We start from the raw sequence: 281,504 nt of genomic DNA, 5'->3' as shown, positions 1-281,504 counted from the left end.
TGATAATTTACTCAAAAACTTTCCCATATGTAACATAGTATTCTGTTTATTCACTGGACATGGATAAACACCTGGGGTTCTGTTCTCTGGGAGCACTGGACATGAATGAACACCTGGGGTTCTGTTCTCTGGGAGCTCTGGACGTGAATGAACAGCTAGCAATCTGTACTCTGGGAGCTCTGGACATGAATGAACACCTGGCATTCTGTTCCCTGGGAGCACTGGATATGAATGAACAGCTACATTCTGTTCTCTGGGAACACTGGACATGAATGAACAGCTACATTCTGTTCCTCTGGGAGCTCTGGACATGAATGAACAGCTAGCATTCTGTTCTCTAGGAGCACTGGATATGAATGAACAGCTACATTCTGTTCTCTGGGAACACTGGACATGAATGAACAGCTGGCAATCTGTTCTCTGGGAACACTGGACATGAATGAACAGCTGGCATTCTGTTCTCTGGGAGCACTGGACATGAATGAACAGCTAGCATTTTGTTGTCTGGGAGCACTGGACATGAATAAACAGCCAACATTCTGTTCTCTGGGAGCACTGGACATGAATGAACAGCTGGCATTCTGTTCTCTGGGAGCTCTGGACATGAATGAACAGCTAGCATTCTGTACTCTAGGAACTCTGGACATGAATGAACAGCTAGCATTCTGTTCTCTGGGAGCTCTGGACATGAATGAACAGCTAGCATTCTGTACTCTAGGAGCTCTGGACATGAATGAACAGCTAGCATTCTGTACTCTAGGAGCTCTGGACATGAATGAACAGCTACATTCTGTTTCTCTCCAGCTAACCAGATGTATGCTGTTCTAGTAAATCAGAGTATTTATTTCAGAGACAAATACCCTATTATACTTTTGCTTTAGGTACCGTGCCAATAATCTCTGTTGACCAATTTCAAGCAGATATTCCTCACTCAAATGACATCCATGTGCTACACCGTGTGGGTCTGTTCATTGAACTTCATGAGGCGACGCCAACAGCTGGAGGAAACCAATGCTCTGTGACAAGCAGCTGTCAACGTGCCAAAGATGATTCCTCAGCGTTGTATTACTAAAGCCCAACTGAATGGACTCGGATTTCCATGGCTGAGTTCTGAGAGCCTCAAATAATAAATTTGGGACAATCTGCCAATTCAGATAAAACTGACAAATGAAATGTTTATTAAATTCTTTCAAAACTGATGTACATTGCAATATATATTGTCCATACATACTGTACTTTTTTTTTTTCTTTCACGTTCATACATAAATGAGAATTGATTAAAATTATAAAAACCAGAGATGTGGCGATGAAGAATTCCATTTACTGTACATCGTTTTAACTGTTCCAATGTAATAGCAATATTTTAGTACTGGTACTTAGCACCTACAACTCCTTTACATGTACCATCCCATCACCGCCGTGTCATAACCCCTCACCCTCCTTCAATCAAATAAATAAATCAATAAATTAAGCCTAGTTTTCTTGACTTTGTCAAACATCGGACAAATTTTTCTTTGTAGGTGTAGGTTTGTATGTGTACATCCTTCGGCAGGAAGAACTGAAGATGTGTGCCAGTTCTGACCCTACATCCTCAACAATTCTGATCATAGACTAAGTGCAGGTTTTTGCATATTAGGGGAATTTCAACTGCTCAGGACTGGGTTTTCTTTTTTTATTTGTTTGAAATCTAATTTCTGTTAAGTTTAGATGTGCCCTTTCACTGAGCAACACATTATTGTCTTCAAAATCCTATAAATTACATTTTCAAATAGCATCACATCTTATACTTTACGGGGCAAATTCGTTGAGGACAGGGTATATGCAAATGTTCTGCTTAGCATAAAATTATCAGCAGTTAATTGTCTTGCTGCAAATATTATAAGTGACTTGTTGATTGGTGTTTAATGCCGTCCTCAAGAATTATTCCCCTATATGATATCAGTCCGGTTTAAGCATGGAGTCAGAATAATGGTTTAAGTGTTTAGTTGTTGTGATTGCTGTTTTTATGTCCCTCTGATAACAAATCAATTACCAGATATCAAACAAATTTGTTTTCATGAACTTATCTATGTTAAGGGCATGTCAGTGAAGCAAGACTATAATGATAGAATGATTTCATCTTTCTTCAGGCACTGAGATCCCAAAGCCATCTTAGACCAACGTCAACATTTCAATCGTCAATTTCAAACAGTACGGTATGTACCTTTTTCCATTATTTTAGCTGAAATTTGTTTTACAAGAATCTACCCAGTATTTACGCTGTCATGCAATATTTTGACAAAACAACAATTTCAAAGTGATTTCAAATTTTGACACAAGTCTAAAATCATTTGTTGATCCCAGAGGCTGAAACTCTCTAAGTTCTGCACAGCAGCATTTATCTTATAAACAATTAATGATTGACTGATAGTATTAATGAATTGTTATGTGCTGAGGACTTACCCATGTACAATACGTACACTGTTAGACATCACTAAACATCTACAATTCTATATGAAATGATGGCAAAAATTGATGATGATGAATAGTAAGTTGATCTCTACAACAATTTAATTAATTTGCTTCCTCTCTGGTCGCAAGTGGGAAGGTCTGGCAGAAACCTGCGGATGGTCATGGGTTTTCTCCCACAATAATGCTGGCCGCCTTTGTATAAGTGAAATATTCTTGACTGCGGCGTAAGACACCCATCAAATAAAATAAATAATTTTACTGGCTCTAAGTTGGCAAAGGGTCGACAAAAAAAAAAAAAAAAAAAAAATACACCATAGGTGTAACTAATACTTCACCCCTGACATTGATAAGTCAACTACCAAACCCAACATAATCTCTGTTTGTCTGCACAATGCAATGAACCAATTCACTGTTCCCAGTAATGTGACTCTTTTTATGCTCATGCAATGGCATTATCCATGTATAATTATAAAACTTATAAAGTTTATTCACACATATAAATCAATACTCTGTTGAATATCTGTACATAAATAATTATTAAGTGAATAATGAATAAGGTAACCCTGTCATTTTAACAATGCACGGCCCTAACCATTCTTTATTAGGCGTCTCAGGAGTAGGCTTATCCAAGTCATGCTGAGACAACAAGCACTTATCAGCATTGGATGATGATTGATCATTTTTTCCTTATATGTATATATTTTTTCTCATTTCTTTGCAAAATCAAAGTGCATTTATTACCCTCCACTTCCTGCGAAGAGAACATACATATATGGTCCAAAATATGGCTCTGTCAATTTACCTAGCAAGTTCCATGGTTAGACAATGATGTGGGTTTTGAAGGCAGGTAAATGACAGCTTACATATGGTCTACTCTGCTTATAGACAATCACTACCTGTAGCCCAGGTAACACTAAATTTAACAATTAACACAATGAATGTTCCAATACATTTTTGCTGGATTCAAGTAGACGATGGGGGTCTTCATGTAAACAATGAGCATTCTTAGGCCAGTTATTCGATAAACAAACTAGCTGAATGTTAGTAATGTTAGCAATCCAAAAACATGAGTGAAAGTTTTTGTACATGCAATTCAGCTACCATCTTTACAGGGTTTACATGTGAAATCTCTCTAGCAGGACCATCCATAATGACTGGAGGAATATCACTGGCCGGGAAACTGGTATAACAGCAGTGCCTCTATATGATTACAGACATCAGGTCATTTAAACTTCAAAATACATGTGGCATGATCCCAACAGATTAACTATAAACTTATCAATTACTGTTACATTTCCATTGTTTTTACAGTTAAAATACAAGACATTGTTTGACAATTAAACTCACATAAGCATTCATGGATATGCTCACACACAAGAAACAGAAGTATTTTAATAATTGGTCCAACAAGAGTTCTCCAGGTAAAAATGTTCCCACAGATCCAAAATGTACAGCATTGACATGTGCTAAGGCTTTCTCAAGACATACATATACAATTAACCAGTGGAAAAAATTGCTAACCATAATACACATGAGGATGTAAGGTGAAATGTTGATTTTACAGTGTGCAAAGAACTTGCCAAATAGCTAACCCAGAATACCATGTTAACATCGCATCATGAGATATATGCACGTAACATGGCATTCCAGGCTAGCTACAAGCATGAGACAAAAACTGTAGCCCATCAAGAAAAACGGACAGTCCTATATTAAAGCAACAAACGTAGTTCCATACATGTATGTTACATTTGTATCCTGAAATCAAATTCTTTAAGAGACAGGTAATAATGATTAAACTAATTACCCCCCAGACCTTTCCTGAATCTTGAACAATATCTTAAAATTTACAGAACACCACCAACAAATCCAGTTCTGAAAGAGATTTCTTATTCAAGCTCAATGTGGCTTCCCATGTAAACTAAAAACAAAAATATACCTTTATTCAGTTTGTTTCCACCAAGAAAAACAGTGTTCCCTTTTTTTCATTTGCGTGCGTGTGAATATGTGGTAAGGTGATTCGACAACATTTACCACTCTATATTAATGTTCCCCATTTGTGCACTGAAGTGTAGCAAATCACACAGATTATTAAATCACACACACACACATTTCTAGTGAAAATAAAACTACAAGTATAACATTAAAAAAAGACTGAGAATTCCAAAGTAAGATGTTTTACATGGCAGGCATATATCGTTTTCTCTATGAAGATTTTGGACCAGAAAAGTTCTTTCCAAAGCAACTACCATAGACTAGAATGACGAGACACATAGCGGATGGTTACTATGGTAATGCTGCTCTGGTTTAACTGCAGACATGGATGGAGACAATCTCTCGAGCTGGTGTTGAATGGCCAATGGAGTCAAAGCATGGAATGACTTAACCAGCCCAGCATGACCACCCATCCACTGACATGGCTGATCCGTCTCCGCAGGATGATGTTATCCTCAGCATCATTATCGCAATTAATTTAACGGATTACTTACATTAACAGGAAAGTATCGCACTTCTTGTAACGAGTTATACAGAGAACAAGATCCACATACATTGCAATACACAAGTTTTTCACTGCATAAACTGGTTATAAAGTTGCCTTAAAAGAAAAAAAAAAACAAAAGCTAAAGGGTTTATGGTACATGTACTTGAAAATCAAGACATACATCTATTAGCCTAATCAAAGATGGAGCTATCAAAATTGTCAGCCATAGCATAGCCCTGTGATACAGGAAATCACCCACCACATCTGCCAGATTTTAAAATACTGTACAGTCTGAAACAATCTGAATGTATTGATAATACTTCTGAATATTTGTCTTGTTTCTGCAACCGACGCGTCAATGTTTATCTAATTTTTTTTTCCCCCCGGCAGAACCACAAAGTCTTGGTTGATTAGGGGTTTTTGAAGGTGTTGTGTTTGCTTACACGTTTAGATGGTCACTTTACAACACAACATAACCCAATGCCCTTTGCAATTTGGCCGACAGACCCCCTGATCTCACAGCTCAACTAGCTGAACCTGAATGAGACAGCTTCGTTTGAAAAAGACTGCTGATACTGGACATCTGTACAGTGAAAGATAAGCCAATATGATAGTCAGAGCATGTGTGTGGTCATCATCAACATCATCTGATGACATTCAAAAGTAACACAACATCAACTACAATACACTTCTGTCAATTCCAGGTCACTTATACTAGCCACTGACAGCTTCACTTGAACATGCACAGTTGTACACCAATCAAGCCATTCACTCACTCACTCACAAACATGCCCCATGTAATACACGTACCTATTTGAAAATCTAAAGTATTGACGGAATCATTTTTACATTACAATCAACATTTAAACTATGTATGTATATATATATACTAATGTACAGTAATGTCATCTTTAAAAACATCTCCATGAGCCACTTTAAAGGAGGAGAAAACATGGAAATGATGGAAAATTAAGGTGAAAGTGTGTAAAAAGTTATTGGTAGCTACAGTCTTCAATCTTTCAATTTTTCTTTAAGGAGAACGGGACATTTGAAAATACTTATCGTATGGTGGGTATTCAGCATTTAGCATTTAGCGTTCAGCATTTAGCATCTTTGTATAACCATGTTCAAAATGTGAAAGTGATAAGTGTGATAGTAAATTCGATGTTTATATCCAACCTAATGCACTGAACATGAATTATAACAATATTTAGGAATATACCAAAAAAATGTTAATATTATTAAAATTCTGGTTTAAAATATTTGTTAGGAGAAATGACCAAATTAAAGTAAAAATAACTTATTACACATGTATCACATCCTCATTTAGAGCAATATTATGCACAGTCAATATAAATGAAGGGGTATTCCTGACTACCCACCATACAAAAATTATTTTCAAACATCCTTTTCTCCTCTAATAAAAACTGACAAGAACATATTGAAAACCTTATTTACAATTAACTTTTCACAAACTTTTATCTTTAATTAAGCGTTTGCATCATTTCTTTGTTTCTTCCACCTTTAATAATACGAAATTATACAAGAGCTTAAATGTACAATAATTTACAAAGCAGATATTTCTTATCTTGCTTTCTTTTAAAACATTGCTGTTATTATATAACTCACACTTTTGCATCAACACAACTGACTGGTACATGTTCACTTGTTTTTGCTTTGGTGCTTGCCCACCCCTGAGCCCTTAATGGGGAATGGGTGGGCCTCTGTATTCAGAACCCACTCGTCAAGTGATATCACATCATCATCAGAGAACAGCAAATACAGGTACTTCAGCGTCTCTGCCAGGAAAAACGTCTGCTGAACATCATCCTGAGGGGGGTGCTCCTGATAGACGTCCCGCAATCCCGTGTACCCACCATCAACGCGACAGTGCTTCTCCAGGGCCTAGAACAATCACACAAAAGACAACAAAGCCGGTGAAAAATCAGGCGTCTTTATGAACTAGGTCTTTTGATAAAAAAGAGTTGTATTTCATAGCATATGCATGTAGTTTTTTGACTTCAAACAAAAACCAAACAGCTTTTCAACTTACATTTGCATATTATGGCAAAAAAAAAATACCAGAAAATGGCAACCAAGGATATGGAATGTATAATTCAAGAAAAATTATAAATAACACAGTGTAGTCACAGCCACATGCGCCGTAAGGCATGGTTTCGGACAGTACACAGGAACAGCACCAAACACTGGATGTTTGCTCCAGCGATTTAGTTACAGTATCCTCTTGTAGGCAAGCATCGTACCAAGAGAACAGTGCTAGAGAAAACATGGGTGCTTTTCTCGTTATGGTAGGTGGATTAAGCTCTCAAGGTCGTTACAGTGCCTCCACCTTGTAGCTAAGCTTCTATCAGGATTAAGAATGAAGAAATGGGCTACTAGCTATGATAGCTGGTTATTACGCACACATGTGTTCCCAATTCAAGTATAAAACTTCACAACCGCAGTGACATATTTCATACATTCTTCTACTCACGCACATGTAAGGTGCTGAATTCGCACTAAAAGCGAATGCATAAGAAGGCAAATAAAAAGCAATCCTCAAAATATTTTTGTAAAGTGAGCAGAACTCTCAGAATCGGGCAAAATGAGTAATTTAAGGCAAAATTTAAGATCAAAAAGAGTAAACAGTCAGTGTTTGACCTGTCATTTAGTAATGAGAAAGATAGACATACTATGGACAAAAACCTGACAAAATTGTATAAAATACCTCAACAGCCTCCCATCCCCAGTCTCTGTACTTCTGCTCCTTTGTCACACGCCATAAATAGAAATAAGTCTCTATCACTTCTGGTCTCAGAATGTAATATTTCTCGTTTTGATTTACAGCTTTAGCGTCTGTGGTGCTGTCAAAACGAAAAGCCTCCGGGCCTAGCTTGGCAGCTGCAACAAAACAAAGCACTTCACTGAAGAGACCACATGGATCTATGCAATGGTGGCAGCAGTACTTACATTTAACCAGTAAAGACGTCTACATGTTAGCAGACACACAAGAGTAATGCATGACTGACCGTGTATAGACACCCGTCATGAGCAAACAGTCTGAAACATCCAGTAGTATTATACCTCATTGTGATTCTTGTAAAAGTATTAGTGTACACAATAAAACAGATTTCTGGCTGTTTTGACATGGCCCAGTAGAGAATGTACTCATGTCCCGCACATGTCCATTTCAGTACATGTAGTTTAGCAGTATACACATGCTGATAGTTTCTAAAGTTTACCAATACATGCAATTACACCAGCAAAACTGTGGAAGTTACTTCCCAGTCTCAGGTATTTCTCCTTATTGACAAAAACAATTATACAATACACTCACCCCTGCCCTATCATAGATTTAATGATGGGTTGAAGTCATATCACCTCCCAGTCTCAGGTATTTCTCCTCGTTTACACGTCAGTATGGACAATTACAATAATACACTCACCTGCCCTATAACGACAAGTTGCAGTGATATCACCTCCCAGTCTCAGGTATTTTTCCTCGTTTACAAGTCAGTATGGACAATTACAATAATACACTCACCTGCCCTATAACGACAAGCTGCAGTGATATCACCTCCCAGTCTCAGGTATTTTTCCTCGTTTACAAGTCAGTATGGACAATTACAATAATACACTCACCTGCCCTATAACGACAAGTTGCAGTGATATCACCTCCCAGTCTCAGGTATTTTTCCTCGTTTACAAGTCAGTATGGACAATTACAATAATACACTCACCTGCCCAATAACGACAAGCTGCAGTGATATCACCTCCCAGTCTTAGGTATTTCTCCTCGTTTACAAGTCAGTATGGACAATTATAACAACACACTCACCTGGTCTATAACGACAAGTTGTAGTGATATGACCTCCCAGTCTCAGGTATTTCTCCTTCACAAGTCAACATGGACAATTACGACAATACACTCACCTGCTCTATCGTAAGACTCATGACAGGTGGTAGCAATATCACCTCCCAGTCTCAGGTATTTCTCCTTCACAAGTCAACATGGACAATTACGACAATACACTCACCTGCTCTATCGTAAGACTCGTGACAGGTGGTAGCAATATCACCTCCCAGCTTCAGGTATTTCTCTTTGTCGTCCGAGCCTGCGGCACCAAAGGCAAACATGCCTCCTGAAGAAACCAAAACACAACCAGATTATAGTGGGATCCTAACGTAATAACACAGAAATGGCATCCAATCGCCAATAATTTCTGCCCTAACATATACCCCCTTCCAAACCAACACAGGCAAATCTAATCTGTCACATAATTTTATAGTACTGGGCCTGCTTGCAAAAAGAGATTGTAGCTACAATTGATTGTAGAACCCACAAATGAATTTACAATTGACTATAGACCCCACAATTGAATTTACAATTGATTGCAGACCCCACAATTGAATTTATAATGGATTGTAAACATAAGCTGTACCACTTTCACATAGGAATTGTAAGGCAATTGTAAATTGTTGAAGATGCAATAGACCAAATTCGACTTATACGTGTACATAATTTATTTTTGGGGCGATGGTAAACATTGACAACGAGGTCGATCCAACTGTTATGTCTGACTGTAAGTTAAAACTGTCGTAGTTTATAGTCCTTCAAGCAAGAGGGTGTTGATTGTAAGCTAAGGCTATAATCATTATCTTAGTGATTTACAATCAAGGCTTACAATCCCATTGGGCAAGCGACCCTAGTACATAAATAAATAATTATGGTCTAACTGCACATAATTGTATTTCAGTAATATGGTGGTGGTCACAAGAACACGTTAGAGCCATGAGCCAGCCATGAGAATAATCAATCACATTAGCCATACATAGGTTGTATACAGTGTCCTTTTATGTTTAAAAGTATCTTTAAATATTTAACTAAGGCACTGTCAGGAATGCTTTATATTGATCAAATTATTGATGACAAAAACAAAACCACTGCCTACACATCAACGACTATACAGCAGGTGGGATTGATATTTGAAGGCTGGAGTATACATGCAGTGTCAACTGCTCCTATATGTTATCTTATTATAATACCAGTAAATATTTAGCTACAGCATGGTCTACAACACAGTTAGGCCCCTATCATGTTCAATATTCGAGTACACTATAAATGAGTAGGATGTATTCCATTCACTGGGTCCACATGGGAGAGCTGTGCGTTAGTTGCCTTTTATGTCGAGTTTTTTTTTTTTCACCCCAGAGACGCGAAAAAAAACCAAAACAAGGGATACATGAAAGAAATAATGGAACGGTTAGCTCTTTCACCTTTCTGCAGCATCCCTGCAAAAACGGAAGCACTGCCAACACAAAAACAACAGCACAGAAAGTAAGACTAATATCTGGAGGCTGGACTGGCGTGCGGTGCTCCTGTGTGATATGTTATTATGATGGCAGTGTTTTGTTTTTTTTTACGGGTTTTTTTTGTGCATCATTCACTATTTCCCATCAACAGTTCGAGGTATTACTCGTTTTAGCACATGTGTCAACATTCAAGTTATGCTTCTTAGCAAAAAACAAGACTTACAATGACAATAATCTGTTTAAAGGGTATAGAATTATACAGGCAAAATTAATGAGGAATTGTCAATTAATAACAGAAGAAAAAAGCAAAATTACTAGTCACTAAGATTCAGTGTGAAAATATGAAAGTGTTACTTCTTTATGAACTGATACCAGCAGCATTTCAGCCATGCTCATGTTATATTACCACATTCTGTTATGACTTTTGTTCCATAACATATGACGCAGGCCCACACCTGCCAGTAGGAGTGAGCCAATAATCAGTTACAAGATAAAAGTAAACGGGAAGAAATAATTACCCAATAATCATGAATCTAGAATTTACCCCTTTTATCATTGTTAACTGTTATATAAACAAAAATACCTGTACTAGCATCATGATGAGTGAGCATATAACTTACAGGTAGAACCATACATTTTTTTTTGATTGGTGTTTTACAGCATACTCAAGAATGTTTCACTTATACGACGGCGGCCAGCATTATGGTGGGTGGTAACCGGGCAGAGCCCGGGGGAAACCCACGACCATCCGCAGGTTGCTGGCAGACCTTCCCACGTACGGCCGGAGAGGAAGCCAGCATGAGCTGGGTAGAGCCATACATACCTGAGAAACAAGCCAGGTGATCCATTTTGTGTTGTAATCTCCCAGATTTATATTCAGCGATGTACCGTAAACCAGATCTTGAGGTCGTTAACATTTTGTTTTCTATTCCCTGAAAACAGTAGCAGTTAACGGTGAGGGCACATATCTACAGGCACTTTATTATTGAGATGCTGTGTAGCATAAGTACATGTACATGCAATTCAGATCCCCATATTACCCGTTTTTACTCTAAAAGATTACCCCCTCCCTACATAAACAAAAATTCTCACTTCAGCATTTTGTTCTGAAACATACATCTTTATCATCAGTAAGTTACCATTATAGTTTCTAAATAAACCTCAGAAAACCTTAATGAAACCAACACAACTCTCAGAATCAGGCAAAATGAGTAACATGGATGAAATTTAGTGCCCAATACTGTAATTCTTCAATCTTTTCGCATGTTTGCAAGGTGTTTATTCAAGCATACTCTCAAGGCATAATGATGTGTAGCCTGATCAAATTATAGGGCACTTTTTGTAAAGCCCTGAGATTGGCCAATTCAACCACTGTAGTTTTGTCTCTGAGATCAAACTATAAATGTGTACAAATTGCACTGATTGTCCTCTTTCATAGGGCAAGGTTGAGGAATTAGCTTACAGTCCTTTTAACTCTGACTTCAAAGCTGTGTACGAGAAATACTTGAGAAAAGAAACTCACAGCAACACGCTGCTAGTAAATGAGTTTTATTTGTTTTCAAAGTGGTTATTTTTGTGACTTTGAGAGTGTTTGGTGTACTTCATCTTTCGAGTGTAAAATTCACATGCACACACTTCATTTATTATTTATTTATTTGATTGGTGTTTTACGCCTTACTCAAGAATATTTCACTTATATGACGGCAGCCAGCATTATAGTGGGTGAAAACCGGGCAGAGCCCAGGGGAAACCCACGACCATCCGCAGGTTGCTGACAGACCTTCCCACGTACGGCCGGAGAGGAAGCCAACATAAGCTGGACTTGAACCCACACACTTCAAGTGCTATTACCTTAACAGCTGCATCATACATGGTTCTGGCTTCATAGTCCTTCTTTCCTGAGTATATCCAAGCTTTCAATAAATACTCATAAAAACTGTCAGCTAGCGCTCCAATGGATGTATGATCTAAAACATCATTTAGATACACAACAAGCTGAGATATAATTAAAGACTGTGAGCATCAACGCATCCCCAACCTTGGCTTTTGATAATCATACAGCACATCATTCACGTATAATCAACTACATTCAGAGGGTAATATACAGGGCTGAGTTGTTCAAAATTGTAGTCATCCCAGTATTAACATTAGTCCAGACTAACCTGCCATTAACTTTGTGTTGGTATTAAGTTTTAAGTCTGGATGAAATTTAATACACTTCTGAACAACTGGCCCCTGAATTATAAATGCTCATTAGACCAAAATACATGCACCAACTACAAGTGGCAATGAACACATAAGTTGTCAATTTCGTGATTCTTCTCAAATTAATTGTCAAGATATGAGCAAATTACCCAAAAACAAACACATCTGGAACAGCTATAAATTCGACCTCACCATGAAGGAGGCATAATAAGATAATTTCGGGGATTTTATATTCCATGCTGAATATACAACACTTATGTACGGATTAAGCTGGCGTTTGATCTTGACCTACAGCTAAGGAGCTGTAAATAGTAACACTGGAACAAACTTACACGATCACATTCATGTATTTGAATGGTTGCTATTAAATTTGGGAAATGATGAACAGCAAACAATGTGCTCTTTGACAGACTTACGCTGGCCCCAGCGCCCTGTTTGTTGAGATAGTTTGGATAAAGGCCTTCTGGTTTGTCTATGCTCTGCAGCACTTCTCGCACCTTCATCACCTACAACATTACACAAAAGACATATAACAGCACAGTTTTTTTGACAGAACAAAATTAATGACTCAACACTCACGGTTATATGTATCAACCAAATCAAAAAGCCTGAACTATATTTTTTACAGGGTTGTGATCAATAAATTGAAAATAATATGATTAAAATCTTGTCTTGTTTTCATCTAGTCATTTCCAGGAAGCGCATGCAGTGCTAGCATGGAATTGTTTTGTCATAATTTAATTGGGTCCTCTAACATTAAATATGCATGTTTGGGCGAAACTTTGGTAAACACTGTTTAAAAGTCAATGAAATAAAATATTAACAGAGAAAAGGAACCACTGATCAGAATGGTTTGGGTTGAGACAATTCTGGTAGAGTTCAATGATTTACCAGAGACAATGAACAATGCTGAATTTTTTATGGGCTGGAAGTGAAAATGTATCAAATTTCACCAGCCAATCCTAAAACAGAGTGACTGTAAAGAAAAAACTTCTTTGTGTATACATGTGTGTAAGAAAAGGCAAGCACTTACCTTTTCTAAGTAAACGTTATTGCCAGTAACCTCAGTGAGAAAAGCAAACTCAAGGTACATGGTGCCGAATTCAGCCAGAATAGAGCAGCCACCAGATGCCCAGCCCCAGTTCCGACTGTTCCCACTGTTAACAGCATTAGCCACAAGCATTATGGTAGATGAATTAGACAAAAAACAGACCCATACATAAGTACACATGTTAAAGCCATCTTTCTCAAGACATCCTAATACTTAGGCTTTATTACAAACATGTCCTGAAGGCAAGAACAGAGAAAGGTGTTTAACCTCTTCTCTTTCATAACGTGCAAAGCGTTCCATGAAATAATGTAAAAAGGTATTCAGAGAATCCCATCTGCTCACCGGCTATACGCTATAGCAGTCAACTAGACTATGTAATCAGAATAAAGAATAAAGATGTAAAGTGTTGTGGAGGTAAAGATGTCGTTGAGGGGAGGTTCATACACAAAACTGAGGCAGTGGTGTTTGATAGGCAAACTGCGAACTGCATGCGGTAATCTGTGAACAATTCCAATGCTGAATGCTGTGAATGTCTCAGCAAATGTTGACCTATGGTTGAAAAAAAAAAAACTTAATTGTGAGGTGTTCAAGTAACAACTCGCTGGAGTGGTCTTTGATATGCAAATCACTTCCCATGATTGCTATCCGTGTATTATGGGTGGCCACTGCAGCACTCTGAATGGCTGAGCAAATACTCAGCTCACAACAGCCAGTGTCTGCGTGGATGGTTTAAACATTCCATCACAATATATGAAGGCACATGCGCTGGCCAGTGTCAATAGCTCATAGTTCCTATACAGATGTGGAAATCTTTCTACAGATACTGTGTATTTCAGATAAACTAGTATACACCAAGGTAAATTCTTACACTCTACACATATGGTAAAGCAGTTGGAGACACAAAAAGCTTATCTAGTCAACTGAGCGCATAAGAAACTCTAGCCCTACAAAAAAGGCTTGTAGAAATCCATGTTTACAGGAGAACAGAATCAAGCCAATCTGAATACGTGTTCACAAAACAGGAAAATGGTGACAAATCTAGTAAAATTGCCAGAGAAACCGTTCTGCCCTTCTTGTTCTCCTTCATGTACATATAGGTTGGTATGTCCATAAATCTCATAAGCAATAAAGTCACAGAAACCCTGTATACAAGAAATTGTTGCCCTGCATGGAGGCTTAATTTCTAGACGTGTTTACTACAGAAAACAAATTGAAGTTTATATAACTGGTATATTTTTGAACTGAAAGTCTATCAATTAAACTCATTAAAAACATTCACAAAGCCTATAAAACTAAAACCAATAAAACAGTTCAACCTTTGTAGATGTACACAGATGACAAGAAATACACAAAAACACAAACAAGACGTAACTTTCTATCACTGTATGTTGGACATCCATGTATGCTAGCATTATACAAGGGCTTAAAAAAAAACTTAACCTGCCGTTTAACCATGTGCATTTACACACAATACCTTAAACTAGGGAGCAAAGAAAAAGCTCAACCTTCAATCCATGTGTGATAGTCCAAAATACAAGAGCTAAAAAAAAGAGCTTAACCTGCCATCTGAGAGTGGGGATTTACACACTATACCTTAAACTACGAAGCAAAGAAAAAGCTTAACCTTCAATCCATGTATGACAGCCCAATATACAAGAGCTGACAAAAAAAGTTTAACCTTCCATCCATGTATGAGAGCCCATTATACAGTAGCTAAAAAAAAAAAAAAAAAAGCTTAACCAGACCCCAACACTGAAAGCTAAAAAGAGAACATCTTCAGTTTCATATGCAAAAAACAGGAGTTAGGCAACAATGATACATTAAAATAAAAAACGTCACACTACACTGATAAAATCAGCCAACTTGATATTAACACGATGAAGAGACATACATATGAACTTATATACATATAAACTTGTACAAAGAGCGTGTAGTTCACAATGCTCACAATGTGCAGGTTGCAATATGATGAAGTCTGTGCTTTTCAGTCAATCTAATTACAGGTAGGCCTACAAATTTTGTTTCTTGAAATAACGACTTAAAAATCACATTTTTTTTAATTCATTTACAACGTTAAACGTCTATGTTACAGAAACCTCCAGATATAAAGCTACACAAGCTAAACTAGCCAGAGCTGGATATTAACACTTCTTACTTAAGGCTAGGGTCTTTTTGTCACAAGCTATGATGATGCTCCTTTACCACTAAGGTAAACTTTTAAATTACCAAAAAAACGCTCTTTTCCATCATTATAATACAATACCTGCAAATACATGTTTCAAAAAGTTGAAGGTGTCTTGCACTTGGTACTCTTGTTAAGTGAACGGCCATTGTAATACATGGATGGTCAATCATGTGAACATCGTACTGACCAACCAATCAAGAGACAGACAGGCTTCAAGAGCTGCTTGACAAAATTAAAAACTGCGTTCATTTTAAATTCCTTCTATGAGCACCATAGTACTTACTTCCTCATGTTGATCATGGAGTTAGGGATGCCAGTAGGAGTGTTAAAGGCAGGCAATAGCTTATCTGCGATGAATATTGCCTTTTTCTTAAACATCTAAAAATGAAGAGAAATGGTACAGACTTAATACCTGTGGTCTTAAAGTATTTAAGTATTTTGTCTCCTATAAAATCAATGACTTGGCACTATTGCTTCAGATGCATGTACGAATGCTCTATGTAAGAGTCAAAATTACACAAACATAAAATGTTTAATCTATTTCAAAAACTCCACTCCCAGACAATTATATGATTATAAACAAATGCAGTGATTAAAATAAAGAGTGGGAATCCTTCTGATACTTTTCCCAAAATACCATGACCACTTATAGAGATGAGAATAGCAACCGTATCAAACCACTCTGGGTGTGATTCGTGCAGAATCCACTTCATGAACAAGGCAGTGCAAGTAACTAATTGCATACTATATCAGGATTTCTAGATTTTAACCACAAGCATATACATGTGCACTAAAAAATTTATTTATTTATTTATTTCTTTAATTTGATTTGTGCTTTACGCTGTACTCAAGAATATTTCACTTATACGACAGCGGCCAGCATTGTGGTGGGTGGAAACCGGGCAGAGCCCGGGGGAAACCCACAACCATCCGCAGGTTGCTGACAGACCTTCCCACGTACGACAGGAGAGGACTAAAAATTTAAATACAAAATAAGGTAAACCCATCATGTAAACGTGAAATCTGAGCAGTGCCAGTAAATACCCTCATTTCACAAACACTGTGTACTAAAATACACACCTCATCTCCTGTCAGAGCATATGCCGCCAGAAACCCACCAACAAAGCGAATGTTGGTTTCAAATACTGATAGCTCTCCTGCCTGAAAACAAGATTATCACACCATAGTTTTCTGGTAAAACTTGAGAACAAGGACAATACTATCGAACAGAGAATGAAAAAGACAATTATTTCTTTACTGTAGTTGGAATCTTGTTTGTGTGTTCGTATCTTACATGTTCTATTGTACCCGAAAGAATCATGCAAAGGTAAACACTAACCTAGACACTCTGATTTTCCAAATACACAGGACTGTTTCAGCATCATTGAAATCTTCGCATAAATGTGCATGTAGATCCATGGGATGGACATTATTTATAACAAGAGATTCAACAGAAAGAAAGACAATGGAATAAATATGATGAAAACTATTAAATGAATATACATGTACAGTAAGATATGACAGAAAGTTGGTGCTACAAGTAACACCCTGAGGAAACAGCTTTACCCGTTCAATATGCAGATTTTCCTCCACCCAGTCTCGTCCTCTCTTGAACTCCTGTTCCAGCCCCATGATGTAGAGAGTGTCCAGGGCGTCCACAATGGAGGCACCCAGACTCAGGCTGCCAAATATACTGCCTGTGTGACCCCGCTTGGAGATTGGTCGCAGTTCATTGGCTCCCCAGGCATACTTCTCGTAGCCATACCAGGCATGCTTCATCATCTGACAGAGAGAAGAAAGATGAACAAAACTAACACACAAGAGTTCAGGTGAACACAACATATGCCTCCAAAAATGCATTTGTTTGAAATGTATAAAAGAATACCAGCAGCGTTGTGTTGAGGATAACCCCTGAGAGCAATTTTCATCACAAGTGGATAAAGGTGTCCACCACAAATCCAAACTTTATGCAGAAAATCAAATCTATTTATATACTATATACAAGGAAAATGGCTATCTGGTAACCAAGACAACTGTGGAAATGGACAAATGTAAGTTGCGACACATTGCCATCTGTGTAAGTATGTATCCACCAAAACATAAAACTCTATGCAGAAAACTGTTGGAGTCATAGTACGGGCACGAATATGGACGGACGGACAGACTGGCAAAATCGCTATACCATAATATGCTATGCCTAATGGCGACGTGTAATAAAAGACTAAATGTACATGAAACTGATGAATATACTGAAAACTTAAATGTATATAGAATGTACAAAGTTTTTGTTTATACCAGTGCTTACAATCAAGGTTTATGAATTAAAACCTTCACCTCAGAATGCTTAATCGTCACCCACGGATACACAAGACAGCCACAAAAAAAAAATGACCTTGGACACTGAATGAACAATTATTTACCTGCTTCACAATATAAACCATCATACCAAATACATATATTTTATCTTTCATAGGTTTTCTGAATTTAATTCTCTTCTCTATTTTCCATACATGTATGTACAATGTAGTATGACATACAATCCTTTGGCATGTCTTTAAAGGGTTAATTCCACATGACGGGTGCTACATTCAGACTGTTTTTTTTATTCATTCAGTTATCAAATAAATTATGAGTTACAAACATTATCAGCAATGCCATTCTTAACACAGCAAGAAACTGCGATCCTCAGAACGTATCAAGAGATATTATTACGAGACATCAACAAATCATAATAGAGGCTAATTTGCATAGTGTGACTGGTGCTAAAGACAAATATCACCGATGACCCTCACTTTGACGTCTTTACTGATCTCTGTGATTTGTTATAAGACAAAGACCCTTAATGTTAGCCTTGAAGATTAGTTGAGCGAATACTGTTTTTTTTTTATACTGGCTATGAAACACAGGGATTTCAAAGAAATTAACAATTAAAGAAAATTCATCAGAAGGCGAATAAAAACTTCAAAATATGGCCTATTTTTGGCGGATTGGTTGGGTTGTCCTCAACAAAAATTTTTTTTCATAATGACCTAGCTGTCTCTATAACTAATGGATTGTTTGGGTGTTTACATCTAAGTTGGTGTGAAGTTTTCATTCACAAGCTCTAAACAAACGGAGTTTGACTTGCTGTAATCTTGCGAAATTCAAGAGTTTAGGGAGTAAGGGCCATGCATTAGGAATGCCAGTCACTTTACACTATATCAGAATGGATCTACTGATTATTGTTTATATTCATGCTTTAACAAGGCATTTCTGCTTTAACTTTCACTAAGACCGACATGCCTTAAGGCACTTTAAAGATACATAAGAGGAAGGCAGATGTTTAATATCCTTTCATAGCTATTTAGTACACTTAAATTGAGTCAAGCCAACAAAAAATTCAGCGTGCATGTAAAGCAACATCTGCTACCCCTGCTTCCAAAAACCCTGCGGCTCTCGACAGATTTCCTAGAAAACAGAATACTGGTTATTACATTCTTCTATGTATGTGTCGCAGTCAGATTTGCTTATATAGAGTACTGATAGTGAATGCTGGGATCTCTAAACGAACACACATTACAGCATGTTTTCTTACCAGAAAATTGTTTTAAAACTGTCTTTACACTCTTGTTTGCATTTAAATTTCAAACTACTGAGTGACAGTTTCCTTTAATGACTCCATTATGGCCTTAATCAGTTAATACAGTCTTTGCACTTAATTGTACTGATTGTGAGGGGTGGAATGTATGTGATGTAGCACCCATGAAATGAATTTTGAAACACCTGTCATGCCAATTAGCCATTTTAATTCACAAAAATGAGGAAAATAGCTCCATAGCATATATATACTTTTTGATAGTTGATATGAGAAAACAAAGAGAGATATTTATGCATATGTTTATTTTATAGGAAATTGAAAACTTCATCCAAATTGTGATGAGTGCTACATTATATTTGCGAAATTTTAATCACAAAATTATAAAACTAATTCATTCAAGTTTTTCATGTTTTTTTTCAGAACACATGACCACTGAGTCTAAAAACAAATAGAAAAATGTTTGAAAAAATATGCACAAATGTCTAATATTTTGGTGTTTGATTTTCAATGAATTTCTTGAATTCAGCACTCACGATGTCAGTCCTCACAAATGGCGCCACTGTGTCTTCAAAATTATTTTTTCAAACATTCCTGGATCAGTGAACTTTAAACATTTATCTTTAAGTATGTAATTTATATGGCAGGATACCAGTTTAAAAATTAGCATAAGTGAACAAGTCACATGGAATTGACCAAACACTTGATAAAAGGGTTTTAACATGGGCATTTTCACATCATACCCCATATCAGCCATATCAGCTGAAATTTGCTTATCAAATGATTTAGAATGCTCCTGTCTGGGTCCCTCAGTCCCAATGAGCAGTGTTATAATAAAGGCAAAAGTTACAACAAGTTATCACAGAACCTACAAAAGCAACACTGTTTGATCATAAAGCCAATGGATTTGCACATCAACTCAATGTTAGAAAACTGGAAAACATACTCTTCTATATTAATTAGGCCAAATTTGGGTTCCATTAAAAAAGACTGAACATTTTCATCAGTGATCTAAGTCAAGTTTTCTTCAGCATTATCAGCAAATTACACCTATAAACCACGTTAGCATTAAGCGCAGACCTTTGTGGGCAATATTTTCTCTTATTATATACACCTTTGATGTTTGCCTGTCTTTTATTGTTGTGATAATCGTGATTCTATTTTTGCCTATAGCAATGTCAATCAATTACCAGGAGTTTGTGACAAATTTTCATTTTTGGTGACTAAATTTTGCTCCTTGGTTGACCTGATTTATGTTTGGTGTACCATAAATAGAGTATTGAATTCATACAGGCTGGAGTATTCATTCAACAACCTGTACAGATTTCACTATATTGGTCATTTCTGCCACCCAAACAAACAACTTCAACCACATTTCTGTGACAGTTTGTCTTAGTATCTCCTGCCTTATAAAAACATTTGCAATATTTTCTGACATTAAATAAATTCAGGCTAATTTAACAGACAGACATAACTAATTACTATTCATGTGTGGTTTAATATTCATGAATAAAGAAAGACGTAACATGTATTGTATCTCATTTACCATAGGCTTGGGAATACTAATCAGACTTAATAATATTATGCATTCACTAGGATGTACAAGCTCATTTTTACCGAGCCAACATTCCAATTTATACAGTCAGTTGGGAAGTGAGAGGAAATTTCATTATTATATGATACGATCGTCAAAAGAATAACCAAATAAAATAAATTTTTGGCCTTTAATTTTGCTATATTTGAATACTGGGTTCACACAGTACACAGTTGACTACATCATGTTGCTTCGCCCTGGGGGCTTTATTACACATGTTATGTGGTACATTAGGCAAAGGCTGTCTCCCTAAACTCCACATGTTGAACTGTGTAGTATAAACTTGGATGAACACTGTACTGGTTTTCTGCTATTTACTCATACGGCATATTATTCCTTATTTACTCAGTTACCAGGGCTATTCACAGGAAAAAGCAATTGTAGGTTCAGATCCAAATCTTTGCACGTGGCACAGCAAGCATGCATAACGATTTTTTTGTAAAAAGTGTATCAAAAATAAAAATGAGAGCCTGCGAATAAAAATATTTCATAATATTAAATCCAAACTTTTTATTGGTAAACTGTCATATTTTCTTTTACATCATTACTTATCCCTTGTGACGTCAAAAGTGGGAGCACAGTAGTGGTGCGTATTTATCAAAGAATATTAAGTTATGAAAACATTGTTGACCAGATGTAGATTGTCACTTTGGACCTCACTGGTCAAACGTTGGTCTTCCTGGCATACAGGAACATGTAGCAGACTTTCCCGTACATTGGTTCAAATAATCGTACATACATGTATGCTCTAGGTAGGTCTTAGCTCTGTTGGGCTGTAATTATGTATACTATCACAGCCCTGTCTTGATCCATAAGCTTACCTTGAACACCTCTTCCACAGCTGGCTTCAATATGCTACTGTTGGCCTCCAAATAATGGGTCCGTCTGTACTCAGAGTAGTCTCAGCTATCGATTCCTGCTTGGTGTCCCCGTGTATCCCCTAGTAAATCCTCACAAGCATGAGACTGGTGGAAGCTGGATAGATTCAAACTCCAACTGCCATGTTTGAATGCATACTCCTCACAGCTCATACAAGGGAGATAACTACTAGCAACGAGCATATTTTGTACATCCTGTTTATTCTTTGATTTAATTCTTTGAGAGATTTTTTAGTGATCAATGTTGATTATGGGTTCCCTCTAGGTCATTACTAGTGCAACTGATCCTGAACAATTAGCCCAAGTGTGTCAAAAGGTCAAACTAGTCTAGTAGTAGTGGTGGTGGCAGTGATTTCCCTCACTGTGAGGAGTATGCATTCAAAGATGGCAGTTGGAGTTAAAATTTAATTAGTTTCCACCAGCTTCATGCTTGTCAGGATTCAGTAGGGATGACACACTGGGACACCTATCTGGAATCGTTAGCTAAGACTATGTGTATGGAGAGACACATTACTTGGTGGCCAAAAGTTAGTGAGTGAATGAGTGAGTGAGTGAGTGAGTGTTTGGGGCTTAATGTCCTACTTAACAATTTTTCAGTCATATGACGACGAAGGAATCCTTAGAGTGCATGTAATGTGCCTCCTTGTTACAGGACGGATTTCCACCACTTTTTTTTCTAGTGCTGCTTCACTGAGACGACTTACTGAAGGCAAGTAAAACTTGCCCCACCCGAGCCATTATACTGATACGGGTCAACCAGTCGTTGCACTCTCCCCTTCATGCTGAACGCCAAGCGAGGAAGTTACAACTTCCTCTTTTAAGGTCTTACGTGTGACTCGACTCAGGATTGACCCTGGACATACCGCTCCCTAAGCAAATGCTCTACCAACTATGCTATCGGGTCCGGTGTAGTGTATTGACGCCAGCACAGGAAGTACAGAGGTGTTCAAGGTAAGCTTATGGATCAAGACAGGGCTGTGATAGTATACGTAATCACAGCCCTACAGAGCTGGGTAGGTCTAGGACTTTATATCTTATTGAGCTTCAGTGGCGGGAGTGTATATGTATTAAAATCCTATATTACTACTCTAAGGAAAAAAACATACTCAAATGTAAGAAGAGTGCAGTAACATTTGGGATTCAATGGTTCCAATGTTTCATAGGTATGAATTTGCTTTCATCAAAAATTGTTCTCTTTCTTTAACAGTAATCAAGTTTATGAATAGAGAAAACCAGAGCGCTTAAAGTAATCTGCAAGAACTGCCTTCAAATATGTGACCTCGAAAGTTGACTGTCTCACAGTATCTTTGGCAATAAGGGCCCAACAAATCAACTTTGCTTGCAGTGCCATGTACCATCTGTAAAAGGGTCAATGTATGCATCCACAATCACAAAGAATTTAAACTCTAACAGTGACAAAATGGTGGCAAGAGAGTCGCTGCAAGAGAATTTATAACTATTGCCAGTCGTGTGACGGCAACGTAAGAAAAATATTTTCAGTGTTTCCTGTCTGATGTTGAGCCCAGCTGTATTGACACCCTCACTAAATTTAACAGTGTGAATGTCATATTCCAGATCTGAAAAAGGTGACATTTGTGGCGACGGTATATTGCATTAGGAGCAGTTGCTACTATCAAAGTTGAATGCATTGAACGCATACAGATAGAGCTACATGTACAATGTACGTAGCGACTCGTGATCACTGAATTCATATCTCACCTCTTTGACTTTTTCTCTTCTGTACCTTGCCTGTGAATCAGACAGTCCTGCTTCTTTTGGTTTACTTTGCTCCTCCTGAATTCTATGCTGGTCTCTCCTTTGAAACCTTAAAGTGTCATCTTTCTTTTCAGCTGAAACGTCTGCCTGCAAGTCTCCCTTCTTATCTCCCTTTGATCCTGACGGCGGCGGCTGTAATACATGTTTCTGATTCCACTCTGCTTCTATTTTATCTTTTAATCTCATTTTATCTATTAGTCTATGAGTATCAACTACTTCATCGGGGTTATGTCTAAACACATTTCCACCCGCGATCGGTACCCCATCGGGCCCTATCCTCGCTTGTGGTATAAAAATCTCCCCTCCCGCTTGCTGAAGATGTCGCCTCACTTCTTCCACACTAACCCGATCTCTCAAGTCCGGTAAGAAGAAGAAAGCCCCAAAACAAACCGTACTAAAAGTCACAAATACAAGTATGATCACATACTTTTCTCTTAGTCTAAGAGTCTTTCGTCCCTGTGGAACAGGAACTCCGTTGATATACCTCTGAACGGTTGGCAACACACTGGAGGAGGCTGCCATGTTGTCTGTCATCCAACAGTCAACGTGGGGCTCTTACTAAAATAGGATCGCTTAGCGCCGAATAGAGTTGGACAACTCCCCTCCACATGGAAGACGGATATCATTGAGCAGCAGCCAGATCTACACTCGTACATTTACGAGGATTTGCCTGTTGTAAGTCAGTTGGTACAAATGGCATATACCGATTTGACTGTACCGTGATTTATTTGCTTTCAAGGTGAATTCTTTCATATCACGACGGTGTCTTAGTAGTTAGATTTATACACAGTCCAAAATCTGGTTGGAATTTAATACAGCTGTGGCCTTTCAAATAGTCACAGATGTGCTTTACGTGATTTCTGGTGACTAATGTTATGAAACACAGGATAAACTGCGTGTTGCCCCCCTCCCCCCACCAACATAACTAATTATAATTAAACTAATTTGTTTTTAAAGTTTTACATGATTCCTGACTTCTCAACAGCTTCCTTTAAATCTTTTTCCTGTTCGATTTGTAAGTTTCACAAAGTAGAGTACCGGGTAGGTCTACTCAGCTGTGGCAACTCCAACACGACTCATTCAAAGTATCGATACTTGGTTCAGTATTATAATTTTCTTTGAACCTTCCAGGCCTTACATCAGGAGATAACCCTCTGGATGCAAGATGATTTTGCCCATAAAACCAACTCTCTGACATACATCCAGGACTTTGTATCCCAGGCTAATAGCAGGCAAACCTAAATCCTCTAACAAGTATAAAATGTGAAGAGTATACCTGTGGTATGTTGAAACACTATTATTTTCTTTTAATTGGAATGGTGCATGACGTGGTGCTCTGTCATTTTTCACTGATATGATAGCAAGTTAATGGCTGGAAAACAGAGTAAACCGTTGACCTTTGTCACGTACCAGACAAACCTCTTGGCATAAACCGAACCAAAATAGCAAGAGTTGGATTTGAACACTAGACCACACTGCTGAAAGGCCTGATAGTTGTAGCAAGCCAGTGTTTCAGCCATTTGAGCCATCTATTGTGTTAAACCACCACTGCTGCCTTGGGAGCCGCAAAGCCTAACATGTCTAGTTGTTGTTATCATGTTCAGCAAGTATTGGTTGAGCAGACTTGTAGGTGCCACAAGCAGACTAGGCTATCCATGCTCTCAAACCGTGCAGGGTCTATAATCTGTGAGCAGAGATACCAAGATGCTGCTTATACCAGCAGAAATGAAAGTCTTTCTCTGCTTCTTTGAAGCCTGAGGTCACCAAGGCATTTCCCAAAGTACAGAAAATCAAACTCACAACACATTTCATGGTATCAACAAAATATATTTTTCACAAGTATCGCTGGATGTTTCTTGCAGAAATTTCTTGAGCAGACTTTGTACACTATACTTAGTGGGAATTCCACACAATTTAAACTGATAGATAAATCTGTATTTAATCTTGGCTACATTAGGAACCACAATCCTCATGTATAATACATTCTTTATCTCTCTCTATGAGCAATGTTTAGCAGAATTCAAGTCAGTTCTACCTCTAGCTTTCATTAACCATAAAGCTTGTTTAAGAGCACAAAACTCCCTGCATTAAATATCACAATCAAAACAATTTGATAAACCACGACAGATTGCGTATTAAAATCACATTCATGAAATATACGGTTACATACTGACAACTTGATGGCTGCAAACACACACAGTTCCTATTAAAGACTTAGGAGTCTACATTTAGATCACAATTTATTGACTGTTGCTCCCTTGTACATTAAAGTTCAGTCAGCAATCAGTATATTCAGGGCCACGTTAGAACATGTACATGTTGACTCTTTCATCATGGACCAGTGAACCACAAGTCCGCACATTTGGGCGTTCACCACTCCACAACACTGAGCACCAGTGGGCAGCTTGTCCTAACACATATGCGTACTACATGCCTGGATATTATTTGATCAGATTTTTACATTAAAGGACACAGATTAGCAAATAAACTAAGTGCTATCACATGTAATGTACTCAGTCTATAATCTATGTATTTATAGGTTTTACAAATGTTTTTTTATGATGTCCATGATTCTCCTAAACAGTTATTGGACAATTACTCATGACCTCTCAAAAGACCTTCAGTGGAGTAGAGTACATGATTCTCTCCGTTTCTTGTTCAAGCTGAACAAAAATGGCTTAGTATCCAATGGTATCAATCTTCAATACGTTCTCATTGCTGTTCAGACAGACGGATCCAAAATGACTGATTAAGCTATGTCTAATGTTAAATATACACCAAGAACTGTGTACATGTACTCAAAAGATTGATTAGAATCTAACTGTACATGTCTCGGTCAATAAAAGTGAAGTTCTTGGTACAGCCAATCAGGCCTTGACAAATGAGGTCTGTTCTTGGTACAGCCAATCATTCAGGCCTTGACAATGAGGTCTGTTCTTGGTAAAGCCAATCAGGCCTTGACAATGAGTCGTGTACTCTAATCCAGTCCACGCCGGTTTGGCTGAGGATTTATATGTGGAGGTTCCTTCGCTCATTACGTAACCTGACCAACATGTCATACATGTGCAACAGACTTGCGTACTGATACGGTTTCGAATTTGAATCATAAATATATAAATGGTATGTGTAACCTTCCTGTTTTCTCAGCGGGACTGTTTTCTAGCATTATCACAGCCCTTTGTGGAAAATTTACTACAATTAACTGTAGTACTGTACATTATAGAATAAAGCCAATTTTTCGCATCACAAATTCGTGACGATGGCATTTAAAAATGGTTCCCACAGAATTTATTAAAATCAGGTGTAATGAACATGTCAACAAAACTTGTTTAATACACAGGCATAGTATAAAATAGAAGATTTCATATGAATGTATGCTTGGAGTTTTATATCCTACTTAACCATTTTCCTGTCATATAGTGACTAGAGAAGATTTTGCCAACACATGATCATGACTTGTTATAAATTTCTTATATAAAGGAACATATACATAGATTACTTCCTGTTTAAAAGTGTCTTTAGGGTACATATCAAATAAAATATTTTACTAAACTTATTAAAAGCTGTTTAATATTTTTAATTTTTTTCTTACCTATAAGAAAAATGCAAACATTCATTTTGTAAAGTGTCTTTCACATCAGTCAGCATTCACAGATAAACTTTCTATGACAATAATCATATTTACATTAATGAATACCTACAACTGCATTTCATGAAGTTTTCAGTGCTGAGAAAGATAAAGAAACAATTATAAATCATGGTTTACTACATAAAAAATTATTTTTTTTTTTACCTTTGTATGCATTTTCCTACTGTAAACCTGTAATACTTTACTGCAATCAATATCAAAGTAACCCTTTTTTAATCTCTGAACACAGCAGAGTGAAAAATACAAAAATAGTGCCTTTCTCTCAACAGGTTTAGGCTCCTAACAGCGCATGCGTCACTCTCTACCTTTCGCTTTACATCACTGCCACCAATAGACAAGTTTGACCTTTGGAGCCTGTAAGACGCATGTAGACTTGTTTAGGCTTAGCCTCGTCATGTGTGTCCTCCGGCGGAACTATTTAATCAGCATTCATCAATAAAATTGTTTTAGGTTTTGTAAGAATCATGTTGTACATACTCCAGATGAGGAGAGTGCATGTGTATAAAGTACTATTAGAGACAAAGGTTGAGATGGATTGGTATCTGATATCACCTCCTGCCTCATCACCATGACCCCAATGACCTCTGCATTGTTCAAGATTTTTATACAAAATTTAATAGTGGTGATGTAAAGTAATGTAAAGCGAAAGGAAGAGAGTGATGCATGTACTATAAGGAATATGGGATTAGACTTAGTAGTCTAAGGAACATCCTGAGAAAATATGTTTAACTTGGTACCTAGTGGACATCTACTATCACATGACTGGCCATTTTAATAATGGCTGTTCAACCTAATCCTTGATGAGCATAACAGTAAATAATGTTTGACAAAAATTTAAATGTGAACAAACTATTTGGCCATATGCAAAAACCAACCAATATTAAAAGCGAAGGCATTTACATACAAAGCAAAAATGACTTTCCCAAGTTAAATGAATATCTTTATGCACATATCTGTTCTCTACTTGAAGGTCAGGAACACTTGATATTTACCAGATTCTTGATAGAGCTACCCTATTCAAATTCACATAGATCATGAATACTTGATAACATCCTTAGAGATTACAGTAAAGCTCTCCATTTCAAATTCACGTACATCATAAATATTTGATAACATTTTAACAGATTTAAGTAAAGCTCTCCAATTCAAATTAATGTAGATCATGAATACTCATTAACAGATTCTTAGACATTACAGTAAAGCTCTCCTACAGACATGTTGATCATGAATACTTGATAATAGGTTCTAACAAATAATTATAAAAAAAAAAAACGTATTCAGTTTCACACTGATCATAAATAAGGGTAATAAAGATTAATTTGATTGTAACTACCATGGCGACACATGTTAAAACATTTGTTGCCATGGGAGTAAGCGTCGACTTAGGCTACGATCGCTGTGCAAGAGGTCTCGAGGGCCCTTTGCACAAAGTGACCGTAGGCTAAGTTGATAGTAACTACTATACCGTCTGCTATATACTATATGTTGTCATGGTAGTTACAATCAACCTATGATTGTAGGATCGCTTTGTGCCAGAGCCCCCAGTATACCATGGGCACTGGATAACAGCTTCTTACCTGTACAACACCAAGGATTATAGCACAGGTCCTTTATTCAATTCAAACTGATCAAATACTTGATTACATATTTTTATATGCAATCATAAAGCAGCAAACAGATTTGTAACAGATTACAGTCAAGTATCTCCTACCATTTTGTGTCTCAGGCGCACTTTTTTCCAACATATACATTTAATACACAGATTCTCCATCAATGCGTTTAACCGTTACCAGCATTAAGGTTAGCCTTTATATCATCTATGTTCAGTCAATCATGTACGTCATGACAAAATCTATAAGTCACGGAAGACACACAGTGAGACTTTCAGGAATAAAACATTTAGTTCATGACAAATATATTGCAAGTTCAGTTTTAGTGCGACTTTGAAAGGGCACAAGCTCCCGACAGGCCACCTTACAGCAAAGCTGACTGTGATAATGACCAACACTAATAATTATTTATGAAGATAAAACACTGGATTTATGGAGCCCCAGGAGGTTTGCTTCGTGTTGCTTCTGCAAACTTTCCAAATCGCTTCATGGGGAATAACATGCTGGGTAGAGTGAGGCATAATTACCCTAAATTACCCTAGACATCACACATATGTACGTTGTCTTATATTCATTAATTCAACATAGCTGTGGGTGTACCACTTCTATGGCTGTAAGTTCCATGTGCGAAGTGAAATGTGCGGAATTCATCACTGAAATGTCCCTACGCTTCTCGCTTCTCTTTTCCACAAAGTTGACAACTGTCCTACGATTTCTCTTCGTTAAGAATCACCTGATGACGGATCAGTTTTCATCCTCTGCAGGAAGGACACTAACATCATTTATTACAAGAGCTCATATTACATGTACATACGTATCAGCAAAATGTCCAGCAAAATCCTCTTCAGCACTTTATTTTCAAAAGATAAGAATTTTCTGATCATTTAATCGTAAAATATTTATAGACAAATTAACATTCAGATTCAGAACTTTCACTGGCCAATTTATAATTACACATCCAGAGGTAAGGTCTGACTCTCACCTCTACGTACACACGCATTAAGCTTTCAGTCAAATAACCAGCCCGTACTCAGGTAAATCTCTATACAAATAAAACTATGTACAAATTGTCTAACAAACAGATTATCCAAATATAGCACAAATATTCACATTTACATCCTGCATGCACATAAAATAAGCTGAAAATACTACTTCTCTTTTTCTGCACAAATTAACTCATAAGGCCAATCCACACAGTAAATTTTGTGTGCAAATAAATTACACGAAGAAATACAAAAACAACTCTTTCAAGTATAATAACATGCTATATCTTTGCCAACATCATACCGCATCCTCCACTTCTTCATAGACCTACAAAAACAGAAATCAGAGATTTAGCTCACTGAATATGTATCATTGTTCATTGATCACAGGTCATCACGATCGCTAAAATACTGACAAATGGGGTGCTAAACCCCATGAATCATTCATTCATTGATTAGGTCTATACACTGCCAATACATCACAAGGTCACTTCTACTGGCAGAGTCAATGCTGACACTTAGTTTACAGCATTGCACCTGTCTAATGCTACATGGAAACATAAGGCTGCATGAAGCAGAATCCCTCAGCACTGCAGCTGATCAGAATACACAAGCTTACAGTGTCCCCTTATACAGTCAAGTAAGCATGCCAAGTGTCCCTTTATAATGTAAAGTAGGTACACAAACTCACAGCATGCCAAAAAAAAAAAGCTAGAACTGGCTACGCTAATGCGCATGCAAAAAAAGCATGCTTTTTGTAATGTCGAACAGCACCATGTGGCTTTATTTATGTTTCAAATGCGAAACTGTGAACTGGTGTATAGGATCATCACTGGGTAAGTTACTCATTTTCCATTTCTGAGAGTTCCATTGGCCTTTTTCAGAATTGTTTGAGGGGTACAGTGTAGGTACGTTTGTACAGTAGCAAATGTAACACTTCATAACCTTTCCTTACTTCTAAAAATGCACCCTTTCTGGTAGAATCTTACCATGGTGAAGAGAAGTGTCTGTAGGTCACTGGCCGTAGCTCTTTCTGTGGGGTCTGTTCTAAAACAATGCTCCAGGAATTCCTTACCCTCGGCACTCAGGCTTTCAGGAATGACAGGTGTACAGCCCATTCCCACCTTAAACATGATCTGGTAGTTGTTCTCAAACTCATGCCATGGTCGCTGTAAGGGAAAAGAAATTAAAATTTCAGTCTCGCCACTTCAGTCTCACATGGGCCACCACTTCAGTCTCACAGGGGCTATCACTTCAGTCTCACAGGGGCCACCACTACAGTCTCACATGGGCCACCACTACAGTCTCACATGGGCCACCATTTCAGTCTCACAGGGGCTATCTCTTCAGTCTCACAAGGGCCACCACTACAGTCTCACATGCGCCACCACTTCAGTCTCACAGGGGCTACTACTTCAGTCTCACAGGGGTTACCACTACAGTCTTACAGGGGTCACCACTACAGTCTCACATGGGCCACCACTTCAGTCTCACAGGGGCTATCTCTTCAGTCTCATAGGGGCCGCCCATACAGTCTCACATGGGCCACCACTTCAGTCTCACAGGGGCTACCACTTCAGTCTCATAGGGGCCGCCCATACAGTCTCACATGGGCCACCACTTCAGTCTCACAGGGGCTACCACTTCAGTCTCATAGGGGCCACCCATACAGTCTCACATGGGCCACCACTTCAGTCTCACAGGGGTTACCACTTCAGTCTCACAGGGGCTATCTCTTCAGTATCACAGGGGCTACCACTTCAGTCTCACAGGGGCCACCGCTACGGTCTCACATGGGCCACCACTTCAGACTCACAGGGGCTATCTTTTCAGTATCACAGGGGCTATCTCTTCAGTATCACAGGGGCCACCACTACAGTCTCACGTGGGCCACCACTTCAGTCTCACAGGGGCTACCACTTCAGTATCACAGGGGCTATCACTTCAGTCTCACAGGGGCTATCTCTTCAGTCTCACAGGGGCTACCACTTCAGTGCACTAGATCAAAAATTTATATATTTGTGTATATTAACACTGAGGCCATCTACACTTAACAAAAAAGTCTTTCTGTAATATATATCTGATAACACCTGTCAACATTTGCTATTGAAGTTTTCTGCCTTACCTTTCCAGTGACCATCTCCAAGACAACACAGCCTAAGCTCCAGATGTCCGCTGCCCTCCCGTGACCTTCCTGACCACTACGAGCTATCACCTCAGGTGCCATGTAGGCTGAAGGCAAAACAAAATTATGTCACAGACTTAACAGGGAGATTTCACTATTTGTATTTATTTACTTATCAGTGTTCAGTGATTGGTGTTTAGTGTCATAACCAAGAATATTCTCACTTTGTTTTTGTTTTAATCATTTGATTGATATTTCACACCGTGAATATTTCACCACATGACAACGGCCAGCATTATGGTGGGAAGAAAACGGGCAGAGTCCAGAGGAAACCCACAACCTTCCACAGGTTGCTGGAAGACCTTCCCATGTATGGCTGGAGAGGAAGCCAGCACGAGCTGGACTTGAACTCACAGTGACAGTCTCCTTCGTTATTGTGCCGCTCTGGCATGCTAACCACCTCTGCCCCCAATTTTCTCACTATTTGTATATATACATACATTATTCATATGTACATGCAGCTCTATTCATGTCATAAGGGAACTATTTATTTATCTATCGTACGATTTTTGTTTTATGCCATATTCCATATTTAACTTATACAACTGCAGCCAGTATTATTATGAGAGGAAACCAGGCAGAATCTGCAGGAAACCCACGACCATCCACAGGTTGCTGGCGAACTGAATGTAGGTCTAACTCTTCAGTTCATGTCACTGAAAATACATCTTGTGTAAAGCTTTGACATTCACCATTGAAAATAAACTGATTAGTGGGTACAAGTTACTTTTAGTTCTGTTTACAAGAGAAAAACTTTACGCAAAGTCACTGTTGAGTGCATGGTCATTGCATATTTTCCATATATGTGGTAAAATGTAAATGTTTGTTAACCAGCAACAGCGACTGGTTAATTAGGTTGGAATGTTTGGTTTGGTTTACACAAACTTGAGGTCAGACCCATTACCTGTAGTTCCCACAAGTGCGTTTACTTCCCCAGGCATCGTTGTGTGGCTCTTTAATCGAACAGAACACCCAAAGTCACCCAGTTTCAAGCACCCATCCGATGTCAGAAATATATTTGCTCCTGAAACACAGAACAAAGCAACTGGAATACCATAGACCTGCATGTACTATACTGTAGTTCAGAATGATGACAGTGCAATTACTGCTTTCAGATCTGTACACTAAGCCGTGTTGGTTTATTTATTTATTTGATTGGTGTTTTACGCCGTACTCAAGAATATTTCACTTATACGACGGTGGCCGGCATTATGGTGGGTGGAAACCGGGCACAGCCCGGGGGAAACCCACGACCATCCGCAGGTTGCTGACAGACCTTCCCACATACGGCCGGAGAGGAGCCAGCATGGGCTGGACTTGAACTCACAGTGACCAAGCTGTGTTGGTGTTAAAATAATTATTCAACAGCAATGTTTTCAAGATATTAAATTTCACCAGGAGTTTATTTTTTTTCAACTGACACATTATGCTTAAACCTTAGCGATTCATCCACTTTTGGAGGCCACTTTTAAGAGTTTTTCCTGAAGTCTGATTCATTGTCGTTGGCATCAAAAGTATCATTTTTAAGGCCTTTCTGTGCTCTGAAAGTGTATTCTTGCAGGCAAAACTTTAAGATAAATACAGTGATTAGCCTAACTTTGTTACCTCATACATCCGAAATGTTAAATGATAATCAGCTTAGCTTTGTTACCTTCGTCAACACAACGGAGCTGAAGATTAATAACTTACGTGTACCCTTGTTATCTCAATCAACAACACTTGAATCACATCAAATTAGCTACCCTTTGACATCTCAGTGAACAATGTTTGGTTTACTTCTGATACTTCCATAAGCAATGATCAACTTATGTTTTTTTTTTTATCTCAGTGAACTATATTTGCACTACCTTTGATATCTCAGTGAACAATTTTTAACTTACATCTGATATCTCTTGTGAACAATGTTTTGGCCAACCCTTGATATCTAAGTGAACAAACTTTAGCTTACCTTTCATATATCAGTGAACAAGTTTTAGTGTGCCTCTGATATCACTGTGAACACTGTTTAGCTTACCTTTAATATCTCTATGAACAATACCATGTTCATGTAAAGTGTGTATGGCCACAAGAATGTCCCGCGTGTACTTCCTGATCATGTGCTCTGGTAACCCCAACTTTGCAGCATCCTCAATGGTTCCTCTGTCACAGTACTCCATGAATATCAACAACTCATCCTTTCAACACACACAAAAAAAACAACAAATACTTATATACAGTATGTGCATATACAATGTAGTCCTGATTATTTCAATTCAAAAATAGAAGGACCACTAACTCGCATGTATATCGGCTATGAGTTTCGAGGGTGGAGAAAATTGAAATGCCCAGAGTAAACCCATCCGGCTTTAACTTTAAATTCATTGGAAATTGCATTGGAAAAGTAACCTGAATAAAGAAACATGATTTATGTTGATTTACGGCGAAGCGGACAACAAAGGATATCTTTCTCCGATTACTACGCTTTTGGCACTTCGCACATATATAAACATACAAAATATATAAAATTTATTTTATTATTTTTTGCAATGGACAAAATATACTACATGTAGAAATTCAATTCTACCAATCATTCGAAAGTTCAATACCTATTCTTTAAACTGATGCCTACATTTTTTTCTACACAGCCAATAATTTGAAAGCTTTCAAGATGACCAGTCCTAATCCTGGAAATCAAGGCATGTTTTTCACAATTTTTGTTTGTTTGTTTGTGAAGTAAAGACTCCAAACCAGAAAAATACACTGCAATTAATGTACAAGTAAAGATGTTATAAGTGGGTGTGCACTTAATCAAGTTGTTCCTACTTTCCTAGCTGTGAATCAAGTAAATCTCAACTTTTCTCATTTCTCATGACTGATTTTTTTAACACACTGTCATTCAGTGATTTCATTCCAGATTTGCCAGACTCAGGTGAAGGAGACATTTAAATCTCATGTCTGCTGAAAGTAACAGAGTATCAAACCCTTCCATGGTATATTCCAGACCCAAATTATTATTACCTGTTAACATTTGCATCCCGTAACATTTCTCACAACTATGTATAATATTACCTTATGTACTTCTACGCCATAATAGCGGACCAAATTTTTATGTTCGATTCCTTCAAAGTTCTTTATTTCATCAGCAATTCCCTTGAATGCCTGATGGTCATTTGGCTGGAATTTCATCTGAAATTTAACCATGGTTCATTAATTACACAAACATTAATTGCATCAAAATACAGTTTTGAAAAATGCAAGTCTACATATCTGGTAGTACCTTTTCCTGGGACATACTATTTTGTCATAGAGTTAAGGCCCAATTCAGAGAACTTGAGAATATTGATGCAAAATTGTGACGTTTCATCAACCAAGATGAACATTTCACGTAAATAATCTCAAGGCTAATTCCCAAAATGTCTAATGTTTAACACAACCACCAAAGTAATGTGGAAGTATGTAAGTACGAAAATAGCATGGAAAGATGCCAAGAGAAGCATTCAATAGTTTTCATTGGATCATTCTTGTCACCCAGGCCACAATGAAAGTGAGAGTGAGACAATCTACAAATTGCCTGTGAAAATACACATATATCAATATTCCTCTTTGAGTACATGTAACTCACCTCCTTCATGGCCATCAGTTCGCCGGTGTCCATGTTGACAGCTGTGTAGACCTTCCCAAACTGACCCTCACCTGCAAGAGAAGATTTATTTCTTTACTGATTTATTCATTTGGTTGGTGTTTTACGCCATACTCAAGAATATTTCACTTATATGACAATGGCCAGCATTATGGTGGGAGGAAACCAGGCAGAGCCCCGAAGAAATCCACAACCATCCGCAGGTTGCTGCCAGACCATCCCAATTATGGCTGGAGAGGAAGCCAGGAAGAGCTGGACTTGAACTCACAGCAACCGCATTGGTGAGAAGCTCCTAAGTCACTGCTTCGAGCTGGCTGTGAAAAAAGAGATCGGTGAGGCATTAACATGCAGATTGCATTTCTGATAGTGATATCCTGTACAGGAGTCCCATAAAATCATATAGTTCGGCAGTTTTACTGAATTTCTTCAGGTACAGCCTTCCCCATATACTTGTAGGATTTCTGTTATCCTGGATGCAACCAGGTACAGGCATCTCCTCCAAATGTCAATGAGCATATACCATCATGTAAACTCACCATGACCTAGTGTCAAGCTTTCCATGAGCCACACAAAACCAAATACTAGTGTTGCTTCTTACATAATCTGTCAAAGACAGACCTCTAAATGTCTAAGTATCCTCACAAATTATATAAATAAATCATAGTTTTCATTGGTCTCCAAAAGTTTCAATGATCAGCTCATCCAATTAAACATTACAATTGCAAGATGGATAACATAACCATGATTTCATTCAAAAAATGGATTCATGGAGCTACTGCAATCCCTAGACTGGTTTCATGTGACATCAATAAGCTCAGGCCCTTAAGGTTGTCATTTCCTACTCGCCTATCTTGATGCCTCTCTGCCACCTGAAGTTGACCCTCCTAACGCTGATGTGATAATCTGTCTCATACATCCTGGTCGTCACCCGCCCAATCACACGTTTCTCCTGTAGCTTCCTGTTGCGTTCCTGCTCCAGTCTTTCCACAGCCCTCATGCATTTGGAGTACGGGAAGCTGGGGAGCACAGGATCTGCAGAGTGGGCTGTAGAAGACAATAACCTGTTCACAAACTCTTACCACACACTATAAACAATATCCCTGGGGCAAATTTTACAAAGCTATCATGATGCATCACACAGAGTTACCATGGCAATGTCTGTCTTCAAGCTGGACTGAGATATCTGTATCTGACATGGAAAGTATTCAAGGACCCTGAGTTTTGAATTTTGTCCTCATGTTTTCAGTCTTCCCTGTTTCACTGGAAATGATGACTGCTATCTTAAATGTTACCAGCTTTATTTACTGTTGATATGTTACTCCATATTGGGAACTGGTGTTTTAGGTTCTTTTCTCAATGGGTTTTGTGACTATTCAAGGTATATGAATATCTGACTTGACACTTGTTACCATGGAGATTAAGCCAGGCGTTTGTTGTGAAATCATTGTAAAATTTGCCCCTGGACAGTGGCTGACAAAATGTTCATGAGACATCAAGAGAAGAGTGCATGTATTTACTGACAAAACTGAAAAATAATCTATCTACATGCATACAGGCGAGAACCACATGCATTTTAAGTCAACCCAAGTACCAGTAGTTTGATAAAAGAACAGGCCGTCTCTTGCACGTCTGCGGTCAGGTGACTCGCCCTGGATAAGAATGCTGCCACCTCCTCTACCATTAGACTGGAACCCTCTTCACTCCCAGATTTACAAACTCCAATTCATTCCACCATTTTACAGTCCTGAACACTGACCATGTCTTTTATTGAATGAATCAGAGATCAGATCTAGAGTTCATGACACTGTGCTGTCCTAGAACATATGCAAAATAGATGATTGTTTTGGCCGTCTGACAATAAACAGACAAAACTAAAATCATCAATGACATGAACTTCTTGATCTTTACATGCATGTAATTGTAAGAAAAAAAAAGAAATTAATATTATTTCTATGAATTAAAACAAAAACCAAATCCAGCCACCACGAGAAAGGTATCTGTCAAACCAAAGTTTGCGTGCAAAACAATGATTTTGATCTCAGCATCTTATAATTTCAGAGAGCATACATGTAGATAGCGATTCGACTCCAGCTGAAATGATTTTCAACTCGAGAGAAAATAAATGTTGTACAGTAATGATATGACCTAAAATCTATGTAGTAAGAGTTGTTTTCTAGACTATGCAACTGGTACAATATGTGACTGAAACAAGTCTTCATATTGGTGCAAATCTTCTGAATACTATCAGAAGAGCGTGCCTGAAGACAGCACACATCAACAACTTATACAATTTTTCTCCTATCACTCTAGCAATAATTTCAAAAGGAAATTTGATGGTTTCCATGGCAAAACCAGCTGTTCAACTACATGAGATGAACAGCTTAGTGTGGGCAAAATCATTGGATGGCCTCAGTATTATTTCCATGTGCCCTATTTAAGGGAGACAATAGTCTACAGTACAACTAACATCTTGAAACAAATGACATGAATGAAAACAAAAAGAAAAAAAGAAATAAATCATCTAAAAATGAAACCTTAGCAACATCACTAAACGGAATTTTTCTTATAAATATTAAGTCTTCCACCGAATAAAAATCAAATGTTGTTATTTACCAGTTAATATGAGCAAATAAGTTCACAAATGAAAGAATACAAGATTGAATTTGGCATAATGCCAGTGTGGAAACCTTCCTCAACATCTATTCAGGAGTTCATTTTCTTGCTAGGCCTTTCAGTGTCAGACACACAGTCTGAGTGCTCCATGCTTCTTTTCTGTGCAAACAGAGTAACAACTGTATTTCTTTCTCTGAAATCTTGCATCCATGAGGTGGATAGATTTTACTTTTGGCGCTAACACTGAGCTTGACCACTAAAACAGTGAAGCAACTTTCAGTGTTTTATCTCTGAAACCAAATTCAAGCTGAGGCAAAAAAAAAGTTCACCATGAGCAATCATCAAGAAGATCAGCCGCTAGGTCAGCCCACCTCAAAGTTGAAATCATCTACTCTGGCCCATGCAGAATGATTGATAGACTGACTAATTGTTGTTTATCATTGTTATTGTGTCTTTCAGGGCGTCATTTATTTACATAAAGATCAACTAACTAGACGTGTATTCAGCCTGAGGCTGATCACAAAATAAGAACACAATATGACCTCAGAAAATAAGTCAAAGGTCAACAATGTGACTAAATCTGATCCAATGTGTTGAAGCCAGCCGTGAATCCACAAGGGAAATTTCAGTGAATTCAGCCCAGTAGTCTGGGTGATACTGTGTTGAAATTAACACGAGAAAATACCTGAAGTGGAAAATTTCATCCAAGGTGTGTAACAGATTAAAAGCCATAACATATCACTCAAGGCCAGCCGACAGGATTCCTGCATTATTAGCACGCGCACCTGGACATCATTTCACAAACGTGTTAAGTACATGTTGTGCTTGACAGACCCCTTCACAAAATTACAGCAATAACAACAACTGTTAATTGCTCATCTTTTAAACATGTAATCTAGTTCTATGGTCAAGATGTATGGTCAAGATGTACTACAGACCTACACAAATGGTCGATTTACCGGTATGTCCTGTTTAATCTTTTCATTACATGTATAAATTCATGACAGCTGTAACATTCTCCTCGCAGAGGATTTAGTGTGGTCTATCACCCAGAGCCCATGTTAGGTGAATGGCCCAAGTTCAGAGATAGGAGGTGCAGGTTAAATGATAGGATGTTGACAATTCTGACAGATCAACAGACTGACAGACAGAATCACCCTTTTACAGAGCCACCTAGTCCCAGGTCAAAAATGATAGGTGAGAAAATCGACAGCCATGCAAGAGGATAGAAACCAGATGAAACATGCAGACAAGACAAAAACTAATTCATCTACACTACTAAAAAAAAAAGACAAGTAATTCACTCACTGAAAAATTATTTTAAGAAATACTTGATCTCCAACTCAGATAAACATGAAACTGCATTAACTGTTGATCATGACAATGTAAACTTACCAAATTTTATAAACGAGCATAAATTATTTCTCAAGGTTACCAGATGGTCATGGGGGGAAAAACTTTTCACTTTTCCTTAAAACTGTAAAGTCTACACCATATTCCAACATAATGTCTCCACGCTGAGTGTAAAATCCCCAAGTAGATTTATACTGACAACGAATGGCTTCATTATGACTTCTGATTTCTGATCAGAGGAAGAAGAGGTTGTTCAGCATAAAATGTACAAATATTAGTAATCCATGGGCCAAGGCCCAAAATTTCACATACTGGTACCTCAAAGGGTGGCCAAACCTCCATGCTAATTTTCCAGCTGATTTACATGTCTTTTGTTCAGGTTTTAATACGATAGCTCTAGCAGATGGGTAGCTTTATGGTTTATGCCCCTTTTCATATAATGCCAACAGTCATACAACAACAGCTCTATTTGAACCCCTAATCAACTAAGGAAGAGAGTGTTTACCTTTAGGAATACTTCCTTAACTAATTTAAGCTTCTCAAACATAGAGGCAGATTGTTGACGAAAGACATTTGCTGACATTTTAGCCCTCTCTGGGTTGGGAGAGGGGTGAGCTACAGCAGTTAGAAGGACTGCATCAGCAGTTTTCTTTGCAGCCAGAAAACGACAGAAGACTATGTTTTCTTACATTTTAGGGCATTCTATTATGCTTGTATTAACAATTAACTATTGACTTCAGGTCTAAATATCCAAATGGTAAATTCCAAATGGCACACAGTAAAGTTTTTCCATGTCCCCAAACACTAAAGGACACTGCAAGACTTTTCATTCTTTCAGAGAGATATTCATACTCTCAATTATCTGTCAGCGGGTGCCATGGATGTTTAACTAAAATCTTGTCCCTTAATTTGGTGTCTTAATTGCATACTGATTTTAATTACGGAAACCTGGGTGTTGGCAGTCATTGGTACGTTGTATGGTCAAGCTGTCTGGATAAAGGAGAAGATTTGTCTTCTCATCCAAAAATCATCCAACTCTTCTGAAACAAGATTGTTTGTAGATGTTTTGACCTTGATGTTAAATCTGTCAAGCGTAGCACTTTTTGATTTAGAAAGAGATCATCCCTTATAAGAAATTAAGAGTTTTTCATTGTTTTCATTAACTCCTACCATCAGTTTCTATTCCTCCCCTGCACCACTTCTTGAGGAATTTATAACTGAATGATTATAGGTTAATACTGCTATTTCTGGAAGAAAATTCCTGTTTGTGTATAATCTAGAGCTTCTAATGTACGAGAGTGTCGGCACAATTTCATCATATAAACAGCGAAAATCTTCGGATTATCAAACAATGTTTTGGGTTGATCTCTCTGGAAGTAGTTGATGTATCCCTAGAAAATCTACAAGTGATAGCTGCAGGTTAATGACAAGCACCTTTGGATAGTACAACCAAGTCTTTGTCATGGGGGAATTACTACTGAATGTTACATTTTTGAAATTTGTCTACTGACCCTATAAACATGTTAGTACCAATAAGGTTTGGCCACCTCAGGTGGTACCAATATCATGTCCGGCCCATGGAATAAAGACAGAAAACTGATTTCATTAAGACTAAGTACTTCCAAAGAGTGGCAGTACAGGTGGTAGAGTGTTAAGTTTCCAATCATTCTGCTCAAACTGGAGTTGATTTTGAAACGCAGAAAACTGACCTCTGGGTTTGTGGTAGCGAAATGGAGAATGACTGATATCCATTACAAGCCCTCCTTCTTCGCTGTCGTGAATGCTGACCGCCTCCTGCAAACTCTCAGACATGTTGGCTCGCTTAACACCTGTTACACCGTCAGGAGACGAACACTGATCAGACATTTGAAATAAAGGAGCTATGTGGATGGGAATGAGGAGATGGAACAGTGATCAGACATTTTAAATGAAGAAGCTACATGTGTGTGTGGTTTGGAATGCGGAGATGGAACAGTGATAGGTCAATTTAAATGAAGACGCTATGTGGTTTGGAATGAGGAGATGAACACTGATCAGACATTTGAAATAATGGAGCTATGTGGATAGGAATGAGGACACGAACAGTGATCAGGCATTTTAAAGGTGCAGAAAACATAAAAATGACAAAGTTCAGATGAAAGAGTGCAAAAAGTTATTCCTAATTGTGGTCTTCAATATTTTTTCCGACTTTTCCTCAAGGAGAAAAAGACACTTGAAAATAATTTTTGTATGGTGGGTATTTGGGACCACCTTTCAGTATTTATAGTCTTTGTTTAATAACGTCATAAATGAGGATGTAACACAGATTCAATAAATATTTTTGCACTAGAATTTGTTCTTTTCAGCTAACAAATGTATTAAACCTCAATTTGGATCACATTTATATTTGTAATATGTTCATAAATATTATCGTAATTTAGGTTAAATACATATGTTTCGACATAAACAACAAATTGACATTCAAATAAATTTAGTAGATAAGCATCACGTCCTTATGTAGGATATTATTATGCAACAACGATAAATACCAAAAGTTAGTCCCAAATACCCACCATTCTCTTGAAAAAAAAAAATCCAAAAAGATATTAAAGGTCATATTTGCAAATAAGTTTTGACACTGTTTCATCTGATTTTGGCATCATTTTTATGTTTTCTTCTCCTTTAAAAGAAGGAACTTTGTGGTACAGAATGAGAGGAAGAGTGATAAGACATTTATATGCAAATGAGCAATGCAAACTTCTCAATTTATTCTCCATGACATTTCAGTGTACTTACTTAACACCTTCTTCAAGTTAATGACTTGTTATGTTAGTAATGGCACGGGAATGTCGTCCAGAATAAATTCGAAGGTTTTTAATCCACGATTCATGTTATTATGATCAACAATCTACCAAAATGAAAAAAAAGATAAAGTTGGAATTCAGTTGATTTGATGTCATCTTATATACAAAACTAGATGAAGCAACCACCAATTGTGAAGTACACATGTACAAAACTGAAACATGGCCATCTACATGGAGCTATTATATAAAGAGAGAACTGTTATTTTAAGAAATCAGCCCTTGGTGAAGAATATGGAATAGCTTGGTCCAAAACCCACATCATAACCAGAGAGTTCAAGAGACGTTCAAAAATCGGCATGACATTATTTCTTAGCTGGCTGTTAAGTTTTCTCATGTGCGTATACACAGCTTTCAGGTGAGATCATTAACCAAATCACAACACAGTTCTCATAATGCACTGCAAAATATTTGTAAGCCTACCCAATCAAAAGTAGTACTATCACTGCAATCTATCATTTAGAAAATTAAATAGCAAGTTTAAATCTGTTCATTGTAAGACAAACAGATTTCGCTGCCTAATATGCGGTCTGTGATGAAAGATGTACAATCCGCTATTTACAGTAGATTCACAAAATCCACAAAGGCTGAGGATTCACATACAATCAACAGGATATATACAACTGCAGGGTCAAAACCCATTTTCTGATATTCTTCTTACTGCTTCAGCTCCTGTTTACCAACAGATGGGAATAAATCAAACAAAATCAATTCGCAGGGCTGCAACATGCACTGACCCATTCTTCCAAGACGTCTCTACCCAGTTTTTGCATGCTTGGCATCAGGAGAACTGGCAGGTTTCTCCTCTGCCCATAAATGCAAGCAAATAATACAAGTGAAATATTCTCTGTTATTATGTAAATTTTTTGGTGCGGTATAAATCATAAATCAAATTTATCAATAAATAAAAAAAAATATCTTATCAACAACAGACTTCAATCCATAGTGTCTGATACGAGCTGAATGATTGATTGATTGACTGATAAAACAACTGTTTAACATCTGGTCAAAAAGCTTCAATATGATGCATTCAGGTGGAGGAAACCAGAGTGTCTGAGTAAACCAGCGCCCTTAGCCGGGTACCTGACAAACTTCATGACCAAAAGCCGCAGCCCAAACACCATCAGCTGAATTCAAATGTGCCCTCATTGGTCAAGGGAGTGGCCTCCATGGCTCAGTTGGTTAGCCCCCTAGTGCAGCATAATGGCCCTGGAGCCTCTCACCAATGCGGTCGCCTCATACTGGCCTCCTCTAAGGCTGCATGTGTGAAGGTCATTCAGCAACCTGTGGATGGTTGTGGGTTACCTCCTACTATAATGCTGGCTGTCTCATATAAGCGAAATATTCTTGAGTACGGTGTAATACACCAATAAAATAAATAAATAAATAAATAGATCATTGGTCAAGGGCCTGGTAATCGGAGCAAACCAACGTTTTAACCATGTAACCCAGAGAGGTCCCGAGGAGATAAAACTGTTCAAAACTGCCTGATCACAATCAGATATGACAGAAATGGCAACACTTTAGCAGCCTGTTTTGCCGATCTTCACATCAACCTCAATGCATCGCAAATACTGTATTTTACCTAAAGTTTAGCTTCTTTCAAGTGACACATTCTGCTTGATTCTGATCGATTCATTCACCTTATAGGATCACATAAGAAAGTTTTTTTTAAATTTAACTGAATTTAATCTGATTAATTAACATAAAAACTTGAGTGTTGGCATCAAAAATATCATTTTAGAACCTTTGTAATGTACGTACTTCTGAAAGTACTTTTTTAAAAGCCTGGAATACAGCATTCAAAACTGTATATTTAACAATACTTGGAAATTTTGATCTCAATAAGTTATTTAATCTTGGAACATTACTGCAACTGAATTAATCAAATAATTAAACTTTGGTTGCCACTTTTTGGACATACCGGATTCTACTGGTGCCGTTTCAGGGCTGCGTTTCGGGGTAGGTGTTGGTTCACTTAAGTGGGAAAAGGATCGTGAGACTTTGGGGGATTCGGCTGGCCAGGAGAAAATACGGTTCACCTTCTGAACATCCTGGCCCACCTTGAAACCTACAAACAACACACATGGGAGGTCATTTGACAATCTTTTTTAACTTCAGGAATTCACAAATTTCAGCATTTTAATTACAGTGTTTGGTTTATGCATAAATAGAAATTTTAATTCTGTGAAGATGTAAGCCATACCATAGATTAAGCAAGTGAACACTTAATCTTAGTACCTGACAGCCCACTGAAGAGGACATGCCAGATAAACATGCTTTGCCACATGAACATGATTTGCCATTTAAACATGATTTGCCATATGAACATGATTTGCCATTTAACATGACTTGTCATTTAAACATGACTTGCCATCTGAACATGACTTGCCACATGAACATGACTTGCTAGTTAAACATGACTTGCCATCTGAACATGACTTGCCATCTGAACATGACTTGTCATCTGAACATGATTTGCCATATGAACATGACTTGCCATCTGAACATGATTTGCCATATGAACATGACTTGCCATCTGAACATGATTTGCCATATGAACATGACTTGCCATCTGAACATGATTTGCCATATGAACATGACTTGCCATCTGAACATGACTTGCCATATGAACATGATTTGCCATATGAACATGACTTACCCTGGGTAGGGCTCCACGGGACAATTCTCTCTGCGCTTCCTATCACATGGGTTATGCAGTCATTGATACTCTGCTTCAAGTTCTGGAACAATATTCTGATTTTGTTCACGATGATCCCACATGCATATCTACACAAACAAGTTCCACTGCTTTATAACAAATATGTTAAATATCCTTCCTAGCTGGCAAAAAAGTATTCCCTTCAAAACCTGAGAATGACATATCACACGTGTGTACCTATGGTTTTAGCCATACACATATACCCACATAAGGCACAGATCCACTGATCACCAGTTACAAGAAAAAGTCGGATTTGATTACTAAATTTTAAAGTCCCCTTTCTTAAGATTTGACAATCATTTTATCCTGCATAAATGATTATTTTAAAAATGCTGTTATTAAGATCAAATTCCCGCTGTTATTCTAGAATAGCTCACATAATTACCTTATAATATAATTAATTGTATCATTGCTCTCTCCTCATGTTACCATTCAAAAACGGGAATAAAATTCCTAAAATCTGTCAAACTGGTTGCTTTATAACTATTTCAAACTTCAGAATCATTTTAATACTATGAATAGTACAGGTACGAGTCTGATATTTTATTACTATGAACAGTGCAGATATGAGTCTGATATTTTAAAACTATGAATAGTGCAGATATGAGCCTGATATTTTAATACCATAAATAGTACAGATATGAGTCTGATATTTACCAAAAGGCAATAATTTTGAGCTATTCTTGGTAAATAGAGAAAATTTAATTAGATAAGCAGATAACGAAGTTTTTTTACCCCAAATCTCCAGTATAGCTTCATTAAATGATTGCACCGTGGTAATGTGGTCATATAAGTGAAAATTACACCTACACTAAATGACCATAAATTTAGTCCATGACAAACTTGTCAATTTTTTCTGATTCCTGATTTTAGAAAGGTGTTTTGAGGTTTGCTTGGAACTTGAGATGATATCCTGCTGGAAAATTGTAATTTCATACTTTTGATGATTTTTTAAGTAGAAATATATTTGGAAGTAAGCATTACAATGAACACAAATAGTAACACTGTCTTCCCTTCTCCCCATCTGATACGTGTGTTCTTTTTATTTTAGAAGTTGACTACTGCTTAATATTACCTGGAACTCTGCATCTGTCAGACATGTCATTGTCTTGGGTTCACATGCCACAGTGAGGAAATCCAAGCCCTGGCTCGCCCATCTGACAACATAGTTATTCCAACTAGGATAAAAACTGCTCAATATGCATGTATCTTAACGAATTAACAATAACCAATGTCAAACAATAAAATCCAAATGATCTCAACTCAACAGCAGTATTACAAGTGAGGTCAGGGATGCATCAGAAGAAGACAGGCTCAAACTGCACATTTCTTATTAAGAAGTAGATGAATTTACAGTTAATTGAATCTGAGGACTGAATCAGCAGTTACTATCTCTGAGAGTTTTTAAGATCTTTCAGAATACAACAGACAAAGGAAAATGAATAAGACAGCTCTCAGACAAGGTGGATTTAGCATGTAAAATAAACACTGTTATTTCAAAAGCTGAAATATAAAGTTGCTTGAATTTTTTTCGAAAAGACGGAAAAAAGTTGCATTCACAAACTCCCCACTATTCAGTTCTCCTCTACAAAAGTTTCGTCCCCCTCCAATCCTCACCCACCTGGGTCTCATTCCTCGCCCACGCTCGCACTTCTGAGAGACAAACTTCATCCACTCTTGAGCAAAGTCTATAAGAGCTCGTCCAAGTCGATGCCTAGCATCTCCTGTCACAAGGCGAGTCACCTCCTTGTGATACTGACAACAGAATATATGGCATTCTATTAAAAGGATACTGTTTACGGATGTGATGTGCTTCTCTTTACAACAATCATGCAAGTAGAAGTAAGTTTGCAGCAGCATTTAGGCCAGATACAGCCATTAACAGCCTGCAGTTTGTGACCAAAAATGACTGACCAAACATCGGTTTCCTACTAAATTTACTTCAGGGCTTTCTTACTGGGCAGTTCTCTTGGTCTGTTAAAACTGGGTTCGTAAGAACAGTGAGGCTAATCAGAGCCAATGACAAACTCCATTAATCTCATTTTCGATAATATTTGCAACATAGCTCCATGCAGACTCTTTACTTTTTTTAAAAAAGCACACAGAATAATTTTATCTTCTCTTAGGTTCTTTAACACCACACTAACAAATGTTCATGTCTCAACACCTTCCTTCATTCACAAAATCCCATGTTAATACCATGGACTGAAACGTTACTATTTATTCCTGTCTGATACTTCACTATAAATTGTGATGACAACTAAAGCTATATAATAAGTGTTCACAGTAATGGAGGACTTTTCTCACCCAAAGTAAATCAGGCCTACACATGTAAGCTGTGTTGTTTACTGTTACTTCCTGCCTTTATATTGATGATTTGTCATGAATCTGGTATCATATTACTAACAAACCGCGAGAGCCCATAGGTCGATCTGACTTGAACTCAAGTAGGCACTGCATAGGAAAAGGCGTTCCATTAGCAGAACACCAAACTGCAATTTTTTCAAACATCACTAATTTACTAGTAAATCCCCTTCAATTTCAATTAATTTTTCACCAACTAATCACAGTGCTGTACCAAGTTGATGAAAAATGATTTGGTGACTTTCATGTGATTCACAGTACTTCAAAGATAACTTCTAAACTACAGCTGGCGATTTCTTGCTGGAGAAAAATTCAGTGCAATCACTGATTTACTCACACCAATGGTGCCACCCTCAACGGTGAATTTATAGCCCACTGTGTCTCACCTCAAAACCAAAGTTGTAACACTGTAACATGGTTTCCCTGTAGAGTTTCAGCAGGTGGCTCCTCTCCGCTTCTTCCAGGTGCTCTGTATCCTCTAAGTTCAGCTTCTCATCCACCTGCTTGATCGCCTGCACCACCTTCTCACGCAGGTTTAATGCTGCAGTCTGAATAACAGGCAGAATTGTCAAGTACAGATGAACCTCGTTATAACGCCGGGATTGGTATCGACGCAATGTTGGCGGTGTAGCGAGTTTGGCGGTACAATGAGGGTCAGCATACTATGTACAATAAAGCACCAAGACATGAGTGAGGGAGTGCTTGGTGTTTAACGTCATGTCTAACAATTTTTCAGTCATATGAAATGAAGTATGAAGGAATCATTAGAGTGTATGTAATGTCATTTTTCAGTCATATGAAATGAAGGATGAAGGAATGAAGGAATCATTAGAGTGTATGTAATGTGTTTCCTTGTGGAGGACGGATTTCCACCGCTCTTTTATCTAGTGCTGCTTCACTGAGACGCTTTACCATAGGCAAGTAAGTCGCCCCGATCGAGCTGTTACACTGATACGCGTCAACCAGTAGTTGCACTATCCCCTTCCAGCTGCAACTTCCTCTTTTAAAGTCTTAGGTGTGACTTGACTCAGGATTGACCCTGGATCTACCGCTCCCAAAGTGGACACTCTACTAACTGTGCTAGCAGGGTCGGTCCACTAAGACATGCATACATAATGTAATCATTCAATGCTTTCATTATTTTAAAGCGACATTATGGTTTTTCATCACAGAAGAAATATCAGATATGACAATCTGGACATCGACTACAGCCCCAACCGAGGTGTTCGGTAGCGAGATACAAAAACGTAGGCTGTCTGAGCATATCATCAGAGATATCAAAGATGGAGACTATCTACAAACTCAGAATCTTGAAATGTAAAGTTGTTGAAAATCAGACGCCGATGGGAACTACAGCTGTAGCTCAATATATTGCATTTATTTTACCTTGGAGATAAAATCACTTCAAGCAAACGACTCTATCCATCACCTGGCATTACAAGTTGAGGATTTCTGGCAGGAACCAGGTGGAAAACGTCACCTGGGTTACAGGTTAAAAAAAACGGACAATAACCACCTGGAACTCATCACCAGGCATTAAGGGTTGAAGAAACCAGCAAGAACCAGGTGGAAACTATCACCTAATGCCAGGTAACTGACAAACTTCCTGACAGAAAGCTACACCTGGTGGTCTACTGCATGGCTTAGTTGAATGAACTGGACAGAGTTACTAATATTTGATCCCTTACACCGGTCATTCTCGTGCACAAAAGCAAAACTACCTTCTTTGACAGATAACCTGATTAAACAACTTGTCATAAGGCCTACCTTCAGTTCTTCCAGTGCCTCTGCTATTTTCTGGTGACAAGATGTCTGTTCATTCACCAGTTCCACAGTAGGTCCCATCTTCTGTTCAAAGTCCCGTCTCTGAGTGCCCAGTTGAGAGGAGTGGATCACCACCAACAACAGTCCATCAACCTGAAAGAGTACATAAGTAACTAAAATATTTAGCATCTGCAAATCTCTAGCTACATAGGTAGCAACATTCAGCATTCCTGGGTATCTCGAAGCAACAAGACCTTTCCAGCTGTTTCAAGTTTACTTTCAGAGCTCTTCTTGAGAGAATCACAAAATTTTCACCAATCCTTCGTCTTTGGCACCCTGATGAGTAAATCTTATTATGACCACTACAGTTTGTTTGAACCGTTCTACTGTTTCCTTGTTTAAACTTTTTCTCGCCACAATACCACTGTAACACAGTCAAAGCAGTTTAAAGCCATCATCATTTATTCATTTGATCAGAAGCAGGTGCTCAAATCCACCAGCATACCTCTATGTGTGAGAGAGCTATAGTTGTCTCCGCAGTGGGCTCCACGTGGATCTTCTGCCCATTCCACATTGGGCATTCCCTTATATGATCAGCGCCACCCTCGCAGCGAACCATAAGCAGGTAACCCTCATCTCGCCCAGCCAGGTAAGAGTTACTAGTGCCTTCTCGACCACATGTCACGTTGAGCAATTGGAGAATAAGAGACTTGTTTTCTAGAATACTCTGAGGTATAAACATTAGGTACCCAGCACTGGTTGGGGCAATCACCTGTACAACAACAACAACAACGACAAAATATAACAGTCAGATGAAGAAATACAGGACTACAGACTGCATCAGCCAATTAAACTAAACCAGACCTGCTGTCATTATTTAACATTATTTGATGGAGGACACTACCCAGCTTATTTATTTATTTGACTGGTGTTGATATGCTGCGCTCAAGAATATTTTACTTGTACGACAGCAGCCAGCATTATGGTACGAGTAAACCGGGCAACCTAGCTTATGAAATATCTTCACAGAAGAAAGATGTTATGCATGTATTAAAACAAAATGTATAAGGATTCTACAAGAAATTTACAATGGAACCTGTGAATATACTGCCAGTGAAGAAACTCTCTCACTTGAAGTCATGCAGGCCTAAGCTGTGTTGTCTACAGTTCATTTCCAGCTGTCTGGTGACGTACCTGTATGTATGTATGCTTGGGGTTTAACGTCATACTCAATCACTGTCATATGACAATAAGCAGTCAACACGTTCTGATGACGTCTACAGGGCAAAGTTATAATGTATCTCTCATACATTGCAGAAAAAAACAACGCACCATTCAACTTGGATTTGAGTAACTGTGGGGAAAAGGTATTCTACTATAAAAGCAATGAACGGTACAGGTATCATGTAACCTTGACTGAGTATACAGGATCAACATGTGTGATTAGATAATACCTTTTCAAAATCCACCTTTTCTTCTCTCCCATTGCCTTGTATCATGTCTTATATGTCAGAGTAATTAACACTGAATTGTAGGAGAAATATTTCATGACAGACTTACCCGCACATGGCTGGTTTCTTTCAGTTTTTCTAGCAGATTTTTTGTAGTCACAGCAATATTAAAGTCAGCAGCAATCTCCAGATCCTACCAAACAAATAATAACAAACATACAAAAAAAAAACAAATAAAAGTGTGCCCTTAAAGCACAGCTTAAGTAAATTTTGAAACACTCTTTCTATTATTACCTAAGTTAAGTGAACAGTAATTTGTAAAAATCTCATAACTGCAATTTAGATCTAAACAGCAGCAAATAAATAGATATAACACAACTCTAAGACATTACACTCAGACGACTAGCCTTTGAATTATCTATTTTTTTCTCTCATACTTTACTCTTATCCGATGGCAGTCAGTTTTATCAGTGAAGGAAACCCTAAGATTCGTGAGGTAAACCACCAAACTTTGGCAAGTTACTGACAAACTCTCCCACATTTGAGACAAGCCCTGATATTAAGCATATGAATCCAGCTGGACATCAAAAACTGGTGAAGAACAAGTGACATTTAATAAATTCCGCCCAGTTTCTTCCATCCATAAACCTGTCTGCTGTTTCAATATGCTGAAGACATGAAACTTCAAAAAAAAAAAAAAAAAAAAAAAAAAATTAAATGATCACTCACCTGGACAATCAAATCACACCCATTTTTAAATCAAATATCAGTTTCTCAAAACTTTACCTTTCTCAGCATTTTAGCAAATCCCAGTGCCTTGGAAGCCCTCTGTCTGGCCTCATGAAATAAGTTTTTGAAGTCCCGACAGGTCTGCTGAATGGAATGCCTGCAAAATCAAGCACATAATAAATAGCAAGAACAAATAAATTCAAATTTCTATTCAATGTTTAAATGTTATACTTCTCAAACCAGTGTTGTAATAAAGATACCTGTTTGACTGTGAGTATGATTTTTGTTGTGAGAATCAGAAAAGATTTCTATGGTTTGAGTTTGTGGGAGTCACAGCAAGAACCAGATTTACGGGATTCAAACTAACAAATCACGTCTGAGTACAACTGACCTGAAGTCCCTGTGTCGGTGGTCTGCCTGCTGGTCCTCCTCCATCAGGTAGTCAGAGGTATGCTCACCCAGCCTCTGGGACACATCCAGGGAGAGCCCTGGTCTGCGATGGGGCATTAGGCTTTCTGCCTCATCCCTGGTGTCCCCCTCTTCATCTAGCTGATCATCTTCATCTAGCTGATCTTCCCCATCACCATCCTCCTCCCCGTCTTCTCGGTCATCACTATCTCCCAGGGTCATGTCAAACAGATGGGCTGTGCAGTCGTCCATGCCCTGCTCCAGGAAGTCTGATATGGAGCTCAACAAACTGCTGGCCAGGGTACTAAGCAGAAACAGGAAACATAACATACATTATGTCACTACCAGATAAAGAGTGTGATATACATGAGGTATTAATGATGATATACATGACTTATAAATGATTAGATAGAAAGGTGAAACAGTGTGTCCAAACAGAGATTTTTGTGGTTATTTTGCTCCAGCAGGGTTACTATATTTCATTTTTTCCCATATCTTTACCATGTTAAGAGTGTTGAGTGGCGAAGTCTAAGTAGCGCTCATTTTCTATTTTACCTGTTCACTTGAGCACCTAATACGCTTGGTAGTATTTTGTACTCGGAGATATTATGAGTGAGTAGGGGACGTGACAATAATGTATTTTTGCATAACATAACTAAATGTGCACACCAAATCTGTACTGTGTATGGTACAAGTATGACAACAGGCAGTACTCAATATTACTATCATTATCTTGCCAAGAATTCCATACATTGAAGATGAGCCCATTTTTCAACCTTTTCACAAATAAAAGAACATCTTTCAGTGCAATTTATGCACATTTTCAATTTGATTTTGGAGACAAAACTACTTTGGATGGATTGGCCTTCAGAATATGCTCAGATAAATACCCTGCAAACATGCAAAAAGGCTGAAGCAGAGCTGTGATATAACTGAAATAATGAGTGAGAATAGGTGAGACTGAAACCTCTAGCAAACAAATAAGCAAGCAAACTAACCTGAACTTTTTCCCAGCCTCTGCCTCTCCACCCCCTACATGAGGACAAATCTTCTTGGTAAAAGTCCACTCTATCTCCAGTGCGTTCTTTAAACTACGAGATGCCTCGGGTAGATTTTGAAGGCTGTACATCCAATTTTGTAGGTATGAGAAGTAAATCTGGAGAAAACAAGGCACAAAGCATCATGAATTTGTCTTTCATTTGTCATAGGCTGCACATGAATTCAGCTTATTTCAATAGCATATTTCAAATAAATGCCTACACATGCCCATTTATAATTATTTATTTATTTGATTGGTGTTTTATACTATACTCAAGAACACTTCACTTACACAACGGCGGCCAGTATTATGGTGGGAGGAATAGGGCAGAAACCAAGGGAAACCAACAACCATCCACAGGTTGTTGCAAGACCTCCCACCTAGAGCCGGAGAAGAAGCCAGCATGACCTGGACTTGACCTCACAGCCACCAAATTGGTGAGAGGCTCTTGGGTCATTGCACCTCACTGCCAACCATCTGCCTAATCATCTTGATTAGAGTATTCACCCAGAAACAACATGAGAGCCAGTTTAGTGATGACGAGTGAAGTGAAAGTACCTCGCAAACAAAATCATGGGACACACTCCATGTAGCTGTGATGAACGTTAGTCACACTCAAATACAGACTCAACAAATACACTTTTGAAAATGGGGCATAGTATTCCATTATTTTTGGTCGTGGTTTCAGGATCAACTTCATTATGAAGTGAGACTGGGAGAAATATGTAATCGCCGTTACATATAAAGAAAGTTTAAATACTACTGGTAAAATAGTATAAAAGTAACATGTCGAAGGTAAATTTTATCCAAGCATCTCTGAGTTTGCTGGTCACCTCAAGCATTTTCCTCATATCCGTGTCAAACTGCTCAAGACTGGATGCAAAGTTTTCCTCTGCATTTTCATCATCCCAGAGGACTGCTGAGACCATCTGCTGATAATACTGCTTCACATTGACAGCTCCCTTCAGAACCTCCTTACATTCATGAATTAACTGTAACAGAACAAATGCACAGTCATAATGATTAAGGTGGCTGTATTATTTAAACAGGCTTAATAATAAACATTTATTATTTAAATGTGTGTGCCACTAAGGATTTTCTTGCATATATTTTTTCTTTTTCCATAAAGCTCACAGACCTTCCATGGTACATGGGAAGGTCTGTGAGCAGCCTGTGGATGGTAGTGGGTTTCCCCCGCGCTCTGCCTGGTTTCCTCCCACCATAATGCTGGCCGCCGTCGTATAAGTGAAATATTGTTGAGTACAGCGTAAAACACCAGTCAAATAAATAAATAAATATACTGAGAAATGAGGGGTGTGTTGCTTACTTGTTTTATACACAGAACTGAGGGGTCTGCTGCTTACCTGTCTTATACTGAGAAATGAGGGATCTGACTTTGGCCTCTGTTCTAGACGCAGCCTTAGGCACTCGTGTATCACATCCAGCTTGATCCTGGTGAGGAACAGATAGCTGGATCTGAAGGATGGTAAGCCCATATCCATGAATTGCTTGTTCCAGTCCTCAGGCTTCTCCTCTGCGAGTGTACTTGGATGGGAACCCGTCTCTGGGGGGTCCAGTGATGGAAATGTTGGAAGGTTTCCAGGACTACGATCCCAGTCCGCCACCTGACAACAACATGACAACCATTAAAGTAAGTAAACTAGTAGAGCTTCATCTAATTTTAACTTTTTCTTTAAATGTTGCAAATTTAACTATGGATATACTGAACAGCTGAAAACACTGAAGTAGCTTGTAATGGTTGGAATGGGTGGGATATGAAGACCCACATCTAGTCCTTTCACCTAACATTTTTGGGAATTTATACCACTTGACCGTCACAGTTACAAACTAGGAGGCACTCCAAGACAGCAAACCCAAGCCAAAGAAAGGCATCAATCCACCACTATAGACAAAGAGACATTGTCCTGCATTACTGTGTGTCTAGCGAATGCCAAAGAATTGGCACACACATAACGATTAGCCATATTCGCAGAGAGTAATTTTTATTCATTCAAAAATATAAGAGATGTGTGACTTCCAACTGAATACCCAGGAATACCCAAGACACAAGTTATCAAACATTCATTTCAATTTATAAAGCAAATTTGAGTTTTCTCCAGCCCATATCCACTAGTTCTGCCACTCAAGATGTCGATAAAAATTAGAAACCAGCAACAGGTGGATATATGCAGGTCATTACTGAGCTGACATTGGCTGACTCCACACTGAAAACCTTGCAAGACTATCTGGTGAATAGGCGAGTGATTGATTATTATCAATGAAAGTGTTTCATTCTGAATTTAAGAATTTTTCAGGTTTATGGGTAAAGGAAACCAAAGTGCCTGGAGCATACTACTGCCCTTAACTAGGATCCTGATAACCACAGCCGAACCAGCAAAAACTGAATTTTAACACACAATCTCGATGATTAAGGACATGACAGTTGGAGTATCTGAACCACCTGAGCCATCCAGGGTCCCCTGATGAATACTTAATCTTGCCCATAAGTCTTTCCTTGATGAATTCCTTCCATTTATATAAACTTGAACTAACCCAAACTGAACGTGACAAATATTAAATATCTAAAATGACACATTAAGACTATCTCCGCACTCATAAGTTCTAACGCAGATGATCAGCCAGTGACCAATGACACTGCCAGCTCTTGTCCCCACTGCTCCCATTGGTTCAGCTGTATGTGTCTTTGTAAAAGAGGTTTATCAGGTAGATGTGTATCTGGTTGAGTGTCAGCTGAGTGTTTCTAAGCGGACTAGCCTAATGCACCAGGCCATGACAGTTACATGTATAGTCCTTAAACACATCAATGATGAAACAGCAATACTAAGTAACTCAGGGAAATATCAAATCATTAGACACATAAACATATTGACATATTAATTATTAAAGTATCTACGGGATATGACATGCAACTTGTATTATGCAACAAAGCACTTTCGAAACATTTTCTGAAATCTTGTTTCTTTGACTGGTTATATATGACAACGGTCAAGATTATGGTTGGAGGAAAATGAAGTGGACAGAATAAACCCCCCACTCTTCTCTAGGTGCCTCACACACGTATGAGGCAGGATTCTATAACATAACATAAAATCTGTACCACAAGGAATTCAGAGTATCCAATTAATTTAATTTAACACCAGCATAGTACTATAACCTCATAAATATGGTGACAAATAATGGAAACTGAACTCACCCGAAGAGGACATTACAGACAAACTTTCGCATGATGCTAGCTAGATCTACACTACATCACCAGTACTTTCATGGCATTTTTCACCCACTACATGCAATTGCCCTGGTGTATGAACTGTGATACAGACAGGTGGTTAGACAGTGAAAAATCATATCATGTGATTTAATACTGTTAATCCGATAAAGTTTCACAGAATTTTTCACCATTAGAGAAGGGTGATTAGTTGGTGAAAAATTCCATGAAATTCTGGTGATATCTGGTTATTTAGTACATGGAAAAAACAAAATGTAACGCTAATAAAACAACAGCACCTCAGCACAAGAGGGTGGATCTTTAGGTTTCTCCAATGCTTCCTTGGCTCTCTGAAGAGAATGGTGCAGTAGTTTATGAAGTCTAAGCAACAGCTTGTGCATTCCCATCTTTTTCAGACTTTTGTCCACAAAGTAACGATAGACTGACGTCTTGGACAGATCATCCAAACACAGCTCGCTGGATGCCCTGGACAAGTTTTGAAAGAGAGCCGAGCCTGACTTGGGCAGCAGTTTTGTGGGAGTGGAGCAGCCTGAGTGGACTGGGCTGTCAATGAGAACAGGTGTGCCAGAGCGTGAATTCTGCTCACTGCCTGGGGAGAACTGCACTTTACGTGTAGGAGGAATGACTACTTTCAGGTTGCGGCCCCCACTCACAGCATCCTGATTGGCTGAATCGGACTCCTCCCCTTCTCCAGCTTCACTGGTGTTTAATTCTGAGAGACATGACAGAGAGTGTGAAGTCTGCACCATAGCATCGGGTTCCTTCAGTTCAGGAACGCTGATTCGGCGTATGTGAGTGGCTGTATACAGGGAGGGATTAAGAGGGTTGTCCTGTTTAGGGGGTTGGTAATCCATCCAAGGCCAGTCTACAACCCCTATCACATTTTGCACACCCATCATTTTACCTATTTCCTTCATTTTCTGGCACATATCACGAGTCACATTCAACCACAAATACAATGCTCTCACACGCTGCCGAAATTCCTGGCTACGATAAATCTCATCATATTGCCAGAAGGCTTTCATTGTAGGGAAATGCCTTTCACAAATCTCTAGCTTTTCGAGGAGCGATTCCACCTGCTTCATAGCGTCTCTTTGGCACTGGACTGTATTTTCTGTTAGAGTGATGGTTTGGAAGGAGGCAGCCGTGGCAGCAAAGTGTTCAGGAGATTGAGGCAGGGTGTGAAGGCTGCTCGGGGAGCTGGACAAAGATGACAGCAGATTCATTAACTTTGGAGGGGGATATCTCTGTCAGACCAGATCCTATATCACAGTTTAGCTTGAACTTGAGGATTTCTGCAAGTACCTCAGACACTTTACCCCGCTCCCTCCTCAGAAATTCTTCCTCCTCATCGCGTTTGCGGCTACTGTGCCATGCCTGAAGTTCTAGCCAAATAGCATCTTTTAATCTTGTCTGCCAGATTTCTTGTTCAGAGCTTTTCTGTCTCATGTAAGTAGCTTTACCAACTTTCTGATCTTTTTCCTTCTTGGCGTGAGAGCCCATGTTAATTAGTGTGGAGAAAATATGATAGAACTCCTTACGATCTTCAGGACAGTCATTTTTACTGAAGGAGGCTGGTCGTCGAACTCTGCCATCCAGACCCGTGTCACTCCCGCTCTCCACTGAGGCAAATGACTTTTTCACTGGACGATGCCTGTGTGATGTGTCTGCAGGTACGTGGGTTACCGGTATGACTGAAGACTTCGGCACCACCAGTATCACTCCCAAGACCCCCATTGTTCATTTTAGCAAACCTGTTGCTGCTGCGACAGGCAGTAAGACTTTTCTTTGACTCTCTACTCTCTCGCTTCTTTCGCTCTTTGGCATCCTTCACCTCCCAGTAGCTAAACTCATCAGAATCCATGTGGCTCATGGAAGAGGACTCGCCTGCCCTGCAAACATCATAAGAGTCACGAATAACATTGACATCTGATTTATTCCTGTAATTTCGACGGGCAAAGGCAGGGTCTTTGCCGTCTTTAAAGCTGCTCTCCCTTTTCTTACTCCCGTGTATGCGACGTTCCCTGTGTACACTCCTAAGGCTGACGGGCGGGGTCACCCCATAGAGAGCCTCATTTTCCAGATCAATAGAACTTGAGGGAGATTCTTCATCAGGGTGGGTTGTCACATAGACGTCTTCATGACTGATAGAAGATTTGTATGTCTTCCCTTCAGAGGAAGAGCTGAAATATACAAAAACAGTATGGCTATAAGCATTGAAACTACTAATAAATACATGAAGATTTTTCCCTGCTACTATACACCCCCAGTTATGCCATCACTGAATGTTAAGGTGTATACTTTGCAAACATAGAAGCAGAACTGAGGCCCAGGATATGACAAGTTTGATCAGCTTGTGAAAGGCATGCAATAAATATATATTGAAACACTGTTTGGGGTTTAATGTTAAAAGATATTTCCCTCATAAGACACCCTCATTGTAAAAAGCTAACTGTTCAATGAATTGATGCAATACCCTCTACTGAAAACAGCAATATCAGCTTAACAAATCCTTTTAACAAGATTTTGCTTTTATCATATGATAGCTGTTAAGTATAAGGGCAGAAACTCCACAAGAAACTCAACACAGCTTGTTTGAAACCACCGCCTTCTGCCATGCAGGTTCCTCACGAATCTCCTGAGATAATAATGCAGCCGACCACGTGAGAGCAGGGTTCGAGCATATCACCTCTTTCGTTTAGACTTAGTCGCCCAGGTATACCTGCAAAACCCCACCTGTCTCAGTCTATGCTCAGTCAGTGAAGGTGTGATTTCACTGTCAGCTTAATAGTGACAAGACATATCGCGTCGAGACTGCTTACTACGCCAATCGCACCTCCACAAAAAAAAAGTAATTCAACCCTCAACCTTGTTTATCGAGAAACCAATCGCTTTACCACATCACCACTGATTTTTCAGTGCGGCGTAGCACTTCAGTCAGTTGGTAGTCGGAAAATAGTACATGCTATGTATGACCTTTGCACAGTGCAGGGATGTTTTCTCTTAATCGTTACGTACAACGCACTGTTGCAATAGCTAGATGTACAACTGAATGGATAAGATTTGCAAAGTTTGCACACTGCACTCACAGATAATCTTTCAAGGGATCATAATCCTCTCTGGGAGAGCGCGACAGATTTCCTTCGCCCGTCCCATCCGCCATAGCACTGTCGATGAGCTGTAGTCACGCCTTTTCTCACGGGATTTGGAACGGGACCATCTCTAGGCCGAACTTCTGTCATCATTTCTCTTGTTCAGCACAGCGTGTCACGTTAGAAAGACCCTGCTGGAGCAGAAGTTAACACTGTTCCTGATTATACTGCGAGTTGGTTGTTTAAATACACTACCACGGCCAATTTGCATACTACAGAGCCTTACAGCAAGTGAAGGAATCTTTATTCAGACCGTGCAGTCAGTCAAGCAGAACAGCTTACCTCCATCAGCGGACCGGAAGTACACCCCGAGCAAGCCTGAAATCTGGAGCGGTTACAGCTAAGGACCGGTAACAGCGACCACTAAGCACACAGTTGGCAAAATGAAAACTATGTCTAAAAACAGAAACCAACGAGAACCAAGGCCTAACACACATAGGCTATTTATATTTACGTATGCGTTAAAGGGCTTTGATTGGACTGTCTTCTCTGCTTCAATGAGACTGGTGACTGAGCACTTCTTTCTTCCATGTAATCAGCTGTATTCACTATTTATATATTATTTCTTAAATATTCTTTTGAGAACTGCTGCTTGATTAGGTTGTTTTGAAAATGGATTTGGGTATTATTGATTTAGAACACGTCTTTATGGTTTACGAGTGGCCTGGGATTAAGATAGACGTGTCTTAGGCTAATCCCATGAGTGGCCAACGAATGTCGGACTAGACGCTTAGATTGATAAAAGCTTCAGTAAAACAGTGTGTGTGTGTCAAGTTTTTAGCATCCAGGGCCTGAGTTCAATCTTCATTGAACAAAGCTAGTAATGTCCAACATTATCAGATTAGATAGCAGTATATAAACTTGCTGGCAGGAAGGCGTGGATTTTCAGCTGTAGCGGAACTGCACGTGTTGTTATCTACAGTAGTAGGCCTATACCGAGGTACGTTACATGCTTGAGAAAGAAAAAAAAGGCATCTTAATTGTTACAATCATCAGGTATCAGAAGCGGTTCTATTTTTAAGAAATATCCACTCGTTTTTGGCGGCTTTTTTGTTTTGCTACGCCACATAGGATTTAATGGCAACTATAGGTAAGCTCACTTGTACTTATCTTCACCATGACTTACAGATCAAGTTCCAGCTATTAAGCGTTTAATTCATTTCGATAAAATTGTGGACATTTTTGTCCTGTTCTGAACCGTGAAAGTTTGTCGATTTTTTTTCTTACCTTCATGTTGTATTTAATTGAAACTTGATGTTTTGACGAGATCTACAGTTGAAGTTCGAGTAAACTGTGGCCCCTTTCGGCCCATTTTGGACTTCGACAAATTTCCGGACTTCATTTCAAAACAATTCATCGTGCTGAACTGGAACTTAGCAGTTGGCTTCACTATCCTCCTTTACAGATCACGGTCATCTTTCTGCCGTATTGTTGTACGTTGGAGTTGTGAATTACGATAGAATTTGGACTTACTGAAAAGAGAACTTCCAACGCATCCCCTAAAGTTCTCATCAGATTTTCATGAAACTTGAAAGACGTGCACTCTGGGGGAAATATATATGTCTACAAGGTAGTTTGCTTCTACATGTATTCCGTAACTATAAGTCTCCTATTGGTACTGGAGGAGGCAGCGTTGCTCCTCGTCAGTCCGCCCCAAAACCGTTTTTGGGGCATTTTTTCATCAGAGCTCATACTACAGCTCAGGGCTTGGGTCATGACTTCACCCAGCCCTTTCGTCCATTTTTTTTACAAAATCATCGCAGTTTTTGTCCCGTTTTGCGCGTACATATTAAACTGGTATGACGACAATCAGGTTTATAGATTGAGGAAATCGGTGTGTCCGGAGTACACCGCCGACCTTCTCTAGGTACCTGACAGACAAGCTGACTTAAAGCCGCAGTCGAAACTACGAGAACTGGATTGGAACAGGTACCTAAACCTCTTTGGTCAATTATCAACGCTTTAACTATTTATGTTTGAGTCAGCCAGGCCCATCCAAGATAGTGATTGAAATTGAATGAAATGATAGTTGGGGTGTAATGTGCAGGTATGCGTGGGGTTATTTGGTTTCATTTCGTGAATTCTTTTCCAAGTTATCGACTTGAACAGTGAACATGAAATCCATAATAATACGAGAGCTTAATTGTCAGGGTAATGCGCCATACAGTTTCCAATGTATTAAATTTAGCACGTGTTGGAGACAATATGTAAATGTGCGTGTGTCTTTATGGTTACATTCCGTTCGTATTTTTTCAAGTGACGGCAGTTTTGGTAAGTGAATGCTTGGGGTTTAACGTCGTGCTTAAGTTTTTCACTCATATGACGACGAGTCCTTAGAGTGCATGTAATGTGCCTCCTTGCTGCAGGACGAACTTCCACTGCTCTTTTAATAGTGCTGCTTCACTGGGACGACTTACCGAAGGCAAGTAAGTCTCCCCGCCCGAACCATTGTATTGATACGAGTCAACCAGTTGTTGCACTATCCCCTTAATGCTGAACGTCAAGCAAGGAAGCTGCTTTGTTCCTCAAGGTCTTAGGTCAGCCGGTCAGCTGTTCGAAGATGGAATAATGATTGGCTTAATGAAAATAAGAGCTTGTCATCGAATATCTTCATTTCGACCGATTTTCATTAAACTTTGCGCATCGGATAACTGATATAGACTGACTATATATTGGATGCATATCGTGAATTACTGATCAAATGAATATTAGCATGCAGCTATGTTTTTGAAGCATATTTACCAATCTCTGTCAAAGAAAAGAGGGTGTGTGCGTGCGACTTAAACATCGTGAGGCAAATACTATATATCAAGATAACTTATGTAACTTAATATAGGATCAGCGGAAGGAAAATATTATGTCTTTCCCTGATGAATAAAGTAATGTAATATACCTGATGTTCATCAACATAATTTAATGCTACTCTATATGATATACTTTGGATTATAGGCATGTTACTGTAGGGATAATTTGACACCAAAAGAAAGCCAACATCTTGATAATGGTAGTGCGGCATTATACATCGAACTGTAGGCACATATATATTTTCTGAATGTGTTGTGTACTGTAAGTAGCTATTTACATCAAACTGGAGACCAATATATGGGTTCTCGAGCTATAAGATGAGAGATTATTGCTCAGTGTATATTATTGTTTGATACTTGCAAACTGATGGAAGTAACTGATGGAAGGACAAATCCAAGTGTGACCGCTGCTAACACTGTACAGATCTCAGTCTCGTTTTCAGTCTCAAATTATGCTGAACTTATAGGCCTATGATTGTGCATGGTTTATGGTAAGGTACACGGCTCTGACAGCCGATTACAGGTTCTTATGTCATAGTATATAGGAAAGTACGGGGAGACGACATCATAAAGTTTCCTGTGACAGATATACAACAGGAGTACATGCAAGTTTCCTCACATATATGTGCAACCAGCTCACTCCGATTCTCCCGCTCGACTGACTTCTTGATCTCACTGCGCAACTCTCTTTACTATTGAAGGTGTGAATACGCGGAAACATATAGTTCCTATTTAATACATAGATCAACATGGATCAAGGATAGCACATCGCCCCCCCCCCCCCATTCCCTTTGAAAAAAAATGGCTCCTGGCGTTCTAGTAAAACAACATTAACACAAAATTATAGCCTAAATTATGAAAATGTGGTGATGAAAGAAAGAAATCAGAATTTGATGACTGAAAGTAGTGAAATTATATAATTATCTCACAAGTTTTGAGCACCTGTCCAGTTTTGTAATGAATTATGCCACCAACCAGTGGTTTCCAACTTCATGTACACTATATACAAGTTGTTAGATGGTATGTACAGTTTATCTCGATTTCTCGGGTTCGTCCGCGATCCGTGAAATGCTTGAACCAACAGGATACGCGACTGTTACTCGATGACAGTTGAAAAGTCCGTAACGCGAAAGACTTTAAACGCACAAATTTCCCTTAAAGTGAAGATTGATTGATTGATTGATTTTTTATTAGCCATGCAATAATAAATATATATACATTGGATTTTAAGACATCAACAAAATACAGACAGTGTGATAACAATAAAGTCTAGAAAGATATAATACATGTCGGGAATAAAGCTCAGGTTGAGCTTGTTCTATCCCATATACAAGTAATAACAGCATTGTAGGGGTGAGGGTGACATTTTAGTTTATGTCTGAATAATTTTTTTTCGTTCTAAATATATGAGTTTATTTTACCTCAACTATGCCTTAATTGTGTAATGTTAGACTGAAGATTGCAGCTTAGAAAGTAGAAAAGATTTTAATAAAGACTGAAAGTGCGATTTAGAAGAAACTGATCTTAGTGTTAATGGAAGCTTGTTCCATTCCCTGAGACCGGAAGTTCTGAATAAATAATGTGATAGATTTGTATTATACAATGGTTTGTGGAAGGCTAGATGTCTATCTCACATGCGATACGGGTTTAAAATTTCTTGTTTGATTAATCAGGGCTCTAAACTTACAGGAATAGTGTCTATGGAACAGAAGTAAACATGAGTTTGTAACAGAGTAGAAAATAGAGATAGTTCGGCAGGGGGTAAGATTTTCAAAAAAAAAAGCTTTTGGGTATGGCAAAGGCGGCTTGATAACGTAATTGTTCTAATTGCCCTATTTTGAACTATGTACAAGGGCTTGAGATGTGTCTGATATGCGTTTCACCATAATATATTGCCGTATAGTAGATATGGATAAACAAGTGAGTAATAAAAGATTAGGATTTTTTTTATATATAGAGAGTGTTTAATGTGTGAAATAAGGTCTATATTTCTTGACATAAGTAGCTGATATGGACAGTCGAGGTCAGTTTCTCATGGAAAAATATACCAAGAGATTTGAATTTGTCAACTTTTTCAGTTTAGTTACCAGAGATAACCAAATTGGGATTGCAGTTATTTTCTTGTTATTCGGTTTTATTAACATATATTTTGGAAGTATTCGGAGTTAACCGGTTGGCCAGAAGCCACGTATAAATTTTTTCCAACTCGACATTTATGACAGAAATCACTTCAGTTGCGTCATCGTTGGAGTAATTGCAACTTGTGTCATCTGCAAATAGAGTACGATCCAGGAGGTTTGATTCTCTAATAATTTTATTAATGTTGAGTGGAAATAAGGTTGGGCCGAGAACAGATCCCTGTGGGACACCACAAGTGATGGCAGCTGGGTTAGATTGTGCGTTATTAAACTTTATATATTGTTGTCTGTCACAAAAAAAATTTAAAAAAAAAATTTATTTGGACTGTTGAGAATACCATAATGAGAAAGTTTAAAGTGCGATTTAGAAGAAACTGATCTTAGTGTTAATGGAAGCTTGTTTATTCTCTTTCGAATTTACTAGTTTTTCGTAAAGACTATTGGCAGCGTGAATGGCAGAATGATTTGCCCTCAAATCAAACTGATTTGGATTAATTATAGATTTCTCTTCTAGATATTCGAGCAACATTATTGATACAGTTTCCTCAAGGATTTTGCTGAAACAAGGCAGGACAGAAATAGATCTATGATTTTCAATGTGATTAGTCTCACCAGATTATATATGGGCAAGACTTGAACAATTTTTAGACTTCTCGGAACAGTTCCAGAAGTAAGACATAAATTGATAATGTGTTCTAGAGGTGTAGATATTACATCTGATTCTAACTGCACGAGGGATGTACGTATTCCATCTAACCCAGACGAGGAATTACATTTCAGCTTGCCTATCACAGATTGAATAAAATTTGGAGAGACGCAAAGAGTTGAACTCTAATCCAATTCGTTGTCCAAGAAAATCTGTGAATTGTCCACTTGCGGAGTCCATGTTGCTCACTAGTTAGTCTGCTATTGTACTGAAGTACTCATTAAAGTTGTCAGCAATCCTGGTGTCATCACAAATGTCACTACCATTCATATTGAAAACTTGCCGCTTACTTGCTTTTTTATTTGGACACAGTAGTTCATTAATGATTTTCCAGGTTCTTTTTATGTCTTGATTTACTTTGTTGAACCGACGTTCGAAATATTGTTTCTTTGTAAGACGGAGCAGACTATTAACTTCATTACGATAAGTTTTAAATTGCTGACGACTATCACTTGTCCTATGTTTAAGCTGTTGTTTGTATAGCCTGCCTTTCTCGTGCATTGATATACTAGTAAGGCACGAGAGATCCAAGGTTTAATTGTGTTAATTTTTTTGGAAGTCATGTTTGTTCTGTTGGTGTAAACTTCCAATAGCTTACGTTCTGCTGTGCTGACATCAATTATGTTGGTCAGCTTTTATTATAGAAAAAATTGGAAAGTGTAATATCCTGATAAATGATTTGAATCTTGAATGCTAGAAAAATAATGTCAATTAAAGTAGCAAATCGAGATTGGACCCTTGTTGGTTAGGTTATCTGAGGGAAGAAATAACAAGATTTCATTATTTGAAGAAAGAATTAAATTGGTTGATGCATCTCAGCTTTAAAAAGGTCTGTATTGTAGTCACCCATGATAATACGTTTTTTCCTTTCATTTCTGCATATTTTGAGAACAGACAATAAATGTTTATTAAAAATATTGACATCTGTACTGGGGGGGGGGTGGGGGCGCATATATATATTTCCAACCAGACAACTAATTCCACCTATGACACACTGAATAAATAGACGTTCAAAATAAGCATTTTCATCGATACTGCTCAAGTCTTCTCTGAGATAGCAACTGCTTTATCCTGTCATTTACAAGGCCTCCACCCTTTCGTTTAGACCCTGGCATAAAAAAGGACATAACCAGGCAGTTGAAAAAGTGATGAATTCATATATCGGAGACCCAGCTTTCAGGGAACCCAAGGACAGTGAAGGAAAAATTTAGATTATGAATAAAGCTGACTATTTCGTCAAAGTGCCTGTTAAGGCTTCTTGTGGTCATGTGCAGGAAAGAACTGTAGCTGGTATCAGGGATTAGTAAAACCGATTCAGATATAAAGGATGAAGGCGAGTAGTAATTACAATTAGTATTTTGTACTTTCTGCCAATGGGCCAATTCATAATCACTATCGGCAGTACTGGTGTGGGTGGCAGGTGTATCACTTACGTCCAGTGGATCAAAAACACATGTTATCCAGATCGTTAAAATCAAAAGTGTCAGCTGACAGGGTTTGTTTGCCTTGATAAATATTAACACGTTCATGTAAATAGATGGGTAAATTTGAGGCTAGCCCCAGGAATGGATCACATATTTCATCATCTATCATTACAAGTCCATGTTGATAATACCATTAGCTGCCTATAGATCCGTGGATAGAATAGTACACCGAAAACATACACAAATGAGACAGGTAGATAAGTACACGAGCTTGATATCAGGTAAATCGACAGGGATATTACATGGCATGAGAAGTACGTAGTGTTTGAGGCAGCAGAAGTCAGCTGGTTATATAACACAGCTTGAGAACATTCAGAGCAGACAATAAATAACAATTTATTGCATAGTTCGGTGCATAGCATAAGGGCAAAACAGTTACATAATTGTAACAAGCATGCAATATGTGAAATGAGCCCCGTGCGTAAGGTGCATAAAAACAAGAAAATACATTTAACACAATTAAGGCTGGGTTTACAAAGTATGATATATACATGGACCGGCCAGTGCACCCCGTTAGGCATGAGTTAAATATTCGGCACACGTAACAGTACACGTAATAGTACACTTTAATAGTATCTTGTGTATTCACCACTGAGTCTGTATAGAACAGTGTCACATTTGATGGAACTGTAATGTAAATAGGTCATTGGTGTCCGTGAACGTAGGTTTATAAACAGGGGGTCCTGAATTAAGTTTGTGTGCATGCACACATCTGATCAAAGATCATGTAGGAGAAATACTTTTGCACTGAAAAAATCACACATCACACTGTTCACCTCCCTATCGTTCACGTATAACTTCCGTCGAACTTTTTTACCCTCATGGTAGCATTTATTCATGTACACCTAAAAGAAAGTCTTGCTTTTTTGTCTTCCGGAATAATATCTTCCATGACAAACGCTGTGTCATTTAATAGCACTTTACAGCAGGTGATCAGTATTTGCCGACGTTCAGGTTTGTGCACAAACTTTACAAGTATTTGGCGTGTGCGGTCCCGTTTATGAGGGCCAACTCTATGTGCATTCTGAATAAAGGCTCGAGGTAGATTCAACTTTTCCGAGATAAAGTTCTGAACAATGTCGTTACATTTTCACCGTCTTTTTCCGCGATGCCCCCGAAACGAAGAATATGCGATCTACTGTAGTGTTCTTGATGTAAAATCCTATCATTCGGTGGGCTGTCGTTTTGTTCCAGAAACGACACACGTTCATCAAGTTTTTTAGTCCCCATCTCACTTTCTGCAACTTTCTGTCGTAATTTAGAATTGTCAGTGTTAGTTATCTCCATACTATCAATAATTTAAGTTTGTTTTCGCTCCACTGTAGTGAGCCGTGACACAACTTCCATTTGCTTTTGTTCAACTCTGTTCAGTGCTGCTGAGTATCACTCACCGAGTTCGTCATGAATTCCATAATGTTATCAAGTTTTGAGGACTCACCGCCAGTTTCACTAACAAGTTTAGCATTGTTATCGACATGTGAAATATCCGCTGACCTCCGACTGTCACGAGGCCTCCAACAAATCACAATTAAAGTCCCTCGAAGAAAGTCCGATTTCTGTTGCCCAATCACTTTCCTATTTACCTCGAAGATAAATCCACGTAAGAAGTTTACTTGTCACAGAAAAATGTGAGTCTGTTCGAGGGATGAATCCTTGGGCAAAGATTACCGACTCCAAATGTAGGCCTACAGTCACACATTTCGCCCAGGATGGAGTTCACAGCCCAATAGACACTTTTGTCGTGCAATCCGTACCTCTTCCTCGTGACATAACTTGTCGCTCGCCGGTCGGAAAGTAATGAAGTACTACGGAGATTTTTTCTCAACAAACACTGTATTCTCTTGAATAAGTGTGCGTTCTGTAAAAACAGAAAGAAATAAAATAGCATTAATGATCGCATCACCCATGATCAAACTGATGAAATAAAGACTATGTCAGTGTACCACACAATCTTAATACAAACACATTAAAACAAATAACATCGGTAACGTTCGGTAAGTAAAATTACGCGGAGTGACGTCATGACCTACAACGGAGATTTCGAAGGCTTTAATTTTTCACAGCTATCAAAGAAATAACAATATCAATGGTCAATCTAACGAATGAGAACTAAAGAAATATTTATAGGGTACACTTCCGTAGATGCTTTGTTTACATTTATGTCAGATAACTGCCTTATATGTGTGCAGTCTGTGCGTCCTGTGTTATTGTGTGACCTGATTTGCAAGTGCCTGTCTGGTTACGTTGCGCCAAAAATGATCAAGCAACACTAAATGCACATGTATCAAAGTATCCAAAATCTTGTACGTCAAATAGCAAAGAAAATGTATGTCACTTCACCTGAAGAGTGGTAGGGTAGGGTCCTCCACTTTGATGATTGGACAGCACCGTTGTACGAAGCGTGTGTTCTCGCCGTTCTTCGTCCGAATCCTGACGTTGCGAATAACTCCATCTTTACCTGGATAAACATCAAGTATACGCCCTAGGCTCCATCTTCCCCTTGGTGTGTCAGGGTCTGTGATCAAAACAATAGCGCCCACTTTAAACTGACGACGTTGCTGCTGCCATCTGCTTCTTCTTGTCAACGCCGGGAAGTACTCACGAATAAAGCGTTTCCAAGACTGGTTCACGATCATCTGAACCTGTTCAAATCGTTTATGAAGATTTTTGGTCTCTTAAATTGGACCCAAAGGGACATCAGGTGAAGCTCGACCAAGGATGAAATGGTTTGAAGTCAGAGGTTGAGGGTCGTTGGAGGGTCGTCCACTTCGATAATTGGACAGCACCGTTATACGAAGCGTATGTACTCGCCGTTCTTCGTCCGAATCCTGACGTTGCGAATGACTCCATCTTTACCTCGAGATAAACATCAAGTATACGCCCTAGGTTCCATCTTCCCCTTGGTGTGTCAGGGTCTGTAACCAAAACAATATCGCCAACTTTAAACACACGACATTGCTGTTGCGATGTGCTTCTTCTTGTCAACGTCGGGAAGTACTCACGAATAAAGCGTTTCCAAGACTGGTTCACGATCATCTGAACCTGTTCAAATCGTTTATGAAGATTTTTGGTCAAATTTATAATTTCACTCAAGTTGTCTGCGTCCTTCTTGCACAAACTTTCGAAGCTTGAGCTCCGACAAACTTCTTTCCGTTATCAGAAATCAGCGTATTTGGCCATCCGTGGTGAGCAGCAAATCTTCTCAAGGCGTGCTGAAAAGCCGAAGTTGAAAGATCGTCAAGGTTAATTGCACGAGTTGTCGCACACGTCAACACTACTCCCCAAGCCTTTCCTTCAGAAAAGGAGACCAAGTGTCTGGGCGAATTCCTTCCCGACGCTTGCCATTGCTAGCCCTGAAAAGGACTCTTACCACAGGTATCAAACAATCTAAAGCTGACGATGCACTACTTGCACACTGAGAATCGCTATGCAACATGATATGGTGCCATCGATTGCATCCGTGTTTTTCACACTCCCTCTAGAATCGGCATTCCTGGGACGAGTGTCCCCTCATCAAACACGAAAAACATGAGCGATTATCCTTAGCGAGTTGGAACCGTTGCCCTACGGAAGAATCTCTGAATGTTGGACATTCTACTACACGGTGATTGTCTTGGCAAACGAAGCACTTGTAAACATTCGCTGATTGTGGACGATTTGAATGAACACCTTTCCTCTTGTCTCGTTGTCCTTTGGAATCATTGGGCTTGTAGAACTTACCCCTATCCGGATAGATCTCCGAAATCTTGGTCGAACTCTGACTTCACAGTCTTACGCACAGTCACTGATGTTTTCAAGGGCAGGTGATTGACCTTTATCACGAATATCACTTACCCTACATTTCCATTTCCGTATGAGATGATCGGGTAATCTCCTCACCACTTGTCGTAAGTTGTCGTTTGCGTTGACATCTGCAAAATGTTTCATCTAGTGCAATACGGCCATGGAATTAATGATGTCCAGGGGAAAATCGCGCAACGCTTGCCTGTCGCTCGCCGCGATCTTCGCGCCTTTTGTTAGTCGATTAACAACCGCGCGCGATAACGACATTTTGACCGAACTGACCTTTGATCAGTATCAAGGCGGTGACATACATAATCCCCCTTGATCCCAAATCGGACATGGCACGCTCTGCCTCTCTGGTAACATGCATTTTTAACTGAATCATTCTCATGTCATCAGTAATATTTTGCTTGTCATGTGTGTGTATCTTGAATTCTCTCTATAAATTCAACGTAATCTTGGTGCTACCGATGAAATTTGAAAACTCAATTGCAGGGATGTCAGGGTTGGCTTCTAATTTATAGAGTGCATTTGCTATTGACATGTTTTGTGAATTGTTACTGTAACATTTGTGGCTTGGAATTCAACAAGCTCATCTATCCAGCTATCAACGGGTTTTCCCGATGTGGTCCCTCTGTGATTTCCACCATTAGTGCTTGTTTGATTTGTAGACAATGTGTTGTCTGCTAACCCCATGACTGATTCTGACCCCTCACTACTAGGCCCAGAATCTTGACTTCTAGCCCCTATTTCATGACTAGATTGTGCCGCGTGTACACCTTGTAATTGTACATTTCCCTGTTCTTGTGACATGTAAGGTACAGACTGATTTAATACAGGTAAATGGGTAATATCATCCCTTTCACTCAAGCCTCTTGTAACTACTCTGTGGTTAACTCTAGCAGATGGTATCGGGTGATCAGCTTGCCCAAAGTTTTTAAATAGTCCTCTACTTCTATCTCAATGTCATAGAAGTCATTTGCTAAGTTTGCCTCCCACTGGTCAAGAGTTCAGGTTTCTCCATCTGCTACAAAGTCATACAGCTCACTGTGTGTTTCATCTGAGGCTTCATATAGTTGCCGAATGCTTTGCATTTCCTTCATTAGCCGCGTCTGTTGTCGCCTCTGTCACTGATGGACCCTCCAATTTTATTGATTGCCCTGTTAAATTTGTTATGTAGCTGTTTTCTTCTGTTTTTCATGACTGCTTCTTCGTCAGAAACATCATTGCCGCCACTGGCCTGTGTGGTTTCATTTACCGATGCCGTATCACTCACTTCGTTGGTTTCTTGCCCCTGTGGGCCGTTTAGTTGCTCACTGTCACTGGCTTCTTGCTCACTCAGCGTGTCTCTGTCTGAACTTCAGTACTTTCACCCCACTACATGAACCCCTCGTATTGCTTGCTCAGTCAGCACAGATTCGGGGAAACCCGTCGAAAGTTCCTGGGAATTCTCCTTGTCTTCAGAAATTATGGTCGGAAAGTAATGAAGTACTACGGAGATTTTTTCTTAACAGACACTGTATTCTCTTGAATACGAGTACGTTCTGTAAAAACAGAAAGAAATAAAACAGCATTAATGACCGAATCACCCATGATCAAACTGATGAAATAAACACTGTGTCAATGTACTACACAATCTTAATACAAACACATTAAAATAACATCGGTAACGTTCGGTAAGAAAAATTACAAACATGTAGGGCCTACCGTTTTCTTTTATATAATATAAAAGAATACAATATAAGGCTACTTATGCCATTCCAAATTTGTAAACCTGCTAACCTAGGTCTACAGATTTCTCATAAATTCCGTGCAGCATATTTTTTCACAGCAATATACATGAAATCATTTATCAACAATTATCGAATATATCAGCTCATTCATATTCATGAGCACGGAGTGACGTCATGACCTATAACGGAGATTTCGAAGGCTTTAATTTTTCACAGTTATCAAAGAAATAACAAGACCAATGGTCAATCTAACGAATGATAACTAAAGAAATATGTATAGGGTACACTTCAGTAGGTGCTTTGTTTACATTTATGTCAGATAAATGCCTTATATGAGTGCAGTCTGTGACTTATTGTGTGGCCTGATTTGCAAGTGCCCGTCGCGCCGTTGTATGATCAAGCAATACTAAATGCACATGTATCAAAGTATCCAAAATCTTGTACGTCAAATAGCAAAGAAAATGTATGTCACTTCACATGAAGCGTGGATACTGTCAAACAAGTTTTACGCAGAGAATCTGGCCCTTCATCGCCGCGTTCGTGGCTATCGCTTCGCTATCGTCTGGCTGCTATGACGTCAGGTCGCGCGCAGTAACTGGACGAGTGTGGGGACAGTTTAGTGCTTGGGTGTTGACCTTGCTTGCATCCGACGTACTTTCTTAACACACGCGATGCCCAATGTCACAGCCGATTACAGGTTCTCATGTCATAGCACATAGGAAAGTACGGGGACAAGACAACATAAAGTTTCCCGATTGAGTACTGTCTTGTGACAGAAATACAACAGGATTACATGCAAGGTTCCTCGCATATAGGTGGAACCAGTTCTCTCGGAGTTTCCCGCTCGACTGACTCCTTGATGTCACTGCGCAACTTTCTTACTATCGTAGGTGTGAATACGCGGAAATATCTAGTGCCATATTTTATACATGGATGAAGGTGGATCAAAATTATCACAGCGGCCACGTCCTCGTCCTTTTTGCGGTTGGTCGTGGGTTTCCCACGGGCTGTAGCCGACTTCCACCTACAATAATGCTAGCCGCCGTCATATAGGCCTATGTGAAATATTCTTGAGTACGGTATAAAACACCAATCAAATAAATAAACAAATCCTCGTCCTTTTTAAGGTGGAGCGTTTCAAGTCCTTTTTAAAATTCAGCGATATTTCAGTTGAAAATGTATTTGAAATTAAACCAGGCTTAAATATGAAGATAATACAGTCTGCTTTTAGATGACAAAACTAATATAGGACTTTAGTCCAGACCAAAGTTGTTACCGGACTTAACAACTGATACATTTTGAAAAATAGTGTAGGTCGATTCCACAAAGCCAGTTTTGAGTTATGCGCCAGAATTTGAAACTGAACATGAACGTTTATTTGGATCCTTAGAGTTAACATCTGGAAAACAGAATAAATGTTACGCGACGACAAATCCATTATAATTTAATCCTCATAGAATATAAGCTTTGTACTGTATACAAATTGGGTTTTAAAAACATTGTATATCAAAAATGAATTTGTGGAATTGGCTCAGTAAGTAGTGCCTTACAGTTGACGGGCTATTGAATAGAGAACAGTCTGGCAGAGGGCATTGATCTTCCCCACTGGCGTCACAAGCATAGGCCTACATACATGAACCTGTTTGTGTACTTTCTGAAGTGAAAAGGGCCAGTTTACACATACTCACGTTCTTTACCGTGTTCCATGCAGGTTTAGAAAAGATTCGCTCACACACTTCTGATACGTATATAGTGATGTATATTTATCCCACCGTATAGCTCGATTCCTGGTTTCTAATTTTCGTTTCAATGTAATGCAATTTCGTTGTGTTTTGTTTGTCTTTTATTTTTATATATGCCGCGCATTATATATATATCTATAGACCTATTTGATTTTTTTTTTTTGTACGTGGGATATCTCGTGGTAGTATGTTATCTATATAGGTCGGTCCAATAATAGATAAATGTACGTATATTAAGTCTGCGTGTACATGATTACACCAGAACAAGCCTGCGGAATTTCTGTATGGGTGATATTCAAGTATATGAATTACGGTCTGGTGTTATTTCTCCCCCTAACTGCAACGTATAAAGCCTTTCACCGCCTGTATACCGGTACTCACATTTGATGCACGTGTTTCAATTTCACATGCTTTCATCTTTTGGTTTATTAGACAAAAAATATAGGCCTACATGCCTAAAATTAAGCTTCTCCCCTTATGTATACACCAAAACCGAAAATTCAAATACTGTTTAATATATAATATGTCATTTTCGAATTTCTACTCTCATAGGTATGCAGCAGTCCTATTGAAATATTCTTGATTGTGGCGTAAAAAAATCAATCAAATAAAATAGGCATCACTCTTTTTCTCCATTTACGAGCTAACCGTGAAGGTATGAATAGAAATCCATACACCTTCATGAACAAACCTGAAAACTTTGAAAATACCTATACCGTTTATTCTTATTAATAATAATTCGTCGATCTTACACCTGGACAAGGTCAGGCTCGTGATTATACCTCTATATACAAGGTTGACAGGTGAATCACACAGCATTTCGTGTCGCCACCTGGTGGCGAGATATGTCATGACTCATCCACCTGCGCGTTCCTTCTCTCTTCTCGTTATGTAGGTCAGCACAGGTATACCGGAGTCCACAGCGTACATTAACCTACAGGTAGGTTATATTTCAACACCAAACTACAGGTAGGCCTACGTGTTACTGCGACTATTCCTTGGTGCTTATATAAGGTGAAAACTGTACAACCACAAGCAGATGCGATAAGCTAGTGTACTTTTAATAGTGAATGAGTGATTTCCGCGTTATTTTACCTGTGAGAACTTCAAAGGGACCTGCGCATTGCTGGCAGCGTCACCCACTCATTTACATAGGTGAGCCAGTCTACCTACGCCATCTTGAATTTGGATTGTTTCTCTCTTCACTTGCAGATCGCTGGTTAAGTTGTATTAGCTTGGCAAAAAGACGGTGACGTTTTGAAGACAAATGAAGGCGATCGGCTAAGGAAGGTAGAGAGATAGTGGTGGAAATCGACAAGATGACGGTTTGCAAATACCTGGGTCCTACCCTCCTTGTCACGGTGCTGGCTATACTAACAGTTTGCCAAGAAACCCCATTCACATGGATGCCTTACGATAACTTTGATATCATCATGGACAAAATGACGTCGGTGACAGCCCAAAACTGCCGATCAAAGTCCAGAAAAGATATCGAGTTACCAGCAGAAGCCGTTTCCCAAATACCGAAGTATAATCAATTGTTAAGCAATATATTTTTCGCCAACAGAACTTGTCTGCTTCAGCTTCACAGCATGGCTCTAAACAGGGCTTATTATTACAGTTTCATATACCAATATCTGAACGAAACTGAAATAGACTTCAAGTATCAGCCTGGACTGATGTACTACTACATGTCTATGGCCGCTGATGTGTCTGCAGGCACTGGCTGCATAAATGGCAGCGCTCTCTATTTTGACAATGATGTGCACTACGCCAACTTTCTTATCACTTTGCCCTTCAACAAGACATTGCCATTATTTGCTCCACGAGCATGGCGGGCCGATGACTACAACGAACCAACCAATTGGTTAAGAGAACCATCCAATTATACAACAGATGTCCATGACATGTCTGCTGGTAGGGATACCAACTACACCCATCCTTTGTACAAGCCGAACCCGTGGTACAAATTCTTTCTACCAGATCTCGAGAGTAATGTAGACACCTTGCGTAAGTTTACTTACACAGTATCAATGAAACTTTCAAATACAACAGGGAAGTTTATTCACAAAGAGTATCAAGGGACACCTTTCTTTGGTCCACCCCAGCCTGGTCAGCAAGACAGTGATGACCTCAGTATGCCTGTCCGCTTCACCCAGCCCTATTTTGACTGTGGTCACTCTAACAAGTGGATTGTAAGCGCTGCTGCTCCGGTGGTAGACTTCATGCCCAGATACACCAACTGGACACATACTCAAAGGGCCAGGTATATATGAATCCTAACATTGTGAATTTTGTAAGATGGGTCGGAAGTCGTGTCTAATACAAAATGGCCATCCAGTGTTAAAGCATTGGGGGAAAGGTCACTTTTAGGCCAGTAAGGCCTATTTGTACAAAATAACATCACGAATGCTCTGCAGAAATACTCAGACCATTTGTGGAATTAAGCTGAAAATTATACAAATGCAGCGGATAAAAGATCGCTGATAGCGATCCAATAATAGGCATTTTTCGATGCAATAACGTTGGAAGGACTGCTTTCTTCATCCACGCTGTTTGTTACTAAGGAGATCCCACGTTCCCTAACTTCCGATCCATCTAACAGAATGATGTTTTTCCCCTGTCTGTTTTCCACCTTGTTTTATCTTACAGCTGTACTTCAAGCTGTGCTTACTTTAATGATGACCTCGCTGATGTACATGCATTTATACCAGCACTGCCCACAGAATACATTTTTTTACATACTCAGTATCATGTAACTCATTTGTCAGATATTTTGTTCATACCTTAAGTTTTTGAAAATTCATAAGAACTGAGAATGTGACGTGTTTAAAATATGCATACCAGCAGAGAGAAGATATAGTCAAATATCGTTGTGTATTTACAACGATAAAAAATTGTAGTTGAGATGAAAAATTAAAAGAAACACTGCTGCTCTGTAATTAAAATTTTTGAATGGTTGCAATTAAATAAATATTAGCTATTTTTTTTTATCAGTTGAACCTTTCCTGTGCATTCTTGTGGATTTTATTTATAATTACCATTATACACATACATCGACATCTCTGTGTACATGTGCATCAGGTTTGTTGAATATATCTTTATAATACTGCGTACAACCTTGATTTCTCTGGCAGGAAGCTGATATATATCAAAGATATTCTTTGTTTTTTTCCATGCCAGGTTTGTAGGCGAAGCAGTGATGGACATAGAGTTTGAGAGAATTGACCTTAATCCTTGTCCCGTTGGTGAAGGAAATCCAGCCCCAAACTTCTTTGCTAACACAGCTCGCTGTAAGGACACAACAATGGTTAGTTGTCAGCTGTTTTTTTCTCTCACTGATACGTGGGTATGCCCTGTGTCATGGTTGTTTTGTAGTGCTCTCTGTGTGTGTGTGTGTGTGTGTGTGTGCAAGGTCTGTATGGCAGTCAGTGTGCATGTGTACAATGTATGTCTGGCCATGCAGTGTGCATGTGTGCAATGTCTGTTTGGCCATGCAGTATGCATATATACAATGTTTGTTTGGTCGTGCAGTATATGTGTGTGCAGTGTCTGTTTGGCTGTGGAGTATACTTGTGCACAGTGTGAAGTTGGCAGTGCAGTATATGCTTGTACAATGTCCATTTGGTAGAACAGTATCTGTGTGTACACTCAATGCAGTATATGTCTGGCTGGCAGTGGAGTATGTGTGTGTGCACAATGTTTGGTCTGGTTGGCAGTGCAGTATGTGTGCGTGTACAGTGGTTGGCAGTTCAGTATATGTGTGTACAATGTCCATTTGGCAGTGCATACTGTATGTACAACGTCTGGCTGAATGCAGTATATGTGTGTGTACAATGTCTGGTTGGCAGTGCAGTATGTGAGCGTGCACAATGGTTGGCAGTGCAGTATATGTGTGTGTACAGTGTCTAGTGGGAGTGCAGTGTGTACAGTGTCTTGTGGGCAGTGCAGTATGTGTGTGTCTGTACAATGTCTTGTTAGCAGTGCAGTATGCATGTGTGTACAACATCTGGCTGGCAGTGCAGTATGTGTGTGTGTACAATGTTTTGACAGTGCAGCGTTTGTATGTACAGTGTCTTGTTGTCAGTGCAGTGTGTGTGTATCATGTCTTGTTGCAGTATGTGTGTGTACAATGTCTTGTTGACAGTGCAGTGTATGTGTGTGTACATTGTCTTGTTGGCAGTGCAGTATGCATGTGTGTACAATGTCTGGCTGGCAGTGGAGTATGTGTGTGTGTGTGTACAATGTCTTGTTGACAGTGCAGTATGCATGTGTGTTCAACATCTGGCTGGCAGTGCAGCATGTGTGTGTGTGTACTCTGACCCAGTCTGTATACACCTGTATAATGAAGAATTTACGGATATCAAATTTTTCAATGTAAACTTAAAACCTGACAGTTGATCTCGTTGATTTTTCAAGTGTGAACCACTAAGTGGGTTTGGGTTCAGGCGTGGCGGGTACAGATGTGTTTGCAAACCAGGCTATCGTTACCCTTGGTGGCACAATGGACCATTTCTTGGCTGGGAGATAGAGCAGGCAACCAAAGAAGAGTATGAAAGATCCTTTGATTGTCTGTCGATTGGTGGTAAGCCCTCTTTTGTTTTTATTCACATGCCTTTTCAGGGGCCGCTTGCACAAAGTGATTGCAGGCTAAGTTGATTGTAACTATTATAACGTCACATGCTATAAACACATGTTGCCATTGTAGTTACAATCATCTTAGCCTACGATAGCTTTGTGCATGAGGCCCCCAAAAGAAGGCAGTAGCATTGCATTTGCAGTATTTGTTCCCAGCCTAGGTGAGATTGTCTCCCCATGGGTTTCTTGCCCATTTTCTACAGGTGCGACTGCACTTGTTTGACAAAATGGTATATGTAACACAGCAGATAACATATACCTGGTCAGGATGTCAAGATTAATTTAAATTGGCTTATTAGAGTTGCGATATAACACATTTGATATTTTGGCCAATCTGAAAAGAAAACCCTCAGATCAGTTACACTGGAAATAAAACTCATTGCCTAAAGTGCCTATAGCAACAGATTTTTATTTTTGATGACTTTTTTGCTCCAAAGATAGAAAAACAATAAAAAGCTGTAGCTCTCTTAGGAAAGCCACATTTGTGAATCTATAATTACCCTGTAGATATGTAGTCCTTTTGCCAAGGAGAAGGCAGATTGCTGTGAAATCGACATACGTCATTGACACAGAATTTACTGCATAGCATCCTCTTGTAGCTGACATGTGGCAGTACACAAGGCGAGAGGTGAATATGGAAAGCCTGGGAGGCTACACATTGTTACCTCCTGATACTGAAGAGCCGATTAGTGTCCCAAGAGCCAAAAATGGTGGACCTCTGTAATACATAGCACAACCATTACTTACTTACAAATAATGCTAACTACACGAATAAAACCTTTAAATTCTGATCTATTTTTAGTCATTATTGTTTAAAAGTTTTGGGTTTTTTTTGGTTTAATAAGCCCTTTGGATTGGAATTCATAGAAATCTACTTACTAGTTATGGACAAAAAATGTACTTTATACCCTGGTCACATTGGCTTGAAGTTCCTCAAAAACGAATACATTCTTAGTCAGACTTTTTGTTTTGATTTATTTTCCACATAGTGGACTAGGAAAAAGTGCTAGGGAGTGCTTTTGGAATAGTTTATGTTTAACATCTTTGTAGTAATTCTACTGAATTAATATTGTTAGAAATGATGATAAAACCATTGTGTGGCAAAGTGCACCTCCAAATTTCTATACATAAGAAACCTCCTTGAAATATTGTATTGACTCTTTATTGAAAGCAAGCACATGTAGTACACTGTGCTGAAGTCACACCCGTAGGAGAGTAATAAGTAATTAGTTATCCAGAACTTGAACCAGTGAAAAACCAATAACGCCTGAAGTTGTACATATTATATATTATCGTATTTATAACTCATATAAGATTCATTATTGCCCCACTCTACAAAATCTGCCAACGAAAACTACCCCCACCCCCACCCCCCCCAACACCCAAATCAAAATAAGTGTGATTTATTGCATATACTATAGGCATTTCTTTTCAATTTTTGCTTTGAAATATTAAAGCACTGTGTAAGAAAATTGCTCTGTGTTGAGGCAAATGTGACTGAACCAACAGTTTAATTGGTGTATTAATTAATATTTGTTGACATATGTCACACCCATAATTGTATAAGGGATAAAACAACCTTTTGTGCTTGTTTCAGAATTAAGGGTTATTCCCAGAGAACCACCTGTAACAAAGATAAACAAGCGAAGTTTAACTGCTAAAAGACACGAGAAGCATGAAGTTCCTTTGACAGTAAAGTATGAGAACCAGAGACAGAGGTTTGTTCGCAGTATACTACCTCAGCCATCAAGAACTTCACGTCGTCTGTTGTCTCAAGAAAGAGAAGAGAAGATAGAGAAAAGGGCTGCTGCAGAACGCAAGAGAAGGGTCCATTACGTTCCCAGAACGAAGAGGACTGTTGGCACTGTCGAACAAAAAACCAGCAAGACGGGCAAAGGAAGCTTCGATCAAAGCAGTTATGATAGAATGCAGCGATTACGGAATCGCATGTTCAACGTAGATGCGACAAAATGCCACAGCATGAAAGACTTTGAATTGCTATTGCCAGGAGATGTTGGTTATGGAGTTGACATCCAGTTTGAAACTCAAGCCAGAACAGGTTTGAGGTTAGCTCATTTCCTCAGCAACTTTCTACAGAATGTCAATGAAGATGAGCAGTTTGGAGACATCCGTGGTGATCGCTTGCTAAATGAGACTCACATTTACGGTGAGGTTCTCTCTAACATCATGGGTGATTTCAAGATCTATGCTAGCGGAGTGTTTTTTGACAAGTACAAATTCCGAATGTCTCCTCCCGTCAACAACACTGATCCCAGGTTTAGCAGTGGTATCACTCGTGAGTACTTTGGTCCATTCGCTTTCAGAACACCATCAGAAAATAAGCAAGGCCAGGATGACTTCAAAGCTATTGACTTTGCTGGTTTCAAAACACCTTACACTACCAATCGCTGGTTCATTGACATGAAATCCAGATGGTCCACCAATTTTTACAGTCTGAAGAAGTACACTATGAGGTCGATGGTGCGCTATGATAGGAACGGATCCAGCGCTGTGCGTTTTGAGCACTACCCCATGTTTTACAGGGCCGCCTCATATGAAGACGGGGTTTGGCTCCGCCCTCAGTTCAAATGTGATGGTATGGTGAATGAATGGGTGCTAACATATGTGGCGCCCTTTTTTGGCATGAACAGCCTCCGAACACAACTCGAGTTCAAGTAAGTTTATACTTCTTTAAAGACACTGACAGGCATGCCATTCTGATAGAGGCTTGTTTCCATGAATATTGTATATTTCTTCATGAATAGTTTCTTTGTAAATTGAGGTATAAAGACTAATATGACTTCAGTGTGTTAATCAGTTATATTGAAGTTTGAATGCTAATGACCATCATGCTTTTTGAATGATTATGGTGTCACCCGAGGCAATGCGTTCTTGTCGTCGACACCAAGCTTATGGACTTCAACATTATAAATGAGAAGAAGTGTTTCAACTTCATTTGTGTAGGTCTACATAAGCTCATATGTAATTCCTTTCACACAATCAAGTGCACTCAGTATGAGGGGGACTCCAGGAGTACACATTAAATTATCATGAATAGGCTGAAAAATATACTGACATGTTTGTAGATTTAAATAATGACATGAAATAAGATTCAGTTTTGTAAATTATCATTGACCTGTTTGAAATGAGTCTGTGGTAACCTACACTTTTAAATTCAACAGGGGAGTGGTGACAATAGATGTGAAATTGGAGGAGTTAGACATTAACCAGTGTCCACAAAACTTTGATGTGGCCAATGCTTTCAAGAACACAGCTCGGTGTGACTTTAAAACCACATATGTGAGTATACATAGACAGTATGTAAAGGCAATTCCTTTTTGCATGTATTTCTTTTTTTTTTTTTTTTTTTTTAACATAGCAGTTTTTCTTTTTGGCACAGGAGATGTGGGTTCAGTCCTTGGTTAAGCCAATCTTTTCCTCAGGAACATAGTATATATTAACCAAAATGGAATCGCGGGGTATCTCATTCATCAGAGGGGAGGTGGTCCAGCTGTTACCTAGGCCCGAAAATCCAAAGGGTTTTGAGTCAGTGACAAAGTCTTTTTATGAAATATAACATAGTTATATAAAAGATATTAGGGGCCTCCGTGGCTCAGTTGGTTAGCGAGCTAGCAAAGTGTAATGACCCAGGAGCTTTTCACCAATGCGGTCACTTTGAGTTCAAGTCCAGCTGTTGCTGGCATCCTCTCCGCTTTGGCCATGTGAAGAACTGCCAGCAACCTGCAGATGGTCATGGTTTTCCCCTTGGGCTGTGCCCTGGTTCCTCCCACCATAATGATGACTGCCGTAGTATAAGTGAAATAATCTTGAGTACGACATAAAACACTGATCAGATAAATATAAGTTACCGTTACTTCCTGATACTGACATTTTTTGACATATTAAAAACCTTTGTAGAGTAATTTTTACTAAACTGTACATGGGCTTACCTTCAAATACTATTATGTTACAATCAACTGGGCCACATAAACTAATTCTTTGGGAACACCACAACCATTGGGTATATATGATTGGCTCAATGATTGGCTGTTGCCTGTTCAAGACCAAGTATTAACAGTAACTGCATGTTATAACCCATAGGCATAAAAATGAGACCAGTCCTCTTCCTTGGCACTGGCGGAATAATCACGTGAGCTTTACTGTGATTATCTTCTGGTGCCAAAAAAGATGGTTGGATATTTCTTCCTTGCCAAGTTCATATCACACGAAAACATATTTGTATTTACAGGCAAAAACTACTCTAGTATCAAATATTGAACTTTCTTATACCAATACTGCTCTGTAGATCTAAGGTTATATTTTAACAGGTAAGAAATGGTTAGAGTTTGATGCCTAGATGATAATATATACCGGGTATTTATGTCATGTGAACAGACACGCAAACTTGAATAATTCTTGCTCTTGGCAGCAGATTCTGCATTGAGGTGCAACAATTTTTTTTTAGTGTGGATTATTTCAATTTTAGTTGTGTGTTTCAAAATGTCAAATGAAAATGTTGGCCTCCATTCATTTACCCTTTCATGCAGTTCTTGGATGGTCTTGTGGGGAAAAAAACGTTCTATTTTCAACGCAAGACATACCCGAAATGGCCTGGAATTTCATCCATTACTAACTTGCTGAATGTACTGCATTCTGAGAATTTTGTACGCTTGCTGATGGCTGAGCTACAGCAGGTTTTGAGATATGACGTTATGACAAGAGTGACATCCCTTAATGATCAGATGTGACATCGTTTCCTTAAGACACCGTAGGGTCGGCTTGCCAATTTTAATATGGGGTGGTGATGAAAGACAATCAATAACTGTAATTCTTCTCGAATTTCGGACACTGTAGAAATTCGGACATTCTCGAAAAAACTCCCACGTCAACACCCAGGCATTTAAACTCTTGAGAAAACTGGCGAAGGGGGTGGCTGATTGATGTTTCCACAAACACAGCGTATTATAGCTCCCTAACCCAACGTATCACCTGTATAGCTGTGCATGCTGCCATTACGCATGATTGCCCACAGGTCTAGCCCATTCCCCTCAATCATTGATCAATGTCAGCTGAAGTACCAGTGCAACTACATCATCAACAACAAGAAAAAACAAAACAGCAACTGGACGAAAGAGCTGACTTTAAGCAGATCAAGGCGTTTCATTATCAGCCGAGTACATGTGCACTACAGGTACTATGGTTGCAGTCTAAACTCTACTAAAAAGTTTTCACAAAGAAACTTATTCCACACTGGTGCTAATGTTTTTGTTCAAACCATGTCACAAATACTTACTGTACCTGAAAACACTCTCAAAATCCATAGTGGGTATAATCCTGGTAAGTTCTCCATAGTATTTTATACATAACTGCCGATCTAGTACTGCAATTGTAAATGAAGTTGCATTGGATCAAAATGCATTCCATGAAAACACATGCTAGTACTGATTCCCACTCGTCAAGCGTGGCATGCTGTAATCCCAACATAATGAACTCAAATGTGTGGATTATCGACTTTGGGTCATAGGATGCTCAGTTTCCTCTCCCCCCACAAGTGATCACCCGTGTCAAACCACCATGTGATTTGAAACACCTGCATGGCTTGGCTGTGGTAGATGAAAGAAAATTCCATCTGAATCCAGCAAGGGTGAAGAGGGATTAAACAATGTAAACACTTTCACCATCCATTTTTTCCCAAATATCCACAGCATTGTAATTAACAACCTCTAAATTCCTGTTAATCCGCTACTCATTGGCAAATGCACTATGCGGGGAATAAGGTTGTCCGTTTACAGAGCCAGAAATAAATGTAACAATTAAATCATTGAACTCTTTTCATTGGTAAAAATCTGGGCAGAGTTTCACAAAGTGTCATTCCGCATTGGCAAATGCACTAGGCGGGGAACAGTGTTGTCCATTTACAGAGCCAGAAATAAATCTAACAGTTAAATCATTAAATCCTTTTCAGTTGTAAAAATCTGGGTCCAATTTCACAAACTGGCATACAACATTTTTTTTATCACACATTTGTCGTACGATATTTTGTATGTCACTACTACCGCACCAATTGTCCTATATGTGCGATTATCATACATGTACCACATCTGTGTGAAACTGGCCTCTCATTGACAAGTATCTGTCATCAAGCTCCCTTAAAATCCAGTGGAATGTTTTCCAGGCCTCAAGCAGGTGTTTCATTATAAGATAGTCTGGACAGTTTCAGTTCTTGTTTTCACAAAATGGCGATCACAAGCCCAACGAGCATCAGTTGAACATTGTGCTCACATGTATGGAACTGGATACCTTCACAATATATGCCCTTTAGCAGCTTCATATTACAACAGTTTTTAAACAGTATTTGTGCAAGGTTGCTTCCATTTCATTTCATTTTCTGAGAGCTCACAGTCACGTGTGCGTACATGTGTTACAGGTAACTGACAGCGTCCAGAATTCAACATTAACCAAGTAGATGAACTTATTTTGATTGACCCGCCCCTTGGAGTTGTCACTATGGTGAAATCTCCCACCAAATCTATACTAGCAGATGGGAGTTTGATTTGACACACTGTCACCTGCACATTGATGAGTGTGCACATTTTCTGGAGACTTTGCTTTTTGACTTTGTTACAAAATCATTTCAACAAAGCCATCATATATATTTATAGTCGTGCAAATGTTTTACAGTGATGCTCACAACACATTTAATCTATTACCACGGTAAGAATTGAAAACAATTACCAAACACGTTGTCTGGTCTGGTCTGTGCTGTGATTGACGAGTCCCCCAATGGTTGGAACTTCGAAGGCTATACCCAGAGCTGGGCGAAGTTGCGATTTGCATACCAATACAACTCGGCTGTTTATATTTGAATACACAGTTCTAGACTGACATCTCCTCACAAGTATTTCCACACAATGAATGCTAGTGTTTGATCATTAGAGCCTACATTTGTAAGGTGTGAAGACGTTTGTATCTTCTGATGCAAACAAACTGGGTGAAAATAGATTTTCTTATGACAGCAAGCCTGTATTGCCGAGCCTAATTTCATTAAGCCAGAGCAGTGCAGTTTTCATGTTAGACAATGGTTAGTTCAACTTATGGAAAGGTAAAAAAACAACTTCTTCACGATTGCCTAAAGACGCCCTCTCCCTTCTTCCTTTCCACCCGGTCACCCTCTTACAAAGCTCTCCTTGGGTGTACTCAGCGGTGTTTTAGGCAACATTTCTCGTTAAATCGTGAGTAAGGACTGAATAGCTATGTCAAATTATGATTCTTTTGTTTCTCTTTTTTTTTTTTTTTTTTTTGAGCCAAAACGAATGAAACCTATTATCAGGCGATCAACAGATTTTTAAAAAAGAGGATAATGTGTTTATTCTGGTGCGATTCCAACAACATAAATTTTTGATTGGTTTTGGCGGTGTATTTGCACATATATAGGCGTCAGCAATAGGAATACTGCGATGTAAAAAGATGATGTGTTGCATTTGGGATATTACTCTGTTCTAATGACATAACTTGAAAATTGTGTATTTTCTCTTTAGGGAAGCACTCGCAAATCTATGGTATTACCCAGGTACTGGGTGGAAAGTTAGCTTTAGCATTGGCTTTGCCACCTTCGTGTACTCATCCACCTGTCCAGGCTGACATATGAAACAGAAAATTAGTGCTGCTTAGACCCTGTGTTTGGAGCTGTAGCAGCCTGTTCAACATTGATGGTGCAGCATCTTTGTTTAGTCTCCAGTTGCAGCAGCTTTCTCTAATGGTGATCAGCAGCTTGTTTTAATGATGTTGATGGAGCAGCTTGTTTTGATGATGATGGTGTAGCAGCTGGTTTTGATGATGGTGTAGCACCTGATTTGGATGATGGTGGTGTAGCAACTGATTTTGATAATGGTGTAGCAGCTGATTTAGATGGTAAACATGATGTAGCAGTTGATTTTGATGACATGTAGAGCCTGATTTTGATGAAGATGATGTAGCATCTTGCTCTAACAATAATGACGTATCAGCTTGCTCTAACAATAATGACGTATCAGCTTGCTCTAACAGTAATGATGTAGCAGTTTGCTCTAACAATAATGATGTAGCACCTTGCTCTAACAATGACGTAGCAGCTTGCTCTAACAGTGACGTAGCAGCTTTCTCTAACAATGACGTAGCAGCTTGCTCTAACAATAATGACGTAGCAGCTTGCTCTAACAATAATGATGTATCAGCTTGCTCTAATAATAATGACGCAGCAGCTTTCTCTAACAATAATGATGTATCAGCTTGCTCTAACGATAATGAAGTAGCAGTTTGCTCTAACAGTAATGAAGTTGCAGCTTGTTTTAATGCTGATGACATTTGTGTGTTACAGTGTGAGGCCCTGCCTGGTAAACGTTTCACCTTGGGCAGTTACAAGTGTGAGTGTGAACAGGGCTACGAGTACCCTTTCCAGGAGCAGGCCTGGTTCTTTGATGGTCAAACTATGGAGGATGAATGGAGGAAGATGATGGACGGAGAGCCAAACAGGTAAAGGCTTGACCCCTAACACCTTACACAGTAAAATTATTCAAGCTTTTAACAATTCATGCATTGTAAATCTGAAATAATTCAATTAGCAATTAGCAGGGCACAAGACCAACAAACTTTGATATAAGAAGTTTAAAGGTCATATAATCTAGAGATATCTGCTGCCAAAAAAGGACCTCTCGTCAATCCCATTTTGGGCTATGGTTAACATGGTCAAAAATTCTAAACTTGAAACAAAAAGCTACTGGGACTTTCATGTCAGATCATAGAGGTCAACCATTCAGTATGTATGCTTGGTAAAGAGCTTGGTTTGCACCCAGTCTGTCTCTCAGTCAGTTGCACCAGTTTTCTGGACATCCATATTGAATTTTAACTTGATACAAGACTTCACCATAGGTTACATATCAAGTTCGAGATTTGAACCCTCAAATCCACATTGGACAAAATTATGGTGTGGCCATTTTAAACTTAACCAGTTTTTCAGACTTTTTTTTTTTTCAAAACGGTTCATCACATGGTACATGGCTTAACCACACCAGGTTACAGATCAAATGCAAGTTTCTGTATCCAGTTTAGATATTCCAAACTTTTATCCAAAATAGTTCATTGTGTTGAGTTGAAACTTGATAGTTTCACCATGACAAGTTACATTTAGCAGATTTGGCCATTGGACTGTTTCATCCGTTTTCAGCAAAATTATGACCGTTATCTTATGTTGTGGACTTTAACATGGTTATTATTCTGATGGCTCAATCCTGTGAAGGCTGCTTTTTGCTTTTGCACTGCTTCCGAATTGCTGGTTCGTTTTTTTGATTGCTCCACTGGGGTGCATTTGTCTTGCAGCTAAGGATTTCCCTAAAGATGTATATATTTGATGAAATGCACACCAATACCACTGATGTTCTCTTATTTCTTACTTCACCAGGTTTGAAACTCTGAAGTGTCGTATAGGAGGATCTGCTTATGTGGTAGGAAGCTGGATTTTGGTCTCCGTTCTCTCCATGATGTCGCTTCTCATCCACTGATCCAGCGAGGACCTACAGATCTGCCAAACCAAATAGATGTCAGCATCCCAACTCATATGTCAATCATCATTATGCAAATACTAGTAATCATTCCTCAGGTGTTCATGCATTCCTCATTACAATATGGTGAATAGAATTGAGACATACATGTGCGTACATATAGGGTTTCATGGATACAGTATCACCATATGTAGGCTTAACATAATACTTGTACAAGAAAACACACACTTCTCATATTCATTTGTTTTGTATAATAAAAAAACAAAAAAGAAAAATTTAATGGTAAATTTTTGTATATTCTGTAGGCCTGGGGTATTTCCACTGTTATATTATTATTTTTTTTTTTTGTTATATTTTGATAAAAAAGATATTTAATGAACGTTTAATTTTCTGAAACAAAAAAGTGGACATATATAAGAATGTATGTAAGGGAGATGTACATGAAGATTACTTCTAGAGCAGTAGATCTATCCCATATCTACTAAGGTGATTCAGAGTCTCTGTGTTGACATTAGTGGTTCACAATGACCCCCTTGCTCAGTACATGGCTCATTGTTTGTTCCTACTGTGTTCACTAATTTCACTCAAAATTAAACATGTGCGTTAAAATGCACATACAGACAGGCATACATAATAAGGACTTACCATTTTAATTCCCTGTATGTATTAAAGTGCTACTATATAGAATTGCTACTATATAGAATTCATATACTGTGTGTCCTTATGTCAAGGTACTGTTTCAAGTCCTGATACTTTTTAAATATCACTTTTATCAAAATCTCTGCAAAGCAAATATATTTTAAGGAATTATCTTGACTTTTGCTTCTTTTATACCAGTTTTAAGATACATCTTACGCAAGGTTTTAACAGTTGTCTTAAATGACATAAGATAATGTATGCACAAACATAGATTTCATAATGTACATTTTATGTGTGGTCCAATAGTGTATATGTGTATAATAAATTCTGAGATATATTTGTAAGTATTTCATGTACACAAATGTGTATCTTCTGATTTTTATAATAAAATGTGTGAAACATACTTCCCAAGTTTCAAAATTTGTCACTTAATTAAATGACAAGAAAAGTAGCAGCTATACCTGATTCAAAATTCTGGGTGTTGACATTTGTGAGAGCAGCTATTGTATCAGTGCTTCATCACTGATGAGTTTGAGCTCTAACTCTCCAGGTAAATTCCATGGTTTGGGCTCAAATTCTCAAAATGGGAAACCGTCAGGTCAAGCTATTGTTTGGGAGATTGAAAATTGAGGAAATGGCAATCTTCATAAGATTCAATGACTGATTTTTAATTTAGCACTGGTCATATGAAGACCCTGTGTTAAGGCAAACAGCAAACCATATGCTTCTTTTTTAAGAACCCATGTCAAAACCTTTGTTTTTGTCCAATAATATTGAGTTTCATCAGCACAATGGAGAAGATAGTGTTGGGAGAGATCTTGCCACAGGTGTGTATAATTATTAGGTTATCTCCCTTTGTGTGGGGAGCACTTGTTTTTAGTCCGCAGCCTGCCCATTGTGTAACAATTTTTTTTATTCACTTCTACAGTAATACGTGTGTACATCGGACACTGTTCACATATCAGTATTGTCTGCTCAAGGTAAAATTTGCTGCTGGGTGACACGAGATTCTGTCAGATGAAGGCCAATCTTTTGCTAGCTCAGTCAGTCATCTTGTGTTGATGTTGTCCGTGTAGATTACAAATTCTTGACCAGTCTTACGCTCACACCCAGTGTCTACTGATTCCACCGCGGGGTTTTTTTTTTTTTTTTTCACAATACATAATATATATATTTCCACATGATAGGAGCCTGTCACTGGTTTATAAATACATAGGCCTACAATCTTCAAATTGGAAATTGCTCAGATTTAAACAGGTGTTGTCCAGATTGTCTTAGCAAACTTTCATGTGTTCGTACGTTCTTTCTTTTGTGTGTAGCAATGTGGCGTTAAGCCATAATCATTCATTCTTTTGTGTTGAAAACTTCATTTAAAGTACAAGATCAATGTAGTTAGAATAAACCTTTACGGAACTGAAAACGCCAGTTTTTGAATCTTCCCCGCGAGACGAGACAATGTTCCCGATAAGATCGGAGGAAAGGGGTATATAACAAATACATTCCATCTGAGTAGAAGTGTACTGGGCAAGTCGATACAATGCTCAGAAGCACGAATGATCCAGGCCTACTCACCATAACACGCAGTACATAATGGACAGAATGTACTAGGCGAAGGTCACCCTTAAGTAACAATTATTACACTGTGGGTAACACGTGCTTTCCCTAATGTAGTAATTTTACACTGTGGGTAGTGCTATCAGTGTTATCTATAATGTACCAAGGTTACACTGCGGGTAGCAAGTGGAACCCATAGTGCAATAATCATTATATTACGGGATTTTATTACTTTGTGGGCGTCTACAGATATAGAGAAATTTTGAATTAAAAGTTTCTTAACACCAGGGTCTGGAGGTGCCATCTTGACAACAGTGACATGAAACTTCATAAAACATGTCGCTGCCTTTACTCAAATATTTTACAATGAAAAGCATCATGCAATATTTAAGTGGACACAGAGGCATATAGATTATGCATATTGCGGAAAATCACAGCGAAAATAATTCAAAAGTAAGTGATGACATAGTTGGGCCTAAATTGACCCCTATCTGACCAAGGCGTGACAATGAACGTGGTCGCTCAACATTTCCATGCAGTCTAATTCACAAGCCAGTAAACAAACTGTATAAGACACGTATCATTCTCTGCACTGAATCGTACAATTGAAAGAATTCAACTAATCGCACTTCGTGAATGCGGCCTATGCATGAAATATCATTTGTTCTATTTTCCTCTGCCAATAACGTAGTCGAACTCGCGGAGCGTTTTTATTGAAAACAAGACGGTGAACATTTTGAAAGCGTACTGTAAAATCTGTGTTTCACATAAGCTTTCATTGCTGACTAATTAACTGATTTCACCAAAAATACACCTAGAAACAGACGGTCGGACTTTCCAAATTCTGTAAGTCTGCCTTATACTCTACCTTATACTTCGCGGGAACACGAAATACAGGTGCCACCGAACACCCATACATGGGATTCGTCAATAACGTGAACTGTCATCTTTATTTTTGGCCGTAATGCTAAGCAAAATCCTGTTTATATCTTGGTGAACTAGCTGGCTGAGTTTAAAGCCTAGGTTACTTAATTCCATGCATTATTAACAGATAACAATTAAGAATCGACACAATTAATACTGGGCCATTGAGCAGACTTACTTAACAATGATCCCTTCGTGATGCCTGTTGCTGCATGGGCCAGCACCACTTTGCACATCGACCCTTTCATGTTTCTTTGAAGCGACCAGCATGTGCCGACATTTCGCCATTCCTGGTGCAGCTGCATGAGCCAGTAAATGCTTATTATCTGTCAGCCTGTATTAATTTATGTACCTTTATGTCAAGATGAGACTATAACTAATGCTGGTATCCTCTACCCTTCGCCCATTCTGTGCCACCAGCATGAATTACATCGGCATTAGACCTGGTGCGTATGCATCAGCCTGCAAATACCTCGATCAGTTACTGGAATACCAATACTGAAAAAGTATTGTCCCCATTTCAACTACGAGTGCAAAACATTAAGGTTCATACGGACTGTTTAAATTCTGACTTCAGTCATAAAGGGCTTTGTGGAATCGGCCTCTGATTCTTAAACGGAACGCGCTCTGACGTCGGTTTGAGGTTATCCATGGCCGAACCAAAATTTTGCCAAACCTAACGTCAGAGGAATCTCGGGCTGTATTTTGTAATGGCTATGGTTCATACCTGTTTGACTCGGCATTCGCGCATTCAGTGAATGTCCATTGTTACCCACCGGCAGTCGGACAAAGGGACTTACATGGACTTGAATATGGAGAGCGAAAATACAGGGTTAGAGAAAATATTTTTGAAAAAATGTGAAAAATTGGAAGCTTAACTTCCAAAACGTCGTGGGTCAACTAGCTGTGTCCATACGCGACCTTCTGTCTGCTTCCGCGGAATCATATATAGCGGCACAGACTATTCAGGTACACTGTCGAGTGGTGTGTTCCTTTCCGAAACATGAGCACTTCCCTTACAGAGTTATCCCCCCTTAGTCCGATTCCATGCCAATAGACTCCGATTTATCAAAATTGTACACTACCACTTATTTTTGTTTTTTTTTGGTGCAGTTTGATTAATTTCTAATTTTAAGGCCTACATGTACACCCCAAAGCACATTTTACTAACAAAACTGTAGGTAAAATACAGTGTTTGTAACCAGTAGTTCATCAGATAGTAAAAAAAAACACAAAAGAGTCCACCGACTTCTCGTCAGTTTTCCTCTCTCTATATCTCCCTCTGTATCGTAATTAACAATTGACACATCAAAGGCTTGTGCCTCAACTGAATAATGATGGTCCTTGAAAATCCTTGAACTTTTTTTCACGAGCCGGGATACCATGAATCATTTAATGTCATCTCTTCATTTCTTCATTTATCAATTTCAGGGTCAAAGCCATGCCATGCCACCGTTCAATGTTGAGCTTTGAACATTGAACTTGTGGGTTCCTTCGACCTCACATTTCGTTGGGACTTTGTTACAATGAGCCAGGGTGCTTGTCAACCATCCATTGAATACCACCAGACCACTTTGCAGTCCATGTTACATTCAGATAAATAAAACCAAAATCAAGCCTATATATGTACACTGTACATTTACATTTAGTCTTAATCTGAACGTGAAATGAATGTTAATAATAAGCCATAAACATGAATGCGAATGTTATAAAGGTAAATTAATTGAGCATTAAATGTTTTAATGGGAATGATTATGTGTTTTAAGTGGCTTCATGAAGTTAACTTTGTGCAGTCTGCAGTTTCTTCCGTATGCCTAAGGCAAGGACCAAAGTTCATGGCACCATCAGCTGCCAGAGTTCATCACAACTGAAGCATGGGGGTTCTCACCAGCAGACACAGTAACCAAACGTAAGCCATTGTGAAATGTGAAATATCAGAGAGAGCAGTGTTGGTTATGCTTGAACAGGATCTCTACAGTGCAAGGAAATAAAAATCCATGTGGCTATGACAGAACAGAAGCCACATAATTTAGCAAATTTCATGTCGTTAATGTGCGCGACAGTCTTGTTGACTTTAGGTTCCGAGTTTCCATGAACAAGGCAGCAGTTTTAAAGACTCTCATTGGCTGAGAGGCAACACCCCCCCAGGATAAGGTAAAGATGGACGACGCGATGGACTCAGCGATTTATGCCAACTTTGCCGTTTTCAGGCTTTACGTGTATGGGAGGAAAAACCGCAGAATTATGAAGCAGGCAACCCAGATAGAATAAAATGTGCTCTTTTCCGCCTATAGTGTCATTTTTTTAAAGTTTTTTTCTCCTTTAAAATCATTATTTCTTCAAATTACCATGTGACTACAAATTCCGGGTAAGTTACTAAAAAATAAATTTCAGCTAAAATGAAGCAAAGGAACATTCTAAGTTTAATGATTGAAATTTTGACTAAAGTCTAAGATGGCTTCGTGATCCTGGCACCTGGTGTTTTTGTTTGTCTCATGTATTTTCTTTGCAAATGCACTGATGCACTACTTGAAACAGCCATCTGGCTCATTTAGCCGATCTGGAGACATGTAGGTATATATGGTCTGTTGTGCAGATACACCGATGCACTACTTGGAACAGCCATCTGACTCATTTAGCCGGTCTGGAGACATGTAGGTATATATGGTCTGTTGTGCAGATGTGCAGATACACCGATGCACTACTTGAAACAGCCATCTGACTCATTTAGCCGGTCTGGAAAGACATGCTGGTATGTATGGTCTGTTCTGCGCAGATGTGCAGATATACCGATGCACTACTTGAAACAGCCATCAGACTCATTTAGCCGGTCTGGAAAGACATGCTGGTATGTATGGTCTGTTCTGTGCAGATACACCGATGCACTACTTGAAACAGCCATCTGACTCATTTAGCCGTTCTGGAAAGACATGCTGGTATGTATGGTCTGTTCTGTGCAGATGTGCAGATACACTGTTGCACTACTTGAAACAGCCATCTGACTCATTTAGCCGATCTGGAGACATGTAGGTATGTATGGTCTGTTGTGCAGATGTGCAGATACACCGATGCACCACTTGAAACAGCCATATGACTCATTTAGCCAGTCTGGAAAGACATGCTGGTATGTATGGTCTGTTCTGTGCAGATGTGCAGATACACTGATGCACTACTTGAAACAGCCATCTGACTCATTTAGCCGATCTGGAGACATGTAGGTATGTATGGTCTGTTGTGCAGATGTGCAGATACACCGATGCACTACTTGAAACAGCCATATGACTCATTTAGCCAGTCTGGAAAGACATGCTGGTATGGGCACAGATACAGTGCTTGTTTTGAATATATTTGCAAAAGAAAAACAATCAACTGAATGACCTAAAAATATGATTTAATTTGTCTTTTCACCACGTCTGGGTGTGTCGAATGTCATGATGCAGCAGCATGGGGACAAAATGATGTAATAACCACAGATTGGCTCAAACTAAAACGTAGAACAGAATTTTGGTTTAACCTTTGTTGTCATATTAAATACTTAATATACATCAACAATCTACCTAGTCTTTAACAAGATCCGCTTGTATATGGTCACCCAGTGCCCAACTTTGCTAATATTGAAGAACGACTGACATTATTGATAAACTAAACAGAAGTTGTGACTAGTTTTTAATAGCATTTTACCCTAATGCTATTTCACCATATTTCGAACATTTTTTTTTTTTCAATTGATAAAATGATAAAATCTGTTCAATTTACATGCAGTCATTCAGGTAAACGTACAATGTATATATATGTAAAGCATGAATAATCTATATTCCAACATAAATTCAATTCAAGGTGTTTATAAGGCACAATAGGCTATGTACAAAATGACGGCCAGCTTAGGTTTTCATATCTGGCCCATAGCCAGCAGAAATCCATCCTGCACAGTAAACGATGTTGATCAGATACCGTAACTTGACCACAAACATAACAAATAAATTTGTATAAGCGCATAAATATATGTATGTACAAGCCCAACCTAAGTACATATATATGTAAAGGAGTGATGGGCTAACCTTAGCACGGGATGCAGACTTTGTCCAGTCTAGCCTTCATGGCAAACCTTTCTCTTACTGTCATGCAATACAACAGACAGCCGCATGCCATATCAAAACATTGATACTAAGATGACGTCATGACTTTGACAAGTAACTAATGTTGTATCATCAGCCATGTAGGAGATAAATTAGAAATCTGAAGATAAACAGTTCCACTGGTCTGATCTGTGATGTAAATGCTTGATCAAGATAATGATAAAATGACGATGACACGCTGTCCGAACCCTCGACAGTACAAGTGATTGGCCCACTGTATCAACTTGAGCACCCACAATATACATCTCTGATATAATTCTATTAACAGGTTATATAGATTAACAGTATCACATACATGTATAATCATAGTAAATCTCAACAACAGTGGAGAATGGAGCCCATCAGTAGTATACAGGCAAATCGGTACTAACACAGAGCATGGCTCCTCCTAGGACAATATATGGAACAAACAATGCCCATACAGTTTGGTTTTTTTTTTTTTCGCCCCAACTATACATCCTCACCCCACATGCCCAAATGTTCTTTTGAAAACATTCTGTTCATAAGAGGGAGCTTATGCCGACTCGTTGACGGTCGTGCCATTAAGGAGATGGTCAGCTGACAGGAAGTGTGCAGGAGCAGAGATGTCTGGGTGCATCAGCGCTTGCATCTCTTGCAGCTGTGCGGTCTGTTAACGTCGGCATGGTGACTGGTCCAGAGTGATAACTGGCACAGCCGCAGCACTGTTGTCCTCGCTCTCCTTCTTTAGGGGCTCCAATACCGGGGGCTGATCGACCTTCTGTTCCTTCTCTAGTCGCCAGCCCGAGTCGGGAAGACGTGGTCCATACAGATCCTCTATGTCCTCCTTCAGGGAGAGCAAGACACGCGACTTCTCTACAACAACAACATGTCAACACAGTCAAGCAGTGTCCTCAATCCACTGATTTCATTTGATTGCAGTATACTCAAGATCTTTCTACTTATATGATAGCAGTTTGATCGGTGGAAAAAAGTACAGGTCTTTGCCAAGTTGATTGGACCATCCCGCCTGTGACGCACAGATACACTGGTATTATACTGGTTACAGACAAGTGGTCTTCAACCTTTAACCTGCACAATTCTTCATTGACCGCTTATTTTGTTGTTGTCCAGGCACCATGGACAATGAAAGCAAGAGAATCTGAACATTCAATATAAGCTCCACAACCAGACACTGACAATCTACTACCACCACCACCACCAAAACTAGGTCCAGGTCTAATACTACCACAGTTACAGTTAGGCTATTCCACACTACATACCAGCACATACTTCTCCCTTTAGCCCACATTCACCTACTCAATGTTGTATGTTAATTATTTTTCTTTTTTTCTGTTCTGTTTTTTTTTTTCTTTCTTTTTTTTTTGCCCTTGAGCTCCAATTATAAGCCGTTTCATTGTTGCCATAGTGAAAAGAAAACTTGAGCAAAAAAAGAACAAAATGAAAAAAAACCCAAAAGCAATGAGCTGTACTAGACACAGATCTGACATGAAATAATGTACACAAATGAATACAGGGTTGGTACCAGAGTGTAAAATACCACGGTTTTTGATCTTTGAACCCAGCCTGTGTGTGGATATCACCACGCACTACGCCCTCCTGCCAGCCCTGCCCTTCTCCAGCTGGCCAGGTGTGTATATGTACTTACTGGTTGGAGTAGAGTAGGACTCCATGATGCGTATATTCTGGGGTTGAGGCCCCATGCCTGGGCGACGGGTGGACAGGCTTGGGGTTAGTGAAGAGCGGAGGAGATGCCAGCCGTGTTCAGGCTGCTGTAGCCGATGTCATAGACGGAGGTGCCCAGCCCCCAACAAAGATGGCGAAACACAGGACCATCACCTGCGGGTTGGGAACAACAGGTGTTACAACGGACAAACCACTTCTACCTCCCCTCAGTTAGTCACAACAACCAGGAAAACAACAGCCATTACACGTTTACACCAACACAACTTTAACAGCATTCTGATCACAGAATTTAATCCCTTAATCTTGAGCGTTTTTTTTTTTCAAAATCTACATCCCCCTCATGTGAACTTTGTGCATTTGCTAAAACAAAAAGGAAGACTGCTTCCTCAGTGTTTCCCAGTGTTGAACTACACCACTCCTTGTGAAGCACTTCTGAACACTAACAATGATTCTTAATACAACAATGTGAATGGCTGCGCAAAAATGAGTTGAGTGTGTCAAAGAGACAGTATGAGAGTAAACTTGACTTTGTTATTTCAATATCACATGTGATTTTACACCACCATGGTAACAGGCGTCAATTCCACAGAGATATTTTTGATTTGAGTAAAAATATGAAATAGGATATAAATGTTTAGCTTTTGAACCCTTGGCGCTAAAATCATGAACAAGTGACAGGTATTATGACAAGATAAATGTATATACACACTGTATATAGCCTTGGGTTTCATGCAAAACCGTAACAATTTTTCAGTAAAAGATAGATACAGTCAAAAATAAAGGTAATCCCTATTACTTAGCTTATGCAAAATGTAGAAGTCCTTAAATTTTGACAAAAGTCAAAACAAGCCTTGTAACTGACAATAAATCAAAGAACATAATGCCAGCACCGCTATCACTACACAGCAAACCTGCCAAACATTTTTAAAGCCAGCCTGGTGCCAAGCCCCCTCTACACACGGTGCTATTACAATTGCTACAATACAATCTCTACCTGAAGGACACACCTGCAGTCCCCCAAAATCACACTTCTCAGTGCTGCAAGGTTTGCCTAAGTTAAGGCTGAAGTTAGTGGACAACGAGTCGGGGGTGTTTAGCTATCAAACACTGCTCACCATAAGTACTGTTCCTGTCTGAGTGGTTGTGGAGGACGGACGGTCGATCTTGCCAACCAATGATTGCAGCTTTTGTAACTGACTTAGCAGCGATCTGCCAATGACAAAAAAGTGTTATCAAAAACATTATACATCACCTGTACATAATATGTTCTTAGCAAGAGTTCGCGATAAAACTGGAAATATTTTGAAAGCAACGTTAAAACTTTCACTCACTCACTCTTAGCAAGAGACCTTCTGATACAAGACAGTTCCATAGGTGACTACAACTGTCAGGGCCCTTGATCACTGAGGTCAAGCATTCAACATCCATCTACTGCTTCATCAGCTTTGTCAGGAGGTCTAGCCACGTACTCGGCAAAGGGCAGTCAATAGTTAATTTTGGTTTCCTCTACCCACAAAACTGATTGCCACGACACAATCGAAAAAAAATTCTTGATTACAGTGATAAACAGCGATCAAAGAAATGACGAGGTTTACGGAAGGTACAATGTGACCACAGTCACGTGTATATCACCAAAATTCCACCTAGTACGTAGCAGAGTAAACATGTGAAACTACAGTAGGGTATCTTACCTATTGTTGTTCTCTAGGCTGTCCACTTTTCGCTTCAAATCACTGTTTTCTTGGGTGTAAGACTCAACTCTGGAATAAAATAAGAGGTTCATATGAATCAGGAGAGAATCATAATAATGGAATTCCATAACGTTAGCTTTTCACAACAGCCAAACTATTTTTTGAGTCTATTATTGCTGTGCAAACATTTTTTTTAAATTGATTTGACAAATTTGACCTTCGGTGTGAAAACCCTCCATACAGTTCACAAGCACTCACCTTTTTTCTAATGTTTCTTAAATATTCTTTCTTCTTCCTCCGACTTTCTTGAGCCAGAGATCTGATTAAATTAGGAAGAAATAAAAAGAACTTTACCAGAATGACAAAGAAATTCTTTACAGAGTAAGTTGCACTTTTAAAACCAATTCTTTTAAGCAACTAGCCCTTCAAAGCGCGGAAAGACCTTGTGGTGTCAAACTTTGTCGATCTTTATAATCTAGTATCAAACAAAACTGACAAGTGATGTCTTCACTGCATACCTTATTTTTTATCTTTCTTCTTATTTTCTTCAGATTTTTTTCCTCCTGTTTGGTGAGTGGTAATTTGTCTGGAATGGGGATACCCTTCTGTTATTAATGTTCTCTTTTCTTCTTCTGATAATATTAGAACACCTGATGTCGGAAATCTGTCAAGGAAAAGCATAATCACACACCCTTGAAAAAAACAATGGAACAGAATTAGTGTAACCGATATAGCTCAAGGGCAGAGACAAAATCATATTCATGTATGACATGAGCAAAACACTGATTAAATTAATAAAGAACTTCTTACATGTACCACTAACTGTACACGAATATATCTCCTATTACATAAAATATGTTGAACGTTTTGTGTGCTTGATTCAGGTGCAATGTCACTTCTAACAGATGTCAGTCACTGACGACATCGTTATGCCACAATCAGTAGGCTGGTCACAATATATTTTAAGCTAAATTTTCAGACAAATCCCCAGTCTAAATGATTTTATCATTTAACCCATTGTTCAGCATTCTTTACTGCCAAGCAACTGGTGTTTTGGGCGTCCTGCAGATCTTGTCACTGCTTGGGGCGGATCAAGTTTCAGATAAGATTACTAACTTCTCTGGCCTAGCTCATCAAATTACAGTGTTGAACTCATCTCCAGTTCCTTTACTGTGTAAATGCTCTGATAAATGATCTCATATCCTGCCATCTTCCTCTCCTTAGCAATTTAAACACAGGATGTATCTCGGCTGCCTCGTTTCAGGGAAGAACACAACTATTGCTATCCTTCTTACCACCACATCTAGTAGAGAGTAACTTGAACAGTTTTCACCTCTTAACGCTGTGAGGTTTTGATCAGTGGATCAGTTATAGATGTCATAATTTGTCCGCTAACGTTAAGATTAATTCTAATTTAACCAAACAATGAACCATATTACAAATATGTTAATTGTTAAAATTGATTAGCAAAGGAATGACTATTTAAGGGACTAGTTACAAGCGAATCTCAGTCAACTGGAGGGATTAAAGTCACTGGGGTCTGACGATGAAACTAAATTCAGGGTTCAGTTAAATTTTTTACTTCTGATGAGCTCCACAACCAGGTGCTCAAATATTAACCATCAGTTACAGAGTTCTTTCTGCATTTTGATAACATTTATTAAACAGCACATTACAAGTTGAACACTGAATGATTATTACGAATATTTTTGTTTTCAAGAAATGCCAGGGGCAGGAATACCTGACTAACTTACTGGGCTAGTGAAGAGTGGTTGTGAGAATGCCTTGGAGATGGGATGATGTTTGGAGGGGCTTTCCCTCACGGGACTGGAAGGCGCAGATCTCTGAGGACTAAGACTACCCTCGCTGTCACTGCTTGCACTGCTGGGAGGCGTTGGAGGAAGCATGTCGTAACCTGGAGCACAAAACCACAATATAACATGTGCGTGTAGTTAGCTATGTGATGTTATGTACAAGCCAGGATACAGCATCTACCAGGTACAATGCTTCTGTGAATTCTAATGATCTTAGAACATTGCCTCGAGGTTTGTTTGGGAGGTAAGAGGATGTCCTTCAGGAAAGTCTCAGCACTAAAAGTAATATATTTTTTTCACGATTTGTGTTTAAAATGCACGTTTTCAGGTGACATTTAAGGCCATTTACTGTAGACAAGGAAAAAGGATGAGTCTACATGTATTGGATTTTTCATCTCGAGTGCTGAAGTCCTGTAGCAGTTAGAAGTACATTATCTACTTTTACCAGTTTCATTTTAAGGAAGTTATTAACTCTATGTATCAAAGCAGGTTATCAACCCTCTGTATCAAAGCAGGTTATAAACCCTCTGTATCAAAGCAGGTTATACACCCTCTGTATCAAAGCAGGTTATAAACCCTCTGTATCAAAGCAGGTTATAAACTCTCTGTATCAAAGCAGGTTATAAACCCTCTGTATCAAAGCAGGTTGTACACCATCTGTATCAAAGCAGGTTATAAACCCTCTGTATCAAAGCAGGTTGTACACCCTCTGTATCAAAGCAGGTTGTAAACCCTCTGTATCAAAGCAGGTTGTAAACCCTCTGTATCAAAGCAGGTTGTAAACCCTCTTCTATCAAAGCAGGTTGTAAACCCTCTGTATCAAAGCAGGTTGTACACCCTCTGTATCAAAGCAGGTTATACACTCTCTGCATCAAAGCTACTGAATACATTCAGTTCAGTCAAAAATACAACATTCATACGCTTTAGTACGAGGGGCTTCAGGCATTCACATTGAAAACGACAACAACTAAAATACAAATGCTTGATTATATTAATGCCTACATAAACTATATCATAGTGCAAAAGCTATATATGATCAGTCTTTTCATTAATACTGTGATGTGATCTCACAATTATTCATGTAGGCAACAAGAGTCGGATTTTAGAACAGCCACATCCCTCTTTTAAACTGCGACTCCTCTGCATCATACCATTCGCCACAATTCGGCCATCTTACCGGAATCTGAGGAAGACTGATCTTGGTCTCCTGGCTCAGTCTTCGCGGTCTTCAGAAGCATCACGTGCTCCGATTTAGGACTGCGGATGGAGTTAGCAGCAGTTGCCAAGACAATGGTTGGGAGCTTGTGTTCAGTGGTGACAGGAGTGGAAGTGGTGCTGGCGGGACACAAGATGTACTCCTCCGAGGCTGGCTCTTGTTTGATGATCAGATCAGTGGGACATGCAGATTTCTGGCTCAGATCTAAAGGGCTGGTCGTTCCAAAAAAATCTGTTTCCATATCTATAAAAACACAGAAGCGTCACATTTATGATTTAGATAACAAAACTGATGGTCAAAATTATTTAAATTCCATAAAAAATGCCTGTGAAGCACGTAGTATGGTGTAGATGCTTGGTCACTGGGTCAGTTGAGCTGTACGTGTAGAATTACCATGGGCCATTCACTAAACAAGGGAACTTCGTGCAAGGTGACATAATACACTACACCTGTTTGCAGGATGTCCCAGGTGTTGTGTTAACCTCTTCTTCTGACTACATGTATATACGTAAATATACATGTATAAAGTATAATACTACTCATGAATGAAGGGAGAATGTGGAGATAGAAGCAGAGAGGACTGCATTTTCTGTTCCTGTTGCACACATCTCTACAGTATGCATGTGGAGGTGTTCAAGTTTACACTTTGTATACTCAAAATTCAAAAACTTATAAATTACTTCACAATATTTTTTTTTTTTGAAACCTGTTAAGTGTTTAACTGAAGTTGTTGGCATTTGTCCTTAATATCAGCATCAAGTAATGTGCGCATTTCAAATGTACAGCCACATATTCTGTGACAGGATCGTCCAATGTCTAATCCACGATGGTCAATGCATCAACAGTGAGAGATCATCAATACATCAACAGGTGTGTACACAGTTTGGAGAATTGATTGTGGGGGACTGGATCAGTCGTCGGTCACAGCTGTCTTAGCTTTACCGTATCTCCCACACCCAGTAATTAATGAAATCCATCGAACTAATAATAATCAATTTCACATCCTATGCGATAAAGGTCCTGAACAACAGATGGTACACATAGCTTGCAGTATTGCAACACTTCTACAAAGTGATAAAATCAACAACAGATGTGTCAAACTCCCTGGACGTCATGATGAAGTCAATCCAGATAGAAATACAAACAAGCAAAATACAGCAAACAATGTTCGACAGTACCCTGGCTTACTTGTATTATTTGCTTATTTTCAAAGATCTGCATAAAAACCTCCTTAGTAACCTGGACTGTCTGTTGTTAAGCATTTTCGATTGTTATTTTATTGGTACTTGGCTCAGCAACAGAGTGCCAGTCAAAATCTCATGGTCTGGTAAAGCAGACATGTTTGTGAAAAGCCAAAATGTGAACAATGGAGTGAGGTGTACTGTAGTGCCCTGTTACTTCCTAGCAGTGATAACATCTCCTGTACCTTGAAACAATCAGGGTGCTGGCACGGGCTGAAGGCTACCTACGGGGGTACTTGGTTACCCAGGTGTGAAGGACATTCTGAACCCAGCAGGGCACTCTGTCCTCCTTACTTGGTTCACCAGGCTAACTGTCAACAACTGTAGGCCCTGGTCACAGGCCAGTACACACTAACAATTCTGTACCACCCTGACTCTGCTCACAACTTCCCCGTCTGAACCCGGAACAGCCCAGAGGAACGGTAGCTTTACGCATCAACAATTGGGCGTTTTTAAATCTTAAGCCTTGAGGGAATTAACTGACTCTTCTTCACTTAAGTCAGAGAGGACATTATCACAAATAATATGCTCAAGTGACAGAAGACAACTGCTCGTCCCATTAACATTTGAAACATGTAACGCAGTACCACAAGGCTTATGAAAGGAAGTGAATGTATGTAGTTAGGGTTCACACTGATAAGCCATGAAAACCTTATCAGCAGGAACAAAGTCTCTCTTGCAGGCTTTAATTCTCAACCTGCTGGCACCTGGACATGCACCTTTATCTACCCAAACCTATATAAACAATCTATAAACTATCTGTGTGAACTATGTCATATCCTGCATACACCGATGAACAAACTTTAAGTGAAGTGCTATGGGTGGAGAAAAAAAGAATCAAAGGCAGCCAATCAGAATGAATTTAAGGCTTATATTCTGAACATTTATTTCTGTGTTCAAAGTGACCAGTCCCGAATTTATTGATAGTGGCATTACCAATTTAGATAAACCTTCAAAGGCCTGGAATGTTGCCACTTTCCAGGAGGTAGCACACACAACAGATTAAGATTAATTGATTGCATCTGAAAAAAAATCGAAGGTCTCCTTTCAATTCAGAAGATAACCTTTTGCAACCTCTATTAAGCTCAAATTTTCTACATCAGATCTGTCCTTGTAATACACAGGTGTGCCATCAGAAAAGATCACGGTTAACTTTGCAACTGATCTGCCAGAAATCACTTTTTATATTGAAAGTAGCTGTACTGTTTGAAATTAATGCACAAACGACAATTGAATACAGTGAGCGTAACCATAGTTACCATCTGGGAAGTCTTCCAGCTTGGGCAGTTCCAAAGACGAGACATTATCATTATGCATGGAGTAGCTGTGTTCGGATTGGATGCGCGGTGGCTGAACCGCCTCGGTAATCATCTTGTCATTCAACACGGGGTCTTCGAACAAGCTGTTCAACCAATCGTTATCCATGTATGTGTCATTTGTTGCCTGAAAGGGACACAAATAAAGATATCAACAACAACAGTATGTGACTGGACAATGATAACTTATGTACATGTCCGGGCTTCAAAAAAATTTGCAGATAAAAAACAAGGCTTTTCTGAACTCTCTGATACTAAATTTTGACTTAATGTCATCTTGCTGTCCACCATTCACAATCAGCAAAAATGGACCTGTCGCATTGGTTCGGTCGGTATGCAAATTTCGTCAACCACCATTTTAAATCACAAGATTGTGTTGTTCGGCTGTATGCAGCAGCTCTCCCTATTATCATTGTATTATTTTATTTTATTTTTTTTTTTCGTTATTAGTTCCTTTTAATCATTAATGAAAGAATACTTTAAGTTTAGACTCCTAAACATGTTGTCTATCACCATGAGGTTTCTTCCAAAATGTTACCTGAGCTTTTGGACGGTGTCTATTGTAGCTGACTTGAGACCTGAGAAACGGAGCTAAGTTATTCCAAAATGGTCGCCGACAAAGTTCAGATGAGGTCCCAGTGGATGCACGAGTTACATTTGTGTAAACTGTGAAGGCATGGTTATTACTTTTTTACTGACAATGTGGTTACATGAATTTGAAATTTCTTCACATCAAATGCAATTGGCTTTTGTAGCATACAGCTTTGACCCCGTAAGGATTTCGCAGGTGACACTAAAATTCAAGCTCTATGATAATGAACAAGAGTAGAGAACTGTATTGTGAAAGCTGGGCTAGCAGAAATGAACTAGATCTCAGAGGTATGGCCATGTCCGTTCTATTGCATGGGATAACAAATGTTGTCTTCCTTACTGGACTGTTCATTCAAGTGGTTGCCTTTCTCAAAATCTAATACCTCCCCAGGCAGTGTGATAAGAGGATAAAGTATAACCTTGTTTAGTTTCCATAAGCAGCATGTTTTTTAATTCCAGATCCTATCTCTCAGACCTATCAATTATACAATGCGATAATGCAGACAACCTCATGCACCTATGAACGTGTATGTGTGCTTAGACTTAAAATAGAAATGAACTGATATAACTATGGATAAATTTAATTCACGTTGACACTGTCACAACTTTGGGGCCCGTTACGTACTGCTTGAAGGTTAATTATATACACACATGACGATATTAGGAGAGAAAAAAATCCTTAATTACCACCAAATTCATGCAAAGTATGATGCAACGTCAAGAGAGCAGAAAAAAATGTTGAGCACTGTCCAACGCAGACATAATAGAAATGACGCATACCATGTACTTCATCAATGGCCTCGCCATACAGACACATATACTAACTGGAAATGTCACACGGTCTTGTCATCTGTTAGAACATACATGTAGTTTAGTAGCTCAGGTGTATGGCACCAGACAGGGTCTGAAGACCAATGGGAGCCGAGCAGACAGCCTCAATAAGACAAACAGAGACAGGAAATAGCTGAACCTCACAACCATTCCAATGTAAAAATGTAAAAATCAGCTGAGTGAGCAGGCGTGCTGAATCGCCCTCAAACACATGGTCTTACTGTATACCCAAATTACTGGTATTGACAATTAACGTTGGCTTGATGAACCTTACCCACAAGGGTATTTTGTACTGTAAAATTTTGAATCTTGGTCATAGGCTACACTACTGGACCAAAAAATGCATTCAAGTAAATGTATATACTGCCCACATGTGAGTGAGCAAGTATATAGACTATGCCTGTGTAAGTAGGTCTCTACTTACAGCGTACTTTTGGTAAAAGAATACCAGACCTTTCTCTAATAACCACGGCATGTACCTCCCTTTACATACTGGTGCAATATGTCAACAAAATTCTTCACTACAAAAAAAAAAAAAGAATTCAACTGCAGCTGCAGCAACCTGCCTATGCTCACAAGACTGATGGTTTTGCTGTACAGTTTAAATCTAACCACTTGTGGCTCAAGATTGACATTCCAGACTGCGACAAAGTCTATGGCTGGAGGTTATGAAAACCACATGTTTGAGGGGGCTATGAACTGTGAGAGCACAGCAGAAAGAGGCCACTGAGACAGCTTAAGGAAATAGCTGAGGCCAGATCTGTGTACCTTAGAAAAGTCTGCCACATAGCCATGTCTCCAGTCCAGATGTTTCTGCAGGCCCAGACACCACATGCAGGATCACCAAAATGGCGTTCCTTAATTCTTTGTAACAATTTTACAGAAAATATCAGGGTATAGAAATTGAATTTACACAGGGTGTGAAGTCATTGCCTCAGCATTATTAGATTTGTAGGAGTGTAGATAGCCGGATAATCAGCTGTGTAGTGTACACAGCTGCACTACAATCTTGTACCACTTAGTACTTGCATACATGCTTTCTTCACAGAATCAGTTTCTTATGACGTAAACTAAAACTTGATAGAACATTCAAAGTTGGTCATTAAATTTGGCATCACTTCAAAGACGACAGTTGATTTGAATGTCATTAAATTGATAGCCAATAATAATCAGCTTCCAACAAGAGCTTGCTGCCATAAAATAAATAACCTGATAACACAAATGTACAGGTAATTAGGGGCCTTGTTAATCAACCCTGCAGTCAACAGCAACAATAATTTTATCTCACATACATGCATCTCTATATCCACATGACCTGATTTTATCACATGTAAATCCACATGACCTTTGCTTATTTTCTGAGCGAAATTTGTTACAAAACCCATGGTTAGACCAGCATATTGAAGGATACTTAACCTGTCACAGAATGTGGGTGGTGACCATGTACTGACCTACAGAACAAGTCAAAATATTAGATATTAATCCTGGTCAAGACCCAAGATTAATTTATCCACCACTGGATATGGCATGCATTTTCTTTGTTTAGTTAACAGTCCATCTGTGCTAGCTCCTGACCTCTGTAACATCTCTCCAATGCCTGACATGACCTCTGTAGTCAAGACTAATTGCATCAATAAGATTCTGTCCTGGACTTAACTGTCTGTCCTAGACTTAACTGTCTGTCCTAGACTTAACTGTCTGTCCTAGACTTACCCAGAGATACAATTAGCACAACACACATGGACACCCACAAGGCAAACATTTTGCATTAACAAGGAGAAACCAATCTCCCATTAGAATAGGATCAACACTGGGGTAGGAAAGATAACACAACATACGCTTGCAAGCCAGTACCAGTGGTACAAATTCGAAGTGAATCCATGTAATAAAATTCGCTGAATTTTGTTTATTAGTGTTCAAGAAAGGTTTTGCAGCAAACCATGGACTGAAGTAGGCCAAATGTCCATCACCCTGACCAGAAGAAATAGGTCAAAGTTCTGTCATGCTGACCAGAGGGTAATCCAGTCTAGGAGGCCTCCGCATGACTCCTAGTATGAAGGGTCACTGAACACTGCTCTGACAGCAACATTCTTTTCTTCTGTATAAACCTACTGATATGGATGAAACCTGTATTGACAGTGCTAAAATGTTCCCACATATCAAGACTGACTGAGGTTTAATGAGCCCAAACGCCTATACCAGCATGTAACCAGTTATGTAAAAACCATGGCGACGACATTAACCAGCCAGGAGCAGGTTTTAACGAGAACCAGCCATGGTCCTCTGATCCTGGAGGAGCTCTACTTGTAAAAGCCCAGACATCACCCAAGGCCATATACACTAATCACTTAGCTACATGTGTACCCTTAAAAACATATACCTGATCAGTCATGGGGTACAGTATGCATACTCGCTAGTTCAAGACATCATTGGAAGACTAAAGGAAGTGTGATGAATCAAACGAAATGGGCTAACATAATACAATGTGCAGTGACTAGATTACCTTGAGCTAGCACCTCACATTTATACATTTCCTGCATTAAATTTACCTGTACATTAGATGACTTTAGATATGGAGATTTATCAGCATACCTTACCTGCACACACACACACTTATATATATATATATATATATATCTACTATCAATGTACTGAATGTGATAAGCAGTCATGCTTCACTTACTGAGTTATCTGCATGAAGCAGCAGGTCACTATAAACCAAACTGAATGCAAAATTTGTAAAACAGAAAAGTGCCCATTCAAGATAGATATACATAAATGAAGACCTTAACTGATCAAATACTGCAGGCTTCAACCCAGGCCTTGGACTGGGAACAGAACTATATTTCCGGCGGTCACTGTTCATGGAGATGTGATGACAATAAGCTGTCTTAAGCAGTCAGTTACATGGTCCAATATTCATTTAAGACAACTTGTCTTCCATAAATAATGTTGCACAGTCGGTTAATAACTTGCCCAAGGTCAGTGGTTTTCTCCACCCATAAAATTGACCGCCACCATAAAAAGTAAAGTTCTTGAGTATAGCATTAAACAACAAATAAATACTGCAGGCAGACCTACACAAAAATTTCCACGTAATCAAAAGCTTGCAACTTCCTGCAATACAATTGTCTTCCTTTAAGTGGCAAACTTTTTTTAGCTTTGGTAAAGGGAATGCATTTCGTATGGAGATGACTGGGGTCTATTGTCAACTTAGCCCTTGAAGAATAATGGACAGAAATGTGTATGACAACTACTTTAAGAACAGTATTGTAATATTGTAGATACCACATGCAATGTGTTTAAAAACCCTTGAAGTTTGCCTATGTCAAACATCATCCAAGACTATCTTCGATATGTTTGTGTTTATCATATGCAGGATGCTTGTAATATAAACAATGTCCTAGAATCGCCTTAATGTGAGCACTTCATTCAGCTATTTCCTCTAAACAGTTCACACATGGTTAACATTACCACAGGCTGACAGAAACTTAAACTACAGGTCTCCCACAGAGACAAACCACTATTAGTTCACTCATATTTCATCTGGGACTTAAACATCTGGTAAAGTAAACTACATGAAATAAGCCCCAACACAATTCTGTCCCCTCAAATCACAAACTCTGCTTAAGCCATACAGTGGCATAGGCACACGTAACATAAAACATGTACATTTTTATTTAGCCATTTACATAATTGCAGTGAAAAATTTAAGCATATATTTAATTCCCAAGCTATGATGGTGATAATGTTCAAGTAAGCTCCATCCACCACCCCCACCCCCTCACCCCACCCCCACCACTGAATTATATATTTGAATTATGATTGTTTTGGGTGTTTAACCCAATGCTCAAAACCTCCTTCCTCCCTATCTCTTCTCCTTTACTTCACTCAAAGGGACTACCATGCACCACTGAATACAAAATACATGTACCTGATACAGCATATGTCAACAAGATAACATATGGTATGACAGATCTTCTGCTGCTATGCGACAATAAAACTTATACATTCACATTACTCTTTATTTGAACTGTGAAATAAAGTATTGGTATATCTAGGTCATGGTCCACAGGTTTCTATTAAGGGAGGGTCCCTGTCTTTCTTAATTCTCACACATGTACATCCGTAAGCAAAGTTCATACGGCCATGCAAATGACAGGAGAGAAACTTGAAAGCATGCAGGCCTACATCGGTTTAAGGAGCTAGATTTTTGATATTACAAGAATATTACATTCAACTCAGCTGGTCTAAACCACTCGTATGGGCAATGTATACAAAGAGGAACAGGGCCCCACCCTTGAATCCAATAGAATACATATCTATTGAGAACTGACATGTAGAGCGTCACTGTGAAGATGGGCGTTACCAACATGTGGTCTGTCTAAACACGCCGGCTTACACTCACATGGCTGAACATCATCTATCCATATGGCTATTAGACTATGCAATTATTTCCTCTATGCTAGAGAGAATCCGGCATCTAAAACCTCTGACAGAGAGAACTGAACTGTGCAGTACATCAGGGATGTTTAATTCTCACGACCAACCACCGTTGATGGCTTAAATCTGTAAAGCGTGACTGAGTGATCAAGATAAACTTACCAGCCCACATGGCGAACCGAACATATCCGAGTCCAGGATGTCGCCCATGTCGCCCTCCGGACTGAAGTCACATCGTCCTGTACCGAGAATGTCCATGGTCGTTTAGCAGAGTCGTCACCGGCCCTCAGAGAAACTCCGAGGGTTAGACAGGCCGGGGAAATGACAGTTATTCTGTCTACATAAACTTTACTTCGAACTTCGCCAACTTCACAGCTGACCTGTTGACGGCAGACTTACTACAGTGTCAGTGAGGAGCGACCGCCTCACCACTGTAACACTCCGCGATGAAAACCAGTAACACACGATGCTCACAGCATACCCCACGTAATAAGAACTCCCACGCTCTCTACTACACCACTCTGATGTATGTATTACAATGGACAGTTGTGTACTGTCTGCAGACCAGTATAGTCCATGTGTCGCACAACTTCGTCCGTGACGTATTTTCGGCGAATGAATATTATTATCTGTGGTCCACGGCTATATGGCCACGTCTTGCTTGCTAACCAATCAGATCGCACAGGTCCTGAATAAATTATTATAAACAGAAAAGCACATGTTGTTATATTATTGTTGATCGGTGGATTAACGCTTAGCTTTACATCATGAGATGACTGAGCCTAACTCAGCGAATCCACAGGGGCCTCTCAGTGGAGGTCCCGCCTAATTGTTTAAATTCCGCTCATCAGTTCACAACTTGCTGTCAGCATGGTGCGTTTTGTTGATTTTGGGGCCTTACACTGCTTGACGTATAGCACATCCAGTATGTTATGATCTTTAATACCGGTGATGTACAAACCACACACCGATACTTAGTTCTATGAGTATATTAGTATCAATCAGCGAATTCCATATATATATATATGCTAATTTTTTTGGCATTCGATGTTTGGACCCGGCAAATGTTCATAGAGTTTCGTTACTTTCTTATTATGTCGGCCGAAGTTACATTTACCTTTCGGTGTGCATGTGCTGTTTAGAAGTCAAACAACATTATATTCACCCAGCACTTCTTGGATTGATGTACAGGTGCGTACACCAGCAACTGCCATAGGATCAATGGCCATAAAAAGGATTAAAGAGTTCAGTCCAGCGCGCTGGGCAAGATACAATATGCTGAGAATATTGTTCACATGCTGTAAAAACTCGTTTCATATAGTTTTTTAAACCCCATTTTTCTTCTCTATATATTTATATATAAGCAAACTTGCATAAGTTTAATAAATAAATATCTACATCCCGTGTTTACGATAAAAAATGCTTTATATAGGTAAACAACAAGAAAAGAACGAGAAAATAAATATAAACCAAGAGCACAGGCATCTAGTCTATTCTGTAAGGTGCCATCAATATCATGCATGCATGTACGTCGACTGTTAAAATAACGCGATAGATGTCCACGCAATGGCTAGAAACCTGTTGCCAGAACGAAGCATGGGCAATTTCCTCAAGAAATTGGAGTAGGGTTGCGGTATAGTACATGGATACCCAGATGTTACCAGATCAGAGGGCATATAATGGGCTGTTACCAGATTAGTGGCTGGACCCGACAGAATTAAGAATGGTAAGACGCGAGCTGACGCCTAGGCAATAAGTCACTGGATGCATGGGTACTTCACTAGGTTAATCTCGTGCAAGAGGAACAGCTTGTCACTTTTCTTTCTTTCCTGCTCCACTCCTAACCTGGAGTGTGAATTTCCTTACAGCTCCACACTGGGTTTAATTAACCCTACAGACTGACCGACTTGAGTGGACACAGCAGTGGGCGGTCACTGCATGGCCGAAGTTGACCACGCTGCATGTACAGCTGATCTGCAGACGCTATACATCGACAGTGGCACTCTAATAATACCGTATGCATGCGCGATCCATTATCATTCATTTTTCCAGTGCATGCATGCTAGGAGCACATGTGAATATTTTAACCCATCTGTACAATCTTAATCCTGCATAACAGTGCCACAGCTATTCTTAGCACGCAAGATGCGGTGCTGATTTTTCAGTATATATACTGGATGTAATTTAAATTCAACCAATTTTCATCACATGCATATACAGATGCACTGCAGGCGAATTTATACAAGCCAGGCGTTATATATGCCAAGTATACATGTATACAATAACCGTAAATTACATACATGAACGTGCGACATTTAGGAAGGTATATAGGTCCTATATGTATTTGAAAAATCCTTTACAAGCTAAAACTGAACTGTAATACACATGTACAGGCCTATATGCATATTAAGGATAACTTTTTTACTTTAAAGTTTTCATGTTTAGATCATGCAGTCGTACCATGAGAGCTTCGTCTTTGTATGCTCCTACATGACTTTCATTTCATAATATGCAAGTTGTTCATGCAAAGCGGAAAGTAGAAATTCGTTTTCTTGAACACGTCTGTCAGTGCATGCAGTTTACCAATCACCGTTATGTCTTTGACGATCTGCATGCTAAAGTTTAATATTAAAAAAAGGCCTTTCACGCCACTAGCACCATTTCTAATCTCACACGTGTTCCTTGCAGTTTTTTTTTAAAGAACGGAATAACTTTCGAAAAGCCTATACTCGCAAAATGAGGTCATGGGTATCTCACATTCCTTTTATTCTGTCTGTTTTCTTGTATGTTGTTTGGTTTCCGGCAACACTTTCTGTGTTGCATGGAAATTGAATTGAAATTACAACGAGGGTAAAAACGAAGGACCACAGTTTGGTACATCAATGCCTGTAGTTTTTACATCGTACTTAACAATTTTCAGTCATATGACCACGAGGTGTAATTGGATGTGTACATATACATATATATTGTCTCTGCTTATGGCAGGGCGAGTATACATGCATGGGTGCCGCCAAAGTCGTATGCATGGCACTGAAGTATCGTGCCGAAGACACCGTGTAGACATATCACTCCGCACATGCACCCAGTCACATTATAATGACATCGGTTCATGCAACCAGTCCTGTTTCCTTGCCCTAACCTCTCAATGCTGAGAGCCAAGCGAGGCAGCAACAGGTGTCATTTTTAAAGTCTGTGGTATATGACCCGACGCGGGTTTTATCCCAGGTCTTCCAACTTCGAGGCATGCAAATGCAAATCTGGTGTCCAAAATGCAATCATTTCGTTGCCATACATGTATGTATCTTTACTTCGCACCTCGCATTCAGCGAGGTGTGTACTGACACACCTCTGAGTATAATTGGGAGCATGCAGCAGGAACATTATTTCCGTAGATGGATGACAACTTCTTGGATATCATATACATGTATAACATATACACATATCCACAGGCCAATATACGCATGCATGCATGCAATGGTCCCGCAGACTCTTCAAGAACTACACTCGTCTCTGCAGATGCTTCTATAAAGGTGCGACATTTCGTTATGTTAATTTCATTAGTTAATTTACAGCGTATTTGATTGTTGTTATACATCGTGTCGAATAATATCTCACTTAATATAATTAACCTATTCCTGTACAATCTGTAATACGTGTATATAGATGGAAGAAACTTTGCCGAGCTATGTTGGATCTGAACACCGCGCTGCCGAACTTCTACCGTATATATGAAATGCACTTAGCATAAACTGTTACTTTATAGTTTTAATTTATATAGAAGATTATTCACAACACAGTGTGTAAAATCACGGTTAGCGACGCGACAGTGTGGTATAGCAATGGTCATAAGCAACCGGTGAGATAGGCAACTGGTCAATTTGTGAAAAGAAATGACTTGTTTGGGGGAACTGAGAATTACAGTATAGAATAACTATAATCAGATGTTGGCTTCTACATATAGGATTGCTTCTTATTTTTCTCTCTTTTTTTCTTCTGAATGTCGTGCAGAAGAACTATTATCGATTTCAAGATCATTTAAACGAAACTGTATAACTGTAAGTTAAACGAATGTGTTATGTAATGGACAGGTTCCTGACTGTGCTGCCATAGACGCCTGAATTATAAACCTATAGACGTACTTGTCCCCTCCTCCGCTTCCCTCACAAACATGGTTGGGGGGGGGGGGGGGCATACCTCGCGGGGCAAAACGGTCAGTTATCAATATGTTGATCAGTAATTTAGTTCACTGTGACATGAATGGGGATTAAACATGTATATTCAATGTACACACGTAATTATTAGATGAGTAGATCTTCATGCAGCTTTTCGGCAGGTTTACCGGTAGGCCTGTATGACTGAATAAAGAACAACTTAATATGACTTAATTATTTGACAATGCAGGATATAGGACATAATTGGGATATATAGGATATAATTCGCTGATAATGACGTGCGCGCATTTATGTAATTAAATATGCGTTCTTTGTACTCGGCGTGTTTTTCGTACATGTGTGATTATGTATATGTTTCATGGATGTATTACTTATATAATGGGGAAACAATACAAGCGCTGTTAACACCAAACAGAGTGCCTGCGAATGTTTTGAATATTTGATAAGTTATTAACTTTACTGCATTTGGATACAATATGAACATGAACGATTTGGTCAGAGTGCGAGTTTACGTGGATACGACTTGCCACACACGTAAATGTCTTATGGTGATCGACAAGACACTTCATAACACATGCTGATTTTTGGGATAATGTCTCTCTTGTAATTGTATGATATGGTTTGGATTGGGGGGGGGGGGCGTCGAACGAAGGAGCTGGTATCTGTATACCGAAAATAAAGTGTAAGTGAATGGATGTCGACTGGGTATACAGAATGGCCTCTACAACTTTAACCTGTACATTTCCATCAGCAACTGAATTCCTGTACATACACATGCAGACAAAGTTCATTTTTTTAAATGTGATCGATATATATGCCGTGGGCGTTTTATATATAAATAGATCGTTCCCATGTATGTGCAACTGGGATATATGTACAGGGCCTACGCGAATACTTGCTGAATGGTATTAAAACCTGTAATATGGACGTATATTTAATGGTTTAATGGTGTACGATTATAAGGACATGCCGCCTTCTCCTGGCATGCGCTGTAGGCCTATTTGCAACAGGTGTGCAAGCGATCAGAGAATTTTCATTGATCTGCACAGTACTTTTATAGAGCTTTATCGATCGTCGGGTGGTCAGCTGGATTATGTACGACGCATTGTCAGCCTCCAGAGTGTCACCGATAGTTCGATAACATCTGCATCTCCAGTCCACTGACGTACATGTGCGTGCTCAGAGCGACTGTGAAATATCCACTGACAAGGCATAGACAACACACACACTGCAAATATTACATTTATTAAAGATCTACATATATCCACGAGGCCAAATTAACAAACATGCATGGAAGTCGACATGTAGCAGTCTTCACTGACTTCGTTAAGTTTCTTCTACCCAAGGCTCACACCACGCGACAGAGTGTGACTAACTTAACGTCTGTCTATGAACAAAACATGTCATGTTGATTATTTTGGCAAAATGTCCAACCATGAACGTTAGATCTACCCATCGATGTAAAGTACTGTTTAGCGGGTGTTCAACATGAGTTGATTCGAATCTCTGTGTGGTCGATTTCACACAGCGCACGTACGTAATTATCACTGATGACGTAATAACAATGAGAGATTGTAAGCTTATACGGTTACAGATGTGGTTATATACTGAAGTCTGGGACAGGCCTATGTAACTCGGTAACACCAGAAGCATTATAACTGACAAAACAATTAAGCAAAGCCTTTGCGCTGAAAGCTTAACGTCTCCATAGCCATTCAGTAGTGAAAAACTATGTATGGTTTAGGAGAAGAATAAATATTTTTCAGTATTGTCGGTGGGTTTAAAAATAAAATAAAGTTCAAGTTGTCTAATTTGTGGGAAATGGGGACGGTCACAGGAGATTTTCCTCCTGAACACCTATTTACATGAAAAACCTTGAAGAACGAGAACAATCATAAAAAATATCAAGAACGGACGAGATAAAATGGTGAATTTCCATTCCATTTTTGGATTTTTAGTATCTGTTCACCCGTGAAACACAAAAATAAAATTGGTGTCGTCTAAGAGGTCTTAAAAACATTTGATGGTAACTGCCACAATTCACCATTCATAAACGTGCATGTGATGGGATCTGTCACCCTCTCAGTGGTGTTCAAATATATCCTTACGCATGGTAGCTCGTTCACACAGAACATGCCACGAGATATTCTGCCATCTACATGTATGGCGATATCTTCACATCTTGTTCTTCATTCACACAGACAATGGATGGGAAATACCGGTTTCTTACAAGCGCACTTAATTATATCCCAAATATTCTGTTATTAGTAATGATTTCCATCTCATCCCATCTAATACAGTAAATTAAAAAGCTCTGAACACTGCATGACTGCATAACAAGCACTTTTATTTAATTCTTAAAGCTAAACTATTAACTGCAAAGATATGTAATGAAATGCACAGCAGAGGACTTATACACAGGTAGCAAATTTACCACATGACCTCAAACAACAACAAGATAATTTTGGTAAAGGCTAACTCACAAATTAACTCAGTTATGTGAAAAGAGGTGTTCGTTTTTGTTTTTTTTTCATGAACACAAACAAAGGTTGTATGTATCCCAAAATACCAAAATCGTGAACTGTAACAATCTGGTTTATTTGTTTTGCCATTTTTGACAATGACATTTTTTTTTTTGAATGAACATTACCAGTTGTTTATCCAACCAAATTATACTGTTAAGAATGGAACACCAATCTAGGTTTCTCTCAAGATAAATGGAATGTCAGACAGATCTGAATACAATATCCACTTAGCACTTAACTATAACGTACCTATAATGTTTTAAGGACTAAAGGAAAACTCACCCAACAAACAGTCAATAGAGTCTCAGAAATGTATTGTATCACAGTGTGGTAAAATAATCTGTTAACACATACAGACCAGGTATATGAGCCTGTACATCAGATGTACATGCATAACCAAAGAACTACTTAACCTTGCAACTGCTTAATTAACAGAGAGCAATGTCTAATTGTGTTATCTAGAGAGTTTAACTTAATCTCCCACCCATCTTACAAATCTTAAGTTGTTTACAGTTGAAATAACAATAAGCTCTTGTATCACAGAAAATGTATCACAGAAAAAGTAGTCAAATATCAAATTCAGGTTTGAAAGAAGAATATTTCACTGGGTGACTGAATAAGTGTACAGCAGTTTATTCCACGTAATTCTGAAATGATTTAATAATTAAGGGCACAGAGTAGAGCCACGCCTCTTTTGATCCAGTGCTTCTGAGGTTTGTCTGAGGGAATCTCCACAGCAAACACAAAGTTGGTAGAGTGGCCAGTGGTGGAAAGTGTACCTGTCAAAAGATTCATAATACTATGATTACAGAATATGACTACAACTCTGAGATTTGCATGTTACTTCGTTTTTACTGACTCATCACACAAAGCTCTCTCATATGAAACATCTTTTTTATTGTGACAGCTAGAATCAAAATGCACATACATTTACTGGTGATAATTATACAGTCCACAAAACTTTGGAAGGTAGCAAATACCAGGTTCTGGGCTCACTTACACAAGAGATTGTAACTACAACTGATTGAAGACCCCACAAGTGAATTTACAACTGATTGTAGAAATACACAAAGGAATTGTAAATTGTAACTGTAAATTGCAGGATTGTAAATTTTTAAGTTACAATGGCGACTGTAAGGAAATTTGACTCGTAAATAAAGGTGGCCGCTGTAAATGGACAATGTACCGGTCAAAAACTTTTCTTGCCTTCATTTTCGAAAGAGTTCTACATCATAATGATTTAGCAGTTAACAGCAACAACACGTGGAAACGTCCTCTTAATATCTTTTTGAAACAATTACATTGCACATCTTTGTACACCAAGTCGAAAAGTACTAATCACCAGTATACCTAAGACAAGTATTTGTACTTGACATTAAATTTGGGGTGATTGTAAATACTTACTACTGAGTCAACCCGATTTCTGATTGTAAATTACACCTATCGTAGCTTACAATCCCTTCGTGTAAGAGGATGTCGATTGTTAGCTAAGGCTGCGATCGTGAACCTACAATCAACTTAGGCTTACGATCCCTTTGTGCAAGCAGCCCCAGATTTCAAATGTTACTACTGTACTCAAAATGGATACTTTTTAAAAGCAGTCATAACGTTATTTATTTATTTATTTGATTGGTGTTTGACGTCGTACTCAAGATTATTTCACTTATATGACGGTGGCTGGCATTATGGTGGGAGGAAACCAAGCACATTAACTATGACCGAAATGACATGGTGATGCGAGCCTTCCCGACACAACTGCTAAGTTCATAACCTTTTCTACTTGTTAATCTCAAAGAAAATGCTAAACTTAACATAAGCTTACTGATTTTCAAGAAGAAGTTCTCTATATGATTGTTCATATGGTAAAGATCACTGATTTGTAGGGTACAGCAAGAGTGTTGACCTATATAAAGCTATACATACTCTGTTCTAGTAGAGCTTGTTAATAGCACAGTATGAGCTATTTATTTTATTTATTTATCAAGAATAAGTACAAAACCTGTGGTGAAACCCATGACTGTCAGATGTGCAATTTGAACTACAGCTGGGTTAAAAAAAGTTCCTTTCAAATCAGTTTAAGAGAAATTGTGTTTAAGTTACACAGGAAAGCTAGGTCATCCATTCTTCAAGTTTGCCTTTTCAATAACATGCATTATGGTGACAATCTGGGTCAGGTTAAAGGGGTATGTGGTGCACCCGGAACTCCAAGGATATTCAGTATACTAAGAATACAGACCACCACCATATTTCAGTTGTGTATCTATAACCAACAACCTGTACGTGTTTGAGGTGTACATAACACTGTCACTGAAAAAACGTAACTATTACTGATCAGCAGGAATTGTACATAAACAAATCATCAGGACAATACCCTGTCACACATATTGAGAGTCGTTACCCTTATAGGGAGACCTAATTATTGGTTTAACATCCTATGGGCTATGGGCTGCTGACTTTAATATGTTACCTTAAATAAGCTTGTTTTATTTTTTGCAAAAAGAATACATCAAGCCACAGGGTGACATGTAGCTATTGTAGTCTCATGATATTACCTCAGATTCTAACCTTCACCTCAAAATCTTTCCTCTCTCTGCACTATAAGCATCAAGGAAAATGTGCATACAATAACTGCCACTTTATTCAAATTCCATGTTGTTAAATTGTCACAGTAGAAAACAAATTTGTCAAAAACAAATGGAGTGGGCTTAACTATTGCATTCATGTAGCAAACTTTCTGCTTTGTCACGTACTGAAATGTTGTAATAAAATGTTGTTGTTTCTCAAATACTGGATTAAGCTAAATGTCTGTGCCAAATCAAACCATTGCTAGCTCAAATTGTTTCAGATTTGCAAAATAATATGTAATAGTTGCAATACAGCCATGTAACAAATGACTAACCTGCTCGTGTGAGGGTCTTATATACAGGGCATTCATAGAAGCCTGTTGTGGCCGGGACCCTGTTGGCCTTGGGAATGAGCCACATGACGGGCATGTCTGTGAAGAGTTCCTTAGGTTTGGATTCTGCTAACAGGAAGCTGACGGGGTCCCAGCGAGCGCCCTCTACAAACAGCCCCCTGATGTAACATCCGTCCTCAGGCCCCTGCTTCAGGTCATCGCTTGCTTCACTCATCACCTACAACATCCAACACATACATCTACACTCCACAAATATGTCTTTTTTTTTCACAAAGATGTTAACACACACTTTTGAAGTTAAACTACAATATGATCTGATGAAATTAGCTATATAAATCGGTATACAAAGTTAAATCTACTGAAATATCAGATTTTGCACAAACAGAAAAAGTCAGTCATATCTTTGCCTTGTACATGTGTATGTACACTTATTTATTTGATCAGTGCTTTAGGTCTAACTCACAAATATTTCACTGACACAACAGCTGTCAGCACTGTGGTGGGAGGAAACCAGACTAAGCCACAGGGAAACCCATGACCGTTGACAGGTTCATGGCAGGCCTTCCCACATACCCCCCTTGCACATATACTTATTTCATAAAACTACAAACACTATAATAAATTTAACAGAGTAGAAGGTGATTGAAATGGTCACCATGCCAAAGAGGAAATATTTCTGCCTGAAATAAACATTATGTTCAGGTGTTTTGCAAGCCCTACCAGAATAATGAGTGAAGTGTAATTGGGTTTATGGTATTGTAACAAATATTAATGCTGCCAAGATTTTCTGACACAACAGTTAAGTACAGTTTTCTCTCAGGCAGCAATAACATAAAACATCAACTCATTGTCCAAGAAACAATGTACTGTAATTTCCGTTACCTTGAACTCAAACGAAATGGTGTCAATAGAAATGACACTCTTTCTGGCATAGTTCTGCAGAGTGCCTGTGAGGAAGGCTTGTGGGAAGAAGAATCCAGAAATCCAATAAACCTGAAAACAGACATACCATGCTCTCAAATCACAAGCTGAGTGAATGGAAGTAAACACTGTAACTAAAGCACAAGACCGAAGGTGGTAATACATAAGTAACTAGCATATTTGTTAATACCAAGCCAACCCCGCCTCCCCACCCGCCTCCCTCCACAAAGAGCAATGTTGCTTCTAACCTCTACATAATTATATCTGCCTTGTACCCTTTTCTCCACTGTCAAATTTAGACTCCAAACATATAAACACTGCATGTATTTTTCTCAGAGAGAGAAATGATACCAATATACGTATCATACTGTGCAGAGATGTACATTTTCAGTATCCAGCTGCATCTACTTTCACAAGTCTCCTAATCCAGATATTATGAATCATGTTATTATACACTTTATACTGCTAACATTCACTAATAATACATATTCCAGAGACCAGACCAAAGTTGTTCTTTTCTTATTTTTTGCTGATAGTGCGCTTTCCATTATACACACTTTCATACCCCCCCTTGTATACAACAAAATGCAGTTCATCTGAACTAAAGTGACTGCTTGACCATCAGTCTGGGTATATTCAATGTTCATTGATTTGATGTCAACTTACGCTTGGGATTCCATTGTCTATCCAGTCATGGATGAAGTTCATCCGAGCTGTCAAGTCTACCACCCAGGAGGCTAGGGGTTTGAGGGATGGATAGGCCTGAAAAGATACATAGACACACATAATGCAAAAAATGAATCAAGCTTGTTTTCCAACTTGAATGGAGGGTCCACAAAATGAATCTGCACACAAAATGTTATCAAAATCACTTGAGACAATATGTGAAACAGTTATTGCAGAGAAACAGCCGACTGAATGCGTAAAATTTGTGCACAAATCTGGTTTGGTTTTCAAACTTGATCTGAGGTAGGTTGTTCAAAATAACCCTAATATTTGGAGCAGTTATCACACATGGTAAACCAAAGCGTGACAGACAGACATACCCAGATTAATATCCCTTACTGTGCTTTCGCAGAAGTGTGTCATAAATAAACACCAGCATATGCTTCCTCTGAATGTTTCTCTACACTTCCTGTGTTTGTCTAGCATAAACTGAAAATGCCATATATCTACTGTAATTCTTCAACCTTTTCACATGTTTGTAAGGTGTTTATGTTTTATTCTCCAGGCATTATTCTGTGTAGACTGGTAAAACCGTACTGTTTCTGAGGCCCTCAAAAAGCTAATCCAACCAATGTAATTTGGGCTCCAAAATCAAATTAAAAATGTGCAAAAACTGCACTGAAAGTTGCTCTTTTAAATGCGAAAAGTTTGAATTAGGGTATGTATACATAAGATATATAGGAAATGTACTACAGAGACAGCCAATGCCATGTCCTACTTGTGTAACCACCACAAAGTTGACATGTTTTAAGTTCATGTATTGCATAATCAAGGCAGGTTACTACTGTACTGAGAATGACCTTCACAGAACAGAGAGTAACTTCATCAAGATAGGTTAGTATACTTTCAACCAGTATACTATAATCTGGACTTGCAACAGGTGATGCTGTGTGTTGGTGCAATTCACAACAGATAAATTACATTTTACAAAAATTTGAATAAAGTTTCTCAAACAGAAAAGCAAAATTACTAATTCAGACTAAACTAAGTTTAATACAGTGCAAAATGCCTGCGTGAACAGACGGGCTTCACAGAAGAAATTCTCACAAATGTTGTGATGTGGTACTTGACGGAGCCATCACCCAGTAAAACTCTTTATGACTGGTGAGTGCTCGTTCTGCTGAAGTGCTTTACTTCTGGATATATATGTAGGCCATGCGTCATTACAAGTACATGTAGTCAGTCTAAGGTAACCATCAGCTGAATAAGCAGGCTGTTTAGGGGTACACAATAGGGTCAGCTTGTCCATAAAACACAAAATGAAATTGATGTTGCCTTAGTTAGATGAAAAGCTGAAGTGTAATTTTCAGTGCATGTGAGATAGAGGAAATGTATGAGTGACAGCCTGCTGGTTGGGTCTTAAGTGTCTATTGTTCCAGTAAGACAGGAAGTGAGACCTCGCATGGCATATTAAGCACTCTGTCACAGTATCAAAATAAGACAATAGCCAATGGTACATAACTGTATGTGTCAACAAACTGATTGAACTAACGGAAATTTTGGCGTAAAACATGTGTTCCCATTTCAACATAAAATTAACACCAGCATAATCGTTCAATTGTTTTAGCTAGACTTCTAATGTGAAAAAACGATGCAACAGTTTGTACTATGAACCATTAGGTAATAGCTTCGTCAAGTTGACATGGTGTTTAACATTAGAATACACCAAAATTATTTACATGAATGATGGTATGTTATGCAAATGTTGTATGTACAAAGAGTGCAAGGATAGATATCGTGAGGGAACATTTCATAAGACATAGTCGGTCATTATGCTCTATGGCATGTCATATGAATATCCACTTTATTATTTACATAAAGGTGAAATGTCAAAATTTCCTTCACAGATAAAAGTGATATTTCACTCAGTCAGACATTACTTTTGTTTTTACATTTTGATATTTCCCACCCAGACACCATGACGTCAAAATAGAAACATTATGGTTTATGGTTTCAAAACCGAGCTCATCTTGATGACCGCATAACACAAGTTTAGTATTTAGTACGTTAACATTCCTACTTCACCCCCACCAGACACAAGGTCGACATCACACTATGCACACAATTAAGTCTGTAAAGGCCTACACCTAAAAACATTGCATAAACTTATACACACAATCATGACAGTGTCAAAATATGAAAAATAAATAGAATATTGCACAAAAAGGTGAAGTCTTGTGGGTTATCATTTTCAACTTGCGGGAGAAAAATGTTTATGGTATTCAACCTTCACTGTGCAATATCCTCCAATTAAATATTAATCTCTGCCTGATGTAGTTGTTTCAAATCCTGTACCAGGTATGCAACTGCCAATATAATAACTGTAATGAAAGGTTGGACAATTTTACCAGCACTCGGATCTACATGTTCATAAAATGTATAGGCTCTTACGAGGGCAATTTTGTCATCTACAAGGCACACACACGAATAAGAGGCTGATGAGCCGATAAAGCCTTCCATGCACTATCCTGCAAGATCATGAATTTTTAAACATCATAGTTAATGAAAATTTCTGCTATACGGTCCTTATGACCAAGGAAAGTCAGTAGTTCATCTTAGTCAGTGTAATCCGCAGCGATGCTACGCCACAACTGATGGAGCGTGTGAACTGCTGTCAGCTCTCAAGAAAATACTGTGTCATACAGGAAACACAGCGGTGTATGACACAAAACTGTGTAAAGTACATCACTTATGATGAAACAGTTGGTCAATGAAGGTGGCCTTTTATAGTAACTGCATGTAGGTGCATCTGTGTGGTATCCCACAACCCTGTTCTGTCACAAGACTGTTGCCTAAAGTGATTACCGTAGTAGCGACCCGAAATTTAAAATACAATGTGTGTCTTTTCACAACAAATACGTCATGGAGGTGAGTCATTTAACCTAGCAGACTATTGCTTTGTGGAATGTGTCGGTGTTCAACAGTGAAGCACTGTCTGCAAACAAATGATCTTTCCACAGTGTATGTGCTACATGTACGTGTATTTCAAAAAGGTGACTACTGCATGAAGCATTGTCTTGTATAATTTGTTTACCATCCTGAGCCAGCCCTATATAGTGTATGTTATGGTGTGATATTTACTCAGATTGGCAGTCAGGGATTACACTTGTCCAGTCTGGTGTGGCTTGACACTCACCTTGCCTGCCCACATGTCTGGCACTACATTAATGTACAGGCTGTTAGCCATGTTCTCCAGTTCCTGGGACAGCACTACCAGACCTTTGAGAGCTTTCAGCAAATCTTGTAGGCTTCTGTGAATCACTGTCAGTAATCGGTTGTAGCTGAAACAAGGGAACAACCAGAGCTAGTTCACACATATCTGTACAGCAAAATTTTCAGCTAAGACTTAGTATGTTCAGTACACTAAACAAAAATTGTTCTTAATTCAAAAAATAAGAATTTAATTTTACCAAAAACATAAAGAAAACCTCATGCTGTTCATGTATTCCTCAGAAAGTTATCTTTAAACATGCAATATCATGAAGACTTAATTATACCCACTTGAGTGTTTCAGTGTTCCTGTATGTTTCGAAGCTTTAAAATGGCTAACTTTTGAAGTTTACATTTAGATATACAGGAATTCCTTTATATTTAAACTTATGAGGACATTTTTAGCAGTAATTTACCACACAAAATTCTGAGTGATACTGAACTGACTCAATTCCAGTTTCATAGTTCGTTTCCGTGATCTGCAATGTTTTCTTGAAAAAACATCTCAAAATGTTTTTATTTATTCCAAAACATTCTTCAATCAACAGCATTTGGATTGCTGAAGAAACTACACAAAATTGACCATTAAATCGGAGTGTACATGCATGTCATATTTGAAACATAGTCACTATTTCACCAGCAGGAGGCACAAAGGATGGGTCCCAGCTGTTGTCAGATTCTGATAAAGGATTACAGATGGGCTTGAGTTACAATCAATATATCTATAGTGCCCAGAGAGATAAACAAGCTCATGGCTATACATTCTACACTGACGTCAATTTGAAGTCAGCATATGGGACTGACATCTACATACATAATATTATATAGCTTTATGCTGGATGTATGTTTATTGTGGAGTAAATCAGGACTACAAGCTGTAAAACACTACACCTATTTCTTTTTCTCTCGGTTGAGAAAATTCTGGACATTAATCTATACTGTGCAAATACTGTAAACAAACACATTTATGTTCAATACAAGAGTCAGACCAATCTCCAATACACATGATTCTCAAGTTGAATCATACTACACTATTGGACGAAACTTTCAAGGCCAGTGATACTGGTAAAAGCTGGTTCAGGTAGATAGGCTGTCAGCAATACAGGATTTTCAAGAATCAACATCATGGTGACGTCCCTTTGTGCAATTAAGTGTATTTTAGTATGGGCGCTTTGGGCGGGAATATGCAAAAATGAAAAACCTTCACAAAACAGGGCTTATTTCCAAAAATCTATATTTATTAGGGAGCTTACAAAGTAAGTGAGGTCATAATTAAAATCATCTCTTGTGGACAATTTTCATTTTTGCCCATGTTAAAGTGCACTGAATTGCCCCACTGCGAAAAAGTAACGATCTCACAGCACAAAAGAATACAATATCACCATGAATTCGAAACCCACAAATCCAGTTTAGATACTTTAAATTTATGTACAGATTTGCAATATGCCTAAAATAGTTTTAATAATTTTTAGGTCATTTCAGTACAGCTGACATGAACATCATGAGAGCTAGTTCACATTATGGTATTTTAGTTACAGTACTACGGTAGTTTGTCATCAGATAGTGTGTTGTCCAATACAGAAAAGCTTTGTGACTAGGTTTTAGCTTTGTGACTTGCATCAGGAATGGCTTTTGGAATTGACCCTTTGTCTGTTGGGGGCGACAGAAGACAAAACAGTATACTCACCGAATGACCTCTTGAACAAGCACAGTGTTCATAGACTGTTCATACATCACTGGGTACTTCTCCATCACCTCCTCTATGTTGATGGCCTTTGGTACCTGTTCCAGGATAGTCCTGGCTGTCTCTTCCATAATCTAAAGTCACACACAAAAAAAACTTTGACACCGCATATCTACCCAGTCCACTAATATAAACAATGTACCTCTCAAATTGTTTGCACATTACAGCTTATATGCAACTTTACTTACAGGTACATGTACCTTGTATGTTTATAAGGTACTCCGAGATAAAGATTTTAGTTTCTGTGAACCAAAGGCTTAAACTCTTTAACATTTGTTCCGGCAATTCTGTTGAGAGATTTTGGGAATTAACTTGGTATTTTCAGGTTGGAGATTTGAGATCATATAATAGCCATGATACTACTGCCATTATTGATAAATATAGAGTGATAACAATGTTCAGGATTCTCACCTCCTCCCTGGATTTGCCTCCCCCTTTGGCAGTCTTAGGCTGAAGAGCCAGCAGACTGGACAAGACACGGATGGTCTCATTCTGTGCGAAGGTGATGTTAGCATTTTCGTGAAGCCCAAATATTTCGGGTGTGTCATTGATGGGTAAACTTTTCAGATAACTCATGTATCCCTGAAGAGTAACACAAGTATTACAACCATGAACAAAACATCTAATACATTCTAACTAAACTATCGACATGAAATGCCGCATTACTGGAAATGGTTTTTAAATTAGTGAATTCGTAAGTCGAAAGTCTTGACAAACTGTGATCATTACAAGAAATATGTTCATTGAAATATGACCCAGAAAAGAAAGATGCGACAATAACATATGTATCACAAATATAACAGGCTCAGCAACTCTTTTTTATAACCACAAACCAAAGCCAGGTACCTGATGTACCTCCTGACTGAATTGTGAGACACAGAATACTTTATACCAGTATCTTTATTATAGATATAGTATGTATGTATCAAGTATATAGTATCATATGTATATCAAGAGTATCGGTAAGATACTGACAGTAGTTATCTGTCATATTGGCATCAATTAAATGAATTATGACATCATTTATGCTTTCAGATACAAACGTATGTACACTACAGGGCTGCCTCGATGTTATGAAAAGGTATAAAGAGATGTAGCTGGGATAGAGCCAGATCATTAAGACTTTGCTTCGTGAAATAAAAGGCTAGATGTATGCAGTTTTTCAACAGAAATAACTACATGTAGTAGAACTGCGAGATCCAGGGCTGCCACAAATAAATCCCCCCCCCCCCCCCCCCCCGCCAACCACCAAGTTACAGAGACAACTGTATCCCCACCCAAGTTACAGTGACAACTGTGTCCTCACACAAGAAACAGTGACAACTGTGTCCTCACACAAGCTACAGTAACAACTGTATCCTAACATAAGTTACAGTAACAACTGTATCCTCACATATATGTAAGTTACAGTAACAACTGTATCCTCACATAAGTTACAGTAATAACTGTATCTTCACATAAGTTACAGTGACAACTGTGTCCCATCATGCTCCACAAATCTTAATGTGCACCTTGCACAGAAAATTTTATTTCAGCCATGACAGCCACTTTCATGAAAGACAAGTGTAAAAGCCAAATTAATACTGGTTACCGAGTGGACTTATGTATCAATAGCAGATGATCTAATTTTACAGCAGCTATTTCCCACAGCTGTTTTATTAATGTATTTTGAAAACAATGACACAGAAGCCCATCTTTCTTTCCAATGACTAACTCATTATTAGAAAATGATTCCGCAAAGATAGTTTGTCAAGAAGATATCTCTTGTATGGAAATAAAAGCTGTTTTTTACCATTATGTGTACATTAATATACATGTGTTGTCTGTAGGCCTACTTAGTTCAACTGGGAGTTTAAATATAGAGCGAGTTATCTGACATCAATCTGCCAACATTTCAAGGTGTTTGTGGATTGAAAGATGGATCAATTAACGTTGTGTGACTGTAGATTAAGGTATGTCAATATCACCCTAGAATATCAAGATGTGAGTCAAGATCTATATGTGCTAAACAGGCAAACTGTGTCTGGTCACAGCTAGATTTTTGTGGGACAGAACTGTATTGTAAACAGTTAGTGAAATACATCAATAGTGCAGTTAACTGGATACATGTATACTCACATTAAGGTTAAGTAGGAACGATGGAATAAGGTGAAATATACAGGTGTGCATTGTGTAAATTATTTATGTATGTTCATGATTGTATAACTAAGCTATACAATTTCAAAGCTGTTAGGTTATTTGTTCTAACTGTATTCTGATAATTCTCGTATAGTGGTCATCATTTTGAAACGCAACGCTCACAGCAGTTTAATGTCACACAATTCTAGTCAGAGTTTTCTTCACCTTTTGAACCAACATGAATGGATGGTGAAATTTGTTTTTGTTAGTTTGAAAAATGAATTTTTTTTTTCTGATCAACAGCAACTTTGTCATAAGAGAGAAAGTGGTGCTTCTACTTGTTAGCAGGAGGTTGTACATTATACCAGAGGCTTGCAATGTTAAATAGCATCAAAAAGTCATGATGTATATATTTGTTAGATATTAATCAGATGACAGATACAGTATGGACAGATTCACCAGACATACAACACACACACACACACATACACACACAAGTTGTCAAACAAGTGGTGTCAACCCTACTGTCCCATAAAATAATTGTGATACATCTACAAGACTACAAACTACCAGATCCTAAAGGATTAGCTGCTTTTGTTATAAAGAAGCTACAGTACTAGCATACAAGTCTTGCCAAGAAGCATCACACAATTACATTATGGTCCATAGAGGGATTGATTTGTCTGTAAATGCCGGACTCTGAGTATGAGTGATTTTCACTCATAACTTCAGGTGAGTAAAAATCATCCAGGATATTCATCAGACAACGTCTGTCCCAGTCATCCGTCACACGGCCTCCATAGTTGATGTGACCAGCCGTGTAGGTCAGCACCTGCCAATAAGACAAAATTGTTATCAACTTCTTTGTTGTTTATTTATTAATCTGCACTGGTCACATGCACATTTCAAGATTTCATCACTACGACAGAACGACACCTTTTTGTGGCGAGATGTCATCGCTTTTCAGCACAGGAAGATGAAACTGCCAATCTTAATTATGATGAGGTGGCACATGGAGAAGTAATCAAACTGGATTAGACTAAACTTCTGGATTATGTTCTTAATCTATTCAACATCTGTTTTCTACTCATTTTCATTTTCTTTTTATTTACTGATGCAACATAATCAAAAACATGAAGGCCAAGCAAAATACACATCTGTTTTTGCATGCCTTCACAATGACATTGGTTTACTTTACTACTTAACATTCTATTTTAAACAGAAATTGCTATGCATGTTATTTACCTTCATGTAATGCTACTTTTATTATTTTTTATTTACAACTATGGACAGCTTATGTCTGAAATATAGATATCACTATATCAACAGTAATGGCTCACTTAGTGACTTTTCCCAATGAATTTATTATTATTATTATTATTATCACTTTTTTTTTGTTGGCAAAGGGAGACAATTCTGGCAGTAAATCAGTTTGCTAATGGGTAAATTGATCCTGTTGCCCAGAGCAAACTGTTGTCAGCTGCAAAGATACCTCATGTACCTCATAACAGGTTGTACCTTGAATGGTGTTTCCTTGTCATACTCCAACAAGAACATCTTCAGCTGACTGATACAGATTCTCAAATCTCCATCAGTAAACTCATATGGGATGTTAAATCCCAGGGGTCCAAACTTTCTCCTCTCCAGAGCAGTGCCATGGAAAAGGCAGAGAGACAACAACAGATACTTGAAATCAACCGTCTGAAATGCAACAATCATATAGAGAATATTAGAGGTAATGCCTTCACTTTTTTTTTAATATTTCACTTTTTTCTAAAACGTACACCTCAAACTTGCAATGCCATAAGGTCACAGTAATAATCACTTTTAACACTGTAAGCCAGCTGATACATTATACCAGGTTTTAATGACTACTGCAAATGATATAATCAACCAACTTAAATGTTATGCAGATAAAAATATGAATTGCTTTGAAAATTTGAGCAAAACATCAGAAATGCGTAGGAATTATATAAATAACACTGTATCTGGACACCCATAAGTAACAGTGTGCCTGCTTACTCATAAATAATACCGTATCTGGATACTCATAAATAACACTGGATATTCACATGTGACATTGTATTTGAATCTCCTAACCTTTTCTCCACAGGAGTTGAGGAAGTCATCATTCAGGCTGGTATAAGACTTTAAAAGATTGGCTTTGATTCCTCTCGGAGGTTCAACTGTCATCTTTGAACCATTCTGAAGAATGAACACTGGGAACTTTCCGCTGGGCATACTAGTCAACCACAACCGGAAATCCCTGTGAACCTAAGAACACAATGTGGCAATATGTATGAATATAGTAACTGGATGGGTGATTATTGTTTTACTAACATCATCACAAACAAGTGAATTAAAATAGTGATTTAGATTTGAAGAAATCTTCTTCAAAAAAGAACTCAGTTTAGACCTTTCTGCTACACACCACATATTACACACAGCAACTTGAAATCTGTGATGATTTGAAATCTTGTCGGCCAATTTTGCTTACCTTGTCTGGGTCAATCTGTTCGACGAGTCTCTCAAGGGAAGGCATCCAACTGGGGGCCAGGTGACAATTCTGGAAGAAAACCCACTTGCCTCTCTCCATGGCACTTCTCATCATAGCCTCAGCACGAGGACCCTGAGGGCACAGGTCATTACTATCAATAATTTGGGCAATTTGCAACAGGCTTTACTAGGAGAGAAAACAGCTGCTCAGAACAGACATATTTATTTCAACCTGCAGCTTTCTGATATTTTGGGTAAACCCTAAAAAGAGCTGTTAAAACAGTATGTACATAAATAAGCATTTTGACATTATCAAGGGTTACAGATTTAGTCTGGTTATGTGAGTAATATTCATATTTTAATTTTTGGTTATATTAACATGATTATTTAGGTCAAAATTTAAGTTTTATCTATTTCATACTTCAAAAAAGTTGATTTTTTTAGGTTAAGTCAAACGCTGTATTCCATATCTATCTACCTGTCCTTGTCCAAGTGAGATGGCAGATAGTTTCTTGGCAAATCTCATCTCCTCAGCAAACTTGTAGAGGTCAGCAGCAGGGTCAGTACCCACAGACAGGACAAAGATGAGCGGGGTGGTGGGGGAGGACTCTTTGTACACCACATGCAGGTCTGCTGTCTGTCAACAAATCATAATCCAACACTCAACCTAAATTTGTCAACTGATTTAGATATTTATTTAACTGTTTCAGTTTTAAGGCTGCACAAGTGTCATCTACAGCCTCTTATCAACCTGGCTCCATGAATTCTGGAAGATGATGGGATGAAATTAAAAGAAGCCTCCAGAGACTCCTGGTTCTGTGGTCAAGGATTTTAGAGTGCTGAAAGGCAGGTGGGGTTACCCAGTTGGAGGATTACACAAAGATTCACCCCATGCAATAAAACATGGAAATACGTTGAAAAACATTGCTTAAGTCCAAATATGTGCTAAAATAAAGTTACTGTGCATATGTTGCAAATCTTTACATCAGCACCTTTCAGTTTCATTTCTTTCCATTATAAGTGTAGCTGTACATGGCTGAAACAGATTTCCCATCATTCTGAAGTCACACACCCTTCCCCCCAATTAGTATTAACACTGCACTCACTTTTTGGCGATCAAAAATATAATATTTGATTGATCTATTTTAGTTCTAATACAAAACTTTTCATATTTTAGTCTTATAAAAATCAAATTTATTTAGTGCTATACATAAGCGGGAGAGAAGTGGACAATGCAATACATTGGTTCAAAGATAAAGGCCACAAACCTGAGGTTCAATGAACCTTTGCCCCAGGTTCTCAGAGACATACTCCTGGAAGGCATTTGTCAGTTTGTCTGGACGGAGTGCCTTAATCACCAACAGCTTCTGGAAGGTGTCTAACTCCTCCTTCCATTTACCTGGTAGATCCTCCCTGTTAATACATTTTCACAAGTTAACTGGATATTGCAACAATTCTGAATTTATCTTGTCAAACCAATTCTACAGATACAATTAAATCAAAGATAAAGTAAGTTGATGATACATCTTTCATTTATTAACAGTATACAATACACTTGTAACAATACTCTATGGGGACTAGGTGGGACAACTCTTCACAATATATTACAATTCGGCCAACCCCAGAGTTGTTCCCCCTTACACCCTTTACCTTTAAGCCTGGGTTTTCCTTCATTTCAAGTAAAACAAAAGTTAAGCAAAAAATTGATTTTTTTCCTTTTGACTATATGACACCAATGACTATACAACAATTTGGCATAGGATATAAGAATATTAATAATATCCTATATAAAACCTGTAAGTCTTCCAGCCTTATTTAAAGTGCAAGCCAACATTCTGTAAGACTGACCACCTGATCTCCTTAGAAATGCGCAGTGTGGTTGAAAAGTCAATCCCCTAATGTTATATCAAGGAAAAATGTCCTAAATGTTGAATCCCTGCAACAGTGTACTTTTTGGATTTGTATAATTTTCACCTTTTCAGTTAGTTTGAGTATTTCTACAGAGTTTACCTAAGTGGCAAATATGGGCCTTTTCCCCTATGCTCTAACATGGGGTGGCCCATGTAGAGCGGTCATGTGATCTCCATCTTCTGGAGCGTCGTACTGAATAGTTACATCAATGAAATTGGTAGTGCAGAACTCAGCCAAATGCTTTATATTACCTCTGGGGTTCAGCACTGTCAAAGATCTGTTTAAAACCATCGGCCAGGTCTGAAAACTCCTCCGCAAAGCTGGCAAACTTTGGCAGAGATGCCAAGGTCAGGAATTCAATCCAGGACTTCTGAGAGAGCCATTCAGGTGTCGGGTTTGGCAAGTCTTTGGGGCGATTTGTTCCTCCAGCTAATAAATGACGCCACTCATCCTGTAAAAAAGTAAGAAGTGCTCAGTAACACGGATTCAAAACTTAAAATTTCCCTCAATGTCATTTTACTGTAAATTACTTATTATTCGCTGGAATTTATTTTCACAGATATACTTCAAAAATGGGTTAGGGGCAAAAATCTTAAAGCTGTTTAATTTTTCTAGTTATGATATGGCCGAAATTACTCAAGTATGACAAACAGGTATTATCAAGGATGGTTTTAATCCTCTTTTATTTCCTGTGGTTTCGCTAATCTCCGTAATCTAGATCAAAGATTAAAACAATAAGGGATGGATTATGACTATGTAAGATTACTTTCGCACCTACTGTAAGCAGTAATAGGTGTAACTTGTTTTCACACCTTTAATGAATAATTTTAATCAACAATCAGTGCACCAACCCTAGTCATTCATTCACAATTTGTTAGAAGCTCACTGATTGGTCCACAGACGAGAAACGGCATCAAAGCAACATTTATTGGAAGCCCAGCACGTGTTTGTATCTACTTTTCTTTCACCTTACCAGTACAGTGAAGATCAAACTAAAGACAAATGAACTACTATAAACACCTTTTACAAATACTAAGCTCTATCATCATATTTAGTATACATATATTTAAAGGTTAATTTTTCCTCCAAAGCGCCTCCGTGGCTCACTTGGTTAGCGCACTGGCGCAGCATAATGACCCAGGGAGTCTCTCACCAATGTTGTCGCGGTGAGTTCAAGTCCAGCTCATCATGCTGGCTTCCTCTCTGGCCATAAGTGAGAAGTCTGCCAGCAACCTGAGGATGGTTGTGGGTTTCCCCCGGGCTCAGCCCAGTTTTCACCCACCCTAATGCTGGTCGCCGTCGTATAAGTGAAATATTCTTGAGTTCGGTGTAAAACACCAATCAAATAAATAAATAAATAAATAAATAAATAAATTTTTCCTCCATGCTGTTAACATTTAGCTGGCCCACCCTGCTTTCTATTCTTAAATCCTGTCAGCCGGGCAAAGATTTCAGTTCATTAATACTACCACCTGTAATATGTGATCAATACTGGAATTATTTTTAGCAGCAAATTATGATGATTTTTACAGCAATTTCAAAATGATGTTGCCACTTGATGTCACAGCATGGCTACTATCCCATTTTTAATTAATGGATATAATTGTTTGTATTATTTTGTTGGCATTTTCAAATATCTGACCCCCGTATTCAGCCCAAAAAATAGTTAAAAAAACTAAACTCAATTAATCTTACTCAGTTAGTTTTCTATTGTCCATCCTGTGTGAAAATTAGCAGATTGACCCCCTGAAGCCAACAACTCTATGTTGCTAGGGAGGAAGGGGGGGGGGGCACTCTGTTGTGTAATGTCGCATCTCAAAATGTGCACATTGTAAGATTGGTTTCCACAGCACACCACTTTGCTTATGGTTTTAGCTCACAATTCAGTCAACATCCAAAGAAAATTTAGGTTCTTATATTCAAGCCCTTCATCTGCATAAATTGTACATAAAGTTGGTCTATATTTACAGGATGTCAACGGAAGTTTTACTTCTGCCTGTGAACCATACAATTACGCTCGCAAAATAATCTTCATTCCAGAATATGATCCAAATAGAGTGCTAAAAGTGCTTAATAAAATAACATATGTATAACATTGGTTAAAGCTAAGTGGATGTTGTGTGAAAGTCTCACCATGTCAATGGTTCCCTTGTCCATCTTGATTCTGGCGCAGAGCAGGAAGGCAAACAAAAGCTTGTGTTTCTCAAACAAACTGCGACACACATTACAGTACAAGCTGAACGTGAAGTAATTGTTGATATTCTTTATTCTCTGGGGAATATTGTCTGAAAAATAAGATATAAATTATAACATTACATACATATCAGACATATGAATACTGTGGCATAACTTGGAAGAATTATAGCAATTTTTATTAGTCATGACTGATTACAGGTCATAGAAATATTACAGAAATATTCGATTGCCCCCCCAAAATTTCAAACTGTTCAAATTAGCGATAAAAATAAAAAAGAAATGAATGGATTGTTTTTAAAGTTACTTTCCTCTACTTTTCAGCTACATGGCAGTGAACAATTCGCCAAAATGGTAAGGATTACAGTTAAGTTTCAATGAACAGAACAATTTGATTTTCTCAGTGAGTAAAGATTTGGGTATCATACTGTCTTCAAACACATTTTACAATTTAGATACAGTAGTTCAATGTTGACAAAACCAAGCTTTATACAGCTGTAAATATTATATGATCCAGTGAGGATCATGCAGCTAATAAGATATATTACTGTGCAAACTATAGCTCAACATTATTTAATCAACTTACCTGCTCTCTCAGCATTGGCAATACCAGCAAGGAAGATGTTGATGAACCACTCCAAGGAGTACTGGTACATGGGGTCAATGCTAGCCATGTCAGCCACACAGAAGAACAGGATCTGCGTGTTGACAGCCACTGGTATGTACTGACTGCGAGTCTTGTCAATGTCCACCTCTGTCTGCTCAGCCACCTGTACCTTGGCCTGAAACACAGCACAAAACCAATAAGTGATTTCTGTTTGGTTCTCTGGCAGTCAAGTGTTTTAATTTTCACACTCTTTCTTGCTTGTGTTTGTTCTTTTCTGTAAAGTTTTGCTTTAGTTTGGAATCCTCCACACATAAATCTCAGCACAGACATGTATGTGAACAATTCTTGAGTAAGGCCTTAAACACCAATCAAGCTAGTACATACACGTAGAGAACTACTGAACATATCAGAGTGGAGTACCTGGATTTCCTGTGATTTGAGTTTGGAGGCCTCCAGGGTTTGGATGAGGTCAACATCATCCACAGGGCTGCCCTCAGAAGCGCTCAGTCTGTACAGGATACGGTCCTCAATCTCCTTCAGCTCCTGCTTCATCTTAGCATTGCTCACAATCAGCTGGTTCTTAGCCTCCTCCAAGTCTGGCCTCTCTTCTGCCACCACAATGGCCAACATCTGATCCTCAAGACCGCTGTAGTGCAACAAAGCAAATGCCTCAAGCTTACCAGTACAGGAATATTGCTTCTTGCAAAGCCTTTCTGAACTATAGTCCATGGAATAAATTTTATATTTCCTTTTGAATTTAAATTTTAAACCTCTACTTAATAGGACACAGACTAATCTGAACTTTGTTAATATCCTTCTGTAATAATATTTATTCTAAATAACAGTGTCTCCTTGTCAACTTGTCATTAATGCTACCCCAGAAAAGCAATCTGTTGACCTCACCCGACATGACAGACACTCCAAAAAGTATACTAAAACCAAGACAACCAGCATTCCTTCTGCCTGCTACGCTGTAAAACTATACAATTTTTTGCAGGCCTGACTGTCCTGAATAAAGACAGAAGCTTTGATCACAACACCAGATGACACTGAGGTATCAACACTTCTCGAAATTCCACAGTTTAATGTAAACTGAAGCTCAACATAGTAAATTTCGGAGCTGTGGATTCTTCTCCCTGAGTACTGATCACAGGTTCTTATTTCCCTTTATACACTACACTACTGTGAAACCACGAGAAAAAAACAAGCAAGACATATTGAATTCTATAATATACAGGAAACATGGATTAGAAACATGCCAGTCATTTCTTTGAGTACTATATCAAGCTATATTCAATGGCATTCAGACTTTTCTCTTTATCACTGAACACTGCAGTATCACCATCATTATTCCATCATTATACTATTATTATTTCCTCATCATGCTGAAAATTCCTTCAGTTTGTCCGAATCTCAAAGTTGTTATTCAGGGGGAACAACTCACCTGGGTGACAATGTAAAGTTCACCAGGGTGACTTTGGTAGAGACCTCTGGTGTATAGTGTGGATTGGGCAGCTTTGTGGTGATGTAAAACTTGAAGTCATCATGGTAGGGAATCACAGCATCCCCAAGTTTGATCACCAGACTGCCTTGCTGCTTGAATGTCTGTGAAATAAACGAGGACAGACACATACAGAAATAGTCCACCCAATACCACTTTAAGTTGCACATGAACTACGCATTATAAAACAAAATGTCTTGTCCATCAAGCTGATGATATCTGTACCACTAACAAAGATGCACAATAACTGGATTTTTGTGCAAAAAAGCAGTATGCAAAAAATGTTGAGAATTTCCACTTTTGGTGAGACAGTTCTCATGAAGGATAAATCCCAATGTATGTGCCCTTTAAATTCCACAGTTTTCAAAATTCAAGACTTTCGATGACAATTTATGACAGGTAGATTTATTCATGAAATTCCTCTTGTTGTGCCTGCGGATGCCAGTTCTCGTGTATACCTGTCTGAGGAGGATAGGCTCCAGGGCTGGATCCAGTTCAACACCCACGTTCTCCAGTAGACAAGGCTTTCCAAACCTTACAGCATTCTCCAGACTTCTTAAGAAGTCTTTGTCAGACAGTTTGATAACATCAATCCCAGTGTCACGTTCCTGTTAACAGAAATAAAAATAAAATGATGACAGAAAATAATCAAAAGGAATTCACGCAAACAATCTTGCATTCGTAGCATCTGCAGTCTTTTAAGTGGAAAAGCTAAAGACAGGGCAACTTGTACACAGCTATCTGTAAATTTGCATATAGCACAAGTGTTTTGATTGTGAATTTCAGTGCTGATACAGGCTGTGAAAACATAGTCTATCCATTATTTTCACAAGCCCACATGAATTTACTTCAAGCTAAAAAAGAGAGTGACGATGATGATGGTACTGACCATGCTCTTCACCCATTTGTTGGCCTGTCCCTGGGGATCGATAAAGAGGGGCCAGCGACGGGAGTACTGGACAATGACACCATTCTCCACAGAAAGGTTATCTTTGGGGAGGCCAGCAATCTGCCAGCTGCGGATCTTCACTGGGTCACTCAGGGTGCCAATCAGGGAGGGTTCCTCTGTCCGTGGCACACTGTACACGTCCAGCTTTTTGACCCATTCAGTCAACATGTCATTACGATATTCACCCTGCATGGATCCAACAAAAACATGTCATTTACTCAAAGAATTAAAGAAAAGCATCACAAGCGTTAAGAAAATCAAATCTTGAATACAATGATATCAAATGATGAACTTCTCAGCATCTCCACCTAAGTTTCAAATAACCCATATATCAAACAATACATCAAATCACATCTTGTTGGAAATCAATTGAAAAGCAAAGTAGACAGAGCCTTGTTTCAACTTTAAATTCCATATTTTAATGCATACACAATCCCTTGAGCAAAGCAAGAAGGTAACTATTTGTTAAGATTGTTTATTACTATGAAATGTAAGACAACTTACAGTGAAAGGTCCGAGGTAGGCAACAAAGCCTGAAGACACTAACACATCTCCCACAATGTTCCCGATAACTTTGTTTAGGTGGTCCACAGATTCCTTCCATCTTTCTTTCTCGTCCGCTAGCCCACCTATGAGCTAAAACACAATTGAACAGGTGGAAGAGTGATTTGATGACACCTGAGCACAATTAAAATACTCAACTGAAATAATACTTCACTATCATGTCTTAAGCAAAGACATGTAAACAAAATTGAAATGGAAATGATTAAACTCTGAAGTTTTAAAGTGTGTCATATGCATTTCACACAGGACCAAACTTTGATAGGAATGAAAATTTCAGTTTAGTTTGGAGAAAGAAGTTCACTGAAATATTCAAGATTTTTTGAATGAAATTATTTTCAACAATGTAATAGGTTGAGTTAATATTTAGAGCCTTCATAGCTGTTATAGAGTTTGTGTATAGGTAAATGTATTCAAATTTGTGTAACATCTTTGCGTGGGATTTAGAAATTGGTTGGTGATCAAATAAATTAAAACAATTGCTTATGGATAATAACTTAATTTTTGGTTATAGAATCCACCTCAAAACACTGTCACAAATAATCAAAGAACTTATCAATATCAAAAGTAATTTGTATTGCACCTAATGAATTAGTGCCATTAGAATTGTCACATCAGTGTTTCCTTTGTAACAGCAGTTACCTTATCAGCTCGGACCAGTCTACCCTCGCACTCTGCACATTTCCTCTCCAGCTCATCCTTCTTGTTCACACAATCCTCATACTTGGCCTCCAGCGTAGCAATGCCTTCTTCCACCTCCTGCAGCCTGGCCTTAGCAGCATCCAGGATTCGCTGCGTCTCTTCAAGATCCAGCTGGGCAATCCTTAGCTTCTCTCTCTTTGGAGCCACACCTTTAGCAACAAAGTGATACTTGTGCATGGCTCGTGCCCACTGGCAGATAGAGGTGCAAGCTTTAGAGACCTGTGAGAAAAAGAAAACACAAAAATAATAGAAAGCAATCATTTTGCTGCAACGGGGAAGCTGCAGATGCAGGAATCAAGAGGGAATTCACTTTAGCTCTCAAATACAACCACAGCTGAGCACAGTAAATGAAACATCTTTTGACACAAAAATAAAATGTAACTGTATGGTTGTACACTGAAAGAAACAGTAAATGATGAAACAAGTACTTCATTTCTTACAAGAGAATAAGTGATTGAATACCCTGTTCATATACGAAATTGTTAGATCACAAACACATTTCCAGCGTTTAACTGGAGCATGTCCTGTTCCCAAAGGTGCAGATGTATGGCAATCATTATGAATATCAGACTTACCTTTGCAATAGCTGCTGGCTGGAAAGCCTCGTCATCAATGTAAGGTTGAATCTTCTTGATAACATCATCTGGTATGTTGTCTTTATCATACTTAAACAGACTCTCCAAAAATTTGGTAGGATCTTGCAGCAAAGCCTTCCCTGGCTCCCAATAGTCATCTACTTTTTGACCAGGCTACAAGAAAAAAAATATCACAAAATCTCATCCAAAATACATAATGTTAAAATCATATTTAGCTATATTAATTCTTTGACCCAAGTGAACAAAAGCAATTAGGTTATAAAAATATTACTCATTTCAGAATCATACAAAACACAAATATTGTACAAAGAATGCTGTCAATGACTCCTAACTTCAAATTGCTCACTACGTAAAAACAAAATTAGATCTTCATTTGTTACTATACACATGTAGGACTATATCAACCTGGGTTTCCCTCCAAATGACATACATTGAAGCTCTCACAATTTTTTTACTCATAGCAGCTTTAAGATTTGTTGAAGTATTTATTTAATTTGTGTTTTATGCCATACTCAAGAATATTTCACTTACACAACTGTAGCCAGGATTACACTCAGAAGAAACCGAGAGAGCCCAGGGGAAACCAATGATCATCTGCAGGTTGCTGGCAGATCTATCCACAAATAACCGGACAGGAAGCCAGCATGAGCCGGACTCTAAATCACAGCGACTGCTTGGCTGCAGCGCACTCACTACCCACTTGGCCACGAAACTGATTATACAAGTATCTATGTACATGTAACTGTACCTTTTCTCCAGCAACTTTCTTTGGTTTGACGTTTCTCATGATGCAGACAGACTCAATGACCAGCCGTACACCATCAGGAGGCCTCATCATGGCACGCACCTCTACTACATCATTTTTGTTTAAGGATTTCAGACTGGCAAGGGCTGCATCCTGATAAAGGATGAACAAGGGGTATGAGAAACCTGGGTACAAACTCACTGGTTGTGAGAAAACGATGGAGATACACATGTAAAGAAGCTATCAAGACATGTAAATGTGATCTTCAGTAGTCAACACATTAAGTTCCATAAAGTTGTCAATACAGTCCAGCCTGATACACATCAAACATGAGAAAAAAAAATCAGAGAATCTCACTGACATGCATTACATGTCTCAAGTGTCAAGTCTGTCAAATTCCAGGGAAAATGAGAAAAAGTGCTTACAAACAGGATTGTTTTACAATAATCATTCATGATGACAGAATTATGATGAGACATGCGAACCCTTGCATTTAGTTCACAGCTGGCACTTATTTGAATGTTGTTATTAACACCATTATCAAGAAATTTTTGCTCAGGGTAAACCACTGACCATTGGCAAGGTAATGACAAACCTGTCATTGCAAACTGATGTGCACATCATATTAACGTGAGAAAAGTAGTGTTCAACAAACGGTAAGAATGAGGAAACGTGCAAATTCCCTGTCCAAGACCTGGTTTAAATTTACACAAGTAACTATAGTGATAAAAATACACAGAATATTATAAGTCAGGGTATACCAGAGCTGGCAGGGCTTCATTCAAGTCTCTCTGAGCATCATCAGCTATTGCCTGGGTTTCCTTTGCTTTGGCAGTTGCTTGTGTTTCCTCTTTCTGTACCACAGCTTTCGTCTCTTCAGCTATGGTCTGCAAGAAAGGAAAAAGATCATAAAAACCTGTCACAAGGAAGTCGTGTCAAAAGTGATCATAGTTCATCTAAGTTAAACATCCCTTTGTGCCATGATGCTACTGATTTACAGCAGGACAAATTACAGCATTATAACACAGTTGGGTCGATATATTAATGAAAATTATCATGGCCTGTCAGTATTTTGAAAATTAAAACTACTGTTAACATCAAAAGTACATATCCTTGGGAAAGTGTTTTGCTGATGATGTCTAATTACCGTATCCTTGGCTATTTGTTCCATGGTGGCCACAGACTCCTTCACGGCCTCCTCCAGCAGTGGCCTCATGGTCTCTAACTCCTCTTGCAGTTTGGCCACTTCATCTGCTGTTGTTAACAACTGTCACAACAAAGAAAACACATTCTTTGGTAAGCTAATTTTACAGTTCAAACATCACCTACTGACTGAACAGTCAGAGAGATGTATTATTACATGTGGTGCAATCAGCTAGTGTACAAGTCATTTGTTTTAATCTCATGCGAGTTGATCAATCTGATAAGTAAAATGGGATTGATCAGGCTTTCTGATATCCAGGCTATGTATGAATTCTCTAAACAATTAATCTTATAGTAAGATTATAAACAAGCAACTTCTTATAGTATTACACTCAGCATTGTCTGATATTTCTTAACAACCCTGTCATGGCTGAAGCTACCCATCCCATCTGAAAAAGTTTCATGTAAAACAAATTAACACTGGAATAGCTACATGTTGTCTGCATACAACAAAATTAACAATAAACTGTAACATTGTTTTCCCCACAGTTACATGCAGATACAGGTAAGACTTAATTAATGGTGTGTATTAAAACTTGCTTTGTCCAAGCCAGTCTTGGTTCTGTTTCTGGCCGTGTTCAGTTCATTCTTTTTCATTCCAATCAGTTTGGAGAATATGCCGAGAAGCTCCAGGTAGCTTGTGGGTGTGACATAGTTATGTCTGGAGAGTTCACTAAGGAAGCGGGCGGAATTCTTGATGACAGACTGATGGATCTCTTGACACATGCCCACCTGTCAATCAAACACACACATCCAACATTTTTACAATACCTCTACAGTTATTCATAACGGCCTTTCATAATTGTAATGACATGTTGTTTTTAAATAGTATAGAAGAGATACAAATGCTGAAAATCAAGCAAGTACTTAACCAGGTCTCAAACCACCAAATGGCAATTTTCAGTCAATCAGATTGCAATTAGAAATTGAAAACATGCATGGGTACTACTATCACTTTGAGTGTTGAAATATACTCAAGGATCATACCGCTAGTTTTTTAGTTTCTCCTGGCAAACCAATGCACATCAAATGTGCAACTGAACCCACAGCAAATGCGCAACTGAAGGAACAACAGACACCTTCAGATGAATTTGTGGTATCAGTGTCAAATTCTGAAATAATTAAAACCAACCATCTCAGACTTGCTCCCCACGCTTTGTGGACAGCCTTATTTGCTTCAAGCTTCACTATACTTACAAGTCCCTCCAGAATCTTGTCTTCTCCATCCAGCTCCACAATGTCAGCTAGGAAGCGCAAAGCCACTGACCTCAAGGCATCATCTGGCCACTCACTGAACCAGTCAATGGTACAGCAGTTAACCAGCGCAGGAAACTGACGCAGCCGGGCACGGAACACCTCTCCAATGGGGCTGAATGGAAGGGAGAGATGAAGGGTGAGATGAAGAGATGAAGAGATGAAGATGAAGATGAAGAAAAACAAGGAGAACAATCCCAGATGAGTGTGATACACATACATGATATGAATAACATGAGAGTACAATGAGCAATTTTCCAATTCCATCAAGAACCCCACCCAAAGAACAATGACAAAGTCAGCATGCACCACAGTTGTTGTCCCTACATGTACTTGCAGGCTATCCAGTAATTTTTTTCTTTCTTGTTTGTTCCTTTAATGTATCCTTTGTTTCTTTTTCCAATTAAACTTTTGCTCTTTCATATGTATGTTAAATATATTTCAAGTCTGAAAAGTGTTGCTATGTGGTACCTGAGCACGACAAATGTACACATATACTTTAAACTCCACAACAAAGACATTTTTGTTCTCGAAATTATAAAAAAAATCAGTCACAATTTATACAACATGCAAGAACGTTCCTTTCCATGTGGTATATTTTAGGTGATATCCAGGGAATTATTGTCACTGACCTCATAGTTATGACTGTGTGGAGGTTACTACGCACTCTCTTGGTGTATTGTGAGAACAGGTTGGTTTTTGTAGGCTGGAGTCCCACGTCCTGAACCACAGGCTTGAGAGCTGTGTAAATCTGATCAAGCTCATCAAACCCGTAGATATTAGGTACGTCACCAGCATTCAGAATGTTGTTGATGTCCTCCAAGAACGATTCACTCTTGATCTAAATAAATGATTCAATGAATTATCAAGCTGAAAAAAAATCTCTAGACTTATTATAAAGTATTTGTTTTGTTGACAGAATTATTAAAAACAAGATAAAGAAACTTGAAAATCAAGTACTACATGTAGCAATATTAAGACCTATGGCCCAGATTCATGAGTGTGAATAAGGTATTCTTCATTATCTCATTTACATGATGGAATTTTCATAAAACATACCTCTAATTACAGACATTTAAGTACTATTTAAATATTTCTTCCTAAATTTTTTAAGTATGGGCTAACTGATTTTACCACTATATTCAGACAAAGAGTAGGACACTTTATACCAGTGTAATGGCAACACAGTTATTCCCATAAAACATCATGGCAAGGGTATGAATGAACAATTTACCACAGTTTCTGGACGAGATTCCCCACTACTGACTTGTACTCTTACCTGAGTGTCACTGAACAGGAAGACAACAGGTTTATTTTCCAGCCCAGCTTTCATCATCACGGTTTTCAAGTCCTCTCTCCATTCAGCCATGCCATAATTTTTGGCCAGTTCAATTTGGAAACAATCAAATTCGGCACTGCAGGGAAAGAAAAAGAAAAACCATTAAAAATGTGGAATACGAAACCTGAAAACAGAACAGTATCATAAACATAACAGAAACATGAAGTTCAAATGTTTTCACTGTTCAACCCTGTGTCATAAATAGTCCCGATCTTTGATATGATGGTTTGGTATGCCTAGAGGATCTAGTTTGTTACTGGAATAATTAAAGAAAAAAAAAACACATGACACTTTTCTACAATTTAGTAAAGAATTCAAAACTTACAGACTGGCAACAATATCCTTGTGATGTAAATTTACACTCAATACTGTTTATTTAACTTAAACAGACAAAATCAGCTTTAAATGTTCAATGGAGTTACCAGCAGACTAGGAGATAGGAAAAGAAATTGTTACTGAGATGTAATGAGCTAATGAGAAAAGGAGGATTATGTAATGACGTACATGATCATTCAGTTTATATTGTGACAGTATAGTTACGTGTGTTATGTAGGTGTCAGAGAGACCAGAGTTCAGACTTACATGTGAGCAGCTAGACGGGTGAGGGATTGCCTGCCACTACCTCCCATACCCAACAGAAGGGCATTACCCAGGGGCTGGCGGATCACACGACTGATTCTACACACGTGTCTGATAGCATCCATGAAGAGCACCAATTTCATCTGGGCTGTGTTCACTTGATTGTAATCCTCTAAACAGTCTTCCATCACCTTCACCATCTACAAGCAACAAGCATTTCATTCTCTCCCCTATACATGTACCTATTTATTTATTTATTTGAGGATATTTAGGATATTTGGTGAGAGGAAACTGGGCAGTACATGTATTTCATTTTAGTACATAATTATTAAATCAACATTGTAACAGTACACTACCATGCAATATTAATCATTACTGAATTGCATACTTCATCACGCAAATGCAGAAAATACCATAATGACCAGTGAGACTTTCTCTTGTTCTTGAGGCCAAGCAAGCACATGTAAGCTAGTTAGCTAGTCAGCTGTCCTGTATTATAAGGGGTATATTATGTCTCTTTAATAGGCTTATTGCAACACCTTCAAGAATTTTTTTTTTTTTTTTTGACAATGGTCAGCGTTCTGGGTGGATCCCTTCCGTTTAATCGGTAGATCTTCCTGAGACATTCCCTGACTTGAAGCCACAAACAAAGTGCCTAGATCTGGATTTGAACAAGAACTGCCGGATTTGTCAAGCACCTTGATTTTAACCGCAAATTATGTGATTGAGCGAGACCTCTCCTTATAGCTGTAATGCACCATTATTCTCATCAGTAACTGACTTGGGCATCGCGTCTGGCAAGTCTTAAAGTGTGTACCTTTTGATGGTCAGTAATCTCAGCATATATCCTGCTGTCCACACTGGGTGACATGAAGTCTCCGTAGAGCAGAGGCTCTGAGGGGATCACCTCCCCCACCTCAGTGTTGAAGTCAGCTTTCATCTTTTCCTGGAGGAGCTCTTGGAACCACAGCCTGTCCTCATCGTTGACGAGACGATCTTGGAAGACGCGGCAGCTCTCGTGGTACCACAGTCTCAGGATGTCCGCCAGGCTTTTCATCTTGTTGGGCTCGGCCATGAGAATCCCCTGGAACACCTTGGAGAGATCTCTCAAGTTGAAGGTGTAGTGGCTCTTGGCTGGGGTGGGCAGCAACTGAGTGGTGATGGTATTGTACACGTTGATACAAGTAGTCACCAGCTGGGCACAGTTTGCTGCTAATTCACTGCCTGTCAGATCTTGTGTTCAACAAAATAATAAATTCAACTGTGTTCAAATGTAAGATAAAACAAGAGAATGTGTTATTTGATCTTCATATTTGTCACAAAATACAATATAATACTTTATGTGCTTATAAAACTACTAAAACCAAAACAGTGCACTTTGTAGATACTTTATTTACTTCTGCATAGATAAAAAAACTACAAAATAAGTCAAAATAATGCTTGAAATTTTATTTTAAACAGGTACTTGCAGCATTTCATCATAATGCATTAAAAAGTATGATATATCATGTATTGTGTAAGAAAACCTTCTCAATTTTCTACATACCAACTATAGAGTATCACGGATGCTAGCAGTGTAAAATCATGATTATATACTGTCAATGGTGGCACAACAACAGAAATCCAGAAGGGGCAAGCACTGGCTCAAATTTAACACTTCACAATTAACGCAATGGGGAGATATCTAATATATTGTATTTGCCCTAAAAATTCCCCCATCCCCACCCCCAGCAAAAACAGGCAAATCATTTTCAGTGCTTAAACTTATGTATTATCCTACGTTCCAAACAAACTGATCAATAACATTAATAAAACCGTTATGATAACGCAGAAGGAGAAACTTTTAGGTCAAATACAATAGGTAAAGTGTTGTCCTCACCATCAGTATTCGATACGATGACCTCATCTGTGAGCAGAGCAATACAACCAGCACAACAATAACCAAAAAGTCCACGGTACAACATTGTAACAAAAAGAAAGCATGACAATGTGTAAGCATAGAGAATTTCCATTAATACGAATACGACAGGACAATAACAGGTCATGTGTTAAAAAAATGCAAATCAAACAGAAATTGGTCAGTATCGTACAAATAAATGAATTGTGCCATTAAACATTAGTTACAGGGTAATGTAAAAGCCACAAAAAGCCAAGGTAAAAACATTTAATAACTTAATCTTGTTAGATACTGATTAGTCAAAACTCAAACAACATGTATAAATGTGCAAAGATAACATGGCGATAAGTGGACAAGTAAATAAACATGAAATATTGTCTTACCTATCCAAGATTTGAGAATGGTGGAGAAAATCTTCTGCATACTGGAGTTTTCCATGTCTGTGAAGGCCAGGAAGTTGAAGTGCCTGAGCAAACGAGCAGTGACAGGGTTTCGCCCTCCCCCCGGGGGACCCATTGCACACACAAAGTTTACATCTACCAGGTTACGGAACTCGCCTGTAACAGATACAAGTGGATAAAGAAATGATCACACCCTTGTCCCGATTCAAAGGCAACTATGGGGGTTTTCTGTGCAATGCACTACTGAATAACAGTTTTGTGATATAACAAAATCAAATGACCATATGCTGTACAGCCAATCAGCAATGGTTTTCTCACAAATAGTATTTTGCTAATGATAACACTTCCTAAGTTTCCCATAACTATATAATCCAACAGATGTATAATTTAGTCACATTGACTTTTTTAACAACAGTCTAATAAGCTTCAGGGGGCCTCCGTGGCTCAGTCGGTTAGTGCACTAACGCAGTTAAGTGACCCAGAAGCCTCTCACCAATGCGGTCGCTGTGAGTTCAAGTCCAGCTCATACTGGCTTTTCCTCCAGCCGTACGTGGGAAGGTCTGTCAGTAACCTGTGTATGGTCGTGGGTTTCCCCCAAGTTCTGCCTGGTTTCCACCCACCATAATACTGGCGGCTGTCGTATAAGTGAAATATTCTTGAGTACGGTGTAAAACACCAATCAAATAAATAAATAAATAAATCTAATAAGCTTCAGATGCATACATGTATCAACAAAAATAAAAACACTTCACAAAACCTTTCTTAAAAATAAATAAGTACAACAGACGTGCATTATGTGTATTATAAATTAGACAAATTTGACCATAGCTGAAGCTCAAAAAATATAAAGATATATAAAGATGGATGAACTGCTTACCTATAGCTTTGCGATCATACCAGCCCTTGAAGTCCATCCACTGTCTGACAAGTTCTATGGGAGGCTGGGCTCCATACACCTCCAGGGCTGGCATGTTCAGATCATCCACAAAAAACACCAGATATTTGCCAAGAGGAGGTCCAAACACACCTTTACGTCTACCAAAAAAAAACCATTTTGTCATCAGACACTAATAGCTTTACTTGCAACTACACTTATTCCCTGGATGTGTAAAAGACAAAACAACTGTAACAATGAACATTCCCTGCTGAACATTTACTTCTGCTTTTACAGTAACAGTTTTGTGGACAGTGAAAGTAATGCCATTGTAATAATGTAATTATTTTGTGATCAGAATTAGGATTGAACAAGACAGCTTTCAACATGGCATATTTATAAAAACAGCTAATCCTGTTCTGCAATTGCTTGTATTGTGTTTTGTGTTCAAGTAGGTTATGGTATGTGAATGATTTTGAAATCAGGTATGCCTTGAATATTCATGAAGGCAATTATTATAGTAGATGAATTATTCAGCAGAATATAACCCACCTCTTGTCTAACTTCCCATCAATCAGGTCCTGAGTTTGATTGGCACTAGTTTTGGCTGAAAACACAATGAACTCTGGGGTGTACTCTTTGGGCATGCTCTTTGATAGTTTATCAGCAATTGTCAGGGTTTTGCCTGTACCAGTGGGACCCACACAAAGTACCTAAAAGCAAACAAAAGTAATCATGTCAGGGAACAGCACAACAAGATGAGAAATATTGATGACCATCATAAAACAGTTCTTTGAACTTGTCCAGTTCAAAGGATATAGTGATGTACTGTATTTTCACATTCTGAGAGCAGCATATGTGCACATTCTAGAGCAGAATGTATTGGCTAAAAGCACTACAGTGCGTCTTGCCTCCAAACCAGCTATAGGTACTTCAAAGTCACAAACTCAATGCGACCAACATATGTCAACGGGAGGTGAGCAAGGAACATGTATCATCCTGTGATGATCAGAAACAACATGCCTCCAATGCCTAAACCTATCAAATTAATACTTGCACCAACTTGTGACCATATTTTCACATTTTAGGAATACAGTTTCCGGCACTGTATCCAGCGATAGAATCTCTGTAATTCTTGAAAGTTATCTTAAAATACTATTGTTACTTATACAAACCACTTTCCAAATGTCATCTTTTAATCTGATCAACGTGTACACATATGCAGATCTGAAATCCTGTAGATTTGCCAAGAAGCAAATGTACCTCAAAGCGACAGAGAAATAAGCATAATTTTATTACTATGAAAAAGGTGTATTTTGTGATTGAGACATGTAATAATGCTGTACTAACTGTCTTTTTGTTGACCAGCAGCATCTCTAGTATATGTGCACTTCTCACAGTGTCCAATGTGGGGACAATAATATCAGAGAAATTCTTGTCAGCTGAGATAGTAAACTCTGGCCTTCCATCCATCCAGCCCACCCAGCAAACCTGGACAACAGATTAGACAGGTACAAACAATTTGTAACTAACATATCACACTCATTATTCTTCAACAGGTTCAATGCAGACAAGTCCATCTTAGTCTAAACATGTTCATCTGTAAGAAAATTACCATAGTAGACTTAAAAAGATCGTCTTGGACAATTTGTAACCTTTGACAGTTGACAATAATATAGACTACAGCAAGGAGAGTACAACCAGGGCAGCAGTGAGAGTGTATTAGCTGCCACATGATAACCAATGAAATCTGACCTACTGTCAATATACCTCAGTTAAGGTTTTGTTCTAACTGTTTGTTTAAATGATTAAATACATGCAACTTTGACATCCCACTGGTATCACGACTGAAACAAAAGTAATAGGTAAAAAAAAAAAAAAAATTGTTGTGATATTAATAGCAATAGTCCTGAATGAACAGACCTGCTTCTCACTGCCGGCTTCTTCCTCATCCTCAACCTTGGTGCTGCTGATACCAGCGTCATCCAGGGTATAGTCATACACCAGACCAGCCTCAGGGAACGGCATCTTGATCTGTACATGCAGAAATGCAGCTTATTACATATCCCTCATTCAAACTTTATAAAACACCCTGAGATCTGGCTCAAATACATAATGAAGCTGGTACTGTGTGCTTTACCGGAGAACATACAAAGTAAATTTCAGTATAAAGGAATCAAGCTGTTGGACAGCGCAATATATATATTCTTCAGGAAATCCTTAAGCTTTTGTCTAAAGTTCAATAAAGTGGTAAAACCATAGGAGATTGTAATACATTTATCAGGAAAACATTTAAGTTGCTTGCTATGACATAAAACTGGGCCAGATTTATGCAAATCAACATGTGCGATATGATGAGATGTCAGAGCTAAACCATTGACTACAATGACCATGCCACAGAAAATAATGTGTCTTGTTATTTGAAGCTACATGTATATAAACAAACAAAAATGCTGAACAAGAGCGGCCATGTTGACAATGGTATTTATAAACACAAGAAGACGACTTACCTCAGCTTGGGTGCACTTGTCCCTGATGTAAGCCGAGAATTTCTTGCGGCCATCATTGTCCCCTGTTGCCCCCAAGGACCATACGAGGGAGAAGAGAAACCAGGGCTCTATCAGCTCGCCTATACGCTTCAGTCTCTCCTCAGGGATAGGCTGTTCACTCTACAGTACAGCAAGACAGTGAGGGTTAAGTGTTTGTCATGGATATCAGGACTAACCGTTGACAGATTCAAAACTACACTTTGTTTTCCAAGTCTATATGCACAGAGTACAAACATTTGACATGAAATGAAAACAGGGCCTTTTCAATCATGAATGAGGTCATAAACTAGAATCCATAAAGCCCTCCTGGGTTCAGCCGTGGCTTTAAGTCTGGAAGGTTGTTAGGTAAAATTTTTGAGTGAAGGCTACTAAGTTACATAAATAATCAAGCCACACTGAATTCAATAACACCACTAAAGTGCCTTTGATCAGGACTTATAATGAATTTAATGCAATTTCATCTTAACACTGTATTTGAGCCAAAATTCAATCCCAAAAAATCATCCAACAAATAAGAACCATACTATATACATCATTACACCTTAAGGTAGAGCAGCCAGTTATTTGTTCTGTACAGGTGTTAATATTATTACCTGAGAATAATATTTTGTTTTTTTTAAAAGAGATTAAGTTTTAAAAATGAGACACATTTTATATTATATGAGCATTAAAACATCTTACCATACTCCTGTACTTGCTCTACGGATCACATCATTCATGACAGTATAGAGCACACCAGTAGGAAAGATGAGGAACAATGATGAACAAGGTGCACAGCAAACATCAAGATAACACAAATCAAAATCAAACTGAATCATAATCACAATACGATGGTAAATCACAACACTTAAGATATTAGATCACAACAGCAAACAAAGAGAAAAACACAACACACCGAAATATCATAAACATCATCAAAAGTCACAAGATCACTTAGAAAAGAAATCAATTCAACGAAGTAGTGACTGATGATATAGACATATTGTGCTAAAATGTGCAAGTAAAACCGTTTCAGTTTCAGCCTTGATACTTAGGCAGTGATGGCATTGTATGTCAATGTATAGTTACACAATGCTGTATCAAAGTTTTATCAACCGTTTAGTTAAGTTTAACAACAAAGATGAACTTTATGTTACATCATCATGAGACTATAGTCAGAATGAAAGATGAAGTATCAAAGTATATATGACATTTTGCCAATTAACTCAACTCCCTGCACAAAAGTTATTTCTTGGTCAAATATTTGTCCATCGACATTGCATGATCATATACATGCAAGTAGGTGACAGGAGTAGTGTTCTAGTGAGTAGTGTGCTAGTGTGATAGTGTGTAGCGTGCTAGTGTGTAAACTAACAATACTCAAATATATACTTTACATGAAACAGCGCGTACTGTCAATGATTATAACATATACAGTATGCAACATGGATGTAATGAAATCGCAGTGTAGGCAGCCACAAGCAGTGTGTGATTGAAATGCTCTCACTTGATCCGATATCATCATACATGTAGTGTATAGCAATTAAATTTACATTTCTCACGCATGCAGGAGTGCATGAATGATGAATAGAGGAACTCACAAGTTCAGACTTCTCATCAGAGTCACTAGCATCAGAGTCACTGTAGTCAATACTGATACTGGAGTTTGATTTAAATGACTCAGAAAATGTAGCCTTGGCAGTAACTTCAGGGTTCAGCTCTATATCCAGCGGCTTGTGCATAAGTAATGTGAAGACTTTTTAATTGCAGTAACTTCAGGGTTCAGCTCTATATCCAGCGGCTTGTGCATAAGTAATGTGAAGACTTTTTAATTGATCTCATTAATAATCACAATCACTGCTTTCATCTCTGCCAGACTGTTTTAATACCAACAAGTATACACAGGATGCTGGTCCTTAGTCATTGAAATTGGGTTTTGGAGCAGGGAAAATTAGGGTATGTAATCAGAGAAGAAGTGACGATTGGCTGAAGGGATAAATTGAACAACAGGTGTGATAAAGTTTATTCAAAGGTGATTTTAAAATACAAAGAAGGTGAAAAAATGGGTTGAAATTCTAAGTCTGTAAATATTGCCCAAAAATTTTGTATTAAACCAAGATCCTGTGGAAATGTTGAAAGTGTCTACTATAATTCCTATCAGGTTTACAAATTTCTGTTGGGAGAGTTAATAAAACACAAATGCACCTCATTTAAGTGCAATGAGCATACAATGGGTGAAACAATGTTAATAAACATTAACAATGGCTTTACTTCCATATTCCACGTACAACACATATGTTGAAAATGCATACTACAGTATACATGTAAGTTTCCGAGGACTTTATTACAAAAAATGAAGACGTAAATTTATAAATAGGTGAAGATATTGTCAAAGGATGAAATTTGTAAATTTGCAAAAATTTTGCTCTTTTTCTAAAATACAAAAGTACTGTGCATGTTAAAAATGTCTTCTACAAAACTTGTTGAATGTCCAAGGTACTGCACCAATCTAAACAGGAGACAATCGATGAAAAGTATACATGTCTTGTCTAAGAATGCAGGAACTAGCCTGTAATAAAGTGTGCGTAAAAGACAATGATACATATAATTAAGTTTTCCGTAACCTGCAGTATTACGACAAAAGTTCTTAACATTCTTGGAATTTTAAGGTGAACTGTATAAGTCACAAACAAAATACTTCTTCATATTTGCTCAGAGCCCTTCAGTAATGTCAGTGATGCTATTAAAGAAGATTACAAGAAGACGTCAGACACAGAAAAGGATGTTAATAAATTGTTATAATAAAAACAGAACAAGATTTAAAAAAAAAAGAAAAGCAAAAGACTATTGTGTGAACATACCTCTTTGGGGATGAATGGAGTGAAGAAACACTCTAGTAGTTTGAGGAAGCTGAAAGTCAGGTTACTATCCATTGTGCCTACAATTTCCTTCACTTTGCTGCGTACAAACTTGATTGTATCCTGTAGTCATAGTAGAAATATGGAAGATTTCGATGACTCAAGACTTACATCTTATACATGTAGGTTTAATTTTTACACATAGGTGTGAAGGTGTCTGCATATGTAAAAATGCTTTATAAAACTACCCTCTCTTCATTAATAGTCAGCAACTTGATAAAAAGAACAAACCAGGAAATAAAGAAATCCTGGTTATCCACATTTACAACTGCATTCTACTTTGAATATCATGTATGCAAATGATAATGAGATGAGAAATTAGCATAATAATGACACTTAATAGTACAATTTTACTGCTTAGGGTGTTCCATTATTAGTTCATCAATACAACACACATACCAATACTAAAAAGGCTACCATTTCACTGTCTGTGTAAATCTACTTTCTGATTACCTGATGGATTTTATGCCAACTTTAGCACATACAAGGTTAAAGAACACACATTTTGAGAGTAAATATTGTAGCGTGTAGTTAAAGATTTGTCTTACATGAAGAAATTTATCAAAGAGGTCCTGAAGCTGTTCTCGATACGGATAGATACAGTCTGGCAGCTTCTTGAGCCAACACTCCACAAAAGGATCCAAGCCAATGATGCTGGGTTCCAGGTAGACCATTCCACATCTGCTGACAGTAGCCGGAGAAGCCACAGCCAAATCCTGCACCTCAAACATCATGGTCATGTTCTGAAAAATACAAAAATTAACACTGATATACCATGGAACAAAAAACCTGAAATACCTTCAATTAATGGAGAAAAAAAAGCTCAAAACCCCAACAGAAATCAGGCAAAATAATAATAAGTAATAAGAGGGCCTTACATCAGTAAGTTTGATGATTTCTCCACTGCTCAGACAGAGTTTCTTGTTATCATCCAATACGGTATTCATGTTCTCAATCCACACAGCATCCACGGGGCCATCAAAGACAAACCAGCGTTTATCATTGTCCACAGCTGCTGACCCCACACGGATCAGGGTGGACAGGATACCGTCAGTCCTGCAAGTCAAACACACCAATATGTTAACAGTGACACAGCTATATATGTCTGTGTAGTACCTAGCATTGTATGCCATATGAGTGTAATGCATGCAAAACATATTGCAGAATGATGCTGTTTTTGAGTGATTAAGTACATTTAAAATAAACGTGATAAAAATGTAAACTGTAAAACTGTTATCAACTGACATTAAAGTTAACAGTTGGTATGTGGTGTTCTTGCTTCCTCTTGGACAGGTAAATTATTGGAGCTGTTGCATCATTCAAGGATTGCTTTGTTGCTTATTTATGGAAAGCCATCAAAGCTTCAACCGTAATCGCAGCATAGCTGGGCCAGCCTCATAGCAGCGTAACAGTTAATGGATAAATGTTGCTATAGGTGAAACATGCCTTCTCAGTCAGGGAGAATTTTGTTGTAAATGAGCAATGTCTAGAAGAAGTGGCTTATTTAGGGTTAGAGCTCATTTTCTGTTTAAGAGTAGATTGTTGTCATGAGCAATGCGCAGTCTCAATCTAGGTAGCATTCATTTTCAGTGTGAAACTGGGAAACATTGAATAAGCCCACTCATCATTTCAGTGGTCTCTGGCGTTCACTCAGATTTAGCTAAGACAAGTTGGCGGCTCTCGCAAACTACTGCAGCTAAAGACATGATTTTATGCTTGGTGCCAATGACACCGTCAGCAGACGGATGTGCATTCAATCAAGCAACTATTGTAAAATGACGCCTTTCATCTACGTTAGTCTGCGAGAGCCTGCACCTTTCTCCACGATATCTGCGTGAACACGCAAGACCTCTGAGATCCTGACTGGGCTCATTTCGGTAGCTGTACATACCATTCATGTGTGAGCATGTCAAACTCTCCGTACAACTGGCCCATGGTAATGGACTTCGGGTTGAGAACGTACGTGTGAGTGTTCTCAAATGGAAAACCAGCGGGTGAGGGTTGACCCTTCAGAGCACTCATGGCATTCTTAAGCACTTCATAACACTGCCAAGGAAGATAGCACATTACAATGTCAGACAAAACATACCGTATTTAACCTCAAACTTCATTCTTATTCCCCAAGAAGTTCTTCAGGTGATTTGAGCTTTTTCTTTTGGGGGGGGGGGAGGGGGGGCAGTAGGACAATATCCTACTAAAAAGTGTAAGCTTTACCAACAAAAGTGATTTCTTACGGCCTTTATTTGATTAAAAAAAATTCAATTTACGAGTAAATTTTTACAGCAATTACAGCTCCCTGCATCTTCAATTAAAAATTGCCATTACAAGAGAAAGCATTCATAAGTATCTACAGATATTTTTTATTTACTTTCATTTACACGCTGTGTATAGTAAAAACATCTTCTTTAAGTTACATAAGTTACATGTACATCACGCACCTTTGTTTTCCCAGATCCAGTAGGCCCAACCAACATAAGACCATGTCTTACAACTGTTGTTTCAAACAGCTGGATACACTTGTGTATGAAACCTACAGAAATAAGTACATAGTAAGTCCTAATGTACACTAATTTTTGGCTTGTAATTTTGAAAAAAAAAAATAATTACATTTATTAAAGTATTACAAATCATCTATTCTTCTAAACAGTCATTTTAATCTTCCTACCATGATAACAGTGTAATTCCTGCCATTGTTTGGGAGAAAGATTTGAACTGAATATGGGGTTAAGGATCTATTGCCTACAAGAGTAATGTAAAGTTACCTGGCACATCCTTGATGCCGGCCTTGTTGCATGTTTTTCTTAGTGAAGTATCCAGATCTCCATAGTCTATTGGCTGCTCCCTGAAAAACAGACATACCGGAACAATTAAGCCTTAATTGTCTTGTCTGGTTTAGAAATATTTAAAGAATAAAAGTTACAAAATATGTACTTACATGTATGTGCTAAAATCATGCCAATTAAACCTAAGCTTTCCCTTCAACAGTCACTTAACACATGTATATGTACAATTACACTCTGTACATGCATGAGTTACCTACCTTGACAAAGAGTACAAGTGAAGACTTACTTGATATTGGGGAAGAGATCAGAGACAATGCCATTGAACAGTTTCAGATCATCCACCAGGAATTTGGGTACATTTACATCTCGGATGGCACGCAAGGTGATCAGTTCCTGGGGAACAGAAATATCATATTGTAGGACGTTGATGGCAATGGCACATTCAGCAACAAATTGATAATGACAATACCTGACGAACTTCCTGACTTAAAGCCACAGTCAAATCGGCAAGAGCTGGATCAAAACATGCAGCCTTAATGGTCAAAAGTCTGTTGGTCAAGGCAAACCAGCACATTAACAGTCTGAGTCAGCAAGCATCCAACATTAATAAATAAGTGTTTTTTTAGGCAAACTGCAAGAGCGATTAAATTTTTGATGATAAAATGATAAAACCAGAGCGCACAAACCTCGTCCATGTCTGTATACTGTCTCTTGAGGTTTCCTGCAGCTGAGATCACACTTTTCACAGCTCGCATTCCAAAATCATAATGGTCCTACAACACATCAGAAATGACACAAAATAAAGAAGTTACATAGCATATTTGCAAGAGAAAGTGAGACAAAAATACTAACTGATGAGTATGAGCCTGTCTTCCCACTGACAAAAATCTTAGAACATGAAAGAAATTAAACTGTAAATAAATTGCAATGATTATTATACTAATTAAGTCTAATGATAGGTAAGGGGCCGGCAATTGTACTGGTAATTGTTTCTACCCATTTCAATGCCCTTTTTGCATTCTCAATAACTAAAAGCTTGAGTGTGAATACTGAGTTATAGTCTGGACAATGGTATGGAGTCCGCACCACAGCTGTATGGAAATATGAACCAAACGGAGTATTCAGCCCACATGTAACTCCTACTTAGATATAAAGATGTCAGTTCTACTTAGATACATTATGTACATGTATATAACTGCAGCAGCTAGTAGCTTAATACTCTGGCTGTAAGTGGAAAGGTCTGGCAACAACCTGCAGCTGATCGTGGGTTTCCCCCGGGCTCTGCCCGGTTTCCTCCCACCATAATAATGGCTGGCGTCGTTAAAGTGAAATATTCTTGAGTACGCTGTAAAACACTAATCAAATAAATAAATAAATAGTAGCTTAATATGTGGATGTTATTTAACCAAAAGAAATCATACAAGATTTTGGATGATATCAAACAGATAATTTCACTAATGGTTTCATACGTTGCAGAGACCATGAGTTTTTTTGGTTTGTTTTTTTTTGTTTCCGGAGACTTTGTGAAAGGTGCTTCAAGTATATCGAAGATACTCCTGCTGTATCTAATCTATATACAGTATCACAACAGTGCATGCACATGTTTGATCACTTTCTGTTTGCTCACCTGGGAACTGAGCTGCTCTGAAGACAGCTTGAATGTGGTGGTGATCTTCTTGGCCAGAACTCGGGCATCAGCAAAGCCAAACGAGAAGAGACTGATCTCCGCAATAAGGGCATAATCTGGCACCATCATGGCAACAGGCCGGAACAATGCCTGCAACACAGGACAACATGTATGGCAAGACACTCGAGGCACACAGCAGTATACATGGCTGTCATAAACCTTGTCTTGTATACAGATGGCATATGATGTTGTGGATTTGCATTCTCCATATTTCGGCAGCCTTTAAGTTCACTATTGTTTATAATATAAAACGTATAATCAAGAAATTAGGATTAACTAGTTAAATAAATAGCTTGAATATGAAATTTCAGGCCATATAGCTTAAACTTCATTAAACTTAAAAAGCAAACTCGATCACGATAGGATAGCATTTTATTTATAAAGTGTGGTATGTAACCAGAAAGAATAACAGGAGTAGATTATTTGTGGCATCATGCAGAGTACCTTCAGGTTATCTGGTAGCTCTGTTCTTCCAGCGTAGCCTGGGTTCATGGTGATGAACACAGCACAGGAGGGTTTCAACATCAACTCCACACCTTCAAATATGAACCTGTCCACCTGTCAGATTATAAATCACAGGTCACTTTTGGGTGGAAGCAAAATAAATTCAATGCCCTCCAACACCATAAATTCTATTATGAAACACCCTTGGATTTTGATAATGGATCAGCTTCTAAAAAGACAATTATCAAAACAATCAACTGCTGTTTGTATGGAACTGGGGTATTCAGATATAAAGAGTTTACCAATCCTGTGTAACTGGTTGTCTAAATCTTAGTTTGCCTTTTGCACTGGACTTTCAGATTCAATGTTCAGTTCCTTTGTTAACTTGTCCTCATCACGCACATTTAAACCTTCATTGTGTTAGTTATCTGAATTTAATAATGTTTCCACGGAAATGTTAAACAGGGGATCAACAACATCTTTGTTTTAAGAAATATTACTTTTCCAGCATTGTACAAACATTAGAAACGTAACAAGAGTGAAGAATGAAAAACACATTACATACACAATGTACGTACATGTATTAGCAAATTGACAAAGCACCGATTTCAGTACCTTTATACCAAACAAGTCAGAGAAAAGAGGAACAGAAAACACCCAGATGGAGAAAAAGGGAATAAACATCACAAACAACAATAAGCAATTTGCACCAGATGCACTAGGTCTGAAAGCATTAAGTTTACAAGATTCATACTTCAATGTATCTGAGTCACAGTGCTTATTAATTCACATGAAAATATACAAATGTTAAGAATCCTTTATGGCTACATTTTACTCATGGGAATATACCTGTCAGAAGCTCTAATTAGGCATGAGGAAACAAAGAGCAGCTAATGACTATATGGAAGCTGTCAATAACTGATGAAGTGGCAAAAAAGTAGAATGCAGGCGAAGCCATTTTATTACTATCATTACTCCATGTTATCATTCTGAGAACTAGGCACTGCTAGCTAGCAAGACTTTATAAGACTACATGCTTGGACATGTGGCCATGATGATACATACATGTAGCACAGATTCACAAATGTTGTCTAATTTAGATGGCTGATTTTCAAACTTCATAACATGCTGATGCCTTTACAAAGTATAACACATCACAACAATCTGCATAAAAAAGCATGTTAGTAAGAAGAATGAGCCACGTTTTTATTAAACACTGCACCTTTTCTAGCAGGGCTTTGGTTATGGTCATAATCTGCATAGCCACTACAGACAGCACTTCAATGTCAATACGATTGAACTCATCAAAGCATGCCCAGGCGCCAGAGCTATGTAGAGAAAGTTGAAATACACAGGTAATAGCCATTGTTTCCATGAAATATCAAGATCAGCACTCAATTACCAATTGATATCACCATATAGAACAGAAGTCATCTAGTTTAGACCAAGTTAATATGATGCAAGAGAATCTGCAATCTACATGTACTATAAAGGAACATTTTAGGATACCTTGGTCCTGAAATGTCCTTTGTGTGCACTACATATATACATATAGGAAAACATGTGATAGCTTTAACAGAACTACAGTAAGAATGAAGAAGCATGCAACCTTGAGTTAAAAGTGTAAATGGTGAATATATATTCATGTATGTCCTTCACCCTGCAAGCAGCATACTTAGTTGTGTCTTCATATTACTAAGTGAAAAGGAAATAAATGCATTGCTTTAATCACACAGCCATCATATAAGCACAATATAATGATGTTTTCTTGGTCAAAATGCATTCTTTTCCTTTTACAGAAGTAAATGAGAGTTGTTTTTTTTTAAGGATACTACAGATACATGCTGTGATTAGAGTGTTATTGTAAGCATGCATTTCTAGACCAGATAGCTTTCTCACCCTCTGTTGTTGAGCTTTCTGAATGGTTGCAATTTGTTGAGCAACCACAGATAATACTTCAATGTCAATGCGGTTGAACTCATCAAAACATGCCCATGCACCAGAGCTGTCAGATTTGATATCATACCATCATAAGAGACACAAATTTAGGAAATATTAAATAGATGTACACATAACACATCCACACCCATTTTACTAAATGTTTATTTAATCATACTAAGAATCCTTAAAGGGGCATACTGCCAATGTCGAAAAATTTGTGCTGTTATTTTAGGCATCATCTATATAAAGTTGACTTCTTGACTTCGGGTGAATAATCCAATGTTCAGTTTTATCCAGGGATTCCCTGGGAAGCTTTGTGCTACCTCATTTACCTGTTCTCTCGTCGGGCGGACAGTTTAGAACAGTGACAGATTTCCCCTTCTAATTCTCTTGATTGACATTTTTCGAAAAATATAGGCCCAGTAGGTTTTGCTAGGAGTCAAATGCACCTCATTTTTGTGTGTTCAGCTGAGTCAACTCCAAAATTATGAACTCCTTTTGGCAGTATGTCCCTTTAACATCTTTTCAAGACATAATGCTGCTCAAATTGACGAAAACACAAATACTGTGAGTCTTAACTGGTTAAAATCCAGCTACATAAGCCTGCCAATATAGCTAGCCTACATTTTTCTACTGTATAGCCAGGCGTATAAAAGAGAACTGGAACAAGGAAATTAAATACAAACTGTGGTATTTCTTTGATAATGATGGAATCAAGCACTGTGTATACTTTGGAATTTCAATATAATTCTCCATACATTAATTGGTTTTTCACAACAGGCATAATTGCTACAATAAATAACAATGAAGTGTGACCGCCATGTAAAATGAAATGAAACCATGTACATGTTCAAATACTACTTATCTGTTTGCCAGCTACATAATGTATTATATTTATTCATATTTGTAAATTTGTCATGAACTGATTAGAAAACATACATATACATGTATCACCAAAATAATGTCCCACTAAATATGTTCATGTACGATAATTCAATGTGCAACAATCTGTTGCTTTAATTAACACTAAAATGTACATTGGTGTATGCTTGGGGTTTAACATTGTACTTAACAATTTTTCAGTCATATAATGATGATGTACATGTACATGTACACAGAGTGTGGTAATCTGTCATGTCTACTATCTGAGAATCTTACCTTGCCAGTCCCTTGAAAAACTTGCCCATAGCCATGAAATCTAGCTGATCTGAACAGTTGAAGACCACACACTGGATTGCCATTGCCTTGGCCAAATCCTGTTTATAAGTAATTAGATATGACTTCAGTAAATTATATGTACATTTTTTTCCATTGGTCATGTCAAAATGCACATGAACCGTGCATATTTATCTGTTGTATAAATTAATTTACATTTGACATGAGAGTTTAGCAGACTCTCTCTTCCCAGGTAAAATCAGCAAAATACAGAAGCTTTTCTGCATGTATTTCATGAGTTAGCTCCCGTGACTGACCTTGGTTGTCTCTGTTTTGCCTGTTCCTGCTGGCCCCGCTGGAGCCCCGCCAAACTTCAGGTGGAGAGCACCAGTTAGAGTCAAGTAACACCTGCAACATCAACCTCATGCATCATTTAATCTATTTACAATACTGGTGTTATACTGTGCTCATGCTTTTGGGCAATGGGTGGGGTAATGCTTCTTACTTGCAAAGTCGAACATCTAGAAATTAGCAGATAAATTATCTTAATGTGCAAAATCAAAATAACCTGCAAACTGCTGAAACCTTCTTTCCTAATCCATTTGGAGTGAGGTCAATAATACACATGTACATGTATAAAAATATTAGGGCCTCCGTGGCTGAAAGGGTTAGCACGCCAGCATGGGAGCATGACCCAGGAGCCTCTCACCAATGCGATTGCTGTGAGTTCAAGTCCAGCTCCTGCTACCTGTGGATGATCATGGGTTTCCCCCAAGGCTCTGACTGGTTTCCTCCCAGCATAATGCTGATTGCTGTCATATAAGTGAAACATTCTTGAGTACAGAGTAAAACAACCAATCAAATAAATAATTAAATAAAGATATTACTATGCTAACCTGTCTGTAAGAGGAGTGATGACCAGTCTTCCTGTGTTCCCCAGGTACTCATAACCATAGTTAAACTCTGCATTCACTGCACGTATGAACAAATTCTCATCATGCCAGTAGTATCTGAGGGTCAAAAACAAAACAGTTATGCGAGGGTTACTGTAACAACTGTTCAGGATTTTATTTTATTAAGTGATTAATGCTAGGGTAAATTGAAAAGAGGATTTCAATGACTATATGTCACTTATTTCAATACTATTTGATAAAAAAAAATATGATAACATATCTGACCATCTGCCAACTATCAAATCACTGTCGTTGCTCTGATTTTACCCTCTAAGCCTTATCTATCCAACCAAAAAACTATGCATAAATTGTCCATTACACAACATCAGTTATTAGACTGCATGGTACAAGTAGTCAGTTGTTGTCTCTTCATTATTACCCTACCAGATGTCTTATCTGACACCCAATTGAGACACTGTTATAAATACCTTAGCTGACTAATCCATTCAAAGTCATTGGCATTCTGGACTTTTTCTTCCACCATTTTGTGGACAACATCCCTGGCGTGCACCTCAATGACGATGAGAGCTGACAGTGTCATGCGTCCAATCTTACTGAGGTCCCCCTTCACCAAGTCCCGTAAATCATCCAGCTGTTTGAGCAATAGTTGCTGTAGTTCTGGTAGTCTCTTCTCTTCCAGAGCCTCGGACACCTCACTTGACCAGAAGGTCTGACACCCAGCAATCACAACTTGACCGGGCCAGTTGAGGACCCATTCTGTACGTGGGGTCTGACAATAATACACACACCAAACAGTTGATAAGGGGTTGACAGTTGTACACTAGGTGCAATGCTAATTTCTATTAGAGTGAATGAATGATTTGGGTTTTAATGCCACACTGACAGTCTCTCATGAGTAAATTTTTAAGCTGGCAGACAAGACCAAGATTGGATTTTTTTCTCTTTGACTATTCTGGAATGGGAAAGAATAATTATGAGGAAAAATTAATAGTAATAAATACATTACACGTACATAAAATAAGAATTATCAAAAATTATACTGTATTCACACATGTGTTATTAGAAATGGATAAGAATTCATATACCTCCTTGTAGGCTTCCAGAGAGTCTTTGATAATAAGCCTCAAGCTTTCCTTCATGCATCGCTCTATCTCTAACATCCAGTCCTCCACATTGCCCTTGGGATAGAGAGTCTCCCTGAAACCAACCTCCTCCCCTTCTCCGGAGAACATACGTGTAATTTTCAAGTCATCCTCAAACCGGAGCTGGAATAGGATGAAACATGAACATTACCAGGTCCATTACTTGTGTATTACAAGTACATAAAACTTAACAGGATAATTCCTTTAGTAGAAGCAATACACAGTTTTCAAATTACTTCATCATTAAGACCACAGTGTGACATCCCAAGGCAAAAAGATGTCGCCCTTTTACGGCATTGTAGGGCTACTTGTCTTTAAACATGGCAACATACTATTGTTTTTGCAATATTTAACACCCAAACCCATCCAGGGACATAATTCAGATCAATCTAATCAAGTGTAATTAGTTTTCTCTATTTTATATACAACCGAATGTTGAAATTGGCAGATTGTCTGTACTGTGGCATAAAGTGACAGCATCTGTCATTTACCTTGGCAATGTTCTCAAAGCACTTTCGCAGATGTGGCTGGACAGCAGTTGGATCTTTAGTCTGTGACAGAATCTCCAGTAGCTCATCGTCAGACAGGAAGTAGAATCGTGGGAAGGCATTACGTTTCGTCTCCAGGTATTCACTGAGACCTTTCTGGACTTGTTCCAACAGTTTGTTACATTCCCGCAAGTTATCCAGCAGACGGTTGTCTGGGCACAAGGAGATGACCTGAAGAAATCAGACCCAAGTATGTACAAGCAGTGGATAAAATTTCGCATTCATAAATTTTATCAGCCTTTACTAAACTCTAAATAGGCTTTTCTGTTGTTAAGTGTGTAAGTGTTCTGAAATATCTGCGATGCAGGCTGATTTCACAGTCAGTCAAGCACAGGTGTATTTCTGACTTATTTTGCCCTTAAAACAGCATTCAGAAAACTGAATAAGCTATTACATTACCAATTGAATCAATATATACGTAAAGTAGCATAAAAAACATGAATTTAAAGAGTTCTAGTACATTACACATTTCAAAGACCAGTGAGACCAGTGCCAGTTAATGTTTAATATGTCTCCTCTGAAAATGGGGATGTTTGTGTTGTGTATGTACCTGTGGATTCTCCTTGGCATTCTTCATCATTTTCCTCCACATCCTCTCCATAGTCTGATACCTCTTACTCTCCACAGGCAACTGTCGGTTGATGTCCTCGGAACTGAAGATAGGCTCCAGGTAGAGCCAAGCTCTCTGACAGTTCAGCCACTCGTCCAGCACATCCTGAACAAAAACCATCTCCACCATCACAATCAACTCACCTCAGTCTTACTTAGTTGAATGGAGATATTTATTTCCAACTCCATTTTCAATGAGTTTTTTCCCAGTCTAACATCATCCTGATGTTTACATTTTACTTGCCAATTGTGTCCTGACATGTACAAAATTACAGATTTACTGAAGGAACTGCTATTGAGACAGCAGATACAGTGCATGTTCACTTAAGTTAAGTTTCAGTCTAAAAGAAATGCTCCAAAACAGTGAGAACACTGCATAACAATCATGGTAGAAGTATGTCTAGGATACAGTTGTACCTTTTCATGGGATAAGCTTATGAATGAAACTTGTTATGGGTATATGCTTGCCTGTGTAGTGCGCAGTTTGCTTTCCCAGTTACTGATGCGGTCCTCAAATGGTTTCTTGTACGGTGAGAAGGACATGCTCTGTGTCATGACGATGTGGTCATCTAAAAGCTGGGAGGTCTCCTCAGAGCTTCTCAGAATGAATGTACCAGTCTCTTTGTAAGACAGGATCTCAAACTGGACAGGTTCCCATTCCTTCTCCATCTTATCTAAAGCCTAAACATAAACGTAACCTAATTATACAGGGAACAGCTTATTCAAGTATTTATCAAAGCTACATTTACCTATGTGAAAGTAAAAAAGAAAAAACAAAAAAGGGATGATTATGGGCTGTTCATTATGAAAAATATTGAAAAATGACTAAAAAATCATATAAATAACTATCTTTTAACAAAAGGCTGATAAACGGAAGGTTCTGCCTAGAAGGCAATACACTTGAGAAACTGACAGGAACTAAACTCCACTCACCTGTTCTATGGAGTACTCCTTACCAGCCACCTCAGCCACTTTCGCTATCACCTGAATGTGGTCTTGTAGTTTGAGCTCCAGACATTTACTAAAGGTGAGATTGGCCTTAGGGCGCACTGGGAAGCCCAGATCACCCGACAGCTGGAGAAAGCATTGAAAGGGTAGTTAAGCAATCATCAAGGCAATGGTGCCTGAGATTCAAATACTACTGACGTATCGTATATTTCGTTCACAAATGTTGATCCTTTCTGTCGATCAGCATTCAATACTGGCAATTAAGTTAAAGAAAAGAAGAAATAGTAAGGAAACCAAAGAATATAACCCTTCAGAGACAACCCTACCAATTAATTTCCCATACCAGATTTCATGTAATTTCTTTAATGAGATTTTATGCCTAATTGGGTGTGGAATATATTAGAGTGTGAGAAAGTGGAATGCAGTTGGTTCAGTGTAAGGAATTCTGCTCAAACCACATCATGGTGTACCTGTTCCCAATGGCGGTTCCTCATGCCTGGGTTTCTCAGACCTTGGATAAGCGGGATGTAAGGCTTGAAGTCTTCAATCCAACCCTTAATCTGTTGTGCAACTTCTTGTACACCTGGTAATTAGAGCTGTGATGTTAACATATATCCATTTTAAAGAGGGTCACATGTATGATCATACAGTGCAATAGCCCAAGCTAGACCAAACCTTTAACATTTAGTCAAGTACATAGTCAAACATAATATCCGGGATATCACCTACAGAATCAATAAACTGTGTATTAAACTTATATCTGTGAGCTTCAGACAAACCTGCATCAAACTTACAACTATGCCTGCTTGTTATGATTTTGGAAAGGATGGCTATTCATCTTTATGCAGTGTCAGTAACCTCATAATCACCAAGCTGTCTTAAAGCTTCATAAAAACATTTTGCTTTTAAGAATGTACAGCTTGAGAAAACAGCTAAAGTTTTAAAGACATTCGCAGCTTAAGTGAGAATTTTAACAAAATGCAAGAACTTCCTAAAGTCAAATCTATGCTGCAGTAAGATAAATGAATACAGTAAAGCACACTAGTAATCTATTATCATGAAGGATGGCCACATACACACATTACAGTTGCCCAAAGGACAGTTTCTTCGTGTAATTAATGTGAACATAGTAACATGCAACGTTTTCCTGTATGATGTAGACTTGCAGTACAGCACATAAATGCACACATGTACACAAACATTCACAAATAATTAAGTCTATAAAAAATACCTCCAATGATAACAAATCATACAAGGGCACATACACAGGTAAGCTAAATCTTACAGGTATGGCTGCAGAGATGTCCAATGGAAATTAATAACTTGATTCTATATGTGCATGTATTATATCAATCAATCACTTAGTCTTGAGCTCAATACCAGCATCTTAACTATTTTGTCGCACCTCTTTTCCTATCAAAGAATTTACCACGGCATACTTGTAGAACAACAGTTTAAATATTATGTGACTTTATGTTTAGTTTTTCCTCTAAGGTACAGTTAGCCTTAAAAGTAATAATTAAAATAAAATATCTACTTCTATAAATTTTGACTTAGTACTTGAAATGCCTGCAACTTCTGTTTCATCTGCTGTATACCTGTGAGATCAAGTTTATCTGTTATCGTCACAAAAGCTAATCATAAACACCTCAGCCAATCAGTGCACATCTATATAATAGCCACTACATGTACAAATGTCTATAGCATAATCACAATCTGCAATAACTAACACATGTAATTTTCTACCAGCACAGATTACAACATCAGATTACCAAATTCTTTTATCTCTTCCCTCTTCTCCCCAAGCTTAGCACAAAGACGTCCTAACAAGATTGAACAATGCTTTTTAACTAATATCTATTGTTACAGAAAACTGTTTTAAAGAAAACAATTAAAATAATACTGCCAATACAAGGGATGCCATGGTGTTAGAGACTGCCATAGTCATTTGCTTTCCTGATCAGTGATGCACACTCAGGGCCCAGTTGTTTAGAAGTGTGTCAGGAGTTCAAAGCAGTATTAACTTTAGTACGGACTAAAGTGGCATTAGTTTTATTTCAGACCAAACTAGTATTAAGATTTAAGTATGTCTTAATTTTTAATACACTTCTGAACAACCTGTTCCTGGGTACTAGATTGTTTTCAATAGCTGAAATGTTCTTGAATACAGCGATAAACACAACAATCATTCCATTATGAAAACAAATCTTCTGTTAATAATTTCGCCAACACCTACAAAAGTGTGTATTTCTTAAAGTAACTCTGGGCTACAGTTATTATTGGTTTGCATCACAAACATAAAATGCAGCTGGATACAACTAACACATTAGAGGGAAGACAGAAAGTCTGTGTTAAATCAGATTGGAGAATCGGCTATGTAGTTCAGGGCCAGTTATTTTCTTGAGCATTTACGCTACTGGAGAAAAGTATTTTAATACTTTCAGTATTATTTCATCCATATCCCACAACAGACAGCTGTGAACTGACCAATCACTGCCTGGGTGTTCATCTCCAAATGTTCAGCATCAAGTAACTTCAGTAACCCTACAGAAATACCATTCTTCAATCGTTGTGACCTTGCTTGGAACCTAAAACAATGCCCTTTCCCCTCCCCACAAATTGTTTTCCTTTGTAAACTTACTGGTGATGTCTTGAAAGATGCGGACAGACTTATGCATCGTTTTGAAGGCCTCCGTGACGTTTTTCTCTACTTCTTCAGCATTGATAGACGTGAGAGGATCGTTCATCCAGCTCTCATGCCAGCGCAGCCAATCAGACACAGTTAACCACAAGTTTCTATAAGGCTCAAAGTCCTTAACAAGCTTAGTCAGCCTGTCGTACTAAAATAACAAATGAATGCACACATAGTATTGGAAGCCAGAGAGGCACCCCATTCAAGCACACGGTGTGGTGTGGTGAAACACAAAAAAGTTGGTGCAACGTGCTGAAACAGCTGCATTTATCTACTGCAAGAAAAACTAAAACTGAAGAAGTGCTGATTAGTCTAAATTATCAGTGGTTATTTATCTGTCCTTCGTTTTGTTGTGCCCAAAACATAAATCATTAAACAGCAATTTTAGCTCGATCAGAAAGGTCAAATAAAAGACATCGGAGCAAAATGTGTGTTTCAGATTATAATAACAGGCACTGTAGTGCAACACAATGAGGTGTGAATGAATAACATATGGACATGGAGAGTTAAACACACAAATCACATATGTACGACATAAAGTGTGCTTGACAACTATCTTTCCATTTGGCTGAGCATTCACAGTTATTTTGAGCAAGATAAATTGACAACCATGTTAAGGACTTTGGCAAAAATCAGAGAATTATCCAATACATTTTGAGCAGCAAAGAAATCATTCCACTGTAAATTGCAAAAGACATCAGTGACATTATATACAAGAGCACAGAAAAAATGTTTTATTGTATTAATTAAACCTTGTTTACTAATAACCTTGTGTTAACTGTCCGTTACATACGGTCATCTCGCAAGGACTAGCTACTATCAGTACAAGGCAACTTACAATGTATAGGGATTAATATTCATCTAATAACACTGTTGTCATGTTAGCCAAAAACAAAATACATACTGCTCCTTTATCTGTTATTCTCCTAAAAATGGAACAGTGCTTTATGTATCTGACATTCAAAACAAAACTGCACCATAAAATAAGCCTCCTTTTACTGTCAAACTTACGTTTGTAACTGGCATGCCAAAGAGCCGCTCTCTGTTGTTATAGGTCTGTGACAACTGTTGGGCTTCCTTCAGTTGTTTGTTAACTCGCCGCACTTCATTGGCTATCTCGTGAGCTTTGTTAATGTCTGTGTATGCTGCCATTCCAGCAACAACCATCTATCATAGAAGAATAACACATCATTGCATCAGATTGTGTGCATTTGTAGAGATTATTTCATCAGTGAAATTAACAATTATATGAAGTTAAAATGATCAATATTCTTCCAACATGTATAGAGTACACATGATTGTAATGTGTATTTAAACATAGAAACATAAACCGAGAGTTATGGTAGTTATATTAGGAACAGTGAATGCATCTCATTTATTTGTGTCCATATTGATGTGTTAGGAATGGATTAAAATCACATTGACATATTTTATTTCTGTGTACATTAAAAGTGGAAAAAAATTTCAACAGGTAATATTTAAAAAAAGATAAGTTGAATTAACCCATTACATATTTTTACGTACATTTTTTGGCTAAAAAAAATTTGCACACTGGAAGACAAGCTACAAAAGTATTGGCATTTTTGGACATGCTGTCTATTAAAGGGTCCATAAGCAATGTTGTCATGTAAATCTGAGTGAAAGAAATCCTCGCAAGTCTGAATTTCTTAGGTAAAATAGCCAAATAAACACATTTATTTATTTGATTGGTGTTTTATGAAATAAATATATAAAAGAAAACAACAAACCTGTAGGGTATCCAGCCTATCGTTGAAGTTGGACTGGTCTGAATTCTGGAGTTTGTGGAATCTTTCTTCATCTTCCTCTAACTGCTGGTATGTCTGGTCCATCTGTTTCTCAATCTTGTGAGGCCAGCCAATCGCAGTCCACCTTGTAATGCACAGAAAATCTTGACACTCCGTCTTAAAAACTCTTAAAAACTCACTTAATGGTCTATTGATTTATTTTATTTATTACTATTTCAGGAATCAAAAAAAAAAAAACCCTGCTTGATAAGACTTTGCCACGTCCAACACTTTATAGCCTGGCCATAATTGTGACATCACAGATGTTGTACATGTGCATGTTAGTACCATTATCATTTAATTATCATGAATGACTTTCATATTCACAGCTTGAAAAACCATTTCAATCAGCTACATAATTAAAGAACATATCCAGAATATAGATGAATAAATATTGTCGCCCTCAATTTGCATGTTTGTCACATTTTAATAGTCACATAGCGGGTAAGGCTGTCACAAAATATCATGGGATATTTGTTTGCCGTATTTTGCTGAAAGGCACTGTGATAAAAAAATGAACATTACTAACAACTGTTAGCTTTGTTGACTCGGTTCTTATGATCCAGGAAGAAATGGTGAATATTCAAACGAAACAGTGTACAGCGAAAGCTGAATTAAGGTGAAATGAATGTTGCATACTTAGCACTGAAGTCATCTGTGGAGAGGCTGTAGTAAAACTCTTCAATCAGTTCATAGTCTGTCATGGCCTTGTCAATCAGTTCCTACATAACCACAAATATTTACAATGTATAAACAATTACCATACAAAAGTATAATAATTACGACAACATCAATTGTCATACAATAATAAATTGGGCTCATTTGTCAAAATACAACCACACAGTAAAATAAACTCATTGGCTATTGCCTCCTGAAGGTGAGGAATTGCCTTGTGAGAGTGATGCTGCAATGCCTGAGTGTCTTATCTTAGATGTATGTCATGTTTTGTGGAATGTCATGCAAATACCAAGAATCACTGTGTGGTATAATAACATGTTTTTCAGCAACATGATGTATACTGACATTGCTAAGCCCTGGGATATATTTCTTTGAATTGTGTCTCAGATCATACAGCTTGGTGGCAATTGACTTGGATATCAAAGGAACAAATGAAAAATGAGTGAAACCTGATGCTCTTTGAGCTTATCTGGGATAGTCTTCATCCACTCCCTCATGTCAGCCAATTCCTCTATGCAATTGGGTTTCTCATACAGCTTCCTGCTGATGGCTTTGAACTCTTCACAAGCCTGTAATACAAAAACCGTGATATATTTTACAACAAAAAGGGCACAACATAGACCCTATGTAAATTCAATGAATTAAAAACATTGTTGTCCAATATGACTTTTAACATATTGTTGACAAACATACTGGATGTACTTAAGGGCTGAGACTTTGTAGCTCAACAGACTAATATCACATTCAGTCTTCTGGTTTATAAGTGTCTCTTCTAGCCAATACATTTGCTATACACACCACCAGCCTCTGGCAATATTTGTAGTTGGTACAAGCAGCTCTACAAGAAGTCTGTTGCTATTTCTGTGAGTTGGTCAAATTTTTGCCACCCTCTCCTTTAATATGGATCATTCACTTAATGAGACACCTAAGTGCAAGACATCACTGATTTTTAGTTTCATGTTGTAGATACAGCACACCAGTTTTTTTGTTTTTTTTTTATTACAAAGCTGTTCCACACTTTGCACCTCAGAAGATCCTCTGATCAACTTCACATAAATGCAATGTAGTTAATAATTTGAAGATTGAAGAAACTTTTCTTTTAACTTAATATTTCAACATGTTTATCCCATCATCAGGACAGTAATGTACATATGTCTCAGCTCTACTCAGGTACATGTACGTTAATTACTCACCACTCTTCCATTTCTTCGTCAAATGAGTAGAAATTTTACGAAAAAATGAAATTTTCTTCAATCTTCACAGTATCAATTGCATTATATTGTAAAACAGAACACAATACATACATCATCAGCTTGTTTCCGCAGCTGTCTTGCCAAGAGCTCGAGAACAGCATTGCTGAGGGCTTTGCGTTTCTTGCCCAGAGTCTGCCTGACATTTTCAGTGTTCACCCAGAAGGGTCCAATAACAACATTACTGGGGATAGTCTGTTCAAGTTGTTCTTTTGCAGCCAAGTGCATTTCTACTTCCTTCTTCACTTCAACATTTGAATGGCCTTGCTTTTCATATTGCCTACAAGAGGAAAAAAAAAGTACTAAACTGAACTGGAAAAAAGTGAAGCTGTACGGCTAGAGAGATCAGAGTACCATAGTTGATTATGGCAACAATAGCATATCGCTGGCAAATGGAAACATTGGGGTTGTAGTGTAAGAAAAAATGTCTCCTTGAAAAAAATTACCTCACCCGTAAGCCAAATATAAAACTATGCAATGGGATAAGACATTAATTACATGATTACTCATTGCATTATGTAACAGTGACAAGTGTCTTGAATAAATCTTGACATTTCAATCAATTAACATGCCTGTGACAAGGCTTTAATAGAAAAATGAAACCATGAACAATATGGTGTGTGCTTATAGGTAAACCCTATGGTGGTGATGAGTAGTTTTACTTGATTATACCACCATTTCTGTATGAACTACTTCTGATAGCTATCATCTGTGGACATAAAATTTTGCTTACTGAATATACTCAGCAATGTCCAAATTCATCAATTCCAAATGCTTTTCATATTCCTTGCAGTAGGCCTTCATTGGGATGAGAGACATCTTGAGAGCATGCTGGATAACAGAGCGTAACTCCTCCACAAAAGGTTCGTGTTCTCCCACTGACTCCAGTAATGGAGTGCCTGACCAAAAGATATCCTCCATGATGTACTGAAAAAAGTCAAGATAAAACCTGGGATCAGAAATCAAGTTCACTAATAATAACAATAATCCTATGAGCCGATTTAAAGTTTGTGCAACCAGCATTTAGGATGTGGCAGTTGTCACTGACAAGGGAAAAACTAATGGCTTTATAACATGTTGGCCTCCAAAAGGCTTTGATTGATGGCTGTATGCAAAGCTCATGGAAGTACATGAATATGACCTATTGCATTTCCACCAGATCTTTAAGTTGGAAGTGACAGTGACATTGTATGGGGCATACAATTATTGCTGTCAATCTTAGTTTAAACCTTCCTATACCAAGCACTAAACTGCTGACACAAGAAGATGGCTTGACCTACCTTCTCCAGCTGTGGTACATTCTGTGTGGAGAGAATACCCTTGTCAAAGAGCATGACATTGGCATGGTCAAAGCTGTTGAGGTTTGTGGAGTAATGGACTCCCTGATGATCCAGGATTAGATCTACCAAGAACAAGGCATTTCTCTTTGGCCTGAAAAGAACACGATATCTTTGATGAAATCTGTGTTCATAATCACATTTTACCACAAAAAAAAAGCCATTTCTGGTTTATCATTTTCTACAAAATAAGCACCTGTGAGAATATTACTGATGTAATCATGAACTGCAAACAATAAGTATGGCCTGGAATCATTCAAACAAAAAATGTTTTTCTTGATTTGGATATAAAGCTAATAGAGAGTTATGCCACCATTTTCTAAGGAAAGAATTTTCACATCCACATGGTGTATGACAGATTTAAGAATTAACAGGCTAAACCATCTTGTAAATACGCTTCTCCCCACTCTAACAGACAAACAGCTGTAGATTGTGACTTTCACATACAGCATGCCATGCACAGTCCTGGCATGTAGGTAGGAAACATGAATGATGCATGAGAGTATAAGCTTGTTATGATGGGTCATCATGGGCAAGAAGGGATCACCATACCTGAACCGGCTGTTGATGACATCCGGGCCCCAAACAAAATCATTGTCCAGCTGAAATGTGGAATGGCAGGCATCTTGGATCATCTGTGTAAAGTTACTAAGAGAATCTTGGACCAGGAAGCGAAGTGAGTCCTGAAATAAATGCAATAAATAAATAAAATGAAAAACAGTTCTAGATGAACAAAGACTGACAGTCGTCTTCCCTCATCCACAATTTGAATGTGATGTTGTACTACAAATGTGACATGATTAAGAAATGGTATACAATGATATGATTGAAATGGTCTAAAAGTTGATCAATTCTTACAATCCTTGTCATTAGGGTCAAAATTTCAAACCACATTTGGTTAGCTGTTCTGAACATATTGAACAAATAAGCTTATGTAAATAAGAAATACTCATGACTACATATGATGGACATACAAGAAGACAGACATATTGACAATGTTGACTCGTTCTTTTAAAGACCAGTGCTTCATTAAGCTTCAAACTAAGTTTGGTTGAGAAGATTGCAGGTTCTGAAGATATTGTAGAAATGATCGATACTCCATGGTCACTGCATGGTAACCTAACTAACAAGGCAATCAGAATAACAAGGTCGCCAAAACAGCATTATGGACAGGGCACTGCCAGGGATGGCTATATCAACACCTATCAAGCTAAATGCATTGCACAACTTCTTCTCACATTTACTGTCGTAAGTTACCAAAGGAATTTTACCTGCATAATAAATTTAACCATTTCCATGAATTTCTTTAACTTTGAAATCTGGTAGACTTCCCAGTTAGTCTCATGAATGTTAAACCACCCTTTCCCGACATCTCTCAGACTGGTTCTGATAGCTGCTCTCAAAGTCGTGATCCAGCTGTCTTTCAGAAACAAGGACACCTGCACAGAAATAGAACAGTGGATTTTTAAATATGCACTTTAACCACAGAAAAGTATTAAAACTTTATGATTTAAAAGCATGAAAAGTTACATTTTACTTGAATGGTATCAACAAAACTGACCATCGGTTTCTACAGGCAACAAGGAGGGAAGAAAAAATACTGTCGCATGGTTATAGCAGGGATGTTCAACATCTTTTTGAGCCACTCAGTTCTGATGAAACAAATTCAGATAGGTTAAATCCCACACTAAATATGCTAAACCTATGTTTTGATCAAGCTGTTCTTTTTATCCAAATCGGACAATACTTGAAGCGCTTATAAAATCATATTCACAAAAGTATGGGATTAAAGTGTTTTGGAGCATGAACTGCATCCAAAATATGCCTGTCTGATAGGAATAAATCAATCAGTTTTAAATGTTAAACACTTTCATATTAAACAATTATTGCATGTTCAAGAGTGGAACATCACAATTTGTTCATTTGCAACAGATAATTAATGGGTGTGTAGCGGAGATGTCATTTTTGAAAACTATCAAATGGCCTATTGCAGTTGAAGAATGAAAAAAGTAAAGTTTTACTTGTGAAGTGGCCTGTGCCTGGGTCTGATCAAACTCCTCAAGCCTCATGGGTTTGGTTGTGGGCACATGAAACAGTGACATTCCAGCCACTTTGTTACACTCCGTACGAACTTTGCCAATTGCCTGAATACTCTCTTGTAGAGTCAACAGGGAGTTGAAGGCAAATCTGTCATACTGCTCATCATAGGCATAGTCTGGCACATCCATGCAGCAGGCTGTATGTGGCAAACAGTCATGTTCATAATTCAATAATGTTCTAAATGAAAGCTAACATACAAATTTATTTTTACATATTTACAGCAATTAAATTGAGGTTAAAAGTGAATCTCATAAATTGTGGTTAACAGTTTTCTTTGGTAAAATAATCCATTAATTATTTTTTATAAAAAAGTCTTTATAATTATGCAATATAATGTTGTTCAAAAAATGTACATCATTTTATACAAGTATCTATTTCTCATTATTTAATTATGATTAAGCAGTGATTCTGACTTGAATGAATGTACCAGGGCCACTTTAAAGCCATGGCAATCTAAAAATCCAAAAGGAATAAGCCATGGTCTTTTCAACAAATCATGGACTGTTCACATTTATGCAGTTTATTTCTGGCCAAACATAATTGTATGTAAGAACACGAAATAACAGAAAAATAATTACTATGATACATTTCAGTTTCACCTTATAAAGTGTAAGTCTTAGATGTTACTCATGTACAAAGCAGATTTCCACCTACATGTACCTTGAAAGCCATCAGCAGACCGATACACTAACAGTCCTGCATTTTACAGTAAATGCTCTACTTTAACAATCAAATTCTTTGGGGTCAAAGGAAGAATCATCCCACTGAGTACATCACTAAACCCATATCTGTCTGCTACTAACAAGTTCATAAGTCTTACAGATGTATGCCTACCTCTCTCTGGGGTGGAAATCACTACGCTGGGTGGGAGAGTGACAAATGCAAATGTCACAGGATCCTCTTGTACAGTCTTGTCAAAAATAATTCTGTTCATGGAGCGACAAAAGTCTATATTCACCTCCTTCTCCAACACCTGGATGTAGTCTTCCAGTCTGTCAAAAGTGCATGGCAGTATGCAATAAGAATGTATTTTCACACGTACATATGTTAACATTCATTCTGCTGGCTATTATTATATAGATATAACTGTGACCCAATGAAATTGGTCATGTCATACCATGTGATCGCCCTGTATTTGGAGAGGTACTGGATCCCAGAGAGCCATATTATTTTCATATTGTACAGTAGCAATTAAGGGAGGTAACTTTATATGCTAAAGGATTTGGTGGCACTGCAGTCTGTATCATTTGCTCGCTGTGTTTCTGCAAACATTGATGAGGTTGAAATGTTGACCAATAATTCATTATTTCATTTCATTATTTGTTGATATCCAAATTCCAAAATAAACTACTGTGAAGATCAAAAGCGACTTAGGATATGGTAGCACTGGGTACAGAATGCATTACGCAAAAAATAATTACAAAAACTTCCTTCACTCCAGGCCAGTTAAAACTGTAAATGTATCTTGAGTCATTATTTGTACGGGAGGAGAAAGTCCCTAGACTTGTCAACAAAAAATCAACACAACATGGACTCGCACAATAACACTCCACAATGTACAAAACCCTTCACAATAACCTACTTTTACCGACTTTTTTTCTGTCAGTACATATTTCTTTTTGTTTGACACTTTAATCTATATCGTGCATAGCGTAGTAATAAAGCATTCTAAAAGAACTATGTTCACACATTCCTTACCAGTTTGCAACATCAGAATGTTAACTAAAGAATTTTAAAATTTTCACTTTTCACTTTCTTTTTCAATTTTGTCAAAAAAGCCTGGAACATACTTCACATTTCACATTAAAATGATGAAATTTTTCTTAATCATGTTTTGTGATGGACTGACATGCAAAGTGTAAACCAGTAGTGTCCACCAGATTAGAAATATTATTGAAATTTGCTATAGGCTTTTAGCAGTTACCAAATCTGACAGCAACTTAAATTCCTACATATATCTTCTCTAAATAATGTTTAATTGAAGAGTTCAATGCTGAAGATTCCTTTTGATTCAAGCAAAACAAAAAAAAATTTAAATCAATTCTGATAATTCATGATTGTATGTATCAAAAGATTGCATACTGAAAAACAGGACTATGTTTAACTCTCCCCTCTGTGAGTTAAAAAAAAGAAAGAAGATCATACCCCTTGTCTTTTGAGAGTGCTGGTGCCCCCTTTGCCCAGTCTATCATTCGTCGGATGGATGCCTGGTCTAGCTCTCCCACTCCATCCATGGGCATACAGTCCACATACAAGTTGTAACGCAACAAAGCCTCACATTGCTTTCTGCTTGTGTAGGCCTCTGCCACGCGGGCAGCGAATACCTGCGGATCCTCAGCCTTGAACATTAGCCGAATGCGTGGTATCCAGAACTGATTCGCTGAGTTCTGAGGGGCTTTTTTATCTGCAGGAAAATGTTCAAGATGAAGTTAAGAAAGTGTATCTCTGAAATCAAAACATGATTAAGCAGCCACTTAAAAACCTGGTAATATTTTTGTAGCCTTCAAGAAAGAGCTATATTTAAGTTTACATGCATTTTTTGGAGCTTTTGTTTTGTAATGTAGTTACAGCTAGTTCATGTCTTATGATTACTGGTGAATCCACAAAGTACTGGGTGGGTCATATGGAAGCTCCACATATTTCACACATCATATTCACCATTATTCCATGTAACAACTTAGGAGCAGTTTGGTGCAAGCCCAGTGGTTTCATGTAATACCATCTAGGTAAATGGCAAGACAAGTGCCACTGACTTATTTTTGCCACCAAAGCCCCCGGAACAGCTGTTTGGAGGAATATCAAGCCAGCTAAACTTTACCTGAGTGAAGATCAGAACAAGAATTTACCAAGACAGTCACACAGACCCTATAACTGTATCACTGTGTTATTTTCATTTCCCTGATAAATTTACTACTCTGGTACAAAAGTTTAGCCTTTTCAAGTCACTTATTTCTTTTGATTCTGATTGATTCATCCATCTCACAGACCAAACTTTATGGAAAGTACAGTTCATGTCTTCTTTACCCACAGTGGTAGTGGACTCAATTACAAGAACTGTACAAATGTAGTTCAAATGACTCACCAGTATCAATCTGGCTGTTGCCTTTTGTACCATTTTTCATCAGCTTCCCTTTAGAGTCCACTCTCTGAACCAGGAAGAGTTTTGATGTGTCATCATAATCCAACATGCCAACCTCGCACCAGTTCCAAACAATGTTGGAATCTGTCAAGTCAGCTGGTGGTAAAGGAAACGATTAAGAGTGAAAAAAACATTTCACATTGCATTATGAACACAGAATGAAATCAAAGCCTTTATGAGGGCTTCAAAATCTGTACCAAAATGTAAAAGGTAAAAGAATTTCATAAAAGAACAGTTGACATGTTTTTTTCCTTTTTTCCTTTTTAAGGAAGATTAAGTGTACATGGTTTATCATAATTGGGGAGTAAAAATATAAGTGTGGTAAATGACCTACTTGTAGCTAGCATTTTGCCCATTTTAAAGTTACTCAATCTACCTGATTCTGAGATTTCTACTCATGTTAGAAAGGTGTTACAAGGTTTGTTTGGAAGATAGGATGATATCACACTGGAAAATTTAAGTTTCAGCAACAAAATTAATATAGTGGAACATTTATGTGCCTCTAAAGATAAACTTTTTGTGCGAAATTCACAGTCATTCACTTTGAGTACATTAACATACTTACCTGTGGAGGGAGAATTCTTCTCTGGAATGAGAGCCAGGCCTGGTACTGGTTTTCTGACACCATCCTCCTCTCCAAGGCTCAGCCACTCTTCTGGAGTACGACAATCATACTCCACATTGTCAAAGATCTCTAGAGGTAAGAAGCTGGGGAATGGAGCAGGGTCATTGGGATCACTGTTCAGCAGAATGTTGTTGTTATCTGGAGATTTTGGCATCAGACATTTTGTTTCAATGCCCTTGTCACTCAACAGCTCTTGCAAGTCTAGCTTTGCATAATGGCGTCTTCTCCTGTGAAGGCCAAAAAATATGATAAACACGTGAAGTCATGTACGTAATCTAATACGCCTGTACTGTTAAACAGATGAAGTTACAATTACTATACAGACTCACTACAAATATCAGCACATTGATCAATGATATTCATATAGTGTGTCTGAATCCAGCTCTCTCGGTTTAAATGGCAGCTTTGTCTGGTACCTGGTGAAGCAAGGTCAGTATTTCACTCCAGGTCATCCGGTCTCCTCCATCCATAACCTTGACCACCTTCATGTAAGTTCAAAATTCTTGAGCACAGCATTAAACACACTAAGCAAATAATAGGTAAAATTGGAAGTATTTTATATTGACACCTTATTTCATATAGTGCCTTTCATAAGAATTTCCATTAATACACAGTGCAACACCCTAAGAAATTTCAATAACGTAATCAATATGCATTGCTCTATAAAACTGAAACAGTACCTTTCAATTTCAATTTTCCTTGGACGCTCTCCAGGCTTTGTGTAGAAAGGCAGCTGGACTTTAGGCTCCGAGGCAATCCAGGGGAAGTCCTGAAGATGACCCCAAAAAAATGTCACTATCAATTCTTCAGTGATTATCTTGAAGGATAAAGACTCACACAATAAAAATGTTCTATTTCTTGTCACATCGGTCATCCGGTTATTTTAAAACATTTTATGAATTAAATTTATTTTAAAATTCTATGATATGAAGTCAGGGACAGCTAATAATGGCCATAACACCACTGTCAATGTCAGCCTGAAGAATGATATATTTCGGATATGAAATCACTTCTGCAAGCAGGCCATGTTGACCTCAGGCACTCTACAGCCCTGAGAAAGGAATCTAGCACAAATCCCCTTTGACAGACTGCAGTGCTGTCTAAAACAAAAGTTCATGGGATGCTACATTTCACACATTTAATACCCTCCAACAGCCTTTACTTGAATATCAGTTCAGAATCTATGTCAACAACGTTCATTTTTACTGTGATAAAAAAACAATTTTCACCACCTACATGTAGCTAACAGAAACAAACCTTGTCAACAGCTTGCAAGAATTTCCCTGTATGATAACATTTAGTCTAAACATGTATTTGCACACATGTGATTCTAATATCAGCAAACTCACCGATGTGTCCTTTATTTCAGTTGTTGGGCCATAGACCTGCTTTTTCAGTTGCTCTTCAAATTCAGTGGGATCATCTATTTGGAATGTTGTAACTGAAACAACAACACTTGCATGAAGGATATAATTTCTTCAACATAGTATGTCAAATACATTTACAGTAATACTAGAATTTACAAGTACCACATCAGGGGTGAATTTAATTATGAACTGGCCTAAAGGATGGTTTATATTGTCTTTTGAGAAATGGTGCTTCACTTCAGTCAAATCTGGAATACACTATGATACTGTATCCCAGACTGTATGCTACCGGCCTTGCTAAAACTTCACTGTCCTTGGAACAGTGTTAATTATGACTAAGCACAGCAATCCAGATGACACTAATCAAAGCTTTCATAAGGTCTAGATTTCACACTTTCGTCAGTGCTTATTTGGCTCTATTTTAGTATTCATATCATAAAACTGTTCTGTTGGAGGCTGTATCAATTGTTTAGCTTTATGTTGATTTTATTTTTGACATGAAAATACCACACTCTGCTCTCAAGTCATTGATTTTATGACAGCTTTGTGGTGAAGTGAGCATTTAATCATTTATGGGTATAAATTTATTTATTTCATAGATATTTGATGCTGTACTCAAGAATTCTTCACTTATATGATGGCAACCAGCATTATGGTTGGGGGAAAAGGGGCAGAGGAAAAACCTATGACCATTCGCAGGTTGCTGGCAGACCTTCCCATATACGGCGGGAGAGGAAGTCAGCATTTGTGGAGGGCTCCTGAGTCAGTGCGTCAGGCTGGTGTGCTTATCCCATCGGCCATGGAGGCCCCCCTTTTTGCTTGTCAATGCCACCTTACTTTGATGGCTCTAATAGAACTTAACCTATTTCATGAGGGTATATACTCACTTTCTAGTAGGAATTATTTAGATAGAAAGGGGTTTATCTGAGCTGTTTTTGCTCTTACCATACAACTCTCCTCTTGTCTGCAGCATGATATGTACCCATTTACACTTACATACCATCAAGTAAAATATGCATTTGGCAAGATTCTTCAAGTTTATCTTACCTATAGGAGTGTGCTTTTCTTTAGAAACGTTCCACAGTGTGTCTTGTTCAGTCAGAGGTCCATTCAAAACATCCTACAAGAGGAAAGATATACATTTATAGATTGGCCATTAATTCATACTTTAATACAACAATGTTGAGGACTGATACCTTGAAGATCATAAATACAGCAATGAGAAACTGCAGATGTCGCTGCGGGACTTGAATGACTTGTACAGTCCACCATAATTCCACTGATCTAATTCGATGGAAATCCAAGTGCAACAACATACAGAATCTTGGAGCTGTGGTTTCAAAACTAGGCAGAAGAGAGTTATTATGGCCAGCTAGTTGGTTCCCAGCTGATAATCAGATGGTACTGCGGCAAGGAATGGTCTTCCATGGAGGTTAACAGTAGCCACGCAGTTGTGTCGAAAAACATGTGTAATAGGTTAGCGATTTCTTATGCTACATACAGAGACATCAGGTGGAATTCCTCACAGCTATGAAATGAGGCAAGCTAAAAGAAGACAATTTTTCCCGCTTAGAGAGTGACGTTAGAAGTTGCTCAGCCGGAGGTGCATCAGATCGTCAACGTTTAACACTTCAATGATATCCTTCGGTAAAGTTAACAGAAACATCTACTATGTGTCCTGGATGGATAAATGCATTATGTGGCCAAATTGACCATATATCTGAGATAAGGGCTCACAAAAGTTGCCCAAGGCTACAAAAGGCAAACAAATCAAGCAAAACTTTAAAAACTTTAAACTTGAAAAAGGTTAAAACAGTATGAAACTCAAACTCGATCTGTAACTTGTTATGGTGAGAATCATACTAAAGTTTCAATATGGTTTTGAACAAGTCTTCTGTTAGAAGTCTAGAAGAGGACAAAACTGGCCACAGTTTCACCAAAAACTGACAAAACTGCATGAAACTTACCAAAGTAGAGGTATAACCATATACAAGGTTTCAACAGAAAAACTACCGGTATTTGGTAAAGAAAAAGCAGGAATACACAAAACATAACAAAAATTGCACTATTGTGGTTGAAATTGGAAACTGTCTAAAGTTTCAATTCTGAACCAGGATCCAGAAAACCTTTTTGTGATAGATTTAATGAAAGAGACAGAGTATGAAACTACATACTAGAGTAACTCTTCCCTTCCCTGGCATTGCTTGGGAACTAAAAAGCAAACAAAAACCAAACAAATCCACTTGTCTACTTACCCCTATAGAACTGTCAGCTGTTGAGTCCAGTATGTCAGAGTAATAACCCCGCTGTTTGATTTCTGGGTAGTGTTGAATAGCATCATTTCCAACTGACATTCTCCCACTTGAATGTTCTCTTGACATGACACTTGTTTTTGAGTTTCCTCTTGTAATGTTTTCCATCTAAAAATTTAAGCAAGGGCAGAATAAAACTGACTGAAAAACTGTCTACAAGATGTTGTAAAAATATAGGTCAGCACACCTACTTTTCTGTCGTGTCCACGTTTGCTTTGTGAGATGTCAGGGAAGAAAACTTGGCATGACCCATTGCTGACTCAATGTCATGCATGTATCTGCCTGATCCGTCATCACACATGTGTAACAAACATTATGATGTCACATCAGGAAAATTTTACTGCAACTAACAAAGATTTTGCTTTTTAGGGTTTACATAATGTCATTCATCGTAAATCCTTCTGAACCAAGGTGTTATCTCTGTTCCTTAGGGTATCCTTCATATCATTTTAATATTTCTGTCTAGTTTCTCTTGTGACTAAAATGGAACTTTAAGGTATTAAAACGGTGACAACATGACTGTCTCCCTTATATATAAGTGTGTAAAGGTTTAACACCGCCATAGGGGTGTTTGTTGTGTAACCCGGTACTGCTGAACATTGTTTCGGTAAACTTAGGCCATTACAGTTGACCTAGATATTTCAAAGTTGCATATGTAAGACGTCATGTCTCATTGTTGCATGACATAGGAACGTGAAAGTACACTATTTTGTATTATGACATATCATACCACTGAGCTCCAAATGAAACGTCATAAAGCAAATGTTTCTTTTTCCACTTTATATTTTGTAAAATATCAAAAATGTAAAAAACAAAGGTGATATTAATAAACTGTGCAAAATAATATTTTCATCACTGAAGGAAATTCTGATAGGCTACTTCACATTTATATAATTAACAAAAGCAAATCTAACAAGTAAAAAAACTCAAATTCACATATTTGTAGAAATAAACAGGACGACATGATATTATTTGAGAAGGTAATTATACTGGCCGGTGTGCTGCGTGACACACTTGATTTTGTTTGAAAGGTTGTCTCTATTTATTATGAACACTAAATGACCTAAAATTTCAACAAACAAAATGTATCTCTGGAGGCAAATAAATGTCACAAGATATTGCTTTTAGAGCTGAAACTTACATTTTCCTTGTAGGATATCATCCAACCTTCCAAACCAACCTAAGAACACCTAAAATCAATAAAACTCTCAGAATCTGGCAACATGAGCAGCTTAAACATGAATGAAATTATAGGTCATTTAGGACATATTTGCACAGAGCTTAGAACTACCATCGGGGTAGAATATATGGTATATAACAGAGTACTTAAAATCGTTAAAAGGTAGGTCGCTTTGTCAGAGTTTTATGAAACCAGCTCTTTTGCCTTAATTCAACCGAAGAATACTTACATATCAATTGTAAAATTTTGTTAAAGGAAATAAGTTGAAAATGCTGACTTATCAGGGGAACTGATCTTCGCGGTAAATGTTTGAATACAATTTAGAACTACCAGTGACATTGGTCAGATCACTCACTAGAAACTGTTTCAAATATTAATTCAATACAAGGCCTAATTTTAAATCATTTTGGGCAGCAAGAATAAAGACTATATAATGCCTAGGAGAACTAGAATACAGATGTTTGAAATACCCCCCATTTTCAAACATAAAAAATAAAGACAGACAGTGACTTTCATTATTATTACACATGTAGATGTTGAGATGATATACTATACCATACTAAAAAATATACTAGTATATAAAGTTTCACAGAAATTAGTAAAAAACTTTAACAGGAGTTACATGGACAAAATCTGTGTACGTGAAAATCCATTACTGCACTAAGTACTTGAACGAGAGTGACTATGAAAATAATTACCTCACTGTAATTAAACTTAAACATGCAGAAGTTCAGATGATAGGGAAGATATATGCTAAGTTTCATGGAAATAGGTTCAGCATTAAGGTGCATGGACAAAATCTAAATATATGGAAAAGTACTGTTATGCAAAGTCCTAAATGCAGATAATTATGACAATAATTACTTGACTGCCCTGAAACTAACATGTAAGCATGCACAAGTTCAATTAATAGGCAACATGTATGGAAAGTTTCATCAAAACTAGAACAGTAGTTTGGGAGAAGATGCTGGGACAAAATCAAGTCTACAGACACACATACTGAGTATACCAGTTCCATACAATTTCACTTCAATTTTGTTATGTTTTCTATTACTGACATACATAAACATACTTTATTATTTACATATATAGGCTATATTAAAAAAAAATATTTTTTTTTTAGATTTTGATATTTCATACCCAGACACTATGATGTCAAAAAAAAAAACATTTTGTATTACGAAATTCCAATCCGTGTTCAGCAAGATGACATCATAATTTAAGTTTACTCAGCTTTAACATTGCTACATCACAGAAATAAAACACAGTGTCATGGGAGGTGTCATGTATGACATGATACCTGATAAATGTCTATGAAAGCCTGCAGTCAAAAGATTAAATACAAAAATGTTCAAATACACAAAATTATCAAATTATTAAAATATAAATAATAACTAGAATATCCTTTTGCACAATGAATACTGAATACTATAAATATTGCTCGAATGACACGTGGAAATGGTAACGTGAAGTGCCTCCGGGGTTATCATTTCCACCTCTCATGAGAACAAATATGTATGGAATTCATCCTCTCCGGTCGTACGTGAGAAGGTCTGCAGCAACCTGCGGATGGCCGTGGATGTCCAATGGGCTCTGCCCAGTTTCCTCCCAGCATAATGCTGGCCGCCATCATATGAGTGAAATATTCTTGAGTATGGCGTAAAACACCGATCCAATAAATAAACAAATAAATTTATGGTATTCGACCTTCACTGAACAATATCGTCTAATTATCAAACATTGTCGCCTATGTTTTTGTTGTCGCTAATTTAATTATATTTAAAAATAATTCAGGTTAAAAACCAGTATCGTTTAGTGGTGAAGTGAAAGAAACCCGAGCGCATGGGTAGCAAACCACTGGCACTTACCATGAGATGTTTGCTTGAACCTCAATAATGCGTACATGAACATATAAGACTTACTGTAACTACGGCTACGAGCCTGTCGCCATTGAATTTCCTAACTGTATCTAATCCAATAGATCAGAAGTGTTTAATGTAATCACCCATAAGAATTTCAGTATTCCTACCTTTCTCAAATGCTTAACTTTCCTTCAGCGAAATGAACATCTCGAGAGAATGAAATAAAGCGAGCAGTTTGAAACTCTGCTCTGCGTCTCTACCTTAACAATCTTAGTCGTCTGCGTTGTCAAGGAAGCAGTGCGCGCAACCATGACACGTGATAAATTGACTCGTACATTTCCCGATAGGCAGCAGTATTCTCAAATCCAAGTTCGGTGATCCCATGATGGTTGACACGCAAATTGTAAAAATAATCATAAGTGCTGCGCTATGAAATATTAAACATTATACAATATATCTACACAAAGCAGGGTGTTAGAAAAGTTAACATGCTGACCGTACTACAGTCAAAAATGTTTTTTGATCATTTTAAAAATGTAATTTACAGAACTTCGAAGTGCGAACTTGGTACATTCATGCAGTGTAGATCCATAATAGTATAAATTAATTAAAAATAAACTATTTAGCATTAGTTTCTTTCTTTTTGTTGTTGTTGTTGTTGTTTTTTTTTTGACAGTTTTGTCTTTCAGAAATTAAGATTTAACGCAGCTGTACTCCTCAATGTATACATTAGTTTATTTTTGTGTGCATTTTCCTTCGGCCTCTATACGTATATTCTAACATGCATCATGCATTGTTTGTTAAATATAGTCTGTATATTTGTTCTTAAATCAGTTTAAAAAAGGCACAACTTTCGATACTGGTATGCAGTTACCATATAGTCCACTTAGTATATTTAGTGAATGATACAGGTTATAATTAACATTGGAAAGCTACATGCTGATTTACACTGACTTGAGTACGTCTTCCATGCATATGTTACATTGCACAGGACACATAAATCCTAGTCTATGTTATGAAGCAGTATTATCAGTAAAGCCGTCATCACTTTATGAGCATTGCGAATGATCTGACCATGTAAATGCAGCCATCCATTATTGGAGCATTGAACTTGATACATGCAGTAATTTCTCTGAGCAGCGTGTTCACACCAAAGCTAAAAGTTTTACAGAGCAAAACATTCTGCCGCCAATTACAGGCCTGTGGAACTGAACACGACCAATCTGTCATGATTTTTTGATTTGAACAATAATAACTAAAATAACTGAGGACCAAAATATTATTTTCACTCATAAATTTATAACTTTAAATCTCTATCATATGTATTTATAAATCAGATTGTGTGGCATAACCCCTACACTATTGAAATTGGTATACATGTATGATCCAGATAATTATTTAACTCAAAAAACACATGCACACTCCATATTCATAAGGGCATATGGCATTCAAACACTTGCTAAGTTCTTGTGTAACTTGGTGAAAGCTGTATGAGGCCTTGAATATGAAATCTATTCAGATTCTCTCCAGATACTTTGAAAATAATCCAGGGCCGGAGTGGTAAAAAAATGCACGTGCACATCTCCAAAGGATGTACGTGCCATAACACTTATACCTCGTGAGTTTCAGAGCAGTGAAAAAAGTGTAGAAGTTGCAATGAGAAAAATACCTTTGGACAGACATGCATACAGAGACCATAAAACCATTCATATATCCCATGTAGCCCTCCCTCTCAAAAGGCATTTCAACCTGACAATTGTGGGTTTCCCCCGGGAAACAATGCTGGCCGCCGTCGTATAAGTGAAATATTCTTGAGTACGGCGTAAAATATCAATCAAATAAACAAATAAATAAATCAAAAGGCATTTAGTCTGGTAGTAATTGACATATAGCCTACCCTATTTTTAAAATTTTTTTTTTTTGGCAAAATCCATACATAGGCCTATATGCACCGTAAATCTTGGTAAAACTTTCTATGTTTATTATTGTGTTAAAATGTTCTTGATGATAAATATGCTTAGATATATGTTAAATTACTAAGCGGGATATATAGCTAGCTAATATTTTTTCTCTAATAAATCATGTGTTTAGTACAGTTTATCAGGAAGGTATTGTCATTCTAAACACATCGTTTATTTGTTGTCGGTCCACCCTAACCTTTCTTGATTCATTATTGTGTTAAAGTTTGTATTTATAGTTTATTTCTGTTAGAGAGCCGCCTATATTCAGTTGTCTGTAAAATCAGTTATACTCGCTACCAAAATTGCCTTTAGCCAGTGGAACATAACAACCCATGAAGAACAAGAAAATGCAGTTACAATACTTTTTTTTTTGGTCATTATGAAGTGACACGTAACAACACAAACTCTACACATGACTATGTTGGAAGTCGATATTATTGCAAGGAAAATGAACACTTTTTCTAATTCATAATGTTAAGCTTAGTTTCGACACCCAGAACGCATTGCCTCGGGTGACGTCAGAATTTTTTAAAAGCAAGTTGCATGCTGGACAATTGGCGTGGAGAGTAATCTGTTTTGCAATGGCTGCCAGAATAAGCGGTCAGAACAAACTCCACACAGTAACACAGCCTACACTATACTGTCTCTACAAATATACTACATGGCTTTAAATTCGCCCGCATATTTATATCCACACCGCCGTAAGATCAGATACCACAAGTGGTAAAATAAAATTCATTTATTAATGTTATATCAGTCTAAAACGTGTAAATAATTTCAAATATAGCAGTGTCAGTAACAGGGCTTACAGTCGATAACAGTTTATGTAACTGGTGTCGCCCTCCGTCAAAATACGTCGAACTCCGCTCAACATCCAGCATGCCACTAATTTTGAATAATTATTACGCCACCCAAGGCAATGGGTTCTTGTCGTCGAAACCGAACTTATGAACTTTAATATTATGAATTAGAAAAAGTGCAATAATATATAGCCTACTTCCAGCATTTCCATGTGCAGAGCTTGTGTTGTTACGTGTCACTGACTAAAGACAATTTTGGTAGCCAGTATGACTGATTATACAGAGCTGAATATATGCGACTCTCTAAAAGAAACAGACCTTAGTTGATGTTAGACATAAAGATTTAACATCATCAGCTTCCTTTTAATAAAACGGATGTTGTAATGAGACTTTAAACTTGTGATACACATGACATACAGAAGCAATATGTTTATTCATAGGCATTTGGTCCAAAATAATGATCCAAAATAATTATGTGTGCTGTGTTGTCCCTGCCAACAGGGCGTGGGGCACTTGTATTGCCAGGGTGTGACTTGTATTGCGGGCCTGAAATACAGCGCATTAAATTAATGACATTCCACGATTTACCCAGTCAATACTCTTGTTCCACGTAAGGGTGCGATCGAGAGTATAAAGCCGAGGTACTTGAAGAAGGTATATACTGTTCAAGGATGATTGGTGTTAGATTTACTTCCGGAATTTGACTTTTCCTAATAGACAATACAGCCTCTGGCTTTAAAGTGGAAGATAGCACCATACTAATGTTTGTGTCCACTACCATTCAAAGTATCTTAAACCGGCATTAAATACTTTCTTACATTTTTTTTTCAACCCAGTACAAGTTTAGTGAAACTTCCTCTTGACACAGCTTCAGCACGTCTCCATTATCGAGGGCAACTTGACGTAATGTTTACTCTAGCTCTATAACGTGGAAGGTAATTTTCGTATAATAGTCTAGGTTGTGCTCTTCGTCGATGAAGGTCCAAGTGGTAAGTAGGCCTATAGTTTTCCCGGAAACTGAACATACTGGAAGAATATTTCTTCCACTGCTTGAAATGTTGATACAGTAGGCCTACTATATCATTTACGATGTACTCCAGTGACCCTGTTTAAATAGCTGCAGATTCACGGCTGGGGTGTTCTTGTTCAGGTCCTAGCCTCCGGAGGGGTTGTGGTGGTGATTTTTGGTCCAATTAAATGTTTACAACATTACAGTGGGATTGTTGTACAACTAGATTCATGCTCAATAAATCTAAGTACCACTGAGGATGATCTAGGCATTCGACTGTCGCTGGATGTTATGCTTCAATTTTGTCGCAGTGCCTACTGAGATGAAAGCAAAACCTCGGCCTGAACACAGCGTTTCAATAATTTTCTGTATTTTATAAAAGAAAATAAAAGAAAAGCTTGTATGCGAGAAAGATGAAGGAGCAAAACTGATTTCTCTTCAGCTGTAATAAATTCAGAGAAAAAAAATTACACCATAACATTTTGGACTAACTCTGATATTTGTTATTTAGAAACTGCTGACTAAACGCTAAAAAGAACGACAAAAAAATAAATAAGTAGGCCTAAATGAACGACCGTAAATGATATAGACCTGCCCCACAATGCTTTGTTGAATTGCCCTTCGGCTACATGTAAACGATCTCAAAATGATGTCTTATGCTGTAGTTTTGTGTTATCATATATCAGTGAATGGGTAAAGGCTACGTCACAGCTTAGGCCGCGCAATCTGAAAGCAACGTTTCCAATTGGATAAAACTCTCAAGATGGCTGCTTCGCCTCACACCAGCCATTTATGCAGTATTGTCATTTTGTCGTACTGGTTATTCAGTGAAATCTCATTAAAATAATAAAGTATGATACTTTTTTTAAAGCTTGAGTATCCTACTTTCGATTAATATATATTTTAGCCAGATGCTGTTTTGTCCTTTAAGACAGAAATTCTAAATCCACACTCTTTACTCCAGTCCCAAATGTAGTCCAGTGCTTGCTGTATATACTTGCTGGCAGCTAGTTTCCTGCACGAAAAGCAAATTGCTTTGTTATCAGCAAACTAGCAATTTTTAAATGTAGGGTTGATAACAGAGGGCACATCATTTATCATAACACTGGATACGGTAAGGGAAATAACGCACTTAAGCAACTCGAAAATACCACAATCGGACTTTAACCGAATTCGTTTACTTGTCAGAAAATTGCATACTCATGCAGTCATATTTACTGCAGTTTAATAAGAACCCTTCTGGTCAAACCCTGTCGTGGGATTTCTCCACATCAACGTACACGGCGAAAAAAAAGTTTTTGTTATGTAAGGAGTTTTCAATATCTCACTCAAGAATTGTAACGTAGTCACTGCTATATCATTTCCAGGGGGTTCTGCTTTGACCACGGGGGTTAACAGGTTATTTGCCACTAAACAGTAAGTTGTAACCTGGGATAGAGCAACTATTCCATCAGCTTACGCAAGATACTAGTCAGAGATACAAGGTGGTAAGAATCCGGGTCAGAAGCTGGCTTACCTAGCTTTAGAACAGGGCTCACCGTCTCTCATTCCCAAACAACTATGCAACCGGCACAGCTTGTACTCTGCGCCATACCCTAGTCATTGGAGAGTAGAGCCCCGTGAATAAGTTTTTTGAGCAGCTTTGGGCTGCTCTTTCATTTTCTTGTATGACATACTCCTTTTGCAGTGTTTTACGGCATTACCACAAGCGTCGTTCCATTCAAGGCACACGGCGTTTAGGACATGGCCATCCTGTGGACCTAGGTTTTGATATTGATTTGGTATAATTAAGAGCGTTAACCACATTTTCACAGAATATGATAACATTATCAGAGGCTATATCTTCATTTAAGAATTGCTCACAAAGGAAAGATCTTTCAGTCAACTTGCTAGAGTTTCCACCTCGGACTACAAAATATATTGTTTGAATGTGGTAATCAATAAAAACATGCATGAACTGGGAAGTGATCAATGCCACACGGCGATTCCTGATCAACTCTCCACAAAGAGTCCAGGGAATATCTGTGAACTACAGACTCCAATGCCAATGCCACACGGCGATTCCTGATCAACTCTCCACAAAGAGTCCAGGGAATATCTGTGAACTACAAACTTCAATGCCAATGCCACACGGCGATTCCTGATCAACTCTCCACAAAGAGTCCAGGGAATATCTGTGAACTACAGACTTCAATGTGACTTGAAAATAACAGAAGATGTAAGGGTGGAACGAAATGGGACAAACCACATGGAAGGTATTTTATAAGAGGATGTCTGCTACGTTTAATAAGCCTTAAGCTAACGCCGTGAACAAATCAAATAGTATCTGTTGGAAATATTCTTACATGATGGTCCAATTTCCTTGGAAAACCTTAATTCTTTCAGTCACTATAGTATATCCCGCCGTATGCACTTTACCAGTAGTGAAACGGTAACCGTTGTGTATGGGGTCAGCCCAAAATCCTTGAATATTTCATACCTGCTGTTATCATAACAACCATCAATATTTTATGCATAATGTTGAAATTCGTCAAACTTGCTTGATTCAGTTAACTGAGCAAAGAGTGAATTAACAAACGAAGGCAAGTAAAATAAGTACATGTCAAGTGTTTTATTTAATCAATAAGGGGAGGTGTCTCCTGAGTGATCGATATAGTTGTCAAGAGTTATGCCCCTTGAGTCCGACTTCTCCGCACTTGATGGAGATTCAGGCAGTAGATGATTAGATGCAAGATTTGGAATTTGTGGCGAAGGTTAAACGTTCAAGTTCGTCTCTGCTCCTAGGCAAATGGGGTGGCTTTAAAGTAGAAGTTAAGGGTTAATCTCTTTTGTTTAATTCCAATCTCTTTATAGAAATAACATGCACGTAGAACGAATGTTAAGCTTTTAATTTTTGGACCAAATATGACTTCAAATAATTAACCATTTTAAATAACTAATGACTTGATTCTAATTAATAAATCGGACAATTAATTTGAACTTTCATATTTTCAAAAACAATTATTTAATTTAATTTTAACAAGGTTTAAATCAGGCAAAAACTGTCTGTAAAGTTGTTGACAGACAGACATACAGACAAAAAATTGTGGCAAAACCTGATCCTCCATAGCTAAGACAGTAACAATTTGCAGCTTTATGTTTGTGATTATTTATTTTGTGAACAAGGTAACAACATTCTGCGTACCATTTAGGGATTTACCAGACGTTTGTAGGCTATTCCAAAGTTCATTACACATATAAGTTTCTGCCTGGTTTAGATGCACCGGTATTTGCATTCGTAAATGTAGACTGTTATCTGTGTGAAAAACTGCAATTTATGCGTTTGCCTTTTGCAACCGTAATTACTGACTGTCTTTTATTGGTAAGGGTAATCAAATATTTTCCAAACTCTCTCCAGGAGCACTCACTGTTAAGGCATGGTTGTATGAGTGAATGGCATGCTTCCTGTCACAATCACCTGCAGTGGGGCAGCAGGACCTGGTTTGTTGGTTATAATGGTGCTTGTCTTTCAATGGCTAGGACACATCATGATGAGGCGCAGGTTCACACCCGGCCTTGGACAGGGAATTTGTAGATTCCCACGCTCTAAATGCTTGCACTGCCATGGTAACAATAAGCAATCAGTGACTCTTGTGTAATCATTTTCACATATGGGAAAATTTTTTAGTAACTTGCCAAAGGCGGGCGGTTTGCCAAAAGTCCTTTGGTTCCCTCCACCCATAAAACTAACCACCATTCTAAAATTTATTGAGTGTGGTGATAAATAATCAAATAAATAAATAAAATAAATCCCTGCTGTCTTCTGGCGGCTGCACTGCTAGCCGACATCCATGCTGCGGATTGGCAAACTTGCCGCCTGCTGCCTACTAACACGGGACTACACAACACTGTAATGTAACATTTTCTCAAGTAGCTATTTCCACAAATTGTGTTTTGTGTCAGACAGCGGCCAGCATTATGGTGGGAGGAAACCGGGCAGAGCCCGGAGGGAAACCCACAACCATCCGCAGGTTGCTGGCAGACCTTCCCACTTACGGCCGGAGAGGAAGCCAGCATGAGCTGGACTTGAACTCACGGCGACCGCATTGGTGAGAGGCTCCTGGGTCATTACCCTGCGCTAGTGCGCTAACCAACTGAGCCAGGGAGGCCCCATCACTAGCATAAAAAACAAATACAACACCATCATAATGTAACCTTTATGTAGCTAGCCCGAGACCTCTGTCTAAGGGTGGCTTATATAATACTGAATTGTGGGGACCCCATATTAAAAGATGACAGCCGAGATCATTAGCTATTATGTAACATTTTATTTAACCAATTTCAGAGAATATACATAAACAGTCAATAAACATCAGGCTGCAATGTTCAGCAAACCAGAACAAAACTGAGATAACCAGACCAAAACTGAGATAAACCTCAGAGTAGCAAATTGGGATCAGTTAAGATAATTCAAACCATCCTGTCCATTCCACATTTCCTGACCACTCAGTTCTGAGTGTGTATTTTTGTTGTGATGGCTAGCTCTGTGGTCTGGGCGTAAAGAATGTCTTTATAACTGACCGTCAGTAACAGTACAATCAAACCACATACTAAGAATCTTCTCTGAAAATAAATAATTTGTCATTACACCTGAAAGATTGATTTCAAACAACTTGAAAACTTTACCACAGTTAAAAAGTTGACTGAGACAACATTGTTGCGATGAGTAGCAACAGCTGTGGTCATCCTGTAAGCTCTGGTCTGGTCAACTGATCATTACCTTAACTATACTGTAACCAGTGGCTATGTATAAGGACATGTGGAAACATAGGAACAAGGCTTAACAGAGGATACCTGAGATTGTCTGAAGTACATACACATATGATAAACTACCTAACACAGAATGACCTGCTTAAACATCTACAGTATTATTACATTCTCTTCTTCGGGGTTTGAAGAACTGGAAATGCTTAATCACCAAAACAGTATGCCACACAACACCACTTGATAGGCAAGAAGGTGTAATTTGGTCTAGTTATGCTGTATAATTTGTTAGATACAGCTAAACTTGCACATCCATATCCACCTGTGTCAAGGGAAACATATTCCTATGCTAATGGAGTCTTGAGTTATTCAATAAAAACAGTAGGTGTGATGTATCCTACAGAAGGTGTGACATATTACAAAGAGTGTGGCACAGAAATTGTATTAAACATTACTAACATAGTAAATGGTAAAATATTACAGAGAATGCTGAAGCACTCATCCCCCATCCAGCGCCCAGCTTCACAGCCCTTGTACACAACTGGTACATGTTACATACTGAACTGATGACAGACTGTCTGGATTACCCTGGCTGGGTGGGCCCGTTCTGGTCCATGTAAACTACATGAGGTAATTAAAACATGATTGGCAGTGGAGATGTCCTCTCAATTGATGATTATAATGTTTCCTTGTAATGTACATAGTGGATCATCAAGGTCAAGTCTACCTTATCAGAATTTGGCTTAAGTAATTAATGTACATATACTAGGTCTACAAGAGTCTATGACGGGTACTTGAGTACCGTAAGTCTGGCATTCTACAATAACAGGTACAGGAGCTTCTTGGCAATCTCAGTTCTTCAAGTATGTAGCAAAAGTGGTTCCCAATTGACCAAATACACATGAATAATAAATGTCAATTGGTAAATTATAACTTGTTCCAAAAGTACCCAGTACATTCAAAAAGATGTGAAGTGTACTATCTTATACAAAAATCTCCTCCCTTACATAATGCATAAAGGTTGAAGAATCTAAAATGTAGCACATGCATAATTTTCTTAAAATTTGAAGAGCTGACTGACCCAATTATCATAACATTTAGCAAGACTGGTCAATCGGCCAATGATTATTAACAATATTAGATCATTTATATACAGTGTTTAATTTACCCAACTATTTATTCAATATGTTTTGCAAATTAAAGAACTTGCAACCAAGTCGACAGGAGACAGCTAGTCCAGAGTTATCTCTCATTATTTTGACTTGCAGCTCCAGAATGTCTTCCAATTCTTGAGCGACTATTACATGAATACAAGGTTAACATCTCATGTGTATTGTGATGTATGAAGAGGTCTTGATTTTAGCAGCACAATGTCCTGCTAATATTTACTGTTTAAGTTCATACATGAAGAATGACTAGGTCAAAAGTTTGTAATAAAGTTCGTGCTGATGAGTGAGTCATCAAAGCTGATCATTGTGCACTCAGCATGTCAGTGTATACAACATATGTTCTTGTCATGGCAACGGGTGAGAGTCCTCTCGGGTCACATCTGTCCACCAGCCATTTCTCCACCAAGTGTTGTAGATCCATAAAGCGGGTTATTAGGTACGAGATATCTGAGACTGAGGCACATGAATCCTTCTGTCTGGTAGAGATGCTCTGATTGGTCATTATGACGAGTATTGCACAGAAGGTATCGTCCAATCACCCTCTGTGTCAACGGTACCAGTCAGTCGTTTCATTCACAGTCCGGACTGCTGCATGGGATAGTAGTACTGTATCTTAGAACTTCTCTGATCCTGCCAAACAGACAAACACACATACTCACTACATACTGCTATGTTTTGAAACATTGCGAAGGATTCCAACTGACTTTTCTCCACGTACATCTAATTGATCTGGCCTGACTGACGTTCTAAAGAGACCATGGTAGGAACAATGCACTAAGACATGAATTATATACTGCATGCACAAACATGTAGCATGGGGTTTGTAGAATTAACAACTGAATAAATAGACAGTAAGTGGAATAAATGGAATAATAAGAGTGAAAGAGGCAATAGGCATGCACGAGAAAATGACTGCTGTTTGGGTAATGCATAAAGAAAAGGTGTCTTCCTCGGACAAAACGTGAGAAAATATCTGGGTGGGGCAACATACATGCAAAGGTCCATTAATAGAGCAATATACGGGAAAATGTTTAGAGTTTGGTAGTAAATGGAAAAAAATTTGTTGGTGAGAGGAGTAATACATGAGGAAATATCTCTGAATGGGGCAATATATGAGGAAATATGTCTGGGTGGGACAACCTACATGCAAAGGTCTGTTAACAGAGCAATACATGAGGAAATATCTCTGAGTGGGGCAACACAAGAGGAATATGTCTGGGTGGGGTAATACATGAGGAATATGTCTGGGTGGGGCAATACATGAGGAAATATGTCTGGGTGGGGCAATACATGAGGAAATATGTCTGGGTGGGGCAATACATGAGGAAATATGTCTGGGTGGGGCAATACATGAGGAATATGTCTGGGTGGGGCAATACATGAGGAAATATGTCTGGGTGGGGCAATACATGAGGAAATATGTCTGGGTGGGGCAATACACATGCAAAGGTCTGTTAACAGAGCAATACATGAGGAAATATCTCTGAGTGGGGCAACACAAGAGGAATATGTCTGGGTGGGGCAATACATGAGGAAATATGTCTGGGTGGGGCAACCTACATGCAAAGGTCTGTTAATAAAGCAATACATGAGGAAATATCTCTGAGTGGGGCAACACAAGAGGAATATGTCTGGGTGGGGCAATACATGAGGAAATATGTCTGGGTGGGGCAATACATGAGGAAATATGTCTGGGTGGGGCAATACATGAAGAATATGTCTGGGTGGGACAACCTACATGCAAAGGTCTGTTAACAGAGCAATACATGAGGAAATATCTCTGAGTGGGGCAACACAAGAGGAAATATCTCTGAGTGGGGCAATACATGAGGAATATGTCTGGGTGGGGCAATACATGAGGAAATATGTCTGGGTGGGGCTATACATGACAAAATGTCTATAAGACAATTACTGAAAAAAGCATTGCGGCTGGAAAAATAAGGCAGAAAATTCCAGTGGATGAGAGAACAGCATTGTGAAAACAGCATTGGATGATACAGTAAGTGGGAAGATGGCTAAGAGTATGAATGGCTAAGGCTAAGATGAATGAGCCTATTGACTTGGTATACTTGGTATATATGTGTATTACTGAAGTGTCATCTATGATTCGTCTCTGCTGCACTGTACCTTTTCCCCTGGGCATTCTGGCAGCCTGCAGTAGCGTCTTTCCAACGTAGCGTCACAGGGTCTGCCTCCATGCTTTGGTCGTTTCTGTACCCGTCTCCGCCGCTCTTGTATTACATCTGTGCCACAAGTCTTATTACACCGTGACCAGCCCGACCAGTTGGACATCCGGCAATCAATGGCTGGCAAACAGATTACATCATCAGTTAACACATCTTCTCTATCTTATATTGTTCCTATAGATACTGTAGGAAACAACACAGGTATTTCTTACAAAAACACCATTTCAAAGCGAAAAGTGTGGTCAAATTACATTTCATTTCTCATTATTCACTCAGCTGATGCATGTTATCAACAAAAAGCTGAAACATAAAATGCTAAAGGCTTTCAGATGTTTTCTGTATTCCTTTCGCCCAAATATCAAGGGTGTTAAAGAAGCTACTGTATGTATTATGTACCATATACAAAGTCTGACAGTGATTCCCTAGTTCATTAGGCTGGACCCCCAAAACAAACAAGCTAGCTGAACATGGGAACTGACGAGAAAAATGCCAACTATGGTGGTGATGGAATAAATCAACATGTTTACACGTGGAGTTGGTACTTGATGATACGCTGAAATGTTTGTCACACATTGTGTTGGTTCAGTCTCGGCCTAAGGCAGAGAATAATCTATATTCCTAACTCCACTAACATGTAAGGGTACTTGGTGTTTAGGGCACAGGCTAAGAGCAGTAGACAGCTTTACCACAACTGAATGGTCTTAAATAAATTTCATTGGGGTCTCTCTTGCCTCGCCACCAATATAACATACACAATGAGCCGGCATTTTATGTGGATATCTGTAAATTTCTGTTTCCAAAGGTAAAGGTTTACTCAAGGCACTCCACAGTTTCCTCCAACCAGAAAACTGACAGCTGTTGTGACGTGTAAGTGAAATATTCCTGAGAATAATGCAAAATAGAGAACTAATACTTTAGCTAATTAACAGACTGAATTTACGTGGCCAACAGAATGAATTTACATGGCCAACAGACTGAATTTAAGTGGAACAAAAGACTGAGTTTAAGTAGGATAACAGATTGAGTTCAAGTGGACAACAGTCTTCCAAATTTGAAAGCCTAAGAGTGTGTAATATTTCCACAAATAAGCTTACCACATTTCCTCCGCTTGCATTTCTTTTTCTTCATTAGTCTTCTGGGGCACTTCTTACCCCCATTCTGAGGTTGTGCTTTAATCATTCTCAGTTTGGTAGTGATTCCTTTGCCACAACTGACAGAGCACGGGGTCCAGTCTGTCCACGGGGTCACCATGCAGTCTACTCGAGGACCCCGCCTTCGCCTTTCCCACTCCTCGCGCTCACGCTGGGCACGTGCTTCCCGTTCTTGCTGCTGCTGTTGTAACATCATCCGCTGCTTTTTCATCATGAGCAGCTTTAAGTTTTCATCATCACCACCCTGCTGCTGCTGGTGTTGTTGTTGTTCCATCATTTGTTTCTTCATCATGAGGAGTTTGAGATCCTCACTGTCAGCATTTTGCTGTTGCTCCATCAGCTGTTTTTTCATCATCAGCAGTTTTAGATCTTCATCCTCCTCACCACCAGCTCCCTGTTGTTCCATCAATTTTTTCTTCATCATCAGCTGCTTGAGATTCTCATCCTCAGCATTCCCTTGCTGTTGTTGTAACATCATCTGCTTCTTCATCATGGCCAACTTGAGAGCTTCTTCTTCACTGCCCTGCACCTCATCGTTACTTGGAATGTTCAGGGTCGCTGTTTATAACCACAGAAAAAAAGTGGCCTTACATAAATTTCATTGGGGTCTCACTTGCCTTGCAACCAATATAACATAAGCAATGAGCTGGCATTTTAGGTGGATGTCTGTAAATTGCTGTGTCCAAAAGCTAAAGGTTTACTCAAGGCACTCCACAGTTTATGTCATCTTATTCTCAGTGTTAACATGATATGTGCTAATTAGCATCATTTTAATATTCTAGTAGATGTACAATGATAGTTATAGTTGGGCTTAGATTGACCATGCGAATCCAAGACTCAAAGCATCTTGGGGCATCAGGAAGCAACTAATAGGGTAACAGGGTTTGCAGCACCAAGTCTGGTGAGGCTTACAAGCTGGAGATCTTCATTTGAATCAGTGATCTCTGGGTTTGGAGACCACGCTTCTACCACTAAAGGAATAAAATACTGTACTTCCAGCCTGGAGGTGTAACGCAGCGTTTATATACATTTTATATCACCATCACCATGTTACACCGATAGGTAAACAAACATTAAATAATATATTGCAATTCCACCATGTCATGCTTAACCACGGACATGTAACTACTAATGTCTGACCCTAAGATATAGGCGTCTCCAGCGATATATATAGCAAGAGCTACCCCTTGATCCTTGTCTGGTGGGCTGGGGTACTACCTCTGCTGCCTCAGGCCACCAAATTTTCCTAAAAACATTTATCATCACAAGATCAGAAGAAGTTGAGCGGAAGAAAATCATATATATGTAGGTCTACATCATAATGCTACCACGTTCATCCAGTTTTGAACAGTACAATGAATACCACAAGTATGTAAGTATAACTAACTCACCCATGTGACTTTCACAAATCTGACGGCATTGCTCCATTGTTTCAAAGTTATTGTCATTTCCCCGACAGCCGGTGTAATCGAAAGGCAGACATTTCCTCATGTTGGTGTTGTAATGCCAGCGTGGAAAGTTTCCCCGACAGAGTCCCCGATCCACTCTCAGACTGCACACAGCTGTCAAAACACATTATTAATCAAAAGTTATGGCCAGTTATTAGCTGTTATCAAGCAGTCCAAGGGTTGTGAAGTATTGGGTGCTGTCACGTGGTAGACTGGGGTAATTTCATTCAAGGATTTAATTGTCAACAACAAACACAAGACAATTACCCATTACTCTAAGAGTTAGACCGTTCTGTCTGTTGGTTTGTTGATCAGACAAAATTTTGACGTAACATGAGCCATTTACTTAAGGAGGGGGCCTCCATGGCTCAGTTGGTTAGCATGCTAGCGCAGCGTAATGAGCAGTCTCTCACCAATGCGGTCACCGTGAGTTCAAGTCCAGCTCAGGCTGGCTTCCTCTCCGGCCGTAAGTGGGAAGGTCTGTCAGCAACCTGCGGATGGTCATGGGTTTCCCCCAGGCTGCGCCCAGTTTCCACCCACCATTATGTTGGCCGTTGTCGTATAAGTGAAATATTCTTGAGTACGGCGTAAAACACCAATCAAATAAATAAATAAATTTACTTAAGGACAATCATGAATGCAAGATGAAACAAAATCCCAGTTTTGAGTTTGGAGCAAACTGGGCCGAATCATCATTCCACTGCCATCACACAATGTAGAACTAGTGTTACTTAATAAAAGTGGGCAATGGCTCATCAGCACCTGCGCCAGTTGAGGTAGGAGGAGTCCCGATATTACAGTGATAAAACTAGTATCATAGTATCAGTAAGGTTGAACTGTATTTCTGTTCACAATGCACAATACTAAACGCAGTCCAACAACACAATAGGAAGAGAGAGAAAACAGGTCGGAGCGCCCCCTGTGCAGGCAGGGTGGATAACTCTGCACACACACTGACGTAACATGAACTACATAACCATAATATTATGGCGCTGCAGATGCTATAGGTTAGTATTATTATCATGACTATAATCATAACAATGTTTATCCACACTTTGTTACGTCCATATGGTGATTTGTGTGGCATCTCCACATACTAACCTGTGAAGTTCTTCATCATGGTGGCTTTGTGGCAGTCCACGATGGAGGCCATACAGACTTCCTTCTCCATGCGGGACTGAGTGCAGTGTCCAGTCCCAGATTTATGCAGGAACATGCGAAACCTCTCATGCACACCCTTACCACAGGAGACACTACACGGGGACCAGTCTGACCACGGGGTCATGGCACACGGGTCATTGGGGTCCGGGGCCTCATCATAACGTACTTCAAACTTCTTCTTGTTCTTCTTCCTGTTGGGGCGCCGGCCGCGTCCTTTTTGCCGGTAACTATAGATACTACTGAGGTCATCCCCACAGGTGTTCTCCACCCCAATACAGTTATCTGTTTCCTCTAGGGATAAGTTACACATATCTTCTGTCACCAGGGGGTTGAGGAACATCCTTTTGCGGTACTTGAAGCCTACCCCACACGTCACTGTGCACTCCGTCCAATCTGCCCATTCACTTGTAGCGCATTTCTCCATTTCTGACAACATCCAAATAAGCCCTCACACATCAGCTAAAATTCAATCCGATTTGTGTTTCACTTATATCACGGCATCCCAATGACAATGAAGGTCCAATGAAGTATTTTCTAACACATTTCAACTTTTTGCCACTTTTAGGACTGAAAACTGCTTTCACACAATATAACCAACGTTGGATATTGCCATTACCTCCTTGGTATAATGTATTTCTTGAAACAGTGTGCTATGGTAAGAAAATACCTTATTTTCTTTTTACTTTATGAATCAGGTAAACTGCTTATTAAAGGATTCAGGGGAAAATCATAAAAACTTTGAAAAGAAAATTTGCACCTCAATGCTTTGGAACTACAAAGTACATCTTTTCTTTTTTTTTTCTTACAAAAGTTTCAGGACAATAGAAACTCACGGATTTTCTTCTGCATCATCATTTTCTTCTTCATCATGGCAATGAGTTCCTCATCAGAAGGCGAGTCATCGTCGTCATCTGGCTGACCCTCTTTCTCCTCCTCACACTTCTCGTTGTCTGTCCTGGGGTAGAGCCGCTTGAGGTAGAGCCGGGCGACAGGCTTCATCTGCAGCCCGGGATTGTAAAATGGAGCTTCAGGGTGAGCCGGGAATGTATTTGTGATGCGGTGAATCTTCTCTGGAGGTTGGGACTTGACATTTTTTGACTGAAAACACCAGTGTTTTATTTCATTAAAGCTTGAATTAAAATAAGTTAATTATCATACATTGAGTACATTGCCTTGTTTGCCTCACAGTATTCCACAGAAGTGATCATGGAAGGAACAAGGGTAATTCTCTTCAGCGAGATTATCATTTCCACCAAAGATGTTATGTTTCCACCACAGCTTATTTCCTTCTCCGTCCGTCCGTCATCGTTGATCAGAAGCTTTACAGAAAAGATGAGCAGAGGGTGGCCTTGGGTTAATTAAGGACTAATACTGGTACAATATTAAGGTTTGATAGTGAGCTGGGAATTTTCAAAAATAATTCATTGCAGACTATTGTCCCTTGGTATGTAGTAAGGGAATTTGTAAATTTAGCTCTGAAGGAGGCTTCCTCTGTTGGAGTGTCTTCTAAGAACTATTTGTTTCACCTATGCAATCAATGCATGGAGCCTATCAACACATCAAATCATTCAGTAAGGTATTTCACAATAATTCCATACAGCCTAGTTCCCAAACGACAACTAGTTAATCTCCTAGATTCACTGTTGTTTGAAAACCTCATAATAAATTTTTTTTTTTTTTTTGATTGGTGTTTCACGCCTTAATCAAGAATATTTCACTTATACAACGGCAGCCAGCATTACGGTGGGTGGAAACCGGGCGCAGCCCGGGGGAAACCCATGACCATCCGCAGGTAGCTAGCAGACCTTCCCACATACAGCCGGAGAGGAAGCCAGCATGAGCTGGACTTGAACTCTCAGCGACCGCATTGGTGAGAGACTCCTGGGTCATTACGGTGGGCTAGCACGCTAACCAACTGAGCCACGGAGGCCCCTCATAATGAATGCCCCTTGCAGCTGAACACGTTAAATGACACTTGAGCAGCTTAATATGACATGGGTGCTATCTGATGAAGAACATACATGCACATGTGCAGTAGGACTAGATGTTTTTTTTAAGAACTGAACATCCCCACATACATGTGGTTATAACAAAATCTTACAAGATTTAAGAGATGTATTTTATGTACTTGCCATATATGTAACGCCACTGTCAGTGCCAGCATCCCAGGGAAAGAGCTCGATCACTTGATCATGGGCCCAGGAGCAATTAGGCAGGCACATGTCATAACCACTCAAACCTGTGACACAAAAACAAAACCCCCTCAGCTCTGAACCTCATCACAAAAAGGTACCATAATAACAACAGCTGGACACTTATAAGATACTTTTTGTAGATTTTTTTGATGCATGAATCTGTTCTCAAGATATTTTGGCAATGTGAAGACAGAGGTAGATAACTACACGTACAAAGATAACCCTTGTCCACAGTAAGCTGAGGATAAAATCTAAGTTAACAGTAACAGTAATGAGTTTGTTTGATTTGTTTATTTATCTGATTGGTGTTTAACGCTGTATTCAAAAGTATTTCACTTATATAACGGCATCCAGCATATTGGTGGGAGGAAACCGGGCTCTACGACCATCCGCAGGTTGCTGGAAGACTTTCCCAGTCATACTGCCGGAGAGGAAGCCAGCATAAGCTGTACTGCCCTATCATGTTAAGCACTAGGCCACAGACGTTCCCGAGTTTATTTGAGTTTATGGCAGTAAAACTTAGCCACCTTTCCCAATAATGCACCTATCATGTCATGTTTTTTGACTGAGAAGTGGAATGTAACTCCACAGACCTTGATCCAAATTGATTTATTTATTTATTTGATTGGTGTTTTACGCCGTACTCAAGAATATTTCACTTATATGACGGCGGCCAGCATTATGGTGGGTGGAAACCGGGCAGAGCCCGGGGGAAACCCACAACCATCTGCAGGTTTTGATCCAAATTGAAAGCTTTCTCTGAATAAGACAGACACAATCATCCTCGATCAAGTCTGTTTGGACATAAATGCAAGTTTCTTACCAACACACCAGTCCGGGCTGGGACCCAGCATGGACAAGAAGGAGAACAGGTGATGTTTTTTGTCAACTGTGAAACGAGCCTCTCGAGTCTCTCGCAGGTTAAATATACTGGTCGTCTTGACAACGGTGCGAATATCAGTAGTCTGTTGAGCGTAAAGATACGAAACATTGCCATACAACAAAACAGTACATTATCATTGCTAATCATTTAAATTGTGAAATCTAAGTAATAGAAAATAGTTTTATAGTGGCATGTTAGCACTAATGTTCAACATAATGGTGGAAATCTTAATAAACGAAAGTGCATTTTTACATCAGAAACATTTATCTTTTAAACAACACTTTAAATATTCTCTGTTACACAAATATTTCTGTTGAAAACCATTACTGTAAACAACAAGCGAGTATTATTCATTAGTAATGAAAAACAAATGACCAACTTTAGTTATACTGAAAAGAACGGTACCTTTTTTTTCACCACAACAGCCATAGTTTATTGAAGGCATATTACACTGAAATCCGCCAATGAAAGTAAGCATCTATAAAGCATAGTGTCAGGCTTAGACTAACTGAAGGGTACCAGTTGATGACTGGATATTTTTGACTATTATATACATATATCATTACCTCAGACAGCTCTCAATCCTTAAACATGCTGTGTCCTAAATCGTTATAAATTGAGAAAAAATTAAACAACATTGTAATATTGAGAAATTGGCAATCACTATATACATGGACATATTTTTTGCCTTTCTCACACCAATTATTTCAAAGAACTGGATCAGACAGCAATAATGCTGTTGACAATGTAGGAAACTAGAGAAGAAAAAAAATTGAAAAAAAAAATTCCATCTATGTAACATTGTTGGCAGACTTGATACATTTTGTGGACTACAACATGTTGAGGTAGAAAGAGCTGTCAGAAATTCCTACACAGAGAGACAGATGATAGAAGAGTAATAATGATGATCCAAACCTGCTGCTTCTGTCTCCAGGGTGAGGGAGGTGGAAGGGTCAACAAGCAAAAGTGCGCAAAAAAAAAGAGCGAAAGAAAAAACAGAGGATTAATTCTACAGCCCACACCCAGACAAAGTCATTGTATCGTTAGTAGAAACTGACAACTCTACTGATGGCTCCAGCCAGCAAAGGCTAGTGCACCCTGAGACACCATGAGAAACATTTGAGACATTTGAATTCAGTGAAGAATGAACCTATTTATCCTGAACTGATGTGACATGACACTGCAAGAACATGTCACGTACATGTACGTTTAACATTGGATGTTTCTATGATGATTTTTTGTCATAATGATGACATGAGGTGCACCAGCCTTTAAATGTGAGCTCACATAAGCCATAAGTGTGAACACACACCAGCCTTAAATGTGAGTGTACACATCAGCTTTAAATGTGAGCTGACACCAGCTTTAAATGTGAGCAAACACCAGGCTTAAATGTGAGCACACACCTGCCTTAAATGTGAGCACACACCAGCCTTAAATGTGAGCAAACACCAGGCTTAAAAATGAGCACACACCTGCCTTAAATGTGAGCACACACCCACCTTAAATGTGAGCACACACCAGCCTTAAATTTGAGCACACACCAACCTTAAATGTGAGCTGACACGAGTCTTAAATGGGCACATACACCACCCTTAAATGTGAGCCGACACCAGCCTTAAATGTGAGCTGATGCACCAGCCTTAAATGTGAACACACACCAGCCTTACATGTGAGCACACACCCTGTGAAATTATAGTACCACACCAGTTGTGACTCTTCTCACATATACATTGAATTAGGCAACACAAACATCATCTTTATTCTACAGCTACATCTCTAATGTGAATTAACCTGTTAGATAATAAGATCTGAAGTTGAATTAACTCCAACAAAAAGGCCTCTTCAGCATACTTTGCATTACATACTACGATATTTGAAAAGACTGTAGTATTTTTGTTGACACTCAGTTGGGAAATTACTTCTCTCAGATGTATTTAGAACTCTGCGAAATGTAAACATGTGACATAACATATACAAAGCTGGTATACTTGTCAGTATGGTGTCCAGGGGACAGCATATCTATGTTTTGTGCGCCCAGTGATAGAACAGTTCTGTTACCAATGTTCAATCCCTAACAGTGACAAGTTGAGAAACTGTACAAAATTAAGCGTAGTCCTGGAACCAGGATAATGAAGCTGTCTTTTAGCCTAATGTCCAAGTTAATCTTAATTTGTGGTTTTACTCCTGAACTTAGTTGAACCTAAATGATAATCTATGAATGAACCTGAATGTTTATTAATTTTTTCATACATGTCTAAGACAACTGTTATGCATATAAGCATTAAAATAATAATTTTCTAAGGTAATTCACAATTTTAGCGCAGTAAACTGTTTTCAAATTGTAAGTATGAGACTGCTCTGCGATTCTGTAGTCTGCTCTATACACTGTAGGTTAGGTCAGCACTATAGCGGAGTGCTTAGCCAAAGTGTAAACGCATTAATGGGATATTTGCCATAGCTTGAAGTATATCAGTGAAATATAACAACCATAATATAATACATGTGTCACAAAAGCATCAGTAAAACCACAACCAAAGTTAATTGACTGAAGCAAAACGGCAAGCAAGGCTCTAGTCTATGGGTAACTAAAAAATAAACCACAAAAGCTGGTAATGAATACTGATTTCTACCAGTGATATTTTAACTAACCACTGCTTAAAAAAGATGAAAAAGTGTTAAATATATTCTGTTATTAATTAAAGAAATGCTTTAGCACCAAACCCAAGATAATTGCTTACAACATATAGATTACCACCACAGCATGATACGGCGAGAGAAACAACAAGACAGAAGGTCTATGATTTGTTCAGTAAACAGCAACTATGACTCTCATTATGAGAAAATGTCACTGGTTGTTGTTGTACTCACATGCTCTCTGAGTTCCTTCTCTACAGTATTGGGGTAACCAAACTCGCAGACCTGCTTCACCCCCGGGGAGGAATACTGCCCGTATGCCCAGATTCTGTAGTTATCATTGTGAGATGCCCCTACTATGTTTGACCAATGGAGAAGTGGCTCAACTGATAATAAAAAATATAACATATTCAGGATCAATAACAATGGTAGCTCACTGTACATGACGCCGAAAGATGTTTGCTCAAAACATGATCACTTATTTATTTGTTTCTGTATTTAAATTTTGTTTGATGCACTACTCAAGAAACAAAACATGATAATGCAATGATGTACTGTATTTGCAAAAACAGAAAATAATATGATTTATTAAAGTCTCAATATTATTATTATTTCATTTTTAAATAAAAGACAGGCTGAAATCAATTCTGAAAACATGCTGTAATCTTTTCTCATTTTTATTGCAGAAACAAATATTGGATAGCGTTATCAATTACATGTACGATGCCAGATAAAAAATAGCCTATCCAACATTAAAATCTTTTGTCCATTAATATTGTGAATTCCACATTGCAATTATCAATTACACACATATATACAGCTTTAAGACAAAACAGGAATCTATTCTTAGAATGAAATCCAAAACCAATTGAAATTTTAAAACCCAATTTGTATCGTCTTCTAATCCCACCTATTTATCTCACATGCCCTAAAAGCATTCTACGTTCAGGAATATACAATCAATTAACCCAGCAGTCAAATCGTGGAATTTTCTCTGTTCATTAGGAGAGCTCACAGCATGGCTACTGTCTAGCCATCCAATATGGAGTTTTTTTAACGTTCTAGTCAGACTTCCACACTCATCTGATCATTAGACTCGATCATTTTTCCAGCGTACCTCATGTAGAGTGCTCGCAGCGTCCTAGATACATACCCGGGGAATTCAATCCATTTTCTTAAGAGTACCTACATTTATTAGTCATTTTTTGTAATTTCAGGTTAAATACATTTTGTACTACATGGCCATCATGTTACATCACGTCAATTTGTGGCTCATGTGATAACTCATATCCGACAGGATAGTTCAGTTACCGTATTTCTGTTTATTTTGCTGGCATTTTTACCTCTCTTTTTCCATGGTGATTATCCCTGATTATGAAGAAAGCACAGGACTAACTGAAATGAATCAAATAAACTTACATATTTTGGGTGGGAAATCTTTAGGGTGGTTGTGGTGTGACCAGTTGTTTTCAAAGGTGAGTTTGTAGGAGGCATATCCACAGGCACAGCACTCTGGGGCAGGGTCAATAACTGCAGCATCTCCCTGACCGGCTGTAAAAAATAATGATAAACATTGCATGTAGATGGTGGTCAGTTAGATATTATCATCAACATTTATCACAGTGGTAGCTCACCTCTATTTCTGTGTCCTGCTGACTGAGATGAAAGCAGAGACCTCATAAAAAATGTGAAAAGGGCTAAATTGTATGCAAATTTTAGTAAATTTTCATTTGGTGAAAAAAAAATCCTGAATACCAGATAAATCCTGAAAACTTTCATTTGTACAATGCGTATAATTGTGATGTAACATGTGTTTACCAAATGTGCGTTGTACTGTCCACATGGGAGCTGTCATTTTGATTTTTAAGGCATTAGTCCAGTTGAAATGGCCCTTCATATTGCTATTTATTTTTATCCAATTTTAGTTGTATTTGCAGTAGCCATTATTTAGTGAGACAGACAGACTGAGATTTCATTGTTGTGACATTTGCTCAATGGATATGGTATCTGAAAGATAAGACCTGAGGACTAATGTAGGTCACAGTCCACTAAATAACTAACAGTGTCAGGGCTGTCAGTTGTCATCTGCCAATGGCACTGAAGTATACTGGTTCAGGACATCTGCTTGTGCCCATTCAAACATTTACAATTTAATGAGGTGAACACTGTACACTATATCTTTTACTTTACAACACTTAAATCTTTCAGGCTCACAAAGCTTAAGATTTATAAAAATATTGTAGCTGAAAAAGAAATATGTAAGTTTTTTCAATAACCTTTTTAATTTAATTTACATGTACCTTTTAGATTAAAGCATATATACACATGTATATGCAGCAAAGTTATGGAAAGCAATACATAAAAACATACATATAATGATTACTTTCATCCTATAACCCTTCAGCTATATGTCATCTTGTGACAAGCTGGAATTTAGCTTATGTCATCGAATAATCTGATATTAAATATCTGAACCTACACTGTGCGTGGGGCCAATTTACATCTGTCACGACAAGATTATCATCTCATTTTAACATGCCACATTATTTCACTGCCATCTACACCAAAAGTGGACAAAAAATGATGATGAGGATGATGAGGATGAAGATGAGGATGATGATGACAAGGAGGAGGAGGATGACGAGGAGGAGGGTGGTGGTGGTGGTAATGGTGATGATGATGACGGTAAGGGTGATGTCTTCATCAGGTTCATCAAGTTAAATATGAGCTCATAAAATATTAATATCTATGCAGACAGAATTAGCAAAAGTTGCATAATCAAACAGGCCTACATTCAAGTTTAACATTGAACATCTCCCTCATTCGTGTAACCTACTTGTCCTAGTGTGTAATTCTGTATCCATGGAAACTGCCATCATGAATAATGTTTACACACTTAATATAACAGTTGCTTTACCTTTTATCTTGCAATATGTCAGTTACATTTTCTGTATCAATTACCAGTGGTTTACTTATAGGCCTACATCTGTTCTGTAGTTCTGGGTTTTACACAAAATCTTGACAGCAGGTCAGTTACCAGTTATATTATAATAGCATTAGAACTACATGTACCTATTTCATGGTTTTCAAGAAATCTTTACACATGGTTTTCAGTACAGAGCAGTTTGCCACATGAAAATGTTTGTACCAGTCATTCATTAAGATACATAGCCTGCTTCTGGAAATCATAAACAGCTTACCAGACAGTAAAAGAGTATACACATATATGAAACTGGTCAGTTACTATTTAAGTCTGTGTTAAATAAATAGGCTTAAATCTCTATATGGGGCCTCCGTGGCTCAGTTGGTTAGTGCGCAAGTGCAGCGTAATGACCCAGGAGTCTCGCACCAATGCGGTCGGTGTGAGTTCAAGTCCAGCTCCTGCTGGCTTCCTCTCCAGCCGTAAGTGGGAAGGTCTGTCAACAACCGGCGGATGGTTGTGGGTTTCCCCCGGGCTCTGCCCGGTTTCCACCCACTATAATGCTGATCACCGTCGTATAAGTGAAATATTCTTGAGTACGGCGTAAAACACCAATCAAATAAATAAATAAATAAACCTCTATATCTGAAACAGAGCAATGTCATTTAAACATTTCTAGCAAGAAAACTATACATCATAGCTCAAATCTATTGGCATACTGTGGAAAGTACATATCTTGGACATAGGTGCAAAGTACAAATTTCTAGCTCTCATAGTTTCTGATTAATACAGGCCATTGAGGTGACATAATTTAATTATTTCTTTACTATATCTCAAAAAGTTACTGACACAGACAAAAACAAAAGCAGATTCAGCATCATCGACCCAAAATATGCCAGATTACATGACGATGACACCAAAATCCAAGCAGTAATGTCATATATTTGACCAATTGCGAGTTTTAAAGTTCAAAAAAATTTTGAAAACACTTTTATGAATTTTTCAAACCTTATGCAACTAGTATTGCTCTACACTGGTATCTAATTTTTGAAAAATCCAATATGGTCTACAGATTTCTAGAAACACACAGAGAGAAAAAGCACTGACAGAAAAAAAATAATGCTTCACACAAGAACAAAAATAATAGGCTTCCATCTTTCAGTTTGGAAACTCAATTAAAGTGAAAAATGTAAAGAAAATCAAAAGTACAGCACGATAAAGAAATAAATACCAGTACACATCATACATGGTATGGCATTGGGCCTAAATAGTCTTTGTTGGGTGCTTGATTCCCAGCTGTGCTCCAGAGAATGCATTTTGTAAAGTGATAAACTAGGGTCAATGAAGCACATTTAGACATTTCAAACACTTTTATGATCATATGGTTTAATGACCCATTCATGGTGACAAAATGGGTTTCATGTTTGAAAACACCCACCCAAAGCATAAGTTCATGTACCTCTACCCGTATGGGAGATAACTCCTAATAACTTAGCCATGAATGCAGTACAAAGAAAGGATTAAAAGTTCCAGTCAGACTGGTACGTGTAAGTTTTTTTACAATGACTAACTATGTCATCAAAGTATGCAAAACATCATTCTTATCCCAGAGTTATGTTGCAAGAGGATTTATTACCACTGGCATGTGTGTGTGCATGTGTGGACTTACTAACATTCTACCTGTCTCACAGATAAAACATCAGTTAAGCAAATTTGCTTGGTATTCATTTAAAAAAACTTACCCAACTTAAACGTATTGAAAAAGGGCCTTACCTTTGCAAAGTTGAATCAAAGAAGGCAATAAAATTGGTTGTGTTCATTCGAAAAGGAAGATGATAAAACAGCTGCAACATTTGGGAAACATTTAATTCTGCCAAAGAAAAAAATTCAATGCATTCATTTATCTGATGAAAAAGTTTGATTTACTGACCTTCGCAGAAAACTTTAGTTAGAGCGCCATCATCCCTGTACCAGATGTGGGGATGTTCAATGACTGTTGCCCTGTTAAAAACCAAACATACAACAGGTAAGTTGAACAAAAACTTAAACTGTTAAAGTGAACAATAAAGTCTGCCACCATATATACACAGAAAAAATGATATAGGATACAGTTATCACAGAAAAATATGTAAAAAATTCTATAACGTTTTGAAAGTCAAGAAGATAAAATTCAGCACTGGGTCCAACTGACTCCTAGTAGCCATGTTGTAGAAGCCCTTCTGAACATGGCCAATGACTAGAGCTGAAAGCGTCACGTGATAATTGGCTGTCATGTCAAAAAACCTATTAGCTCTCGATTGTCTGTGTGGTTTCTTATAGTGGATAGACAGATATTGATGTAATAAATTGGATTTTGCAGTTAGTTCAAGTGTTAAACTGATGCATTTTGGACCACACATTTAAGACTCAGAATGGCTGCCCATGTCACAATGCATACATGTTGGGCAGGATACTGCAGGAACTTGTCAGAGTGAGCTGGCAAGAAAATAGCATCAGGAGAATGATCATCTGAAGAACAATATTGTGACTATGCATTATTTTTCCTTAGCAAAGTCAGACTTATTGCAAAAATATCTTCCCACAATCTGAATGAAAGAGTCTGTTATCAATCAGAAGGTCCTGCTAAGTTCGGTAAATTCGGTAAAAATGCAGGACGAGCTGGACCCCTAAAACACGACCTTTGTGAGTGGCTAGGGTACGGACAATTGTTTGCTATTTATTTTGTTGATAAGTGGTATAAAACTTTTGAAATATTTTCAGAACATTTCTGGAATACTACTTTATTAATTAATTCAGCTTTTTTGGCTGACTTTATGTTCACTTTAAGTTCTGAAAAAAATTTGGTAGCTCTCCTTCAAAGAATAATATCTTGTAAATCAATAGATTTCAAAGAGTGTTTACACTTTTCCTTTTTTCAGAGGTCACAGTATATACATGTAATGCAAAGGTTTTCTTTGAAGACATCAAAAGACTAAAATCAATATTAACATTCTTGTGTAAATGTAATCATTGTACACCAATCATTATCATAACTGTGCAAATACCATGTCTTTGATGATATAAAATGTTTTTTTTTTTTATTTGACCAAAAGATTTAAGGTGTAGTAAATTAAATGAAGACCAAAGTTAATCTTATCATCTGTGTTTTCACGGAGATACAACACTGAGACCATCCCAGTGTATCACCCAAGGTGGGTAATACCACTGCTGCTACAGGCGTTTCCAAACTATACCGTACAAATACCAGAGAGAAACAAATACTGTGCTTACAACTATTTCCACTTTTATATCAATCAAAACTGATGTTTTGATCTATTCCTGAATCAGTCTATTGGGAAGATTTCCTTATCATTATATTTACATCCATTATACACTACTGAAACCCTTTCTAACCAGAGTCTAACAGTTTCTTTTAAATGAATTGTTAATATGTAAATTGAAAGTGTTTGGAACTCCAATCATGTATGAACAGACAAAACTGGCTTGAAAATGCTGTGGATCAATTGAAGGAAGTCATACTAATGGGCCCCAAAGCCACACAAAACACAGATATCAGGGGGGCTAGCTTAAAATGTAAAAGTGGGTACAAAAACAGCCCTTTTATGTCCATTTTGTTTGAGCATGATGTCCAGATTTCATTCTTTCCTATCTTCACCATGTTAAAAGTGCTGAAACCATATGCATGTTAACTGTAGCTTGCTTTTGTTAGATGGATAAAATCCAACCCTATGAGCGGCCCGGATAGCACAGCTGGTAGAGCGTCCACTTCGGGACCGGTAGGCCCAGGATCAATCCTTGATCGAGTCACACCTAAGACTTTAAAAGAGGAAGTTGTAACTTCCTCGCTTGGCGTTCAGCATGAAGGGGATAGTGCAACGACTGGTTGACCCGTATCAGTATAATGGCTCTGGCGGGGCGGCTGACTTGCCTTCGGTAAGTCGTCTCAGTGAAGCAGCACTAAATAAAAGAGGGTTGGAAATCCGTCCTGCAAACAAGGAGGCACATTACACGTACATGCACCCTAAGGATTCCTTCGTCATCATATGACTGAAAAATGGTTGAGTACGACGCTAAACCCCAAGCACTCACTCACTCACCCCAATCCCATGACTCACGGACACCTTGTAAAGACAGACATTTGCCCCCAAGACTCCACCACCACCAAAGCAGTCAATACTTACAAACATGACTTTTTATTTCACTAAATATAAAGCTATATTTGGGAGACAAGACCTCTCTTCAACTGGGTAGCTCAATTTTAATTATGTCAGTATAACAAAAGTAAGCATTGTGGAGCTACAGAATCTCAAAGCTCTGTATACAAGAGCTTTACTGATGATTACACCAGCAGGATTCAGACAGAGGAATACCTGTATTGTAAGATTGATATGTAAACCAATTAACACAGACAAACTGTCCATGATCAAAGAAGTGTGACAGATACAAAGCAGTGCATTTAGAGTCCTCCTGCACACGTGGGGACATACCCAAACATTAGTCGCCAGTTACATTACCCCGCTTACGTCTGTCCACATCAATTTGCCACAGGGCTCATTTCCCTCTTGGAGATATAGTTATCAAGAACAAAGCTTCCAGAAAGACGAAAAAAAAAAAAAAAAAAAAAAAAAAAATTCCTGAAAAGTCATGAATTTGGTGAATAAGTTGTCTGTATTATGTCAGCGAGTCTTGAGCTAACAAGAATATAACCGGCATCCAATTAGTCTGTCTTTGCCAGCCCACTGTTTTTATAGCCCTCTGTCTGGAGACGGAGAATAATTGACATGTAGGTTGGGATAAGCTGATGTAACACTGTACTGACAACAAAAAGAACCTATACATGGCCATTTCTATCACATTTACCTGTACCTGATATTGAAATTATCACACTGAAACATAAATAGTGAATAAATAAAATTCATATCCCCAGAAAAAGGCCTGTATGTTGTAAGGGAAACATTATCATGTCATTCAGCATGATGCATATGTATGTGATATGCACATGATGTACATGCATATGATCAAATTCAAGACGTATACTTTCTTTTGCTTGTCACAATATACGTCATTTCCTGCAGAACTATGTTTTACCGGAAAATTTGTCCACAAATAATAATTCCTTAAATGGTCATTTCTAGGCCTGAGACAATATTTGTGCTGATGTACTGTCGTTTTTCCCCCCCTAGTTTTCTCTGTGCCTGGAGACTGCCACATAAGCGAAATAATCTTGAGTATTCTGTACAACATTGCTACCATTCACAGGCCAGCCCTATTCACACGAACAAGAGATATTCCCACCGACAGATAGTCTGGTTGTTGGGGACCTGTGTATTAAATCAAATGGTGTATCTATATGGTGTTATCACCATCTGTGATAAACAGGTTTGTGGTGACACTTAGCCCCAACATTTTCAGTGATAAATGCCCTCCACCGTACAAATTTGATGAAAGGCTTCATTCTGTATGATACAAACACACTTCAGTTCTGTATGACTACATATTACACAGTCCTAGTGTGACAGTGAGTACCCATGTATGCCCTGTCCGCTCAACTAATATTACCAGAGCCTGTCCTGAGACTATATCACACTGAGCTTCGCACACTAATAGATGCAGGGGTAATACCTCCAAGCAATCGAGGCAAATGAGTTTGCATTCATTTTAATCCCACTTTATATCCTGTAATTAAAACAAAACTTAACATACAACACATAATTGATGTAACATATCTTCAGAATGTTCTGCCTCTCACCAATGCAGTCGCTGTGAGTTCAAGTCCAGCTCATGCTGGCTTCCTCTCCGGCCGTAAGTGGGAAGGTCTGCCAGCAACCTGCGGATGGTTGTGGGTTTCCCCCGGGCTCTGCCCGGTTTCCACCCATCATAATGCTGGCCGCCGTCGTATAAGTGAAATATTCTTGAGTACGGCGTAAAACACCAATCAAAAAAAAAAAAAAAAAAAAAAAATCAGAATGTTCTTATAAATGACAATATGTCCATATTCTATTCATATAAAATCTTTCCATTCTAATAAAAGTGTATAATTTCTTGAAGATTTGCATGAATTTCCTTACTGTATTTTTTTCTTCTTCCTTAAATATCAACCCTCTTTTAATGTTAATCTTCTGACAAGTAAGCCACAAACATAACCTCCAGAAGCCCACCCAGCCAAAACATCCTGGGAAACTGTTCAACTATAGGTCAATCCCACCCAGCCACAACATCTAGGGGAACAGTTTTACTATGGACAAAACCCAATCTAACAAACCTACAAAAAACCCCACCCAGTCACAGCACTCAGACGAACTGTTGTACTATTGGTAAAACCCAAACCAACAAATCTACAAGAAACCCCACCCAGCCACAACAACTAGACAAACTGTTCTACTATTGTTAAAACCCTACCCAACAAACTACAAAGAGTCCCACCCAGTCACAGTACCTAGAAGAATTGTTCTACTATAGGTAAAACCCAACCCAACAAACCGACAAGGAGCCCCACCCAACCACAACACCTAGGAAAACTGTTCTACTATAGGTAAAACCCAACCCAACAAACCTACAAGGAGCCCCACCCAACCACAACACCTAGGAAAACTGTTCTACTACAGGTACAACCCAACCCAACAAACCTACAAGAAACCCCACCCAGCTATAGTGCCCAGACGAACCCAACCCAACAAACCTACAAGGAGCCTTGCTCAGCCACAGGGAGTCCCACCCAGCCACAACACCTAGGAAAGCTGTTCTACTATAGATAAAACCCAACCCAACAAGCCTACAAGAAACCCTACCCGGGTACAGTGCCCAGACAAACTGTTCTACTATAGGTAAAACCCAACCCAACAAACCGACAAGGAGCCCCACCCAACCACAACACCTAGGAAAACTGTTCTACTATAGGTAAAACCCAACCCAACAAACCGACAAGGAGCCCCACCCAACCACAACACCTAGGAAAACTGTTCTACTATAGGTAAAACCCAAACCAACAAACCTACAAGGAGCCCCACCCAACCACAACACCTAGGAAAGCTGTTCTACTATAGGTAAAACCCAACCCAACAAACCTACCAGAAACCCCACCCAGGTACAGCATCCAGACAAACTGTTCTACTATAAGTAAAACCCAATTCCACAAAACTACAAGGAGCCCCGTTCAGCCAGAACACCTAGAAGACTTTGTCCTGTCAAGGGCGCGCTGATTTGGCCAAGTCCTGGTGAGTCAGGAGTTTTTTAGGAACATGTTGAAAATTTTGAATACTCATGCTAAGTCATAAATATATTGTGGTGTAGTCCTAGAGCCGTCGTTGTTCTCAGGACTCTGTCGTAGCTCATGTTAGACTCATACGTTAGTCCTAGAGCAGTTGTGACATTGTCGTAGTAAAGTCATACCACAGTTGTATACTGGTGGATTAGTCATATTGTTGTCGTTGTCATGTCCTAGTGTTGTCGTACAATACTTGTGTGTCTGTCTCTTCTGTTTCCTGCATATTAGTGTTGCAGCTCGGGCACCATACAAAATAATGTCTTCCTCATCTGATTGTGTCAACATGTTAACAGTAGCCATTTTGAACAAAAATGATCAAATAACTAATGTCTAATATCATTGAGAAGTCCTACTACTTGTGGAGCAGTCATACAGGTCGTGCCTCTGTTCTACTGCATTCTTACTTCACTCTGGTCTGGTGGTAGAAAGGTCGTGGCAGTATCTTCCTGGAGTCCTACTGCAGTTCTGATTTTCTCGCATCTAAGTCCCCCTTCATTCCTGACCAATTAAGGCTAACCCCTAATTAAACACCACTGCAGTAGGACTACACACGACACCAACAGGAGTTTTTTTTTGTCATGACTAAGTCAGCCTCTAATCCTGAGATAAATCAGCCTTGTGGGAGAGCTACTTAAGACAGCACCTGGTTATTGTCTATTTTCAATGAAGGATTAGTATTCAAAGTATCTTAAACCCACATTAAATATTTTTAAGGATTTTTCCCAACCCAATAAAAGTTCAGTGAAACTTGATTTTGACACTGCTTCGGCACGCTGCCATTATCAGTGTAACATCATGTTTACCCAAGCTCTTTATTGTCGGAGGTATTTTTCATATTAGCGGCTAGGCAGTATATTGCTGGAAAAAGTTATGGATGTTGGCAATGACCCTGTGTAGTTCCTTTATACAGGCTTGAATAGGCCCCTAATGTGTAAAACTCTAGATACAATAAATGAATAAAATAACTATTTGTACAATGGGACTGCTACCATTTACAAGGATCGCCATCTTAATGTCTGTCGATTCGCTGCAAGCATTATGACTTCGGTTGGAAGTCACGGCAGAATGTGTACGGCCACTATGGAAGTGTTGACCTGCGACCCAAGTTGTGCTAATGACCATTTGTATATACCTTCGCGTTTAACTGTGGTTGGTTCGATGTCTTTTGTTGTCAATAGACTCACTATTTTACACATTAAATACACATTTACATGTATTTGGGGTGGATTCTGGATTAAAATATATTTGCCTGCTTGGTGATCTTTCAATTTGAATACAGTTATTCACTGCAAGTCATATGGAAAAGCATGTGTAGTTCTATCAGTGGACTGAGAGGTGTAGATGGTCAGGGAGAAGAGATAGGATTGATGTCATTATCAAAACTCACCAGTATAGCTGTGCTCAGTCACCATTAAATCAGTGTTAGACAGATACAACGGTATGACCACTTTTTATGCGTCAAGAATTCCATTTCCTGCCATTTTATCCCAAGTGTAGTTGTGGTGGATTGTAATATCAGCTTACCGACCTGGTCATTGTGGACTTCAGAGAAAGCACCTTGGCTCCAACATCAAATAATTTTACTGCTTTTTATAAACGTAAAATAGAAGAAAAAAAGCATTCCTAGAAGTGCAAGAAAGACAACTGAGCCAAATTCCAGTTCTTCCTTCATGTCAATTGTGACAAATTTAGAGAAAAAAAATTATTATTTCAGAAGATTAATTTTAAATGTTATCCAATGAGATGTCATCTTCTATAATATGAATAAACCACTGGCATCCTGAAGATTTATTTTTCACTAACTCTGATATTTGTTATTTGGTCCCAAAATGAAGTGTTATGTAGTAGTTCTGTGTTATCAGCTGTCACTTCATACCAGCGATTAGTTAATTATTGTCATTTTGTTTTGCCTCTTATTCGGTGAAATAAAGCTGGAAAACTAAAGCATAATACTTTTCAGAAAACTCACACATCCTGCTTTTGAGTGAAATATGTTTTAATCAGTTATTGTATGATCCTTTCAACACTGAGCAACGAACTCTACAGTCACGTACATCACTCTGGGGATTTTTCTGTCCTTTGAGAATCTTTTGACACCTGTCAAATTGTTTTCCCGCTAAACATGGTATTTTAAATTATGTTATTATGATAATTCATCATCAGATGGAAATTTTGCATACTAACACCTTTGCAATGCCCATCCTTAACACCTGTCGTCATCACTATTAAATAGCAAGTAGACGATTTCTTCATATACCTGTCCAGGGAGTACTAGAACATTTCTGCAGATACCATGCCCCAGGGAGTAGCTCATTACTGCGGATTCCTGTCCAGGGAGTAGACTATTACCGCAGCTACTGTCTCAGGGTGTAGACCATTAAATATCATATGGAATAAAGAGTATTACCTAGAGATGTCCTGGTCTAACAGTTTGTCCCAACTTCCAGAAAAAGTACTGACAGTTAATTGCACAAAAGAGAAATTTATGGTGAAGCAGACTGACAACATATTAAATATATAAATAAGGTTGTGTTTCTGAAATTGTTCAGTGTCATACGGGATTTTATATAAAAAAAAAAAACCAAAAAAAAACAAAGTTTACACAAGGACAACCAAATTGAGCATTTTCCCACCACAAATGTGACCCATTTATGTGAAGGTAATAAAAAGGCAGAAAAACGCCTGCAAAAACACGCTATGATAACAGGAATGATTCACACACGTAAATTTGCGTGAATGACGATATACACAAAACAACATGAAACTGAGGAAAATGTCAAAAAGTTGTTGTGAAAGGTGAGTTTTAAGTATTAAATACATAGTCCAAAATATTATATCCGTCAACATGAGATTGATCAACAGTGATATGAAATGTGTATCTAAACAAAATGGTTTACATGTAATCATTTCAGTCTAGTCCCATTTCCAAAAGCTTTATGTTTAACTTCTGGTATGAACTTCTGTTTGGATTTATTTTATTTAATTAACTGCTGTTTGACCCTTCTTGGAAGAGGATTCAGTAATGTCTCACTTCACATGTAACCAGCCCAAGGGCTTCTTGTGTAATATCATATTTTTTTTTCTTTTTTGGTTTAAATCCCACCACTTGAGTGTTTCTCACAAAAATTTAGGTCAATTACTACATAAAACTTGAGTAATTTGCATTAGTTGATTAAGCATGTTGCTAACACAAAAAAAATTGCTAAAGTATGTATAATGTGGCTAATGAGAGTCAGTCAGGGGACAGCTGGCTTCACTAACATTGCACCAGACCACATAGCTAATGAGAGTCAGTCAGGGGATAGCCCGCTTCACTAACATTGCATAAGACCACACAGCTAATGAGAGTCAGTCAGGGGATAGCTGACTTCATTAACATTGCACTAGACCACATAGCTAATGAGAGTCAGTCAGGGGATAGCTGACTTCACTAACATTGCACTAGACCACACAGCTAATGAGAGTCAGTCAAGGGATAGCTGACTTCAGCAACACTGCATTAGACCACATAGCTAATGAGAGTCAGTCAGGAGATAGCTGACTTCAGCAACACTGCATTAGACCACATAGCTAATGAGAGTCAGTCAGGGGATAGCTGACTTCACTAACATTGCACAAGACCACAGAGCTATGGAGAGTCAGTAAGGGGATGGCTGGCTTCAGTAATATTGCATTAGACCACAGAGCTAAGGAGAGTCAGTAAGGGGATGGCTGGCTTCAGCAACACTGCATTAGACCACATAGCTAATGAGAGTCAGTCAGGGGATAGCTGACTTCAGCAACACTGCATAAGACCACACAGCTAATGAGAGTCAGTCAGGGGCTAGCTGACTTCAGTAACAGGGTCCCGCTATTAGACCACACAGCTACAGGCAATGAGAGCCAGTCAAGGGATAGCTGGCTTCAACAACAGTGCTACTGATTCCTATTTCCTCAGTGCAGATTTCAGTTCCTTTGATTTTTTTATTTATTTATTTGATTGGTGTTTCACGCCATACTCAAGAATATTTCACTTATACGATGGCGGCCAGCATTATGGTGGGTGGAAATTGGGCAGAGCCCGGGGGAAACCCACGACCATCCGCAGGTTGTTGACAGACCTTCCCACGTACCACCGGTAAGGAAGCCAGCATGAGCTGGACTTGAACTCACAGCGACCGCATTGGTGAGAGACTCCTGGGTCATTACACTGCGCCAAGGAGGCCCCTCACTTCCTTTGACACAAAAATACGGATTTGCTCTTGTTGTAGATGCATAATTTTAGACATAGGCCTACATGTATATATGAATGTTGGGGCCTGTTGTTATAGTGACACTGTCCTGATAAAACATTTCAAAATTTTTTTTATATTTACATGTATGTTAAAAATTTCCCCAAAGGCTTGAAATTTACCTAATTTACACAACAAATATCCATCAATCAAAACTATATAACACATACCTTTATCAACATATCTATCATCATATTTTATTTCTTAATATTTCCCCACAGGTGTGTTGATTAAAGGTTGGTTTATACATAGCATGGAAGGTAGCAAACAGTGACACACAAAAATCATGTTTAAATTTGACGAAGAGATTAAATGGGATTGGAATTTCGTCTGAGTGTATGTTACACACCCTTTTGAAACTGATTAACAAAGATTTCCACACATGTGAATAAATTCAGGTACAATCTTTGGGGAATTTACATAGTTGTCCATTCTGCAGCAGATGAATGTTCATCTGTTTTGATGTAGCAAAATGAGTTTCTAGCACTGGATGTTTACCATACCATATATATGTCTCAATGAAACACTGCGAAGCATTTTAAGACATTTTTTTTCAACATCCAGAAATGCAATTCTGCTTTCATCCATTGACTGTGGCAAAAAGAGAGCTCAAGTGCAATTTCATGCTTAAACTTTTCATCCGTATAAGAGATAGCCTTGCTTGTGTAATAATGTAGGCATAGAAGACACCTGTGAGTAGAACTTACCTACAAGAACCACACCATGGACAGTGGCAGTCAGTGTGCAAATATTGTGCTAAGCAAATGGATTTCTTAAAGCCTTAAGACATGACTGCATAATCTTTTATTACAGTTCAGCGGTGCTATTAAATTATATCCATTCAGTGGAACATGGTTCAATATTCCAGCAAGCTTCTATATTTTCAGGTATATCAATGAACTGTTCACCTCTAGTCCTCACTAATTGGCACTCCTAGTCCACACAAACGTACCTACATCATAAGGCCAGGCAATACAGTCCTCGTTGACATTCCTCGTAACCTAAACTATACAGGTGCATGTATGTATGTAGTTCCAGGCTACATGAAGCATGAACAAGCTTCGTACTATTTCATGTACACATATACAGCGTATGCCAGTATCAGATAATGTTGTATGGGTGCCAGGTGCATTATGTCTTACACCAGTACAACACTTTAATTAAGCAGAATTAAGACCATATACTGATTTCCTGGGCGATTGTGCATATATACATATATATATATATATATATATATATACTGTATTTCACCTTAAGTTTGAAATTTTTCATGTGACAATCACTTTTCTTGATTTTGACTTATTCATCCACATTTATACAGGGCTACTTAAAAGTTTTTTTTTATGATGTTTGATTGGTTTCTTATCAGAAAAACTTAAGTGTTCACATCAAAAGTATCATTTTAAGGCTTTTGAAAGCGCATTTTCACATACTAAACTTGAGGTGAAACACAATATGCATATGTGGTGAGATTTGTTTTAAAATGTGGTTTTATGTTTTCAGTCAAACAGGGTAACAAAGCTCAGATAACATTCCATCCAACAACAAGATGTCCGTTTCAATAATACTTGACACGCAGCCCTACTTTCATTTCACGTTTGGCATGGCTGATATATATCACACCAGCATTACATTTAAGAAATAGTCTGTAGCCTTTCGTTGCCATTAAATCTAGATGACTGAATATTTTTATCAAATGTGACATATGATATATAGATTTATACATGCAAGTACAGTCAAGAGGCAAGCTACAAAATACTGGGTTTACAAACATTTTAGACAGAAGTTGGTAAAGATTAGGTAGGCCACAACATTCCAGACTCTTCCACAGTTTTTTCTTTGAAGATTTCGAACATAGCCAATGAAAAGCTTGGAAATATATGACATAAACAGAACTTCTCTTTATTACATGAAATGAACAGAATCCATCATCAAATCTTTTCAAAATTTAATAAGCACTCTTTTTAACTTCAAGCTTCTGCATAATGTCAATCCAGATTTTAGATATTTTGTTTGTACAATGGTGGTCATGTGTATTAATTGTGATTATTGACCTGGAACATCCATACTGGTTGACAACATTTAAACGAATGTGTGCGTGGGATTAATGTCTCACCTGAGTTCGACACATCCTCCACCAGCAGAGGGAGCCACCCACATGAGTGACACCTCTTCCTTCTTTTTGCTCAGGGTCTGGTGCATCATGACTGTATGGGAGCAATCCTCTGCCTCCTTCGCCATTTCATCATCAAATGTCTGCACAAAAGCAAGCAAGGCATGTTTTCAGTTGCTGAAATGTTTCATTATTTCTTAATAGCAAACTGGACAGAGTATATGTCTTGACATTATAATTTATTTATTTATTTGATTGGTGTTTTACGCCATACTCAAGAATATTTCACTTAGACGATGGCGGCCAGCATTATGGTGGGTGGAAACCGGGCAGAGCCCGGGGGAAACCCACGACCATCTGCAGGTTGCTGACAGACCTTCCCACTTACGGCCGGAGAGGAAGCCAGCTTGAGCTGGACTTGAACTCACAGCGACCGCATTGGTGAGAGACTCCTGGGTTATAACGCTATGCTAGTGTGCTAACCAGCTGAGCCACGGAGGCCCCTGTGATATCAGAAGTCCATTATCTAGAAGTATGCACCTTCCCTATAGCTAGCATCCACGGCACCTTACACTTTTCCTCGATCTCTAACACATTATGTGACGTATCTGCGCAGCCTTATATTTTTTCTCTCTATTGCGCAGTCAAACATTTGAGAAATGGCTGATACATGGTAGGAAATGCTGTTCTCTTGAAAGAGGCTTAAAACAAAACAGAGAGTTTCGTAAAAGGACAGCAATCTCTTTGATAGTAATTGTTTTTCAGTTGCTTGGAAATATAAAAATAGTCAATGGGTTCTTAACTGCATAGCAACAATGATTAGCAAAATTGTAGTTTTTAAATACAGAGTTACGGTTTCAATGTGTGCCCAGTTCTCATAGGAGCTGTTTGCATTAGATTTCCCATGATTCAGTTCACAGTTTCCACCGAAGAGGTTGGCATATTTCTCCGCCAGGTGGTGCAAGCTACTACAGATGACGTAACACATGTAATGTGCCATGGAGACTAGTTAAAGGGAAACTGCATACTTCTGCAAATATCAAAAATGTTCTATTTCATCCAATCACTTGGACCAGTGGTTGGGTAAAATAGAAAATTTGTGCTATTTGTGCTCTGTCTTTAGCATTTTAATGTGAGAGTGGTCGGAGATAATGAAAACTAGACACCCTGCTCAAACATAATGGCCTCAAAATGACCTGTCTGGTCACTCTCTTTCACATTCCTAGTTAACCGCTTCTGATAACACTGACAGGTGTGTTTCTTGGAGGTGCACTGTAGTATAGGTATTCCCCATGTGCATTTGGAATAATCTACATGAAGCCAAATTTGCCATGTATGGAACTCTGTCTCTCCTGTCTCAGTCATACTGGCAATACAAGAGAGGATGTCTTGAAGATGTAATGCAATACATGGTTACAGGTATAATCGATACAATAGGTATTTGTCATTTTCAGAGTTCTATCACTGCAGTGCCAATTTGCTGATACAGACAGAGTATGCTTCAATTTACTATCACACAGTATGTGTCAATGAGTTTTCTCATTGCAGTGCCAATTTGCTGATACAGACAGAGTATGCCTCAACTGCTACCACACAGTATGTGTCAAGTAGGCATGAGACAGATGGTGTTTGTTATGAATGGAACTCTTTCATTAAACTCTTGCCTATTCATCTAAAGATGTAACAGAAAGCTACAGGAATAGGCCACCGCAATCGACCTTACTAACAGGTTCATGTACCCTAGCTGACATAGCCACCACATGCTGGTCTCATTATAACCAGCAGAATTTATTATGTCTGTTTGACAACTCTTATATTAATATGACTTTTTTTTTTCTTTCTTCCAGGAGAAAACCCGGTTGAGTTCGAGTTTGGATGAGAATCGGTTGTAGCTTGAGGGTGGGATATAGACACATATTAAGGCAGGCTAAATGTGGGCACAGTTACACAGGGTGGCAGAGTGAACGTGGCATCGGCTGGTGAAGTGGCGCTTAATGCTCACTCCAGGCAGCCGACAAAAACTCTAAAACTTCTTAACTAACAGGAAGACACACCTCACTTTGGGGGGTGAAAAAAAGACTGACACCTCTAATAGCATAATTTTCTGCTCCTAAGAAACAAATAAAGGAGTCTTGGTATTAAACTGGCAATGCGGTTATGCCAGTCATTAGTTGCCATTAACTTAACAAGTGCCTCCAGAAAACCATGGTTTACAATGGTTTAATTGCCATATGAATAGCTTACCACATCAACAATAAATACATCAGCAGAGATGTATGTAGCAATTTAGGGTGGATGCTTTGCAGTAGCTTTTTAGCCACTTTCTAACGCACACATACAGTACTGCTCCATCCTAATGATGTATTTGGCATGGATGTGGGTCGGAACATCTCTGTAGGAAGGCCGTAATATTGGTGGAAGATGTTCACATCATACATGGAACATACAGCCAAGATAGGTCTACCATCCACGTATGATGAGCACAAGATCTGACCACATCAGTGTAGGGTTTTGGCATAAACTCATCTACCTTACAACAAATGCCATTTTGTTAGATGCCAACCTTGTTTGTACTTTAGGAATAAAAAATATTCACAAACGGAATGTTCTGGTACCTGGCGTGGTTACTAATTCGCACATAATCATGATAATATGCAGATCACGTTTTGATTGTTTCCGCAATTATTCGATAAATGCAAAACCATAACCTACAATATCCCATACTAATTACTGAGCTTTGTGTACAACATTTACATCTTGAGAATAAAACTGAATGGTAAGAAATGTTGCATATAATATGATGTTGCAGTTGGCAGTTTTGACAGCCTTGACATTGCATGGAAACTGATTTTCGTTTTTTTTTTTTTTTTTATTTCATTGTTGTTACACACTTTTTTCCTTTGTACGTTTTGGTAAGAGTGACAAGCAGGTCTTACGCCATATTGAAAAATATGCAATCAGGCTTTCAGTGATGGAATAAGTACAAGTTAGTTAATGGCAATACCAGTCAACAGCACTAGATGTAGTGTGGATATTCATTCCAAGTGTTACATTTCTGCTTTTACAGTATGTGTTCTGTAAAGCGTCTTTGATTCAAAGTGAAGAGGGCTGCATTCATAGTACCCGTAATTATTATCATCTGGTGTTTTTGACATTGTGTTTGAACACACATTGCCATTGAAGACTGCCAGACGTGTGGAGGGTATCAACTCCTTCAAAGAAGCAGCAATTGTTGATGTTAAATTAGCAATGTAACATAGAAATTGTGTGTTGTCGCTCTGAAACAGTTCCCTAAAATAATAACACACAGCTTTATTATGCAAGCTACTTTTATCTTAGATAACTTTCTTCGACCTGCACACAAAAATACATGTCATGAAAGACTTCCAGCAAGGAGAGTAAAACAAAACATGCGACCACAGTGAGACAGATGACAAATGGTCACAGGTATATGTAATTGACCGAACACGTGTAGTCTTAATTTCTTCTGGCAACATTATGCAGTCTTTAATTATGTCAAACCCTAAATAGAAGTATTTGAAATAGAAACCATGATCTCAAGTACATTACATCTTTTAAATATGTATACAGCCCTATACATTCCACGTGCATTCTGAGAACATGCTCTGAGAAAACTGCAAGGTATCCTATTGAATGTCCTTGTTATGAAAGCAGGGGCCTCCGTGGCTCAGTCGGTTAGTGCGCTAGCACAGCATAATGACCCAGAAGCCTTTCACCAATGCGGTCGCTGTGATTTCAAGTCCAGCTCATGCTGGCTTCCTCTCCGGCCGTAAGTGGGAAGGTCTTGCAGCAACCTGTGGATGGTTGTGAGTTTCCCCCGGGATCTGCCTGGTTTCCCCCCACCATAATGCTAACCGCCGTGGTATAAGTGAAATATTCTTGAGCACGGCATAAAACACCAACCAAATAAATAAATAAATACATGTTATGAAAGCTGGAGATAAGTAAATCTATACAGATTGAAACAATGAATAAGAATGTGTGTGAACAAATGGAGGGACAAGATACTGAATGGTGGCCATACCTTGAAGGTTCCGATGGTCACATTTTCTGACTTGGCTCCCTGAGGGACAGCGACCAGCATGAAACCTCTGAAATGTTGGCCAGGGTAGGTGCCATTGATCACCACTGGAACAATGAAGTACAATGAACATATAGTACACCTAGTAATAAGAAATCAGAATTTGATTTATGTGTCCTTTGAGCACCTCACGTACGTTAGAAGGAAAATGATTTAATTACACTGTCATGGAGACATTCTAGATCACATATAAACATGTATTAATTTCAGTTCTCAAAGTCAAGATAAGGTGGACAGGAAATCATATGTGCATTTACAGTACTGCTTCACGAAACCAACTTAAATCCAATAAATATGTTTTTAAGTGAATATATAATATAATATATAATAATATCTGTATTTATCGAAGGTACTGCTTCATGAAACCAACTTAAATCATAAATGCCTCCTCTTTGGCCATACGCGGGAAGGCCTGGCAACAACCTGCGATTGGTCGTGGGTTTCCCGGTTGACCGGTTTCTTCCCACCATAATGCTGGCCCCCGTCATATAAGTGGAATATTCTTGAGTACGGTGTAAAACACCAATCAAATAAATAAATAAATCATAAATGGCTACTAAAATCCAATAAATATGCCTATCAGTTTAATATATAATATAATATATAATTATATCCTTATTTATTAAAGACAGATCGGTCAGTTTAGAATGAAGCTGTTCTTCCCAAAGGCCTTCACAGAGAAAACAAATGTATAGGAAACATGAACTTCAGAGTTTAATAAAAAAAATACAGCAACATACATAAAACAAGATAAAGCCCCATGTAGGTTGAAAATAGCAGATATAAACATTCATACATACAAAAAGCAACAACACACCCAACAGTGCTGTCCCTGCAACTGTCCCAACTAGCAGGAGAAGTAAGGTAGTGGGAGACAGCCCATTTACCCCCCCCCCTCCCCCTACCCCCCTGCTGGCTGGAACCCCCTACACACATGCATAGAGAACAAACCAAGTGAGTGAGAGATGGCCCCTTTCCCATTCTCTGTTTCGTTTGAACAGTGCACATGTGTGCAAGAATGTTAGAGAGACATAGCCTTATGAAAATATTTTCTTTAATAATAATAATACATCTATATACAAAAGGAGAAAAAAAAATGCATTTTAGGTTTTAAGGTATCACATTTAGGTTCTGAACAAGTATAAAGTTAAGAGAGATAGGATTTTATCTAGATGGTTGATACAGTGAAAGCATACATACATGTATGTACATTTCATTCGTTATCTGACTATAACTGTGATTTTAAGTAGTGTGATTGAAAGCATGATAGAGAAGGGGCTTTTTTTACATGGATAGGGAGGTAGTTCCATAGTTTGATGCCTCTATGTGTAAAACTTTGCATCATGTAATTTCCCTCCCTGCTTTAGGGAGATAGATATTACGTGGTGTTGATCTGAGAACAACACTGTGCAGCTCTTTGTTTGGAGGGAAGAGCTGTTTAATATAGTTTGGACAGAGATTATGAAATGCTTTTGTAGATGACACACAGAATTTTGTAGTTTACCCTTTTATGTTGAATATTTATGTTGAATATGTTGACTGCTTAACGGAATTTCAATATTCTATTCACAGAAAGTTATCATTCGCAATGAACCATTCAGGCTGGCATTATTACTGAACTTAATACCCAGAGAGAAATGGCCCCTGTCAATTATCACATATATGATATATTGTATGTGATATCTTTTAAAAAACAGATTTATATATGCAGTCCTGCAGAACACTATAAAGCCATAACCCAAAGTCATTCATTAATTGTAATTACTGGGTATAAAATGTCATAGAAGCTATAGAATATAATTTCCTATACATCATTTAAATTGTAAGACAAAAGGTTTAAAGTCCACATGTTTTTTGCCATTTATGACTCCTTGACTGATCAATACGTGAAGAGTTTTGGTCTGAGTTTGTGCACTCATCTGTAATAAGCTTTTTACCTTAAATGTATCTGACTATTTAATTTCACTCACAAAGAGCTGTTCAGATAAAACCGATAAAGCTGATGGTTGATATTGTTTTTTAATACCAGTAATCTCTTAGATCCAAGAGATGAACAAGTGGACACATGAGAAGGCCGGAATACATTAGTTCTGACAGTCCACTCTCATGTTTGCACCTGATCACAGATGATTGATACCCTTTGAAGTTTAAACTGATACCCACTATGCGCAAAATCTGCTCTGTTCCTTATAGTACAATTACATTCATCAATACACCAAAGCTATCTGTATCTTTGAAAGTAAAACAGATTTAACACACTGTTCAATCAAGTATTTGATATGTATCTTGTCAGAGTATATTGCCTTTACACTAATCATCAATCAAAAACTGTCCTCTTCAACACGCACATAAATTTTCATTGGCACACCATACACGCTAAATGTCTTTACCTCCAAAGCCTAATGTGTCATTTTTAATACTGACAGCTTCATTTCTTTAACAGGTTTGTCAAGGAAGAGACACTATGTATAGTTTATAATGCATTAATCAACTTGAGCCTACCTGGTGCTCTCTTATCCCAATTTAACCTTAAGGACACAGGCCTTTAAAAAATGGCGAAACTGTCAGATATTAGTAAGACGTAATTTGCAAAGCTTATCTTTTCAGTTGATCTCAGCAAGATCATTCAGGGAAGAAAAACGATAAATACACCATTAAAAGCTGACAGACAATTAGGCAACAAACAAACTTTGTTTTCACCGTTTTATTTCACAAACATTTTATGCCTTGGTCACACCCAATATCCCCAAGCTGGATAAAGGTTGAGTGTCCACTCTGTTATCCCTAGGTCACACTCAACATCCAACAGCAGGAGAAGGATTGAGCATTCACAAAGTCTTATCCCTAAGTCACACTCAACATCCAACAGCAGGAGAAGGATTGAGCATCCACAAAGTCTTATCCCTAGGTCACACTCAACATCCAACAGCAGGAGAAGGATTGAGCATCCACAAAGTCTTATCCCTAAGTCACACTCAACATCCAACAGCAGGAGAAGGATTGAGCATTCACAAAGTCTTATCCCTAAGTCACACTCAACATCCAACAGCAGGAGAAGGATTGAGCATCCACAAAGTCTTATCCCTAGGTCACACTCAACATCCAAACAGCAGGAGAAGGATTGAGCATCCACAATGTCTTATCCCCAGGTCACACTCAACATCCAACAGCAGGAGAAGGATTGAGCGCCCACAAAGTCTTATCCCTAGGTCACACTCAACATCCAAACAGCAGGAGAAGGATTGAGCATCCACAAAGTCTTATCCCTAAGTCACATCAAATATCGTCCAGCATGACATCCCCAGCATGACATTGAACACCCACAGATTCTTATCCCAAAGCCATACCCAAATATCTCCCAACAGGCAGGGTATCCCAGAATGTGAGCGAATTTAAGTCAGAATTTAAAACCTTGATATAACCCCAGAAGTTCAAATTCTGTTATGTTCATCATACTAACTAAATCGTTCCAGTTTTAAACTCATACAATTACATAATATGCATTTAAATCAGATAATTTTGGCTTCAATTAAAACTGGCTTCCTGGACTAAGCCCCTTTATCCCTCATGGGACCAAACAGGGTTAAGTAGTGGGAATCCCCAGGCTCATATCTACCACAGCCAAACAGGGCCTTTGGGAACAGAGCGTCTTTCATGGTAGGGGAGCAACTTTACAATGTTTAGGTTATGTGACACCAATTTAGAGGTAGGGGGTTGTTTGTTGACGTACAGCCTACCAGTCTCTCTCCCTACCTGGCCACATGTGGGTCAGGTGTAAAAACTTATCAGGTCTCTGAGATCTGACAACTTAGGGACAAGTCTGGGAAGCTCCCTCACAATATCCTATATGCTCTTTTTACTGCCATGTCCCAGTAACAGGTGAAGAGGTGTTTGCGGTGAAATGCCCAGACTAGCCACTTACTGATCACACCTTTGTTCAATGATGAATAAAATCAAACTCAATTTGTCGCATCAAGAGAAATAACATCCAGATATAGCTAGTGACCCATGTGATGAGTATTCAGTAATAACGACATCATTACTGTCCACACCCTACTTTTAGTCGCAACTTGGAACAAGACAAATTTATCCCACTCTTTTATAGACATGGAGCATTTTACACAAATACATTCACCAATGAACTGTGAGAATTACAACCATTCAAATGGCATATATAAAACGTGCACACTGCTATCACACTGCTATACAATCATGTACATACTTAGTACAGATTTAAGCCTTCTGGGCTATTACATTTAGAACACCAGAGTTCAGGTGCCAAGGGTTTTACTCCACATACTAGTATATACAATTTAACTTTCTTTCTGTATACACTGAAGAGTGGACATCAGAACCATTGTAACTGAATGATTGACTGATTCTTTACACTGTACTCAAGGATCCTTCATGTAATAAACAATAAAAGTCAATGTCCTGGGTGGAGTAAACTTGAGAGCCTGAAGTAAATCTGGGATTCTTGTCGCTAAATTTATAGAATCATTGTCAGTATATGCACAAGCTGTGGCTGATAGATGTACATAACAGTCAGATGCACAGAATTGTAGTAATACACACCTCCTGAACACATTAACTGTCAAAGTAATGATATGTGTTTATGTTGATATGTATGATATGTATTTGATTACACAGATTTAATACCATTTATCCTCAACAACTTGCAACTTTTGTAAACTTGCAATATGAAATAACATTATTCCTTACAAACAAAATCAAAGTGCTTTGAGAAGGTTCCTTAAAGTGTTGTCAATTCAGTTGTAAAGAAAAATTTCCCCAAACGAAGTTTTCCAACAATTGGCCCAATGTCTTGTTTATTCTTTACTTTAATAATCATTATGGAAAATTTCCCAAGAGAAAGTTATTCAACGGTGCGCCCAGATTTTTGTTTATCTTTTCTTCTTTTCTGAATTCAAAATATACATATCGGCCTGTGTGAAAGGTCAGACAAATTCTAGAGTATGTGATAAGTTGTGTTTTATGTCTTGATTAGAAAATTATATCACCACATAGCTTCATCTTTATTATAAATAATAAAAAAGAAAAGGCCCTAATTGTTGATTACCAATAGTATATGTCATATGATCATCTCCATTATCACAATACTACACAAACAAACTTTCATGGTGGAAAAATACAGCAATTTGACTATGTTTTTCATACCTTCTCTTTTGAATACTGTTATTATAATAAGTGTTTAATATATCATCATGATAACCTGTCATGTAGTTGCTACACACCAGTACCTGCTGACAGTTCACTGGTGAAATGTGACACATCATAATGGGCTGAGGAGTTAGGCCCTGCAGCCTTGTAGTGACAGACCTGCTGACATCAGTGAGAGATAGACTAACAACTCACTGACAAGCAACTAGCAGCTTCTGGGTGACCAAAAGGCTGTCCAAGTGAAAAAACACACACAGCAAACTGTTTCAAGAAAACAATTTGACTGAGTATGTTTCTCTAGTGTGGAAAATCTTTCAGCAGCCTAGTGTTATTTGACAATCTGTTGGTATACATGTGTTATGTTGATCTTGCCTGTCAGAAGGGGCAGGCTTACTTGGATACCACCCTGACACAAGGGAGCTTACAACCATGCAAGACATTTCACTCATGCAATTATTTTTGCTTCGTTAGAGTGGTTTAACTGCATAGGCGACACTATCAGACAATGTATTTTTGTAGCTGCTCAAGCAAGCCTGTAGCTGGTTTTCTCTGTGGGATTTTCAAATGGTAAGCAATGGGGTATGATATCCACTACACACTGAAGTCAGGCCTGTGGCATAACATGTGTGTCTTTATGGTTTATACTGGTGTTACATACCAGAGCACGAGCTATGTTTGATACTCACACCTTTGCACTGTGAGCCAGCCATAAACCTGCGGGTTTACATGTTTGTCCAAAAACAAAAAACCAAAAGGAAATAATAATAAATAAAAAAAGGCTGGGGTAAAGCACAAGCCACTATACATCTGAGGTAGCAATTGGCACCATCAGGAGATGATGAATTTATTACATGTGTATGTAAACCAGAGGCCTGAGCCTCAATCTGACATGAGGTGTTGAGATGAAACAAACACATGGCACTTTACCCATGTAGCTACCATATTCTGGATATTTCTACATCACTTTAGCCAGCAACAACACAAAGCGTATACAGCCACATTTTTTTGAAAAATCATGCTTTTTTGTAATGTATTTTTCACTACTTTATTAATACACGAGACGGTAGCATTATAACCTCTGCCCTTACATGTGTTGGCATTGTGGGATATACAAGGGGGGTATCCATTGTTATACTGATTCTCAAGCAACATGTACATATATACATATTGTTCCACAACAATTGCAAGATGTCAAGTTTAATGTTAAATACAATTTACTTCCTAAGGACAACAGGACTGAAAAATTAAGGGTAATAAGTATTATGAATGAATGAATGAAGCCTTTATTTAAAGAGGGTAGCTCAGTCAAATTTAACAATTTGCTCCTCCCAGAGGCCGTCTATAACAATACATGAATATTGAACAAGTACTAACAGTATATACAATTCTTTTTTTTAAAAACATATGAAAACAGTCAATAATACATCACTACATATATCGGCTTATATAAAATTTACTAGTTGAAGTAATTTTTCAAATAACGTGACTTAAAAGCAAAAAGTGATGGTGCTGTTTAGATTAGACATTCTGAACTGTTTCAAGCATGACAGCCCGCTACTGTCAAACTGTTTTTAAAACAGTTAGAGTTACCGAATGTTGCATCCCATCACATCATAGCTGGACCACTTTTCAGATGGGCTGGGGTGCAAGAAACACTTTGTGACTACATAGCTTTGAACCTAACACCTGCACGGCACACTTTGCGATCAAATAGAAACTTTGCCTTTATGTAATAAAGTTTTGACTCAGTCTTGAGTCAGTCTGCCAAAAATGTGCCATGCCTTGTCAGTTCCAACACCTGTCGCTATTTTAGAGGTTTATTTTGTATCGCATGCATCATTGTTTTTAAACAGCTTCAATGTGGAAGATATCATATTACATCATTTCACATGAGTCCAGATAGGGGAAAAAAACAATAACTAATGGCTGAGTTAAATTTATTTTCCATTCGCATTCAAACACGCCTTTTCATTGGTTAAATACTATCACCTACACCATGGGTTGTCAAGAGATTAATTTACTCAATCAATGTGGAGTAAATGCCTTGACAATTTGAAGATAGACAAAACCTTGTTGCATGCTAACAGTTTATACCAGACTAACACACTAATGGTCACCACACTGACACACTAGTAACACACCTAAGGTTACCAAGGTGTATGGCAAACTAAAGTTTACTTAACTGCCACACTAATGGTTACCACACTGACACACTAACTGTTACTGAACTGCCACACTACTGGTTACCACACTGACACACTAACTGTTACTGAACTGCCACACTACTGGTTACCACACTGACACACTAACTGTTACTGAACTGCCACACTAAGTGTTGCCACACTGACACACTAACAGTTACCAAATTGCCATATTAATGGTTTCCACACTGACACACTAACTATGACAGACTGGCCCCACACTAATGGTTACCACACTGACATGCTAACTGTTACTGAACTGACACACTAATGGGTACCACATTGACACACTAACTGTTACTGAACTGACACACTAATGGTTACCACACTGACATACTAGCTGTTACTGAACTGACACACTAATGGTTACCACACTGACACACTAATGGTTACCACATTCACACACTAACTGTTACTGAACTGCCACACTAATGGTTGTCACACTGACACACTTACTGTTACTGAACCTCCACACTAATGGTTACCACACTGACACACTAACTGTTACTGAACTGACACACTAATGGTTACCACACTGACACACTAACTGTTACTAAACTGCCACACTAATGGTTTCCACACTGACACACTAACTATGACTGACTGGCCCCACACTAATGGTTACACTGACACACTAACTGTTACTGAACTGACATACTAATGGTTAACAAGCTGAAACACATCAGGTATTTCTGGTGTGCCAATGTCTACCTTGACAGAACCAGCAGGTGATACTTTCAATTCAGTCAATCTAACCAGCATTTTTTTTTTCCTAAATTTTTTCAGAGAACAGTTGTTTTTCCTTCTCAAGCACAAACAGAAATCACTCACATGTGAAACGACAACACAACACACACGGGAGAACTAAACCAACAGTTAACGTTTCACTTATTTATAGTAGAGTAAATACAATCAAGTAATTGAGACTATTTCTGCCCAGCACACAGGAACCATAGCAGTGCAATCATTCATCTGGTTGATTAGCTTAGTTACAATTACCAGGTTGGGATTTGAGAAATGTTCTGTTACACTAATACATGTATAAAGATTGTTGATTGCTATGCGCATACAAGCATATGTGTATTACCGACACCAAATTACAAAAAAAAAAAAAAAAAAAATTCCTTTCTTAAAATATAATTTTCAAATCCAATCTCATTGTGAATATGTCTGCTCTTCGCATAATTTAATTGCATAATTCCTTCATGAGTAATAGAGTTGTTATTTCCATATATGCATGCACGGATTCTTTGTTCACATTGTATTTCTTTCAGTTATTTATTTATTTGATTGGTGTTTTATGCCGTACTCAAGAATATTTCACTTATACGATGGCGGCCAGCATTATGGTGGGTGGAAACCGGGCACAGCCTTGGAGAAACCCACAACCATCTGCAGGTTCTGACAGACCTTCCCATTTACGGCCGGAGAGGAAACCAGCATGAGCTGGACTTGAACTCACAGCGACCGCATTGGTGAGTGGCTCCTGGGTCATTACGCTGCGCTAGCGCCCTAACCGACTGAGTCACAGAGGCTCCGTATTTCTTTCAGATCATCATATAACTTGAACATTCCCATACATGAATCTTTGATAGGTGAACAGAGCAAAAGGATTAGTCGAAAAATGTACACATTGAAAATAAATATATGAGTGAAACATCACTTTCACAAAATGACCGAATGATTGTGATGATGACCAAATACAAGTCGAAATATTAATGTTTGCCAACGATGCATTTTAAGTCCTTTCTTATAGTGTCCTGCGTAATTTACTATGTGAAATTAACCAGTGGATCTAATGGATGCCTGTAGCAAATTCTGAACCTTCAAAAATTCAACAAACAAGATATACCATACAACAAACCCAAGAATTTTTTTTATAACAAACATATTGTGCTTCAACATTAATACAGTACCAAAAAAAAAAAAACAACTGTTCAGTATAAAAACCTGTTTAAGACTAGGTGAGTTTACAGGCTGGCACATGAAGATCATGTATTAGTTACTCTGCCTGAGCAATGAGTGCATTTGCCGGGGGTAAAATCCCTGCACCAACAAAAAAAGACATCCTATGAGCTAAGAGATGTCGAATAACCACATTCGGCTCGGCTCAGCCAAACAAACCTGAAACGTTACCCACAGCCATATTCTGACATCATATAGATAAGTTACAGACGTAACACACAACAATGTGCTGGTTTATCAGTGTGGATGAGGGTGTAACAGAGAAAGGAAGACTTGTCTCAGCAGCTGTGTGGAGGTGGTAAGCGGTTGATAGACTGATTAAGCCTTCTGAGTGAGTGAGGTTACAGGTGTTGTTTACAGGGCATATACAGACCTAGCTGCACTTGTTTGCACTCAATCTAATCTGTGGCCTCTCACTGTCTCAACAATGATCTCTTAGCGCTGTGCCAACCAATGTTGTACATGTAGGTGTGGGTGGGATATAGAGAGGTAACAGATTTATTTATTTTTATCAGACCTTTTTTTTTTAAACCCCATACTCCAGAATTTATTCACTTACATGATGGCAAATTTATGAGCGGTGGAAACTGAAGCGCTTAGAGTAAACGCATGTTTTCAGAGTAAACGCAAGTTCTCAGAGTAAACCCCAGTTCTCAGAGTACACCACCAGATATGTGATAAACCTCCTGACTTCAAGCTGCAGCTGATTGAGCCAATCAGAGCTGGATTCCCACACACGATCTCATTGGTCAAGGTCTTTGCAGCCACAGAAAGGTATCGGTGTAACAGAATGTAAGTTAATACTTAACCTGTTCAATTTTAATGACATTGCTTACAGGCATTTTTACAGAAGTCAGCTCCTTTAAGTAACCAGTTTTATACATGGGTGGCAGCCCTGATGATTTATTCAGAATTCTCTCAAACTGTATGGTTAGAATTAAAGTCTGAAAATACATTTCCCTTACAGCAGAACCAGCAACACATGAAAAACTAGCTGGTTTACTTTGTGGCACCTTAAGTGTATGAGGGCTGAAGTATTAGCATATTTGGGGGAAGTGTTTATAAGCATGAAGACAGATGAGATTTGTAAAACCTGTCCCTCTTAAAAAAAAAAGAAGACAAAAAATGACAGGAAGGTGGTAGATCTTCTGTCATACATAACACCTCCTTAAATCTGGTCATGTAAACTGCAGGGCACTGTGCTGATGATCTTCTGATGAAATGAGTGACAAAGCAGTTGTTCATCTAACCTCATTAAAGTCTGATCTACCAGCTACACATACATGCTGCCTAAATCGATTAGTCGGCTTCTGTCTCATGATCCCTCTTTGGATGCAGATCAAACTTTATTGGTCCTATTAAAATCATAGTTACAAAACAGAGCTTTTAAGAAGTTGTAATACTTCCCACAATACAGAAGTAAACAAATTTGAACTGAAATTTCTATGGCATGCTCAAAATAGGTATTCCTTAGGATCTACTTGTTCATTTGATTGATGTTTATATTTGATGGATGGCAATTTCTCGGTTTACGAGGGATGGCTTATCGGGTTTATGGGTGGAGGAAAAGCCACGGAGTAAACCACCTCCGTTTACCAGGTGCCTGACAATTCTTCTGGCTTAAAGCCACAGCCGAAGCAGTGAGAACAGAGCGCTGGTCACCTGACCATGACAGCATCAGCTACTGTCAGCCAGGGCCTTAACAGTGAGGTCCTACAATGTAGCTGTGTTCACATGTAGTTACGGTAAGAAGTCAGTACAACTATTATATATACTTATGTTAGATCAATGACATTAAACACATGAGAAATAAAAATCCGAGACATCATATGGAAACATCGCAAAAGCTATGTATGGATTCAAAGCAGTTTTTCAAACTCATCTGAGAGGCCACAAAAATGAATCTGCACCCAACATTTTATCAAAATCAAACAATACTGTCAGATGTTATTGCATAGAAACCACTGACCATTCTGAATGAAAAAATGAAATCACTGAACGTGCAAAACTTGATCAGGCTGGTTTTCAAACTTGGCCTAAGATTCCACAAAGAGAATATGAATACCAAATTGAAAATAAGGTGAAAATAATTAATTTAACTGCAATTTTGTTGGACGTAATAGTAATTGTGACAGCTACATGTACCAGAGGCACGTTGTAAAACATGGAAAGTGATAGGATTATGGGATTAAGAGCCACATAAATAATGCGCCAGATTTCAGATCTACTCAACCTGGCTGATAATAAACTGCTGTGCTGGCTACACAGTACATATACCACACAATGAGAACATTTGTATAATCGGTCTTTTTCAGGTATTTTAGAGGCTTCTGCCATGTATTTGTGGTGTTTGATTAATGATATAGCTGGCAGTTTTGTCTGTCAGAGCAGTGGGCACAGCACAGGGTCATAGGGGCTTTAGCCCCAGGGCCCTACCCGAGGCTCTTCAGGTAGACCGTGTTAACACACAATGCACATGACAGCTAACACAGATGCCTTTGATCTGACAATTAGATGGGAAAGGTTTACAGGTAAATGATTGAATTACCGGGTTTAATACAGTCACAGCCCAGTGGGATCAATCACACAGGAAAATCAAACCCAGCATCAGAGTCTACCAGTCTTTATGGTCCTGATTAATTGCTGGAATATGAAGCCAGGTCATAACGACGGCAGGCCTATCAGTTGTCGTTGTACAATGGGTACAAGCTAAACGTGCCAGCTCAAATTCATTGTAACACCCATCACAATAACAGCTTCATTTCACTACACTTATCAAGCCATTAATAACACTTATAAATGCCATCTGATCTTTTCATACGTGTGGGTTTTTTTTATTAAAGTTAAAATGCTTGATTATGAATTTGTACTTGGCACAAAAATTTATAACAGCACAGGGGTTCAAACAAAATGACCTGTTTGAAAACAATGTAGTGCATAGCAGTAATTAGGTTCCAAACTTCTTAGGAATAGCAGCACTAAGTGGCCTGAAAACGCAATTATAACCTCAACATTAATTAACAAGAGAATAACACACCCTTTTCTGGCTGTCTGAAAAATTTAAGATACACTTTTTCAATTTTGTAATTTTTAATTAAAATCTAGTTACAGGTAAGTTTCAATATTTTTGTTCATGTGAACATGAACAGTGATATCATACGTTGTGAATTTTCACATAGCCATAACCATGCAGATTCGACAGTAAATACATAATTTATCTTATAATATATGATATATAAATTTCAATATCTCACACATTAAATTTCACCTCTAATTTCACAAACTTTACATAAGGACTAATAAATAAGGGGACTATCATATAATCATACACATATATAAGCCTATGTATAACAGCAACAAGCAGCAGAAGTTAAACCGTAAATAAAGCCTTCTTTTGAGGGGTTGGCTAAAATTCTGGGTGGGTGAACTTTACAGGTGATAGGGGCAGGCAGAGTAAACAGCAGGATCGTGTGAGGGATGGAGCATTACAGCTGACATAAGAGCTCTGTATCAAGTAACCTTTACTTCAGAGAGTGTCAAGAGCATTAAGAGGGTAGAGTCTGTCTACTGACACAAGACAGTTTATGTGATGAAACACTGGACAGTGTGACACTGTGGGGGGTAAGGTGTCTGGTGACACAAGACAGTTTATGTAATGAAAGACTAGAAAGTGTGACACCGTGGTGACATAGACAGTTTATGTAAAGAAACACTAGAAAATGTGACGCCGTGGTGACACAGACAGTTTATGTGATGAAACACTAGAAAGTCTGACACTGTGGTGACATAGACAGCTTATGTAATGAAACACTGGAAAGTGTGACACAGTGGTGACAGACAGTTTATTTAATGAAACACTAGAAAGTGTGACATAGTGCTGACAGACAGTTTGTCATGAAACACTAGAAACTGTGACACAATGGTGACATAGACAGTTTATGTAATGAAACACTAGAAAGTGTGACACAATGGTGACAGACAGTTTATGTGATGAAACAATAGAAAGTGTGACACCGTGGTGACACAGGCAGTTTATGTGATGAAACACCAGAAGAAAGTTTGACACTGTGGTGACCCATGGCAGTTTATGTGATAAAACACTAGAAAGTGTGACAATCTCTGTGAAAGGAGAATGTGACAAGACAACTCTGGAAAACTTGGAAATTTGACTGACCTCTGCCTCATTATATATATAACCAAATGCTACAGAAAAATAACAGCAAATATCCAAGAAACGTGAGGAGAGTTGGTTGATTTCTGAGTGCTGGCCACTGTCAATAAGGGATAATGGTCTAAATTGATATGAAATGTATATAACCCTCCTCTTAAATACGTGTACCTGTGATTGTATACTCTAAGATTTCAGCCCAAGATAAGATAAGAGTGTTGACTATAGAAAGGTAATGATAAGCAGAGTGTCCATCTACACAGTACATCTACCTTTCATTCTGCTGGGTCTTTCCTCAAAAGACAGCATTAACTTGACCAAAAATGAGCCTAGAGGGTCATGGTTGTTCTGGGGGCAACCACTGTAGAAGTTCAACCCTCGTCTGCTAATGGCGCTGTCTACTCTATTTTTTTTTCAGAGTTTTGACATCAGATTGACATTGTTCACACAAAAGCTGTGTTTGCCTGATAGCATTGAGGTACATAGCCCTGATAACCATCTCACTCTCCACAATCACATCAACAAACTTGAGCTCAACTAGCATTTATACAAGCCAGTCTTATTAATATAAATTAATATGTCCAATTCATGAAATGTTTGTTTTATGACATTCACACATTTCTCTCACTCTCATTTTACAAATGTATTTCTTACACAAAGAAAGGCAACAGATGATGAAGCAAAATATGTTTTCACTGCTGGTTAACCTGAGAGCTTTATTATTTTTCTGAATGCATGTCTCAGCGAAAGTGAGCGTTTCAAGCAAGTTTTCTTGACAGACAATTTAACATATTGTTGGATGATATATCTTGTTTTTACCAAGGTCTACTTCAAGAAATATTTCAAAAGCACACAAGTATCAGTTGTACATGTCGACTTTAATAATAGACAGCTGTCTATCCACACATAAATATCTTCAAAAGAATAAAAACTTAAATGCCGTTTGTATGAATTTAGATGTGTTTAACATCATAAGTTTGATTGCGTAAGACCAAATTAGACTGAAGTTTACCAGCATGGTGTCGGCCCCAAACCTAGCTGGCATTAAAAAGAAGGAAAATCTAGCTGCTACACAATTTCATGCATGTATAGAAATTTAAATACCTAGCAAAGAAAAGTGAACCATCCAACGATCAGCCTTGTGAAAATTTTGAGATGGTGATGTTTTCATATCACCTTTCTGACAGCTATCTGTACAAACGGACACACCCAGTCATGCCAATAGCTCACTGTCACCTTTGATGTAAGTGCTCATGGTGGGGACTTCTGCTTTGTAATCTCTTCCAGGATAACCTCCCCACCCCCACCTTGGAACAACTCCTTATTAACCTACATTTATGTCTATACATCTGCTAAATATGTGGGTCTAATCTCCTCTACTTGGAGATGTTACGGGCCACTGACATTGAACATGTCCATCTATATATGTACTCACATAAGTTACACAAAAACCTGACTGTTCCACAGAATTTATTTATTTAATTACTTACAAAAGTGAGATTTTACGGTGTTGATCGACTACTAAACCTTTCATTTTGGAAATCATTTTCTGTGTATTTTGGCTTCTGGTGATGAATGTACAGGTACATGTGTGCCACTGTTTCGGAATCACAAAATGTTGAACATAAGAGATTTATCGACCCTCATGCACGTACATAACACCTAGTCCTCTTACATGAAGTATACATAGCCAAAGTCTTTGTAAGGAACCTGGTTAAGGTTGGTAGTTCACTAGGAGCACTGTCCTTTCCTTCACCCATAAAAATGAACGTTGTGACATATAAGTAAAAAAATTCTTGCACCTGGCATGAATTAAAATTCAAATTAATAAATAAGCAATTAATCAGTGAGATGGTATGTGGTATTTGGAAACCAGAATCTAATAGAAGAAGACAATTATCATGAATTGATTAAGCATTATGAGTTTGGAATGCTTTCAAAGGTTTGATTCCAGTCTGTAAACACCAAGGGACAGTATTTCTTGTATGAGTGATTTAGGTGCAGCACATGTACATCTCAACATTGCCCTTTCATCTAGAACATAAACATATCTACAGGCAAAAGTGGCTGAGAAGAAGAGCATACTGACATTCAAGGTGACGAGCAACCAATAAAATAAGCCCATCAAAACTGGGAGTCTATATACTGACCCTAAACTGGATTCTTAACTCTAGCACAAAGGCTTCAGCTAAACGCACATCCAACTTTGCAGGAGCTTTTATTGAATACTTATGAAAATGAAGTAGAAATATTTTGCTCTAAGAAACCGACGTATTTTACATGTCAGCTGAAGTTGTTAGGTGGACTATAGGCTATAAAAAGCTCTATGTCCGCGTACTCCTCGGGTATAGCATACATGTGTACACGTACCTGGCCAGTCAAAGCTGTCAACAACCATGTCACTGATGTCGTACCTGTACTGTTATTTCTGGGTATTTCACATATACAGCATTTAATACATCCAACTAAAATCTAATTTGGAAATAAATATGACAACCACTGCAATGAACATAGACAGCCCAGACATATGATTGGGTGGGATCAAGATTATGTATAAATACATGTGTGGGTATGGATAGATTATAAGAATTTCCTAACTTACTTCTGTAGTGATTTGCCAGGTACATGTAAGGCCTACGGGAGAATTTCTGCAGAGATTTCACTTAAAATTCACCAGGGAAACTACTGTGGAAATGAACTCGGGGAAGATGTGGGTGGAAACTTCTGGAGTCATTCTCAGGGAACACAATATGAAAACAACTCAGGGCCGGTTGTTCACAACTGGTTAAACACTTTATACCAGATTACAGTTTAAGCCAAGTCCTCAAATTTGTACTTAGCCTTTAAAAAGTTGTGTAACATTATATTAAATATAAACTAAAACTGCTGCTGTTATATTTGGGCTTTGGAGAACTGTACTGGCTGCTGAGGTTTGGCTAAAAATATAAACATAAAATATGACTTAATACTAATAAAAAGTATTAGCTAATACACTTTTGAACAACTGGGCCCTGGAGTCCAACTGCAGGAGGATATAACAAGGGCGCTTCTATGGTAATGAGATTATATGAGAACGAAAGACTCGGCTAGGGATACTATGACAAACTTCTCAAGACATTGCATATTGCACAAACAACTATTTTTGACTGCTATTATTTCAGTGCTCATATTCATTTTATTTATTTATTTGATTGGTGTTTCATGCAGTACTCCAGACTATTTCACTCATACCAGAGTAGCCAGCGGAGCCCAGGGGAAATCCATGACAACTTAGTATCAACTGATGACAGTATCTCCAGAAACAAATGAGTAAAATTTCTCTTTCCACTTTTATAATAAATATCATATACACATGCGAAAAATAAAATATCTTCTCCTTTCCTTTTGAGTGAGGCCCATATTCACTTTGCAGAGAATAGATAAACCTGGTGTCAAAGGTGTATACACTATACCGGCCAAACTAAAAAACAATTAGCAATCTACAGCATTCATGCAGTGTCTTTGAAACTTGGTTTACCCTCAGTTTCATGGAAGATACAGGTGATAGATAAAAGGCACTGGCACGGAATCGACATGTGGGAAAGATCTTGGGAAATTAAATATCCACTTACTGCTGACCATCCATCATGAATGCATGGGCCATCCTCACCCCTGTTGAGTTATACACTGGCCTGCAATTTAACACTCTATTCCCTCCAGTTCATGGCTACCATCAGCTTACACTTTTTCTCTGTTCACAGTAAACAAGGGCTCAAAACCCAGAGCCATTCAGAAGGCTGGCAAAACAATCTGGGTGTAATTGAATGATTCTATCAGTGAAAATGGAAGAGGGTATCTGTCAGTCAGCTGGTCAGTGTTTTAGCCTGTTACCAGGGCTGTATATTTACGGGTAATGGGAGTGGTGGAGACATCAACCAAAATATGGTGAATTCTGCTGAACTAGAGCAGGTTTATTCAGCCAAAAGAACTGTGAACTGGTCATGCTGTTATAATCACAATTAAGACTGTGAAGGTCACTCTTGTAGGACAGGGTCAGGTTAATTCAGCCAAAAGAACTCTGAAGGTCACTCTTGAACTGGTCATGCAGTTATTATCACAATTAAGACTATGAAGGTCACTCTTGTACAACAGGGCCATGTTAATTCAGCCAAAAGAACTCTGAAGGTCACTCTTGAACTAGTCATGCAGTTATAATCACAATTAAGATATGTAGGTCACTCTTGTACAACAGGGCCATGTTAATTCAGCCAAAAGAACTGTGAAGGTCACTTTTGAACTGGTCATGCAGTTATAATCACAATTAAAACTATGAAGGTCACTCTTGTACAACAGGGCCATGTTAATTCAGCCAAAAGAACTGTGAAGGTCACTTTTGAACTGGTCATGCAGTTATAATCACAATTAAAACTATGAAGGTCACTCTTGTACAACAGGGCCAGGTTAATTCAGCCAAAAGAACTCTGAAGGTCACTTTTGAACTGGTCATGCAGTTATAATCACAATTAAGACTATGAAGGTCACTCTTGTACTACAGGGCCAGGTTAATTCAACCAAAAGAACTGTGAAGGTCACTCTTGAACTGGTTATGCAGTTATAATGACAATTAAAACTGTGAAAGTCTCTCTTGTACTACAGGGTCAGGTTAATTCAGCCAAGACAACTGTGAAGGTCACTCTTGAACTGGTCAGTTAATCACAATTAAGACTTCAGTGAATTTTACTGCTAAAATAATCATATTAATTCTGCCAAAAGGCTTTTAATGTTTCTCTTGTCTACAAACTCGTAAGGTTAATTCGGTCAACAAAAGGCTGTGAAAGTTACAATTATGATGTGAATGTACATGTAGTGCTAAATAAGTTTGGTCAAGTTAACCGATGTGAATGTACATGTAGTGCTAAATAAGTTTGGTCAAGTTAACCAAAGTGAATGTACATGTAGTGCTAAATAAGTTTGGTCAAGTTAACCGATGTGAATGTACATGTAGTGCTAAATAAGTTTTGTCAAGTTAACCGAAGTGAATGTACATGTAGTGCTAAATAAGTTTGGTCAAGTTAACCAAAGTGAATGTACATGCAGTGCTAAATAAGTTTGGTCAAGTTAACCGATGTGAATGTACATGTAGTGCTAAATAAGTTTGGTCAAGTTAACCGATGTGAATGTACATGTAGTGCTAAATAAGTTTGGTCAAGTTAACCGATGTGAATGTACATGTAGTGCTAAATAAGTTTGGTCAAGTTAACCGAAGTGAATGTACATGTAGTGCTAAATAAGTTTGGTCAAGTTAACCGATGTGAATGTACATGTAGTGCTAAATAAGTTTGGTCAAGTTAACCGATGTGAATGTACATCTAGTGCTAAATAAGTTTTGTCAAGTTAACCGAAGTGAATGTACATGTAGTGCTCAATAACTTTTGTCAAGTTAATTCAGCCCAAGAACTATGAACGTTACTTGAACTGGTCAAGTATCATTGGGTCACAATTAACACTGTGAATATTACCGCTGAACTGGTCAGATTCATTAAAACTGAAATCAGTGAATGTTACTGACAAATGTTACCACAAAAGCATATTGCCAGTAAATTTATAAGCTCATTTAGTACAAGAGAATAGAATTTTGGTCTAAACTCCAGTTATACTCTTTTTTGACCCTGCTGCCTGGCTGTCGGAACTGTGATTTGCTTCAGATAGTTTAATTTGAAACAGATGTTAATATATATATTCCCAGAAATTGGGTAAATGATTCTTTTTACAATCGTTTTTACAGAAAAACCTGGTATTTGGAATCGCTCTGTGTTGATGTGGATGTGGACTGATATAACATATACACAAAAACAGACATACAACATGGTAGTGGGCTTAAGATGTAATGTATCTGTTGGACTGAAGGTGTTAGTGTGCAGTGTGGAGTACATAATGTGGTAAACACTTATACATAACATGGTGTACATGTATGTATACAAGTTACCTCCCACAGTAGTTTATCTGGTCAATACAGAGCATGAACTGTTCATCCATTCTCCAAGCTTAAGCCTACTGACATAATCTCTCCAACCGGCCACTCAATCACTCATGCTTGTCTTCATGCAGTCAAGTGGCTAAAGAGGCTTGGTCAAGTGGAATTCCTGACCATCAGGTTCTCTTCACTGGCCATTAGGTTTATCTCAGCTCTCCACCCCCTGGTATGTACAGTCCTGCCACCTCACCAGGCTGTACCTATCAAAGTGCACTGACTAGTAACAGTTCATGATATAGGATGATGGATTTCTGGCCTGGCCTGGCCTGGCCTGACTGGTACCCAATTGAGTGCCAGCCTGAGATGACTGGTACCCTGCTGAGAGTCTGGCCAGGCATATTGTCAGATCAGAGGCACCAGAAATGACCAACTCATAAAAAGTACCATCAGTTTATCCTATTGAAAACCAGATGCACTAGTCCATGGTTCACACCTTTCCTTATTTACCCAGCCCTATGAAATCCAAATAACAAGTCAACTTAATTATACACCAATACATACAAGAATCTGAGAACAATATCATATGTGCTGTTCTGATTTTTCTAAACCATTCTTACAGTATTTTCTAGGAAAAAGGCAAATTCAAATAAATGAACAGAAATTATACCAAACTGTCCAATGACAGCTTCCCTTTGCCCTTTCCCTGAGGATGGAACAAAACAGATTATTCCAATAGCTCCGATCAACATGTGTGTCATTTGTTTTTGTGTAATTTGTTTCATACTAGGATTAGTGAAAGCACATGGTGTATACAACCTGGCGGCATGTGTGTGCAGGTACACAACAAACAAATTCAAACATAAACATGCAGGTACACAACAAACAAATTCAAACATAAACATGCAGGTACACAACAAACAAATTCAAACATAAACATGCAGGTACACAACAAACAAATTCAAACATAAACATGCAGGTACACAACAAACAAATTCAAACATAAACATGCAGGTACACAACAAACAAATTCAAACATAAACATGCAGGTACACAACAAACAAATTCAAACATAAACATGCAGGTACACAACAAACAAATTCAAACATAAACATGCAGGTACACAACAAACAAATTCAAACATAAACATGTAGGTACACAACAAACAAATTCAAACATAAACATGCAGGTACACAACAAACACATTCAAACATAAACATGTAGGTACACAACAAACAAATTCAAACATAAACATGTAGGTACACAACAAACAAATTCAAACATAAACATACAGGTATACAACAAACAAATTCAAACATAAACATGCAGGTACACAACAAACAAATTCAAACATAAACATGTAGGTACACAACAAACAAATTCAAACATAAACATGTAGGTATACAACAAACAAATTCAAACATAAACATACAGGTATACAACAAACAAATTCAAACATAAACATGCAGGTACACAACAAACACATTCAAACATAAACATGCAGGTATACAACAAACAAATTCAAACATAAACATGCAGGTACACAACAAACAAATTCAAACATAAACATGCACTTTGTATTTAAAGGACATCAATGGCAGGAATCCAACTGAATCATGACCCGTTTAAGCTGGTAACATTGGTGCAAACTTAATGTCCTTGTAAACCAGTGTATTAGGATGCCTAAGGGTGGGGTAAATCCCTTCAACCCAGCACAACTACAGCACTTTACCTGTGTGGTCAAGAGGACAACACAAAGGGCAGACAATAGTGTCCTGGTCACCACATCAAACGACCACTGTGTCATCCCTGTAGCCTTACAGCTCTAATACCCCATCAACAGCAAGCCTCTCACTGAGCTATTGTCATTTAGTACCTAGTACTTTCCACTCAAAAGGTGTTAAATGTTTTATTTCTGTACATTATTGCAGGAACTCAACTTGGGTGTGTCGACAAATGCCTTGGCCTATACTAAATGAACACAAACTCAAATCACATCAGACCATGCACTAACTACAACCACTAATGGTATAAAAAGGACCAATTTAGCCAGATGTATAATACGGTAAAGGTTAAAGTTTGATTCTCCAGCAGTACGTGTGAAGGTCTGCCAGCAACCTGCAGATGGTCGTGGGTTTCCGGCGAGTTTTGCTTGGTTTCCTCCAAACATTAAGCTGGCCGCCATCTTATAAGTGAAATATTCTTGAGTATGGTGTGAAACACCAATCCAATACATAAATAAACATTCATCTCTACACGTAAATGCAAAAAATATAGAGATGACTTGGCTGAAAGTTTTTATATGTTGTAATCTTTAGAAAACATATTTATCTTTAGATAAATTCCTAGATAAGAACAAGACATTGGAAACTTCAGTTGGATTACAACGATGTGGAGAGTTCAGCAGGCACATTTTTTAAAATTTTTTTTTATATTCTATCATTTCTCCACATAAGAAAAATCTTTCTTTCATACCTATCTTTAGATATATACGGTAATCTGGAGCTTATATGTTGATTCTAAAGAGTATTTTACAGTATAAATGCCCACTTCAATATTAATGGTGATCAGGGTTAAAATAATGTGAGGTGGTTCAACACTGTGAAGCTGTGGTACCGAACTTGAGACCAAAGACATACATGATAGGCTTGGCACTGACTTTTACTATGTCTTTATTTACCCTACATGCACACTGTATCTAGATATTTCTACAGGAATATATAGCTTCATACAAGTTATTGTAACAAAAAGATGAAAAAGCCTATTTTGATGTGTTTTTTTTTAAGTTAAATGCCATATACTAAATAAATGTAAAAGTCTTTTGTTTTTTAAGTCTACACAGAAAAAGGGATGATTCAAAATGATCCTTTTATTCAAATGTAACTAAAAGCTTATTTCTTGTTCATGCATTCATTATGTCAAACGTTTACTTTGTTGTAACTAATATATAAATGTATAAAGTGACAATTTCAAAATACCATCTGTCTTCCCCCAAATTTGCTCCATGACCTGAGGATGACATAAACATATATGACTACTCGGACTGTCTACCTGCTCACAATTTCTTTATAATATCTCATCCTTGTTCTCTTTGAAACCCCCAAGTTGTGCAGTCTTCAACATGGCTGAAACTTTTTTGTTATTTAATGCATTTCTTCACGTCAATCCATTAAAATTATACCCACCTATGGAACGGAATCAAAGACTTTAGAGAGATCTGTATGACAATGGATGTAATATAACAAAAGCTTCCATGACAGGCGAGACAGCCTCACTTTTGGTTTGACTGCAAGGATAATGGATGATTTAATGGCGCTGGGCACACGACTTTAACATGGTATTCGTGTATGAGGTTTTAAATACCATCTATCATCTGTGATCATCAAATGGTTAACAAAGTCATTCTGTACTCAAGGAAAACGTACATGATGCTGATGGTTATTCCTGACCTGGAACAGCTTGATGATCTTATACACTTCTGAAAACAGAACTTATCCTTATGCTAAATTTGATAAAATTGACGCTGAAAGATTGATGAAGTTATTCAGCACATAACTGACAGTGTTTGCCAAGATGTATTAGATCAATCTTTCATCTTGATAAATGTATATGACCATGTACATGTACTGCTACATGACATTTCTATTTACTTAAATTAGTTTGAGTTAAATCATATCGCCTCCAAAATCTGTGACATTTCTCTCAAATCCATGATGTTATCAGAGTGAATGAAATAAAATCTGACTTCCATACAGGGAAGACTCTCCAAAAAATAATCTGTTAAATTTTACAGAAAGTTTGTTGCCTGAGAGATGCCAGAATGTGTTCTGTCATTGCAGCAAATCATTCTCTTAAAAATAACACATATTCTATGCATTCATTATAAAGATTCCATTAGATTAACAGGATATTATGCTAAATAAGACACAATATTGTGTTATAATAACAGTGTAGTAGTGGAAATGCGACTCAGGGACTTTATGTGAAAAACTGCCAGAAATCACTGGCAACAACGTTTACAAATCACTGTTACTGGATCATGGCCCAGTTTCACAAATCATTGTTTTTTTCTTGCATAAGCATAAGTGTTTACTTCAGTGGCCTAATGCAATATACTTAAGTAGTGTCTGATTTGAAATGTTCAAAGAAATACTCCATGTTACAATTGGGCAAAAAACTACCAACTCATAAAGTTTTCTAAAAGTTTATTACAATACAGTCAAAAATGTAGTGCATAAGGCTACCAATGGAGATGTACACAAGTTCAGCAAATAGCGGCTGTATAATGTTCTTGAGAATCAAATGCTGAGCTTGAGTAGCTAGAATTCTACAAACTTCATTAAACTTGCATGCTATACATATATACCATTTACTCTACACTTGCATGTATGTATAGCACAGGGTCAAGAAACCAAGACAGGTTTCAAATTTCACCGAAAAATGAGTATATATGCTGTTTTTTTTTTTTAATTTTGACTCAGCTAACAAAACTCTTGACAGATGTTATGAGCGTTCTAGAGAAAAGAGCCATCAAATCAAGACCATACTGTGTGCTTGTAGAAGCCCTGTAGGGTTGCTGAGTCAGGAGGTCTCAAAGCGATGAAGCCTGCATGAGGAAATTAACTGTCCAAAGCAGTGCCATTTTCACAATCTGTTTGATCAGATATGATGGCAAGTGTTTCATTCTCCGGTTCTTATGAAGCTTATAATTTGTACAAGATGTGGAGAATGGTACTTCATCTTGCACTCAAGACGTTACATATTTTGAGTACTCTGGCTATATGACTCTTCTAACCTATTTATTCATATAGCAATAAGGCACACATATGAGCATAACTATCAAGAGCTACAAAAACCATGGGAAAAAAGATTAAGGAATATAATCCATTATGAATTATCAATTACTTCATTTATAAATTATCAATCAATTACAGTTATTTACAGGCATAGATTTTTAAAAAAAATTTAGGCATAGATAATTGTTTTGTACTTCAGTACTTTCTTAATATAGGTAAAGATATGACCACAGGGCTTACATGTACTGAAGTCTGAATATAAAATCAATACATACATGTATACATGGTTACATGACAGTGTAGGTGAACATATAACTACTTGAAGTACCTTACTAAGATTACTGCAACTAGATGTTTTCATGAACAAATCAGTGAAGTCAGAATTGCTAATGCCCACTGCAAAGTGGTGACTACACATGTTCTTGCTAGAGATACTATATATACTTACATATATATGGCTCCACATAACGATGAAAAAGTACACATGCAAGGTTTCAATAGGTCTTTGTTATACAAAATACTGGAGAAGAGTCATGAATGAAATTCTTGTGTAGTTGTGTTCAGGCTAATTATTATTTGACAAGAATCACCTAAGAGAAAGTGGACCTCAGGAGGTGTATTTATGTTAAACATTACTGTAAAGTACATGAAGAACTTTGTTATCTCTTCAGTACAGTGAGAACCAGAGAGAAAGAAATTCAATATAAACTGTCAAGTCCTTCTGTTTATTCATAGCCAGACATGTGAAACCTTTGAGGGGAAATCAGGCTTTGGGGAAAATAATGGGCAACTGTTTTGTTTTCTTAGCACTGTATTTTATTTTTGTAACTGTCAGCTGTAGTATTGGTTTAACAGTGGTTGAGGGCCAGAGACTAGGGGTACAGGCCTCAGACACACCTGGGGACATGGAAAAGGAATCTGACATTGTCTGGTCATGCTGTCTGCCTACCGCCACTTTACCAGACACATGGGCTGTAGGCAGTGAACAGTTTCACACCCCTGGTCACATCTTGGAGGATAGTGTGAGTCAACATTGGTGTTTGAAGCCTTGTCCAGCCAGAGACAACAGGACTAAAACATTCACCATTCTGTACTGTAGGTATTTGTTTCACCTTGGTCTACATTGTTTGTTCCAAAGACAAGATGGCCATTGAATAAGGTCTGGATGGTGGCCAGTGCTTCATGGGACAGGCCTTGAGTAACTTTAGTCCAGGAATGTCTCGGTCAATGTCCAGCTACCTGTACTGTATTTCCATTAGCCCAGCCACATTCTCTCTCTCTCCCTCCCCTCTGCTTCCCACTTCCCTCATAACCACCAGCTTTCAGGAACACCCACTTGACTAGTGGTAATATGTGCTCTTAGCAACATTCTTATGTTGGCTTCTTCCTGTCGACCAGTATCTGTGTTTACTTCAGTCTCTTGAATAGAATGGAGCAGACCAGGTTGAAATTCTGTGGGGTAGTGTTTAACATGAGCATGCCTTTGTGTGTGACCATTGGCTGAGTTAGTCAAGAGCTGCTAAACAAACCAGCTTGTTTCTCTCTACTTTTGTTCCTGTATTAACAGCTGGATGGAAGATGTCAGCTGAAACCTTTAGCCCCATTACCCCTCAGTCCTATACCCCTAACCCTACAGGCTGTTGTCACATCACCGCACACAGCCCTGGTAGATACATGTATTGACTTGGTGAAAAGACACCCACAAATTGTAATACAACCATCTGACTACATTAGATTTTAAACCCTTCACTTAATCACACATGGCTACTTTCTTCCAATACAAAGAAAATATCACCCATTTTTTTTCAATTATTCTATATTCAGGAGTTCATGTTGATAACATATTAACCAAAATCTATACAAATAATTATTAATTTAAATACATACACAGCCTTTGACACAAACACGCCTTTTATTTTCTTTTTCTAGAAGGTTTTCTGTAACAAATTAAAATTCCATTCTCTGTCATGCTTACATCTTCAAATTTAAAATGTTTACGCCATTATACAGGCTTCCTTTAACACATGTAGTTATTTACATACTTATACAAACATCTGGAAAGAATAAAACTGTACATCAAATACCAGAATTCATTATATCACACCACTATATATCATCACCACATCTCTCACCAAAATCTACATCCATATAAAACAACACCAGCATATTTGTTCAGCCAAATATCAGGCTACACAAAACGCTTGTGTATAAATTGCACAAGACATTACAGAAAAAGTGCTTTGTCATTTTAATGGATTGTCAATCCATAAAAGCTGCCAAATCGAAGATAAACAGATGTGTGGGGGCAAGCTGATGAGGATGGAGAGGCCATAAAGGTCCCGGTAAGGCACTAAAACTTTCCAGTTTCCCCCGGGCACAACTACTGAACACCAAGAGGCTAACTCATTTTCTACTCGATGACATTCACTGTGATCTATGTGGAATTCAAGAGACACTAATAGGTTCTCTAAAATCACAGACCTTCAAGACCCAGCATAAATCAAAACTAAGTCTAGACTAAAATTAGTTTATTCTAAGACAAGTAGGGAGCTATGATGTTTAAAGTCCTGCTGCCCATAGTGTTAAGACAGGTAGTACATGTAAGTTCAGGTGTGGGTGTCATCGACAGCTGGGTCACATCTATGCAGGCTACAATGCGGTCAGTGTACCATCGACAAGAGCGCATCACGATGTGCATTCCTCAGTCACATCAACATGTGGTCAGTAGTGATCTACCGTCCAGCTAAACAATGCATAACAAATGTATCCACATGATGAGGAATGCTGATAGACATAAAACTCAGCAGGAGATTAACGGATGTTTTTTTCCGCAGGATTTTACGCACACAGCCTGCAGATATGTATAAGCCTTAGTTAAGCAAATGAGTTGTAGGAGAGGAAAAAACTAAGTGGTTGACAAGGCAAAAACAATCATAAACACGTATTTGGCTGTTTAATGAAGCCCACACAAAACTTAACAAATTTCTCTGCTTACATCTAGTCATGCTGTCTCCATAAATCTGTGACCTTTTTAGCCACTTAACCAGCATCTTCTAAAATAGAATAGCTGTAGTAATCAGACAGGTTTGAAATCAGAATTAATACCACATATAAAATATTAGATATGTAGTCTTTAGAATGCTTTTAACTTCAAGGCATTTTGCTGTAAAAATAGCCAACAAGTGCATTTAGAAGCATGATCAATTTCAGCTGATGAAAAACCCCTTTAACAAGAAAATTTTCTTGGTTTGACAAAAATCACAAGGCATGCTGTGCATACATATGCATCCATTATGAAGTATTGCAAATATTCCTCAACTCAACTGGCATCTACGTGAATGTCAGGAAAAGGTTTAAATTTACAGCTTATGAAGGAATTCATTTCTTTTAAATACAGATTGACATTCTGAGTATTTTGCACATGAAAATACAGCTTACATAAATTAATGGCAATTTTACTGGGTCATCATTAAACTTCACATATACCTTTACATACACAAAAACTACAAAAATGTGACATATTACAAAGTGACAGCAGCGCTCTAAATATTGGTGTTATACTCAATCACATACTCCTGGCCACAAACTGAAATAAACACAATATTGGAGTTATACTCAATCGCATACTCCTGGCCACACACTGAAATAAACACAATATTGGTGTTATACTCAATCACATACTCCTGGCCACAAGCTGAAATAAACACAATATTGGTGTTATACTCAATCACATACTCCTGGCCACACACTGAAATAAACACAATATTGGTGTTATACTCAATCACATACTCCTGGCCACACACTGAAATAAACACAATATTGGTGTTATACTCAATCACATACTCCTGGCCACACACTGAAATAAACACAATATTGGTGTTATACTCAATCACATACTCCTGGCCACACACTGAAATAAACACAATATTGGTGTTATACTCAATCACAAACTCCTGGCCACAAGCTGAAATAAACACAATATTGGTGTTATACTCAATCACATATTCCTGGCCACAAGCTGAAATAAACACAATATTGGTGTTATACTCAATCACAAACTCCTGGCCACACACTGAAATAAACACAATATTGGTGTTATACTCAATCACAAACTCATGGCCACAAGCTGAAATAAACACAATATTGGTGTTATACTCAATCCCATACTCCTGGCCACAAGCTGAAATAAACATAATATTGGTGTTATACTCAATCCCATATTCCTGGCCACAAGCTGAAATAAACACAATATTGGTGTTATACTCAATCACATACTCCTGGCCACACACTGAAATAAACACAATATTGGTGTTATACTCAATCACATAATCCTGGCCACTCACTGAAATAAACACAATATTGGTGTTATACTCAATCACATACTCCTGGCCACACACTGAAATAAACACAATATTGGTGTTATACTCAATCACAAACTCCTGGCCACACACTGAAATAAACACAATATTGGTGTTATACTCAATCACAAACTCCTGGCCACAAGCTGAAATAAACACAATATTGGTGTTATACTCAATCCCATATTCCTGGCCACAAGCTGAAATAAACACAATATTGGTGTTATACTCAATCCCATATTCCTGGGCACAAGCTGAAATAAACACAATATTGGTGTTATACTCAATCACATAATCCTGGCCACACACTGAAATAAACACAATATTGGTGTTATACTCAATCACAAACTCCTGGCCACACACTGAAATAAACACAATATTGGTGTTATACTCAATCACAAACTCCTGGCCACAAGCTGAAATAAACACAATATTGGTGTTATACTCAATCACATACTCCTGGCCACACACTGAAATAAACACAATATTGGTGTTATACTCAATCACAAACTCATGGCCACAAGCTGAAATAAACACAATATTGGTGTTATACTCAATCCCATACTCCTGGCCACAAGCTGAAATAAACATAATATTGGTGTTATACTCAATCCCATATTCCTGGCCACAAGCTGAAATAAACACAATATTGGTGTTATACTCAATCACATACTCCTGGCCACACACTGAAATAAACACAATATTGGTGTTATACTCAATCACATAATCCTGGCCACTCACTGAAATAAACACAATATTGGTGTTATACTCAATCACATACTCCTGGCCACACACTGAAATAAACACAATATTGGTGTTATACTCAATCACAAACTCCTGGCCACACACTGAAATAAACACAATATTGGTGTTATACTCAATCACAAACTCCTGGCCACAAGCTGAAATAAACACAATATTGGTGTTATACTCAATCCCATATTCCTGGCCACAAGCTGAAATAAACACAATATTGGTGTTATACTCAATCCCATATTCCTGGGCACAAGCTGAAATAAACACAATATTGGTGTTATACTCAATCACATAATCCTGGCCACACACTGAAATAAACACAATATTGGTGTTATACTCAATCACAAACTCCTGGCCACACACTGAAATAAACACAATATTGGTGTTATACTCAATCACAAACTCCTGGCCACAAGCTGAAATAAACACAATATTGGTGTTATACTCAATCACATACTCCTGGCCACAAGCTGAAATAAACATAATATTGGTGTTATACTCAATCCCATATTCCTGGCCACAAGCTGAAATAAACACAATATTGGTGTTATACTCAATCACATACTCCTGGCCACACACTGAAATAAACACAATATTGGTGTTATACTCAATCACATAATCCTGGCCACTCACTGAAATAAACACAATATTGGTGTTATACTCAATCACATACTCCTGGCCACACACTGAAATAAACATAATATTGGTGTTATACTCAATCACATAATCCTGGCCACACACTGAAATTAACACACTTCCATTTAATGCCTTGAACCCTGTAGATGCACACATTACCAATATTCAAAGCCACATTTCTTGTATAAGTATATAGAATTAGTACAACAATTTATGTACAATTTATAAATTTTACTAACACACTGTATATCATTGTTACAACGCAGCTAATATTCCAAACCACCTTCCTTGTATTGGTGTGTAGTATAAGTACAGCAACACATATGTACAACTTTATCAATTTTCTGATCATATTTTTTAATACTGTTAAATTAAACGTATCTACCTGTAGCCTAAATTTCACGCCACATTTCCAGCATCAGCATGAAATTAGTAAAACAGTTTATCTAAAATTTTATAAACTGTTACCATTATATGGTTTACTTTTGTTATAGCTTATCTCTTTAGAGACAGACCTGAGCTTTAGCCTACAAAATGTTAATGTGAATTTCACATGAGTGTATGGGGTAATGAAACATGGGTGTATAAGACACAGGGCCTGTCTATTTAAACAGTGAGGAGTTGGGGGATTTGATAGAGCCCTAGGCTAGAGGGAGAGATGGACAACTGCTGACAGGTGCCTGGGGAGAAGACTGTGGAATAAAGACAACATCAAACTTCTGACAGGTCACTCATGTCTGGGGGCACCCCCACACCCAAGCAGTGTTCCCTTGGGCTGGTATATGTGTTACACCCAACACCTGAATAATACAATGTGGCACCTCACAACCAACCAGTGTGCCCTTATGCTGGTTTACACATTGCACCCAACACCTGAATACTGCAATGTGTCATCCCGTGCCCCCGCACGGTGCTCTTCTGCTGGTCTGTGCATAAAACACAACACCTGAATACTGCAATGTAGCACACACACTCCAGCAGTGAGCCCTTCTGCTGGTTTACGCGTTACACCCAACATTAATGTGGCACTCCAGCAGTGTGCCCTTCTGCTGGTTTACGCGTTACACCCAACATTAATGTGGCACTCCAGCAGTGAGCCCTTCTGCTGGTTTACACGTTACACCCAACACGTGAATAGTGCAATGTGACACTTCACAACCCACAGTGTGCCTTCTGCTGGTTTGCGCGTTACAACCAAAACCAAGATGGCACTCCGGCGGTGTGCCCTTCTGCTGGTCTATGTGTCACACCCAACCCCTGAATACTGCAATGTGGCCTCCCATGCCCCAGTAGTGTGCCCTTCTGCTGGTCTACATGTCACATCCAACACATGAATATTACAATGTGGCACCTCACAACCCACCAGTGTGCCCTTCTGCTGGTTTGGGTGTAACACCCAACACCAAGGCGGCACTCCAGCAGTGTGCCCTTCTGCTGGTCTATGTGTCACACCCAACCCCTGAATACTGCAATTTGGCCTCCCATGCCCCAGCAGTGTGCCCTTCTGCTGGTCTACATGTCACACCCAACACATGAATATTACAATGTGGCACCTCACAACCCACCAGTGTGCCCTTCTGCTAGTTTGGGTGTAACACCCAACACCAATGTGGCACTCCAGCAGTGCGCCCTTTTGCGCAATGATTTCCTGGACATTTCAAAAAATGCACTTTTCATTGATTAATTCCCTAGAATTTTCACTTTTGAAATTCTTGTCCTTCCAGTTTCACAACTGAAAGTATATAAAACCCTCATTCAGACAATTAATTCAGTCTCAACGTCAAGGTGTATTTAGGCATTTCAGTTCATTTGATGCTGAGTTGTTTATAGAGCCTTTAGAAACTGAACACTGGAGCATGTACCAAGCTCAGCCAGCTCACAACTCAGATAGCAAAACATCTGGTTTGACACCTGAAATAAGCTGGACAGGATAAAAAGATTCTCTGAGGAAAATGGGTGATCTGTTAAGATTGGAAACCCGAGCCCAGAGTCCTTACTTGACCAGGCAAACATTAGCTGGTCAAGGAACATGGCTGCTCTATCACCTTCACCACAAATCACAGCCCAAGTTAATATTTATTTAATTCTACCAATGTTCTTGGGTTTTATTTTCACCATGGCCCTACCCAGGGATGAAGCCCTGCACTACATCCCCTCCTAAGCTCAGCACTAAAGGCATACAAACAAAGACTAGAAGGGTCACAGTAACACACAAAAAAAGGTTCACCCATGTGTGAATAGGAAATGAATAAATTGTCCACAGAAATGCAAGAAATTCCAAGCAAGCATGAAAAAGAAGGCCAGAAACAGTGAGGGTATCATGTAACTATGATGAAGGTGAGAGGTCAAAGATCATGCGGTCATGCGAGGGTGAGTGTTTGACCTGTAATATTAAACTGGAGAAACCATGCAATGTCAATCAGCTTGTTGAGTCTCTATCAAATCACCTGTGAAGCAACCACAACAACATATGGGCACTCCCAACTGATAAGAAACAATGTGATCGTTCCAATTTCTTTCTTCCAAAGATAAAACCAAAACCTTCAAAACCTTCAGATATTTCTAAAGTGGACTGTAAAATTGCATTTGTTAAAGGATCCATACAAGGGTACATATCTGTAGCATGTTTTAATTTAAAGTTACCATTACTTCTTGTGAAAATGACCTTTAAATGATTTGTTTGTGTCGACCATTTAAGATGCAAGCTCCATAAAACTGTGCAAACTATTTCGCTACGTTCTCTCAGAATGTTTCAAGATATTAAATTTAGAGGCGGCTGAAAAGGTCAAAGAATTAGGGTATGTAACATGTTTCAGTTTAAACTTACGACATTAGAAATGTCTGCAAAATATTCAATCTCTGCTAGTTACCAGGTAATTATTTCATTGCTAGAACATTACACTCGGTATATTTATTTAGCCATCATAACAAAACAAACATATTTACCCTAAATACAACTATAGTATAAATATTTATAAACTGGTGTAAATCCCCTTTGTAAGTCTGAATACATTCTCTGTTTTACCACGTTACCATGACAATCATGAATCAGACAGTTCCAACAGCCAAATCATATCTCTGTTCTAGGATGCTTTGAAATGATAATTTTTTGTGATTGCTATCTACGTCTGCAAATACTAAAAGTGTACTGTGGCGAGTGGGCTTTAATCGTCTGGGCTGCTGTGTGTACTAGATGCCACACAAGACCCTACACATAGGTTGTATAGGGCTGCCATACTGCATGGTACATAGACTATATAGTATCAGGTCCCAGAACTAATGTCTCTGTCCCACAGACTTCAATGTGTCAGGTTACAACATAATCATAAGACAACCTAAACTGAAAGAGGATATCCGCCACACACTGATGATGTATGTACAAGTAAGTGGTTGTTTGAATAAACACCTTGAATGTGGGATATTTCTTACCAGGCCACAGCCCAGGCTGTATCATACTCATATCGGGGTAATATCCAGCTTTACTGTCCCACAGAATTTCAAATGAAATAAATAGATCCCTTACATACCGTTATATTTATAATTAACCTAAACGAATTACACATATAGATAATATATGTATTTATTAAATTAAGTGCTGCTCTACGCTATAAATGCAGAAGAACTATGCTAGAATCTGATATCAAAATACCTGCCATCATCATACTAATAAGCCAAAAACCATTCCAAATGAGGTTTGATAGGCTTTTAATTTGTTAGTCTTTTAATAGCGGGGTAAATCACACAAAGTTTAAGCATGTATAACATATATAATGTTATAAACAACAAATATGTGTAGTTTTATGGTTATAACAATTCAGACTGTGTGGAGGTTCCTTTACTGGCACTAATGAATGTGCAGAAATTATGGGTGTTAGTAACAGTGTGAACCGCACTGAAAATGCTGTGTGGTGCAAGATGAGGGTCTGACAGGACAACCTAAGAAGGCGAGGGCATTTAGGACAATGTAAACTAAGATCAGTGATTAACCCATGGATAGCAGTGGTCAATGGGTCAGTTTCACACTGACCATGCATACTCAGCTCACTTTAAAATCTACTCAAAATGTAAATGAGACCGGACAATGCCATCTGGTTGGTATTCCAGTGTCCTAGCTGGGACAACAGAATTGTTTTTCTTGACTTTTGTGTGTGTAGCAGGTCAAAATTTAATACCGAGTCAGAATGCAGATGTGGAATGGGATGCCAGATTCCTTAGAATAGTACACATAGCTTTACAATTATCAGATTTAGGTCCACCACTTTTCAGCGTTAGTTACACATGTTTTATCGTTTTCTGATACTACAGTGACTTTGAAAATAGAGATTCCGAACTGATGCGAAATCCTACCCAACATGAATACACTAAAACCAGTTTCATAATCATTGTGTCAAGTTTTCATGGTTTTTATTTTTGTCAGTTAAGTGATATCACTGAACACGAAAGAACTTTTATGATTTTTGTCTGCATGAATGCCATGCCTTTTACAAAGGAAAGTGGGCGCCAGAAGAACAAATGCCAGAAGAAAATGTTCAATGATATATTTGATCCAGAATTACTAACAAAAGTTTTATACAGCTTAAATTTGCATACAGTTTTCTTAAATTCTAAACTATATACATGTGGAAAAAGAAAAGAAAAACAGGAAACAGAAAAGTACTGAGTCTCACTTTCAAAATGCCTTCACACAGTTTGATGATCCCAAACTGTCTAGAACAACTCTGTCTAGAGTTGTGAATAAATATGTAAAGTATTTGTAGCTTGAGGTGAAATGTGGGCCCTGTTGTACTTCATTACCTACCACTGTAGATTTATTTCTTAAACCAGCAATTAATTACTACGCCTTTGTGGGCAGGGATAAGAGAAAGCATGTGCTCAGTGACCCGTCCCATCTCGTCCCACCAAGCTCCGTCTTACCTACCCCTCCCCGCTGAACATGGTGACACCTGTTGTGACCCGTCGATAACTACTGCCAATTACCTACACTTTTCTACCTGCTTACCTCTGACTCATTAACATAATCTGACAATTTTCTCCAACACCAATGGATTTCTAATTTCTAATGTGCCAGGTAGGTGTCAGTTTAACCTTTGAAAACATCCCTGCCCTGTCAGTGACTTGTTTCATAAAAATCACGCATGAATACAAGCAGCGTTGTATGTATTAGAATAATCATAAACTAAAAGTATAATATAAGAGATTTATGTTTCAATTCAAACAAGACCACACAGGGCTAAATGTAAAATTTTATGTACCAGTCAGGTAAATTGTTGTTGTACATTTTATATGTTATATATGATTTGAAGGATTAAAATACTTATTTTATATAAAACTGCATTTTTTAGAGTTTCCGACAGATGCTGTACATTACAAAAAAGCACTGGGATTACACATAAATACTCTATGACAGTATAAATAATTGTCATTTCACATGTATGTAAAACTAGACACTTCATCATATATATTACATATTTCTGATTAGCTATAGACACTGTCACAGAAACCTAAATAAACACTTTGTGTTCACCTTAAAAACAATTCTTTATCTGACAGCTTATCTAGTCATCAAGATTACAGCATCTTATGTTGATTACTAATTCATGCCTAGAACGTTTTTTGTCAAAATAGTGCATTTGCATCAGCTTTTATTTTTGTAACTTGGTTACAATTGACATAGCATATTACCAGCTTATTACAAATATATATATATATATATATATATATATATATATAGATACGACTTCATTAGTGCCATGTTTTGTCAAAATTACCTTCACTTTCTTGATATAAACTGTCACACGATAAACGTCCCATTCAATGGGTAACCTTACCTGAAGCAACTTTGTCTGTCATGTATTGTTTATTTCTGCAGTTGTGATGACATTAAGAGGGCAAACTAAAGTAGCATATTACACATGCGTTGTCAGAGAATAATGGACAACTTGGCATAAACCCGAGTCAACACTGCATGAAAACTGTACAATTAGAAACACTGAATGGCTCGATCTTATGTAAAATTACCATCATAAAATGTCTCTTCTGAAAACCTCACAAAACTTTGGTAACTAATTAAATTTGAAAAATATTAAACAATTATACCATTCATTGTGTCCATGAACTCCTGGCAATATGTCTACATGTAGTAATTTATGCTTCCTAGCTGCTAATATTACAATGTTGTAACAAACAGCTTAATTAATTAAGCTTGATAAATTCGTTTGAATTTTGGTTGCATGCAGTTTTACATTCTCTGAGCATAATGCCATCGAAATATTTATATCAGCGATCAGTGTTATAGATGAATGTGTCAAATAATTACACACAGTGGTTAAATACAGGCCTGCCTTATAAATGTGCTAGCATTTCTTATCTGCACAATTTAACCACTGCTGTTCGCTATACATCTACATGTAGGTGTCAAACTAAACTGGATGTATTGTGTGAATGAAAACATCATATTTCGTCGCACTGCGGGGTAAATGAAGTGGATCGTTGTCATTGGAGGCCTGTCAGCAGGGAATCGGGAATGCCTTGGCTCATGAGAAGCCTTCAGGAGAACCCAACACAAACAGGGCGCACTTAAGTCATGTCAGCCCTTACAGTCTTTTACCCTGGCCCACTGATCGTTTATGATGGGAGGGGGCACCAAACCCACAGGTAAACTCTGCCTAATTGTACCTGTCTGATAATACCGAATGAAACATTTATAGAGCTTGTTCATATTTCTTTGTGCCTGCGTGTATTTCCATGAAGCGTGACTGTGGGATAGGCCATGCTGGCTGTGTGTGGGGACCCATGCCACTACTGTAGGAGAAGTGACAGGCGGCTGGGTGGAGGGAGAAGCTGTGACCAGACACAAAACCTCCCATCTTATCTCTGCTTAACACACTACACTTTCACATTCATCTCACTCTGATCTATAATGTGCTCCCTGACAGTCTCAAATGCTTCTCACTGGCCCATTGTAAGCGGGCTATGATCAACCAAACAAACAAGTTAAAAGCATGAACAATTACAATCTGTACAAGTCACAAGATAAAGAAAGTGAAATGGAAGCGTATGTCAATACTACATGCGCATGTGCTCCTCAGTAAATCCCAACCCTGGCATGACTGGCCCTCAGCACAGCAAACCAAATTCCATCTACAGGAAAGATCATTGCTGAATATACGGTAGCTTGCATGGACGGACTAGCTCCCACACAATCGATCACTGCTGCCCACTTTCTTTAGCTGTTCCCACAAAGAGCGCACACAAAGGTATAATGCTTTAATTTGATGGGTGCCTCATCTGTCAGCGTTTGATGTTGTACAACCTTTTTATAACCCACCATTCCTGACAACACATCTGCCTTTGACAAAAGCACATGTACTTGTGAGTTACATGATCTGGAAACACACAAGCAAGGTTTGAGAAAACACATGTTCCTGGCCCTTTGAGGTTTACCATTAGTGTAACTATATTTCCACAGATCTTACCACAGTGTGAAAAAAAAGGCACTAAATTTATAAAATTTCATCTTATCTGGATGAATAACAACCAATATAGTTTTAAGTTCGATATTACGACAATATGCACAAAACCCCACACATTTCATCATAAATGCGCCCAGTGTTGACATCTGTTTGGTGTCAACTTTGGTAAACACATTTAGTTAGAGTATTTGTGCAAAAATTCCATGTGCAGTGACCCCTGCTTTATGATGGCATGGCTAAGATGGCAGATTAGCATAGCAAGGCAGTTCATTTTCGCTTTATGATCAGATCACAAGGGGCAGATAAACCTTTGAAGTCTATCAGATTTTTCCACCAATCCTGTGACATTCACACATGAATGGCCCCTGTCATATACACCACTATCTGACCACACCAACCATTTTCCTTCTTTGATGTCCTCAACATACTGGTTTACTATCTCTATAAGGTGGCTAAAACATGACCCCAAACCCCAAGCGGATGTCCTGTATTTTCACCACAAATGTATCAGATATAAAATCATATATCTCACTGAACCATCAATATATTTAAGACATGTATACAACCTCCATTTGCATGCTGGAGAGAATGTCCAAGAGAGCAGAGGTTAAAAGTTAGGTGTTCATTTCACTCAGGCAGTACTGAATTAAGGCAAAGTTGGGCTAAACCACTGATACGGCTGGATGTTCAGTTTCATACTAATCACCGTCACTCAAGCACAATAACCTGTCTGGGGTGTAAGTTATTGCCCCTGGGCCATTCCTGGCTCTCTCTGTCTATTACCTGGTAAACACTAATCTTTTGAACATAGGCCAGTGTGACCTAACACAACCCTGTCCTAACAGTAAATGGGTAACCCTAGCACAGGAAATCAACCATACCTACCTGATCAATTAACCTATATGGAAATAATAACCCACAGCTAAAAACTTCACTGCAATATACAACGTTGTTATGATATCTGGAAGAATTCAAAACAGTATGCCATAAGTGCTTGCCTTGTAATTTCTGTTTGCTTTGAGGTAAACTGTGCATGAAGGGCTGCGAGACAGGCAAGGTATACAATATATAACTGTGAATAATAATGTGTTACAGGTCTTGCTCATTTATTAGCTAAGACATGAACAGTAACCACAACGCATTAGCTAACCTATCTTAACCCATCCAGATGTATCAAACTGGCTAATCATTAGAAAAAAATTATTAAAATACATACACACTAATTGCTTTCATATGTCCATGCAGCCTGCCCCACATCAGCGAATTCTCATCTAAACTCCATTTGTTGATATATGTGTATAACGGTATATGGAACTTAATTAACTAATTAACTAAATAACTAATTATTCAGACACTCACAAAACTACATCTTGTATATTAATTTTCTATACAAATACAAACATGTTAATTTAATGTTTCTGTGTTGTCTACAATACATCTCCTTTTTCTTTTGTGTATGTTTCAAAGGCGTTAAATTTTTGAAGGCATAATTTTGCTTGCATGGAAACATTGTATTTCTGGTAAAGTCAATATGCCATGAATCTGACAATTCACCTAATGTATGGTTTTAGCTTGTAATCACCACTGTCTAAAATTAACACACTGCATTTAAAGTTGCCCTTTTCAGCTTAATATGCAAAAATTTTGTTCTTAATGAAGTAGCTACTTAGTGTTACGGCTGTTAACTGTGGAATGCTGGCTTTCTCTCCAGCAATACGCTGGAACGTCTGCCAGCAACCTTCTGACAGTCATGGGTTACCACCGGGCTCTGCCTGCTTTCCTCCCACCATAATGCTGTCCGTCATCGTATAAGTGAAATATTCTCAAGTACGGCTTAAAACACCAATCAAATAAATAAACTGTAGGACTCTCCAAGACAATACTTGATGTCACCTTAACTGGAAAACCTTCAACTGTCAAAAGCATTTCCCTTTATCAAGCAAACCTATGGCCAAAATTCATTCACATTTATGATAGCTGACAGGGCTTTAATGTAGCCTATCTATAGGCTTATGTACCAATAAAATATTTCCACAAGAGCTTTGTAAGCAATTTAACCCCTCTTGCATCAATGAATGCTTTCTTTCCATCAATCTTTTCAATTCATCAGTATTTCACTACAAAAAAGATCACTCTGTTTCATTCTTTATAATAGCAAATGTCTATTAAATACAGATATATCAACATCCAATATCTCACTTGAAGATCACACTGAAAGTATAAAGAAACTCTGAACATGGAATGTCAGCACAGCACTGCATTTATTCATTGCAGTATCTAAAGGTATATTTGCAGCACTCTTAAGGCTGTTGAGTGAGAATACAAAATACAGACGTACTCTAAATACAGACTGGTTGGTTGCGAGGCAGAAAAAGGCAAACTGCCAGGCCTTAGTACCAAGTGTCAGCCAACAAATTAATAGTGACAAGTATTATGAGACATGAAAACCCAGTAAACAGATAGCCCATGGCTGAACATGGGAAGGAATAAATGCAGTAGTCCTGAAGGTAAAAAAAAAAAAATGCTCTCAGTTCTGTCAGAGGGGGCTGAATTCAGAAACACCTGGTGACATATCTTCTTCACTCTGTCCCCTAATTATCTGCCACTTCAAACACACCACTGTTTAACTCTCTTTATATGACCATTACACCTAGAGATGAACTGCTTGACCTCTTTGGCCAAGGAACATCTTCCTTCAAACCCAGACACATTCATGTCATCAGGTTTGCACTTGTTACACAATATGAAGTAACACTTCACTTTTCTCGTCCTACACTGCTGTAAAACACTATGCAAATATAACTGAGGCCGAAATAAACTGTATCAAATTTTTCACACAGAACATTTGTCTAAACTTACATATCCTTAAAAAAGGATCTGTATTCATGTGGAAGTAAATAAAGAGTCCTGGGCACAAGTATTAAATAACATTTTCTTTACTGGTGCTGGTAACTATAAAATGTAGTCCGTCCAAAACATTTTTTAAAACGTTGCATCAGAGAGCTTGAATGAAACCATGTTTAAATACCCTCTGCAGATATGTGGGCTACTATATGTTAACAGAACCCAAACATATCCAAATCCCCCCCCCCCCACCCTCTACCAAAACCTTTCACTGCCCATGTTGTATGGAAGTGTCACAACAAATCAGCAAGTTATCTATCATTGGTACTACAAGCCTAACAGTATTTACCTAATTCTATTCAGTTTACCTCAACTCTATCCAGTTTACCTCAACTCTATCCAGTTTACCTCAACTCTACCCAGGTTACCTAAACTCTATCCAGTTTAACTAAATTCTATGCAGTTTACCTAAACTCTATCCAGGTTGCCTACACTCTATCCAGTTTACCTAAATTGTTTACTTATTAAACAAAAATTAAATTTTAAAATACATTACTTTCTACAAAGTTCAACATGAAGTTATGCATGATCATGCTATTTTATGGCACCTATTTTTTTTCTCACCATTGTCTGAAATTCATGTACATGTAGAAGTAATTTAAGAAACTATTTGATGTATTTTTCCGTAACAATATTTCTTAATATTGAAAGTTATTGTCTCCAACAGCGATGGATGAATACACACTCCTGCAGTCAAACCAGCACCCATAATGAATGCCAATATAGAAACAATGAATTCTTTTGACAATCAAATTGTTGACTGCATGATGTATATGCTAAATGGTGGGGCGTTAAGAGCACTTGGTTTGAGAGTGCAAGCAGTCAGAGACCGAGAATGAGTTGGGTTTGGGTGTTAGAGCAATTTAGCTTTCCACACTTTTCCTCAACCGCCTTCTCTATAACTTTTGGGGCATATCTCATGCTCAGAGTTTGTCTTATGATACATCATACTTCTGAGGTACAGGCAACACTACAGTAAATTTAGACTTCTGTTTTTTCCATTATGCCAGATTGCTCCTAGGGAGAATACACTATACAAACAAAAAGCCATGTGCAGTATTCCTATATTTGCTGCATCTTGCTTTTCTGTGTCAAGTTGTATTGTTCGACACTGATGTGAACTGCACGCCTGTGTAAGTCTTTTCTTCTGAAGCTACTTTACAGCTAGTCACCTTATGCAAAACAATAAATTGTGAGCACACCACAACATCTCTACCTATTGTCGTCAGCATTAACCTTTGAGTTCATTGATGTAGTAGAGGCCTTCTGCTATTTCTGTATCCAGATTTAAAAATACAATTTCAACACTTCAACAGATTCCTGTTACCATTATTTGGCATTACACGAGCCAAATGCACTGAATTCTTTGTATACCCACCAAATGCCCACACATTTTGAAAAAAGTGACAAAATATTGAAATAATAATAGAACAAAAACCCACTTAATTTTCCACAATATTCTGAAAGGAAATAAGGAACCAAGTGTCATTAGCCTTACCACAGCTAAGCAATGTAAAGTCCATACCAGCCTGCTTAGCTGTAATCTTTCATTTATTCAGAAAAAAGTATAATCCCATTTTTACTGACATGAACCAGGGCAATTATATTAATTTCTGATTTTATTAAAACCACTCATTTATAGCCTTTTCTCATTTTAGCCTGTGTGGTAGTTTCATGTGAACACAATCTTTCAGACGACTACATGAAGTCGCGATGGGCGAGACAGCCAACTGTACAAACTCACATATATATATATATATGTGAGCAGAAACAATTTTTGACAGGAATCAAATTATGCTCAAACTAATTCGCTTTAATCACTTGTGACAGCCGTGAATAGCTCAACCATTGGAATTAATGTTATGTATAAAAGAGCTGAGATGTTTATCTTCAAGCCCATCTCTAAAGCTTGGGAGTTCAAAGTTGATAGCCAGGCCGAGTATAGGCAGGCACCTACACATGAGACTTGCTGCTATAAAAGAGAGCACGGGACCGCGTCAGCCGCTAACCAATATACATGTACCACACCGATACGTATTTGTTAGACCCAGCCGCGGCGTATAAAATCACACACTGGTTGAAAATGGTACACGCATAGGCCGATACGGTCGCCATCCGTGAAAAGTATTCCTAGACAATCACTGTGTGATTAACAATCGATTTATTAAACAATATCGATCAATTTGCGTGCCGTGTATATTTATTTAAATTCGGAAAACGTTTAGTTACGAAGACGGTTTTAGTGTGTGCATGATTGAATAATAATAACAAAAGTTAAGTGAAGTTTCGAGGCTGAAAGGCTTGGGGGATTATTTTGACTGGAAACTCTCACCTGTGTACACCTCGCCCGGGATGTAACCGTCGGGGGAGGGTACCCCCAACACTCGTATCCGGAAGCCGTTATCCCCCGGGGGTACGCTGTGCGGTGGTGTGTCGCGGGTAGCGCTCACATATCCGCCGGTGGAATGGCACTCTTTGTCGGTGACGGTGGTGATGGTGATGTCTAACGTGAGCTTGTCTGTCCGTCACGTCATCATCACCATTCGTCAGAAGTAAACACTGTGAAATTATCACCAACAGGTAGAGACGAATATCCCACAACCACATCTTGTCTCTCTCCGGGAAGTTTTATACTTAGTCCCAACTTCTATGTTCTGGTTTCATCGGAAACCATGCGCTTAATTAAATTACAACACTGTGGTAGAATTCCACTCTTTGAACTCCAAACCATGAATTGCCACAGTCCGATGTCAGCGATTTGGCAATTGTTTCCGTTCCTGCTATTATCACATTCTCCAAACGTAAGCCGTTCTTCGCTATCTCACTGCTTTACCGCTAGGCTTGAGATAATCTCAACCTCATGCGTACCAAATGTTTACACACTTTATCGCACGAGCTCCGTTCCGTCACCGCAAATTCCATTGGATAAATACGCCTGATAAAACCACGCCTTCCGCTTTGACTGGCGTCTTGTCTCACGGCACTCTGAGAGAAGTGTCTGTTCTCAACCGAAACCCGCGAGACTGTCACGCCTGCGTATACAGTTCGTCAGATGTATACCTCGTAGGTGAAAATTACCTACAGCATGTCTGAGACGCTGGGGAAAGCCGTGAAAGACAGAAGTATCTATCTGTAAAGTTCGGTAAAAATGAACAGAAAACTCCTACACGCAACTTTTGTTGTCTCGCAATGTCATATGTCAATATGTTAAGAGAACATTCAAAGTTGGCTGACGGTAATGTGTTAATATGCAGAACATAAATTTAACAAAGACGAGGACTGAATGAGGGGATGTTTTAGAGTGTCCCTACTAACAATACAAACAGCAGGACAGTGGCGAGCTAACACTCTTTTGACAGCTGTATTGATAAGAATCTTGTCAGGGTATTTATGGTCTGGTAATTTATGACGGTATACACATGATATCTGGTTAGTGAGGGGATGAAAACCTTTACTACACAAAAGTGATCGTCGTTACAGGAGAAAGTACAGGGTGTCCTTCCGCGACAATGTTGTCGTCACAGTAGAGCGGCGTACCAATATGATATGGCCGCCGTATGATGGCTAGTAAGGCCATCCTGTGTTCCTCTTTCGCGACATCCCGATTTTACTATACGAGGTACGCGACATTCCGACTCGATTAAGCGACACCTCCATTCTAATACGAGACATTCCGATTTGACAGCGCGACATCCCTGTTTTATCATACGAGGTACGGGACATCCGGATTTTACTTCACGAGGTACGCGACATCCCGATTTTACTATACGAGGTACGCGACATCCCGACTCGATTACGGGACATCTCCATTCTAATACGCGACATTCCGATCTGACAGCGCGACATCCCGTTTTTACTATACCAGTAACGCGACATCCCAAATGACAACGCGACACCTCGATTTTATTGTAATAAAGAAACCTGTGCTCAATGAAAAATTGGGACACAGTGAGACATCTATGACAAAAAAATCATTTTTTTTTTTTTTTTGGGTCATTTCACATTTTCCAACACCGTAGCTTTGTCCGGTGTCACTTGGTACAGGTTTCACTTTGGCAGTTTGTTGGTTTGGTGATTTGTCGCTTTGTTCCATTTCGCTTTGTCGAGTATGCTCTCATCGTCGTCGAGTTGTTGCATTGAAGAGTTAGATTTTCTCTTTGCCGGGCGAAGGAATAAACCCAGGTAAACACACACTTGATGGTCGTTACTGGCTATCATAGCCAACCGACTGTTCAGAAAATATTGTTTATATCTACGGGACAATCTGTACACCACTGTGTGTGGCTCTATTTCAAGAGCTTGCCTTTCTCTGGAATACCCCAGCATGCGTGCTGTTGTTACAGTGTCTCGTGTGCAAATGTTACGGCACAGCTTTACGATAAGGAACTGGAGCAATCGCTGCTATATTGTGTTGTAGAAATGAGATATGGCAGAGAGAGATCAGCTTCACTTGTTTCTGGGTGTGCAGAAAATTGACACTTAGATAAGGTTGTTCACTGGTGTAGGAAGATTATTCGGAAAAGCATAGTCAATTCATTCATTTTTAAATTGATATAGTCCAGATTTTGGACTTTATTTCCAGTATATTAGTATGGCATATAGTAAAACAAAAGTATGGTCTTCGTCACTTGTGACGATGTATCCAGTTAGTATGATTTTCCTAAAAAAAACCCAGTAAGTCCAGTTATTTTCAGTAAAACTGCATTTTAAAATATTTCACTCTAACGGTTTCTTCTTGTCTTTTACCATGAAATTATACATGTTTTATTACAACAAATTTCCCCAGACATCTCGATTTTTTCTTTGTTCTCCTTTCTTTTCGGTCCGTTTCAGGACAAGTTGTCATACCAAACCCTGAGTATTTATTTTCTTATATGTGTGGATTTCTTTGTTGATTCCGTGCCATAGAATATTCTGCCTAGAGATATTACTGAAAATTTTGCTGGGACTACTCTGTGGCTGTAAGACAGGAGGTTTGTCAGACACCTAGCTGAAGTCGGTGGTTTATACCCGAGGCATTCCGTACATAAACCCGACCATCGTCATGTTAAGAGAGAAAAAAATTAGTAAGCCGTTAAACACCAGTCCTGCAAGTAAATAAATATATAAATAAATATTTGTTGATTTGCGCCATACACCGTGTATATGAAGAACGTCTCACCTACAGACTGCTTCGCAAGTGACAATATTTGTATAAATGTAGATGTCTATGAAGTTGTTCAGTAAACATCCGTGTTTACGAAAATTAATCGAGTCGAAGACTTGATGTGATGTGTATATTTGGGAGAAGTATAAATTAAGGAGTTTGTCTTTTATCCCACATGCACTTCATTATATGAGGCCATGTGTTTGAATCACAGAAGTTCTGTTCAGTGTATATGTCAGGTTTTAAATGAGATTTAGTGTTCTGTGTATATACATATGCCTATTTGCGATCCTTCCCCTGCGGTCGTGTACGTGAGAAGGTCTGCCAGTAACCCGCAGATCGTCGTGTGTTTCCTCTCACCATAATACTGGCCGCTGTCGTATTAGTGAAATATTATAATATAAGTGCGGCGTGAAACATAGGATGCAGAAGAATATACAGACATCACCACAGTCCTCAAATTTCACCGACATCAAAAGCATCCAATTTAGTCTAGGCTAGATCCCACAATAGTCCTGCATGGGTAATAATCACATCATATGCAATTTTACATATTATATATGCCCTACGGAGGCCAGGGCTGTATAGGCGAATTTATGTTGCAAAATTGTGTGACAGTTCATTGAGCCTTCTTACATACAGCGACATCTCGCTGACCAGCGAAAATGCCCGTGACATATGGTGACGTTACCCCTCTGATATTCCGCTCGTGATGTAGAACTGAATGACCATCTCAATTTCAATAACCTGTGGATGTTTCCCCCGTGGCCGGTTTCCTCCAACCATACTGCTGGCCGCCGTCGTATTCCAGAAATATTCTAAAGTGTGGCGTAAATGATAATCTTACTGAATGGTGCAGCTGTAAGGCAACGCTTGCTTGCAACTAAACAATGTAATGATTTCAAGAAATTTATTGGAAGACTGAAAGGGGTCTCAACCTTAGAACAAGGGCCTCGAGCATATGACATAGCGGTCTCCAGCATATGAAAGGGGTCTCAACCTTAGAACAAGGGCCTCGAGCATATGACATAGCGGTCTCCAGCATATGAAAGGGATCTCAACTTCATGACAAGGGACGCGAGCATATGACATAGGGGTCTCGGGCATATGAAAGCGGGTTGGAGCTCATGAAAGGGATCTCGTGCACATATGAAAGAGGTCTCGAGTTTATGAAAGCGTTCTCGGGCTTATATATGAAAGGGATATCTCGAGATAATACAAGACGAATTATGGTCTCTATGGCTCACGATAAGGGCATTAAGCTTTTTTAGTATTTTCAAGCTTATGGATGTGATTTAGAACTTACGATAGTGATCATAACCATTTCATCGCCCTAAAATTTGATTACATCATTTGCTTCATAATGTTACGCTTACGCCCAACATACTGCCTTTACACTCTCTTAAAACTGAAATGTTGGATATAACTTAAATATACTGTTAAAGCTAACATTTTGGCAGTGGTGTGGGATAGAAATGTTTTGATAATGTTATATAAGTTAACGCCAACACTTTCCAAAGTGTTAGAAACTTAAAACTATGCAAAACGCTTGGAAAATGTTGCAATATGACTCTATCCTTTGTCAAATTAACACTTTTTGGTGCTGTGTTTCACATGATAAATTTTAAAAGTTTTATAAAAGTAACATTATATTGCAGCTTGAAAACAATCATTCGCGGCGTAGCATGTTTCACATTTTAACATGTGTCATTTTAACCTGGGAAGAGCATCCAATGCTCTTCCCAGTTTTAACACTTAGAGAATTTAACATCCGCGTTTTAAGAGAGCAGCATATGGAAGAAATACGATGCACCGGTACTGTTATAAATATATTCACTTAGTCCCAAACTAACAGTTTTTTTTTTTTATAACATGCATTGGAAGCGAAGTTGAGAACTTGGCTAACTGATCTTGGAGCTATAATGTTAAACAGCTATAGTTCACAATGTTGATTTTATTTCCGATGACCTTGACAGGGCACCAAATACTTGCGCATGTGGTATACATCTGCAAGGACTCAACACCCTATAGGGTTAAATATAAATCGACAATCAAACGATGATTATATCTACTTGCTGCGCGAAACGTTATATGTTTTGAGTTTTCATATATATTAAAGCGGGGTGTGTCTCAAACCTCACCTAAGTCGGATCAGTTTGAGTAGCTTAAAGTTGGCAACCCTGAGATTCTCGCATGCCGTGCCGAAATCTGGCCTACACGGTGTCCTTATTTGCAGACTCTTAAGGTATCGGAACCCTATACTGAAGAGCAGTTCGTCCACGACCTTCAATACATATAGTGCAGACGCGGTGGGTTCAATCCCGACGTGCGACACGAAATTTACCCACTCACTATTCTTGAGGTGTTATTAGCAATAAGTGTGCACCATATATATATATATATATATATATATATATATATATATATATATATATATATATATATATATATATATATATATATATATGGTGCATATATATATATATATATATATATATATATATATATATATATATATATATATATATATATATATATATAAGGGACCCTTTCACTGCACTTTCATAAGCTAGAGACCTCTGTGATAAGTTTGAGACCATTTTCACGTTATAGAAGGCCTCTTTCATGAACTAAATGCCGCTTTCATAAGCTCCAGATTCCTTTCATAAGTTTCGGACTCTTTTCATAAGCTCGATGCCTCTTTCGTAGTCTAAAGGGGCCTTTTCATAAATTTGATACCACTCTTGTACAATCTTGAGATCCTTTCATGAACTTGAGACCCCTTTTATATACCCGATAATCTTTTGCATATGCCTGAAACCCCTTCTATGCATCTTGACTTGTAATAGCTGGAAGAGAACCTTTGTCCTAAATAAGCCAGTAAAATCCAAGCGTATAACGTTAAACGTTGATTTAACATATCCCAGCCATGATATACGCAGACAGTGATACCGTTGTAGCACCGTAAGTGTAGCCGGGAGGGAACTACTGTCTTTTCCCACATACCACGGAGAATTTCCGGCCCCTGCATGTTGTGCCAACTACAAGTTGTTTCCGGTCGGAAGTAGGTGTCGCCATGTACGAGTAGATCCTGGCTCGAAAGATGACTATAAAAGCACTTAGAGAAAAATTATCCAGTACATAATGTGTTCATTTAAGGTTCACCATGAAAATACCATACACCCGTTATCTCTGCCATAAGGTTCTCACGCTTGACATTGCAGTCATCCTCACAGTAAAATTCTTAATTAACTGGAGGATGGGAGAATACTTCACGAAAGTAGTGAAAGCCAGATAGCGATGCCTGTGTAATAATATGCATTGAAGTAATGGGGGCTTAATTTAAGGACCGCTATAAGTAACAGTATTATTCTTACTGCCTCGGGGGTCCTTGACTTGAAACCACTCGAGTGATCTCAGCCAATTTTCCGCAGCTCTGGAATCTGTGCTGTAGGCCGTGTTAAGTAACTATACAATACTCGTTCTTGAACCGCTTTCTTAGTGACATCCTCTGAGAGGTTTGAGCAAGGAAACAGGAATGGTTGGCCAGGTGTCAGTATAATGTGACTGCATGGTGTCATCTCTGGTGTCTTCCACAGGATGCAATGGCGGCAGCACTTGGCGGCATGGACTCGCCCTGCCACAAGAAGACATGGTATATGTACACATACCTAATGACTGAAAAATTGTTAAGTACCACGTTAAACAGCAAACATTCATTCATTCATTGTTTTACTGAAAATCGATATTTTGCATGATTGTTGTAGCTCATGCCATGATGTGTTAATTCTATTGGAATCTATAGATCGTTCTATTTATTCACAAATATAACCTGTTCATGAAAACAAGACAATTTAACTTTATTAATGGGATAAAATTTTAATGAATCAAAGACATCGCAACCGTAAGTAGAATGTAAAAATACTTACAAATTCTGGAGACTTGCATGGGATAAAACCCGGATTGGGTCATACCAAAGATTTTAAAATGGTACTTGGTGTTTCTTCGCTTGGCGCCCATCACTGAGAGATTAGTGCCAGGAATCAGGACTGTTTGATCCCCTATGCTTCAATGGAGACAATACTTTGGCGAAAACTTGTTAAGTACGCCGTAAAACCTCATACATACATACATACATACATACATACATACATACATACATACATACATACATACATACATACATACATACATACATACATACATACATACATACATACATACATACATACATACATACATACATACATTCATGCACACGGTTAAATATCATATTCTAAAACACTTCAGCATCTGGTAATGAAATAGGTTTTCTACAAACGTTGTAATTGCCTACTCCATTATTTTGACACTAAAAACGCAATACAGATTTCAACCTACAGTGCATTTGTTGCTCACAAATCTCCACCCAATAACAAACTCCTTGTTATCGATGGACAAAGTTGCCACAAAGTAAGAGGACCTCGTCAGGATTCCAAGTGGAACACTTGCTTTTGGTTTGAATGATCAGGGCTATAAGTTATCTTGGCATGATATATTTTGATAATATTATACATGTACCTGCACGTGTCTGGTGTCCGTAAGTGTGTATCATATCGCAAGGGGTGTATAGGAAGGTTTATAAACCCTATCCTTTCAGGTGATCAAATTTGTATGTCTTTCCCTTTTCGAACTTGTATATACATATCCGAAGGTTGCTTTATCCAAAGCATATACATGGGAGTTGTTGCGTGGGGAGTTGTTTGTAAACACCTGATCAGAAATTGAATGCAGTGTACATACACACTTGGAACGGCAGCTGTGCCCACTGATTGAGGTACACGTATATTTACACAAGGCACATACATAAATACGTGCCTGAATGATACAGAACAGTGTTTATCCTCGTCCACTCCATTTGGACGCTACCGTTGTCCACGGAAGTTGAACAATTAGAGTATATTTGTCTAGAACACCTATTTCTGATGTCTTTCATGAATCTCAAGGGGCAAAATGCAAAGTTTAGAATAAAAATTGATGGGTTTGGGTATTTAGCGCCATGCGCTGATATGACGACAGCCAAGTTTATACATAGTTGGTGGAATCCGGAGTGACCCGGAATAAACCTCCAACATTTACCATGCAGATACATGGAACATTTTGACTCAAAACTGTACAGATACATGGAACATTTTGACTCAAAACTATACAGATACATGAAACATTTTGACTCAAAACTATACAGATACATGGTCCATTTTGACTCAAAACCATACAGATACTAGTACATGGAACATTTTGACTCAAAACTATACAGATATACGGTCCATTTTGACTCAAAACCATACAGATACTAGTACATGGAACACATTGACTCAAAACTATACAGATACATGGTACATTTTGTCTCAGAACCATACAGATACATGGTACATTTTGATCAAAACCATGCTGATACCTCTTACATTCTGACCACTTGGCGGGTATGTACCGTTGAATGCGAGATCAACAAACCTGGATCAAAAACCATACGATTTCATACAATGACGCCGTGTATAGAGCGTTATCTGCATCATGAATGAGATGATTTTATATGACTATACTAAATCTTGTTTGAAGTTGTACCTGTAACTTTTCAGGTCTCTAATGAAGCTGTATGGGTCCAGAACGTGCCAGGGTCCAGAATAAGAACCAGACGAGTCCATACAATGGCTAGGTGTATACAACGTTGTCAGGATCAAGTGCCATACAACTCCATACAATGATGCTGTGTATACAGCATTGTCAGGATCAAGAACCATACGTTTAAATATAATGACGCCGTGTATACAGTATTGTCAGGATCAAGAGCCGTACGATTCCATACAATGACGCCGTGTATACAGCATTGTCAGGATCAAGAGCCACACGATTTCATACGATGACGCCGCTCTTGTCTGGATCGAGAGCCGCACGATTCAATACAATGACGCCGTGTATACAGTATTGTCAGGATTGAGAATTAAAGATTCCACTTAGAGTGTTGTGTGGATTAAGAACCAGATCATTCCATACAATGAGGCCGTGTATACAGCGTTGTCAGGATCAAGAAACATGCGATTTCATACAATGACGCCGTGTATACAGCATTGTCAGGATCAAGAAACATGTGATTCCATACAATGACACCGTGTATACAGCACTGACTGGATCAAGAAACATGCGATTTCATACAATGACGCCGTGTATACAGCACTGACTGGATCAAGAAACATGCAATTTCATACAATGACGCCGTGTATACAGCGTTGTCTGGATCAAGAAACATGCGATTTCATACAATGACGCTGTGTATACAGCACTGACTGGATCAAGAAACATGCGATTTCATACAATGACGCCGTGTATACAGCGTTGTCTGGATCAAGAAACATGCGATTCCATACAATGACGCCGTGTATACAGCACTGATTGGATCAAGAAACATGCGATTCCATAGGCTACAATGACGCCGTGTATACAGCGTTGTCTGGATCAAGAAACATGCGATTTCATACAATGACGCCGTGTATACAGCACTGACTGGATCAAGAGCCATATGATTCCGCACAATGACGCCCTTTATACAGCACTGTATACAGTCAACGTCACAAGTTATTACCACAAAAACTGGTGTGTCAAAATTTTATTGCACCAAACGCGTTCAATCTAAGTTTCTTCCGTCTCACAATGAATATAATTCTCTTGTATGTAAATGTATACAGTGCTTAGAATTCTTTGCATTCATAACTATGTCTAATTCCGCTAAACCCGGTGTTAGGGGCAGTGTATTCGTGACATTGAATTATATCGCCACATTGGAAATATGTTCAGTAGCAATCAAAGCGCAACATATATATATTTTGACCATCGACAACTATATTAGCTACTTTGGTAGAGGATTTGGATATTGCTTTAATTCATTCGCCTGAAACATTCCTCGCTTCATTCTATCATCTTTGGAAGCTGTTGACTGCCGTCCTCTTTGCACGAATCCATCTATTTCATACCTGAGCTGGAACGTCCACTTTTGGTGAACGACTGGCATACGAATGTCCGTTTTAAAGTGTAGATATATTGTCAAATGCGTTACGTCAGGCATACTTTGCTTCTATTTCGTAAGACTGGCCCCAGTGTGCATGCAGCGATGTCTTCATTATCTCATGATTTCATACATGGACCATGCGCTTCCATACCTATAATGACGCCACGTATACGGTGATGTCTAAATCAAGAACAAGGCCATTACAGACACTGACACCGTGTATACAGCGTTATCAGGGTCGGGAATAAGACGGTTTCATGCAATGGCATACAGAGATTCTGACTCAACAACGTGACGATTCCATACGAGAGCCATGCGATTCCATACAATGACGTCGTGTAGGACGCTGTCAGGAACAAGAACACGAACAAGGCCATTCCTTACAACGGAGTCGTGTGTACAGGCGTGTCTGAATCAAGAACAAGACCATTCCTTACGACGGAGTCGTGTATACAGCCGTGTCTGAATCAAGGACAAGACTATTCCATACAATGACGTCGTGTAGGACGCTGTCAGGAACAAGAACACGAACAAATCCATTCCTTACAACGGAGTCGTGTGTACAGGCGTGTCTGAATCAAGGACAAGACTATTCCTTACAAGGGAGTCATGTATACAACCATGTCTGAATCAAGGACAAGACTATTCCATACAATGACGTCGTGTAGGACGCTGTCAGGAACAAGAACACGAACAAGACCATTCCTTACAACGTAGTCGTGTATACAAGCGTGTCTGAATCAAGAACAAGACCATTCCTTACAACGTAGTCGTGTATACAAGCGTGTCTGAATCAAGAACAAGACCATTTCTTACAACGGAGTCGTGTATACAGCCGTGTCTGAATCAAGGACAAGACCATTCCTTACAACGTAGTCGTGTATACAGACGTGTCTGAATCAAGAACAAGACCATTCCTTACAAGGGAGTCGTGTATACAGCCGTGTCTGAA

At 38.3% G+C, this 281,504-nt stretch overlaps 6 protein-coding genes across 7 annotated transcripts; 1 reads left to right on the top strand and 5 right to left on the bottom strand.

The window, feature by feature from the left end:
* Positions 1-6,017: 6,017 nt before the first annotated feature.
* On the bottom strand, positions 6,018-24,028 carry LOC135478325 (mannosyl-oligosaccharide 1,2-alpha-mannosidase IA-like). The gene is given in 13 exon segments (XM_064758605.1): positions 6,018-6,835; positions 7,659-7,831; positions 8,864-8,905; positions 9,010-9,072; positions 11,067-11,175; positions 12,095-12,210; positions 12,865-12,885; positions 12,888-12,954; positions 13,482-13,605; positions 15,968-16,062; positions 16,765-16,845; positions 17,251-17,466; positions 23,450-24,028. Coding segments are annotated over 13 exon segments (1,929 nt in total). The 3' UTR covers positions 6,018-6,592.
* A 5,025-nt stretch (positions 24,029-29,053) lies between these two features.
* On the bottom strand, positions 29,054-60,228 carry LOC135467530 (mitogen-activated protein kinase kinase kinase 4-like). The gene is given in 25 exon segments (XM_064745305.1): positions 29,054-30,076; positions 30,738-30,917; positions 31,874-31,980; positions 32,838-32,957; positions 33,948-34,107; positions 34,982-35,098; positions 35,535-35,605; positions 36,399-36,596; positions 44,283-44,429; positions 45,021-45,102; positions 46,156-46,237; positions 46,702-46,835; positions 47,831-47,992; positions 49,212-49,361; positions 49,714-49,980; positions 50,769-50,852; positions 51,446-51,545; positions 51,780-52,100; positions 52,795-52,952; positions 53,669-53,827; positions 54,200-54,460; positions 56,361-57,261; positions 57,305-57,823; positions 57,825-58,265; positions 59,172-60,228. Coding segments are annotated over 25 exon segments (5,025 nt in total). The 5' UTR covers positions 59,246-60,228; the 3' UTR covers positions 29,054-30,046.
* A 14,295-nt stretch (positions 60,229-74,523) lies between these two features.
* LOC135481969 (uncharacterized) lies at positions 74,524-88,844 on the top strand. Its single transcript, XM_064761765.1, has 8 exons — positions 74,524-74,564; positions 74,837-75,890; positions 76,808-76,934; positions 78,044-78,209; positions 79,860-80,937; positions 81,445-81,562; positions 86,619-86,773; positions 87,699-88,844. The coding sequence occupies exons 2-8, from the start codon at positions 74,944-74,946 to the stop codon at positions 87,796-87,798; spliced, it is 2,691 nt and encodes an 896-aa protein (XP_064617835.1). The 5' UTR covers positions 74,524-74,564; positions 74,837-74,943; the 3' UTR covers positions 87,799-88,844.
* A 6,321-nt stretch (positions 88,845-95,165) lies between these two features.
* Positions 95,166-110,441, bottom strand: LOC135473388 (cyclic AMP-responsive element-binding protein 3-like protein 1). The gene is given in 12 exon segments (XM_064753242.1): positions 95,166-95,885; positions 96,679-96,733; positions 96,735-96,869; positions 97,832-97,925; positions 98,408-98,469; positions 98,660-98,726; positions 98,900-99,003; positions 99,005-99,057; positions 100,149-100,322; positions 101,399-101,680; positions 103,938-104,121; positions 110,022-110,441. Coding segments are annotated over 12 exon segments (1,509 nt in total). The 5' UTR covers positions 110,118-110,441; the 3' UTR covers positions 95,166-95,682.
* Positions 110,442-116,547: 6,106 nt separating this feature from the next.
* On the bottom strand, positions 116,548-186,244 carry LOC135467392 (dynein axonemal heavy chain 1-like). Its single transcript, XM_064745169.1, has 81 exons — positions 186,132-186,244; positions 182,866-183,030; positions 181,658-181,730; positions 180,593-180,684; positions 179,924-180,012; positions 179,184-179,470; positions 178,562-178,714; positions 177,625-177,883; positions 176,314-176,471; positions 175,401-175,615; positions 174,651-174,818; positions 173,932-174,062; positions 173,323-173,473; positions 172,776-172,969; positions 172,097-172,322; positions 171,242-171,361; positions 170,754-170,836; positions 170,058-170,199; positions 169,321-169,476; positions 168,259-168,457; positions 166,088-166,200; positions 165,603-165,743; positions 165,138-165,350; positions 164,611-164,775; positions 164,004-164,231; positions 163,456-163,635; positions 162,838-163,139; positions 162,353-162,466; positions 161,774-161,864; positions 161,460-161,557; positions 160,260-160,365; positions 158,361-158,474; positions 157,857-158,006; positions 156,916-157,002; positions 156,516-156,622; positions 156,209-156,288; positions 155,885-155,976; positions 155,338-155,492; positions 154,325-154,502; positions 153,995-154,189; positions 153,390-153,509; positions 151,529-151,536; positions 151,231-151,246; positions 150,511-150,669; positions 149,924-150,034; positions 149,351-149,491; positions 148,553-148,713; positions 148,004-148,161; positions 147,109-147,282; positions 145,646-146,061; positions 144,832-145,028; positions 144,190-144,325; positions 143,543-143,751; positions 142,854-143,025; positions 142,197-142,388; positions 141,601-141,720; positions 141,215-141,340; positions 140,457-140,606; positions 139,688-139,861; positions 139,053-139,331; positions 138,354-138,485; positions 137,790-138,035; positions 137,359-137,508; positions 136,844-137,004; positions 135,820-136,045; positions 135,379-135,574; positions 134,733-134,884; positions 132,851-133,050; positions 131,957-132,101; positions 131,167-131,325; positions 130,690-130,821; positions 130,293-130,466; positions 129,711-129,893; positions 128,848-129,024; positions 126,486-126,656; positions 126,018-126,148; positions 124,257-124,401; positions 121,061-121,156; positions 120,356-120,466; positions 119,456-119,690; positions 116,548-117,335 (listed from the first exon to the last, which is right to left on the bottom strand). The coding sequence occupies exons 2-81, from the start codon at positions 183,028-183,030 to the stop codon at positions 117,214-117,216; spliced, it is 12,633 nt and encodes a 4,210-aa protein (XP_064601239.1). The 5' UTR covers positions 186,132-186,244; the 3' UTR covers positions 116,548-117,213.
* A 7,782-nt stretch (positions 186,245-194,026) lies between these two features.
* On the bottom strand, positions 194,027-271,210 carry LOC135481814 (spondin-1-like). Of its 2 annotated transcripts, XM_064761533.1 has the most exons (14): positions 270,697-271,210; positions 227,921-228,024; positions 223,879-224,018; positions 212,158-212,228; positions 208,727-208,858; positions 207,542-207,693; positions 204,611-204,752; positions 203,725-203,831; positions 202,426-202,690; positions 201,533-202,018; positions 200,375-200,545; positions 198,927-199,541; positions 197,774-197,952; positions 194,027-196,276 (listed from the first exon to the last, which is right to left on the bottom strand). In XM_064761533.1, exons 2-14 carry the CDS (start codon positions 227,978-227,980, stop codon positions 196,220-196,222), a joined length of 2,577 nt encoding a protein of 858 aa, XP_064617603.1. In that variant the 5' UTR covers positions 227,981-228,024; positions 270,697-271,210; the 3' UTR covers positions 194,027-196,219. The 2 variants fall into 2 exon arrangements, with proteins under 2 accessions (XP_064617603.1, XP_064617604.1); XM_064761534.1 differs by lacking the exon at positions 270,697-271,210 and having other exon boundaries at positions 227,921-228,165.
* Positions 271,211-281,504: the final 10,294 nt, after the last annotated feature.

This window comes from Liolophura sinensis, chromosome 1, assembly GCF_032854445.1.
Source record: "Liolophura sinensis isolate JHLJ2023 chromosome 1, CUHK_Ljap_v2, whole genome shotgun sequence".
Classification (NCBI taxonomy): domain Eukaryota; kingdom Metazoa; phylum Mollusca; class Polyplacophora; order Chitonida; family Chitonidae; genus Liolophura; species Liolophura sinensis.
This window is presented reverse-complemented; position numbering and strand designations above follow the sequence as displayed.

Bases quoted from the DNA above. Each gene is read 5' to 3' on its own strand.
- LOC135481969 (XM_064761765.1), top strand. From the start codon at position 74,944: ATGACGGTTTGCAAATACCTGGGTCCTACCCTCCTTGTCACGGTGCTG. The intron at 75,891-76,807 runs GTATATATGAAT...TTTCCATGCCAG, and splicing joins ACACATACTCAAAGGGCCAG to GTTTGTAGGCGAAGCAGTGA. The intron at 80,938-81,444 runs GTAAGTTTATAC...TAAATTCAACAG, and splicing joins CGAACACAACTCGAGTTCAA to GGGAGTGGTGACAATAGATG.
- LOC135467392 (XM_064745169.1), bottom strand. From the start codon at position 183,030: ATGGAAAACATTACAAGAGGAAACTCAAAAACAAGTGTCATGTCAAGA. The intron at 130,467-130,689 runs GTAAGCAAAATT...TTGTGTTCTTAG, and splicing joins AACAGATTGACCCAGACAAG to GTTCACAGGGATTTCCGGTT. The intron at 120,467-121,060 runs GTAAGTTGACAT...GTCTGTTTTCAG, and splicing joins TAGACAATGGAATCCCAAGC to GTTTATTGGATTTCTGGATT.
- LOC135481814 (XM_064761533.1), bottom strand. From the start codon at position 227,980: ATGCTGGTCGCTGTCCCTCAGGGAGCCAAGTCAGAAAATGTGACCATC. The intron at 208,859-212,157 runs GTCAGTAAATCA...TATTTTTTACAG, and splicing joins AACTAAAGTTTTCTGCGAAG to CCGGTCAGGGAGATGCTGCA. The intron at 202,019-202,425 runs GTGAGTTTCTAT...GGATGTTGTCAG, and splicing joins GATGATGCAGAAGAAAATCC to AAATGGAGAAATGCGCTACA.